This window comes from Channa argus, chromosome 11, assembly GCF_033026475.1.
Source record: "Channa argus isolate prfri chromosome 11, Channa argus male v1.0, whole genome shotgun sequence".
Lineage (NCBI taxonomy): Eukaryota > Metazoa > Chordata > Actinopteri > Anabantiformes > Channidae > Channa > Channa argus.
Genome location: NC_090207.1, coordinates 11,920,846 through 12,180,952, shown reverse-complemented (window position 1 = coordinate 12,180,952; position 260,107 = coordinate 11,920,846). Strand labels below are relative to the sequence as shown.

General features: G+C 38.9%; 8 protein-coding genes across 19 annotated transcripts; 7 read left to right on the top strand and 1 right to left on the bottom strand.

Annotated features, from left to right (window-relative positions):
• The first annotated feature begins 27,579 nt into the window (after window positions 1-27,579).
• LOC137136094 (mothers against decapentaplegic homolog 4) lies at window positions 27,580-38,833 on the top strand. Of its 3 annotated transcripts, none has more exons than XM_067521114.1 (10): window positions 27,580-27,853; window positions 29,532-29,857; window positions 30,286-30,460; window positions 30,775-31,029; window positions 31,217-31,324; window positions 31,430-31,480; window positions 31,932-32,115; window positions 32,720-32,888; window positions 34,752-34,890; window positions 35,503-38,833. In XM_067521114.1, exons 2-10 carry the CDS (start codon window positions 29,618-29,620, stop codon window positions 35,712-35,714), a joined length of 1,533 nt encoding a protein of 510 aa, XP_067377215.1. In that variant the 5' UTR covers window positions 27,580-27,853; window positions 29,532-29,617; the 3' UTR covers window positions 35,715-38,833. The 3 variants fall into 3 exon arrangements, with proteins under 3 accessions (XP_067377215.1, XP_067377216.1, XP_067377217.1); XM_067521115.1 differs by lacking the exon at window positions 27,580-27,853 and adding an exon at window positions 27,978-28,871; XM_067521116.1 differs by lacking the exon at window positions 27,580-27,853 and adding an exon at window positions 27,978-28,962.
• Window positions 38,834-39,781: 948 nt separating this feature from the next.
• LOC137136093 (RNA-binding protein MEX3B-like) lies at window positions 39,782-48,613 on the bottom strand. Its single transcript, XM_067521113.1, has 5 exons — window positions 47,795-48,613; window positions 46,097-46,335; window positions 45,853-45,898; window positions 43,859-44,574; window positions 39,782-43,544 (listed from the first exon to the last, which is right to left on the bottom strand). Exons 1-5 carry the CDS (start codon window positions 48,438-48,440, stop codon window positions 43,134-43,136), a joined length of 2,058 nt encoding a protein of 685 aa, XP_067377214.1. The 5' UTR covers window positions 48,441-48,613; the 3' UTR covers window positions 39,782-43,133.
• A 3,796-nt stretch (window positions 48,614-52,409) lies between these two features.
• tmed7 (transmembrane p24 trafficking protein 7) lies at window positions 52,410-56,583 on the top strand. The gene is made up of 4 exons (XM_067521112.1): window positions 52,410-52,560; window positions 52,872-53,077; window positions 54,004-54,249; window positions 55,114-56,583. The coding sequence occupies exons 2-4, from the start codon at window positions 52,919-52,921 to the stop codon at window positions 55,348-55,350; spliced, it is 642 nt and encodes a 213-aa protein (XP_067377213.1). The 5' UTR covers window positions 52,410-52,560; window positions 52,872-52,918; the 3' UTR covers window positions 55,351-56,583.
• A 1,155-nt stretch (window positions 56,584-57,738) lies between these two features.
• On the top strand, window positions 57,739-65,818 carry fem1c (fem-1 homolog c). Its single transcript, XM_067521109.1, has 6 exons — window positions 57,739-59,082; window positions 61,820-61,989; window positions 62,109-62,297; window positions 62,619-63,130; window positions 63,485-63,661; window positions 63,869-65,818. The coding sequence occupies exons 1-6, from the start codon at window positions 58,539-58,541 to the stop codon at window positions 64,131-64,133; spliced, it is 1,857 nt and encodes a 618-aa protein (XP_067377210.1). The 5' UTR covers window positions 57,739-58,538; the 3' UTR covers window positions 64,134-65,818.
• Window positions 65,819-80,801: 14,983 nt separating this feature from the next.
• LOC137136091 (coiled-coil domain-containing protein 112) lies at window positions 80,802-86,135 on the top strand. 2 transcript variants are annotated; one of them, XM_067521110.1, is made up of 14 exons: window positions 80,802-81,033; window positions 81,510-81,643; window positions 82,455-82,576; window positions 82,784-82,873; window positions 83,141-83,216; window positions 83,532-83,646; window positions 83,827-83,961; window positions 84,179-84,316; window positions 84,425-84,540; window positions 84,746-84,872; window positions 85,074-85,241; window positions 85,496-85,594; window positions 85,741-85,859; window positions 85,946-86,135. In XM_067521110.1, exons 1-14 carry the CDS (start codon window positions 80,971-80,973, stop codon window positions 85,974-85,976), a joined length of 1,533 nt encoding a protein of 510 aa, XP_067377211.1. In that variant the 5' UTR covers window positions 80,802-80,970; the 3' UTR covers window positions 85,977-86,135. The 2 variants fall into 2 exon arrangements, with proteins under 2 accessions (XP_067377211.1, XP_067377212.1); XM_067521111.1 differs by having other exon boundaries at window positions 80,803-81,033; window positions 81,513-81,643.
• Window positions 86,136-89,469: 3,334 nt separating this feature from the next.
• pggt1b (protein geranylgeranyltransferase type I, beta subunit) lies at window positions 89,470-99,970 on the top strand. Its single transcript, XM_067521662.1, has 9 exons — window positions 89,470-89,638; window positions 90,232-90,350; window positions 92,334-92,398; window positions 92,890-93,041; window positions 93,322-93,454; window positions 94,655-94,700; window positions 96,566-96,750; window positions 97,443-97,551; window positions 99,133-99,970. Exons 1-9 carry the CDS (start codon window positions 89,511-89,513, stop codon window positions 99,297-99,299), a joined length of 1,104 nt encoding a protein of 367 aa, XP_067377763.1. The 5' UTR covers window positions 89,470-89,510; the 3' UTR covers window positions 99,300-99,970.
• A 5,578-nt stretch (window positions 99,971-105,548) lies between these two features.
• trim36 (tripartite motif containing 36) lies at window positions 105,549-134,120 on the top strand. Of its 6 annotated transcripts, XM_067521907.1 has the most exons (14): window positions 105,549-106,174; window positions 110,888-111,134; window positions 116,620-116,700; window positions 117,728-118,074; window positions 118,592-118,738; window positions 120,058-120,153; window positions 121,120-121,257; window positions 121,449-121,564; window positions 122,454-122,575; window positions 127,709-127,826; window positions 127,911-128,116; window positions 129,713-129,896; window positions 130,284-130,397; window positions 131,044-134,120. In XM_067521907.1, the coding sequence occupies exons 1-14, from the start codon at window positions 106,112-106,114 to the stop codon at window positions 131,411-131,413; spliced, it is 2,349 nt and encodes a 782-aa protein (XP_067378008.1). In that variant the 5' UTR covers window positions 105,549-106,111; the 3' UTR covers window positions 131,414-134,120. The 6 variants fall into 6 exon arrangements, with proteins under 6 accessions (XP_067378008.1, XP_067378007.1, XP_067378002.1 ...); XM_067521901.1 differs by lacking the exon at window positions 116,620-116,700 and having other exon boundaries at window positions 105,552-106,174; XM_067521904.1 differs by lacking the exon at window positions 116,620-116,700 and having other exon boundaries at window positions 105,554-106,174; window positions 110,888-111,122.
• Window positions 134,121-135,244: 1,124 nt separating this feature from the next.
• On the top strand, window positions 135,245-253,122 carry ccser1 (coiled-coil serine-rich protein 1). Of its 4 annotated transcripts, XM_067521255.1 has the most exons (12): window positions 135,245-135,495; window positions 141,865-142,933; window positions 144,030-144,447; window positions 147,401-147,585; window positions 154,579-154,669; window positions 156,924-157,029; window positions 173,068-173,242; window positions 178,202-178,279; window positions 187,558-187,635; window positions 192,113-192,193; window positions 204,262-204,310; window positions 248,897-249,148. In XM_067521255.1, the coding sequence occupies exons 2-12, from the start codon at window positions 141,899-141,901 to the stop codon at window positions 249,004-249,006; spliced, it is 2,406 nt and encodes an 801-aa protein (XP_067377356.1). In that variant the 5' UTR covers window positions 135,245-135,495; window positions 141,865-141,898; the 3' UTR covers window positions 249,007-249,148. The 4 variants fall into 4 exon arrangements, with proteins under 4 accessions (XP_067377356.1, XP_067377354.1, XP_067377352.1 ...); XM_067521251.1 differs by lacking the exon at window positions 204,262-204,310 and having other exon boundaries at window positions 135,247-135,495; window positions 248,897-253,122; XM_067521252.1 differs by lacking the exons at window positions 135,245-135,495; window positions 204,262-204,310 and adding an exon at window positions 135,562-135,785 and having other exon boundaries at window positions 248,897-253,122.
• The last annotated feature ends 6,985 nt before the right edge of the window (window positions 253,123-260,107 follow it).

Below are 260,107 nucleotides of genomic sequence, written 5' to 3'. Positions count from 1 at the left end.
TCACCAACATGGTGCCCACGGGCACCAGGTCACCCACAGGGACATCATGAGTCACCCGCAGGCCTGTACTAAAAACAGCTCACCATAGCGCCACTTACCATTGAGCTGCATCAAATTTTTTGTTGCTATTCTTTTTATCCTATTCTATTCAGTGTCTTCACATTGATGAATATCATTAATTTCATTAATTATTAATAATAACATATAATTAAAGGTAAATTGAGTAAATTTGCTATTTCAAAAGTGTGTATCAAACTGGCAGCCCTTCGCATTAATCGGTACCCGAGAAGTAGCTCTCAGTTGACCCCCGTGTTAGATAAATGTTCTAAAAATCCTCACCAGAGCACAGTCCTTACCTTAAATTTAAGATCTTCTGATACCATAACTCCAAAAAGCCGTTTGTCACATGATAAAGTTAGGCAAGTTACCTTTGGAGTAACATTTTTTTAAACATTTAACTTATTTGCTTTAAAGTGCAAACTATTTTAAACAAATGTTTATGAGCAAAGCAAATAATTGGTGTCGACGCCTTTTTCTGTGCTTTGATGATTTAATAAACTATTTATAATATATGGAATGCTACATATGCAAGAGAAACCATAGTATAATCATTAGAATGTAATTTCACCAAACTGCTCTTTGCTCACAAATACGTGTAAGACTTATGTCAGAGACTTGTAGAAATAAGACATCACAAAAGGTTTGACTGTCATGACACAGTGCTGTTCATCAGTATTATTTCTTACCAACATAAATGCATACTGTATAGCAGTGGTTCTCAATCCTGGTCCCCCGCTCTGCTTCTTTTCCAACTGACCTTGTGCTATACACTGCTGATTACATGGATCAGGTGTGTTCAAGCAATTAAAAATTTCAAACATTCTAACTTAGATAAGGCTGGAGAGCTCCAGGTAATCAAGTGGGGGTAGTGTAGGGATAGTCGTAAAACAATCAGAGCAGGGGTCCTTGATGACCGGGATTGAGAACCACTGTTGTAAAGGGTCTTCACTTTATTGAACAGTGACATTACGAACCATAGGCTGCTGTGAAGGTCTCTCCTTAAGGTCATGTTGGCAGCACATTTTGTTAGCTCAAACTATGGCCTGTCCATTGAGTACAATACGATTATACGTAGGATTAAGCCTTCAAGGTAACCATTAATGGCTTACATAGTTGGAGAACATAAGCCCATTTAAGGAATGTGTTCCAGGAATTCTTGGTATACAAATGTGGTTGTGTGGCACACATGTCTCAGATCTCATCCAGTCTGAACTGTTAATTATCTGTGTTTTTGAACTCCTTTAAAATATTCACATATTGATAGTTTTTGTTCTGCTTTAGTGATCAGACAGCGAAAGTGACCAGGCAAAAAGGTAATTGCACACAAGCTCACTGGCCTCCTGATTTCCTTAACAAATAGCCCATCCCCTCATTCACTTCACAATTTCCCTCTCACTCCCACCCTCTCTCTCTCTCTCTCTCTCAGTCATTTGTTTAGAGTGGAGAAGTACACAATTAGCCTCTGCTTTGGATGGGGTACAAGAACCTGCCATATAAGCCTCATTTGGTTTGCAAATGCCCCATTTCTTTCTGATTTTACTGGCTAAAACAAATGGTTGAGCTTTGTTTATAAAAGAGGGGGGTGAGTGGGGGAGAGAGAAAGAAAGAGAAGAGCCACAGGAGGGAGAAGTGGCTATTTTAGCTGTGACCAGGTCATCTTGCCTGTAGAGGAGAGAAGAGGCTCTCCCAGATAATGACTGAACAAGCAGCTTTGTGTGGGACGACAAATGGAGTGATCCCACTCTCGTCGCACTTACCACAAGAAGAGCATTGGTGTGATCTGTGTTTGTGTGTCTTTGTGTGTGTGCGATGTATACGCAACCTTATATGTTTTGTTGGGCTGTGTGCTATTTGAATGTGTGTATATGCGCATTTGGTTGGTTTAGTTATTCTCAGTGTGTGTGGTTGTGTGTGCGTTTGTGTCAGGAGAGGGTGTTAAAGAGTGTATTCATGGTCATGAGGTGGTGTGTGTGTCAACAGCAGATGATTTGCATGAGGGTTTTGGCTGAGCTGTCCCACGAAGCCCTTTTGTTTTGTTTTGACTCTTCTGTTTTTAATGGACAACCAAGGACATAATTTGAATACCATCAACTCCTGCTGTCTGCCACTTTCTCTGTATTTTGGTTGGGACAACTGGGGCCCACATATTTTGGGGCTAATGGATTTGAATTTTAAAATAACAAAACCAAAATCTAGAAATTGTTACTCACCCAATCAAGAAATTTTGAAAGAGAGCAACAAACTATGGAAAATGACTGGTTTTGGGTTGTTTTGTGTTGCAGATGAATATGAAGCCATTTTCTAATTTATTTCATGTCTTTATACATCAAAACAATGAACTGACAAATGTGTAGTTTGTGTCATTTGTGCCTTTTTCTTTGAAATGTTGTAACAAAAAAGCTGTTGGCCACAGAGTACACAGACACACTGGTTGGTTTCTCTTTGGGCCAAATCCTCTTGTACTAAGGGTCTTCGACTAAGGGTCTATGTGAGAGAAGACGTTAAATAAGGGACATAACATATACTGTATTTCAGCACTGATTGGAGGTTGAAAATGGGAGACATTGCATTGACCAATAACACAATAACTGACAACCTGCTTGGTCCAAAGCAACACAGCAACAAAACCACCTGTTTTCAAAAGTCAGGTGAGATTCACACTTTGTCTGTCTCGGTTCTAAAATACACACCAAGTGTTTCCGCTCAACTTGTTTCCGCTCCACGTAGGGTTTATAGCAAGCATTTGAGTGAAATTTTAGTTAGACTTATGGCTTTGTCACTGAACAAGCAGAGAACAATGAGAGAACAGTTTTCTCGTACTTATAACAAGTGATTTCACAGTTCACACCGTTATGGAAAAGCTTGGGTTTGTCCAGAAGGAGAGCCTAAATGAAGAGGCAAAGGTAAATTGATTCATTTAGCTATGTCCTCAGATGGACATGTACTCGTGCTGCAGACAAGGACATGCTTCCTTCCATCCTTACAAAACGTGATGGCTAACTCTGACAGTAAATGACAAAAGTAAGAAGAGCCCATTGTTGTATTAAAAAAAAACATTACTGTATGAGTAACTGTTTCTACTCATCATGTGGACAGTCTGTATAAAAACATGTCCCTGCATATTTTGCCTAAATCCAATGACAGATTTTATTTCAGATGTACATTGATGATGCTGTGATTTGGGTGTCCGTGCAATTCAGAGAATGCAGAACATCATTTGTTAGCCACAAGGCATAACTGTAGTGTCCACTGTTGCTGGCTGTCATAAAAAATAAAATTAATCCAAAGGATCTGTGTGAACATTTGTTGCATTTTAGTGTCGGTTTGACACTGAATGCTGATGGAAGAAAACTAGTTTATTTTTGGAGTCATTTTGACATATTAACAAGGAAAATGATTAATATCTGATTTTCATATTTTGCGAGGACCTCATTTGGTAGACAGTCATCCAAAGACCACGGGGTCAGTGGTTCGACTCGCAGTCCCTCCTGTCTAGTCTCAGTGTCGATGTGTCCTTCAACAGGACATAGAACCCCATATTTCTCTCAGTTGGTCAGGTGATCACCTTGCACCTTGTCATCGGTATTTGAATGGGTGAATGGGTGAAGCAACTTTGTTAAGTGCTTTGGATAAATCCATTATATAAGCAGGCCATTTACATCCCAGTTTTCAATAACACTCTTAGATTATTACAATTAGGATGAAGCATGTTTGGCATCAATCCCCAAAATACAGTACCTACACGACAAACATGAACATGTCTGTAATTTTCAAATAGCTGAAAAAATGACTCCCACCCCTGAGCCTACCCCCTAGACATGATGGAACACACTTCCAATTTGGATATTTGGCAGCTTTTACCCAGAGATCAAATCCATGCAGGGTTACAAAGCGGCACACTTGTTGTGTCAACGCAGTTGTCAGGATGTATAATGCAAATGGACTGTGAAAAGTGTATTTACTTTGCTTGCTTCTTTAAAAACCTTCAGATGACCTGTCATTTGGTGAAGCTCAACAAACATGTATTTTTGTTGTGCATACACTGAAGTATTTCAGTGGAGTAGGAAATAAATACAAATTGTTATTGCAAACAGAGCATTATTATATGTTATTATACGTTATTATTTAGCATGTCTCCAGGAGATCTTTCCTGGTCCCTCTTTTGGGAGCTAATGATCTTTATAAATCATTTGAATATGACACTACCAGTGACGATAAAGCTAACGTTGCCTCTTTGCCACTTGAAGCTTATCAGATCATGCCATTCAAATATTGTCCCAGATGTGTTTGGTGCTAACGTTAACTAAGCTCATGTGCATAACAGCCAAACTTTTCCTAGTCATTATTGAGAACTGTCACATACTTTATTTAGACAGTTTTCCTCCCATTAAAGTTTTTATAACCTATAGTGGCTGTGAGCTCACTGCAACCTTGTTGGAATTTACAATGCTATCAACAGGTATAGATTTTTTCCTGTACTTCTGTTAAATCACTGCTGTCACATGTTCACAGAGGGTCCCATGCTTAGCGTTTGTCTGCACATGACATCATTCCTACAGTCTCTGGTTTCAACCCTCATTATAAGGCAGGTAAATCTGTAACTGAACCTTTATCTCTAAACTGGAGCTTTTCCTAACTTGTGTCTCTTTCCTTTCCATCTTTGTTTTATTGTGGATGGAGGTAAAAACATGAACATGGTCAGTTTTCACTTATTAAGGAAACAACCTAAGCCACCTGGCACTTTTTAGAACATCTTAATATAATACATAGTCTTAGACATAGAAGTCTTAGTCACAGTCTTAGCTAAAGCATCACAGACCTCAGACAACATTTATATCAATGCTGTATATGCATTTTCACAGGTAACCTGTTAAAATTAGAAAAGAGGAAACATCTATGTAAATGGGATGCAAATTGTATTTAAAGCAGATATAAACTGGTTTTGCTGATAGTCAGGGAGCTATCTCATGAGGTCTTTTAGTACTGCTTCACCTTCATATACAGTATGTCAGGATGTGCACACAATGTGCACACTGTTATTGATCACTATCGTGTTTTTACTGTGCTTAAGTTTACCTAAAGAGAATAATTTTTCTTCATTTATAGCCAGACATGTTTGCACTTGGTTCTGATTTGAACCCCTGATTAGAAAACTATGTATTCAGCAGTGTTAGAGCATTGGGTTGGGATGCAGAAGGCCGTGGGTTCAAATCCCACCCCACCAGGTGTGGCCCCACCCAGCCACCAACAGCCACTTTGGTGTCAGTCCTGAGCTGGGACAAAATGGGAGAGTTCTGGCAGAAAGGGCATCTGGCATTAAAACTCATGCCAAATCAACGTTTGGAACACGTTCTGCTGTGGGAACCCCTAAAGGGACAAGCCGAAAGCCGCTGATCTTTTTGGTACTGATTTGACCTCAGCTAATTTATCTCCAGTTTCCTCCGTTGATCCCTGAAGGGTTGATTCTACTAAAAGCTCGAGATAAAGTCTGAAGGAACCAGCAGTTGTTTGGGTCATATCAGTGTACTTTATTCCCATATGAGCCAGAATCTAGTGCTTGGAGGGGCCATAATAATTTGTGTGCAGATAAGATTCACAAAACTGATTCACTGATGACCCTATAATAGTACAATTTTAAGTGTGCCCTAAAAAAAAATCTTATTTTCTAGAAAGCAAAGAGAATGCGGTTTTGATCTGAAATACTTTATAGAGATATAATCATGGGTAATTTATAACAAACCCTGTATATTATGTGTGTGGATGACTAAAAGGCTTTTCTTCTTATCTATAGAAAAAAATGGCCAAGAATCTGGTTATTTTATAGTTTGCGGGTGTCCTGGATCCAAGCTATGTGAAACAGGTTTTTGGCATTTGTTGAAGCCGCAGTATGGTGCTCATTCCCAGTTTGCTGAGTTCTTGTATAATTTATGACTGTGCATTAAACAGCCTAGCACCAGGCAGCCTATCATGTAAACAGATCAGGGCTTTTACAGGCAGCTTGCCGGCTGTTTAAACAGAGGAAAAGGAAAAGGGGAGAAGAAGGGAAATTAAAGCCTAAATGTAAAACATGTGTGACTTTGTGTGTTTGTTTGTGTGTGTGCGTGTGACTTTGTGTGTGCATGTGTGTTTGTGTGTGAAGGCATGTGTGGGGGGACTAGACTGAAGTGGATCTAGACGATGTGGAAGTGACATAGTGTGAGGCAACAAGGCACACATAAAGACTTGCAAACACATATAAACGCACACATACAGACAAGCATGCACGCACACAGACTAACATATAAACCCACATACCACAAAACCTTCAGTTTTATCAAATCCAAGTGTGAGCGGAGTCATATCAAAGGCAGCATGTGGAGCAGAGCCGTTGTGCTGCAGAGAAGATCAGGTCCAGATGGATTTCAGTCTATCAGACAGACCTACTCCCCTCTCTGGTTTTATTTTGCTTTGTTACATTATATATATATATATATATATCTCACTAGCCTCAATAGTCCGATCATTCTCCTTTTCTCTGTCCTTTGTTATGTTTTATCATTTTCCTGCGTTATTGAAATCAAATAGAAACAACGGGGGTGACATGCAACTTACAATGTGTGTGTATGTGTGTGTGTGTGTGTGTGTGTGTGTGTGTGTGTGTGTGTGTGCGTGTGTGTTTGTGTGTGTGTGTGTGTGTGCGTGTGTGTTGTGTACATTGGCTCAGAGCCACCAGGACGTCCGTCTGTGTTTTTGATTACAAAGACAACAAGCTGAACCAGGAGTGGGTATTGTCAGGGGAGAATAAAGAGTAGAGAAATGGGTGGATAGAGTGGATGTTTTTTTAAGAGATTTTAGCGGTTACTTTATGTGTCCTAACATGTGTAGTGGCAGCCAGAGCCATGATCTACAGCAGATGGGTGAAAAAGGCAAAAGGCTGGCTAATCAAGACACAGACCCAAGTTCAAAGAGCTGTGTGGGGAGCGCATGGCTTATATATCACAGTGGATAAAACATAACAAATCACTTTAAATACTGAAAAATTAATTCTAATGAAGACATCATGTGACTTCATAGACATTATAAAGTGATTAGCACAGACCCCATCTGGTCAGATTCATAGTATTTGCTTCTAAAAAAAGATGAGGCTCTGAGGTTATCACGGCACCCTGTATGAAAGCATTTCATCATAACTAAGTGTTAAACGAACAGTAGCAGTCACAGAACTGCATCAGGGATTTAGCTTAAATGTACGATTTGAAATGTATCTAATTTGATTTATGGCGTGTAAATTTGGCAAAACCTACTGTAAAAAAAGGTTAGGCGAATGAATGAAATGATGTGACCAGCACTGTTGTTAGACGTTGGTCTACACGGGGAGCATATTGTATCATTTGGGCTACAAAATACCATATATGAAAGGTGGCTCATTAGTAAATGCATGAGTTTAAAGGTTTATTGAATGCCAAGGTTTACAAAACAAGACAGGATACTGACAAATCAGTCTCCTTAATTATACATCAGAAATGCTCTTCATTTAACATTTACCTAACTAGGGGTTTCCAAATAACTGTGCAGGAGAAATGCAACCAAATGTTCTCCTGGGCTGAACAGAAATGAGGCTGCTGGGGCTTTAAATAACGCGAGACAAGCCAGTAATTAAAATTTGTATATTCATTCTCATGGTAAGCCCTTAAGATTAAGCCTTACACCAAGGGCGCTATGCTGTGTAAGATCTTGAGAACCTTTGAGATCAAAATCCAAGTCTCTTCTCTTGTTTTGGAATGTCCTCGAACTGCTTAATATGGTCTTATCCATCTATGGTTAATGTAATATTATTTCTTATATATTTCAAAATTTTACAGCAGCTAAGGATGTTCAAAAGTCTAAAGCAGAATCAAACTTTATATCACTGGGGTATTTTGATCTGTCTTTTTGATCTGCGTGTTTGATCTGTCTCTTCTTTTTGAAGCACTCCCCTCTAGTTTTCCTCCTCACCTTAACAAGGATAAAACAGAAAGCACAATTGTAGCTGCCAAGTCACTCTGCCATGAAAACATAAAGACTTTTATGTTGAGTGTAGACTGAAAAATAAAGTTGATCTACTTCTGCAGCCTCTGAATCAAGAAAGTGTTGCCTGTTTAAATGCATTCCCTTTGTTGTGTGTGTGTGTGTGTGTGTGTGTGTGTGTGTGTGTGTGTTCTACATTTGTGTGTTTTGTTTATGCAAGGCTACAAGTATGCAGCCTTGCATAGTATCCAGCCTTGCATTGTGTCAGCAAGAAGGTATTAGGAGTGTATTCATGGTCATCAGGTGTGTTTTTTCATACCAAGAGCTATCAGACAATTATGTGTGGATGTGAGCTATTCATGGCTGGCCCTTTGTGTAAAAAGGGAACAAAGATGCCTCTCTAGATACACCAACACCCAGTTTGTTTAACAGCCATGCAAACAGGCTTGGGGGAAATACCCACCACGAGTGATAATCAAAGGCTTGTTATGGTCATGGGAATGCAAATAGAAGTGTGTGTGTCTCTGTGTGTGTGCGTAATATATCATTATGGTCTATGTGTGTGGTAAAGGTGTGTGAAGTCAACCAGCACATGCTCATATCTATAAGATAGTCTGAAGTCTGTCTGTTTCAATAATTTGCACCCAGTTTGTATGACAATTCTTTGCATAAAAAGAAATGCAAATGTGAGAGCCTGTGTGTGTGTGTGTGTGTGTGTGTGTGTGTGTGTGTGTGTGTGTGTGTGTGTGTGTGTGTGTGTGTGTGTGTGTGTGTGTGCAGACTCTCCTCAGCTGCTGTGCTAATCCAAAAGACAGGCTTAGACACTGAGACTTTTGCGACCCCTTAAGTAAGCACTAATACCACTGAACCACAATGAGCTCAGAGATGGAAGAAGCTTCAGTTTGTATACGCTCCCTCTCACATACAAACACATTTAAGGCAGTTACCCATACACACAGACTGCACTGTAGTAACTTCTAATCAACCTCTTGCATGTTTAGCAAACTGTTTTGTGGTGGTTTTGAACATGTGTACTTAAGGACCTTGGCATCGAAAGCTAATCAGGTGGTGCAGTAATAACAAAGAGGGTTTAAGCCCCCATGACACAGGTATCCACCCTGCCAAATTGTAAGTGAGTAAGACATGGAGTCTCCTCGGGTTGCATTAAGGATATTGATTTTATTTGCTTTTTCTTTTTCCTTTCGGCTTATCCCGTGAGTTCAGGGTTGCCACTGTGGATCATTGTAGCATTGTAGCCATAGGGGCGGCTGTAGCTCAGTTGGTAACGCAGTTGACCATGGACCACATTGATTTGGCACAGTTTTTATGCTGCATGATTATCCTGATTATCCTGATGCAACCCTTCCCAATTTCTACCGGCACCGCACAGCTGGGGATGGGAATGGGCTGTTAGGGATTCAGTGTTTTGCCCAGAGACACTTCGACATAAAGCCGGGACCGGGGATCAAACCACAGACCCTCTGGTCCATGGAAGAATGGCTTTACCAAATTTGTTACCAAACCAAATTTTATTAAGGAGAAATGATTCAGGAGGTAAAAGCTAATTGCCTTAAAAATAAACTATTGCTTTACTGTTGTTATTAAATAGAAATATTATGCAAATCAGCTCCACTTTAAACCTATCACACCTTTCATTTAATATTATAAGTTCAACTGATTTAAAATGGTTTTCCATGATTTGAGGCAAGAAAAAAATAAAGGGATAATTCCTATTTAATTTGTCAAAAATGTATAAATCTAAACCCCTTCGTTACCTGTAGTTACACCATAAGTACAACAAATGAGGGCTTTAATTGGAAGTTGAGTGTCTTACCCTCTTCTTATTTGTAGTTACACAGCAGCTACATCATAAGTATTCGCACCTATCATGTAATTTAATACGTATATTTTTTATTCATATTTTTATCATTCTCATCTTGTTACCCCATTATTTCCCAAAGTTTGTTTGTTACTAACAAGTACACCGTTCACTGTACTTACCCTGTAAGTTGCGGGCTGTAATCCAAAGCGTCACCCCTATTGGTTCTGCAACGCAGCAAAGTATATGTACACCCTGATGACAAGATGATAAATTCTTCCCTTAGGGGATGGGTCAAATCAGCCAAGATTGATTGGGCTTTCTTCAGGGACCTGACCGTATACAGGTCAAGAAGGTCATTCATGGCTATACCAGCAATTGTGCTGCACACTTTCACACTACCCTTTGACCGTTTTTTCTGTTTAACGGATAATAAGCCATACCTGCAGATAAAAGAAAATGTAAGAGCAGATTTGAATAAAACATTTTCATAAAAGTGCTGTCGAAATTAAAACTGTCAAGGCTTCAACAAAAATGCATATGCTGGTGTGTTTTTTTACACGCAGCATCCACCTGGGGTTCAAAGGACAGTTTAGTGTCAACCACAGTACCCTGATACTTGCACTGCTGCACCAGTTCAACAAGCTGGTTGTACAGTACAACAGGAGAGATGGCAGTGGAAGTTTTCATAAAATCAATGCACATCTCTTTTATTTTTGCATATTAATGCTTTAAAATTAACATTTACACCACTCAATAAAGTCTCAAACTACAGGACAGTTGTCACTGTAGAGATGAGATACAATAACAATACCATGGTATTGTGGTGGTGTCACAATCCTGTTCCCTGTGATTAATTTGTCTCTGTTTCCCCCAGCTTCACTTCCTGTCTCTAGCTTTTATTTTGTAGTCCCTCAGCCTACTTCCTGTCTTTAGTATAAGGCCATCAGGCTTTTCCCGTCCCAACCAGTTCGTCATTGGTAACATTGTGTAGCATGCCTCTGTGTCCAGCAAGGCCCCTGGATCTTTTCCTTTGGACACCTGTTCCCTGTATTTGTACTCGTCTGTTTGGTCTGAGGTTCCATTATTTATTTGTCAATGTTTATCTGCCTCATTTTTACACTTGATCTAATTATTAGTTTATCCTTACTTATCCCTTTACTGTTCGTCCAGTCCCTGTATGTGAGCACCTCTCTTAGTTAAGTGTACTCATATGTATGTATGTATGTATGTATCCCATTTCCCTCTTTCTCCAGCTTAGTTGCGATTTAGTTCTCCTCGCTTCTGTATTTAGGTTTATGTTCTGACTCTTAGTTTTGTTTTAGTTCTCACCTTTTACTGCTTATGTTTTCCTGTCCTCCCAGTTGAGTGATTTTGTGTTGTTTTCTCTCCCAATTCCCCACAATAAAGCCCTGTACTTTGAAACCTCCTCTTGCCATCTGAACAAATAAACTCCCAACTTTTTACAGTTTTGCATCCAGTGAGTGTCCCACTAGGCACTTTTAGCTGATGCTGGACAATTCAACACTTATATTATGTTTGTTGTCAATGATACCAAATCAATTTCAGTGGATTCTTAAGGAAATTACATAAATCCTGATCCAGAGAGAAAAACATTCCAAAGTTGACAGAATTAAAAGTGAGATATTGGACTTATTTCTAGCACCTCTTCTCTGTTCTCGAAGAAACAGTAGGAGGACATTTTTGCCTGTTTTTTTATGGAAGTGTTTACAGTGAAGGTGAGCATGTGCAAGTTCGTGAAAGACAAAGATGGGTGAATGCAGTGACCAAGAAAGAGAGAAAGAGGCAGTGGATGAGAGAGGAGACCAAGAAGATTTACTGTAACTGTTATTCAACACTGATTTTAAAGAGGCTTAGGACTCCATCCTCACTCACACACATTAAGAGCTAAGACTTTCCCTCACTCTGAGAATTGTCTGGAGTGGTGGAGGGAGTAGTCAGATCTTTTACTTCAGTAAAAGGTTTCACAACTTTGGAAAATACTCTACATTATGTCCTGCAGTCCAAATGTTCAGTAATAACAGATTTTTGAGGGCGAAAAAAATAGGTTGTGAACACTAATTATACCATCACAATCGCTTGTAAACATATCGTTAAGTTAAAATACCTTAAAGGCACAATATCCTACTGTTAAGAATTCAGCTAGCTGTGGCATAAGACTGGAAATCAACCCATCCAGGACATCAAATACTCACAATGTGTCGAAGCCCATAGCTTCTCAAAATACTTGCAAGGTTCCCTTTTGCATCAGCATGTGATGGACAGGCTTTGATCTTCTCTGATTGATTAAAGGGGCTACTGCCACCATTTTAGTCTTTTTAAACGTTTTTTAAACGTTCATTGTAACTGTTATTCCTAAGATGTGTGTATAGGATGAGGTCATGTTAAGTAACATAATCGCCTCAGCTAACCACCTAGTCACAGTAGAAGCTCTTTTCTTTGACCTTTTATGAACCTTGTTAACCGTATTACTGCCTCACAGATCAATAGTAAATCTATTAGAACTGATTAGCATTAAGGCAGCCTGCAATGGCTAGCCCTGTATCTACTGGGATCTCAGATGTAAATACAGACTAGTGCTAATGCCACCTTTGGCACCAGACCCACCATGGCCAACAATGAAAGCCATTATAAAACTGAGGTAGCTTTAACAAGGTCAGTGCATGTGGGCCAATTATGAGGCTTGGACAAGCCCACGAGCACATACACACACACTCCTCTAAACACATTCCTTTTCTGGTCATTTTGTTTCTCAAACAGGATATTGAGCCACTGAGTTGTTAGACTTAAAAGCAGAAGACAAACCTTTTCTGAATTAGCAGCAGACCTTTAATGTGGAGGAAAGAGTGATGGATGGGGAAGAAGAGACGAGAGGGGAAGAAAAGAGATGGAGAGACTTCAGCAGCTTTGGTTTTGAATGGAAAACCACAGTCCAAATTTTCAGCCCTTTTTTAACCAGAGCAGTTAACTGACAGCAGATTTGTATTTACAGTAACAGCCACAGGGAGAGCTTGGAAAGGAAGAGAGGGCTTCTTACAAGTTTACACATCCCATACACATCCTGGGAGGATTTTGCTGAGTTAATCCATCACATGAAGGTGGTCAGTCAGCTTCATAAACAAGAATGTCCAGTGTCACTGTGAGCGAAGCTTGTCTTTTTCCATTCTATCCTTTAAACCAGTTTTAATTGGGGTTTAAAATCATGTCTTTTTGAAGAAATGTGTTTGCTTTTCTTTTTAATATTATTTTACTCAATATAGAGGTTTCTGGTGAAGTTTTTAGCAAGACTTACAGACCTCTGGAGAGTGCAGTGGTCATGGGTCCACCACTCTGGTCCTGACTAAAATAACAACTATTATAATGATTGACATAAAATTTTAGATAATATGGATATGGATATGGATACATTTGGTTTATCCCCAGCTTTTCCTCTAGTGTGATCAGCAGGTCAAAAAAATTTCATTTGTGCCGTATCACAAAAATACCTGCAAAACTAATACCTCTAGTTAGTCACAGGTTTATGTGTGTTATGTGAAATCTAACAAATTGTGACATGCAACGATGCTAATTGATACAACTTGCCCACAATGACAAATCAGGCTATTTCATTAATGTTTGATCAGGCTTCAGGTGATACAGAAAATATACAGCTGAAACACGACAAGATGGGGAGGACAGAGATTTATTTACAGTCCCTAAAACCTGTGAGATATGTTATGCATCTTGTGGGGAAATGTGGGGAAAAGATGGTTAATAATGGCTAATGGTGCCTCACACCGTCTTATCTTCACAGCAACACAACATAAAGTGTCTCAAGTCTGTCTGCTGTTACTTTTCAATTTCTGATGACTTAGTATTTTCTGCTGTCAGTTATACCACAAACACACATTTCCAAGGTCATGGAGGTAGAAATGCTAAAGATGCCAGAATCAGCAAACAGCTGTTAAGTGATCTGTCAGAGCAGTTTGAGTCGTCTCCTAGATTCACCTCACAAGTAATTATAGCAAGTTTTATTTCTGATGAACTCTGGGATGAGTTCAGTTACAGACAAAGTGTTCTGAGGAAAAGCAAGGATCTCTGAGGTGAATTTCAACCTCCATCTAGTTTCATGAATGCAAAGCAAACTGCTTAATTCAAACTGTCCAGCTCTCCATAATCCCTTAAACACAAACACACACAGAAACCGATCTCAGATACTGTATCTACTTTAAAATAGAGTTTTAATCTTTAGGCATCTGCTTTCAGACAAACACAGCAGTCCACTGCAGAAAGTAGCATTAGCAGGACCTGTTCGTTTTTGCCAGTAGATAGAGAGGTGATAAGGCCCGGAAATTTTAGATAGTCCAAACAAATGACAAGTTTTGGCTGAGTTTACAAGTTTGGCTGAGTTTTACATTTTCTGATCTTTGTATGCAGTCATGTGTGGTGCTTTTTTATTCACATTATTTCCTCTGTAATGAAGCAAAACTACATCATTGTTTCTTGCAGCCTGGAGTAGAAAGTTAAAAATCAACACATCAAACAGCTAAATGAGATCAAGACAAATAAGAATGAGATATCAGCCATTTCAGCACATAACCAAAAAAATTACATATGTTTTTACGACACACAACTAAAGTTAGTTATAGTATTGTGAAACCTATTTTGAAACTGTTTTGTAATGTCTAGAAAGTCATCCTGCAACAGTTCAGACCTGCTACTTTGTAAGAAATGTTTGGGAAAATAACAACGTCTGTGCACAGAGGAAGGGCTGGTCAGTCAGGGCTAAGACAGGTAGTGATCAGCCTTTGGTGGGCAGACTCATTGGTGAGGTAGAGTCATAAGTTATGTATGCAGGCAGCAAATGTGCTTAGCATATTTTTTTTGTACAGCCTCAAACTTTTTGTCCCACTCCTGCCTGCTGAAGTAGCAGCAGGAGATATACAGAATAGTAGTGTGTGTGTGTGTGTGTGTGTGTGTGTGTGTGTGTGTGTGTGTCTGTAGATTTTGTTTCTTAAGAACAAAGCAGTACAGTGGCTGAGAGAACAGCAGCAAACACTGCTGACGCATTAAGTGGGGTCTGTGTGTGCGTGTGCGTGTGTGTGTGTGTGTGTGTGTGTGCGCGCGCGTGTGCGTGTGAGTTAAACACTCCCAGGGGAATTATGGCCTAATGAAAGGCAGACAGACTAAAGTCCCAGGCAGACTGTAAGCGTGACAATGTCCTAATGATTTTCGTCACCCTTAAAACACAAATTTTTTTTTTTTAAACTTTATCCTGAAATCACATAAATGCATGCGCTGCATGAAAGAAAAATAAGAAGCAAGTCCTGTTTTGTAAAACCTCTGATGAAAATTTGAGGGGTAAAACCCACAATTCTCAGCCCACACTCTGATAGCTGAAAGCACTTTAGAAGGGTTTCATGGTCGAGTGGCTAGCAATGATGCATGTGACACCAGTGGTGCTGAGTTTAAACCCCACATCAGTGAAATTGCTTTTCCACAACCAAAAAAGTTCCAAAAGAAACTTATTGCTCAGACAACCGAACGTCCAAGCATGACAGAAATCTCCATCCTAACACAGACAAATTGTGAGCTTAAAATTATAAGGTTCGAAATGTTTCTGTGGTATATTGAAAATCAACATTTTGAAATCCCAGATGGTAAAACCTTTATGCAGTGAAATCTGTCTTTATAACTCAAATATGTCTGTGTCTTGCATTGTATTTGTATGAGTCAAATACCTAGGCCTGCAAAATGATATATACAACTAAACTATTTTCGACATCCTTACAGTATTGATTTCAGTGAACCCCTTGACATCAGAAAGAGTAGAGTTACAACTTAAGTTAATCTTGTATGTTACAACAGAAAAAACCAATTAGCATTGTATGTCAGAGAAAACTAACAAAACCAAGGTGTTTGACAAATCAGTGATACTTTACACATATTTGTGTCAACAAACTTACGACAAAAACAGATATAAAATATGAATTGTCAATATAACCTGTCCAGGAGTGCACAGAATTTATTAAAAATGTAACATAAATGACCTGCACCTACAGTATACCCATCTGAACATCTTTAGAAATCAATGCAGTGATAGAGTCATTCTCATGTAGTAATGTTAGATTATGTTTATGTTGTTAGAAAATTAGCAGTTCACAAGAAAAATTATCGTTTCAGACCAGAATCATTTTGCTCTGAGTTTTGCTCTAAATACACACAAAGTACAAAGGGTAAATGTGTGAATAATGTCACAAAGTTATAAAAAAAACATATAGGAGAACCCAATACTTTAGTGTACTTTGGAACTCTGAATATATAGAAAGCAGAACCCAAGACATCACACAGAAATAGGATTTTAAAAGGAAAAGCTTTTTCTAACATAATTTATCCTACGACACACTAAAGATCCAAAAACAGAGGGATTATTCTTACTGTGAAACATTTGCTTGTATAAAACTAACAACATAAAGACACTTTGTAAAACAACATCAGATGGGGTCATGCAGGTGTGTGTATGTATGTGTGTGTGTTTCCTGATTGTGGGTGGGCCCATTAGCCCATAACCTCTCAGAACTTATGGGTCAGTGGTTTAGGAAAAAATGTTCCGAACCACAACCACACACACTCACACACACACACTCAGACAAACCATAGCACACACAATCCCACCATCATGCCAAACTATATATACAGACACACTCGCACACTCTTGCAGAAAAAAAACACCCTGATCAAGTGACACACATCATAACAAACACTGCTTACATAAACCAAACACCCTGATGTGGCGAGCAAATGTGTGTGTGTGCACGCGCGCATGTGTTTGTTGTAAAAGTCTTGCTTTATTGAAGTTTTATGATGAAACATGAAGACTGACCCAAATTCAAACCATATGAAGACACCAGTGTTTGATCTCCGCAAGCTTTCTGAGTCACAGAGGGGGCTCACAGTGTGTGTGGTCACACATTCACTTTACAGATGTGATGGTTTAATGGTTTCACACACACAAACGCACACACACACACACACACACACACACACACACACACATATGCAGAAAGACAGATCAAGACCAGTTTTCTTGAGCAAAGCACTTTACAACTACCAATCCAGGGACATTACCCTGTGGTTTAAAGATGTCAAACAAAATTTGTTTTTTTTGCCTGTATATATGCAAAACATAAGCCTTTGTTTTGCATATTTTGGCCAAAAGTGTATACCTAAATATTCAGAAGTCAAAATTTGTATTGATCTTTTTTGATACATTAGAGTTTAACAATTTGAGATGTAAAAAAAGCATTGAACTCGTGATCCCAGATGTTATAAATTCTAACTCATAAAGACACATAAAAATATTTTGAAATGCAGTTACAAACCACATTTCCACCAAAGTTGGGAGTTTAGTTTTTGTTCATTCATTAGTATTTGTTAATTCATTTGATCCTTTACCTGACAGGGTATTGTTTTCACTTACCAACTTAACAGTATTTTATAAATATGAGCAAATTTAAAATTTGATGCCCTCAGCACAATACTAAAAAGTTTAAATGCTACATTGTCTGCACTTATAGAGATTTTCTACCTATTGGTATTCAAAGCACTTTACACTGCTCCTCAATCACCCATTCGCACTCACAATCACACAGACACTGATGGGGGAGCTGCTATGCAGCTTGTCAACACTCACCAGGAGCATCTAAGTTGGGGTTTAGTGTCTTGCTCAAGGACACACTGTAGGAGCCAGGGATCAAACCAACAACAGTGGGATTGGTGGATGACTGCGCTACCTCCTGCATTTGGGAAAAAAGGATTTTAATTGTTGCAGTTTTTCAATTTAAATATTTGCTCTCCATGTCTGATTTGTTGTCTGATTCTTCATGATGCACCACACACGTTCAATAGGGTAAGTACCTGCTGGCAGGCCTGTCAAGTACATGCAAACTATGTCTACAAAGCCACGCTGTTGTAGCATGTGAAGATTAAGGGGCTGGCATTGTGGTGCTGAGAAATCCACTAACTTCCCTTTGTGGCAAGTTAGTGGAGTCAGGATGGATGGTGTTTTACCTCTTTAGCACACAGGACCCAACGTCCGCTCTTTCAAAAAACAAACTGAGACATGGACTCATCTGACAACAAAACAAGTTTCCATGCTTTTCCAGTCCAAATGAAGTAAGCTCGGGCCTAGAGAGCAAAACGGTGTTTCTGCTGGGAATTCATGTATGGCTTTCTCTTTGCATAATGTAGTTTCAGGTTGCATTTCTGGAAGAAGCAGCAGAGTGTGTTAGCAAAATAGCCATGTGACTGTTTCCATGTATCCTAAACAAAATGTGTGTTTGAAGATGCTGTTTGCATGTGTTTAGCTGTGGAAATGTTGGTCTTGTAGACACTTTACCCTACTTTGCATATCTGTACCATGTGCTTATCCTTCTGTTTCTCCTTGTTTGGGATAAGTACTGGCCAAAAATGAACATACAATTCCTTTCTATTGGCACCACGACCACCTGTACAGTGATCATTTGATAAAGACTCGGTCAGGATTTAGAGTCCATCATAGTACAGAAACGGCACTGGTAAAAGTCACCAATGATCTTCTCTTGGTTTCAGGTAATGTGCCAATCTTTATACTTGTTCTGTTAGATCTTAGTGCACCATTCTTTCAACACCATTGATCACAACATTTTATTATAGAGACTGGAACATGAAGTTGGGATAAAAGGAACTGCACTAGGTTGGTTTAAATCTTATCTAACAGATACTGTAGATTCAAATTTGTTCAGGTTAATGATGAATCCCCCATGTACATGTTAGCTGTGGAGTTCCATAAGGCTCTGTGTTAGGACCAATACTTCAGTATCAGTTAATCAAGCTTTAAGCATGCCTACATGACATAAAGGCATGGATGTCTCACAATATCTTACTTCTAAACTCAGACAATATCGAAGTCATACTATTTGGGCCTAGAAATCTCAGAATGCTGTCCAACCATATCGTTACTCTAGATGGCATAACTCTGGCCTCCAGTACTAATTATTTTTGACCAGGATTTGTCCTTTACCTCATATATAAATCAAATCTCTAAAACAGCCTTCTTCCTCCTGCGGAACATTGCAAAAATTAGGAGCATCCTGTCTCAAAGTGATGCTGAAAATCTAGTCCATACATTTGTTACTTCTAGCTTGGACTACTGTAATTCCAAACTTTCGGTATGCCCCAGTAACTCCCTAAAGAGCCTTCAATTAATCCAAAATGTTGCAGCAAGAGTTCTGACTGGAATTAGCAAGAGAGATCATAGTTAACCTTCACAAGCTTCTTTCCATTCGCTTCCCATATAATCTAGAATAGAATTCTAAACCCTGCTTCTTACATATAAACCTCTAAACGGTCAAGCTCCGTCATATCTAAAAGATCTCATAGTACCAGTAGACCGCTTAAATCTCAGAATGCAGGCCTAGTTGTGGTTCCCAGAAATTCCAACGGTAGAATGGGAGGCAGAGCATGTGAACATCAAGCTCCTCTCCTGTGGAACCAGCTCCCAGTTCAGATTTGGGAAGCAGACACCCTCTATACTTTAAGTCTAGGCTTAAAACCTTCCTCTTGAATAAAGCTTATAGTTAGTTATAGTCATGCTGCTATAGGCCTAGACAGCTGGGGGACTACCCCCCTGAAGCACTGAACTACTTTACATCTCCCCTCTCCTCTCATCCCACAATTGTTTGTCACCACTGCATGACATTAGCTTTGCAGGACCTGTCCCACTCTCCACTCACCCCAACCGGTCAAAGCAGATGGCTGCCCACCCTGAGCTTGGTTCTGCTGAAGGTTTCTTCCATTAAAGGGAGTTCTTCCTCTCCACTGTTGCCGTTAGGCTTTGCTGTGAATTGGCGCTTGAAAGTTGAAAAACGTCTACAAGTATGATGCATATTGATACTGTACCGTGTATGCTGAACTTGACAGAAGCCCTTCATCCCACTTACTCTTCTGTTATTATCAAACTAAAAAACCCTAAATCATGTTATAGGCTCAGTCGACTACTGTGTGACCATGTTTAATTTCACTCTGAAAGAAAAGAAAACATGTTGAACTACTATGTTACAACTACTACTAATTATTACTTCTCTCTCTTTTTTTCTAATTTCCCAAATGCAAAAATTCATTCTGCCTCTAAACATTTTTGAAATTTGGCTTTCTCCCACTCACATTTCCTCATTCCTGGACTTCATTGGCCTTCATTCAGCCTTCCTCCTCACTGTTTTCTTATTTTCTCTCCTTTACAATCTACCCAGCAAGTCCCTTCTTGCAGCTTTTCGTTTCCTACTTCCTTGTCTCTCCTGAGATACAGTATCTCTCACTTCTGTTCTCTCCTCCTTCTCATGTTTTCTCTTGGCTTCTCACCGGTGGTTCTCCTGTGCTGATAGTCTTTTCTCAGGGGAAATCTCACAGAAAAGCAGTACAAAGCTGTAAACCCCCAATGACTGTCTCTGTTTCCCATCACAGCCTTACAGGATTGACTGTACACACATGTGCACACACACATACAAATGCTGCAACACAAAGACACAACTAACACGTGCACACACTATATCAGGCCCATATCACAGCATTGTGTTTATATGTGTGTGTCTTTGTGTTTCTGTGTGTGCAATTGAGTAAAATAGAGAGTCTATTTGTATTTATTCACTGTTGACTCCACATACAAAGACATAGAAACATATACCCCAAGACACAAAAAAGATATAGAAAATTGGATGTTGGACAAATACGCAAGTCAACCAAACACACACAAACACACAAGCCTCTCAAAAAACTACATTTTAATCAAATAAATATAGTGGGTATTTTGTCTGTATAAACGCATGAGTAAAGAACATTTACCAATTTCATTTTTGTATTTTTTAATCTAGTGATTTGGGCAATAATGTATTATAAAATGTTTTCTGAACACTAAATCCTAATCTAGGAACAAAATTGTCAACTGATAAAACTTGTTTTTTTAAATGAATTACTCCTTCACAAAACCTTGAACAATATTTACATAGTTAGAACCAGTTTTTAGATCCGATTCAACCTTTTAGCTTGAAACTTATTCTCACTTGGATGCAAATTGGTACACACACAGTCCACAAAGGTTAAACACAACTAACACCTTGCTCTCAATTACATGTTAAAAGTCTACAAACATGTGTAGTCATTGGTGATTGGGGTTTAAACAAAGAAGTGAAAATTATCTCATTATCTTAACCTCTATCTAGAGCCAGAACATACCCTGGCCAGATCACTGGTCTATCTCATGGCCAACACAGAGAGACATACACAGATTGTCAACCATTCACACCTATGAGCACTGTGTTGCCAAACCCAGTTCAAATGCAAGTGCCATATGTGAGTTGGATCCTGACTTTAGGAACGTATGGAAACAGATGGTGGACAAGAAAAAGACCAAGAACAAGAGCCATCATGTCAGATGAAATTAGAGCAATCTCAGATTATGTTTTGGAGTCATTCTTTGCAACCTCCATCATCAGCACATTCAAAAAGTTAAGAGTATGTCACAATAAAATGTTTTAGAGAAAACTTGTCAATATAGTGTTAGAGTCAGAATGAAGACCTTCAATAGTGTAAAATAACTTCTATTTGTAGTGTGAAGTCCTGCAGTCCACCCCCAGGTCAGAGGCATGATGTTGGGGCAAAAGAATGACTTACATTGTGTATTGCTGTGTGTGTGTGTGTGTGTGTGTGTGTGTGTGTGTGTGTGTGTGTGTGTGTGTGTGTGTGTGTGTGTGTGTGTGTGAGAGAGAGAGAGAGACAGAGAGTGTTTAGTGTCCAATGACTACTGTGTATTGTTTATGTCTTGGCTGCTGTCATATTGTCTGGAGGCAACGTTTGGATTTGACCAAAGATAAGATACTGTTTAGAGTGAGTCATTTGGTTTTGCATAACCAGTCAAAGGCTTTGTTAATGTAGCTTGAAGTTTGGGTTTTGTGTTTGGTGTTTTGAGAAAAGGAGAGCGGATTTCAGGAAATGTGTTTTATCCGTATAGAAAAACTGTGGACTGTAACAAATTCTTAATATAAATATAAAAATCTCCAAATAAAACTTATTTGATAATCATCTGTGGCCAGCCCAGTGTTTTTTATATAGATACTACTTTTTTAAATGTCTAATGTTTAAAACTATATTGTATATCACCTTGAAAACAACATTGTCAGATGAACCAAACATGTGCTTTAGCTAGTTTTGCACGTTTGGGATGACCATGACTCAGAAAGTCAGTTTCTGCAAACAACATGTTTGTCTGATAAGACATTAGAGGAGAAACAAGAAGGCTCTCCAAGACCACTACAGTGTGCAGCTCTGGACTAGGCCAGAACCTGGTTAGGAGTTTAGGTACAGCTGTGGTCAGTTTAAGAAACATCACGAGTAGCTGGAATATGTTAGCAAAAAGTAACTGTCCACCATTGACTGCATGTCGTTGCAGCCCTGTGATAGTCTGAATCTGATGTCTGACCATAATCACTGACATTTTGTACATGATGCACAACAGCTTTGCTTAAGTGTGACTCATGTTGTAAATGCTGTTTTCTTCTCCAATGTACAGAAGCATCTCCAAGGAAAAACAACCTTTTAGAAACAAAACATAATCAAAAAGGCATAAAGCACAATAATCCTGCCTTGGACAGGCAAAGAAGCTGTCTGTGTGTATGTGCGTGTGTTTGTGTGTCCAGCCCTAGGCTTTAAGAGGGGAGACATGTGGTGGCCATTTAGATGGATTAGAATTGTCAGAGACATCAAGAAGTACTAATTATACTGTTAACACACTACACTGCAAGGATGCAGTGTGTGTGCGTGTTAGCAAAGAAGGCTGCAGGCAGGGAAAGATGAAAGGACAAATGCATTTAAGAGATGAAGACAGAGATGTCAGATGGCAATCAATATCGATCAAGCCATATAGAAGATAGCAAGAGAGGGAGAAAGAGAGAAGTGAGAGTGAGACTACTAAATACTTAGAGATTTTTTCTATGTGTGAAAAGAGCAAGTCTGGAGGTGTATTAGAGAAGAACCCTGTTGGGAAGCTGTGTGGAAGGTAAAGTGCCAGGACAGAAAGACAACAGAGAAATGGAAAAATGAGAAGGAAGGGAAGAGCAAGCAGGAGATGATTAAAATGAGAGATGAGACAGAAGAGGATTGACCTACCTCATGCTTTCATGGATGACTGCATTTGTATCCAAACATCCCAACATGCACTGCTCTGCCACACGCCGCAAAATCAGCCTGCAGCACCCAATCAGCCGTGGCCTTTTACCACCTCGCCGTGGGGCAGAGTGGGCATGTGAGTGAGCAAGTGAGTGAATTTTGTTTGTGTGTGTTTGCATGTGTGTGAGTTCAAGCGTGAGTGTGCATACACATCTGTGTTTATGGATACAGATCTACTCACTACACTGCCTCTCTGATTTATCTTCAAACAGACAGCTCACCCATCTCTCCTTTTTCCATCTATCCCTCCATTTCCTCTCTGTCTCTCTTATGCTCAGCACCAAATCCATCCATCTCCCCTTATACTCCCCCCTCTTTAGATCTAACCTTGCCGTCCTAAATCCATCTCTCCTTCCACACATTTTACTCGTTCATCCATCTCTCTGTTTCCATCTATCCATCCCTCTGTCTGCATTTACTTCCCTCAGGGTAGACAATTTCCTGAACCCCACTGAAGTGGAAAGATTTCAGATTTAATACACCCCCCACTTATGTGATGTGCTCAGGCTTCAGAGGAAGGTGTATGGGGTTCAAAGGAGGAGAGGAAAAGAAAAGGAGAAGGGGATGCGAGGGATGTTTTTGGGTAAGTAGATGGTTGGAATGAAACATTTGCCATGTGTTCATTAAACATTGCTTTCATTCTAAGAACTTTTCCGTTGTGAGGTAAAAGACACAAAACCTACTGTTTGCAGGTAATTAGACATAGAATGAAACACAGAAGAGAGGTAAATGAAGTGCAATGCAGGCGCAAGATAAATTGGTTAGGATTCATCCTCTGGGGACCATGGTAGTCTTTGCAAGCTTTTGTGCCAATCCATCAATAGTAAAGTAGTAGTATGTAACTTTTTGGAATATTGTTTTATTAGAAATATGTTCCAAAACATTTCCTAATGTGGAGATGTTCGGTTGAAGCCTCCTGTGATCCAGACTCACAGAAAAGCTCTGCCAGGTTTACAGAGATATGTATCTCTAAATGTTTTTGAGTGAGCTTTGCCCTTCTGACTAATCTAATAATTTCAACAATTTGTGCTTGATTTTTTTCTTTCTTGAGCATTACCGTTTTTTCTAATGACTAAAACCTGTAGAACTGTGCATAGGGTGGTGAAGTGTAGCAGAAAGTGAGCACAGTGGAGAGCAGGGACTGGTCATAGCAGAGTGGATTGTTTTCAATTCTTCTTCTAGCACTAGTCTAAATTACATATTGTAGCTTTGAGATATTTTACAGGATAAATACATTTTTTGATCTGCTGCTGGTGTTAGAGGAAGCTTCAGAGCATCACTAGAATCACTATGTTCATTGCTTATGAACCACGACTGTCTGTGCAAAACTGTATCTCAATTAACACAGCAGGACATATCTCAGTGTGACCAATGGCTGCCATACAAGGTGCAGGGGCATGTTGAGGTCCAATGTCTAGACCAAGCACATTTTGACAGACAGAGGAGCAGCCAGGGATCAAACTGCTGACCCACTACCTCTTGAGCTACAGCCTCCCACAGTGGATCATTAATTGATAAGGAGGCAGATTTTAGCCTTTGTATTATGTGTGTAGCTATCAGGTGCTTTTCAGAACATGTAGCTGAAGAAATTTTAGATGGTCACAAGCAGAAATTAGAAATTTGCTTTTGTTCACTCCTGTCTGAGATTGAGGAACCAGTGTTTAAAAAGTTTAAATTTCAAAAGTAAATTTGCAATCACAACCCTTGTTTACTGCATATATAAGAATGGAAAGATTGTTACAACAGAAACTATAAATATTTTTGCTTAGAGAGAAAAATCTGGTACTAAAATGGGAGGAGAACACAGAGGGAAAAAAGGGGGCTGGATGAGTTAAGGATTGGGAGGAAAAAGAAAAAGGTGATAGGGAAGGAGCAGTGAAGAGGTCATATGTAAGTGAACCAGTATGTTAAGTTGAAAAGCTGCTGTCACTTTAATCCTGTGATCCTTCTGAAGGTTGTCAAAGTGATGCTTATCCCACTTGTTCTTTAGTATGTGCTATTGTGGCTACGTCCTTATCAATTAGCTGCCACCTGCTCCATCATCATAAAACTGTAGTGGCACAATTAACTGCATGCAAAGAGTCTGAAGTACCTGGCAACAGCTCATATTTACACAGAAATTAATTTCAGTTGTGCGAGGTATGAAATAAACTTCACATTTAAAATGTCATTTCTTGTTTTTCTAGGGGATGTTCAGATGGTCTGGGGAAATTAATATGGTTACTGCCTGATTAACATCTGCAAAATTACATCTACTACAATTAATGCAGAGTGAATGGCAAACACATTTCCTTACATGATCAGTTAATGCTAAATACATTTTAGGAGCAACTTGTGATGTTTTGGTTTTGTCCATAGCGTAAAGCATGTCACAGCTGCTCTTATGACTGTCATTCGTTAAGCATACTGGGAGATACCAGGAGTTATATTCAATTTGTGGAGTTCCTAACACAAAGTGGATCGACCCATCCTAGTTTTGCATACATTTACCTGATTTTGTGGGAGTTGCTAAAATGATAAATGATACATTTTGATACAATGCATTGACAGTAAGTGTTCTTCATTTAATTTTGAAAGCTATGCAATTTTATTTTCTGGGCTTTAGAGTTATGATGCTGACCAAAGAAACCTACTGCTACTGTAGTGCACAAACCAAATCATTTAGTGAAGAGTGTGGAGAAGTGTGCTGTGGATTTGTTGAGAGTACAGTGCATACTTTTCATTATGACCTTCAAGTTAAGCTTGCCTGAAAATGACTGATGGCAAAAATATGTCTGTTTTGTGAATATAAACTAGGGGGGGGGTACCATGGAGTATTGCATTTCTGTAATAATGTAGGTGCTAAAGTCCTAAATTTGATAGAGACAGGACATAAATTCTGATGATGTTTTCCTCAATTTGAACAAATCATAAAGTTATCACACTCTGAATTTCTCTACTAGCCTTGCTTAAGGCATTTATAGACTGGTGGATACTGCTCTCTGCTGGTCAGTACATTGAATTATACTACATGTGACAAAAAGGGGTATCTTTCTTTATCTGTGTGCAATCCTGTATAGAGGGAGGTTTTATATATGTACATATTTTAATATGTTCCAAAGTGTGAATGAATACTACAAATATATGTGACATACATATTTCCCATACTTGTGATTGTGACCCTGTGGCTCCTCGAAATTGTCAGTCCTGCAATTTACTTCATTTCTGGTACTGGCAAAATAAAAATGCAAGAAGAAAATCTCAAAATGTTGTTATTTTGTTCATAGAGGTAAAGAGATGAGTAACACATAAAGTGAGCAAGGGGACAAAACAAAAAATAAGCCAAAGGATAATTACTAAAGAAGGTTTTAAATGACCGCAAAGATTAATTAACTGAGACAAAGAAAAAGAACAAGATACATAGGAGGTGGAGGTAAGAAGAAAACAAAGAGAAAGGGAAATGATAGACAATTAAAGTCAAATTATGAGAGCATGCCATGCACATTAGCTACCAAAGCTGATAATTAATCATCATTGTGCAGCTTGTCAGTGGGTAATATTCACATCTGTAATTGGAACAAATTAGCAACCACCGGAGCATTTAAACATCACTCTGTGTGTGTGTGTAATATTATTTTGGGTTCTCAATAATGTAGAGAGGGCAAAAACAAACATGCCATTGAGGATAAACAGTGTCTACTTTTCATTCCAACTAACTGATCCCACTTCACAATGACGCACCTCGTTAACAACAGAGGAGAAATGTACCTGTGGAAAGAGCAGCTGTGGTCTAGCAGTTATAATAAGGAAATCATGTTTTTACTATTTAAGCAGCTTACTAAACTTAAACAGCTGAGAGTCATGTTTTATACTTTGCTATACACTCTTTTTTTATTTAGGTGTAGTTTTGACTTCTGTTTTTAAAGCAGCATCATTACTTTTGAAGTTCAAAACAAATCAGACAAAGCTGTTCGGCTTTTGAAGTAAAACATATCAGGTAAATCAGATCTGCATATGAATACATAAACTAGTTGACCCCTCAAGTAGAAAAAAACTGTATTTCAAAGGACTCCTAGTTGGTGCAAAATTGGTGCAAGAAAATGGCGAAAGAAAGGAGTTGCACATGTCCTTTTTTAATCATCATAGAAAAGCTAAAACACTTAAAGTTAGTTTTTGTAGAAGGAAATACCTGGATGACATGAGATCAAATACATGCAGCAAGTTAAAGGGAACAATTATATCTCTGAAATATTCGTCCAAAATAGCACCAAATTTTATACCCAAATAAAGCAGTGTGTCCTAGGAAAGAGATCACTTTTCTATATAGTATTTCCAATATTCCATATTCAATACATATAGTTGTACTGATAACAGTAGCCTAATTGTAGTTCTTAGCTGGAATAGTACGAGTAATATTTAAGATTCTAATAATCATTAACTACATCAACACTGGACAAAGCTTTCTTCATTCTTACGCATGCGCAACGCGCCACTGACGGTAACAGAAGTGAGTAAAGTGGGTCGAGACTTGACATGAAATCTGAGATTAGACTCTGATTTGATTTGTGCTCTAATTTTGAGGATGTAAGACTAAGGCCTGTGGACAAGGACTTTTTACACAACGTTTTACTAAGAATCTGGGGAACTTGTGAGGATAATCTTGGAGATAAACGGGATCTGAAGGCTCGTCGGCACAGTAACTTGGGACAGAGGCAGGGCTCTCCTGCTAGCTGCCATACCAGCTAACTCCAGGTAGCATAAAATGATAGCTATTTACATTGCATTATTTAGTTTGCAATTTTTTGAATATTAACGGTCACTTACCAACCGTTTTTCAGAGTTGCATAAAACCATTTTGGTGTTAGCTATCAAACAAATGGGTCAACAAATGTTTGTCCAACGGAGCTGGCCATCTTAAACAAACACGCCTGCTAAGCGCGTATTAGCCAGCTACGTAAGCTAACGCTAATTTGCTATCAAGAGTCAATGGTGTTAGCTCGTGTTTTCACCTAGCAAATAGGCATAGCCATGCGAAGTCATTTACATACTCACTACGTTTTCCGGTTAGGCTCTTCAAAACAAAGCCGTATTTGATAGGTGAACTCAATGTTATGGATGAAAAATTATTTTAAGAGCAAAAGTGCTAAAATACTACTAGGAGCAAAAAAAATACATTACTGTAGGCATTTGGAAAATAAAGGAATGGATATTTTAAATAGTTCTGATGTTTAACAGACCGAGCAAATATTAAAACATATTTTAAAGAGAACATATTTAAAAAATATGTAATATAATATACATGTTAGACTCTTAATAGTTACAACAAGTGGCACAGCCGGCATCTGGTTTCAGCGACTTTCTATCGTCTTACTCTTACTATACTATACTCTTATATATCTTACTATATATACTTATATCTTACTATACTCTTACTATCTTAAAACTATAACAGCTCTCCTACATATTTACACTTCTTAAGACGTCTTCAACACAATTTTTCTAACATCTCCCTTCGCGTTTAAAAGTTTTACCTTGGTTTTGAAGAGGGGGGGGCCACCTACGTCCTGTTGGTCGTGTCCATTTTTAGTTGCTTGACGTAGGTTCCACAACCAGCGGCAGCCAGAGTGGCGCCGCTAACTAGCTAACAAGAGTCAAGCGAGAACAACAACCCCAAACTTTGTTTTCTGACCCAGCAAAAGCGCTTCTGTTGTTTTTTAAGCTAAACTGGGAGTTGTTGGAACGGCCGCTCCTTCGTGGCGTATTGTATTTGGTGAGCAAATGTTATCGTTTCACAGCTTAGAACTTCATTAAAATGTTTGGGTTTCTGGTGAGTCGTCTGCCACACAGACTTTAAACACAAGGTATTTGGAAGTCTTCCTGTTTTTATTATACATCATAAGTACCACAGGGTTAAGGGTTAAAAACCAATTATCAATGAATCACCTGCTTTTGAAGTGAAGGTATGCAAATATAATCAGGAGAATTTACTTTAATTATTATAAGTGAAGAGATGAGGCAACAAATTACATTTAATTAACATTTTGTGTTGCAGCCAGTTTAGGTAGGAATAATCACAGGGCTGCATGAAATTATTTTGATTGTAGATTAATCTTATTTGATGGCTTATGTCATCAATATGTCAGATGTGTTTTTTTTGTCAGGTATTCACTCAGTTGCCAGTTTAGATGTATCTTCGTACAATGTTTGTCTCCTAAAAAAACAATGTAATAAATAACATAATCCTTGCAGTCTTTCATAGTCAAAATGTTCAGCTATTTACAACCCTGTGAAAACATTTGATCCAAAACTAGCATGTTCTTTTCCGATCTTGTCACATTTCCTCCTGATTCTGAGTTTTGCAATTACAAACCTCCCACAAGTACAGCTGATGGGCTTTTTATTATTGTTTTTTTTCCCCAACCCTCTGAAGATTGTCTTTGCTTCGGCTTCCTGATGATGTGAAGCTCTGCACTCCATACAAATTCTCAGAAACTCCAGTTAGAGACCCGAGTCAAGATGTCCATCACCAACACACCAACCAGCAACGACGCCTGCCTGAGCATTGTACATAGTCTGATGTGTCACAGACAAGGCGGTGAGAGTGAGACTTTTGCCAAGCGAGCCATCGAGAGCCTGGTAAAAAAGCTGAAGGAGAAAAAAGATGAGCTCGACTCCCTTATTACAGCCATCACCACCAATGGAGCCCATCCTAGCAAGTGTGTAACCATACAGAGGACACTTGATGGCCGGCTGCAGGTAGGACAATGCAGATGTACAAATTTATAAATCATTTATTTAGAAACAACAGCTCCCTAAAAATGAAGGCACATAGACGTTAGTATTAATTAGATTTGACTAACTTGGATAAATAATGCATCTGTTAGTATTTGGATATATTTACGCATTTTTTTTCTCATGTATTTAAAAACTATATCTACATAATTTTATAATTTTATGTTTCTTTTACTGCCATTACATGGCATGGTCATTTGTTAAGCATTAAACATTTAGTTTGAGTAAATTCTACAAAAGACAATGTACAGACAACATACCACTAGTTTTGAGGGATTTTAAAAGTATTTTTGACTGATGTGTATTTGTCTAACTTGCTGTTCCCCTGGAAACAAGCTGTATACTCCAAGTTCATTTACCCTGTTTTTACCCTGTCTGTCCCTTGTTGGCAGGTGGCAGGACGTAAAGGCTTCCCTCATGTAATCTATGCCCGGCTGTGGCGTTGGCCTGACCTGCATAAGAATGAGTTGAAGCATGTCAAATACTGCCAGTTTGCCTTTGACCTCAAGTGTGACAGCGTGTGTGTCAACCCCTATCATTATGAGAGAGTGGTGTCTCCTGGTATAGGTAAATAACAGAGAGGAGTCAGCATTTTAAAAATCAACTAATATATTTTGTAGGGGCAGGTTGGAGGATCTAATTCTGTTGAAGCTAAACAAAAATATTAGAAACACTAAAGTGATGTTTAGAGTTTCACTTCTCTTTTTGTTATAGAAGTAAACTGAGCCCAAAAGCTGCCTTGAAAGGAGAAAATTAATATAAATATTGTAGTTAAATTTCAGTCATAGTCTATAGTTTAATGGCTAAAACATTGAAAGTTTAGCTCTGAGAGAAAGATGAGTGCTTGGCAGTGTCAATAACATCTTTGGCTTGGTCCACAGATTTATCAGGACTGACCCTGACCAGTTCTGGACCCACCTCAGCACTGATGGTTAAGGATGAGTATGATTTTGATGGACAACAGAGTCTGCCCTCCATTGAGGGAGGCCACTCGATCCAGACCATCCAGCACCCCCCATCAACCAGCCGCCCAGCTCCCTCGGAATCATTTGCGAGCCCAAACCTGCTGCCCCCCGCCGAGGCCTCAACCTCTGCTTCAACGTCGTCTTTCCCTGCCATTGCCGCTGGATCAGGCAGTAAGATCCAGATATAAAATATTGTTTGTGTGTGTACTTGTATGTGTGTGTTTGTATATGCAGCATGTGTCTCTAATCAACAATTTTATATTTTTACTTCATAAAGATAATGTTTTTGGACATATTCCATTAAAATCATTAATAGGTTTTCTGTGATTTACGGAGTTCTGCTTTTTCTTCTTCTTAGGTGCCAGCTCAACTTGGTCTAGGAACAGCAGCTTTACTCCCAACATACCCCATCACACCAACGGTCACTTACAGCACCACCCACCTATGCCACATCCAACACACTACTGTAAGTACAATTGTCACTAGAGCTGCAAGTCAGTCCACAGACAAATGCAAATATATAAATTGTTTGCACAATGAGTGATCACTGATATAACTCTGTTTCTCTCAGGGCCAGTACATAATGAACTCGCCTTTCAGCCCCCTATATCTAATCATCCAGGTGAGAATACACTACCCGCAAGTACCCTGGACAGAGCTTTTGTGCCCAGTATGCTAGAGAATGTGTGAACTACTGATACCACAATGTGAAATGTCTTGTATTGCAAATGATTATATACTTCTATATTATTTGCTAAGCGAATTTTAGCTTTAAGCTATATTCCAGTCCACTTGGAAAGTTTTTATCTATATTCTGTATTCCCACTTAATATTTTTAAATGAAATTCTTGATGTTACTGAGCACTTAAAGACAGGATTTGTTTTAGAAAATTTGTACTGGGTTATGTTCTGTACTGCCGATTTTAATATCAAACATTTATTCCTTGCAAATTTAAAATGTTGACCGTCTTTATTTCATATCAAAACTTTAAGAGTTATTGATATGAAAGAGGCAGCTCTATAATTCTTTGCTATTTATGACTGTTAACAATGGATTTTCCATTTGTTTTTAGCTCCTGACTACTGGTGTTCCATTGCCTATTTTGAGATGGATGTTCAAGTTGGGGAGACATTTAAAGTGCCCTCTTCGTGCCCCATCGTTACTGTGGATGGCTATGTTGACCCCTCAGGAGGAGATAGGTTCTGTCTAGGACAGCTCAGTAACGTGCATCGCACTGAGGCTATCGAGAGAGCAAGGTAAATGACCAGTACCAGCTGTAAGTATGAATTGAAATTTAAAACAAATGCACTAGTTTAAGACCTACTGCTAACATTTAGTGAGTTTCAGTTGGAGTACATACATTTCCAGAAACGTTAGGACAACATATGGAATATAAATAAAACAAGAAGGCAATGATTTGCAAATTGTTGTGTTACAGCTTCTCAACTGGGTGGGGAAGCACTCATGTATATGTATTTATCTGAGCTTAATTGGGCTGTGTACAGTGGAAGGGTGTGAAAAACATTTCGAGCAACTATGACAGGAAATGTTAAATTTGGGATATTTTGCCTGGCCATGTGTACAGTAGACAATTAAGGAATGTTTGTTTAAATGTCTGTGTCTCTGAATCAGTGACTCATCCTCGAACCAGAGGGTCAGTAGTTCGATTCTGTGTTCCTCATGGCCACATATCAAAGGGTAATTGAGCAGCACACTGAACCCTAAGTTGCTTCTCTCTGTGTTTGACCCTTAGTTGTAAGTTGCTGTAGAAAAAAAACATCTGTAAATGGAAATCTCCTCATTCTTCTGTTATCTTTCAAATTTTTCTTGTTTCCTTACTGTGTTTTTCTGCTCCCTCAGGCTTCACATTGGAAAAGGGGTCCAGTTGGAGTGTAAAGGTGAGGGAGATGTGTGGGTGCGATGCCTCAGTGATCATGCAGTGTTTGTCCAGAGTTACTACCTGGACAGAGAAGCGGGCCGAGCCCCCGGAGACGCTGTTCACAAAATCTACCCGAGTGCTTACATTAAGGTAAAGACACGGTCTTCATTTCACTGTGAAATTCACAAATGACATAGCCAGACTGTAAAAAGGACAAATTTTGGCTTTCAGGAAATGATCTTTGTGTTTCTTGTGGAGCACCTGACTGCAAGATGCAGTAAAAAGGGTTAATAAATGGTATATTGAAAAGAGATGAGCCAGAATGGCAGAGGTGTAAAAGACTAATTGTCATCTTAATTGTAGTTTGACATCCTGGGCCCAGTTCTGCCTTTGAAACTTCCACTCTGTAGAAAGTCAGTCCTTAGCTGGTAAATCTGCCCTTATTGGTCACACTGGAACATTATATTACAGGCTTGGTTAAACCCTTCCCTTTAAAATGATTACTATTAATAAGATATTTTTTGTGTATGATTAGTAATCCTAAATTAAAATGCTGCATTTACTCATTATATTTATGTGATATGTTAAATACATTCATATTATTATCCCGGGTTACAGTATGATCAGTTACATGATAAATTATTTATGGGGCAATAATTTGCAAGGACAATGGGGTATTAAAAGGTATGCACTCTTTGATAGATAGCAGCAGAAAAAGTACAAATATTATATAACATAACAATAGTATAACAATTAGTAGCCAAGCTAATAGCTTTCAAAGTCGTTAGCCATCTAGTTACTGCTTTGTGGTTCATTGTGCAGATGTATACTTATGTATACCCGATCTGCTTTCAGTCTCAAGGCACACAGGTCAATGAGCTCCTGAGTGTGAGCCCTCCACCAAGAGTGTTGTCCTTCATCTCATCGGACATCATATTCATTGTGCCACCCCAGATGTCCATTTCTTCTGCAGATGCTATAGCCCACCTCGTTTCTAGCAGCTGTAAACGCAGTCAGTACTGCACAGTGCACTTCATGTATGAACATCCTCTAAAGCACCTGAAAAATTATGTCACATTTACCAACAACGAGCCACTTAGATAAAGTAAAATAAATACATGTGTGACTACATCGGTATTTGCATTGTTAGACCTTTCAAAAATAAATTAAAAAAAAAACAGTTGGAAAGAAATGTCTGGGAACACATAATTATTGAACCTGAACTAAGAAACTTTTTTTTAACCCTTGCTCCAGTTCATAGAACCTAAAATGTTTTTCAGAGTTCTGAAGACAACAAACTGCTCCTATAAAGCACAACCAGAAACGAAAATCTGTGTAAATAAACTTAGTTGTTTTGTTCAATTACTCAAAGCTTTTCTAGCAAATTCCACACTAATCCCACATTTTACGCAGATCTTCTTTTTAGTTTAGCACTTAGCAATAGCGTCCACAGGACTTCTTTAATCTCTTACTCTGTGTCTTTAGCTTTTTCGCTGCCTCCTTTACTGATAGTACAGATATCACAGAGCAGATTCTTACCATGATTCTGGGATTGTGCTCCAGTTTTTCTCTTAGTTTCCCCAACACTGGGACTGCTGCTTACTCTGGTTTCCAGATCAGCCATTCTGTCCAGTGTTCACTGTATTTGTTGAGTTGTATCTACATAAATCTGAGTCAGATTCTTCTTTGTCGTTTTCTTCTTCTAACCCTAATTTGCGTCTGTATAGCTCACAGCATTTTCATTAACATATGAAAAATCCCCCTTAGACCTAGGAGATGGGGACTAGACTGCCAAGCTTCTCATGCTTGTAAAACTGCCAGAATTTTAACCCCTACATTAGTTCTTAGCTTTTCCTAGTAGTTTTCTCTGCTGCCTACAAATTCCTGTGAACACCATTTTAAGTTGAACTTTCTCTGAAATATAAAGTGCCACATACTGCTGAAAATCACATGTTTATCCAGTGCTAATTGTTGCTGGATGTAAACCATTTAAAGTTTCTTCTCTCTTGACAGGTGTTTGACCTCCGTCAGTGCCACAGGCAGATGCAACAGCAAGCTGCTACAGCCCAAGCAGCAGCAGCGGCCCAAGCAGCAGCCGTAGCAGGAAATATCCCTGGACCTGGATCCGTAGGGGGAATAGCTCCAGCTATTAGTAAGAAATACTAACTGGAATTATATATGTACTTTCACATGCAGTATGAGCTGTGAATGTGACCAGCTGACTGATGCAAAGTTGATACTGCCAGTGAACAGTGATTGTGTGAGATATGTACTTAAGTAGAGAAAGAACAGATCTTAATTTAAATCTTAATTAAAATCTCCTATTCTCAGAGTAATTTCCTTGCCTAATTGACTTATCATTTACTCTTTAAACAACTGTGAAAATGAATTCACAATTCTAATGTGCAAAATTTGATATTCAGATTATTGTTTTGTCTGACAATAGTCCAAATCCCCAACACATGCAGTTTAGTAAGTCTACAAAGCCAGCAAACATTTAAATAAACACATTTATGCATTGAAATTGGAATAAATTATCAAAAAGATTTAACTTCTGTTCAGTCATCTAAATCAAATAAACAGCAAATTGTTGCAAGTGTAGTCAACAGGAACCACTTGAAATCACATTTGACTAGTTTTTTGAGTCTTAATGAAATTGAGTTCATTGAAATTAGAATGATGAGTACATTGATGTTGATTTGAATCACACCGATGCAGCATTGCACTTACCTGCATGTGACTCCCTGTCTTCCCTTCCTCACAGGTCTTTCAGCAGCAGCCGGTATCGGAGTAGATGACCTCCGGAGGTTGTGTATTCTCAGGATGAGTTTTGTTAAGGGTTGGGGACCCGACTACCCCCGTCAGAGCATCAAGGAGACCCCCTGTTGGATCGAGATCCACTTGCATAGAGCTCTACAGTTACTGGATGAGGTTCTGCACACTATGCCTATAGCAGATCCCCAACCTCTGGACTGAGATTTTATAACTGCTGCATCACATTGCATCACACAATGGATGGTCTTCCTGAGTGAACTGTTTTAGGTGGAGAAGTCAGTGAAACAGCTTTGAAACTGAATCAGAATTTGGGAGAGAAAAAACTCAGGTGTGTGTAAGGCACCTTTGTGCACTGTGGTCCACTGTGACACTAAAATGAACCAAAGCCATATATTAAAGATATGTTTATCTAGATTTAATAGATGGCTTTGACTTGGGATGACTGGAATGTTGAACTTAAAGACGTCACAAAAACTACAATTTTCAACCATCACAACATGCACATAAGATGACCTACAAAAAACATGAAACTGGAATGTAAATCTGTGTGGCGTCCCTAGAGTCCATACCCACCAACTACTGAGAGACCTTTAGAATCACTGAACTACAAGAACACCTGAGTGCTGTAAAGTGTGGGATGAGATGAAACATGCAGAACACTAGAGTACTGCGCTCTGTTGTGGGTTTTATATCAAGCTGACTGAGTGCTTTACACCTGAGATGAAAAGCGAGTTCAGTCAAAGCAGCAGCACTCTCAACCACGAGGTTCACCACACTGTGCTGATTGCTGCATTTTTAGCCACGGTTTGGGGTTGGCAACCACGCAGCTGGATCAGGTCATTTTAGACTTAGTCACATTACCTTCAACATAGCAGAATGAAATGACATGCACTATGCCTAAAGCAGACTCAGTCTCTGAGCTGAAACAGGTAAGATCTGTGACTTCTCTTGGTCAGGTATTTTCAGACTACGGGTTATGACTTTGAAAGTAGTAGGTGGGATTGGTGTGGTGTGTCAAATCGCTTTCCCAGTTCTCTGTTAAACATGATGTGGAGAAATGAGCAAAACGTGTGCTTCAGGTGGCTCACATCACAGATACACTAATGCAGGTTTTAAAACATCATGACATACAGAGTTGTGATCCAGATATCTGTACATTATATCTGTCTGTACTGGCTTGTGATTTTCTCATTTCTCACACAAGTCATGACAAGATGCACATTGAATTGCTTAGTCATCATTGGCCATGTGTTTCAGGTTTGGTTAACAACCTCCTCTATGCTGCCACACGGGATAAATCTTACATGTCCATTGTAAAGTCATTGCCCTTTCTCACTTTCACTCTTATAGCAGAAACAAAAACAGCTGGAAGGTCTTTGGTTAAGAGTAAAGCGAGAACCAGGGAAGAGGGAGGAGGTTAATCTTGGATATGTAGGATTTGATCATAGCACAAAACAGGGCTCACCATGTTTTAGTAAACCAAAAACATACTGTAAGTCTAGTATCATCATGACAGTGAGATGTTCAGGCAGCTGTGATGTTAATTTGGATGTTTTCCTCAGTTGACATTTATATGCATTATTTTCAGTTTACTAGATTTTGTTTTTATTATTATTTTTTTTAATCTTCAAGCACGCTCTCCACAATAGAATCATTATACTTAAATATCTTATGTCTTGCAGCCTACTTATTTTACTACTTGGTCCAAGTATCTTGTGTATAGTTTAGCAACGGAGATATGAGAATTTAAGACCGTTTCCCAGCAATATTATTATACCTTCTTGGTTTTATTTTTGTAACATTTAATAATTGATTTATACATTAGCACTTTATTTTCTTTTAACTCAATAATCCTTATTTTTAAGTGGTTGTCCTACAATATGAATAGTAAGGGATTGAATAGATTGGTTTATATTTGATGTAAGATTGTGATCAGGGGCAACAGTGTGATGCATTTGTATTAAAAACCTATGTAACACTAAGACACCTTTTTAAAATTCTACCCTTTCATTCTCTAGACATCTACATTTATGTGTAGGGTTTAGTTTGACTGTTCTAACGTTTTCAGGGTTTTTTTTGGGGGGGGGGGGTTGGTTTTATTTTGTCTTTTTCAGATTTGCCTATTGTTTCTTTTTTTAACCATGTAAATAACTTTGTTTTGGAAATGCATGTAATTGTTTGCATGAATTTTAATGGAAGATAGACCCTTTTATCCTACCCTATTCAATTGAGTCCTGACATTCCCTGCATTATACGGGGAAACTGATTTTTCTTAGAATAAACAGCCCCTGCTGTATACTGTTGTGTGTTACTGGTTTATGATAAAAGCATTAAAGGCTTATACAGGGAATCTAAATAGTCATAACTAATGTGAAATGAAATTTAGTTGTAATATAAACAAATTTTCTACCAGCAAACTCCCAAGAAGGCAACCTGTCTCCCACAACTTCGGTTACTTCTTTCAACTTGTAATCTTCTTCTTGAAAGAAAAACAATTACAAGCATGATATTTTGTTACAGGTGTCTCTCCAGAAATTATTTAATGGCGAGACAGTTCCCCTTCTCTGCCTCATACTGCATGTCAAACACTTTAAAGGCTTTGTTATAGATTCCACACATGGATTAGAATTACATTTTCATTTACTGTTCTCATTCTTCACAACTCTCCACATCTCGCTCTAGTTTTACTTTGCACTCAGTTCATTGTATCTTGCACAGGGCCCATGCTGATCCCTGTCCACCACAACATTAAAACTAGCAGGTGGCTTTAACATTGTGACTGATTGGCGTATCTTCCCCCTGATTATCTGTTACCATGTCATGGATTTTTTTTTAAACATTATTGGATTGCTCGGGTACAGCAGAAAACAAATTTTAGTTTAGTACACAATTTGGCTGCTTTTAGAGAAAATTATACATTTTGCTCACAGGTTAAGTACATAAAATAAGGCAGTGAGTTGCTCTGTTACCTCTCTGTCCAGTCTGAGTATTTCAATATAGTCTTTGATTTATTTAAAAAGGTTGCCCTACATCAGGGATAAAGCGTGTTAGTTTGGAATATATTCACATAAATATTCATCCAATTGATAGAATGGCAGGAATTTTATATTATACTAAACTGATGCTGAACTCTGTGTATATGTTACATTTTCTTGTTCTTGAAGGTGGACGTTTTTTTTTAATATGACTTACATTTATCATAATAGCCTGAAAACACAGCTCTAAAGAGTGGATGTTAACTACTGTGAAAGATTACAGATATAATCTTTACCTGTATTTCTTATGTGAGAGTCTATAATTAAACATGGCCTGATATTGTGTACGTGGTGACTTTTTCATTTTTTTCCAGGAAGGTAATGTAGCTACAAAGAACAAATACACTAAATGTTGCATATAACATCTTTTTTACAGGAAAGGCCCTTCTTAAAGTTCACAATAAGTCGGATTTAAGTTTTTGTCTAACAGCTTATATTTTGATATTTCAATTGAGAATTTGTGTATTTATTATCTCTGGGCGCAGTCCGCTTCGGGGTCCTGATTTTATCAGCGAAGCTAATCAGTGGATTGTGCCGCAGGAGGCTGCTAATTCCTTGAGTTTGACAAACTCGGCAAACACTGTCACTAGCTACTGTTAAGTGAAAAGCTTCTTCTAAAACTGAACCGGCAAAACTTTTGCAAAGATTTGAGATGCATTAATACATTTGTTACTGTGCTGCAGGTGGTTTGCTTTCAGGCCATGTTAATTGATTAGTTACTGGAACGAATAGGAAGCTTTAACAGAAACATGAGTGAAGAATTTTGATTAGGGCTCAGTTCCAGGATCATGGTAGCGCTAGGCTTTATTGGATTTCCATCATTCAGCCTCAACTTGTTTCTTATGTAATATGCTAAAAGTTAACATGTATTGCCTACCCAGAGTAATCTGCCCTATTTCGTACAATCTTTACCAGTTGTAAATTGTGATAGTGCGCTAAGGTGTGAACTTGGGCAAAAGGGCTCAGATTCAAACCCACGTTTAATTGTTAATCCATCTATTTCAGTCTCAGGTCATATTACTGTTTTTTAGAAGGAAATGTTATTTACTTTGATAAAGTGCTGAAATTTATAATATAAGCCACATGGCTCTTACTGGATTTCCATCATAATTTGGCCAATATTATAATTTATATATTTCAAACTTTTACATAAATCTTGGTGGATCCTGCAAATTATAGACAATGGGTGTTATACATACATTTTACACAAAGAACGAATCACAGAACTCCGGCTTTAAATGAAACCGTCTTTATTAAGTAACTTTAATATCAGAAAAATAAAACTCTTAAATTCTCTTTACAGCAAATATATATTCAGTGCTTTGGCCGCAATAACTTAAAAGGCCTTTATAAAATATAGTCTGCTTTTAAACTCCTGACTTAATTTGAAGAATTTATATGCCATAAGACTCCCTCTACATATACATAACAAAAGTGTAGTAAAATTAGCAAATACTTTGAACTGTTGGTACAGCTTACAATATATGTATTTATATATAGATAATCTAAGATACATTTTACGGTATACCTCTTAATTTGGTGGTGAAGAGACATGACAGGCAGCTTGAATCCTTGGCCTTTTTACAGTTGCAATGTGATGTTTTACATTGGCGGTACATTATGAAGACATGCTTGATGCACATTCCATTTTCCACTAGGTTAAACGGCAGCTATCAATACTATTATCAATACTGTAAACTAATAACTAGAATACAAGCAGATAGCACTGACACTTTTCTGCAACATTTCTGGGTTTCCAGCACTTCATTCACTGAATCACTCAGAAGTAAAATAAAAAATAATAAAAAAATCTTATTGTAAACATTTTTAATATAGATATATTTATATATATGAAATGTAACAAAATAAAAAGTTCTGTATATTTATCAGTCATTAACAGTAATCTTATATAACACATACACAAAAATGTCAATATTCATGTCAATAATCTGAGGGCTGACAGTGTATTGCATTCCCTCAGAGGGAGAAAGAGCAAAGAGATCGACCTTGTATTGGGATGACAGAAGTAAAATGAAAAGGACGGATAGAAGACCCGAGGGGACACAAGCAGATGAGTTTTTTTTGCACTTTCGGGACTCATTTGGTTCGATTTGCTCAATAAGACCCAATCATCCATGTAAGAGACAAACTTTTGCAAACAATACAAGCAATGACATAACTCCTAAATACTGTTTACAGCTGGAATGGTAGAGGGACTGTGGTCCAATGTCCACACAGTAAACCAACAGTATTGACCTCATGTAGTGTCAATCCAAGACAAAATCAGTCCATCTGCATCCTCTATAACGACAACAACTAGACGCACTGCATTTAAAGCTAAAATATGTGATGGTTTCCACCAATATATACCCTTTCTGTACTTTCCTGGAAGAGGAACAGACCGATGTGTAGTGAAGGGGAAAAACTAAATTAGAATGTAGTCTGAAGTCACAGCTTGTGAATAGTGTAATAAACAACAGTAAATAAGCTGATGAGTGTGTGCCCTGATGCACTAAACTAGGTAACAAAGGTTGACCCTGTCTACAAGTTAAAGCCCAAGATTGTTTGAGCTCTGTAATTAAAACCAGTTTGATTTATCTAGTGCTTCCTCCAGTAGCTGACTTACTGAAACAAGTTTTGCATAGGCCTGGTAGACAAGACATGGCTTTAAATAAAAGCTGAAGTAAAACGATGTCTGGACATCATCTCAGTGGAACTATTAAGCCAACTGCTTACCAACAAGAACACAGAATGGCTGTGACAAGACAGCCACAGGGGGTCGCAGTTCATAAGGAAGAACATTCAAGTGAATGAAAATGGATATTTCTGAGATGGCTGAAAAGTCACCAGCCTGTCTGTACAGTACAGGGATTTGTTCCAGATTACAGCTGTCTTCATAGTAGTTTATATTTCATCTGCTATTATAGTTTCCAGGTGGGGTCTAAGTATTATTAAGCCATTCTAATACCTTCTATAAAAGTCACTGCAATTTACAGGTGGAGGAATGTTACCAAAGGTAGAAGCTGTGCATACCTATTGGCTGAAACCCAGGCTCTAAACAAGATATATACAAAACAGAAAGAAATGAGAAAAGAAAAGTGAAATGGGAGTGTTTGGTATTACGTGATAAAGCAGAACATTGTTAAAAACAAATGGCTCAACAAAATAAGAAGCAAAATTAACAATGCTTGGGATATTGTCCTTTGTTCCAACAAGACTAAAAACTGACTGAACTTGGAAAAATGCATTAAGAATTCGGTCTGTCAGCTTGTGTTTTTTCAAGCTTAGATCTGGATTTGTGTATTCTGTTATCACCCAATTACAGGCTTTCCCACAAAAGGCCACAAGTTTGTTTTAAGACAAAGCAACACCGTGTGTCTACTCAATCAGTTGTTTTTGTTTACTCATGGAACAGAATTAGGCACTAGTTTACTGTAAACCGTTTTTAAGCAGAAATAGACATTAGTGTGACAATGTTGCAGTGGTGCAACATTCTGGCAATCTACAAAAAAGTAGTGGCCCACTATATGGTACTTGGCTGTGGAAAATAAAAATAGAAACCTGTAGCAACATGAAGTTGGAGTGTTACAACTTGGCAGTTGTTGGTTTTAGCCACTTTGTTTAAAAACCTTATGTGGTTGTGTTGGCATGCATATAAATATTCTCTTAATATCAGCTGTCCTGAAAATTCAATTTTTTTAATCCTAAAATGTAAACATCACATCTTGTTTGAAAAAGCCCAGACACACTTTGCTTTATAGTAATTATGTGAATGATGTGAGATAGAGTAGCATTTGCTAGGATAATGTAGCACATGTACATTGTATCCAGTTTACTGTGATAAGCATTAAAATTCTGTGGTACCCAGGAGAATACCATTTATTTATAGTCATATGTGGAACTATATCTAGGTAATACTGTATAAGTAAATAAATGCTCACCGGTGAGCTCCCGCCATGAGCACAATAAGTGAGAGGCAAAGGGGCTACGTCATAAATCCGCTCATAAAACAATTGTAGCAGCAAGTAAAAAAATAATAATAAATGGGGAGGGGGGTAAATAAAATTTAAGATGAAGACGGAACAAAAACTTGACTCAAAACAGGTATCTTAATAGAATTCAAATAAACATTAAAAAACAAATTTGAAAATTATAGGTAGGCAGAAAGTGATAACTAGATGTTTTAGAGATTTAAAAAACTAAAGGAAAAAAAAAAATCTAATTATGAAATATATATATTCCACCCCACCCAATGCTACATAGAGAACTTCCAACCCTCCCACTGATCAATCAATCAATCAATCAAGGTAGAAGACTTCACAATAACAGGCACGAGAAACTGGCTGAACACCCTAACTCATGTCCTAAAAACACATAATTCCCTATTCACCTACTCTTACTCACTTTTGTCAAAACCAGCATAGACAGAACTGGCATGAGGGCACACTCAGACACTGATTCCAAGTCAGTTTTGTAATTTCCCCATACAAGTTATAAATTACAAGTGTTGGGGAGACTAATCTGTCATCTGTTGTCAAGATAAACGGATCAAGAGAAAAAATAAAAAAGGAGGTGCGGGTGTCGATCACATGTTGCGGAGCTGAATGGCTTGTGTGACCGGTGAAAGGCACACAGGGCACACAGCTTCTGGACCCTGGCATATCTGCGTGGCACAATCTAGACAAAAGAGCTTATGGCCGCACGGAACCAAAGCAGCAATCACCTGGTTATCCATACAGTGAATGCATATCTCCTGTCCTCTCCCTGCTAATCCGAGCCCCAGTCGATAGGAGAAGGATGATTCAGGGGGGGAGGAGGAGGAGGCGGTGCTTTCACCAGAAGAGGAGAAGGCAGAGCTGTGAGAGGGGAACCTGTGAGCATCAAGGGCCCCTACTGAGACAAAGGGCCCACGATGTACACGCTGGGCCTGAGGGTGCTCCAAGGCTTCGGTCCCAGAGAAGGTTGGAGAGAGCCGTGGTGTCCCAGGCTGACTGGTCTGGAGAAATTGATAATAGTCATTAGATGATTTCTTTAAGACTAAAAAAACAACAGATTCTTAAATGTCTTAAACAAGGTAATCACCGAGGAATTTTCTGGTCTGCAAGTGTCACTGCATAGACAAACGTGTTGAGAACTACTAGCAACCCATCTGTGCAGGCACTTGGTTTTACCTTAATCAGACTCAATGCAATATGCTCTTAAGTTCAATGTCCAGCAACACAAACAGGTAAGATCCTTTCAATCTCAAAATATAATTTGCTGTTAAATATCACACGGTCATGCACTCTATGCCCAATAAAGGTCACCTACCTGAGACTGAAAAGCCTCAAAGGCCTGGAAGGATTGGTGGTCCACAAAGGGACTCCAAACGTGTGGTTGTGGTTGTGCAGTGGAGATGGTCAATGCATCAAATCCTGAGTAGGGGCCTCCACCTCCAACGCTCACCAGCTCATCTGGCCCCCCAGGAAGAAGGCTTTCACCAAACCAGAAAGTTGTACTACCAGCATTACTGTTGTTGTTGTTGCTGTTAGTGTTGGCATTAAATGGACAGGTTTGGCTGAAGTCTGGCATTTGATTACCATTTCCGGAGCTGTAGAAAGAGTCAGCTGAGCTGGAACCACTGCCCAGGGAACTGGAGCTGTCATTACGATAGGTGGAAGACATCCTGACACCGCTGTTAATATTGCTATTAATTCGCTGGGTACCATTCACGCTCAATGGCAGCAAGCCACCACCTGGTGATGGTGCACCCGTATGACGCCAGGCAGCCGCCCCTAACCCAACTGCTGTTGCAGAACTCTCAAAGCTGACATCTTTTCCGTTGAACTGGAAGTCATTGTTGTCTACACCTGGAGCCTCGATGGGCCCGTTGGTTCCGGTGCGGAGGGCGATGTGCGCCTCAATCTCATCCCTAGCACGGTCCACATTCTCTGGCATCCCTGTGACCTCAAACACTGGCTCTTTGTCACGACTTGGCGTCACAATGTAGGTGTGAGTCTGTTGCTGAATGCGTTTGATGGTTGCCCCTAAAAGACCAGACCAAAACCCTTCTATTTAAACAACTTTCAATTAAACACCAAGTTTACACAACTGCTATAATCACATGGCTAAATGAATACCAAGAGTGCCTATGTAAAAAGCTGCTTGCCAACTAATATGGAAAACTTGCATCAGAGTAGAAACAAATGACACGTGGACAAAGACAAAAGAATAGTCAAGTATCAACTTGAAAAGCAAAACACAGCTGGGCAATAATTATAGCACTAAAGTGCAGGCTGTCCTGGTGACTCAGCTGGCTACAGATAATGCCAACTACGCACAACACCACGAGTTTCAGCATAGTGAAGAAACACTGCCAAAGGTCACTAGTATAGATTTGAAAAATAATCAATGTGTAACCTGTATTTTTGACGAATAGATCAATCACCATGTAAAACAGAAAAGCAGGGAAACTTCTCCTGGAGTCTAAAACCAGTATGAATGAGCCACAAATAATGTGCAGAAAGGAGCATAATTCAATCACTATAAACACTGAATATTAAATTTTAAAATCCCATAATGCCACTTGGTTTTGTGCGTGGCAGTGTTCTCCAAATCATTTTGATTTGTTACTTCACTTTCTAATGCCTGCTGACACATAGTTAAGAATCGCTGGACTTCAATTTGTTAACTTACCCCGTGGCTTTCTGACACTGAGGTGGTAAAGTCAACAGGGAAGGGGGGTAAATATACTCTGTAACCTTTGCCTGTTTAACCTTCTGGAATAGAGCTGAGCATGTTAAAAGTCTTTCTGAAACTGTGAGCAACTAAAGACACACCCTTTGATACTCAAACAATTTCCATTAACTGTTTTTTTATTTTTTATATATATATATATACATACATATATACATACATATATATATATATACATACATATATACATACATATATATACATACATATATACATACATATATACATACATATATATACATACATATATACATACATATATACATATATATATATATATATATATATATATATATATATATATATATATATATATATATATATATATATATATATATACACACACACACACACACCATGAACATATTTAAGACAAGTCTTAATCTTAACTGTGTATTTTGAGCCTGACCTCAATCCCTCCGATGAGGAAATTAGACTTGTTCTGCTGTTATAAACCACATGATTTGTCTGAAATTACAATTTGGCTTTGTTAGTGTATGTGCACACACACACGCACACACACACACAAAACAACATTTATCTCAACAGTGACTCAATTGAAGACCCACCTTTGGGACCCACGACAAGCCCAACAACACGATATGGTACCCGGACCTGCAGGGTTGAAATGATACAGGGTAACTATAGCCACTCAAAATAATACCACAACCAAACCATGAAACACACAGAGCTTCAATTAGAAAACAAACGTTCTTGGATGGTAACATATGCAACACTTATTACAACAGTTCCTCTTAATGTGATTCAATGCAAAATGTTTCTGCACTGTGACTCAATTATGGGCTTGCTGACCTGAATGGTTGTCTGTCCAGGCAGAGCAGGAGTCCCTGGCCCGGTTACAGCAGACAGAGGACCTGCCTTGTTTCGAGAGGCTCTGATAAGGGAGAAGTGCTCAGCTGCAGACAGAATTTCCCTCTTAGCCATGGCCACATCTTCTTTACGCCCCGTTACAACAAAGACAGGCTGCTCGCCCCTCACTGGTGTTTTAATGTAAGTGTTGGTCTTTGCTCGAAGGGCCTTAATCTTACAGCCTGTAAGGAGCCAAGGTAAAGATGGTAGTTAATTAACTACATCTTTACTTTTATAGCCCAAAAACGCAAATTAGCTTTACATGTAGTACCACACAAAGAGACCATTAGTTTGAGTAAGAAAAAAGCTTTCAAATAGGTTTCGAGGCTTCTCCTAAAGTATATTTTAAGAGTAAAGATGGCCAAAAACAAAAAAGGACAGAGTGGAATATTTCGGATTGGATCTGAAAAGTCATTGAGCATCTCGAATATCACTTTGTGAGAAAGACAACGTGCTTAAAGGAATAACCTAAATATGAAATTGACCATATTACTGAATACACATGAAATATAAAGATAATCCTTTGATACTCAATATCTCAAGACTAAACAAATAAAAGACCGTGCAACACGCAAAATAGGCTTCGATTCGCAAAAGCAACTTGCGTAGCTTATAAATTAAATATTCCTTTTAGCTATATATTTGAGAGTCCAACAGTATTACCAGAGCCATTTCCTGTTGTTGTCAACACCGCAATCTGCACACCCTCCCCCAACCGGTCTCAAAACACGACACAATACCACTCTGCCAAACCCTTTAACTGAGCAATGTGACGTTTATGTAATACATAACTAACGCCTTTATGGCGTCTAACAAAAGTCGGTCGAGTTCAGTTGAACTCAGACGTCTTAGTTGTATCACGGAGCTAACTGTACACTCCAGGTGATGTGGCAAAGCAATGGTGACCAACATACTGCACTTCATGTTCTCCGACACAAAGCCTGGTTTAACACTTCAAAGCACGGCGGAGGACAGGCTCATTGTCAGCGCAGCACAACCCATCCTCTTTAATACAGCTGAGCTGCCAAAGAGAGAAGATACACGGGCCTCTATGAGTTTATATAAAAAAAACTTGATAGCCGATATAAACTTTTGTGGTTGATGTTAGGCGACGGTGATGTTGACCCAGTTAGCCTTAGGTGCTAAAAGCTAGTTAGCTGGAGTCAAGCTAACGTTAACTCTTGTAGCTGTAGGCGCTAACGGATGGTTGGACTAAGTTTTACCAATAAGTATTTTTTATCATATTTTTTAATTGTTTTACCTGTACCCCGCTTATTGGATGTACCGTATCAAACACGGCGACTTGTAGAAACGTTTGCTATAGTTGCCACTGTGTAAAATAGCGCGTAACTTGCTCGCTGCTCATGCGGGTGTCAGTAAGTTGAGTATACCAACGTTAACGTAACGTTAGCTAAAGTAGTGCAACAAAAGGAACAGAGACCAATCTAATCATAACTGCGTTTTAAAGTCTAAATCAACTTAGTAGTTTTTCATTTATCTTCGTGTTTCTTCTGCTTTATATCATATTTGCATCAGTGCTGCCAAACAATGTTCCCACCGAGATTCGTCCTAATTCTCATTAGCAACTTTACATTTGCTAGCGTTAACTTAAAAGAGTCCAGACGAAAGGCACCGACTCACCCTGCCTGCCCACAATCTCTGCGACGTGCTCGGAGCTCGGCACAGCAACACCTTCGGTCGTGTTTATGCTCTTTCGCCGAGTCAGGAGTGAAGGCTCAGGCTCGTAGCCCGACTCAGCATACACACCGGACGGCGGCATTGCCATGCTACTACTAGCTGTTGGTAGGGCGCTGCCGCCGACCCCAGTGTCGTCCAGCTCGCCTCCGCTATACAGCAGCATGGTCTCGACGTGTGACAGCTCCATTCCGGACGGCATTACGGAACCACCCGGAGCCGATAGGAGGTGTTGGTGGCGGTGAGCCTGCGCTAGTATCTGGGTACCGGCGCAGCCCGAGGAGTCGGCGGGGGCTACAACTTCTGGCTCTTCCTCCTCGGGCGTTGCAGATATGTTCACTTCATCTCCCGAGGGCTGTCGATGCAGAGGCAGGGGCTTCAAGTCTAGGATCGTACCGATGAGGCTGAAATGAGAGACCGAGGAGAGCTGGTGGTGATGGTTAAAAGAGAGACTCTCATCTGCTTGTTCAGGAGTCTGGCTGTGTATGCCGTGTTGGTCCTCCAGGCCCATACCAACGAAAGCGTGCACTAGCGGCGGTGGGACCTCGGACTCTCCCTCTTCAGCCTCCAGCAAAGACGTGCTACTAGGCATGATGCAAAACTTTTATAATGCCGTTAAACTGGAATTAGTATAAACAATAAGACAACTTCGTTTTGGTTTACAAAAATCAAGTAAAAAGCGACCAGCGCCCGTTGGTTCAAATGTGTGGCCTTTGTTTTGTCTTTTCAGCTCTCCATGCAGCCCTCCCTACACTGTAATCGCGTACTAGTTGTTCACGCGAGAAGTCGTGTTGGCGTCAAACGTATTCACAACTGTCAGAAGGCGCAGTCATTGCGCATCATCGAGTTAAGGTCATTATGACCAAAATACAAAAAGCCCAGCGCCCAAAAGTGAATCATTATAATATTAACCAGACACATTTATGCAACTATGAAGGCATCCCATTTCTGTTCATTGTTATTATGGTCATTTCCTATAGTTTTTTTTCATTATTTATTGAACCAAAAAACAATTACAAACATACACAGGCACAACAGCAATGGGGCACTTCAAAGCTAATTAACCTTAAAAACCTCAAAGGCATACAGTTCCGAGGCAGTTACGTGATGTCATTGATGATATCATCTATGACGCGGTCCAGTTACAAAAGTATACTGAACTTAAAAGGAATGAAAGCTATTTAAAAGCCACATACAAGAAATATTTTCTTTATAAGTTGAACGTTTTGAATTTGATTTTCCAGCTGTAAGTGTGCCGAAGTAGTTAAGCGCCATATAACATCTCACCACATTACAAATAACACAATAACAAGAGCGTTCACGGTAGATTAAAGATTTATATAGTTACACTCGCAGAGCCATAGTATTTTTTGTCATGTTTTTTTGTATTTAAAATATCTTACGTCATTTTTTAAAAAACATTCAGCTTCTTTTCACTTGTGTCTATGATCAGGGAATGTTGGAGGGACATCTTATATTGCAGGCTAGTTATAAGAATTCCTAAATACCACCCCAAATTCAAAAAAGTTAGGAAGATGTGAAAACATAAATAAAAACTGAATGCATGATTTGCAAATCTCATCAACTCATATTTTATTCACAATAGAACATAAGCAACATATCAGATGTTGAAACAGACATTTTACAATTTCATGCAAAATTCTAGCTCATTTTGAATTTGATGGAGCTAATTTTCATTGCCAACTAATCAGGTTAATTGGCAACTAGTCAGTAACATGACTGGTTAAAAAAGGACAAATTGAGTAGCACAATCTGTGACAAACTGTGTCAAAAAATTGTGGAACAATTATAGAAAAATGTTCCTCAACATACAATTGCGAAGACTTTGAAGACCATCTACATTATATAATATCATCAAAAGATTCTGTGCAATCCACAAATGTAAGTTAAACGTGTATCATGCAAAGAAGCAGCCATATGTGAACACGATCCAGAAATGTTGCCGTGTTCTCTGGCCCAAATGCATTTAAAAGGGTCAGAGGCACATTGAAAAACTGTTCTGTGGTCAGATGAATCAAAATTTGAAATTGTTTTTGTCTTGTAGACAAAAAAGGAGCATCCAGCTTGTTATCAGCGGACAGTTCAAAAGCCTGCATGTCTGATGGTATCTTCGAAGGTACATTAGTGCCTCATGGCATGTGAAGCTCAAACATTTGGAAAGGCACTATCAATGCTAAAAAGTACGTAGAGGTTTTAGAGCAACATATACTCTTATCGAGACGATGACTGTTTCAGGGAAGGCCTGCATTCATCACAGTAGTATGGCTTCACAGGAGAAGAGTCTGGGAGCTGAACTGACCTGCCTGCAGTCCACACCTTTCAGCAATAGAAAACATTTGGTGCATTATAAAAACTAAAAAAATCTCCGAACTGTTAGCTAGAATCCAGCATCAGACACAAATGGGACTGTCCTCTACTAAAACTCCAGCAACTGGTCTCATTTATATACATTTTTAAAAGAAGAGGGGATGCTACATAATGTTAAACAGCACTTTTCCAACTTTTTTGAGGTTGATGCCATCAAATTCAAAATGAGCTAATATTTTCCATGAAATAGTAAAATTTCTCAGTTTCAACATCTGGTATGTTGTTTATGTTCTATTGTGAATAAAATATGGGTCGATGATAATATGGCATTCTGTTTTCATTAGCGTTTTACACATCTTCCCAACTTTTTTGGAATTGGGGTTGTAAGTTACTTAATCTTTAACAGGAATTTTGCAAATCATTATTACCATTTGTAATGGCAATTAACTCACATTTATTTCTATTTATATTCAAACATAATTCAGAGGCTTCAAGGCAACAGGAATCTGGTGTGAGTCTGTTAAAAACAATGTGGTACCCTCAGCCAGCTGACTGAAAATAAAATGTCTTTCTGCCGCGATTCAAAGAACTCTATCAAATATCTTAACAAAAAAAGGTAAAGGGAGATTGGACATCCTTGTCTAATGCTACAAGATAAATTAAACTGCGGAAGTTCCATATTTAATTTGATAGAGATGTTGTTATTTTTGTATAAAGTCTTGGTTGTTTTAAGGTTTCCAAATCAAATTTAATTTAGAATATCTTTAAATACGTTGGCAAAGAGCAAGGCCAAGATTTTTAAATTAATGTTAAGGAGAGTTATAGGGCACCAATTATCAATAAAGAGAACATCTATTTTAGGTTTAGGGATCAGACTAATGATACCTTGCGTCATATATGTATGAAGAGACTTATTTTCAATGCTCTCTTTGAATACTTCTGTCAAAAGGGGAGATAATGCCTGCACAAAGGCTTTATAAAATTCAGCTGAAATCCCATCACTTCTTGGAGATTCAATATTTTTCACACAATCTATTGTTTGACTAACTTCCTCAGGATTAATATAATATTCACACAACGATCTCTTATCATAAGATTTTTACAGTGAGTAACAGAATCCAGGAGATTTCACAAGGGTCTTCTTTTCATGGCAGATGCCATGGAAAAAACTTTAAATGCCACTTGTATCAACAACTAAATAAGTCTGTAACACAACACATTTGCCATTACTCTGAAGAATTTGCATTTGTATGACACCTTCACATCTGTCTCATACACAGTCTTCATCCCAAGGAAGCGTTCATATGTGCATATGTGCAAATGCTATTACTCATCTCCCAGATTCTTAAACTGTTGTTGAACATAATCATCAGGGAGACATATTGGTGTTTTATGTTGGTTATTGTTTTGTGGCATCTGTTATTTGGAAATGTAATATCTGCATAGAAAAGGAATGATGTTCTTCTGGATATCACTAGGAAATAGGCATATGCCACTTTATGATCTAGGCAGCACTGTCATTTTAGTGGGTATAACGTTTATCAGATAACTTGCAAACACAAGCCTGTATATTTTATTCGTTTTACTTGATTTTTTTGATTTGCAGGATTACAGCAGAGGGCCAACATTACCAATTAGCAAGTGGTTTATGTTGTTATTCATTAAAAAAAGATTAAGGAGGATATCTTGTTGCAAAACAAGTCTTAATAGACTAAAATAATTTAAGAATTTTCTGTAAACAGTTTAAACCAGTCCTACATTTACATTTATATTTAAATCAATGTATAATGAGTTTGGTGAAGGGCTCGATTTGGTTCGTGGGCCACTGTTTATCTACCACTGCTATGCAACATAAGTACTTAAGAGCCCTATGCAAAGTTTTAGGTTTTCTTGTTAAGGTGGGGATACTTCAGGAAATAATGCGAGAAAGTTTTTTTTCTTTCAATGCATAAACCTTATACAAAGTTTAGTACACATAGAGAAATAATATTTGATGTGACTCAGTTTTGGCTTTAAACCAACACTAGTTTTCCCGCAGCGTATACTTGCGCGACGTTTTTCAAGGTAGATGGCAGGCTAACAGGCACACAGGTATGAAATTGGGATTGATCGCGCGCCTTCCTGGTTGCGTTAATTGCCAACACTGCATGCAATCATAAGACTGGCGGCAGTCTATTCTGCAACAGCCACGTTACTCTGTTCTCAATAGGAAAGATATGATTCTCAACTACGCGGACGTGGCCCACGTGATCTCACAACGATTTCGTCTCTTCTTTTTCGCCAATGAAAGAGTGAGTAGGGCGGGCTTTTACCGATGACAGCCAATCTCCTACCACGTTTGTAATGCGATATTTAGAATTAGTCGCATCCGGGTGAGGTTTGAGGTGAGTAGCTAATGCTGACTGAGACAAATTAATGTGTTACGAAATGTTAAAGTTTGAATTTACTTTAGTGACTACGAATGTGTCCTAGATACACGAAAACACAATTGGAACAGCCATTAGAAATTGTAACCATTCCCAAGTGGATTTTTGTCTCAAAAATGTGAAGGCCAGTCAGCCAGCTAGTTAGCTTAAAGCTAACATCTTGTCGTTGATGTCAATGTCCGGGTTTGCTTTGTTGCCATTTTTGTCTTATCACCGTTCAGGATATTGAGCTTAGTTTGTTTGACTTTTGTTAATACTTCTTTTGGTAGGTCCACTGAGGTTTTTACGTTGAAGCTGTTGGGTGTGGGTCTTCAGGATGTACGGATCTTTTCGGCTGCTGCTGCAGGTGTTGTGGGCCCAGCTGTTCTGTGGGTGGGTGCTGAGCTCCGAGCTAACTTTTGAGCTGCCAGACAATGCCAAGCAGTGTTTCTACGAGGACATCATCATCGGCACTAAGTGTACACTGGAGTTTCAGGTACGTGGATCTGATTTTGACCAGCCTTCTTAATATTTTTAGGAAGATTATCCAGCCTGTCCACTTAAAAGCAAAAGAAAGTTAAAGATATAACAGCTGTACTGTATATCTCGGTGATTGGGTAAAGCAGCACTTATCTGAATGATACCATACACATTGTATACACTCCCTCTTCTCCCACTGTTTATTATTGTACATCACAGCTTGCTCTTTAGCCGAAGACCAGTTAGAATGTCAGTGCTGGCCCCTTTCCACAACAACACTAAAACCTTAGAGTGGATTTAATTATTATATACTATAACATATTTAAAGTGTTGTTAGGTCACACAGAGAGATTTCACAGTTTTCTATGGCTTTCTATTTCTCTAAGAATTTCAACCAGCCACTTAAATGAAAAGTATTAATAGCATTGATACGTGTATTGTCTATATTGACCTTAAAAAGAGCAGATTTTGGCTTTTTGTTTCATTACTCTTTTTATTCAAACTATATAGTAGCATATGGACAGTTTTTATACCTTAATACACATTAAATCTGTCTTAACTTTAAATATTTAAAAACATTTTTTAGAAGACTACATAATTATGTTCTAGTAAAATGCTTCAAGAGTCAAGCGGACTTCAGTTAATGCACAACTTTTGGTCCTAGACATAGTAACATGCTACATAGATATATGATGCAAAGCTTACATTATTTATTTATATGACCCCATAGCCTAAATTATGGCAGTTATTGTGCTGGTATTTGTATCATTTGTGTCCAGTAAAATATTGAATATGTGACTGATTTTGAGACTTATTCCATCCATATTGCCCACTTCCTTTCTTTGTCTCTTTAATATCTGACAACATACATAATGGGTTATAAAAAATATTGTTCAATTATGTAACAAAATGAATAGTTCTTTTGTCCTTATGGATTTCCAGGTGGTGACTGGTGGCCATTATGACGTGGACTGTCGTCTGGAGGACCCAGAGGGCACTACACTTTACAAGGAAATGAAGAAGCAATATGACAGCTTTACCTTCACCGCAGCCAAAAATGGCACCTACAAGTTCTGCTTCAGCAATGAATTTTCCACGTTCACACACAAGACTGTTTACTTTGACTTCCAGGTCGGCGATGACCCTCCACTTTTCCCCAATGAGAATAGAGTCACTGCTCTCACCCAGGTGAGTGTGAGAGTGTGTATTTTGCACATGCATGTATTTTATGTTTGCACGTGAGGGAGATAATGTAGAATCCCATTCTTTATTGCACTTGTTAACGTGGGTCAGCTTACACGAGTCATTCAGATATTTTTTTTTACATTTAAATAAAGTGCAGTGTTTGCCAATAAATATATACTATAAAAATCAAAAGCTAAAATGTCTTGTTTACGAAAGTATACTTTACATATATCTTAGTTTGTGTTTTGTCAAATCCTATTTTGAAAGTGTAGGAAACAGAGTTTACTTGACCTTAGCTACAAGTAGATGATTCTAGTTTCAACTATTGACTCTTGTCAGTAGCTTATCTTCAGAATTTACAGATTTTGTTATGTTTGTTTTGTTATTGTGCACAGTACAATTTTCATAACGGGAAAATTAAAAAGAAACTGCTGGGTTTGTAGTGATGGCAAACAAAATTAATCAAAAGCTGAACTATCTTATTTTTAAGGATTTAAACTTTTGGGATATTGTAGGTTTCCATGAGCCTGATGAAGTGTTGACAGAAATGCACTGCTCTTATTATTGTGTAATTAAAAGAACTTAGATTATATTTTTGCGGTCACTATAACACTGTTGTGGTGTAATATTTTATTTAAAAGCTGACATATTTCTGACCAATACGGTGGACACTAAAACCACAAACTTTCCATTAGTAAGTCTAGTCATTTAGACATTTTATTTCATAATCAGTGTAATTCACTTCATTTTAAAAGCATTTGCATTCTGACTGTTGTCTTAGTTCAATAATTATTTTCCAATCACAGTCTAAACGTGTGTTTGTTTTTTGTTTTTTTTGTATGTTTTTTTTTAAATGGCCAATTTTAGATGGAATCCGCCTGTGTGTCTATTCACGAGGCCCTGAAGTCTGTCATCGACTACCAGACACACTTCCGCCTTCGTGAGGCTCAAGGACGCAGTCGGGCAGAGGACCTCAACACCCGTGTTGCATTTTGGTCTATTGGAGAAGCTATTATCCTGTTGGTGGTTAGCATCAGCCAAGTAGTCCTGCTGAGAAGCTTTTTCTCTGACAAGAAAACTACTACAACGCGTGTTGGATCATAACAGTCTCTAAACTCTAGGATCTCATTACTTCATCTGTACCTGGACTCGTGTGCATAGAGTGTGTTCGAACTGCAGCCCTGAGCTGAATTTGGATCATATCAAACTGCCAGATCCGTTACTCTGACATGTCGCTCACATTCAGCACTGTTGTTCTTATAAACTTTATGCAAATGAGTCTTGAGCAGAAGGGTTTTGTGTTAATTTCTTTTTAGGGATAAAGCACATAATATTTGGTTGTGTTGTTTGTAATTACATGTACTAAAGGCAGTACAAGAAGTTAGTCATATGCAGAAGTTAAAGCAAACCTAAAGTACTGAATACCTTAAATAATTCCTAAATTTATTATTTTATTTTTGTCCCATCATCCCATACCATCTCCACTTTATCTGGTAAATGTTTCAGTCCAAACTGTGCACTGAAACAACCAGTGGAGTTGAAGTTGTAACTACAATTACTTGTAATGTAAGGGTTCTGCAAGTTTTGTCCTTATCTGCAGAGCATTGGGCTTTGAAAACTGGCCAAACGGTCAGTACAATGATTGTTTTTCTAGATCTACTGCACTTGGTCGCGAAAAAAATCTGTATTTTTGTTTGTTACTATTAAACCTCACTGCATTGAGTGAGAAAGACTAGATATTGTTTGCTTTTATCAACGGTCTTTTTAGATGAGTTATTAGAGGGTTTGCTGTACAAAGTAAAACATTGTTGAACATAATATTATCTTGAAACTGTTGAAAAAAGGTTTGTAATTGGGTGGAACTCTTGCATTTTAAAATGCAGATTACCTCCCTGGATTCACTGCAGACATAGTTTGTTACTAAAATTCAAGTTTAGTTGATGCATTTTTGATTCTATTTGCTCATTCATACATTAAAAAGTAATGCTTCAATTTGACCATGTCTAGGTGAATTACTGCCTAAAGTGTTATAATTAAAGGTAGATACTACTTTATTATATATTTGTGAAAAGGTGTGGGAGACAGAAAGTAAATACCTGATATTTTTGTTTGAAAATGGCCCATTTGTTTGTTAAGTTGTAATGCCAAGTTTTACGTGCATCAACTTGGTATAAAATCTTTCCCTTGTAATGTTGTAGCTACTTCTGCCTTTGGTGGAGCGTACAAACTTATTTATCTTGTGGTTTGGTATTGTCCTCTTGATTTTATGCAGCACTGTTGTAACATTTGTGTTTTGCAAAATATTGCTTTAATACAAGATAATTCTTGTAACTCTGACTTTTAGTTGTAATTATGAACTCTTATTCCCTCTACTCAATTCCCTTTTACAAGAAACATGAAGATTTGGCTCAAAACTAATGTCTGCATTGTCTGCTCCTGACTTTTTCTACATCTGAGTTTTTCATGATCTGATTCATTAGGCAGTTCTGAAAGCAATATTCTAACCATTTCAAAGTATAATGATGTTTCATTTGAGCCTGCATCGTAGCAGTTGGAAGCTTAGTTCAGCCTGGTAGTGTTATTCTTTCTCACACTATTTGCAAAAGGAAATATTCCAGAAAATGTAACTCTGTGGGCACAGACCGTTGGCCAAAACATGAGTATAATGTAGCTATTTAAAGTCTATGTGTAGTCTTTCCACAATTCATAAAAGCAGTGAATGTAACCCCCAGCCAAAGCAAGAAAACATTACTTTTGAAATATGATTATATAACAAAATAATTTTAATCTGACAAATGACATTTATGACCTAACCCAACTCGAGAACAAAAACAGTTGGGTTAGGTCGTAAATTTGATGTCAGTTCTGAATGACAGTCAATCAAAACTGACTGTCATTCAGAACTGAATCCAGAGTATTTACTGGTTTAAAAAAGAAAACACTTTTCTATGATTATATGCCATGTATTATTTGTAGTTGTCTTTAATTTCTTTGTTTCTCACCAGATATTCATTGTCACTGGGTAACCGATGTATGTTAGAGTTCCCTTTGTTCACTGAAGAGTGTTTTTCAGACACAATCACCACGATCATTCAGTTTAGTACAGCTGAATAAACGATACGCTAAAATGTCAATGTATTCATTTATTTAATACATAAATTTTTCGCTGAAAGCGGAACTCCCAGCTTATAGCTTCTGGCAATACTCATTTTATCCTGCAGGGAGTAATCTAATAAAGGGCACGATAGGGAGCTACATGTTTATTTCAAAATATGTCTTAATCATGCTGAGACAGATGCGGCATTTAAACCGTTTTTCTCGGTGTCGGTGTCTTTTCTGTAGTTAGTGAAGAAATTCCAACAGGGTATTTTATGTTTGCGTTTTAATGGCAACTAAAGATCTATAGGCTTTGCGATTGGTTGCTGGCACTGTCAATCATAGCTCTGCTGAAAAAAAAAAAAAAGACTGCGTCGCGTTTGCGTTTTGATAGAAACTGAGTCGTGATCATCCGGTTGAGCCGTGGGTGGATAGCCTTCCCTATTTACCTTCCCCCTTCGCTGAGATTATAGTCATGCCAGCTTGCTGAGTGGCTAAATGGACGGCTTTTGTTCACTGTTTCGGGGATAACGTCTGTGGTTTGGCTGTCGACGTGTGTGTGTGAAAGAAAAACGACGTGGATATCGGGGATTTCCCTTGTTTTTTTTTTTTTTTTTTTACTGGTCTAACGTCGTTTTCCCAGGCTAAGCTAGCACCACCACGGGGTAACGGGTGGGGGTGGATTTCTACATTTCGGCCATTGGAAAGCGAAAATAAATAACGTCTCAGGGTATGTTGAACAACGACAAGCACACGAAGCATGTCTAATGAAGGAGAGCTTCTTGGAGAGGAGAAGCGTCAGTGGACGAGTATCGGTTGATCGATAATGAGGTGTATAGTAAGCGGTGTTAGTTTAGCTAACGTGAGCGGAGACGGTCTGTTAGCTAATTTAATCTAGGAAGTGAAATAGCCGTGTTGCTAACTGGGTGACAAATGTATTATTGGACCAGGGGTCGTCTCAAAAGCGTGAGTTGTCAGTAAAGTTAAAGACTCATAAAACGGACTGTTAATGTTATTTTCTCAAAGCTAAAGTTTGGAAAGTCGCGAGGTTTAAACCGAAACGTTAGCATTAGCTTGAAAGTCGGGACTTGTAAACAAAAGGTCCCGAGCTTCACTTGTCCCCAGCTACACCTTGACTCATCGTTACCCGAGTGTTTCGCTGTTATCCGTGCGATTTTTCTCTTTAGCGCTTAGAAATGGATTTAAAGACGGCAGTGTTTAACGCAGCCCGGGACGGGAAGCTCCGGCTGCTCCAAAAACTGCTAGAGAACAAAGATGGACACGAGGTGACCAAGTTAATGGGTGAGAAGACAAACGGGGCCACCCCGCTACTGATGGCCGCCCGGTACGGCCACCTCGACTTGGTGGAGTATCTGCTGGAGTGTTGTAGCGCTCCTGTTGAGGTCGGTGGGTCAGTGAACTTTGACGGGGAAACAATTGAGGGAGCGCCCCCTCTATGGGCAGCATCCGCGGCGGGTCACCTGAAGGTGGTCCAGTCCCTGCTCGGCCACGGAGCTTCTGTCAACAGCACGACCCTGACCAACTCAACTCCCCTGAGAGCAGCCTGCTTTGATGGCCACTTGGACATTGTGAAATACCTGGTGGAGCACAAAGCTGACCTGGAGGTGGCCAACAGACATGGGCACACGTGTCTCATGATTTCCTGCTACAAGGGACACAAGGAAATAGCCCAGTACCTGCTAGAAAAAGGTGCAGATGTCAACAGGAAAAGTGTAAAAGGTGAGTGGAGAGCAGCTCACAGCTGTGGCCTCCTTTTAAATACATATTCCCACAATTCTGCATACTTCAAGATTTTAAATACTTAATTTCTCTATTCCATAGTAAACTAGTAGTGTTGTGTCCTGAACAATTCAGCGCTCCTAGCTAGTAGTTATGAAAATCTAAAGGGAAAAAAAGATTATACCATAATCACCTAAAATGCCCTCAAGTATTAATTTAAGCATTTGCATATTTCAATTAATTAGAAATTACTCATCAGAATAAAATGAACTATTGGGTTTTTTAAGATGATTTATTATAAAAACACGAACACCAGTGTTCCTCAGTTTTTTAGCACGTTTTTTCAGTCATTCTGAAAAGCCTGAAGGTGATATCCAGCATTAAATCATTTAGCAGACAATTGGTCACTGTAGATTTGTTAGAAGTTTAGAAAATGTTTTGTTACTTTCTTGATGGAACTTAGTAGCTATGGTTTGCTTGAATTCATGTTTTACAGTGACATACAAATGTGCTTTAGGAACAAGTCACTCTAGCATCATACAGTAGTTTACTTATCATCTGACCATTGCTATGCTCCGTGTGTTCCAAAAGGTCACACGATGAATGGACCAACATACATTCAGAGCAAGGAGGCAAGTGTAGCCAATGTCCCAGGTGTTTGCAGCTAGTCTAATGAACCAAGGATGTGTAAAATCACGGTTGTCACTAAATTCCTTTATCTGATTGATTGTGGAAATGTTTAATATACAGGAATCCACCATCTCTTTCCGCTTGTCTGTATCAGTTGTATCATTTAGGCATGACTACATCTCCCAAACATTAGTGTCTTTATTGGCTTGGCTTCTGGTTAACTAAAGGATTGGTTTTGAGGTGTTGTTCATTTTTAAGCCATTTAATGGCTTAGCGCTAGCCTTACTTTCTGAACTTTTACCCCTCAACATTCCATCATTTTCTTTATTTCTTTTCATCTTGTACAGTACTTTAGTTGACTTATGCTGTTTTTAATGTTCTTAAAAATAAATTGACTTTACTTGTGTTAAAAATCCAAAACACAAGTTGAGAAATGTTGACCAGCAGAAGAGCAAGAGACAGCTGCTGTGTTACAAGCAAACTTGACAGAATGATGTTTGATGACTGAGGTGGACGCACTGTTTCCAACTGTTGCCTTTTCATAACAGCCAAACTAACTTGAAGAAGCCGCTTTTTAACATAAAATTATAAGTTAAAATTATTCAAAGAATGGATGTCCAGTTAATTTAGAAATGCGGGGAAGTTAAATATGGCCGGGACAGGATTATCACAGCTGATTGAACTGTTAAAAAATGCTAGGGTCAGCTCTCTAAGCTAGTGAGGGGTTTTCTTCTTTTGGGCTTAAGTTCTCTTTTAAGACCCATATTGAGTATTCAGTCTAATCCTAGGCTTTGCAAAGGATTTTAAAATTTCCAGAATACCCTTAATTGCAGTTTTGTTAGTTTATCATCCAGAATAGACAAACATCTATGCCAAACATTTTCCCCAGAAAAGGTGCTTGCTTTTTTTTTTTTTTGAGGTAAACTCAAAAGAGGCAGTTTGTCTGGTTTAAAAAGAATGTCATCAATGTAGTTGTGGCAGAAGTTGAAGATTATAAATAATGTCTAATCCCCGATTAACCCTCTTTGGTCTTATTTGATTGAATATAGATTAGTTTCACAATACCGAGACTGGTCATTTTAGAGTTAGTAAAGGCAAAACAGAATTACAGAAGAGTGTCCGATTCAAAGGAGGTAGCCAGGGAGTGGCACCATGTTACAAAAGTGTGCTGTGATGAGTTAAATTAACTTTTAAGATATTAATTTTATTAGTTTTTAATTCAATTTTTATCTAATATACGTTATAAGCGTACGTATTTAGAAAGCAGCAGTTTCTTTTTTCTTTTTTTTTTTAAACTGCCTGACTTCCTGGACAGACTGCTCTATTTTAATGAAATGTTTGCAGGACAAGAATAAGCAAGACAAACTTGTTTTCAATATCCAGACTTTTGATCTTGCATTTTGTCTTTCATTTTCCACTTTCACAATGTTCATCGTGACATTTTTTAATGCCGTGCGATGTTCCAGTATGACCAAGATGTTGAACCTTGTAATAGCCCTTGAACAAGCTAAGCTCCATACAGGTTTCTATATGGTTCATCTAAAGTTTTTGACTAACCTTATGTTCAAGTTGACAGTTTACAAATAAAGCACAACTATATTGTTTTATTCCAAATCTATTGTGCTTGTGTACCAAGCCAAAATTATGGAAATTGTTATTGTTTAAATATTTAGGATTCTATTTAGATGCACCTAGTTAATTCAAATACTATCTAATATGATGGAGCCTCCTCCTTCAGTACTTCATTACACAAAAAGGGGAGATTTTTTCCCCTACTAAGTCTACAGCTTTTAGTATGATGTACAATTCAACCATATATGTCAAACAATTTTTGAGTTGTACTTTTTTTTAGGGATCAAGAAATGAGTAAAAAGCTTACAGCTTTTATGCACAAATGAAATGCATTGTGTGAAGGCTACAGTGACTTGGATTTGAGCATTTAGATAAATAATATATATTTTAAATAATTTTATTTTTGAATCCAACAACTGTAAGATCATTGTTATTTGTGGGTCAGCAGAGGTAGGCTGATTTGTACTTTGCTTTGGATAAAAGCATATGATAAATGACTAAATGTAATGTGACGTAAATAAAATACATTTCACAGGTAACACAGCACTTCATGACTGTGCTGAGTCAGGCAGTCTGGAGATCATGCAGATGTTGCTGCAGTATGGAGCTTCCATGGAGCAGGACGGCTATAGCATGACACCCCTTCTTTCTGCCAGCGTCACAGGACACACAAACATTGTGGACTACCTGACAACGCACAAACAGGTAACTTAGAAAATAAGTTTGTAAGCATAGCTGTCTACAAGGCTATAGTCACAATATTGTGAATGTTTTAAATATTCACCTTGTAGATTTTTTTTTTTTTTTTTTTCTCTTTTCTGCAGACAACCCACAAGGAACGCATTGATGCCCTGGAACTTTTGGGAGCCACGTTCGTAGACAAGAAGAGAGATCTACTTGGAGCCTTAAAATACTGGAAGAGAGCCATGGACCTGAGGTACATGGACAGTAACAACATTATCCATAAACTGGAACCCAAGCAGCTGATCATGGCATACGACTACGCAAGAGAGGTGAGTCTGCCTTTTAACCAAGGACCAGTGTTCCACCATTGTATGTAACACACTTGAACTCAAGGAAGTTGACTGCTTTTAAATTCAGTATGTTGGGAAAAACCTTTGAAGTTGCACTGTCTCAAGCACTGTATACTATTGCACATTAACATTGGACAATTGTGCAATTTTATATAAAAGAAGAAAACTAAACAATGTTTAGAACCATTATTATTTCACAAGGAAATTGACAGAATAGACAATACACGGAGCTCTTATTGCAGCAGGCCAGTCATATGTTCCAGTATCTGATGTCTTAACCTTTTTAAATCTTATTCTTAGGTAACAAATGCAGAAGAGCTGGATGGGCTAATATCTGACCCAGATGAGATGCGCATGCAAGCTTTGCTCATCCGTGAGAGAATTCTTGGCCCACAGCACCCAGACACGTCTTACTACATACGTTACAGAGGAGCTGTCTATGCCGACTCTGGAAACTTTGAGCGCTGCATCAATCTATGGAAGTATGCATTGGACATGCAGCAGAGCAACCTGGACCCCCTCAGCCCCATGACTGCCTCTAGCCTGCTGTCATTTGCTGAGCTCTTCTCCTTTATGCTGCAGGACAGGGCCAAGGGGCTCCTGGGAACATCTGTGTCATTTGATGACTTAATGGGGATCCTCTCGAAGAGTGTGCTGGAGATTGAGCGAGCAATTAAACAAAGTGGACCGATGCCTCCTGACCCTGCCCAGCTTAGCAAAGCTCTGTCAATCATTCTGCACCTCATTTGTCTTTTAGAGAAGGTGCCATGTACTGCAGAGCAGGACCACTTCAAGAAGGAAACCATCTATAGGTGTGTTTTGTATTAAACTATTTTATATAGAAAATAATTTGTAAGAACATTTTTTTACATTTTCTTGGTAAACTATGTATGTGTGTGGATGTTTTGAAGGTGAGGGAAATCTTTAGTGACAGATTTTCTTTGACCTCGTTTCTGAAAATGGCTTTGTCATCTCCTGCCTGGTATGTGCTCTAGTGATGTGAAATTGCACCACTTACACTCACAGAGCCCCGATACAGCTAATTTTAGTAAGATCTGTTAAATTAAACAATGAATTCAACCTCGGCCTCAGATATCTTGTAATGTAAGCGTTTAAGTCTTGTTGCGTTTCTCAAAAAAATGGTTCAAATCTTTTCACATCTTCAGATTCCTGAAGCTTCAGCCTTGCGGGAAGAACGGTTACAGTCCTCTACACCTGGCCGTCGACCGCAACACTACCTGTGTTGGCCGCTATCCCGTATGCAAGTTCCCCTCCATGACGGTTGCTTCTATCCTCCTTGAGTGCGGGGCGGATGTTAACAGTAGAGATGAAGATAACAACAGGTCTGTTTGTTTATAGTGTATCATATTCGTATTTTTATTGTAAACAACGTGGTGGAGCAATAATTTTATTTATCCTGCCTGTATACATTAAAGATAAATAAAAATTAAAAAAAGGAACGTGTCAGACAAGACCAATCTCTGTTGATTTTATGTGTGTTGGGCATTGTTATAATCTTAACACACATCTATAATCTTTGCACCCCTCAGTCCCCTCCACATAGCTGCATCAAATGGTCACCCTGACATCATGAATCTCCTGATTTCCTGCGGAACACACTTTGACAGCACCAACGCCTTCCAACAAACGGCCTGCGACCTCCTGGATGAGAAGGAGCTGGCCAGGAATGTCATCCAGCCCATCAACCATACCACACTGCAGTGCCTAGCCGCCAGGGCTATTGTCAAGCACAGTCTCAATTATCGGGGAAACATCCCAGAGAAACTAGAAGCATTCGTTTTGCTCCACAGATAATGACCAAGAGGCATAGAGGGGAATGGATTGATGAAAAGAGGGGGTGGGGTTGTGGTCTGCACAACGTGGAGCTTTATAGCTCAGCACCAGGCCTACAATGTGTTCAAGGAGCTGAAAGAGACAATTTTGTGGGTAAGGTTTTCAAAATCGAAACTATATGGAAAGAATGAACTTTAAGATTTGTGTGTGTCCTCATTCAACCAGGATGTATTGAAAAATGACTGGAGTAGATGAAAGCTTGAGTGACACTTTTCTTCCTGTGGGATTGTATTAGGTAAAGACTGCAACACAGACAAACACAGTTGTATTTGTAGATGAACAATGGGTTTACATATTTTTGCTTTTGTAGATTTTTTTTTTTTTGCATATTCCACAATGCTATTTATTGAATGAAACTTGAGAGATTTTTCTCCATGCTGGTTCTCACCCAGGCTCAACTTTGCCTGCTTCTCTCTTTTCAAAGCAAGGATTGAGGCATTTCTACATAGGCTGGGACTTCAGGTTAATTTGTTTTGTTTGTCCCATCACTTTTGCCAATAGTCATAGACCCTTCTTCAGTCATCATTGAGCTAAAAAACATTTTTTTGTACTCAATACATGTAGTTATTGTCATTGAAAATCTGGATATCTGCCAAGTGATTTGGATTCTAGCCTCATTTGTTCTCACTTTAGTATATAACCAAGCTTTACAAGAAGGGTTTTGTGTATGTGTGTTTGTTTGTGTGTGAGTGAGTGAGAGAGGGAGAGAGAAAAAACACCATAAGTGCTTTATTCTTCCTATGCACAGGCTAGGCTGTTGGAGAGACTGTTGTAATCTGTGCTGGCATTTGTCTGTGCAATATCTCATGAGTCTTTGTGTTTACCTCATTGCTGCCGTTTCCTTCAGAAACCCTCTGCTTCACTTAAAGAGGGAGGTGGATGCAAAACCATTTTACTGATTGTTGTAAGCATGAATGTGTGTGTGTGTGTGTGTGTGTGAAAGTGAATACCACATGGTGTTTCACGTATGTAGAGTGATTTCTGAGCTTACACAAATTACTGAGGACAAGAGTGTGAAGTGGCACTCACAGAGATTCTATAATGCCACTAGAAACTACAGTGGCCAAACTGTCTACAACTGCTGGAGTATGCGGGCTTGTATTCAGAAGTGACCTCTTAACAGTCATATGTGGCCGACCTTTAAAACACAGTGCTTCTTTCATAATGTTGATTAAAAAGAAATGTCTGGGTAGGTTACCAACTTTTGCATGCGCAGTATCAGCATCTTATCAACCAATTAATCACTGCAGAAAACCCTTCATGAGAACTCCTAGACTACAAACTAGACTACAGCTAGGATAGTTCTGCACATTTTGTACAACTGTCGTCCAATTGTACGAGAACTGAAAACAAATGAGTGGGAGGATGCCTCAACATACAGCATATTAAAGCTTTGTGAATTCTCTTGTTTGCACATTAACTTTAGATGTGTGGGTTGGAAAAAAGGGCTTTTCATAATTCATAGGATTTCAAATTGCAGTCTATTTACCTGACAGTTCGAAACCAGACATAGAAAATGTACGAGGACTCCCAGGGCAACTTGATTTGAATCTGCACTTTACCACAGTGGAGTTTAAGATTTGATATGGCATTAATCAATTCATGTCTTAATAACCAGTTTGACAATAAACCCAAGTTGCACTTGTGTCATTGTCCAGATGTCTTATTTCTTTATTTGGTCAATTCTTGGGACTTTGACCTCAATTGTAGACACATAGAATTATCACATTTCTTACAGTTTCAACCTAAAAACTTAGGAATTATAACCCTGTAAACATAGAAATTATATTGGAGCCACTGCATTGATTGCGATAAATTCCCAGGTGGTCATAATGTTATGTCCGATCGCTGTGTATCCTTCCCATTTCATAGCAACACTTTCCAAAGTTACCTGTGAACCAGTTGCTGTATTGTATTGTCCTATGGATTTTATTGGATTAACTGACTGATTGGATTCCTCCTGTTTTTTACTACGCTGAGTGATTTTGTTCCAGATAGTCGAGCTGGGAGTGGGTGCACAGATGGAATGCATCCAGAGAAACCTTTTGACATTGATTTTTGGTTTATAGGTTAGTCCACCAATGTAGTGCAGACTGAAACACACTCACTGGCCACATTATTAGGTACACCTGTACAATCTAAGGCAAATCAATCCAGTAGCTCTGCCATGTATTGTTATAATTTCTCACTTTTCAAGTTGAAACTTTTAGAAAAGTGATGACTCTAATCTGTTTGTTATTGAGGTGGTGCTGTTGTACTGGAGGGCATTCTAAGAAGAGGTGGTTCTAATGCATTACAAACACCTCTTCTTAGAATGCCCTCCAGTACATGGATGACTGAACAATAGTACAAAATTTGAAATATGCAAGTGACATGTATCCAAAAAAAACACACTCATTAGTGATATGCAACAGGTGTGCATTTTTTTAAAGCGTCCTGTGACGGTCTGAACTGTGTGAACTTTCGAGAATCAAGCTCATAGTAGCATGAGACTGGAAATCAATCCACTGTGCTCTACCCAGCCCTGCCTCTCACCACTACACTGTGCCCTGTCCAACACTTTTATGTACACTTTTATTTGCTGTTGCTCTGCTGTTAAATATGTGTGCTACAAAAATTTAGTTTGCTCAGTTAAAACATATGAAAGGATGGCGTGTGATTACAAGATTGTTATGTCATGAAAAAGTCACAACCGAAATATTTCTTGATCATCAAAGTTGAATCAAAGGATGACTCTTTTTTTCTTTTCCTCTTTCTTCCTCTATCACAGCCTTGATCTCACCACCAGTTTCCACCACACAATCAGCCGCTACAGTCTGAATGTCACACCTATGCTGCATGTTTTGTGATTAGTCACTGAAGGGATCTGTAGCAAATCAGACAGTGGGAATTTCTTAATGAGTCACGATTACTGTAGGTTTGTGTGTGTTTCTGTGTATAGTGGGCACCTGACAGGGCAGGTTTTAGTAGATAGTTTTTAACCATCTGTGTCATAGCAGAACAAGTCTAAACAAGAAACTACAACCCATTTTGAATTTTAGTGAGTTTAGTGGACCTGACAGAACCAGTTGGAAATAGAAGAACTAAGAACAAAGGTGTGAACAGGATCTTTCTAAATATGTGGTTTACTGGCACGGCAACTCTGAAGGGTGTCAACAACTATGCAGTTCAGCTTTATCATATCCACACCCAGCATTACTTGCTGAAAAAAGCACACCTATTATTAGGTGACAGAGGACACACGTTTTTTGTTTTTCTTCCTTGTGCGAGCAGTAACAAGTTACCGGAAACTGTATCAGTTGATAAAATCATCAATGTCTTTCTTTCCAACGCGTTATCTCTGTCGTGTTATGTCCAGTTGCCCTACATCTCCCCCAGCAACAATATTTAGAACTCCCATTGACAGCACACAGCGTAGGTGAGTCTGGGCCTGGAACAAGTCGAATCTTGTCACACGTGAGCGTTCGTGAAACGTGAGCGTTCGTGTGATGGGCTGGAGGTTAACAGAGGCTGTCAGCTCTGTTTTGAACTAGATGTTGTCATAATGAGGGAGAGATTAAAGAGCATGCGGAGAGAGGAAGAAACAAATGAGTTCTGTGCCACATAAGAGAGGTGTTTTTGTTGGAAGGATGTGCGCATAAATGCCAGATTATGCAGGAAATCACTTGTCATCACAGCAGGGAGGTGGTGTAGTGACCACAAAGTCCCAGGCATTAAGTTGTCAAGAACCTACTTTTCCAAATGGATTTGGAGCAGGATACAGACTCCCGATCAGCTCCAAAACGAAAGTAATCGTTGTGTCATGAGATTCAGAGGTTTCAGTGGAAATAATGCAATTTTCTCTTTTAACAGCATAAAGCATACTTAAAGGTTTACATTTTTTAAAACAGTACTGACATGTCCATGTGTACAATCCTTACAAGCTTTGTTTTCACCATTTCATCACTGTCCTGCTACAGTTGTCTGTTGAAGTAGTTTGCAAAACAAAAACTTTAAATGATACCTACACAGTAATCAAACTACTGTGTGTACTTTGTCATTTATCCAGGATTGGAGTGAATATCTAAATATTGATTTCATATAAACTTCAGAAAGAGGAAATTTATCCTTTAAATTTTTTTTGGTTTTATTACCATAACACATTACATTTTAGAGGTTGGTGACTCACAATAAACACACACATTTTCTGCGACACTTGCTGAAATACATGGTTAAATATAGCACTACTAATGCAACACCACTCCTCCCAAAGTGGTTTTGGATTAGTGCTAGTGGAGTTTTATTGTAGTTTATAAGATATTGGAACATATGCTCTGTCTGTGGATACCAAATCTTGCATATATTTTATATATTTGTCAATGAATATATAAAAAAAATTGAGTGGTGAGTGCACAACCTAAACACAAGCCCTAGACAGTATGACCACATATCTGTCTTCACTATGGTGTACACAAAGCTTCACATTATGACTTATTTTCATGGCCTTTTGGCAGTGTTGTCAGCTCAGCCTACTTCTATCCCGTCTATATTTAGGGCTGAATAATGCCCAGTTGGAAAGCTGTCCTACATTGAGCCTGCTCCTCCATCTCTGAATACCTGCAGGTGAACTCGCCTCAGTTACCAGACACCTCCTGACTGTCTCTATGTCCACTCAATCCACTTCAGTTCAGTTCATTTAGGTTTTACTGACATGGCAGACAAGTAGAATAATGCTAGAGCACATATTCACAAGAGTAAACAGAAAACTATGAATAAGATATTTTTGTTTCTAAATATTTTATTACTTTTTTCTATTGCTAGTCTCTACCTTCGTGTGTTTCTATCATTGTCTGCCACCTCCTCACTCTCTAACTTTACCCCTGTGTGTGTGTGTGTGTGTGTGTGTGTGTGTGTGTGTGTGTGTGTGTGTGTGTGTGTGTGTGTGTGTGTGTGTGTGTGTGTGTGTGTGTGTGTTCTTCGTCTCCATGGCACCAGGAAAGGCTGTCTGCAGTAAGGCTTGAGATTTTTGATATTATTGTATAATCATTTGTTGATTGTCTTATTGGATAATGACTAAACAAATAGGAGATTTTTACAATAAGCAACAACCTCTAAATGTGGCCATTTTATGATGGCAAGTTTTTACATGAAGGAAAATCTGTACTGTACATTTATACAAGGTCTTGTAAGCCCACCTTAAGTTTTCAGCTTTTTTTAAATTCATGGTTGATTTAATTTGACTTTTCTTGACACTGGTAAACAGGAAACGACTCTTTTGTAATGGTGTAAAAACATATCTCTGCAAAGTAAAGTAATTTGCGAAAAATGAAAGAAAACAGCTGTGGGGACTCGGCAAGGAGGCCACCAAAACACCTGTGAGCCAGAACATGGAATTAATGTCAGGATTTCTGATTTAAAAATGTAAATAATTGGTAGTTGCCCTCTTTAGTTGCTCTACCGTGTGACAGCATGTTGTTCATATTGGACTTCCTGAGTTTTAAAAAATAACTGTCAGATATAAACATCTGTCTTATGTCACAACCTGGCTCAACAGTGCGACAAAGAAGGGAGGCCACACAAGGTTCTCAAGTAACTCACCATATTTTAATTGAGTATATAAGCAAATCAGTGTTGGATGTAACGTGTACAAGACATGTAGACAAAACAAAAGAGAACTCAGCAAGTGGGCCCAGGGAAAGAGACTGAGCCGATCTTCAAGGCCTCCCTTATAGGAACCTTAACCCAATTGACACAGGTGTACAGCATGCCTAAATCTCAGCTCCACCCACTGGCTTCCAGGAAAACAAGGAAAACACAGCCACACACACACGAAGAAAGACAGGACCCAGATCTGGCTTAGGCCATCGCACTCCACCCTCATAAGACAGGGTTCCTACAGGGTACTCTTGCTTTAATCAGGTACATAAACTCAGGGCAACTTAAGAATTAATAGAGCTTACCTGAGACAATCTTCCTACACAAACCTAAAACTTATATAGCCTTGAAACCAACTGTTTTGGTGGTGTTTACTGTGAATGCCTTGGACTATTTCTTCCACCTAACAAGCTACATTTTCAATTTGAATTGAAAAGGTGAACTAGACCCACATGCTCAGGCATGTGAGTGCAGTTGTTTAGCACCCAACTAGTTACTTCAACATATCATACTTTATATAGGATGTGTGCAACAGGTTGCTTGATGTAAATCCACCATGGCCTGGCCTTTATTCAGCCCTCCAGTACTCAGACAGTAAATCTCTCAACATGGCCCTTTTTCAACAGAGATTAAATGGTGAGAGATTTGTCCTCCGCACTGATTGACCATGCCATACTGTGTTTTCTTGTTTACTTTGATGCTCCGACAGCCCATTGGATCAAAGTAGCACCTGCTGAATTTAAAATAAGAAGGTGATGACTGAAAAAGTGCAGCAGGAAAACGTTACTGATTACATAAGAGCCCCAGCAGCTGTAATAGATATGCAGGATTTTAATGTGGTGGATCACTGGAGTCTGAACCTGATACTGGTTTGTACTGGACACCCCTGTGTCTGCCTATTGCCATCTCTTTGTGTCTTACAGAGTAGTCCGTGATTTGACCGTGGGGTACTGTTAAAATTGTTTGCGTGTGTGTGTTGTGTTGTGTTGCTGCCCTTCATGCACTAAAACTTTGGCATGGAGACTTTCCATTTTGAGTCAGCTATCAAAACAACATCATATAAATAGAGGGAGAATTAGCTGGCATGGCAGTGATTCTAACAACAAATACAGAAGTTGAACACACATAAATAATGTAAGAAAAGTATACACCCCTGGAAAAATGCATACAGCTACTCACAGATACAAACCACTTCTAAGCACATACACACCTAATACTTTAATGAGTGGCATTTTGGGTATTATTTACTGACAGTGGTTACAGTAGAGATACACAAGACACCATTTGGGACAACAAATATACGTGCCTGGAACCCGATCCAGACTTGTTGCTGCCACATGATATACATCTCAACCACCAGGACACCCCCTTCAGGTCTATTTTAAACTTTCCCTTTGGTGAATATACCACATCAGTACACTTAAGATTGCATCATTGCTTTATTATGGCTGTGAAAGCTGGGGATTTATATAATCCAAAAACTGAACATATGCTAAGCCCTGTACATCTGAATGTGGGGTTTCAGTGACAATTAGTGAAGGACAACACCACACGTTTCTGCCTCATCAGGCTTGCTGCAGCCTGCTTTTTGGAGACGTTTGGGAGCTTTAGTTGACTGAAGTTATACACAGGGCTCCTGATGTGATGCTACCATGAGTCAGGTTTGCAACGTTTTGGATGAGTTTGTCCATGTATAAAAATATGTGTTTGTGAAATATAAATTTGCAGCTAGATGCAGTACAGTAATAAAGTACAGGTACACATACTATGCAAGAAGCAGTTTTGTTACCATTTACTGTCTATAACTGCAGGTTAAGAGGAAGGTAGCATGATTCAGCAAAGACCAAAGGGTAAATATCAAAGTCTGCACTAGTTGACTTATGATGACTTATAAAAAAGTGTTGGTCACGTATTGTTGCAGTAAAAGTTCACGTTTATCTCTGGCCAATAGAAAGGACGCTGAGTTTGAAAATATTTTCCTGTTATGTTCTGGATTTGTTTATCTTTTTCTCACATTAAATATTAACTTTTCAATATCTTTCCAGTGAAATGCAGTGGAATGAATTTCACACTTGACTAAGATTAAAACAGTTTTGCTTGTTTAAAACGCACCATGTGCAAAGAGATTTCTCTTTGGTTCATCAGTGTTTCTGTGCCCACATTTGTTGCCAATGCCAAACCATCTGCCACAAAACAACACTGACTCATCAGGCCTGCCTACACTCTTTTAAGAATCCATCATTTGCACAAGATACCTCCTTTTTGTATCTAATCACTATGTACCTTTTACCCAGCATTTCACAGCACCTTCACAGTGTTGAATCAAACACATGTGGGCTGTGGATAAGAGTAGTCATGATCAGAACTAACAATAAGCAAAAGCTTAACCAAATGTTTGAATTTCTGCAGGAAATTTCTATTCTATTCTACTACTGTGTCTGTCATGTCATGCAAGCCTTACCCTAAAGTCAACCCTTAACTCTCAAGTAGCCCTATGAAGCTGTGAGGACTGACCATTATGTCCTCACATCTTTGGTTTTGAACTAAGATTTGTGCACGCAAGCATTGAAACACATGTATACACACACACAAACATTCTCTTTCTCTCTCTCCTGACACTTATCAGCAGTTGGTATTTACGCAACGAATGATGATAGTGTTTGTTCTGGTCCTGAGCTGCCAGAGACAGACAGGGACAGATCCAGTGTCCAATGGATAAACTAGCTGCTCCAACCTGTTGGTGTCCATTACTCATGGTCAGACTGATACAGCTGATACGCCACTTTAAACCTTTATATATTTACTTCTTTCTCCCTCTCTGTTTTTTTCAGCTTTGGTCTCTTATGTTCCCGGTTCCCACGTTTAGATGCATGCATGTGATGACAAATGGGTACAGAGTGTGCTTTAAATGAGACATTTAAATGAACAATTTTACACATCAGCCATATTCCATTTTTCTATGCAAAAAAAAAGGGGTGGGGTAGTTGTATAAAAGCTTTCTACAAATCCAGAGTCATTTAAAACCAAACTGTCAGTGATTGAGTTGCATTGTGGGTAATATTTTGACAAAGATGTGCAAAGATACATTTGCTGACTGTAACTTATGCCCTTTTCTTTCATGGGTCTGATATTGTTAAAGGAGGGTAATGCCAACAGCAAAGTATTTGTTTTTAACATGGGGACTTAATTTTCTCACACATTAATTTTGGAGAAGTGCAATCTACATGTTTTACTTGCAGAAATCAACTTTGTAATGATTTGGGTGTAATTCTAAAAAAATGTTCCCAGTTACAGGAGCAGCATGTGAAGCAACCAGTCTAATAAAGCCACAGACTCAAGTGTGATCAGAAATAATAAGCTTCAAGATATCTTTTACATCCAAACTTTGGTGTTTGAAATGCTATCCCGCAGATGGAGTGTCTCATATGCTTTTTTATATGTATTTACATTAATCAAAGTCAGTGCACTAAATGACTACATTTATTGGTATTGTCTTGTTTGTTTGTTTTCTCTTGCTCCCCTGTTATGTGGGTAAAAAATGAGTGTGGTGAAGGGAGGGAGGAGAAAAACATGAGCTGATCTGCTCACACGTCAGTGAGTGCACTTCACAATGATTTTAACCCGTATTGTCTTTGTGTAGGCACCTCAGAAATGCCTCAGAAAAAGACAAAGGTTCAAAGGGGGAGGGGGAGGGTTAAATTTGAATCATAGAGGTAAAACTCATAGTAATCTCCTTCTTTCCTGCTGTGTAAAATTGCCTTTATTAGGTGAACTTAAAGTGAAAAAGGCACTGCAGTGTTACCCCTACCAATAAAACACCAGGGGTGACACCGACAGCTGCAGACTTTAGAGTAGCAAGTCAGCTCATTATGTCTTGCACACGTGCACACACAGAGAAGGGCACAAAGTTAACAGTGAGCGGTGACAGAGGGAGCAGGCCCTCTGACAACCCCCCGGCTCCAAGTGAATGTGAATTTATTTACCTCCAGACTATTGCTTAAGCAACCTGCAGAAAACCTGCACCCAGGAGCCAGGCCACAGCTGCTGTTCACGGTTGAACAGATGCCATGGAAGTGTACCGGGATATGATTCACTGTGCCAGGCAGAACTAATGAACATCATGTACTGTGCAGCAGGATGACAGGTTGTTTTAGGGTATTAAGCACTTTTACATAATGGTGGTTTACCATCTTAATGTGTTCAGGATAATTTGAGCACAGTTAAACTCCTGTGTTTGTTCATGTAACGTAAAGAAAGAAATAGTAAAAGTGATATTTTCTCAGATAAAGTGCGATAAGGATTATGTGAGGAACGATGAGTTTTACATGTATTGAATAAAGAAATTCAAAAAGGGGCCTGGTGGCTCAGTGGGGGGTCAGCCGGTCCTGGGCCCGGATTAAATGGGGAGGGTTGTGGCAGGAAGGGCATCGAGTGTAAAAAAACCACATGCCAAATCAACGTCCGGAGCAAGTTCTGCTGTGGCAACTCCTGAAGGGACAAGCTGAAGGCTAGTGATCTATTGAATAAAGACATTCACACAGGTAATACATGCATAATAATACATTGTTGGTGCACATAATGAACAGTTTGGGCCTTTCTCACCTAACATTGAATTTGTTAAGGGACCACTTTAAAGAGAAAGGGGAACATAGCTCATTCACTCTTACCCTGATGTACTGTGTGACACTGTCGGCCGCCGTTCACGTGGCTTCTGTTCAACCAGATTGTGCATATCCCATGACAGTAGATCATGCTCTACGAGGAAAGTATCCCTTTATTCAGAGCTGGAGCAGATACATGTTTCTGTAGGGAGGGGTGACCCACTTCCAAAGACTTTATTTTCGTCTTTGTCATATTGAATTAGATATTGGCTATTTTAAGAGTTACATGACATTATCATTTGAAAATAATTGAGGTACTGTGTGACATATCTCTGCATATGCTCTTTTCATGGATACGCCTGCTACTTAAGAGTTGCCGAAGATGAGATATAGTCATTGATTTAAATAATTTAGATTTTTAAAATAGAAAACAAACATCTTTATTTTTACATGAACCACAAGCTCCATATAGGTGCTCTGGTGCTTTGGCTCACACCACATGGCCTTTGTCAGTAGCAGTTCACATTGATATGAAAATTCAAATATAATTCAAATTTAGATTTGCAGTTTTCATGCTGCCTTATATGTTATTAGTATGCTTCAACACTGTAATTGAATCACTTGCAATTCAATGACAAATGGGCAAATTCAAAAAGACAGAAAGAGACAATGTGACATGATCAAAAGCTGTAAAACAGCTACTATGCATCATTTTCTGCATTGGTTCCTTCCATTTAAAGTAGTGGCATAAGAGCATAAAACTCCTTCAGCAGGCCATAAGAGGACAGCAGTGTGCATCACTGTGCAGAGTGTGTGGGTGAGGTAAGGACTTACTGTATGTCACAGTGGATATATGAGAGACCCTGCTGATAAGAGAGTCACTTCAGCACTTGATAATATACTGTAGGTGAATCAGGATTGAAATGAGAGCTGTTTAATTGGTGGTTATAGGGTTTTCTAAGATAAATATAGTCTGTCTGAGCAAAGCATTCAAATAAAGGGCACATGACTGGAGGTGTGACTGCCTCTCAGTTTAGCTCACTCAGTATTAATCTACTCAGGCTTCTAGTTTAGGTTTAACCTCACGCAAACACCGATACAGCTCCCTCTTTGGGGGTATGATATGAGACATATGTTACAGCGAGTAAGAAATAATAGATGAATTAAATATAATCACACATATTTTTACATGTTATGAACATGTTCAAACAATTCAAGTTTTTTCTATAGAAATGCTTTGATGTGGGTTTCTATTGCTGCAGCTTATGCAACATGCAAGTGCTATAAAATCAATATTTTAAATTAAAAACAGTACATCCATACATTCCTGTGAATTACAGCAAATGCAGAATAAATATGCATTACCACAGCAACATGTTTCTGGCTGTCTTGTATGAAATAAATGGCTGCACAAATGGAAAGTCTGACCTGCGTGTGGTGTTAAATGAGAAATGTCAGAGGATCACTGCAGTAATCAGGATTCAAACTGCGTATACTATCAAAGTCTCCGTGCCAGCAATTTATGGCAGTCTGTATTTGCAATTAAGACCGACCATTACCAACCTTTTTTACCTTTTAAAAGTGTTCTTTAAGAAAATGGAAAACTCACCAGTTGATATGTGAAGTACTTGCATAAGCACACAAATTAAATTACTCAGAAGTTTGACAGGAGGCTGTCAGTTCAGTTAGACCAGAAGGTCCATTCGGAGAAATGTTGATGTGTTGACGTCACAGAGAGAGCAGGCATGAGTCTTCGGCACAGCAGGGAATGCAATTAAACGGATCACTTTCCCTCCGCCTTCCCAAGGTCTGTACCACAAAAAGCTCAAGTAATTTACTGATATGTACACACACACACGAACACCCACACACACCACACATGCATGTGCAGTTGCCAGTCTGAGTCTGGATCCAACATGCTCACCCTGTGCAGGATGTAACCAGTTCGTGTTGCTTTTATGCACTATATACAATTACAGCACTAGTCAGGTGTCAGAACAAATTATATGTTTGTGTGTGTGTGTGTGTGTGTGTGTGTGTGTGTGTGTGTGTGTGTGTGTGTCCATGCAAATATGCATTCTTGTTTGTGCATGTTGTTTATGAGTGTTTATCCACACACCTAAACCGTACTGAATCAGGCATGTGAACTTTTCATGTCTAATCCAAAGCACTGGCAGGAGAAAAGCCAGAGTTCCACCATCCATGAATGTAAAACTGACCTCTCAGTTTACAGTGATCATGTCTCATAACATTTCCACAAAACCTATTAGCTAATAAGAGAGGATCAAAGGCATTTTTTTCTCTCTTACTTTCCCATCTGCCTCTATTGGCTATACTCATGACGGTCACGGTTACTTTGCTGTGAGGGAAACACCCAAACTGTTGTATGAAACAAACAAACATTTTTAGTGATATCTTTATTGAATTTTGGGGGCATAACAAAGCTAAAAAAATAAGCAAATAGAGAAAAAATAAATGTAAAATAAATAGTAGGCCAACCAGTATCTCTGGTATTGCAATTATTAAAAAAAGAAAATTGTACACAGTTTAGCCATAACATTATGACCACCTGTGCAATTTAATGCAGTCCAATGTGATAAGATAAGAATTTATTGATCCCACGATGGGGATTCCAGTGATCCAGCAGCGAAAAGACAAGCACCAGATCTTGCAACACAGATTAAATCAAAGGTAGTGCCCCTCACCTAAACGAATATTCCACAAAAGAGCACAAAATGTTACACAAAGGTTTTTTGCCATAATAACCATACACATAACAAACACACAAAAAAGATGCTCTCATTTGTGTCTCACTGTCATGTTCCCCATCTTCATTTCCAACTCTGGACTTTTATTGTGAAATCCCCTCTTCCTGTTCTCACCCCTCTGCAGTACAATTACACCATCACCAGTGTAATTGTTTCACCTGTGTCTCCCCCTCTCTATTTAAGCTGCCCAGATTCTGTCTCCTTGCCAGATTGTCTCATCACATTGTGTTGACTCTTCAGTGTTCTAATTATCGTGTTCTTACCTGACTTTTTGCATTGAACCTGTTTTGGACCTTGGACCATCCACTTTACCATTGGAAAGGGCCGAAGTCGGTTATGTGCTGTCACTCCTCACCGGTTGGGCAAAGCGCTGGGCAACCACTGAATGGGCATGCAAAGCGGGTGTTGTTCTCAATCAATGCATGACAGACCCAAGACCCTCACCTTATTCATGGACCTTATGACCCGCGTAGATGACCAGTTTCAAGAACGAGGCAGATTGAGTCTTTTTGCTTTAGCCACTCTTGTTCCTCTCTCCAGACGTCCTCCCACTAACGTTGGCATCTGACCCAGTCCAAACCTTTTCTCAGTGCCAGCACGGACAGTCAGGAACCCATGCAGCTGGGGTGCCCTCGTTTGTCTGCTGAGGAGAGAGAGTAAGACGCTTCAGAGGGAATTTCTGTCTGTGTATTTACCATTTATAAGCGACTATTTACTGTACTCCGGTGGTCCAGACCACCGGTCCAGCACCTGCTCAGTCAAAGGAGGGGGTTCAGCACGTGTTGGGAGGACACGGCTGAGCCGATCTCTGATATCACCACCAGCCTCCCTTCCACTCACTCCAGCTCAGGTCAGTCATCGCACACTCCTGTCTCTGTGTTTATTGACCCTGGTTCTGCTGCTAATTTCATGGACTGCCAGTTTACCCCCCAAAAATCTATGTGGAAATAATTACCTCAGTCTTTTCAGGTGCAATCTCTCAATGAATAATATCTACATAAGGTTTCCCACAAGACTGCCCCATCTCTCAGACTATTGACAACCATGTAGAATTAATCCTCATCATCCAGTCCCCTCACTAACCAGTGGTATTGGGAATTTCTTGGCTGGAACCTCTTGGCTGGAAGATTGGGAGGATTCTGGAGTTGGGAAACCTGTGTTCCGACACCTGTCTGCATTCAGCCTCAGAGATCCCCTGTGTCTAACTTTGAAGGGCTGGGACCAGCTTCTTTGTGGGGAAGGAAAGATGGAAGTCTTCGACCCTGATGTATTTGAAGTGACCAGAAGGAGTATTAAAAGCTGTCTTCCATTTGTCCCCTTCTTTAATGCAGACCAGGTGGAAGGCCTTCCAGAGGTCTAGTTTGGTATTAGGTATTTGGTATTATTATTAGGGGCAGAGGGTAACGATTCTTAACTTAACTGTTCCTGTACTCTCTTTTCCTGTTGGTTCAAACCTCTGTACCCACCGCTCAACATAGAGTGCAAGAAACTGTTTCCTTGATTCATCAAACCTTTTAGTTTTTCCAAAGTTGTTAATCCTCTGGCGATAAAGCTCCTATTCCCCAGAGCTATGCGCATCTGCTCAGAGCCTTCACAGTGTGGTGCAAGGGGTGGGAGGTGTTATCTATGATGGATGTCAGTTTGGCTAACATCCTTCTTTTCCCCACCTTCATGATGAATCAAGTGGGAAGTCCAGGACAGAGTCAGCTCTCTTAACCACCTTATTGAGTCTCTGCCTGTCTCCCGCCCAGCACACAACTGTGTAGAAAACTGCAGAGGGCACCACAGTGTGATAGAAAGTTTGAAAAGAGCCCTGCTCAAGCAAAAGGACCTCAGTCACCTCAGCAGGTGGACATGACTCAGGCCCTTTTTGTACAGGGCATCAGTGTTTTTGGACCAGTTCAGTTTATTGCTGAGGTGCACACCCAGGTATTGAAAAGTCTCCATTCACTCTATGTCTGAGCCTTGGATGCTCACCAGTGTGACTAGTGGGGGTTACCGCCCAGATCCTCCCTTCTCTGACATGCGATGATTGTTTGAACAAAGTTGTGGTAGATCTTTAGGTAGATTAGGTAGATTTTTAATTAGATTTTATCAGGACAGATATAGCATTAGTAATATTTATAATAACAACTGGGAGAGGAGCTTCACTGCAAGTGAAACAAAATGGAGACCCAAGATCCAAACGTTTGAGTGTATGACTCTTATAAATTATTGCTACTTTTATTGGAGCATTTGAGTTGTACAGCAACTTTAACATTAGCCAAAGTGGCTTAAGTTAACGTTGTCAAAAGATGCAACAACAAGTTTGTTAGAAACTAAGTTTTCATCTGTTTCTTTCTGACAGTGTGTCACATTCTGTGTCCCTTTTTTACCAACAAAATCGCAGCTCACTGAAATTTAAATGTTTGCACCCAAACAAATGCAGTTTGCTTTGGAAGTTCCCCATTTTGTACAAGCATGATCTGTTATACCAACAAGTTTATGGTTCATCTCATTATCTCATTTATCAAATTAAATGAGTCCCTTGGCTGAGGAAGAAGAGAGAAATTGTAACACTCTTCATTAAGCAGAGCGGTTACTATTTATGTTACGATGACAACTTTGCCTCTACACCCACGAGAGAGACCATCCCCAATATCTGCACTCAATAATGGCCTCAGGTTTCTATTTATACCACCTCTCACTGTTTCTTTCTCTCTCCCTTTTTCTCTCTGACTGTCACTTGGCCAGTTCTCTCATAATAATTATAGCTTTTGGCCATCATCAAAAGGCTGTTACAGAAATAACTAAGGCCTCAGTAGACAACACAGGCAGTCATCTGCAAGAGTGTAGCTCTGACCAATTAGTTGTGGCCGTTTCCGTAACTCAAAACTGGGCTAAATGTTATATTCAGATAACAAAGACTTAGGATTACTAGTATGCTAATCATCCAGTTATCCAACTTATTTATCAAAAATGGTGCTGCAATCTTCCTTTATGGAATCCTTTATAGGAAGCCACTTGCATGACACTTCCAGCATGAAACTTCTCTTTCAAGCTGTCAGTTAATAGGGAGCCCCCTCAAATGGGTAATGGGCTGCAAAATTTCTTGTCATAATCTGTTTATACATTTCTTATACATTTACAGCTACAGATGTACTATGTTATAACCATACAAGTTATGAATGCATTAAGGAGTAGGCCTCCGGGCACGGCCCAAAGGCCCAAAAGGTCAGGGGACCCAGGGGCAGAGCCTCTGAAGAGCTCAGAAGCCCCAAAAAGGTGTGAAATGACTCCAATATCAGTTGTTTGAAACTATCCAGAAGAAGTCCAAACAGCTAAACAGATGACCAAAAAGAGATGACCAAAAGACAAATAATCAAACAGAAAAAGGAAGGGGCCCTTCCCATGTATGTGACTAGGGGCCCATTTTTTTTGTAAAGGTGATTTGGAACACAGAAAATTTGATTTTGAAGTAGGCTAATGTGGGGCCTAATCAACAATTATTTCTTTTATGAATACATCAGACGATTATTGTCCTAAATATTGGTTGGCCGGGACCCAATCCTGTTGCTGGTTTTAAAGTCAAATCTTTTACTTTTTTTACTGCCACTATACCCTATTCTATTTTGGAGTAACTTTACTCATATCTAGAAGAGGCTGTATTGCTGAGTTGCTCTCATGCCTTCTACCATTAACCGCTTAATAGTAAGCAGCGTCCTCTGCTGGCACAAGTCACTAACTACATGAAGACCTGAAAACAACGGCCACTTTTTTAAATAAAGATTAGTTTGTTTACAGACGCGCTGAAACATGGCTTCCTCAGCAACCATACGATGTACTGATAAACATTGCTCGGTATCTAGCTCAGAGCTGGTTGGTGTATTTTTATATCTGTAACATATCCTAGTCTGTCGACAGTGTTTTAATAGTGTGAAATGTCTACATTTCGAAGTAGGTAAAGGCGGAGAGATGTTTGATGTTGGACGAATGGCGAGTTCCTCTGCGCTAGCTTACCGCAGCTTATCGATCGGGAAAAGTTGCTCGCTAACTTACATACACATGTCTGTGGTATATTGCAGTTCTCCATTATAGTCATGTTGTATTTATATGTACGTTTGTGTTTAGTACTTTGTTAATGGATATGTTAACGTTACACTTACAAGTATTTGTTCGAAAATGGGAGCCTCTTGTGTTCTACATTACCTAAAAATTCTTGTTCTATTTTCAGAACACGAAAAAAGAGATGATGTTCAAACTGGGACTAAAATGATTGTATTTATACTCGCTATTGATTTGTGGTGTTTTACAAGATGAACGTATGCATTTTGTTTTCACTAAATGAATTTGAGCAGGGAGAGGGAGATTGCAGCAGTGTCCAGCAGCCCTACAGATCATCTCCAGTCAGCAGCAATGTTGTGGATCACAGACTGGCCAGACAGAAAGCTGCACAGTTTCTCAGGGAGGCTGAGAAAAACAGGAGGCAGTAAGTGAAGCTACTCAAGGTTATTTCATCAATCCATCCATCTGTTGTCTGTCACTGCTTATCCCATATGGGTCGCGAGGGGCTGGAGCCTGTCGCAGTTGTCATCAGGCGAGAGGTGGGGTATACCGTGGACAGGTTGCCAGTCTACCACAGAGAGACATACACAGACAAACAACCATTCGCACTCACACTCACAAGTACGGGCAATTTTAGATTCACCAATTAACTTAACATGCATGTTTTTCGGACTCTGGGTACCCAGAGGAAACGCAGGAAAGCACGGAAAGAAGATGCAAACTCCACACAGAGGAGCCACGGCCGGCCGCGTTACTTAATTTTACAGTAATGCAAAATATTCAGTTAAGAAAATGTGTCGAACACTCTATATTTAGTGAAATCCAAAACCAGGACTTTAAAATAAAGCACAGCAAACAAAACTTACTGAGTATTTAATGCGTGGTCTAATGTAATGGAACAAACACTATTATAAGATACGTTGTATTGCCCTGTATTTGCCTGTTTGTAATTGTGAATCCCAAGTATTTTACACACATTTTATATGATGAATTAAATGATTCTGTCAGATAGACATAACAGATTTGGTGCTGAGTCACAACTGTCAATGACACAATGAAAACCAGTACAGCACATTCTATATTGGTGTTGTTAAGGTACCCAATTGCTAAACCGTCCAATCTAACAAATCTATCCCCAATGTGTGTTTATGTTAGTGTCTCTGTGTTTATGTCAGTGTCTCTGTGTTTGTATTAAAGTGATATGTCCATTTACCTTTTTTCCTGTGTTTTCACAGAATTGAAAAGTTGGAGAAAGAGAGGACACTATTTGCTCTTTGCAAAAAGAATGGCTGGAGAGATGTGTCTGGAGAACTGGAAGACTATGAGAAAGGACTGGGGGAAGAAAGAAATGGTGACAGTAAGTTTGTATCCTCTATAACAGTGGCCTGATATTTCCCCTAGACAGATCAGCAGTCGCAAAGCTCACATTTAAAATTGCATATTTAATCTGCACATAATAGTACATACAGCTACACAAAATAAATTATTGTTACTTTTTAATTTATCTTATCTTTTCATAATATTTAGAATCACTATCACATCTGAGTCATACCTCTTCCTTTAGAGACCAATCTTCAAAAGCAGCTAGTGAAGATTCATAGTGGCGTGAGAAAATTTCAGAGACAACTCACAGATGTGAAGCCAACTCCTGAGTGTAAGTATTATTAAAGTGCCTGTGTTTAGTTAATAAAGCAGCAAAAGTTTTTGCAGCATTTTTTATAGTTAGTTAATCCCATTATATTCCATAAAGTATTTTGTCACATTATTAACCATAACTTATTTTGACCTTGACTTAGTGTGGTCGTATTTGGCTACTCTGTTCACACACCAGATGCCATTGTAATTCAGTTCATAGCTCAGTAGAATAGAATAATAGTGATAATAATAACAATGTCTTTTGCGTTTCTGTGTGGGTTTTCAGTGATTGACAGACTGAAGGAAATAATGTCAGAGGTGGAGATCTCAATCACAACCTTAAAAGAGAAACAGCGCTCATGGTAACAGGAGACATTAAATAAAAAAGGACAAAACTACACTACAGATATAGTATGTTTGTAATACAGAATTTTTGAGAATATATCCAAGAGTTTGTCCCGTCCAAGTGGTTTGTAATGATGCCCTCCCCTACTAAACAAGAAATATCAAAATTATCTTGAATCAAATGAACAAGAAGGTGAAAAAAATCAAAAAAAGTGACAAAGCAGGATAATTACACGTGACTGCAAACAAACCACAGGAGATATTATACATATATACAATATTAGAAAACCCTTCATGAACAGTTGTCCTTTATGTTTCTCTTTTCCTCTCAGCTTTGAAGAGCTTTTGAAGGAGGAAAGAACATGCAGACAGGAGATCACTGCTTATGAAAAAAAGATTGAAAACTGGACCCTTGTCACAGAAACCAAAGAGTCCACAGCTCCTAAGGTTTGTTTTTTCTGTATTTTCTTGTTAGTTCATTTTTATGCAGTGAAGTGTAGAATCTTAGAATCAGAGTGAATAATAAATACCATAAGATATAATTGCTATAATGTGCAGACACTGAAAAACAAGAGCATTTGTAAAATCATAAAGTGTTTATAATTTTTAATGGCTTTCCATTTACAGCATAATCTTTTCCATAAGACCAGACCCCCAGATAGAGACATGCCTGCAGAACTTAAAGCACTGGAGGCTTTCCTGCAGAAGACAGGAGGCCCTTATGGTGGCTGGGACCAATATGACCACCAAGCCTTCCTTAAAGTAGGACATTGCTGTTATTCTGTCCCAGTAGCTTCAGTTGGTAATGAAATTATCTGACACCTTCTACTTCCACCTAATTTCACACAGTAACTGAGTGGCACTCCCTAAACTCCCTAAAGAGTTTTCTTTATTTTGTCTCAGGCAACTTCTATAAATGCCAAGCCAAAGGTTGATTGTTGTAAGTTTTCTGTCTGATGTGCATGTGTTTGATTTACAGATCTGGACAAAGCACAGTGGGCAGCCAGTCTACAGAAAAGAGGCCAAACTGTACTTGCCTGGTAAAACGTTGGAGGAGATTGAACAACATGAAAACTGGCATCAGGAGCTGATCTTTTTACAAGGCAGAAAGAAAGAGGTAGAGAACTGTGACAGACATGTTTAGTATTACTGTCATGATCAAACCGTTAACAGTTAAAGCTTTACAATTTACTTGTATTACTTACTTTATGGTTTCCTACTGCAGGCTATTCAGCGTTGGAAAGCCAGTAAGAATCGGGAACGCCAGGTCAGAATACACAAACAGGAGGAGGTGGTGGAAAGAAGGGAAAAGGAGGCCAAGAGCAAGGCCCAGCAACAAAGGTGCAGAAGTAGACTGAAAAATAGAAAACAAAAGCATAAAGATTAGGTGGAGCAGACGTTGATTCCTTGGCTAAATCAGGGAAATCCACACCCAAGTCATGTGAGCAGCCAAATCATTTCCCCCTGGATGACTTAAAGAAAGCTGAATTTGTTGTCAGTTTGGATTCACATCTATTTTAGTGTGTCTTGCTTTCTTCTTTTTTAGGACTGAGGAGGAGAGGAGAGAGGCAGCTCAGAGACTGAGGGAGTGGAGGGAAGAGAGGAGAAGAAAAGAGCAGCAGGAAGAAGAGCAGAGACTGGCTGAAGAGATACAAAAGAGGAGGCAAGCAAAGGTACTACTGTTCATATGTTACAAGTCACTTGTAGTTGTTTCTATTTACCATCAGAGATGGTGCTTCTCTGTGTGTTTATGAATATTGTGTAGTTTATATAGCATGAAAATAAGTGCACACCCAGAAAAAATGTTTATGTAAAGAAGTGCAAAGTTGATCACTTCAGCAGATATTTAAATCAGAAGGATTTTCGTTCATCAGGAAGAGCGCCGACGCCAGCTGGACGTCAAGCTGAGCATCGAGGAGCAGCTACGACAGAAGAGAGAAGAAGAGCAAGAACTTGAGAGGAAGAGGCAAGAGGAAATACAGCGAGAGATGGATGAGAGGAGAAGGGAGGCAGCAAAGGGCATCAAACACTTTAATGAAAGGGTAAGAAGTGTAAGAGTCATCAGAAGCCATTTTTTTTTTCTGTTTTAGAACAGAACTTTCATTAGATTACTGATTTTTAACCAGAATGTATTAGTGGGTGCTGTTAAATGTTTCATAGTCTGTTTTGTGATGTTTACTTTTTAGTAATGTTGCATTTGACCAACATCTCAAATGCTGAAAGAAATAACTTCTATGAGAAGATAAACTGTGAAGTCCTCTTTGCTTAAAACATGTATGATTCTGCATGTCTTCAGGATCTTCACAGGGTGGAGACAAAGCTTCAGGAGAAACAGCTGAGGGAAAAAGAGGAAGAGGAAAGACAGACGAGAATTGCTGCTAAGCTGAAAGAGAAGGTAAGGTTGAAAAGTGAATAAGTCTCAATGAGTAAGTTCTGTCAGAATGATTAACAGAAATCTTTTAATCAAAATCTGGGCATTTTTAAAACATTACATAAAAAGGTTTGTTAGTTTAACAGAAGGCTGATGTTCTTTTCTTTCAGGGGGATGGCCACATCGGCAGAGACCCTGTCAGGCTTACCCGTCCCACTAAAGGATGGGAGGAGCGAATGAAACACATTGGACCCTCAGGAAGTGGGCCTGTGCTGCAGACCTTTCACAGGTCCGATCGCCTCTTCTTTCTAACATTTGTTTGGGTAAAAATCCTAAATTTGCGACTCACTAAAATCTTTTCACATTTTATTGCAGAGCTGTTCCCACTTGGAGACAAGGCCTATGACGAGCAGCAATAGAAGCCAACAGAACTATTTTGAAATGCGTTAAACATACAGAGTGCCTGTGTTTGTATCTACAACATGCTGCTGTTTATGGTCTTGTAAAATTTGGGAATTTAATTGATCTACAGCTGTTATTTTAAATAAAATTTTGTTATACTGTAGTTTTGTGTAAAATTCACAACTTGTAATCTTCACTGGTGGAATGTGACTCATTACATCCAGAAACTCACATTTGTGAAATGCAGTTTTGATTTAGATTTTTCGTGTATTTTTATACATCTTTATACTGGTACTGCACTGCATTTCACAGGAAAATCTGGTATTTTGTAGTCACTTTATATGCTTTTCATGTCATTGTGGATAAAGTATGACGCTTTGTCAAAGATTGACCTGCCATAATTAAAAGTGAAACTGAAAAGATTAGTTTGGGGGGGATTAGCAACTAATCTAACAATATTTTCCATAATTTTTTAATTCAAAATGCTCAAACATAATAGTTCCCTTCTTTTATATGTAAGGGAATGTTAAGTCATTTTTACAAAGCAATTAGTGATGAGTCCAGATTTTTTATACATTGAAAAGCCTTATACAATTATTTTTTAAAATTAGCTCCATTACCATCTAATTCTTTGCAATAAAATGCTGCTTAATCCTAATAGAATAACAAACACAAATCATGGTCTGTGCTTAGTTTTTTGAAGTACGCCTTCCTGGCTACTTGCAATTGTTAGGTGTCGTCTTGGACTCATGATGTCAAAATGTGAACAGCATGATCAAGAGGACTGTTGAAATACAAATTATTATACCAGAATATTGAGTGGTCGATTCATGGATCACATTTTGATTTTTGCAGTTAACCACCTTGTTAGAGAACAGCATGTTATGCTAGAAGTACTGAAATACTGAACAGTTGGACATGTGCTTTCAAAAGTTTAGAGAACCTGTGTTTTAGTGCATTTTAGGTGCATTTTGTTATTTCACCTGAAACTTTTTGTGAGTAGTGTAGTTTTCGTTGTGTCTGTATTTTCTTTCAGGGGTCAAAAGTGAATCATCTGCCTCCATCTATCTCCATCCTTTGCATCCTCTTCCCTCACACCAACTAACTTCATGTCCTTTCTCACTACATCCATAAATCTCCTCTTTGGTCTTCCTCTACACCTCCTGCCTGGCAGCTCCAACCTCAGCATCCTTCTACCGATATATTCACAGTCTCTCTGAACACGTCCAAACCACCTCAATCTGGCCTCTCTGACTTTTATCTCCAAAACAACATGAGCTGTCCCTCTGATGTCCTCATTCCTTATCCTGTCCATCCTCGTCACTCCCAAATAGAACCTCAACATCTTAAGCTTTGCTACCTTCAGCTCTGCCTCCTGTCTTTTCTTCAGTGCCACTGTCTCTAAGCCGAACAACATCGCTGGTCTCACCACCTTCTTGAACACCTTTCCTTTCATTCTCGTTGGTACTCTTTTATCACAAAACACACCTGACACTTTTCTCCACCCATTCCAACCTGCTTGCACTCGCCTCTGCACCTCTTTTCCACACTCTCCGTTTCTCTAAAAGTCCTGCACCTTCTTCACCTCTGCTCCCTGTAACCTCATCATTCTTCCTGGGTCGCTCTCATTCACACATATGTATTCTGACTTACTGCGGTTAAGCTTCATTCCTCTGTTTTCTAGAACAGACCTCCACTTCTCTAGATTTTCCTCCACCTGCTCCCAGCTCTCACTACAAATTACAATTTCTTCCGCAAACATCATAGTCCACAGACATTCCTGTCTAACCTCATCTGTCAGCCTGTCCATCACCAGAGCAAACAAGAATGGGCTCAGACCCACCTCCACCTTGAACTTCTCTGTCACACCTGCAGCACACCTCACCACGGTCTTACAGCTCTTATACATGTCCTGCACCACTCTAACATACTTCTCTGCCACTCCAGACTTTCTCATACAATACCACAGCTCTCTGCACCCTGTCATACGCTTTTTCTAAATCTACAAAGACACAATTCAACTCCCTCTGACCTTCTCTGTACTTCTCCATCAGCTTCCTCAAAGCAAATACTGCATCTGTTGTACTATTTCTAGGCATGAAACCATATTGCTGCTCACAAATGCACCTCTGCCCTTAGCCCAGCTTCCACTACTCTTTCCCACAAGTTAATTGTGTGGCTCATCAGCTTTATTCCTCTGTAGTTGCCACAGCTCTGTACATCTCCCTTTTTCTTAAAAATCGGCACCAGTAAACTTCTCCTCCATTCCTCGCGCATCTTCTCAACCTCCAAGATCTTGTTAAACAAACTAGTCAGAAACTCTACTGCCACCTCTCCTAGACAATTCCATACCTCCACAAGTATTTCATCAGGACCAACTGCCAGTACTCCTTTCATCTTCCCATCACACTCCTGGCACCTGTCAATACATTTCCATCCTTATCTGTCTCAGTTCCTCCCTGAAAACTACACAACATTCTTCCTTTTTTAACTTCCACCACTTCATCCTCTGCGCTGCCTTTGTCCTCTCCATCTTCATCACCACCATCCTGTGTTGTCTGGCTAGACTCTCCCCTACCAATACTTGCGATCACTGATCTCTTTCATTTTACAACGTGGACACAAGATCTCCACCTGAGTGCTTCTACCTCCGCTCTTATATGTTACCCTATGTTCCTGCCTCTTCTGGAAGAAAGTGTTCATTACAGCCATTTCCATCCTCTTTGCAAAGTCTACCACCATCTGTCCTTCTGCGTTCCTGTCCTGAAGACCAGACCTGTCTATATCATTCTTATCACCACTGTTCCCTTCACCTACATGTCCATTAAAATCTGCACCAGTCACCACTCTCTCACCTCTGGGGATGTTCTGAATAACTTCATCTAACTCACTCCAGAATTTCTCCTCTTCTATCTCCCATCCTACCTGTGGGGCCTAACCACTCACAACATTGAACATCACGCCCTGAATTCCCAGCTTCAGACTCATCAACCTGTCGGATACTTATTTCACCTCTACAACATTCCTCGCAAACCATAACTATGGAGTAGGATAACTCCTACTCCATTTCTCTTCCTATCCAACCCATGGTAGAACAAGTTGAACCCTGCTCCTAAGCTTCTAGCCTTGCTACCTTTCCACCTGGTCTCCTGTACACACAGTATATCCACCTTCCTTCTCTGCATCATGTCAACCTACTCTCTAGCCTTTACTGTCATAGTTCCAACATTCAAAGTCCCGACTGTCAGTCCTACACTCTTTCTCTCTGCGCCTACAGATACGCCTTTCTCCTCTCCGTCTTCAACAGTAGCCCAATTTCCACCTGCACCCTGTAAGTCAACAGTTTCTAACCACGACCCCGAACGATCCGGTATGGAGTTCATGCTTCGATTCACGTCGGGTGTCCTTCCTGACACAACCCTCTGCATTTATCCAGCTTTGTGTTTGCATTACATTGTGCGGTACTGTGAGCTTTTATTTTGAAACAGCAAACGTACCAGAACACCGGAAAAGATTCCTCATAGGTACGGACGCAAACATGGCGGAAGAGGAGAGCCAGTTTGAAGAATTTGAACAAATAGACTTTTTAAGAGATCGACATGTACGATTCTTCCAGAGAACACTTCAGGTGTTACCCGAGAGATACGCCTCGCTGGAAACAACCAGGTAATCACACTGGAAGGAAAAGTATTGCTCTAAGCCAAACGTGTTGTTGAAGAACCTGACTAGCATCCGAGCTAGCTTTGGTTCACCCACCGATTGGATTTGAATGGAGACTAGAGCTACATAGCTTAGCCTGCTTGCTAACATCATCTAACGCTATGGTAGCTATGACAGACTGGCTACAGTGAAACAGGAAACTTAACTGTGTAACGGGGCGTAACGCACTGTGCATTTTGCTAGTCAGCGGTAAAAGCTTATTCATAATAGCAAACTGGCTTGATCGAAAAAACTTCCTTTAAATTTGGCTCTGAGTTTGTTTGGTCTTCGTCTGTAAACCTAAACGTCTTTCACGTAAGCTCAGCTGCCTTTTACAGCTACAAACTGAACTTGAGCACCAGCTTGTTTGTAACTTATGTTTAAATAATATATTCTTTTAATTTGAATTTGGTCCTCCAGTAGGTCGACTGTTCATTTCTTCAGTCTACGTTATCTCCAAATGTGTTCTTTCCCTCTGAATATGAATTTATAGTTTTGGTATACTTTATGTCCTTATATTGATTGAGTCAAAGTGAACAGGATGTCTTCCTCTTTTCCAGGTTAACGATCATATTTTTTGCTCTTTCTGGTCTTGACGTGCTGGATGCCCTAGATGTGATTGATAAGGATGTCATGATTGAGTGGATCTACTCACTACAGGTTTTGCCTACTGAAGATAGTAAGTCTCACTTTTTCACTCCTGACTGTAAGTAAGCTGACGTAATTGTGAGCAGGTTTCTAGTAGAGCTGGTTGGTCAACAGTAAATGAACTTGATAGACTTGGGACCCTTGGCTGAATATGCCAAATCTGAAATTATTAACCTTGGGCTTAAAATGAGTACTGACCTGAAATTCGAAAGCCAGATCGGGTCTGTTGTTCAGTCTAGTTTCTTTCACCTGAGGCAGCTGGCCAGAGTCAAGCCCATTCTTACAAAGCAGCACTTTGAAACAGTAATCCATGTCTTCGTTACCACCCAGGTGGATTACTGCAATGCACTTTATCTTGGTGTAAGTCAGTTGGCAATCTCTCAACTGCAGCTTGTCCAAAATACGGCTGCATGTCTTTTAACTGGCACTCGAAAATATGAGCATATTTCTCCCATTTTTATCTTGAATTCACTGGCTGCCTGTGCAATTTAGGATCCATTTAAAACTTCTTTTATTTGCTTTTAAGCTCAGAGGAGACCGAGCTTTTGCAGTAGCTGCTCCAAAACTGTGGAACGAGTTGCCCTTGCACATTAGACAGGCCTCATCCTTGCCTGTTTTTAAATCCCTTATTAAAACCCACTTGTTTTCATTGGCCCTTGACACAGTCTGAGTTGTTATTTTTATCTGTTCGTTATATTATTCTGTCTGTTATTTATTGTTATCACAAGTTTTATGCTATTGTATACTTCTTATTTTATGTTTTTAACCTGTACAGCACTTTGGTCAACCTAGTTGTTTTAAAGCGCTTAACAAATAAAGTTACAAGTTGATAAACTGTTATTTAGCAGATCTGTTATAATCTGTTATTTGCTGTGTGGATTTTAAAACTTTTCTATTATTTGTTTTTTTAAAATACTGTGAGTATGAAGACTACTACAGAGGCTACAAAGTCAAGAAAGACTTACTCGGCTTGTTGCTGTAATGAGCACACATAAAGCACAAACACAAACATACAAGTTTTATTATTTCTAAGACAGAGACCTTAAGTTGTGTGGGTGGTGGTATGTAAAAGATTAAAGCAAGGAAAACACAAGTTTCGTAACAACATAAAGAGATTCCTGTGGAATAACAGAAGCTGAAACATTGAACACATAATGAAAACTTTGATGCAAATTAGTGTGTGTGAGTGTGTGACAGCGATAACTAGGCCACTGCTGAATGGGCGGCTTGATTTAGGTGACTGCCTTAGAGCATTTATGTTCAACTTCAAATTTTGTGAAATGTTTTTATTCTTTTTGGCCTCCAGGCGTTTCCCTCTCCTAACCTGTCCCAACTGTACCTCTGTTCATCTGGAAAAATTGCACTCTAAATATTACATTTAGTTTTGCCTCTACCAAGCCACTCTGTGCCATCTGTTTAATCGCCCAGTTAGTTAATTATTCAAGAAATCTCCTCATGATAGCTATGCTCCGGTAGTCTCAGGTTTTTGCTGCTCCCTTGATTTCCAAATGTGTCACAAATCGGGAAATTGAAGTTTTTTAGCCATTGTTTATGGATGTGTTGTTGGTTTCCAGATGAGTTTAGGTGTGTTGTAAATACAATAACACAGTAAATCAAGACAAAGGTATTACTCAGCTTTTAATAGAAAAAGTGTTAATAGACAAAACGTATATTAAGTTGTGTTTTTTTACTAAATGCACATTAGCAATGATTAAAACTATATAATGAAGCTCTCAAAAAGTCTACAATTTTGTGATATGATGGATTACATAATGATTTATGATATGATACAACACATCTTTATATTGTTTGACATCCGTGTGGCCCCAATATATATTTTATATCCTGATCATGGCCAATAGATGGCAGCAGCAGTCTTTACTAATAGCAGGCCATCACATTGTATGCTCTTGCAGCAGCTTGCTGAAGGTCAGTAAAAACAGTTTGAGACCTAATTTGACCCAAGACCCAGTTTCTCAAACCATCTTGCCTTTGACCTGTTATTGTCTTCCAGAGTCTAACCTAAATCGCTGTGGGTTTCGAGGATCGTCTCACATAGGAATTCCTTACAGCACCAAGGTGATGCCCCTCCTTACCCCATCCTGTTTAAAGACGTGATTGCATGTTTGAATTATCTTGCATAGTAAATGCAAAGCATTCCTTCCCTTTGTCTCAGTCTAAAGATCAATTTCACTGCTAATCCAAGGTTTTTCCTCTTTTTCTATTTGCGTTAATTCCTTCTCAAAATATTATGATTTCAAGCCTTTTCAATCATAGCACAAGTATATTCCCTTCCTAAGGGGTCTGGCCCCTTTCCAGTTTATTCTCATCACCCAGCAGCTGTAATACTACAGGTCATATTGTAAAACTGTGTGAATGCATTTTTCACTTTTGTATTAATTACTTATGTCCACTGAGATTGTGGTGTGGATTTTTTGGAAATTTCCAAGAGGCACCCTTTTATCAATTTAAGATGGCTAAACACGTTATCTGTTTTCTCCAGATGATTTTTGAATAATCACTGTATTCTCTTGTTTCTGGAATAACATCTTGTTTGTCATATTGTTCAGGGTCCAGGTGTGCTTCATCCATATGACAGTGGCCATGTAGCCATGACCTACACTGGGCTGTGCTCACTGCTAATACTGGGAGACGATCTGAGCCGTGTTAACAAACAGGCCTGTCTGGCTGGTCTTAGAGCACTGCAGCTGGAGGACGGCAGGTCAGTTCAAATATTCCCAAGCTCATGCAATCTCTAGCAGTGTTAATGTTGACTGACATGAAAGCAGGTTAGGTAATGTGGTAACATTTTCCAAATTTCACACATTTCAGACATTTTGTATATATCTGTCAGGTACAGTATTATAATCCTGAGGGCCTTTTTTCATGCCTTTGACATAAGACTTGTAGAAAATGCTGCTAATTCTGTTAGCTCATTTCCAGTTGTGCCTTTAACACCCGTTTCTGTCTGACTTTGTTTGCCTTTGTCTGTTTGTTCCCAGTTTCTACGCAGTGCCAGAAGGAAGTGAAAATGATATACGCTTCATATACTGTGCAGCCAGTATCTGTTACATGCTCGATGACTGGTCAGGAATGGATATCCAGAAGGCCATAGAGTACATCAGGGGGAGTTTGGTGAGCACATTTTTAAATGTAGACTTAAGTAGAGACCCATACTCCAGACCGACAGCTTCACCTCTAAGCAAAAACATACACTGTGTTTGCACCATTCAAAGCAGTGTCGAATGAGAAAAATAGGACACCTACCATCAGGAGGTGGCACTTCATGTATAATAAATGGAGGGGGTTGAGCAGTGCATCAGGATTTTAAAGCTGTAGCAGAAATCTTCCTCCCCACCAGGAGGTAAAGACAACATGCTTCGGTGTGAGTGATATTTTTGTCACATTGTTGACTAATGTTTAACTCAGCTCTTACCTAGTGTTTTTTTTTTTTTTTTACATCTGAGTTGGGTGAGACAAATCAAAACAATTCATGCAAGGTAGTGTTTTCATGTTCTTCAACAGTGAAAGATGGTCTCATTATCTAATTCTCATCATTTCATTACATACGTTGGCCAAACCGTAAACACTGGTGGTCTTTATAATGTTTTGGAGGACATGGCCACTCTGAGCTGACTGTGCCTATACAGCTTCATACGCTGCAAAATGTAATACTGTGCAGAGGTGGTAGAAGTACACAAGAAATCACAGAAATAACCAGGCCATCATCACTCCTTGAGAGCCACTGCCCTGCTTGTTTTCTATTTATCCCTTCCGTACCCACTGCTGATTACCTGGATCAGGTGTGTTCAAACAGAAGCTGGGAAATAACAATATACTTTGTCTCTACCTACTCCACCCTCATCTGAGCTGGCATATTCAGGGGGGAGGGGGAAAGGAACAGTGGCTCTTGCGGATCAGGTGGTAACCTTAACTTGTGTTTTTAAAGCAGGACAGCACTGCCCTGCTCCTCTGGACCCAGTGGTCCACTGGTTGATGTAACCTTAAGGAGAATATATAATTTTTAACTGTTGACTTTTGGTTTCAAAATATATGAATTTGCACGTGTGCTGATGAGGCACTCAGTTGTGATTTGATAAGCTGAGTAGGCCTCAAGTGAAATATTACATTATACATAACAGGTTAGCAGTACAGTGCATTCCAATGCCTGTCCAATCAACATGAAAGGCTTGGTGGTGTTACATGTTATTCAAAATGTATTTTTCAGATGTACTTTAGTTCAGTGGTTTGTCGTGGACATTAGCCTTTCTTGCTAGAAAATATTCATATTACTGAGTAACATTAATTAAGTTGCCTTTTCATTGTGCTTCACAGTCCTATGACAGTGGGTTCGGCCAAGGAGCTGGGCGAGAATCGCACGGTGAGTATGATCATCATCCAATGGTTTGTACTTGGTTACAGATGAGTTTGAAATCATCGTGTGCATTAGATGGATGTTAGGTATTAAGAGTCGGGGGGAAAAAACAGATCTAGCGAGTCACATTCATAAGTCTAATGTAGGAATACTGATTTGGTTATTGGGTCAAAAGATTCATATTCATGCACATTCATATTACATATTACACATCTAAAGGCCTGTGGGTGTGTTACAGTGTCGAAAGTGACTGATGGGAGTAACTGGTTTAAAGGATTAGCTATTAAAATCCATCTCTTTAGATGCATTGTCCTCATTAATCCCTACCCCACTCAAATTAAACCTTATTATTCTGACACAAAAGCCTTCTACTTACATCCACACACTCACACATTTCAAAGCACATCATGGAATATCACTATGTTGAAGAGATGACTATGGATAAAGTAGCATTACCTGTCTGCTTGTGAAACACTGAGAGCATAAATTAAATATATATATAATGAAAACTGCTTGGAGGGATGGATCCTAGTGCACCTTTGTAATTTCCCTACTAGAGATAAATGATTACAGGCTTCATGAGACTCAGCTCTCTTCTTCAAGCTCGCCAACTCTAAATACACTTTGGTAGAGATGTACAGTAGACACCCATTTACCCTTGAAGTGTGTTTGTACCAAGGCCTCCCACACTGTTTGTTTAAATGTACGCACACTCTTACACTGTTTTTTGCAGATAATTGTGTCTAAACTACTGTCCAGTTAACGATATTACAAATAGTGACGTCCCATTATTCATCAATTGGCTGTTTTTGTTTGTTTGTTTTGGGGGTTTTTTGTTAGTTTTTTGTTTATTTTCTGATGACTGTTTAATTTTTCATTAAATACATGTGGAAAAATCTTTAAATGTTGGTTTTCATGTTTAGTATATTGTAGCTGTTGAGTAAACCTTTAAATTTGTTAGATTTATAGTAAACGGTGCTAAAGGGAAGACTTCAGTACTGGTTCAGTCCATTATATAAATATATATTTCTGATTTATTTCCATTTTGTTATAGAGCATATGGTTTTACCAAACCAGCTGTTAGAGTAAATAGTTTAAAATTAGCAACATTCAGAATTATACATGTTCCTTCTGTGCCTACAGCACATAGTGAGATAGACATGGGTGATTAGAGGCAATTGTAGCACATTGGCAGCTTTACGCTCCCGATCCACCCTCTTTTTTTTTTCTTTTTTTTTTGTTTCTCTACCCCTCACACATGAGCACACACAAACCCAGAAGCAGCCAGGGAGCCAGGGATGGTTGTAATTTTAAAGGCGTTGATAATAAAAGCAGTTGACATTTAGGTTGTAGAAGGTGATGGAAAGCTGCTGCCTGCAGCAGCACAGATAACAGCCTGTCATCAGTTGGAGAACACTGATGTTAGTAGAGAGTTCAGCTATAAAGGCTGTCTGAGTTTAAGGTATCTTTCCTCCATATTTGGCTTAAAAACAACCCATAATATTACTGCAGTGTGAGGTCAAACAGTCGACCTAAATCATCTCTATTCCACTGAAGTTTCTGTTTTTATGCCAAAAAGTATAAACAGCGGCCAGTTAACTCAATGGAATAGATTTCTACATTATCATGCAGAAAATGAGTTGTACGTTGTGACAACTTAAGAAGAAGGGAGTGAGAGATGCAGCATGCTCTCACAAATTTGGCAGTGAAAGGGCCCACACACCTTCTGTTTTAACTGCACTGCACTCTAATCACTTTGTCTGTCTTCAAAACATGTCGGTGTGAACTACTGTAACTAGGTTGAAAGCTAGCATCATTTTTTTTTTTAAATTTGTTCTGAATTGCTCACATCCTCTTGTCTGGGTGTTAAGGTGGTTGGACATACTGCGCCATAGCAACTTTGTGTCTGATGGAGCGACTGGAGGAGGCACTGAGCCACCGGGAGCTGGACAGAATCCGGCGCTGGTGTATCATGAGGCAGCAGAACGGCTTCCATGGGCGCCCCAACAAACCCGTAGACACATGCTACTCCTTTTGGGTGGGAGCTACACTAGAGGTACGATTAGTGTAATCGACACAGACTCCAGATATTCACTCCTCTATTAACATGTTGAGTTCAAGCTGGCTTTCTGCATCTACCAGCTTGGATTGAATCATATGCTGCATTTTATAATATTGTACTGTATATTTTTAGACTGTCTAAACAAATAGATTAATGCTTCTTATCTACATACACACAATCCAAAAAAACTTGTGACTAAACGTGTGCATGTGGGTCATTACTATGCCAGCGGTACACACATGCCCACACATGATCAAGTAAACTGTGAACTGCACTGTAAATAGCTATGAGTAAGCCACAGATACACACACACACACACACACACACACACACACACACACACACACACACACACACACACACACAATGCAGGAAAACTGTGAATTTCTGGGTCAAAAAGGTGCTGGGGGACAAATGTGCACACTCTAACAAAATGCTTGTACGTAGCAAAAGTGCAGTACAGCAAACATTGAAGCTTAATATTGTCAACACTATAGATGGCAAAAATCAATTTAAAAATAAAAACTATACACACAACTACTTGATACTAATTGGCAAAGCTCTCATTTGTATTTCATTTTTTATGTTTGTATTTAGGTTTTTGGTTTGGTCCCATAATCAAACTTCTCTTTCATTCTCCTCTGTTTTTGTCTCACACTTTTTCTCTGCCCTTGCTTCTGTCCTAGCTGTTAGATGTGTTCCAGTTTACCAACTTTGACAAGAACAGGAGCTTTATCCTGTCCACACAGGACCGCTTGGTGGGGGGGTTTGCCAAATGGCCCGACAGTCACCCAGGTAAATGTTTTGTCCCGCATTTGGACGAGCAATTGAGGGACAATTCAAGTCATTGTATTTTCTTCTGTTGTCTATTTACATTTAACACAGGATCCCAACTCTGCTGGCAATAGGGATGGAAGTAGAACTTACTATTCAACATGATTTATTTTTTGTTTAGTTTTTTTCGTTTTGTTTTTCAATACATTCAAAGGTTTTTAAGGACAAAAATGGCAGAGCAGTTGGATATTTTTTCTTTGTTTTTGTCTCTTTGGGCAGAATAGTTTCGACTGTACCCTCCACAGGTGGAGAGAGGTCAGGGTGGAGTTGCGGTTAGCAGTTTTACTTGAGATCAATGGAAAACCTTTTGTAACCCTAAACTTCTGTGGCTTACATACCTGTGTACTTGTGTTCCTGTCTTCTTTCTTGCCCTTGTAATGTGTAATTGATGAGGTGATTGTTCATATGTAGCCCGGGGACAGAGGAGATCGAGCTCCTCACATTACAGGAACAAGGCAGGGAAGATGGGCTAAAAGAAACAATGAGGCAAAAGAGAAACTGTATTGACAGAGCCTTTTAAATATTACTGAACAATTAAAGCAGTATGGGCATAGATAGCATTGGACTTTGTGTATTATATGGTACAGGCATACACAATTGCTGATGTATGGGAGCTGATGGGGGAACATAGGAGGGTTACAATAACCTAGAACAAAGGAAGGTTCTATGTATTTTTCAAGCAGACCTGGGCCAAATATCAAGAAATCAATTTTTGTTGCACTGCACCTGCTGTATGTTTGATTAAGAAAGTTGTTGGTAATGCTAAAAAGTTTGCCATATTCTTTTTAAACATCAGTATTGGGTTGAGCTTGTTTCTGCTGTGTCTCAAACGGAAACAAAATTCAGTTATAACTGGTTTAAAGAAAGATGCGATGTTATAATTATTAATAGCATCACAAATCCGTATAAACTATAACACCACCAGTACACAGACTAATACACCAACAGTACAGTTATAATGTAGTGTAGAAAAATATAGCGGAGGAGGGACCAGCATGTGACTATTAGTCCTTTACTCCTATCAGAATGTAATTGTTGGATAATAATTCACTATTATTGCATACCAACTTTTAATGAGAAGATACTGTGATAGTACCATAGTAATGGAACAAGCTATATTGAGAAACATTTAACTTTCATGTGTTAATTGGTGTACAAATACGTCACTGTGTAACGTCTACAACCTTGAGTTGGAGTCTTTATGAATCCTGATTGATGCGTCTAATGGTGCTTTGATTGATCACAATGTTTTAGTCATTTCATTATAATTCAATTACTGCTCCATTCACTGGCCTGTAGAGCTTTTACTAGGATCCCAGGGGAAGCAAAAGGTCATGGGGCAAGCCTTGGTGCATTATTTATATCTACTTATGCTACGTTCTGCATAATGGCTTTTTTATGTGTAGTATTTGGTTATATTGATTCATTTGAAGTGAGTACCATCACACTCTTCTTTATCTATTACCATCTCTGACCTAGCATCTGTTTCTGTTGTTGCTCCTATTCCTCTCATTTTGTCTCTCTTCATTTCCTCTCCATCAGATCCTCTCCATGCCTATTTAGGGCTGTGTGGTTTGTCTCTGATCGGAGAGCCCAGTCTGAGAAAGGTCCACCCAGCTCTTAACATCACTCAGAGAGCCTTTCAGCACCTCCAGCAGCTGCAGAAGACGTGGAGGAACAGCACTGGCAGCTGTAGCAGACAGCACTGACAGCAGGATGCCTCTAAACAGGTTCAGTAATCAGGAACGTCTAACAGTAGTCGGTTAAAGACAACTGGACTTTTGCTGTATGTGTTGAAGATATTTGTTCCACTCACCTGAGAGGCCTCCCCATTTCAGGACTCAAGGTTTTTTAAGACTCCAGTTACACAGTAGTAAGTTTTGGGAGCTTAATTTAGGTCCATCTGTAGATGTGTTAAGCAATATATGCCACACTGCTCTGTTGCCTTTTTATTAGTAGACAGTATTAAATAACTGTGCAGTGTGGGAATAAAATGATGTGCCAGAAAATCTAATTTGAGTCACTGGAGAATTTAATAAATTACAGATGTCGCAATTTGCAAAAGTAATTTCCTTCTTCTTAGCCTCATCATCACAGTCAACAACACAATTTCAGGAGTTTGTTGAGTCAGTTGGTCTGGTTTCATGTGGATCAATCTGGATATGTTTTAACTATTGCTGAATAATATTATTATATTTTAAAAAAAATTATAACAAATAAATAAGCAGCTTGTGAAACGGGTGGGCAGGGGTTTTCCACCCTTTAATTTTCAGTGAGTAAAGCGTGGAGATCATAAAGAAAAATGTTCAGTTTCTCTTTTTAGATCAGTACTGCTACGTTCTCAGACAGTAAAAAGACCAAGACACTCTGCTCCAGACATTATATACACAGTGCTTTGCCTCTCTGCCCTCCCAAGCCTCAAGCTTTCCATCCCAGTGGTGGTAGCCTGACGGGTTTACTCTCCTAAGTTTCTCATTTCAGTCAGTTTTACCACTGCAGGCACTCTTCAGTGATCGAGAGATTTAAATGGTAATAGAACTGCTGGGGTTAAATTCGCAGCAGAAGCAGTTAAAAGCCAGCAGCTGCCTTAAGGCTCTTATTTATAACAAAACCTCCTAAAAAGATTAAAAAGTAAGTGTAGCTATAAGTCTGATTCTAGAAGAATCTATTAAGAAGGGGAAAATCCTTTTTTTTTTTTTTTTTTTTTTTTTTTGCTGTAAGGCAGAAGTTGTTAATTTTAGTAGACGATCCGGTCCCATCATCCCCTGACTCCTGACTCCCTGAACCAGTCTGAAAAAGAAACAAAAAAAACCTCTTCTTTCCCTTCCTTTGAAAGCACTAGCCAGCCTGGAATCAATAAGAGCAAGATGAGATCCTGGCATCATAACTTGGGGGGAAATGCATTTTGGGAACACTGGGAATTAATGTTCTTATTTTCAGAACAGAAAGAATGCAGGGTAAAGAAAAACAGTACACATGAGCAAAATGTACCACAGGTACAAGTCCTAGTGATATCCTAACCTGGTGAAAATTCTAACCAAATTCTAAATTGAGCTCAGTGTGTTTCTCTTCACATAATCGCATCAGTGCTCTGATTCCCAACAAGCAACAATTGCAGCTTTGCAGATTCCACCCAGCCTCCTACTGAAACCACATCCTTTCATTCTAAGCCCACAGTTACATCAAACACCTGCTCCCCCTGCCATGACAAGAAAGGAGGGGACCATATCACAGCATGTCAGAAATACAGTGTCTGTCTGTCTGACACATATGAGGGAGTCTGTTGTGTATAGCTGCTAGATATTAAAATAGGATCTTCTCTGATCACTGAAGCTGCCCTCATCTCCCTCACCACCAAGGTGCATTCTCTTTCAGACACAGAAACTAGACTAGTTAGACAGAGGAAAGGAGAGAAGAGGGGAGGAGAGCTGAATAAATAAATAATTTGGCCCATCTATTATTAAAAGTGAACTGTCGGAGGTTAGGATCTACCATCTGACTCTTGTGCAAACTCTTAGTGTTATGTAGACTTGATTTTGGTGCAAAAACATTTGCTTTCTGTGTCATTACATCTCTTTTATTTCACTGTCCTACTTGACAATAGGCTTTGCTGCAGGTGAGCTGAGTTCTGCCTTATGTTTTTTTTGGTTTGTGTTTTTTATTTTTTATTTTTTTAACATTTTGTTACCAGGAATAATAACATGAGTTCATTGTGCTGCTGAATTGGGCCTCTGACCCATAAATAATGTCATAATCCAAACTCAATAAAATTAACTTTTTAATTATGCATAATATATCTATATTTTTTTTATTACCTAGCCATAGAATGTCCTAAATCTAGAGGTTAGGCTGAGTTGTCCAGGCTCCAAAATGCATTGAGAAAAAAAACTGCTGCTTCTGCATTACCATATGTAGCCAAAGCAGTGGAAATTGAATGGCCTTGTCTCTCATGCATCTTCTGAAGTGATTTTTATTCCTTATAACCTGTGTCACCTGTCTGCTGTGTACATATTGTATAGTCCAAGACACGTGGCAAACCCACTCATACAGACTCCTCTCTGAAATGTGCCTCATGTTGACTTATTCCTGGTCAATGTTTTCTGGATATGCTGCTGCTTTTTCAGATTTCACTACATGCTTACTGCTTGATTTAATTTGTGCTTTGCTTTGGTGTTTCTCATGAAAAAGGATGAGTGTGTTCTCTAGTGAGGATAGAGGAAAGGTGTACTCTAAATTCACATGCGCATTCAGGAAATGGAGCACTTACTCTGCAAGCTATTTTTCTCCCTTCCATCTTTGTTGAAGTCACTTACCCACTCAGACATAAGCTGAGTGTTTAGAGCCATTTTCCCAGAATCTTCTAAATGTCCTTTCATTTATCAATCAGAAAGAGAAAAGTATTTATTAATTCTTACTCGACTTTAAAAAGATCAGATTGTGGGCCTGCCACTTACTGCAGATGAAGGCTGTATCTTAGCAGTTATATTGCATTTCATTTTTCGCCACGTCACACTGCGGTCGACGCTCTCCATCTAAAAGCATGAGGGGGATCAAGGCTTTGCGTTTTTACAGACAGCTGCAGTGAAAGCTGTGGACAGCTGGTCCAGAGGTGCGAAAGGCTTTTGAGATGCAGCCAAAATGCCACATGTGGTCGATAATAAATTCTTGCAAATCATAAACTAATATACATATTGTAACGATAATGCAATGGAATTTATTTTTTCTATGCTTTCTAGATTTGTTAAGTGTAGATAAACATGTAAATGTCTATAAATATGTGACCTTTATTGTGCACGTGCTCAAGATGACCAAGTGTTTACAGCCACATCACTAAGGAACCTGAGATGCAAATGTTTACATTTGATGTATGATAATATTTCTGCTTTGAATTAGAGGACAGTGATTTTGATTCTGGCTTGGCAGTGCAAACTATATTTATGATAAATAAAAACATGTACTAACTTTAATAATTGTTTTGTTTTCTTTTGGTCTTTATGTATGTCACATACATGTTTTGCACGTGTCAGATTTGCTTTGGGGATAATAAAAGTTTTCATGGCAGTCTGCGTATTCGTTAATGAGATGTCTTCAACACAATGCTGGATTAGACAAAAGCTCATCAAGTCGAATACATATGATTCTGTTTTGCATATAAACTTTGTACAATAACATTGATTTTGTTGTTATTCCTTGAAATGGACCAAAGTAGGGGAGGAATGTGTGGCCTAATGGTGGAGATGAGCAAAAGTTTGTGGTGATGAAAGATCTTTTAAGACAGAGAGAACACCACTTTCAAACCCAAAATCTCAATCCAGATGTGCACCTTTCAATTAACAGCTGTGAATGCAAAATAATAATCTTGGTGAACATGCTCTTCCTACTGGGACCTTTTTAATAATCCTAAAAAGTCCATCAGTCCAGTGGATATCACGATATTCTTCTCTGGACTGAGGTGTTGTGCCAAGTGCCATTGTGAGAAAATTAAAGTTTTCTTTATTATGGAGTTAACCCCGAAAATCTGGATAAGTGTTTAGCCCCATTTTGAGGGAGTATCCCCCTCCTAAGCAATCAGTGAAGCCTTTGCATCATGTATGGAAGCTAAAGGGTACCAGCATGTGTGTACAATGCCAGAGGATTTGATACAGTATCAGTATTTTTACACCCTGATTCCAAGGCTCCGGCTGTAGTTAGCTTGATTCAGAAAATGGAGCATGTTTTTAGCTTTAGCATTACATTTAGTTCTTTGACACTTGAATCGTCAGTAGCTTAACTGAGGAAAAGAGAGTAAATCTTGTTTGGAGGTTAACAGCTGAGTTTCTGTCCTTTCTTCCTGTCACAGTAGGTTTTTGTCGTTCTATTTTTAACTTTAAAGACGACATAGTCAGCATTTTTTCTAATTTGTCTCAGTTGCCTTTTTGATTTTAGTTTTGTTTTTCTAATGTAGGTTCTGCTTTAGATAATACTGTCAGATTTTATTTTTATTTTATTTTTTTGTCTGTCCTTTGCTAGGTCACTGACTAAAACCTAATTAAAAGCCTTGGGGGAAGGGGAGTTTCAGTGGATATGGAGCACACATGCAAACAGTCCCACCTGGGAGCTGCACAGTCACAGACTTCCCTGTTGGCACTGACAGGGAAATATATGCCCTATAGTTGCACTTGTTTATGATCTGGATGTATGAATAAAAAGTATTTATCCATTACTAAAAGCTAATTTTATTATTTTATTTTTTTATGTTTATAGAACAATAAAATTTAAAAAAAATGATTTAGTTGGTTTGAAATGCATTTTGAATCCCTTGTGAATGCGGCCCAGCCCAGATTGAAATTGTCTGGAGATGTTCCCTCGACAGTCTGCTGCAGCTGTAGTTTGGGTGTGGTTATGGTTCCCTGTTCAACAGACAACATATCCCTCTGTGTCCACAATCCTCTCTTTGAGACACGTAACCCTATATTATCACAAATTAGGCTGACTGGAAGAAAACAAGTTTAAGTTCTAGTTAGAACCTTGATTGCTCACATTTCTTCCATTTCTGCAGTAAAATACCTGATGCTAAGGTCATTGTCAAGTTACAGCCTTTAACCCAGGAGACTGTATTTCCTTTCTCTGTTTTGATTTGTTGCCATCACACAACAATACACATGCACTCTGTTTACAGCATCACAGGATCTGAATAACTCATTTTAATGACCCATTGGCCATTATGGGAACTTACTGTACTGTACACACACTTTAGCAACAGATCTCTCTGCAGTTATTCAACTTCAATTTTACTGAGTTAAACACACAAATCAAATTTTTGTATTGATTATTCAGTCAAGTGTATGAAACTGAGGCTCACTTATATGGCTTTTTTATTAGGCGGTCACGTGTCATCTACATTGATATTACCCATAAGCTCTTACCTTATATTTGCCTCAAGAGTCTATTAAAATGGCCATACGTTGGATACAGACTCACTGCACTTGACCAGTTTGCCAAGTTGGTAGAACTGTCTAGCAATGAAGTATCTTTTATACCAGGGTTAAAAGATGCATCCAATGCCATTATAAATGGTATAATAGGTCATTTACACCAGCTTGTTAGTCACTTAGAAGCCTCATTGTGGGGTCGATAGGTTGTGGAAAATCCTCACAAACAAGCCGCACTTGACATCAAACCTTTTTAGTTCTTCATTTCATCATGAAATTCAGTGGACTATATTTAGGAAAAGGGTTGCAGAGAATCTGGACTAAAATTAGTTTGTAACAATTCACAAACATTTTAATAGTTTTATCGTGTTAAAAAAAATTTAATGGGGAGTTAATAGTAAACATTTAAACATGTCAATGTCAATGAATGTTTATGAAGTTTAGTACAGTTATTAATGTTCCCCTTACTTTAGACCATGTAGAAGCATAAGTGCTGATGTGGAGCTTTCTCCTAATAATAAAAAACTTAATGTGTTTTTATTGGGTTTACAGGTTGCATTTCATCTTTATTTCTTTAAATGTTCAATGTGATTATTTATAGAAACAGCCAACAAGACCATTTGAACCTGGGCCCCAGGCAAATCTAACCACATGTGAGCATTTAGTTTTATTTCTGTAACAGAATTACAACTTTCTTTCATCGTATAACCTTAGTACCAACACTTTGTATTCACCCGTGTTGTTCCATTGCGGTCTGGTATTGTCTCAGTGTTCGGGGGCCTTTGGAGACACTATTTAGATTATTTTGTCATGCACTGTTTGCTCTGTCAGGGCAGTCTGCCCGTTGGTCCACTCCACATGCTCAATGGGGTGGAATGTGTCTGCGTGAAGCCAGTAGACCATCTGGTGACGCGGAACAAGTGGCATAGCCAGAAAAATTAAGAACACGAACTTAATCCGGCCTCATACAGTCGCCTCACATTCCGGCTCATCCATGACACAGGTTTCTATTTCAATCTGTCGCACTCACGAATCGCTTTCTCCCTGCAGAAACCAGAGTAAGGACTCCTCCCAAAAAAACCTTTCCCAAAAAACAGAAAAGTTTGTTTAGTCAAGGTGTTGCAGTCGGATATTCGGGTCACAATGAGGTTAGGTTATCATGATTATTTAGTGGTTGATGGGTACAACGGCAGTAATGAAGTGCTGGGAGATAAATGACAGATCAGACGGAAACAAAGAGCTTTGTGACTCGAGACATCGCCGCTGAGAGATGATGTGGAAGAGAAGGAGGGAGATGGTACAGTGCTGAGGAGACGAGGGCGGGCTTTCCCTTCAGGATGAGGCAAACGAAATTAAAATTGGCGTCTTGCGGCCAGCGCACGTACGGTACGGACGAGCATAAGCCTGAACAGGGAGGGAGGGAGGAGAAAGGATGGTGCTGAGGATGTGTTGGGAGCAGCGCCTCGTTTCTCTTGAACTCGCCAAGCGTCTGATCCTGTTTCTTTAAGACGCAGCCGCTGTTTTAAGTGTATTTATTTTTGTACATTTTATTACAACTCTGCGCCTTGACCGGTCTTTCCACTGCACACCCATCACCATCATCTGTAGCCATGTCGGACTCTGAGGACATGACTGAGTTCGCCAGCATCGTGGAGCGCATCGAGCGGGGCGAGGTGAGTCTCATCCGGATGATTTATGATCGTTGTGACAGACGCGGTCTGCCTGTCAACATGCTTCGGCGGCAGCAGCGGCGCCGGGCCGGCCTGCAAGGCTGTCAGAGGATAGACAGGGATGCTGACAAACCCAGCCCACCTATTCTGACAGATTCTTTTGTATTCTGTTAGCTTATGTATTCTATTGTGATAACGCAACGTGATACCTTATAGCTTCTGGTGTATGAAATGTTCTGCCTACAGTTAGGTCCACACCTTTTCTGTTCATTTATCATGTGAATGGCTGACGTCCATTATTAATAGCATTAATGCAAAGCTGAGTTTATTTCAATTATATTACCTACAACACTGCAGTATCTTCTGTTCTGTTGGTTAAATAGCCCATAGATAATAGATCCTCACACATCCACACAGTGAGCTACGTCCTCAATTCTTTCTACTAACAGAATTCCAAGTATTTTAAATGTACCAATACCAACGTTTCATTTCTTTCCACATTACTACTAAAGGTATTAACAGGTTATATTCTGATTATTTAATAATCTACAGGTAGTGAACCCACATACACTGTTCTGTTCTATTCCAGCAGAACAGATTATACACTAATATTATATATATATATATATATATATATATATATATATATATATATATATATATATATATATATATATATATATATATATATATATATATATATATATATATAGCTACCTTTTCTATTTTGTTCTATGTCATCTTTTCCTAGCTTCAAGGCAGTCTTATCCTCTATTCTTAGAAGAAATTATGAACATGAAGGGTTTAATTAGTGGCTTTGGTCACTGAGTGTGTTGGTAGTTATATCGTGCTGCAGGCAGATCCCAGACTCCTGTCAGTATGTGGGACACTTGGTTGCAGCTGTGTGGTGAGTAGGAGCGCTGGGTTACTGAGGTGTGTGTATGTATCTGCATAACGAGGGGGTTGACATGCTCTTCACCCATTTCTGACTGACAGATTGTGCTGAAATGCATCTCTCCTGTTCGCACAATCTCGGACATTCACCCATGCATGCATGAGCTGTGTCTTTCGTGCGTACGATGAATAAAGAGCAGCCTGTACATGTGATTGACTCACTGGCTGGCTACAATTACCAAACTCAGTGATATTTCAAATTTTAATTAGGCCTTATTAAGCATGAAGGTTTACTTTTATCTCTGTCGAGTCGCAATGACAAGCGAGAGATAGACAAATAGAACAAGTGCCCCATTTAATCTTTTTAATAACTCTTTGAATTAAAAATCCAATGTTCTCAGAGCTGTGTGGTGCAAATTCTAAAATAAAAGTAACATTTTGGAAATTAAAATAAATTTTGTACTCAACTACATACTTTTTAAAATGCAGCAGAATTTTCTAAAGCCATCATTTTGTTTAATTGGGCCAACAAGCTTCTTCCATCCACTTTAAACTCCTGTGGTATGCACACAATATTCCATTGAAACATTTTGGAAAACTGTGGTAGAAAGTACATATTAAATAGAATCTTCACTTTAATGTTTTCTGAAAAATTAAATTACTACACAAAAGACGTCTGCAATTTTGCTACCTTTCTAATGAAATTTCAGCTCCATCCCAAAACTGTTACATTGTCCTTTTTGTTCTTTAACCAAAATAATGTTTGGCCGACCTTCCAGGACGTCCCCAATATACAATACAATTAGCTCTTAGCAAAAGTCATCAATAAGCAAATCTTAAGTCCCCCGAAATAATGGGACCCTCACATAATTCAAAAGTGAACAGAATTTGTGACTTGTGCTCCTCACTTTATTTGAGACGGTTTTGTGTCAGGGCCTTCATACTTTATATTGACTATATTAGGTGCTTATTTTTTTTTTGTCCTTTCGGCTTATCCCGTGAGTTCAGGTTCGCCACAGCGGATCATTGTCCACATGTTGATTTGGCACAGTTTTTACGCCGGATGCCCAAATTTTTAAAGGGCTTGGACCGGCACTGCACAGCTGGGAAGGGAAATGGGCTGTTAGGGGTTCAGTGTCTTGCCCAGAGTCACTTTGACATATAGCCAGGGCCAGGGATCGAACCACTCACCCTGTGGTCTGTGGACGACTGCCTTTACCAACTTATGATGTACGATAAACAATATTTTGTTGTTTGTATAGACAGTAGATCATACTATAACAGCACATATTGCATCCAGAAAGTATTCTCAGCACTTAAGTTTTTCAACATTTAGTTATGTTACTGCCTTATTCCAAAATATTCACAATTTTCCTCATAATTTCTACAAACAATTTCCCATAATGACAGCATGAAAGAAGTTTGTTCTAAATCTTTGCAAATGTATCCCCAAAAAAGGAAACAAACAAACAAACAAAAAAGTAATCACTGCCTTTGCTTAATACTTTGTTGAAGCTCCTTTAGTCTTTTTGAGTATGATCCTACAAGCTTGGCCACCTACTTTTGGACAATTTCTCCCATTCTTCTTTGCAGTACCTCTCAAGCTCCATCAGGCTGGATGGGGAGCGTCAGTGCACAGCCATTTTCAGATCTCTTCAGAGACGTTCAATCGAGTTAAAGTCTGGGCTCTGGCTGGGTCACTCAAGGACATTCAAAGAGTTGCCCCATAGTCACTTCTTTGTTAAAAGAGGAACCGTCGCCCCAGTCTGAGGTCCATAGCTCTCTGGAGCAGGTTTTCGTCAAAGATGTCTCTGTACATTGGTGCATTAATCTTTCCCTGGATCCTGACTAGTCTCCCAGTTCCTGCCGCTGAAAAACATGGAATAAGGCCGTAACATAACAAAATGTGGAAAAGGTTAAGAGCTGGGAATTCTTTCTGGATGCACTATAAATGCCTTGTTGATTGCAGTCCCTTACTCCAGATCATATCCAGAGGATGACCACAACTGACTTTTTCACAAGTTGACATTTATGATTTAAAAAAAGTATCTCAACAACAAATTGCTACTGATCATAGTTAATTCTAATGACTAGTAATCCCCCGACTTTAACTTTGTATTAACAACTGTCCAAACTATTCACTTATTCGGCCGAATATTTTGGCAACTACTAGCTGGACTGGTACAAAATTGGGTACACGTGCTGCAATAAGCCTGTTCTCCTGAGATTTTGTCTAGTTCCACCACCAGGTTGAGATTGAAAGTTGGTTTAAAATGAATCATCTTATTAATTTGACTTACATTTCAGTGGTTAAATTAATCCAAAAACCTGTCTATATTTTGTACATAGGACCTACTCTCAAGAGTACTACTGAATTTGTGTGTGGGGGGCGCTCGATGGGGGTCAGTGGCTGAGCCCCGTCTAGATTCTAGGATCGCCACTGTACTTACAGATCACAGTGACTGGACTAAGTAAGACAATGCAGAATAAAGTGCTTGCGAATCACTGCTTTAGACTTTCATCAGTGCCTGATAGAAGCAAGTGAACGGGCGACAAGTTGTACCGAGTTAACGTGGCGCCCATGAAGGCATCAGTATCTAGATTCCCCCCCGCCCAGACTTTCTCCACCCCCTGTGTGAGTCCGCCTGCCTGCTGCAGTGAATTGGCTGCTGATTCACCACAGCGCTGTTTGTCTCTATTTAAATTCACACAGACGGCGCTGTCGGCATCTTCTGCTCGAGTCCGAGAAGTTGTTTTTAGCTCCAAACAAAACGCCGGATAAGGTGTCGTTTTTTAATTTAAGTTTTGCTCACACACAAGCTGTTTTTTAATCTGCCTCGTCTTATCTGTAAAGATGCGGCGCAGCAGCACAAATGGGGTAAGTGAGAGAAGAAAGGATTTGCGGAGTTGGGAAGATGAAATAAAGGTCTTGGGACTCGTCATTGTTTAACAGCCTGTAGCTCCTCGGTTGTGGCCATAAAGAGACTGGACATTGTTGAGAAACTAACCACGAAGCCGCTGTTAACGTGTGTGTGTGTCCATTCATTCTTTCACTTCTTCTGTGACATGACACTTTAAACCGCTTGGGGACCGGGGCATTGTTGTCCTTTCTGTGTTTTAAACTTCCGCTGTCCTTCTGGGTATTGTCCTTTTAACACGTGCAGAGGCGTTTTTGCTAAATTAACTTGGATCAAATAAAGGAAGGACAGTCGGCACTGGGTTGTTTTTAACCCACCAGCTGAGATGAATGAGCTCATCAGACGGTCTTTGCTCCGGAGCTTGTTTTTTAATCGTCTTTTAAACGTGAGCTGCTGGAACTGTTTTTTACTGTTTGTCTATATTTAGCAGGGCTTAATCCTGTCTTATGTAATGTTACGTTATCACAAATGGTAAAGACCGGCATGGGGGGTCTATTATTGTGACTGGTACACGAGTGATGAAGAATTAATCCGCCCTTACTTCATCTCTATCAACACACAAATATATTTTTTTAACCTCACTGATTCAGAAACAATATTCCTATGCATATAAAATACTTTGGCTGTATCCAAAATATCTTAAAAGAACAATATGATGTTCTGATAATCAAATAAAGCTGTATACGTGTCTCCAGAATTAATTCTTTTTCATCACTCATGTCTTTTACCTTGTTTTTAAGTTCAAAACTCACCTTCATGTCTCATGAGTAGATTATGACAGCAGTTGTGCTGGCGTGATGTGCAAAAATTCTAAATTTAGAAGTACAGTCTAAAAAGAGTCTCCATGGCTGTTTGCAGTAATCATGATATTTTTTATATTTGTTTTTCTTTTTTATATGACAAGGTCCCGATCAAGAACATCGAGAGGGAGCTGATCTGCCCGATATGTAAGGAGCTGTTCACCCACCCGCTCATCCTGCCCTGCCAGCACAGCATCTGCCACAAGTGTGTCAGAGAGCTGCTGATGCTGAACCACGAGGACTCCTTTGATGCTGGCTCTGAGTGCTCTCTACCGGGCAGCCCCAGGTCCAGAGTGCCCTCCCCTTCCATGGAGAGGCTAGACAGGCTTGTAAGATCAGGTGGGTCTCGGGGTAAGGATCATATCATCTTTTTCACTTCTGATGGAAAAAACGTTACGGGAAGAATTTTATCTGTATAGATGAGTGCAGGGAAATGGATCTCACATTTCTCCAGGCACTGTACTTGTGCCATTGTTGGGAAGGCCGGTCAGTATTATGTGAGCTGATGGAAGCTTGTAATGAGGTGATTACTGTATGCATCTAAGGTTACTGGCAAGCACTTTTCAGAGAGGCTAGAGTCTGTTGTGTTTTTTTTTTTAGTATTTTTTTTAAATGGTAATGGTCACTTCCTGTTAAATTATCTTCCTCCCTTTGAGTGGTTGCATTCAACAGGTTTCAAGAGCTGCAACCCTGGATTTTCCTCTAGAAGAGAACAAAAGCTTAATATTTCAGAAATAATATAAGGTTACAAATACAAACTGAAGAGCATTTATAAGTAGTAGTAGTGGCACTGAAAAGAGTGTTTCATTATTCATTAAACAAATCTCTAGCCAATGCAAATTGTAAGGTCAAGACTGAATAGGCTTATTGGAACTGCAAGAGAGTGGAAAATGGGCCAAGCATTATTGTATAGCTGGGTTTCAGACAACACCCCTCTTCCCTGTCTTGTCCTAGATAAACTAGAACAAACATAAGCAATGAGTGGATCATTTTACTGCTCAAACCTAACGCTGTCAGTCATCACTTCTTCTTTTAATCCTGTCTGCTTTCACAAGCTTCATTAAAGAGACAGTGGAGGAATTTGACAAGTTTTGTCTACCAACAGAAAAGAAATGTTGACAAGCTCTCTCAAGCCCTAATTGTCTTCAGTCTGACTCTAATGGCCTGGGGGCATCTAAAAAGCCCTTCAATCATGTAGGGGCTCATGTGTTTATTTGAAATTGTTATAGGAACAATGAAGAGTAGCTATCATTTTCACTCCACCTTTTAATTAGATGTACAGATGTGTGTGTGTGTACATGAGTGAACAAAGCACTACTACAAGCCCCTTTTTTAAGGTATTTTAAACTCTTAAACCCAAGCTGAGCTAAAGGGAGAGAAAGCTGTGGTTGGGGAGGGGGTGCCACTAACGAAATATAAATGTATCAGAACATTCAAGTTCCCCCCTAAACACACGGTGCTTGAGCAGGTCAATGTCCAAGACTTAAAAACAGCCCTGTGGCACACAATGCTGCCTTATAAAAGCTCTGGGCTACTGGCCATTTTCTATAAAGTTAATGTCTCATTTGTACTCTTGTCCACTCTTCTTGACAATTATAGAGTTGTGTCCAATCTCAATGCCACATACTAATTGCGGACATCAGGTACAGCTAGAACAATGCACATACTGAGATGTTTATTTTTTAGTTTAATGTTGGTATACGCTGCAAAACAGTGTATATACTAACAGCATTAAAGGCATTTCCTTCTTATTTGGTGCTGAAGAGTAAGTGTTGTGCATAAACAGTAGCTGAGTCCCAAATCTATACTACACTGTACACGTAGCTTAAACTTTTTTTAATTCTTTTTTTTTTTAGTATGTCAAAAGTCACCAAATAGTAAAACGGTACCTATGCATGCTAAACATACAAAGGCAACTAAACATACAAAGGCAACTAAAGTATTGCTCATAGCTAGATACTAAAATGCAAATAATTGTGTATTGTGGTGAGGGATACAGGAACATGTCAAGTTTAATAGGCAGTAGTATTCACATTGCATTTTGACTAACTCTTGTTTAATTTAACTAAGTTACAGTTGATTCACTATTTTTGAAGAATGGATGATTTTAATGTGGATTATGGAAGAAAGTGATTTTCTTGAATGACAAGGATTGGCATTGTCTATTCAATGGCTAATACTATATAAAACTCTGTTGGTGCAACCCAACATGTCAAGAGCAACACTGAGAATGTAAGCCAGAGGATCAGAGCTAAAATGTTTGAATAAAGTTAGGTTGATGGGTTTTTTGGACTTATTCAGACTATGTTTCAGACCAGAGACCCAGTCCTTACACACACTCCCTTATTTAGAGTTCCCCCTTCTACCTGAATGAGTTAATTCTTTACTGGCAGGACTTCATCTGTTGACACAGGAAATGGTCAAATCCTGCTTTTAAGTAAACAAATCTCGCACCTGGCTGAAACCCTGTTCAGTATGATTTATTAGAATTTCTATATTCTCATTTTGACTCATTGTGAATTGATGCACTGTAATAAGTGCATTAATTAAATTTACAATTCATTCAGTAGTGTCTCTTCTAGAAACCTCAGTCTCTTAAAATAAATGACTAACATGTCATTTACCTGTGGAATTTCCTTGGGGATTACTCATTAAGGTTGTTCCAGTGTTGGGTGTGTTTGACACATATTGCAAAACACATTCTCAGAATGTTAATCGTATTTAGGAGACCTTGGAGATTGAGTACATTACCTTTTTTAAAACCAAACAGAGGTTAAATTTGCCTTCACCAGTAGGAGATGAAATCAAAGGGAGTCGTATTTTGATGCAACCTAAGACTTAAGGATATGTTTACAGTTGGGCAAAGCTTGCCGTGCTTGCTTCATCAGCATTATTTCTTAATTCCTTCTTATTTTGTCATTGTGGTTCAAACAGCATGATGCTTTTATGTTCAACAACTAACTCTTGAAGTGCACTTTGTTGGCATAAGCACATTTTCTTTGTTTCACAAACACGTGTGTTTGCCAAAGCTACAGCCAGGAGACTGTTGGCTTAATGTAAGCATAAGACTGGAAGTTTTTCCCCTTATTTACAGTTCTACTATTTAGAGCTTTCTGTTCTCGTGTCATGCAATCACCACAAAAAATTAGTTTTAATCTCCCCCAAAAGCTTCTAATTTCTACCTGCTGATCATGGTTTTTGAAAACTAACACTGGCAGACTGTAATTGCTTGTTAGCTAATTAAGCTAACGCTAGCGCCAGGAAGCAGTCACAAAAACACCACCTGAAGGCGGTGTACTTTATTTTATTTTTTTTTAAATTTATTTTTTATTTTTTTATTTTAATAGTCTAAGATCACCACCTACTTTCTCCATCCCCACTCCTTATATAATGTATAATAAGTTGTTAACCCAATAGTGAGCAGTCAATGGACATTTTGGACCCTTACTAACGGTTGTCCTGCTGTATCATTAGTAAAGGGAGGGGAGCATTGCATTGTGGGATTGTTAGGCTTTTAGTGTTGCGCTGTGGGATACTTGGAGTACACTAAATAATGGATGGATTTACAGTCAAAATTGGACACTACTAAAAAATGGCGAACACACTATAGTGCAACATTGTCTTCTTTCAAGACAGTCTTTCAATAAAAAGGACTTTTAAATATGGACGTGAAGGCTAATTAACACATCATTAAAGACTGAGGCACCATAGCTATGCTGGTAGGCAAATGTTTGTTAATTGAACTAAGCTAACAGTCTTTTGGGGCTAGCTTCATATTTAGTGCAGTGACACTGTTAATAAGTGTGCAAATCAAGGGTTAATTGTGTTTTCACTAACTTCATGTAACGTATTTACAGTATATGTGTTTTGTATCTCACTCTGAACTGCATTACATTTTTGTAATAACAAGTTTTACTTCAGTTGACTATTGTTTGCTTTGTTTCTCTAGTGTCATGATGTAAAACAAAAACTGGTCTCACGTGTCACTTCACATTAATGATGGTTTTTCTTTTCATGTTGGTCTCACTTCACTTCTCTGTTCATTGCTTGCAGCCACTGTGCGAGGGTCATTTGGAAGTCGAGGTAGACGCGGGCTCCGTGTTTTGAGTAGCTGTAGTAGTGAGTACAGTGTTACTAGACCCCCTGTGAAATCCTAGTTTGGTTCTACCTTTTCTCTACCAAGTCTACTTTAGCACTGTCAACACAACCATGCAAACTCACAATACTGATTTTAAGTTTAAAATCAATTCAAATTAAAAGGCATATGTCCCCTGACCAATGAATAGAAAGATTAGTGAGAAAGGACCAAGGATGTTTCCTAGGAGTTGAAGTGGGACAGGAATGTGCGTTTCCCTGACCCCCTGGTGTCTCATAACAAAGCTTTGCATTATTTTCAGAGAACACGGTGGCAAGTACAGCCGCTTTCTTGACAACTGTTGTTTCAGAGTTAAACAAACACACGCTGAAGGGAACTTCAGTGTTGGGGCTTGCTAAGATTCTGCCTTTTTCAGACTATCTGCCTGCCTAAGGGTAAGTTTACTTGACAACCATTAGTGTCTGAGAAACTGTTTATAAGAGCACAGACCTGTTTCAGTCAATCTCTAAGCATTTTGTGCATGATGACAGTCAAGCTGCCAGCCAAGTACAAAAGCCAACACTTTTGTTGGTATTTGGCCAATGTATGCAGTTCTTTGAAAAGCTCAAGGGATGTCTAAGAAGGAAAATTATGTCAGCAAATTTATGTTCTACTGAAGATGATGTGTCATCAGCAACAGAAGAAAATTAAGTGCTCTAAATTTAAGTGGATCCCCCCTCCCCCCTTTTTTTTTCTTTAAAAGAAATCAATTGCAGATTCACAAATTAGAGTGTTACAAATCCCTCTTGACAGATCGAACTAAATGTCAATACAGATCACATTCCGATAACATTCAATCATCCTAAATATTCAAAGATTTTTATTTTATTATGAAAATGACATAACAAAATGTGCCTGGATAATCCAAGATTCCCTCAGCTGTGTTGTGATGTAGTTCTTTAACCATTCAATTAAATGCATAGACGTGATTGCTTTTACAGAGACCTTATTGTCTCTGCTCTGATTATCCGACGCATAAACATGCTAGATTGCTATTTCGGGTTAAGCTTCAAATGTTTGTGCATTGCTTTGCAAGGACTCGTCAGTTTCTGCCCTTGACGCTGCCTCTTTCTGCTGATTCACACATCCATACAGAAACACCTGCACACACTCTTTGCTGCAGGCATCTCCTGTCTGCTGTGCTTTCCTGACCAAAGAACCTGAGTCATTGTGCAGTGTCCTAATATGACACACACATGAATAAAGACTTATACATCCACTCCCTGTTTGCAGGGTTAGTAACTGGCCTTCTGCATCATTAATTGCTTTAAATATGAAGGCTCTCCGTCAGACCTGTTTTTCTTTCTGGTGACCTCGCCTGTCATTAATCAGACCATTCCACCTTTGTTGCAGTCATCAAACTTGTTCTTTATAACATCATCCTACAAGGTTGAATTCACCTTCGTCATATTAATTCAAGTAGGAAGATTAATCAGTATGTGGCAACTGAAGTTTAATACTTTTAAAAAGATCAGATTCTGCGTGTCTATGTAGTAAACTGTCCCGGTACGGTCAGTGTTGAGTTCTCCTCACATCACTCGGTTACACAGCATGCACACTGCTAGAACATCCCATATTGTATAGGAGTATATGTTTGCTGTTCCGTCACTGCTTTTCCCCCCAGCTTCACCTTCTGCAAAGTGATTTGAAATAGTTTTCTTGTATTTCGCTTACCTGAGGAGTGTTTGATTTAATTTTCAGGTCTTCGGAAACGGAGTGGAAATACTGGCTTGCAAACTGAGATAAATCCAGCACTCCTCGCTTCCCCTGTTCCCCAAAAACGTGAAGTTTTTGTTTTGTTGTTTTGCGTGTGTTTACTTCAGTTTGCTGGCTTTAAATGTGTGGTATCTGTATATTACAGACCCTGCTTGCGTCTGTGCCGTGACCTTGTGTTTCGACTTCATGTTACTGTGTTGCTGCCTTGTTATGATGTTGCTGCATCAGTAACAAGCACAATATTGTGAGAAACTCTTTAAGGCAGTTTTGCTTAAAGGGGATTGTGATATGAAAATGATTGATGCATTGAACTGGACACATGATTTTTATTTATGTTTTAAAACTTTGGAAGTTCAACTTTTTGCAATGTAATATAGTTACATTGGTTAATAAAAAAAATAAATAAAAAAAATTGTGCTTTGCATTTTCCTTCATTTTAGGATTGTAGTTATTTCCTTTGTCCAGATCATTGTAGTTCCTTAACATTCTTTTCATCCCTGTGGCAAACCTTGAATGACTTTTTTTTTTTTTTTTTTTTTTTTTTTTTTTTTTTTTGTAAAAAAAAAAAAGTATTCTTCATAGTCTCCGAGGAAGCTGTCTTTCCCATGAATATTCTGTCATTTTCCTCTTTAAACTGTCCCAGGACTCTTGGATTGTCTCCTTCTGGACTTAATTTCCCTGTATGACAACTGCTCGATCCATTGCTTGTATTGGTGTTTTGCTCTATTCATCCACATGTCCTATGAAGCAGTTGTCATTGGAAATAAAACAGAAAAGGAGACATGGTGAGGTGCTATTTCCATATGGGTTATCAGACATATTTTGTCTTAAAATCATACTTGGCCAGTTAGTGCCATGATGTCATGCTGCTTTTGTGAAACTTGGCCCAGAATTTATTCAACACAAATGGGTGTTAACATTGATCAAAGCCCCTGTTTTAGTCTATTCCTTCTGTATAATTGGAACTCAAAGACCATGCTTGTTAACAAGTGAAAATAGAGCCTCACACAAGAATGTTATCTGGGTGACCCAAGGCTGTAAATCTAGATCACATTTAATATATTCTCACTTGTCGTACTCTGCTCTCCTTCAGGCTCTATCTCCTCTCCGGGGTGGCGCAGAGGATCTGTGACACCCCGGATCACCACCATCCCATGCCCAGGTTGCCAGCATGACATCGACCTTGGCGAGCGGGGCATCAGTATGTTGTTCCGTAACTTCACTCTCGAAAGCATCGTTGAGCGCTACCGCCAAGCTGCCCGCGCAGCTGTCGCAATCATGTGTAACATCTGCAAACCTCCACAGCAGCAGGAGGCTACAAAGAGCTGTATGGACTGTAAGGCTAGCTACTGTAATGAGTGCTTTAAGCTGCACCACCCCTGGGGCACACCCAAAGCTCAGCATGAGTATGTTGGCCCGACAACAAACTTTAGGCCTAAGGCAAGTATTCTCCGTCATTGTCACTCTGTAGGAAGTAACTGATAAATGCAGAGATACTCTCAAGATATCTTCATTCTGTTGGACTATGAACATTGGTGATAAGTTGTTTAAACATTAGCATGTATAGATTTGCCATTTTGTCAGTTTCATCAGTGTGAATGTGGCTGATATCTGTCATTGTCCCATCTGTTTTTACTGAGTTACTGGCTTTGTCAATGTATTGTATTGCTCTTTCCAGTTTGTTGATCAAACAATTACTGTGTAGACTTGTGTTTCTTCAGAGGGGGAACTTGACAGTAAAATCTGCTGATTGGACTGCTATTTTCAGAATTTAGGAAATGCCTCACAGAACTGTCTAGATATTGCAAAGTATCCATCTTCTTGTTCCTCCTTTAGCTAGTGTTTATGACTGTTGTTGAAAACAAACACACAGTAATCTGTGCTATTTAGCATTGCAATTTAGAGTGTTTTTTTAAAACACAATTTTAACCTGTCATTGCTCTGTTAAATGCCCCAGGTGCTCATGTGTCCAGAGCATGAAATGGAGAAGGTGAACATGTACTGTGAGGTATGCAGACGACCTGTGTGTCACCTCTGCAAACTGGGAGGATCCCATGCCAACCACAAAGTCACTTCCATGAGCAGTGCCTACAAGATCCTCAAGGTATCGCAATTGGCAGTTTAGCTGCGTGTGTGTTGGTGTCAGCGAGTACATTTGTTGTCTCTGACTAATGACCAGTTTAGAGTTTAACACAATACTAGCTTATGATAACAAGGATTATACTAAGCTTCAATACAACACTGCTGTTGATTAGAGCTTTAAATGAACATGGTTTTAAGCAAAGCAGCCTTAATACTTGGAATTATTGATGTAGTGTTTTAAGTACTAAACCCATATTTGGTAGGTTTTAAACTGTACATACAATGCTAAGGTTTTAAAACCTTATAGTTTATGTACAGTAAAAAGCACATGAATTTTTAGTTTTGCCTGTTACATTTAATAACTTTTTAAATTTGGTAAAAGCCTTTTGATGAGTAATATATTTTCCAGTGAGTTGAATTAACGTTAGTCAGTAACTCAAGTGTCTAACAAAAGAAGTTTAGAAGCATGCTTTAGCACCTGACTGGTCCCTGAATCTCCAGTTATAATGTTGATGGCTGACCTAAACATGTGCTGACATGCACTAGACCATTAGATCAACTTCTGTTTGTTTGGAATCGGAAAACCAAGGTGGCTAACAGGGTTAAAATTACTTGGCCTCGTGTGTGGTAATCAGATTTTTGCAAGCTAATGTGCAGACAAAAATGTCTGGAGAGACTGGTTGCTAAAACAGCATCATACAACATATAAGAACCTCAAACTCTTGACAGTGTGGGCTGTAAGTGAAAATGTATAGAATAGTAATTAAATCTTGTTGCCATGAACACTTGGCTTACTGGACTCACAGAGAGTTGACATAGAATCTGTGTGAAATTTAATCTACTGCCTGCACTGACACAAACACTGTGCTGCTTTAATATTTAATGAAACCTTTTCTTCTCAGTGATTTCTGTTGGCATTGTATCTTCAAATATTAGATGACTTATCAGTTGCCCTGAACTGTCATGGAAACCTTGTCAGCCAGGATGTTTGAGTTTCATATCATTGGGATGCAATATTTTATATATACTTTATATGCTCCATTTACTGATACAGGCTGTGTCATGACTGTCGCACAGGAAATTGTGAACATCATGTGTCTCAAACATTTTCATTATTCTGGGAATCTTTCAGATGGCAGTTGTTATGACTAGTATCAGAGGGGATACTGGGGAATGTGAACGCACCCAGAAACTGCTTGATCCCTAATGACACAAATTTGAAAGAAACTGAAAATGTATTTAGTAATAAAGGCTATTATATTTGTCATCATGTTAATGTTCTCCAGGTTTTGTGATCCCTTGAAACCTGCTGTAAATGCTGCTGATCTTTTCTTTCATTAGGAGAAGCTGGCCAAGAGTATCCATTATCTCATCAGCAAAGAGGACCAGGTTAGGACTCAGATTACTGAGATTGAGCAGCTCATCAGTCAGACTGAGGTAAGAGAGCTGACTCATGGTTCTCACTCCTAACATGCCTTTTTCACTTGACTCCTGTGCGCTGCACAGTTTTGTTTTTTTTTTTTGTTTTGTTTTTAATTTTATTTTACAATCCTTAATTCCTTTTAACCTTCTCATTCAAAATCTCCACATTACACATATTAATCATCAGGTTAAAGGACTGGGGCTTAGTTTTTTTTATTTTTTATTTTATTTGTTTTTTTAAGGCATTTTCTAAATGTATTAAATGTTTTTAATTTTAAATGTATGTTTTACTTTGTTTTATTTTTGTTTTGTTTTTTAATATTTCTAATTTTGGCTCAGAGGATGTATTGCCATGCCTTTGTCGCCAACCCCAGTAGAAAAAAAGCAACCATTCTTGAACATAATTGAGTGAGTTGGCTAGTTTTCATGCCAAAGGCAAATATTTGTATAGCTTTCTCAAAACCTGTTGGTTAAGTTGAAGAACAATTACATCTTGTCTGTGTATGAACAAGGAAGGTCCCTAAACAAAAAGTATGCAAACCCTATCAACAGGAAAAGTAAGAATTTGCCTACTGGTTTCTCTCCCCAGTGTCTGGGTTTCATTCTCTAAGAATCCCCCGGTGCCAGTCCAAAACGGAATGTAATCAAATTCTTCTGCTCTCTTTAATACTTCTGTGTGTGTGACAAAGGCACCACCAACTACTCAAGTATTTATCTACTTGAGTAGTTGTCAATTAATGGGTTTAAATGCCTTAGAGCAACTTTAATGTTGGATGACTGTAGTGGACTCATACTGTCACTTGTCTTTATTGTCTTGTAAGAGGAGGAATGGAGTCTTCACCCATCACAAGTATGCAGTTAATATGATAATGATGACGTGCTGTTGTAGACTCTACGGAACAATTCCTTGAAAAGATTTATGAAAAGCAAACTTGATTTGGTTTGTGCAAATTACCAACTAAATTCTCTTGTCCTCTAAAGGAAAATGGCCAGCTAGCAGAGCGAAAAGCCAATGAGCACTTTGAGCGTTTATTTGAGACACTACAGGAGAGAAAGTCTGAGATGCTGAGGTCCATCGAACAGTCTCGTAACCGACGTCTGGACCAGCTAAAGACTCAGGTATGCTATACCAGGACTACATTTAACTTCTGTTGAGTATCCTCAACATTGATGCATTCTTCTTTTACTAATCATTGTAGCTGTTGGCTTATGCTCTCATTAAGCCAACAGAATCTGCAAGGGTGTGAGGACACCCAGTTTTCTCAAGATTATGTTAGATCATTAAATGCATTTTAAAAAATATTTCCCAGGTGGAGGAGTATCAAGGCATGTTGGAGAACAGTGGTTTGGTGGGCTACGCTCAAGAGGTGCTAAAAGAGACTGACCAGTCCTGCTTTGTACAGACTGCAAAGCAGCTACATATCAGGTACTGCTGACAATGATTTATTAGAATGTTTGTACGTCAATATGTTGATCAATAATGTAATAGTTTTGTTGGGGCAGGAGTCTTCAGAGCACATGATTGTTATGGCGTGTGAAATTAAACTAAAGATTTGTGGCATGATGCAATTTTATTTGGTTAATATGAATGGGGGAAAAAACAACTATTCTAGCGTTGCACTTAGAAGAGCTACAGTGCAACCTCATACCATGATAATGGTTTTTCACAGCTTTCAACACACACCATCCATTGTAGGTCAATCTGTTGGTAATGGTCAACAGTATCTCAGTCAAATTAATCTGGTTAGTCATCATTACCAGATTAGAGGAAAATAAAAGTTAAACGTTTCAGAAAGTGCCACAGTCACAGATTGAGGTTTACCATTTATTTTTGTGTTGTCCATCATAATTTAGGTCTACAGGTTTCGCAGTGGATTTCATGATCAGGATTTGGTCAAGAGCCTTAGTGTTAATGTGTGTGGGCCACAGGAGTATGTCAGGAACACACACAGCCACGTGCACCAAGGTTACCGAACTCAAGGGGAATTAAAAAAAGACTTGTGCTTCAGTGTCCAGTCAGCATTGTGTATTGGAGTGTCTTCTGTGCTAAGCTGACTAATTGATCTCTATTAACAGCTTTGGATGATCAGGGAGCCTTTTCACTCTCGAGCATGATACTCCAGTATGCTCAGTTTTCTCATGCTATGTATTTGGTTTTAAATCCTCTGTCAATTATCAAGATGATACAAATTTCGGTAAATTAATGGTGGTCTTCAGCCCTGTATTTTGGGAGCTTACTGTAGTGTTTTGAAGCCAGTTAAAATTGGCCTTCAGTGATAAAGATTTCATGTGTTGTCTGCCCCGTATATTTTCAGAATCCAGAAAGCCACTGAGACTCTGAGGACTTTCCACCCTTCAGCGGACCCCTGTTTTGATGAGTTTGTACTGGACACATCCAGAGAAGAAACTCTGATCAAAGAGATGTGCTTTGGTGGAGGTACAACTTGCTTTATTTCAGTTAAATGGTGTAAGATGAAAAAGAACAAGCTGTCTTGCTACCTTTCATTTTTATGTTTGCCTTTACCCCATTTTAAATTGTTCACACTGATGCGGCCAGATTTTAAGAGATAAATTTCAGTAGGTGACTGTGCATTGAGGTCAAAATTTCTTGAATGGAAATCCATGTTTATAGGCTGCTTTGTTTACTCTGTGCTCCTTTGAACTGTCCACACACGTGTCCAAGGGTGGGCTGCTTGATAGCAGATGACTGGAAAAAATATCACAATTTCATCCTTTATATTAGCAAAATATGGTGACTTTTTTTTTTTTTGCCCATTTTCATCTCTTAAAATAACAGACTTCATGTGTCCAGCAGACCATGGAAAATCATACCCATTCTTTAAAACATGACAATACGGCCAGAATAAGCAGTTTGTCATTGCATGTCCTAACATGCTCTGCCCATTGACCTGTGGCATGCTATAAGGTCAGAGGTCATCTGTGTGAAGCTTAGTAATATAAACATGTAGAGCCCTGAACACACCCATATTGGATTACACTACTCTGAAGTTTTATTCTGGTCTGCTGATTACACTGATAATACTGCTGATTTACAAAGGCTTGTACTGGAAAGAACTATTTAGGGATCAAAGGATACTAATTTTTTTGATTACTAGCATCTTTTCATTTTTATTTTTTTTCCTCAAGTTTTAGTGGACAGTGATGCTCAAGCAACAACAATATTCAGATGCCTCATTTTGCACAATAACACCAGTCTAGGTGCTTAACCACAGATGGCTGCATGCTATAATGTTCCAATCCAGTTTACCCTTTCCTGCCTTTACAACATAATGACAAAGTCTTGTTATGACTCAGTAATTGTGACGTGGCTGCATCTGACTATGGCTCATGTCAGAATTTCCTTGTGTAGCTTGTATGTAACCTAATTATTTGTTTTGAATGTCACTTATTGATTGCAACATTAAGTTGTGATAGGTCTTTCAGTCTCAGTCAATAATAGTAGACATGTGTTAGGTGTGTCCAGAGAGCAGCCTCAATGTGTGTGATCAGTATTTAAAGGAAGTAAATGTTGTTCTTCGAGACCTGAACAACTTATTAAGGGATTAAATGCTGCAGACTAAGCTGGTGTGTCTTGGTGTTAGTGTGGCACAGTATTTTGATACTAAAAAGGTAATCTGATACAACTCACTGTTTTGTTAGTATTGGTTCTATAAGGATAACAGCATTTTATGGAAAGTGTGTATGGGTGTCACTTCGTCTCCAGTACTTGCCTGCAGACACAGTGGAGAGAGAGAGAGAGAGATATAGATATATATAGATATATATAGATATATATAGATATATATATATATATATATATATATATATATATATATATATATATATATATATATATATATATATATATATATATATATATATATATATATATATATATATATATATATATGAGAGACACAGACAATCAGCAGCTTTCAGGGTGATGATTCATAGATTCAGGTGCTTGTGGTAGAACAAGTGTTGGTCATTTAAGATCTTCCCAGCCTCTCTGGTCTGCAGCTGCTGAGTGATCTGACTTTGTCAGATAGATGCTCTTTCTCTTTCCTGAGCTGCAGGATTTCATCTTTCTGTGACAGCTGCTCTCTCAGCTGCATGTATTCCTTAGACACTTTGTTACTGTTCTTGGCTGTTTCATTGGCCTCAAATCTGCTTGTTTTGCTTAGTCCTTTTGCTTCTTTCTCAAGTCATGTTGTCACTCTCCCTTTTACACACACTGTCCTCCAGCCATCCATTATTTGTAACCACTTGTTTTGTTTGGGGTCACAGGGGACTGGAGCCCATCTCAGCTGTCATTAGGCGAGAGGTCACCAGCCTATCTCCCTATAGAAAGGCAGCAGATGGATTCAAACTGGTGACCTTTTTAACTGTAAGGCAACCCCTCCATATTTCCACGGTGCTTGTTTGGCAAGATCACTTTGCTACTCATTTTCCTGCCACACTCATTGTTACACATTGTTCTATATTGTTTTTTTTTTTTCCTACCCAACTGGAAATGTTAGGTCCGCATCACTGCACCCACATACTCCGATCATCTTCTGGAGGTTCTTCTATTCATCATTGAATGCCTTGTCCTTGGCCTTCATAAGCTCCTCCAGCCTGCAGATTTTCAGATTTGCGCTGTTTGTTCTGCTGAAAATCTTTGTCTTTTTATTTTGACCACGTCACTGTTCGCTGCACCATGCTGTCTGTCTGTCTGATTCTGCAAGCTGTCATTAGGATGGCGAGCCTTAGACAAGCAGTTTTGCAGATGCCACGCCTTCTCTTTAGGATGTGGTCCATCTCCTGAGAAAGCAGATTGTGTTACATATCCCTGTTTGTTTTGGAGCCATTCTTTCAGCCGTGGCTCTGAGGAACAAAGTACATCTTCTGATATCTTTAGAAAAACCTCTGTAGCAAATCTTGACTCAAACGCAATATTTTGTAGAAACCCAAACTATTCTGAAGCAGGATTTGTGTGGAAGTAGATGTGTACAAATCTGTGTCTGAGCTTTTCAGTCCATTTCAGCAATAGTAGGAAGAACATTCAATCCATTAACAAGCAGGTTAAATGTGCTTACTGTAGCTGAGATCTATCCAAAGATTGTATGCAAGTTAAGATAAATCACTCCATCACGGATCTTTAAGTATTTGGAAGGATTGGAAGGAAGTGGCTCCTGAAATGTGTGCTTTATAAAAACACCTACATGCATAAAACAGAACACACTTAACAGCACAGACTACATTTTTATTGAGCATAAATGACTAACTGTAGGCACTTCATCGCAACTAAGCTCACAGAATCAGTCTGCACACTGCAGTAGTGAAATAAAATTAGACTTTGCCAATGGGGTGTATGAAGTAATTTTATAAAGGTCTGCACTCTCCTGAATGCATTTTCTAGTTTTTCTGTCAGTCAAATTGGAGTGCTTTCAGAATTTGTAATGTCTGTTATAATTTCCTTTGTACAACTTAGCAGAAATTACTACTTTGGACTTGATAGTTGGATCAAAGGACCACCTTAAAACTGAGGTGTTTTCAGAGGGAGGGGCAAATACCACTTGTCAAATGAATTCTGCTGTTGTTGCACTTAAACTAGCAAACTGTCTAGGAGCTTGCTTCTCTAACCTGATTGAACCTCTTGTTTTAGGGAGAGTGCAGCAGCGTTGTCATTGTGATGTCTCTTATTCTAAGTGGTTTGTGGGAGTAAGTGATGCTCTTAGTCTGAGCTTGGAGAGAGAAAAGAAGCTGTGGGGGGATATTTGTACTATTTGTATTGTGCTGCAGTAATTTAACTAAAGCATTGGCCATGCAGCAGTAAGGAAGCAGTATATTGTTGCTGCATAGTACCTTTTAAGGTCTGAAATTGTACATCCAATATACCTGAAACTCAACACGGTTTAGTTATGGATGTTGTTGAAAAATGTGCTTTTTCATCAGTATGTAAACTTGTTGTAGTGTTTATTTATTTTTTTATTGGTCGCTGTTCAATGCTCTTCAAGTATTAAGATTAACAGACCTCTGGTTGTTGTAGAATACTGTATGTTTTGGCCTTTGCTCAATGCTTAGTTTGTCCATATTCGTGAGTCATCTCTTCCTCCCTGGAATAACGTGTGTGTGTGTGTTTTTTGTGCTCTCCCAGCTGTGGCCCAGCTGCAGGTCTCAACTTTATCCTTATGCTTCTGAAGAGGCTGTGAAAGGTTGTCTTGTCAAGTGTAAATGCCCATTTCTGATCCATACCAAATTAGATTGCTCAAAATGGCATGGTTGAAAATTAATATTATTTTCCACATTTGTGGATGAAGCAGTTGAATGAAAACGGACACGAGAAACCAGGCAGCTCCCTGCGGCATAGCTTGGCCTTGGTGCAGTCTGTCTGGCAGCAGCCTGTGCTGTATCTGATAAATTCTGCTGTTTTTCACTGAACTCTGGAGGCTGCTGCCTGTGGTGCTGAATGGCCCTTTATTTCTTGCCTGTTGGTTCATCTGTTGAAAACAGGCGAAATTTTGAAAATGTGCTTGTCTGTGCAATGGCTAAACAAAAGGAGGACTCTCTGAATTCACACTGAAGTTATAACCTCAAATGTGAGGAGTTAGAGTTGGTATTGCAATGAAAAGGCCTTGGGCCATTAGAGGACACAAGCTTATGAAGCAGGGCTTGTGCCTGGGAGAAAAACTCTTAGGAGACTTTGGAAGATCAGAAAGATCTGCAGCAGGTGTGACACTGGTCAATGAGAAAATGCCAAAGGAAAAAATGACCAGGATAGAAGGATGTAAAAGGAGAAAATACTATAGAGGAGATCAGGAGAGGACTTCTCAGAAGGAGTAAGTTTCACAGCAGGGTTTAGAAACATGCCTTGATCTTGAAAGATTGACCTACACATGGTTACAGTGATGAGATTTTGTTTCTGGGGAAAAGTGCTTTATTTGAAAAACTGTAAAGGTGAGTGTAAGAAGAATCCTTACACAGCTGATGGACACAAATGAGAGGATGAAATGGAAGTGGGGTTGGTCTTTAAGGAATCCTCAATTTATAGCAACAGTTAAATATTATGAGAAAGTGGAACGAAGAGGGGGGGGGGGTTGTGTTGGTGGTGGGGGCTCTTTACAAAAGTACATTTTCTGACAGTGAGTCTGCATTTAAAAAAACCTTAGCAGGCACCATTATTTAGTTTTGTCTATTATCCTGAGTGGACAGTCTGGATCCTTACAAATCTAATCTTTGCTCACTTACACTGCCTAATTTGCTTAAACCCAAGGTACTGATGTTAGACTTTGCTTTTTGTTTGTTTGTAAGGTCTTTTTTTTTTTTTTTTTTATAAAAGGATGCATGTTTTTAATACTGATCTATTTTAGCATAGTTTTGAAATTATTTTTTGTTGGTTAGAAATGACACAGTAAAGGCCTATTTTCATACCATCTATTGAAATTTGGTGCACTTGTGTCCTTATAGCAGCACATAAGTCATTAGCTAACGTCCTACGTTGAACAGTGTTGCCATCACTGATTTATATTTTACTGAGAAATCTTTATTTTATTTATTTATTTTTTGTACTTTCTTGCTCCTCCTCCAGTTCCCAACCCTCCCCTGATTGATATGTCTAATAGCAGAGTCTATAATGAGGCTTCAATCTGCTGGAGGCTGTCGGATGATCACCTACCTACAGATCACTATGTGGTTGAGTACCGCAGGTGGGTGCAAACACATGACTGGATCTTCTTACAAGCATCTTCTATAGGGGAAAAAAATGACCTGTTTGTAATCTTCTTCTCCAGGCTTGGGGGCCCAAGCCAGTCTCCATCACAGGAGGATGGTGAAGGCAGTTGGGTCTGGAGGGCTACAGACAAGGTGTATGGTACAAACGCTGTGGTTTTTGACCTGGATCCTCACAGCCTCTACTCATTCAGAGTCCGAAGCTGCAGAAATTCCATGTTTAGCCCTTACAGCCCAGAGGTTACATACCACACACCTCCTGCACCTGGTAAGCCATGGATTTGTGACGTACCCCAGCTAGATTACCTTTTTATGCATAGGTCTGTTTTCCCAATGATGAGTGTGTGTCTAGTTTTTTTTTAAAATCTTTTCGACATGACTAGAAAAAGGTTGCTGTTGTTGCTGTGTGGAGATGTGTTGGCTGAGTTCTTCAAAGAAGGGGGGGGAAACAGGTTCTCAAACTCAATGACTGCAATTATTTGTTTTAGGCACAATCAATACAGGCAGCGTTGTTGTTGTTGATGCCAAGTGCATTAATTAATTCAAAAATGTTAATTATGTACCAGATTACGCTCTTGACTATTAAAGAACGAGCCCCTGTTACTGGGCCTCTTTTTACCAAAGCTCCAACAAAGCTTCTCTTTGCTCTTCACTTCTCAGAGCACATCTGAGTGTTTAGAAAAAATTTTGGGAAGATTTATAACATGGGGTGCTTTAACATTGTTAAAATTTCAATTTTCATTTGGGATGCACGGTGGAAATATAGAAGAACAATTGCATTTATATTTACATTACCATGGTGATGGCTTTCTGTCTCAGATAGTTACAACCAATATAGCTTTCATTACTGTGTGGGATTGGGGAACATGACAGCTTGGAAACCACAATCTGCAGTTGGCTTGTGTTAGCATTTTAATCTTTCCTAACAGATGCAAGGTGGAATTCATTAACCATCATCATTCCCAACCATCTGCTGAATTTGAATTCAAATTATCTACTTGCAATAAAGGACTGTATCAATTAGACTTATATTCTGCTTGGTAATCATTTCATTCTCATTGTTTTGGACTGCTTGCACTCATTACATATGCTGAAAGTGCCAATGTCTTGGGTTTACAGAGGCATTTGATGTAGTCTCAGTTTTGTAGTATCAGTTTTAGACACATTTCCCAAATATAGCATATGAATATAATTGGTATCAAGGGGACTTTGATTTTGAAGCTTTTCTAGGTCAGATGTTTTTCCTTCAAAGTGTTACTAAGTCAACATTTGCTTACTGTAAAACAGAATTGCATGGCCATCAATTTCTAGTTCTTAACAATGTAGACCCTTTAAGCAAGCCCATGCTATTTTCATTATCATAAACTAGTTGTTAGAGGTACTTCCCTGGACAGCACAAACTGTCTTTCCTATGCAGATTTCATGGGATGATCTCTCAAATGTAATGTATCCTGGATTATGGCAGTCTTGGCCTTTGGTCCACAAACTATTTATAGAATGAAATTAATTGCATGAAATGTAAGAAATTAACACTGAGCGCCATTGGGCTGTTCTTCATGGTGTAATGGGGATGATAACTAGGGCTTTGTGTAGCTTTTGCAAATGGTGCTGTAGCACCCTCCTGTGTCAGCCTTTGCAATTTACACTGCACCAAGTTTAAAACTAGGGTGAACCAACAACACTCTTTAGCGGTTTGTGGATGTCTGTACCATATTGTATAAACTCTTTTTTTTTTTTTTTTTTTTTTTTTCTCATCTCCTCCTTATTTGATAGCTCTTATCGTCCTACCTTATCTTCTCCACCTTTCCTGTGCCTTTTGTGCATTTGTCCCATGCTCATTTGGCCCCTGTCTCTCCACATACAGCTTTTGGTTTCCTGTTCAGTGACAAGTGTGGCTTCAGTACGGAGCGGCTCATTCTAAACAAGCGCTGTGACACTGTGGAGAGTGTAGCAGGAATGCCATTCCTCCTTGCAGCGGAACGTGTGCAGACGGGCAGCTACATTGGAATAGACTACATAATTGGGGACACGGGCATCTCTCAAGGAAGGTAAGCCAAAAACTGACTGGCAGCTATACACATCCTGCATAACAAATTACTCTTGCAAAATAAACCTCAATGTATGATTCTTTGAAGACAAAAGGATCAACCATAGTCAATTAGATACGTCAATGACAAAATGTGAAAGCCTACAGGTTTTCTGCAAAGCATTAATACATCACGTTATCTGAATATAAAAAGGTGGAATTTTTCCTTGAGCACGATTATTTTATTTCTGCACCAGCTATATCAGCTTACAATTAAATATTAATATCACTACGTGGAGCCGTTTGCGCCAGGGATTTCAGATTGGAACAACTGACCAAATGTGGTCAAATATTGGGTCGTATGTTTTTGCTCCAGCAGGAAAGAGTGAAATTCTACTTTGTTTTGCAGACACTACTGGGCCTTCAAGGTGGAACCATACTCGTACATGGTTAAAGTTGGAGTGGCCTCTGATTCAAAGCTGCTTGAATGGTTTCACAATCCCAGAGGTACCAGCAGCCCAAGGTAAGTGCAAGCATGTCTGTGTGCATAAAACATGGTTATTATTTAAAACAGACATACAATGCACAATCAGTCTCAGTACAGTGATAAAGAGAAGGAGTACAAACTAGTAAAGAGTTTACTCCCAGATGAAGCTTGCCTTTCTCATAAGCTCATGTAAAAGCATTTAAAGGACCAAATTATTTACGCTAATACATTTTAAATCTATGGTAATTACATAATGCACACAACACCAGGCTGCCTTTAACCAGTCATAGAAGGTTTATGAATTTTTATTTCTCTAAAGAAAAAAGACATGTTCTTGTTAAAGTGGAATGGGTACGTATTACTAATACTTGCCTGTGAGTGTACATTTTGGACTGTTCGACAAATCAATACATTTAGCGACGTCACCTTAGACTCTACAACTGTGTGATGAGCCCTTCTCTTAATTTTCTAGTATTGACCATATGACTAAGAAAGTAAAAAACAGATGAATAATAAAATGAGTTATCCGTGGTTGTAGCCTTAAAATGCAATGAACACTATGTACACAACAGGCCTCACACTTACAAATGAACTATTACAGATGTTCATAGCTTTATATTTTACAGTCATAACACTGGCTTTTTACAGGACTTTCAAAACCTCTCCCTCTTCCTATTACTAGATACGACCATGACAGTGGGCATGATAGCGGCAGTGAGGACACATGTTACGAACTCTCTCAGCCTTTCACCCTCATCACCGTGGGCATGGGCAAGCTCTTCATCCCCAAGGTTTCTTCATCCTCCTCTGTTTCCACAGCGAACGCATCATCTGGTGACCCTGGAAATCGTGTGCTTCCCATGCCACAGCGCCTGGGTGTATGCTTAGATTATGATGCATGCCGGGTGTATTTTTATGATGCAGACACCATGAGGTGCCTTTACGAGAGGCAGGTTGATTGTTCGGGAACAATGTATCCAGCCTTTGGCCTCATGGGTAGCGGCAAAGTTCAGCTGGAAGAGTTTATCACCGCTAAGAGACTGACCTTCTGAGGAGGCATGGCATATGGTTCACTTTAGTCTTTAGTGTGTTCTAGAATTAGGTTTAACTGACCAGGGTCATAGGACTAACATGTCATTAAAATCAGATGAGGCATTTGTGATTAGGACCCTCGGCCCTAAATGACTGGTTTATAAACTGTGGTGCATGTGTAATGCATGACCCACCCACACTATATAAGATGAAAATAAATATCAATATCCACATATAGAGATTTTGAGAAATTGGTATAAATGTGAAAGGTCTTGTCTACACACCAAAGTCTCTTTATCTGTACAATATATTTGGTTTTAATTGTCAGCCATGATTAGCTGTTAATGTGGTGGCAGTGGCACTAAAACATTTTAACAGGAAATGCCTTCAAGCTTATGCTTACCGTTCTTTTTTTGCCAGGTTATTTATAATTTTCTTTGTATTACTTATTGGGTGGTCTTTGTTTCTTTGACCATTTTCTGCATCTTTGTCTAAATGTAGCAGCAGAGGTTTAAATATATTCTTATTGGACCTGAGAGCCTTGTAGCTACTTTGAAGCTTGTGCCAGTGTGCCTTTTTTTTTTTTTTTTTGGGGGTGATTATTATTTAAAGGAATGGGTCACTTAGTTTCCCCGAGCAAGCTTATGTTGGCTTGCACAAGCATTATGGATATACTTAGCATAAATATTGTATGTAAGTTTTTACTGTAGGTGTAGTTTGGTTTTACACACTGGTGTTATAAGTTGTAACAGTTAATGGAATTCATTGTGACTTGTTATTTACCTATTGACTCTAGACTTTATCACAGAAAACACTAATTTTCATTCAGTTACTTTTGGCTGTTTTTGCACAATTTGTTGAATGAAGCCTTGCACCTGATACAAATTTACAATCACATTTTGATCACTACCTAGTCTGCGTGTTCACTTGAAATGTTATAATCAACTCTGTGATCCCTCATCTTCACTAACAAACATGAATCCTGGGGTAGCTACTTGGGTCTAAAAGCCTCTCACTGTCTCTTGCATCTGTTGCACAGCACTGAATGTGTCTTTCAGCATCATAATAAAATCTAAAATGATCTAATGCAGAATACAGTGCACTTGTCAACATTGCATTGACAGATGCAAAGTCACTTACAGCCAAAGCCTGCTGGTTCTGGTGCTTACTTGCATGCAACACCAATTTGTGGCCTTGCAACCACAACAACAACAAAAATAGCAGTAATTCAGGTTCTTGCAATAAGTGCTTTTACACTACACACTGTCAAGTTTTTTATTTATTTTTTTAAACAAAACCACAGTTTACAGTGCAGACACTAAGTGTAGCATACAAGTGTAGCTTGTTGGTGAGATTGGCTATCAGACAGGCACCTGAGTGGTTCACTAGTTTTGTTTAAATCAGCTCAGACATTCAAGTGTAGAGAGCCCACTAGACTGTGTTCTTTAGACAGCCACACTAGGTTTTTGTACAGTCACATATGGTGTATGTGGCTGCACAAGGGCTTGTTTATAAAGTTATATATTTTGATTTTTGGAGGGTTAGGGTAATGTGTGTTTTCTCAGGTTTCTGGCCCTGGCTGGGGCCCAGTGCTTCCTACCTCTATCATCAGGCCTGGAAAACCTTAACTGCTATACCTTTCCCAACAAAAACAAACTTGATTTCATTTGCCGTTTTGTCAGTAACTTTTGCCTTCTATTAAATGTCAGATAATAAGCTGATCTCTCAATGCTTGATTTTTAACTTTCATGTACATAATAATCCAGTATATTAGTTTCAATTAAATAAAGCACATCCTAAATTTTTATTACTTGGTGTTTGCTTGTGAACGGTAAAGTGATTACTGTAAGAAAATGTTGCCCTATTCCTTTGCAAGGGAGGGTTTTTCAAATGGTACTAACCTTTTTTTTTTTTTTTTTCTGGTCTTTAAACTGTTTGATTATAGAGTATGTAACACATGGGGTTTTTTGTTTTTAATCTATACTGTTCAAAACCTCCATGTTCCTCCATTTAGCAGAGCATTGCCTGTCTCTAGTCTCAAAACAAAATAGTGGATTTCCTGCTTTGTCTCACAGGTGTTGCATTCATTATTTTCACAATAAAACTGACTGTTTAAATAACTTGAACACATGTTTATAGATTTAGAAATTGGCGGGGCAGATGCATGGTTCAATTTCAATCACAGAATGTATCTGTGTAAACTGCAGAACAACGTGCTGAATGTTGTATTTAGTCACAGAAGTCTGATAAAAGGCTTAAAATATCAACTGCTTTCCAGTAATACATCTAGAACCAAATATTTTGCAGGCTGGCTCTCAATTGAATTCCAAGCTAGCACTTTAAAACCCATAGCATGTCAGCAGCTGTTTGTAGGTGTGTGTATAATAAGTGTGTGCAATGTTATAGTAAAAAGGCTGTAGAACAGAAGGGAAAAGATTAGGCAGACATGGGCTTAGATGCAATACGTTGCACTGTTAACAACTTGTAGTTTACATTCTTGTTTAAAATGATCTTTTCCTTGATACAAGGACTTTTTTTTTTTATTTTTATTTTTTAATACTTTTTTTTTCTTTTTAGTAACTCTATTGAGTGTTCGTCCTTTCCAATTTACGTCAGAGTATTTGGATATGATGTGGAAGTGATGGATTTCTGTTTGTAAAGATGTGAAAATATTGTCCACTTGCTGTGTGAGGATTTCATCAAATAAAAAATGGTGTGTTTTTAAGTCTGTTTTGTGTCTTTACAACTTGTGAACAATATATTTAGATTTGCTCTTGAATTTAACAGCTTTCCTCATACAGTAGGTACTTTTGCAAGGTTATTTCTAATAATTTAATTTCTATTAATGTTTTAGGTTGAAAACTGTCTGAGCTCAACAACAAACACAGAATTATCAAATTGAGTAGTGTAGTTAGGCTGGAGTGCATGTGGTTGTAATGTTTTGGCCACCATATTTAAAATGAATGAGGTGGCCAAAACATAAGAATGAGAAATTTATAACCTCGTAAGTGTCAACTGTATCAGATTGCATTAAATTGCACAGATAATAATGTTATGCCCAATAAGTACATACAGCCTCATTTGGCAGAAATCACAGCCCAAAAACACTCCTTGAAAACATTCCATCCACTCTATGAAATTAGGATGTTTTCCCCTGCATTATTCTTATTAATCAGAAATGCTGTCTTGTGTACAATGCATGTTGTAGATCAAGGATCAAGTTTCCATATCTGATCATTAATCAACACTTTGATCTTTTTAAGTTTAGGATGATTGTCATGTAATGATATCTGGGACGTTTGCTTTCTTGCATGGTTAATATGCTATATGCCATTAAAATATTACAGGGCCACAATGCAACCACTTTGCATACTGTAAGGATACAGAATATTCTGTGTGGTTTACTTTGTCAACATACACAGATTCTTAAAAGCCAACATGGAATAATTTGATTACTTTACCTCATGAATATGTTTTGTGCAGAAATCAAGGACAGATTCAGACAGAAAACAGAAAAATTAACTTTTAAAATGAGGATTTGTAAAACACAAACATCAACTGTGTTGATATTTTGTAGTCCGTGGGGAGCTGAAAATTGCGACTTTTACCAATCTTTAGAAGTTTGCAGTTTTGATGAAGAAAAAAGAAATGAACATTTTAAGCTGCAGTTTTTACAAATGGGGATAAAGTGTTTAGACCCGCCACATTTATTCAATATAGCTCATGGTGAATATTAAGGCTGTGATTTTTGCCCCTAATGTTTAGTGTGCTAAGTAAAATCCATTCATTCATCCGTCCATCCACCTGCTGTACGATGAAGCTTTGGGAACAGGAGGAGCAGGAAGACGACGTCACAGCCGCGGCCTAACGTCGTAACGCGGAAGAGACGACGGAGGAGAAGAGGCTCCACGTCAGTGAGGTGTAATATTGGCGTCAGTTCAACACAAGGTGCTAACGCTACCTCAGTATGATCTGTGTACCAGTGGTCACCCACTGACACCATCGTGTAGATTGTAACAAGCCGCATGACCCCGAAGCGAAGATTTAAGCGGCTGTTTTTGCACTGAGCGGCCTCGGAAGAGACACTGGGAACCCGCTGAAGGTACGTTACCTTAACGGACGTCTGTGCGTTTGCTAGCCAGTCCGGCTACTGTGATTCACCTGAGCACCGGTGACCTTTGCAGCTTGGAGGAAGCCATACGCTGCATTTCTCTGGTATAACATCGTAGGGAGCATTAGCGTCAACAATGAATTTACACTGCTAGCTCGGAAGGATTAAGGTCGGCGCGCTTCAGAGAGTTGTGTCGGTTTGACAGTTGCTGGTGTCCAGCTGAGCTGCTGCTGCTGCTGGTGACAGACATTCACAGCTCTTCATGTAACCTAATGCAAACGGTATAATCTGATAACCAGCTATTGATCATTAATGCACTTATGCAGTTAAGGACAAACACACAGAAACATCATCCCATGGCCCATTCATTGATTCTGGTTGTACGCTGTTTAAAACCCCGATCACTAATCTGTGCAAGGTGCTACTACTGGAAATTAAGGAACATATTTTGCAACCATCTGATTTCAGCTTGTCAAAGGCCAGAGTGTCTCTTTTTTTTCTCTTGATTGTACATTATTGTTAACTAAACATGTTTGGGGGCTTTGATCGATCAAGATATTAACAATTGTTGAATTATGAGGTTCATTTATTGATATCTTGTAGAGTAAGCAATTGATTAGCCAAATAAAAGAAATAATCTGATTAGTCAGTGAGAATAAACATACTCATTAGTTGCAGAACTGTCTTGTTTTGGATATACTTGTGTCAAAAGGATCAGTGACACAAAATATGGATCTATCCCATGTTCGATCATCAATGCCTGTCCTAATCTGCCAATTGTGATTGCACATACTTATGGTTAATGCTGTCACCTCATAGAAAGTGAAATATTTCTCTCCCTTACCTGATGGTACTGTACTCGAGCTTCTTCAGAAAAAGAACCAGTTATGGTATTGGTGTAGCATGTTGGTGGACCGGTTAGCGCTGTTCTCCCTGTGCTTGTTTGGGTTTCTTTCGGGTACTCCGGTTCCCTCCCACAGTCCAAAGACATGAATGTTCGGTTAATTGGTGACTCGAAATTGCCAGTAGTTGTGAAGGTGAATGTGTGAATGCCCTTAGGTTGTTTCTCTCTTAATGTCTCTTTGTGTTGCTCTGAAATAGACGGGCGACTTGTCCAGGTTGTACCCTTCCTGTTGCCCAATGGCAGCTGGGATAGGCCCTAACCTGCCTGGGACCCTTAACAGGATAACAAGAAAATGGATGGATGTATTGATACCAGATTGTTATCTGATTTAGCAGTATTACCCATCCTTATTCCAAACATTATTAAACTGATTTTAAAATAAAACAGGCAAAAATGGATTGGGTTGACTAGTTGTATATTTTGCTGTGAAAGTAAAGTCAGTGCATGTGTTTGGATCAAATGAAATGATTTAATGGACTTCTAGGGAATAATGATAGACTTATTTCACGAACTTCTGGTTAAAAACTGAACAGTTAATAGATTATTAAAGAAAGCAAATGTCAGACCTATTTATGATGAAATAATTTTTTGGTTGCAGCACTACAGTTCTATAATAATTCAGTGCCTTGATGCAGCTCTGACCTTTTGCATTTTATCTAATAAGATTACAAAAAAGATCGACAGCTTTTGGCTTGTGCCTTCAGGGTCACCACAGCGGAACGTGTTCCGCACGTTGATTTGGCATGAGTTTTTACACTGCATGACCTTCCTGCCACAACCCTCCCATTTTATCCGAACTCGCGACAGGCACAAACACTTGGTGGGGTGGGATTCGAAACCATGGCCTTCTGCATCCCAACCCAATGCTCTACCCACCAGGCCCCCTTATCTAATAAGAGTACTAGTTTGTTTAAACTATTGTGATCATCAGCTAATGTTTCTATGCCATGTTTGCAGTATACTTTGAGATGCATCAAATGTGTAACCAAATTGCCTGTTTACGTTTTGCTTGTGTCTTGTCTATTTGCATGTGCTTTCTTATGCTGATTTACACTGAATTCTCATCCACCAGATGATAATATAATGGAATGTAAATTCTGAATTAGGAAAGGTTTTTATAAAAGCTTGTAGTTCCTTGTTTCTTTAGGGGCCCAGAACCCGATGTTTGTCATAAGTTTAGAATAGCAATGTTTGTAAGGGTCAAAAGCGATTAATAACTTATTTTCGTATCAGAACACCTAATTACATAGGCAACAGGAATACTGAAAAGAGGCAATATTGTAATGTCGTGGCTTACAGAGCTTATATTTTATGCCGCTTGGTATTTTCATGTAGTACCTGTGTTTGTTAACAGTTAAAACCTGTGTCTGTTTGGTCATCAAATCCACATTAACACATTGCTAATGTTGTGTACATTTCTTATATTGTTGTTAATATTGTGTACATATACCGTTATTATATTGATATTTTTAGTTGAACAATTGAAGAACCTTTTATTTTGATGTCATCCCAAAATTGAGGGCAGCCGACACTTTCTGTGGTAATACACACTACACAAAAGCAAATCTCCCCAGGCTGAAATGAATACTTAAATTATTTTAAGTAGCACTGTGTTACGCATGTTCATATTACGTAAAGTAATATGAACATGCTTGATCATTTACCGTAAAACTGTGGAAGCTTAAAGGTAGCATATTGTTTTTTTAACTTTTCAGTCAGTACTAAGCACCGAAGTACACTGTTGCCAAATGTGTAATCTCTCCTCCAACATTACAGTTTGCACATAATATGTGGTTACTGTTATGAAAAAGATCCGATCAAGAACCTGTTTTATAGGAAACACCCAGTATTCAAAACTCATACACACCTTTATGCCCTAAAACCGACAGATAATCATTCACCAGTGTAGCATTGTTTGGAGTTTGGAACCATATATTAGCTTCATTAGCTTTGTGATTTATTATAGAACTAGACCAGGTTTAGGCTATAGAAGTGTTTATAAGTCAATGCAAATTGCACAGCAGTGCAGGAATAAAAGACTTTAAGCTAATCTCGTTTATTTGGCATGTGGTGTGATCATCAGGAGCATGGCAGGGGGGCTCTCATTAACTCCTAGGGCTATTGATTTGAAAACGATGCAATAGCAACATTTTTTATAGCTGGTATGCTATGAAAATGGGCCTTTCTGGGCTTTTTTTTTGTTGTTGTTTTGAAAAGGAAAGATTGTGCTACAGTTGACTGTGATGGCAGAACACAGTTATTCCGATTAAGTCCTGCAAGTTGTTAAATGGACCATAAACCCGTGTTAGGGTAATGGGCAATAACCAGCTATCTGTGATGATTTGAAAAGGCTTGTATAACCTGTACTTGGCAAGCTGTAAGTTAGTTGTGACTTTGTGGCTGTTAAGAATAACTGGTAACAATAATAACAACAATTCTTAAGTTGATAAGTAGCCAAAAAGCCTCTAGAAACCAAACCTGTTTCTGATGCACTTTCAGAGCCTTGACATGTGTGGCACTAATTGTCATTGCATTGTTTACTCATAAATATTAATATTATAATTTTAGTCATTGCAAATGTAAACTTGGTTTGAAAATAAATCCACTTAACAAAATGAAGGACTCAGAGGAAATCAGACCTCACATTGCACTTTGCTTTTTTTTTTATAGGCCTTTGTTATTTAATAATGCAGCACTATTACTAACTGCAGTGCTTAGAACATAAAAGAGGAACTGACACAAAATGTTTTAATATCTCAAACATAGGTAGCTTCACTTTTTGTGCGGTGACCGAGCAATGAGGAAGCTAGTTACTACTTCTCAGTGGAGTGCTACTTCTCTTTATCCTTCCTGTAAACTTAGCCTGGGCAGACTTGATGTATGGGAGCCTAAAATTTTAAAAGTGTAATTTTGTTTTATGCTTTTGAAATGTGTATTAGTGATATACTGTAGATCATTATATGAATGAGGACTATAATGACTACATGTCTCTTACCAGTTGTACAGTAATGTACATTAAAGTTATGGTCTTCTGGACTTTTTACTACTGACAAGGCCCCGTACCTATAGTGGCTGGTTTTGTAAACCTTTTCTCCATCTGTGCATACAGTGGGAATGACCGTAAAAAGAACCCAGTTAACTATTACACATGTTCTTTCGTTTACTAACGAACGAACATTGTGTAGGGGTGTTGGGCAAACTATTCAAACCTCCGATTGTTAGTTTCCTGAATGATTTATCAATTGATTTGAAAGGGGAAATTGTCAGGCTTTTAAGTCAACCTGATAACAAAAAAAGAGAAATCTTCTGGGTCCTCACTATCAAAGTCTGATCTCGATAACACAGATTTGTATTAGAGATTTTGGATGGTTTTAGAAGAAAAGTTGGTGACGCTCACCATGCCATGAAAGAGCTACAAAAGCATTTCTAAAGAATTTGGACTCCATCTGTTGCCCTCTTCAGAAGTGGGTAAGCAAGATCTCCCCAAGAGCAAAGCATATTATAAATCTGGAGGTCCAAAGGAACCCCAGGGTAACATTCAGGAAACTAAAGGCCTCGCTTTCAGTGACTAATGTCAGCATTCATGAGTTCACCATCGGGAGTACATTAAACACCAAAGGTGTGCAAGACAGAGTTGCAAGGAGGAGGTCACTACTGTACAAAAAGAACATTGTTGCCCGTTAACATTTTCCTCAAGACCACGTGAATAAGCTCGAAGACTAATTTGAAAATGTTCTGTAGGCTGTTTTGGGTTAAATGAGAAGTGATTTGTTTGTTAACCACCAAACACTACATTCTAGTACAAGAACCTTATCCCATCTGTAAAGAATGGTAGTTGGATCATGCAACAAGAAAACAACCTCAAACACACAAGTGGTTCTACCAAAGAAAGGTTAAGTAGGAGAAAAGCAATGTTTTGCAATGGCCAAGTCAATGTCTGGCCTTAGCCCTATAGAAACACTGTAGAAACCTTCTAGAAGACCCTGTGGAAAGACTTGAAGCAGACAGTGCATACAAGACAAACCAACATTCCCGAGTTGAACCTGTGTTATTTAGGTTATTTATGCAGCACAGCAAAAATTTTAGAGCATTCACACACTTCCAAGCACTACTTTTAAGGGCCACATTTTATCAGCCCTGATTAGTTAGATAAGTATGGTGTTCTCAAGCTAATTGATGAATTAGTGTTATTGGAGGATGTTTACCTTGTCTTAATGCTGCCATGACCTGGTCAAATGTTCGTGTGGTGGTATTAAAACTAAACGTCTCTAATGTGCTTGACAAGGCTTCTAACCTGCAGTGTGTTTGGCCTGCAAAAACAGTTTGACGTAATCTCGATGTAATCTCGACAAAGGAAGCAAACTATCAAATCATTTTGTTGTGTTGTGTGTGTAGTGTGTTATTACCATAAATGTTACTGACCACGTCTTTGACAATATTTACCCAGTGTTTTATTAGAATGAGGTATCATTGTATGGAAGTAGGAACTACATCACTGTAGAACAAATTTACCTTGAAGGGTGTGACACACTCATAAGCCACTTCAGTAAAGGGTGTTAATGTAAGCTTATTACAGAGAGTTCAAAAACAAGTAGCGCTCACAAAGGCAGTGTGTTTATTATGAGGAAAACATGGTCACTGTTAGACTCATTAATTGCAGAAAAGACTGAAATGTGAGTATTTACTACATTTAATGTCTCTGTTTAATCTGTGATTCAGATTGCTTCTAGTGCATTTACTACGAGGCTACTTACTCAGAAAGGGGTGATTCAGGTGTGAGGGTAGACAAATAATGGTCTTAATGTACCTAAGCCATGTACAACTTTTCTCAGAGACTCCTGATTGTCTAAGTGTTCAGTTTATTGTTCAATTAATTTGTATTAAGCATAATTTGTATTAATTATTGTTCACTTTTTTTAAATTCCTTCTATCTCCCTCTCTGGGGCAATCATTTTGTTTCATTTTGTTATGTCTAAAGAAATAAAAGCAGTGTTTTATGTGAATGGGGTATATCTGGCTGGACTGACAAATTCCGCTTCTCTTTGTATGACCTTTCACATCCTTGTGATAGCATTGGTCTTTATTCACATCATGTTTAGCTGTATCAGAAACAGAACTGCACGTCTGCCAGGAGTCTGTACATTGAAGCTCTGCTTTAAATATTTTTAATAGAAAATGCTGTGTGCTACTATGTTTGTTTTTGATTTTGTAATATATTTTTATCAACATCACCTGGTTGTAGTCTGTCCAATATGAGCTTTGGTTAATTTTCACTGTTTGTTGTCACTGTGAACTGGTTGTTGACGTCTGACTAATTTTTTGACAATTCAGTCTTAAAAAATAAAGTGTAACGTAAGAGTCATTTTATTGTGATATTGTCTATAATCTGCAGTTATGATTGTGTGCTAGACCTTGTGAAACTGTTTTCAATGCTGTGAAATGTTTTTTTTTCTCAGGTCCCACACAGTGCCCCACTCCCTCAGCTTCTAAATGGGTGAATCAGGCTCACGCCGTTCCACACTTGTGTCCCGCCTGCCAATCTTCCGCCGCAGCAGCAGTAAGAGGCAGGATTCTCTTCCCTCATCTCCATCCTCAGGTGGGGTGGGAAATGGTGTCCACACCTCTTCACCCTCCAGCACGAACTCCAGTTCTGGCAGTACCGGAAAGCGCCGGAGCCTTTTCCGCACTCCATCTCTCAGTTTCACAGGTAAACGTAACAGCGATCCACGTGTACAGCCAATCAACCTAAATCTCACGCCTCCACTGACACAGAGCACTGACGCAAATGGAAACAACCAGCAAACCATAACAACTTCAGTGTCGACGGGGTTCAGCGATGGTGGTGGACGCCCCAAGTCGCGCCACTCATTTGGGTTTGGCAGCCACAGGCATAAGAAAATCACACGCTCTCAGACTGAGGATTTTGACAAAGCATCGTCTTCCTCCTCCACAACCAATCGAAATGTGTTTATAAACTGCATCAGCGGCTCTGGGGCCAATGAGGGCGACGACTCTGGGTTCCTTGATGATTACAGTGGTGGCAGTAATAACAACAAACGGTCATCACGACAGAAGAAACAACTGCTGCCAAAATCATTCTCTGCTCACCACCGTTTTTCCCGGACATCTGATCACCTCCGACCCCCTGAGGTGAATCTGGAACCTCCAAGCTCCACCACCATCACTCCTGGGGGAGGTGGGCTCCCACCTGGGACAAGTGGGCTCACTCCTGGGGAAGGTGGGCTTACTCCTGGTTCATGGCCAGGTGAGCTACTTGGCGGAGGTGGAGAAAGTTCACTCCAGTCTCCCATTATATCCGAGGACCGAACCACAGCCATCACCCCTTCAGAGTTTATCCCTATCACAGAGGATTCTGTGTCCGAGGTGGAGGCTCTGCCTGCCCCCAGCCCTGGATCTGGATTAGCCCCTGGACTGGCCTCTGTGCCTGGGCCAGCTACAGAAACAGCTCCACTTGTCTCCCCACCTGCCCCAGAGAACTTCACCGTGGCTGTGTCTACCTCCCAGGTAGCGTGCTTGACTTACATTCTTTAATCTGTCTTCCTGAGTGTATATATTCCTGGTGTATAGATTTTTAATTTTAAAGTGATATATAATAAATGTATAAATGCTGCTTTCTGACTTTTCATGGATACGTGTGTGTGTGAGACAGCAGAGCGAGAGAAAGGGGAAAAAAAAAAAGGGGGGGCGGGAAACACGCACCAAGTGTCTGAATTTTTCTGCGGAGGAAGTCGCTTATTTAGACTTCGAGGGACTTTGTGTTGGTTACATTTTCTGTCTGACTTAAGGCAAACTACTACTACTCTCCTTTCGGCTTATCCCGTGAGTTCGGGGTCGCCACAGCGGAAGGCAAACTATTTTTTAAAATTATTTTTTTTTTTAAATTGTTTGTTTTACATCTTTCTGACAATTCAAGATAGAGCAGTGTACATTAAGTCCACATAATCTGGGCATGCAGCTTTCTTGGGTAAATTATAGAGAAGTTCACAGTGGCAGTTCATGTGTGAAAGCAGCTTAAAGCCTTATAAACTTACATCATGTTTCATGTTAAAATGCTCTGTAAGTGCAGCATTTTGAAAACTGCTGAATTATCCGAGCAATATATCTTTCTGGGTGTAAATACAGAAACATGCCTTTGGATGCCAAGAACAAATACTATAAAGGAGTAATATTTATAACAACTGTGGTAAATCTGTGAAAAGTGACATAAAATTGAGCACCAGGCGTGAAGTGCCCTTTTACTGGAAGAGCTAAGGCATGAAAAAGCAAACTTACATGTGTCTGCAAACTGCTCTCCACATTTCACAGCTCTGTGCTCACAACTTTTTCTCATTCATTTTATTTCCTGGAAGAGCAGTAAACTCCACAAAGGAAGCCATTTATTCAGTTTCAAAGACAAAGCTCTTTCCTGAGGCCATTAAAGAGAAAACGCCATATAATTTAAACATGCAACCATTGGTGCCTGAGGGAACAAATACAGTGTCATCCTGTTAAATGTGTGCTCAACTAAATGCACATTCTGTAAACTATTAACTTGGTGCCTCATAAGTCACCAAAATATGTTCTGTTTATACATATACTCAATAAAATGTCTTCTCCTCAGGTTTTCTTCACTCCTGTCCAGTCCAGTGCTGAAAAACCCTTACTACCGGACACCAACACAGCCAACAACACAGACTACGAGACTGCTATTTCCCTCTCAGAGCCTGAGACAGCTGTACCTTGCCTACCTCTGCAGGAACAATCACTGGAAGAGAGGAAGGAGAGGGAGGAAGAGAGGGAGGAAGCAAGCAAAGAGGTATCAGCAGAGGAGAGGAAGGAGTTGGTGGAGGAGAGGAAAGCGGGTTACCACACAGAGACCACAAGCGAGAGCGAGGCATGTGTGGTACGCAGCGAGGGTTGTCACTCCAACCCAGAGCAGTCGGAAAGGAGGCCAAGAACCACACGCTCTTTTCAAGAGAGAGGCAGCTTCTGCGGCTGCCACGAACCCAGGGCCTCTCACTTGAGGAAACCACATGCAGGTATGAAACTCACGCAGACACTGGCAGGTAAATCACAGTGTTACATATCAAACCAAAGCCCAGTTGGAGTTTTAGAATGACATCATACAGGTTGGGCCTGTATGATGTCATATATACACAAATAAACACAAACTAAGCTTTCACACTTGTTTGACATACTTTTGTAACAAGGGCTCAGTGACATTGTTGACCAGGTATGTTATCTCAGAGGAAGCTATTGTGTGGTCTTGATGCTGTGCGGTAATAACGTGTGTTTTTGTGTTTTTAGTTAAGCAAATTTATTTCATTATCTTATTTTTAGTTAATGTCCTCTGATGCTACCTTGGGAGCAAATGAATCGAAATCATGTTCATATGTAGCATACTTGTTGTGTGAATGAATGAAAATAATGTTTTGAAATCTGAAATCACGTGGGAACAAATGTTTATTATGTATTATTAACTTAAAATTATTTAATATAAATTGCCACATTGTAATAAACGATAAAAAGCTGAGTGAGACAGCTTCATAATTAAAATCGGGGGGGGGGGGGAACTAATTTAATGCTTGACCTGCAAAACACTCCAAATGTACCGTATGTATGTCTATTTTTCATTTAAAATGCATTTGTCTAGGGCGTAATTTAACATTACGCATGGACATCAGCACTTTGTGTGTCCCTTGAAAATTTTATTTCAAACTTTAACTCTATTAAATATTCATATCTTTGTTGTCCAAATGAGTAAAGCCAAACATGGTCCAGACACTCATATCATGAGACAGTTTCATTTTAATGTACTAAATTTAAAACTTGTCCAAAAACATATATACTTTTGACAAATACACCAAAGACAGATGGATTTGCTTGATAGTATGAATCTGACAGTTTTTTCTTTGTTGACTTTGTTGATAGAACTGAAAGCAGAACAAAGGACATGCTGATATTTTATCCAAAGGTTATATATAAAGCAAATGAAATGATAAAGAGACTAACATAAATGATCACCGGTATCTTAATGTAGACACATAGATTGGATATTATGACAAAATAATAAAGGTGACATATTAAATGTTCAATATTAAATATGATATCTTCTTGTTAGAGTACAATCACTATTATGTGTATAATCATTAAAGCCACCGGACAATAATATGTAGCACAACGAGTTTGAGAGAAACATTTTTTAGATGGCTGAAGTGCGGTGATGTTTGGTTTCATTACTTCCTTATGCACTACTGAACAAGTGCGTAAGTGTGATCAACGCTCAGTACAAATCTTTCTGTGTTTATTTCCAAGGCCTCTCAACAATATAGCTGCCGTAAACTGGAAAGTGGTGATGGTGCAATAAGAATGATCAAATAAAAGTTTAGGTATATTCAAGCATCACTCAGCTAGTTTCTACTCCGTTACTGAAAACCTACTGCATTGCTAGTATCTAGCATCTCCCTCATTCTTTGGTAATTTCAAGTCTTTGTTCAAGTCTAAAGATAGTACATGAAATCTGTATAAAGCTTCAAAACTGATTTGATCCTCTTGTAGCTGACACTGCTTCTAGCAGTTGTTTAGACAGCTAATATGAAAAAACAACAACTTATAAATCACTGCCATTTGTAGATTGACAGGAGCATAACAGTGCCAGTGTCCCATGCTTAAAATGTTTCCCTTAGCCAAATTATGTGCACCATCCTTGCATTATCCTCAGCTGCTGTAACATATTACAGATTAGAAAGCTAAAATAAACTCTCTAAATATGTAGCTCATTATTGTGTTTTTCAACATTTCTTTACCTCATGTCAGATTTATTATTATTTTATTTATTTTTCTTCTCAGGAAAAGAGAGATCATGGAGACTATTTAAATTCATAAGGAGGGTGATGTCAAATCTAGAATGTCAGTAGAACAAACTGAGCAATAAGAAATCAGTGTTTAGTTGCTGCCACTGATTATCCTGTATTGTTAATACTGAAATGTCACTTTATTTATGCTCTTCTACAATAATATCATTAAGATTCAAAGTATTTTTCAGAATGATTGAATGGAATAAATTCCATTCACGATCAGTTCATTTATTGTCATCTTTATGTTACAGTACTAAGTTGACAAGCTTGTGGTACCATCTGCCAGCGATTGCTAAGTGTGTTATCACTGGGTTATAGTGAGATTGTGTGAACACACACACACACACACACACACACACAGGGTTACTATTCATTCCCGTAAGAAACTAGCTTAATATTGACATATAAGTTATAGCTGCCAAGCACTGGATACAACAGACTCTACAGACTTTAGCAATAAAAGGATGAACTTATTTGTTAGACTACACAGTAACAACATTTTACTATTTTTACTATTTTATTGTTCTTTTTTTGGAAACAGTGTTACAGACCTATGGTATGTGGACCCCTGTGTGCTGTGGGTCACATTTTCTTCTCTGGTTTGAGTCTCTATTAAAATGGTTGAAGACACAATGAGACATAACATGCCATGTAAACATGCATAGACTAGTGTTTGTGTGTGTGTGAGAGAGAGAGAGACAGAGACAGAAAAAAAATTAAATGAGAGGCAATAGTATGGTAAGTTTTACATCTATCTGTTATAGCAATCTTCTGTTAGTTTAGCAGAACCGAAATCTCAGAGCAATTCTCTTGTTACTTTAATTATTTCACAGCAGTCCTGGTATAGACACCTAGATCAAACTTTATTATTACAAAACAGGCATGAATACAATTTGACCACAGCAATATGTCTGCAAGGCATCATAAAGAGAATATTGAACTTTATTAAAATGCTGAATAAGTAGGAGCAGCTATCAGGTTTAAGTCATTAAGTTTTATGAAAGAAACCCTGCAGAAAATGGAACAAAATATAATAAAAAGATGATTACGTGACTGCTTGTCATATCTTTCTCTGTCTTCTATGGCTCTCCTTATTTATTATTTCTCCTTCCCCCTATTTATTTCTCTCCTCCAGCCTCTCTGTGTAGCAGTGTCAGCCCCTATCATGAGGTGATGCGGATGGAAAGGCGCCTGCGTTCCTCGTCTGAGGGGGCTGGTGGGCCTCGTATCCATGGAAACCACAGAGATGCCCCAGGCACGGACGGATGTGGTCTGCTCAAACACAGAAACAATTCCTCGTCATCTAAGCTGGGAAGTTTGGTAGGTACCATCAATGTTCTCATTTGATTATTAGAACTTTATTTTAATATTAGGTAGTTTTAAGTCATGCTCAGTTATCACGTCACACAGTGAGACAACAGTCATTAAAATTCTAAATGACATGCCCTTCACCCAGTGCATGTGAATGTGCTTTAAAATTATTGCTTCACAAAAAAGTGCTTTAGTTTTCACTCACTTTGTATTAAAACCCTAAAGAGAAAAAAATTACTTTCCACATATTTGCCACAAAGTTTAGTTTGAAATTAATTATGCCTGCTGACTCAGAAGCTGTCTTCTCTTAAATTTCTAGAGATTAAGTTTTGTAATGGAATTCAACATGAGAAATGTCACTTTTAATGATGCAGGTGTGGATGGATAAGAAGAAAAAATGTCTTTAGTCCTCTGTAGGGGTTTAAGCGTTTAGTCTTGTATATATTGTTAGCAAAGGCTGACTAACAAGTCTTTGTTAATACATCCTGTTCTCATATCCAGTTTTGTTTATAGCTTCTATTGTGTATGTGCAACACAGACAAAGGAAGCTCGGTAGGAAGAAAAGCAAGTTTAAGCCAATCTAATTTATTTTACCAGGGACTAAAGGCTTTGACTAAGAGATTACACTGCATATTGCTACAGTATGTGCTTAACAGACTGCAACTCCTCAAAACTTCATGACATACACTTAACCAAACATAGAATTATCTCTTCCTTTCCTGCTCTGAGCCCATGAAGAGCTCCTCTAAGAGTAATGGAGGAAATTTAGGAGCCTATGAGTGCACATTAAATTATGTACCAATTTTCTTTTAGGTATATAAAATTGTGTTTGTTGCAGAGGATACTTATGGCAAATAAAAAAGTCTGAATTAAAGCCTCCCAGTATTTGCAGCCTGAATCTGCAATATGTACAGTCCTACAGTATAGAAACCCCAGAAAAGGTGGCTTGATTGATTTGCAAATCAGAGTGACATTTTTTAAAAAGCAATTGTATAAACCTTTACCACTTTTTCAAATTAATACATAACCAAAGTGAGTGTATCAATGAAATGAATAGAGTGATCTGCTCAATATATATTGATAAATAGTGGGGCTAACTGTTGTTAAGGAGGTGGGGAGTGGCAGCTGCACAGGGCAAAGCACACAGATTAAACACAACATTTTAGCTGATTATGGTTGTTTATGATTGTTGAGTGTCATTACATCCAAGATAGTTTAATTAACATGACACAAATAGAGATTTGGTTTGCATTGGTAAGTTACATAATTGGTTGACCTCAGAAAGAGAAACTTTAAGATGCCTTTGTGAATATTTTGAAATATTTGGCAATCCCATTCCAGTTGTTTTTTTTTTTTGTTTTTATATCTCTTTGGGAAGCTTTTTCGATACTGTTTGCTCATAAGTATCTTACTGACAGCTGTGGTAATATTGTGGCAGGCTGATTGCATTTGGTATCAGCTGAAAAAAAAGAATTAGTTAAGAGACAATTTCTTGAGAATATCTTATCTCTGGACCAATTTGAACAACTTTGAATTTGCTCTTTTCTTTGTAGTTCGAGTGACATATGTGGCAGCATAGTTCAACCGCAATCCACTTTACTTTGACTGTGTTACTTATGCATTTCAACAGTTGCTTGGCAGCTTGCTAGACATTGTTGTAATGCAGAGTGCCTCTTGTTCTCATTTCCTCTAGTCTGATTGCTGCCTTGTAAAGGCTAGATATCATAAGTGACACTTGTATTAATCATACAACAGATAAGGACTCCCTTCCTCTTCCAGACAGAATTTGTAATCACCACAACCAGGCGGTTTGGTTTTAAAATGAAAAACGTCAAGGATGTGTGCAAATATGGATACTAAATGTTCGCTTTGCTCAAACAAAAATCAATAAAGATTATATTGCACACATAAAATCAAATTTATCAAATGTTTTTTAATATCCTAATTTTCTTTTGGCTTGATATCTTGAAGGTGGTCACAATGTAGATCATGTTGTAGAAGTAAGGAAAGAATATCCTGAATTATCTTAGGACCATTGTTATGATTATCATCAATGGCTACATTAACTCAAAGTAAAGAGCATTATAAATATTACTTCTTGGTTAAAATATGAAAGACATGTTACATTTCCATCAGAGAATGCATACCTAATGCAGTAGTATGCAGTACTAAGATGTAAGGTGTGCACTGTATTTTCTTATGAACTGTAATTGTCATGCTGCATTTACATATTTGTAAATAATAACAATAATGGTAAAAAAAACTTTTTCATTTACTGGCTGTAATACAAGGAAGTACAATACAAGAAATGGCGCAAATCATTTGAGATTTGTCCAAAATAGAACTGTTGAATGTTTGAATGAAGAAAGGATGAAGGTCAGTGGCACCACCAAATGAGCAAATCCAGGCTGCAGGCTAACTACTAACCAAAAGTGAGCAGTGAAGGTTCAGTGTTGGCTAAAGGGTATGTTTGGAGATGTGTACAATACAATTAATTTATAAAATTATTCAAGTTTGAATTAATTGACTCTGTTTCAACTCAGGATTTTACAAGGTACTTACAGGTACTGTACTTACATTTGAGTACTTGCGAGTAATGAGATAGGATACCAAGTATACTAAGTACCAAACTGTTTTGCTTATGTGTTGCCAGACAGTAAAATCCTCATCAGTGCATTGCAGTTACGCTCTTCTGCCAAAACAAACATGCCGGTGACCAGTGTTTAACTAACATAACTTTTGTAAAAAACAAAACAAAAAGGAAAGCAAGAGTCTCAACAAAGTGTAGATTTGGAGTGAGATCCCGAATGGAAAATATTGGCCAACATGGACTGTAGAGAGGAATATGAAGGTAAAATAAAGAGCTTCAGTTAACGTTCTAGTCATGTTAGTTGAAAAGATTAAACATTTTTAAAACATTCTTGAGAAACATGATTTTCAAATTAGTAAATAGATCTTTAAAACGGCAGAAATTGCATTCAGCTTTACTGTGGTCATCAATTATCTTAAAACCACAGACATTTTCCACCTCCTCTTATCCGTGAAGGTTGACTTAATATAGGGCACAGTATTGCAAAGGTTTTACGAGTACGAGTACAAGTACAAAAAGGCAGGATCAGCCCTGATGCCTGATACTGGTATCAGCACTGGGACATCGCTAATCATCATATGTAGGTGGTTAACTTGGTTAATCTGAGTTGCCTAAATTTACAAATCAGCTTTTCTAAAACAAAATTTCTAGGATTTCCCACCCCAGGGTTAACCAACTAAATGACTCAAAGGCCATGGTTAGCTTCAAAGTTTACTAACCTGCGTTTGGAGCAGAGCCCAGGTCTGACCACACCGTATGTCATTCCTCTGATCCAGCAGGCGCAATACCAGGGCCAGAAAAATGAAAAGAGAATGAATTAGAATTTTATGATATTAATCACACATACCTTTTTCCTGCAATGATATGACAACATATCTGCTTTAAAAATGTAATAAGACATGCAGATGCCCTTCAAAACTAGATATAAAACATCCTTACCATATCAAGACATGTAGATATCTCACTCTTAAGTTATGACTGTATACATTTTTTTTACATATTCTAATAAAGTTGTAAATCTGGCAATGTGATTAAAATATAAAGCTCTTGGAGAAAATATGAATTAAGGTACTAAAGTCCACAATATAAAGGGAATTAGTATCTGTCTTACTCAAATGTCAAATGCCATTGCTTGTTAAATATGCAAAGGATGTTTGCTTTGCTCTGGGATGGGTAATTATTCTGTACTGATAGGAGGAGGTGGTTGTTAAAATGACTAATGTTTAGTGATGTAAGTATGAGATTGGGGATAAAAATCTGTTCCTTTCTGTTCAATAAACAGATTTCCGATTTGACTAGACGTTCAATCCTTTTCTTCCCCATGGCGCATTGTAAACAGGCTGTAAAGTGTAAAGCTTCTCAGACAGAATGAAAGTCATTTGTTAGTCCATATATTTTCCATTGTTAGAAGCCTTTATACCTGGCTGCATTGCCATATGCCTCTACCGTGATCTTTAATGCATTTACTACCTTAGGGTGCTAAAAAATGTGATTTTGATAGACTGTATGTGATTTTTCTCAGTGTGAACAGGAACCAGTGGCTTTTAATGGACAGGAAAAACCTCTTGCTTCCTCTTATCCCTGTTTGGTATATCATTCTGCTTGGCAGTTAAGAGATAGAGCCCTCTTTTAATGAGACCCAAATCTGATATTATCTCTATTAACTCAAGGATTTTACTCACTCAGATTGCGAAAGTGAGGTAAAAAGGTGACATCTCTGGGTTATAAAATCATATTAACACATTTCTGTGGTTAGAAGGGCACATTAAAATGGGTAAATTAGCTTCAAATGAAGTCATTGTGCAGGAGTATCACATGGTATGGGTCTTCATTTATTTCCCAATAGCTTTTAGCCATTAGCTTTAATACCTGAAATCAAGTATTATGTTCAATAGCATTATCATGAAGTTCATTATAGTGTTTTTTTTATGTTTATTCCACCAAGCATCCAGTGGGGAAAAAAAAGGGGGGGGGGGGGGCTAGTAATGTAATGTAATGTTCATACTAGTTCGTTCACAGTGGCTTCACATGATGTATATATGGCCTTGGAGAATATTGATTTGCCTTTTTGGAAATTCCTTTCTTGCTTCGTCTTTCTCTCTCCCTCCCTCTCTCTCTGACTTACTCACACTCTCACACACTTTCACACACTCTCTCTCACACTCATTCACACACACACACACACACGCACACACACACACACAGGTGTGGTTGAATTGTCAGAGGTGTCACTAAGCATTGAGCCTGCTGTACTCGGATGGGAGGAGATCAATACTGAGTGTGGCTGTGAAGTTTTTATGTCAAAACAACAGTGAGGAGAACTGAACAGAATTGGTTATTGGATTTTCGTGTAATTCTACATCTGTAGATGCTTTGTGAGACTGATGTATAGACATTTTTGGCTTTTGATATTTTACTTTAGTTTGAGATTTTGTGTTTTACAAAAGTTCAGGCAAAGTATTAAAACTAAAATTTAGAAGTCTGAAGGCATGTGCAAATGCATCATCCACGTGTTTCCAAGTCTTCTCTAAAAGGTTGGTTCAGCTATTCAGTTCATTCAGAAGCAGATGAAAGCACTTTTCCTAGTGAATTATTGGTTTGTTTGGCCTTGGGAGGTTGACAGTCACTGCATAAGGACAAATCAGTCTGTATCTTTATCTGTATGAGATAAAAAAAAAAAAAAAGCAAAAAAAAAAACGAATTAGTCATTGGTCTTAAAATCCACCTACATTATAGTTTGTCTGTCAAATATAATATATTTGCAAATATTATTTGATCTAGGTCAGCGATGCCAACAGATGGGTAAAGTGTGTTCCTGGGGAAGCCAGTGTTGATAGTAATTCACCTCACCTGAATGTGTGCATGTGACATTTTAAATAATTTACTTCTTTGTTACAGTTTATATATAGCTACTATAATTGTACTTTTCTCTTATGCAAGGCTGTGTAGTGTTTAATGTTCCATACTCTTATAGCTTACTTTTTCCTGCAGTGAATTTCCTTACATGGCCATCAGATGGCAGCATTGACTTTTGATATGTGACTGAAACAAAAGAAGCTTCATCTTTACTGTATCATTACAATCTCATAATAAAACAAGAGGCCATGGGAGTATCTAGTTTAGATCAGTAGTTAGGATTGGGCATGAAATTACTTGACACTGAAAGAATTGGAAGAATTTAATTAATCTGTTCAACAATGTAAAACATTCACGCAAAAAAACTCCTGGCTTCCAATTCAGTTCAAGTAATTAAACTTCTCTTAAAAGTATAGGCACGTGTATAGCTTGTCTGTGTTTAAGTTTTGGGGGGTGACTGTGGCACAGATGGTAGAGCGGTCGTGAACCAATCCCACAGTTGTTGGTTCGATCCCTGGCTCCTCGAGTCACATGTAGAACTGTCCTTGAGCAAGACACTGCATAGCGGCTCTGCCATCTGTGTGGTTGTGTGTGTGTGTGTTAGTGTGCGTGTGTGAGAGAGAGAGATTGTGAGTGTGAATGGGTGAATGAGAAGCAGTGCAAAGCGCTTTGAGTACCAATAGGTAGGTGAAGACCATTTACCATTTAGTTGAACTTTTATTTTGGTAGTCTAAATGCAAGAGAATATATTACTGTACATTCTACATTTTCAGCAGTATATTTTTTGAGGAAAGAAGGAAATTCAGTTTTTCACATTAACCAAGAACACAGTAATTCCATAATAGCACATGAAATGAATGTGTTTTTTTTTTAAACATTTGGATTTTACACTTTTAAAAATCACTTGACTAAGTAATGAGTTGCCTCGCTTTGCTGTGGAGAGGAAATACTGCAGATTTGTTGAGTTTTTCTGGTTTATTCAGCAGCTATTTTTAGCCTTTGAGGCATGGGAAATTCTGACAGACGTTACACAAAACTACAGCCTCATTTAATACATTCATTGCTTTTTCAAACTGAACCCTAGTGATCCCCACATAACAAGAGTACCAATATGATCTTATAAGCTTGGATTCAGTGATGAGGGAGTAAATATCTCATTAAGTGCAGGCAGAGTGAAAAAAATGAATCTAACTATGTTATTATTGCTAATGTTAATAAAATGTCGAGATTTTTCTAGTTGGGGACTCGCTTTCTGAATGTTGTCAGCCACCTGCATTAGGTTGAAGAAAATAATTTGATAATTTGCTGTAATGTGGATTTATCTGTTTGTAATTACTGTCTTTTGTTTTTCTCTCATGGTTTGCAAAACCCATTGGATTAATGAGTGTCTAGCTAAAATTGTATTAAAACTGTTCATCATAATGACTTGTTTAGACAAAATGTGTAGGTTCCGAAGTGTTTTTCCTATTAGGAATTCAGAATAATCTACATTAATCATACTGTAAGAATATTATAATTTGTAAAATACTCTATGTGCTTTTGTGTATTCGTCTCAGGATGTTCTAAACAACCTGGGTTCCTCAGAGCTGGATGAGGATGACCTTATGTTAGACCTAGACCTTTCTGATGACCAGCGACATCGACATGGTAAGTCCACTACATCTGCAGCAGGAAGCTATAATAGCTTTATAACTATTCTGAGATTTAAATGATACACCAGCAAACCTTTGCACACTTCACTGCACCAAGCAATTTGAAATACTATCTTTTTAATCCTTACGCATACATACGTTACAATTATTGCCATACTATAAGGATAAGAATAAAGTCATCATTCTCTGCAGCTTGGTCAAATACACTTAATGCCTTACTTTTTAGTGGATTTTCCCCAAAGCCATTTTACTGATGTTCCTCTGGAAAGAGGAGGATTTAAACTAGAGAAGAGGGAAAGGAGAGATTGTGCCACATATCCCACTCTGCATCGAATATCTGCTCATGCTTTTATTGTCAAAGATTTTTTTTTTTTTAACCAGGTTTTTAATTTCCCTCTGTTTACAGCCTCTTTGCTGTCTTTCTCTTACACTGTTTCTCCTCCCCCCCCCCTCGACTCTCTTTTTCTCATTAATCCACCTCTATTCCTTCACTTTAAAATGTGATACCAGTACTCTCCTTGGTTCTTTCAATATGTGCCATGACTGATATAGATGCCTCTTTTCCAGCAATTTATCTTCTTTGTTGCTTTGGAATTTCAGTCACACTCCTCCTGACATACCTCATGGATGAAAAGTAACTGTCAGGGCAGAGGTACTGCTTGTGTTCAACAACAGTGCAGAATATCCTAGCTTCTTTTGATATTTAAGATACATTTTATAGTCACTGTATGGCAAGTAGCGGTAACCACACTACATGTCTCAAGAGGGTCTTAATTAAACCTTTATTGACACAATCATGTGTTAATAATTATCATATCTTAAGAAAGGGTTTACTATTTTAATATTGTGTGCAGACATTGAGGTGAAATATCGACTGATTTTTGGAGGCACAGGCCTTTATTATCATTCCCCTGGAGGAAAGTTGAGGTAATTGGGCAAAATTGCAAGGTCCTGCAACTACAGTTAGTATTGATTATGTTTCTGATGATTTCCGATTGCAAATGTTTGCTTCACATTAATACACATCAAATTCCAAAGACACAATATTCACACAATGCCTTTGGCAGTTATGTCACATGTCTAAACTAACTCAACTGGGTAAACACTTTCCATTTCTTTGCTTCTAATTTGTCTGGCATAGGAAGTGCATGTTTGACTGTTAATACAGCAGTAGGGATAGCTTTGACGCTTATCTAACAGATCTGAGTGAAATTATATGTAAATGTGAGGTTAGGTTTTCTGTATCTCTAGGCTACATTTAAGTCCCAGATGGACTCACAGAATATTACAGCTGCAGTCAAATAAAGTGAAATGCTCAGCAGCACTGTGAAATAAAGACTACAACAGGAGTTTCAGCCATAATAAACTGAATTTCCTGTGCTTATGGGGGTTGGAGAGTTTTTGGAGGGAGGATGGGTTTGAACTGAACACACACGCACACACACGCACAAGCGCACACGCAGTGAGATTTAAAACCTCTCAAAAGGCACTGGCTGAACCAGAGCTGAACAAGGCACCATCATTAATACACATACTAACACACAAGCTTGCATGCTTAGTCATTAGACCTAATGGTTTGCAGACTGTAGCATGAAATTAAAGGTTTGATGAATTGTTCTCATAAAGTCAAGGGACTAAGACTTTGTGCTGGGGATGGAAGAGTATGCTTTTTCCAGACACTCAAATTAAAGGGACCAATTTAAAGACACACTTGCACACACTTTAAGGCATTAGATACAAAACAGGTCCATATTGTATATACACATGCAGACACACAACTGGACGGACCCCTACCCATACACCCACATGCTCTCATTGGCACTCCTCATTTTTACCTCTCTCAGGTGGCTAGTTGAAGCCTTTATTAAAAACCAAGCCGATTCCCAGCAATTTATGGCCAATAGCATTCAGCTGCAGGGCTCTATGCCCCTACTCATGCCCTAGGGAATCAGACGAGGAACAGAAAGTGAGACGGGGACATTTACAAAGACATGAAGAAATTCCAAATCATTGCTTCCCCAAAGATTTAATTCCAGACAGTTCCTCTGTAAAATTTTCCACTCAAACTACTACTACTACTACTACTACTCAACTACTACAACTACTTAATTTTCTATCTTGTTACAGGACTGGGCTTTTATGAGAGTGTCGGTTTTTGATGGCTGTGTGTTAATTATTTGAGCTAATTCAATACATCATCTGATATTAGGAAAATCAATAACTCTATCTGTGTTGTGGTGTATGCACAGTGTCCAGAGAAGACTCCAGCCAGTCCCTGGCCTCTTGTCTCAATTTGCTCCCTTCCCCCATGGACCCCTCAGGAGATCGCATCCCAGGGAAAGACATCAGTCAGAGGTGAATATTTATATTTGTATTGGTACTATTTGTGCTCAGCATTTGCAAAGGACTTCTCGGTTCAGTTATGTGGAGATTATTAGTACAGCACGGTTACAAAATATCAAACAAATGAGTATCAAATAATTACCGTGTGTGTTAGTATATACTTGGATATGTACCTGGGACAATGGCACCTCAATCATGCAGACAAAATTGTCCATTGTCTTGTATTGAGTTACCTAAAACTTGATTCAGTCACATACAATCGAATCATATTGATGGCTTCAGGATCTGTGTTGATGCACTTACCCACATGGCCATAGGAGCATATCTTCATTACATTATAGCTACACAGCATAGCTTTGTTTCACATTGCCATGTGAGAAACAACAAGATAGGGTTATTGTCTACTCTAGGAATTGCTGATCTTGAATGTTCTCTGTAAATACATAATGTTTTATGTCTTTCCCTCCCTTGGAGATGAGATGAGTTGATGGAGAACAGAATGACCGAGGGTAAATAAATAAGTAAATTCTCTTTGAACATGCAAGCTGTCTTTCCGTTATCCTCTGTCTTCCGGTAGCCGATGGCTGAAAGAGAACACTTAATGTTTCTGTTTGTATGTGAACAAATACCAATGCCAAGGCCAGTTCCATATCTGAACTGGTTTGGTCCCATGTTTTTCTTCTTTATGCTCTTAATTCAGGATTGGTTTTGTTGGGCACAGACAGAAATGCATGCATACCAACATGTTTGCTCAGAGATGCATACATGACACACATACAGTGGTATACACAGAGGCTTAATGCATAGGGCTTATTTGGTTTTATGGAGATGGTAGGTAATAAAGGGGTTGTATCACCAGTAGTATTGTCTGCTGGTGTGTCTGACAAGCCAGCAGATGATCATTACCTTACATTTCAGTCCTCATCTCTCCAATCCCTGAATTGAATTTCGTTTTATTTCTGCTCACATCCATAGAGCAAACGTATCTGTCTATGCATGTTTTCCCCTGATGAAACAGGCTGTGATCATCTTTGTTTGCAGGAACAGCGCAGGTTAACTTGTGTGAGTAGTTTTGAAGCAGAGGTCTAAAGATTTACACAACACCATTGAGACACTGGACTTAGGTGTTTTTTATCACAGTTCAACACTGTTTGAATGTTCTTCTAAATACAGAGATAATTTCTGTGTCTAGACTGTGTCAGTGAATCATGCAAGTCAGAATGCTACCTTTTCAATTCATCCAAGGTTTTTCTCAGATAGTTCATTGGTTTTTTCATTGCACCGGAAGTCACTTCTGTTCTTATGTGCTACATTTCTCCCAGTGTCAACACTAAAATGTAATTTGTCCTCTGTTTGATTGGGTTTACCTAGATTGTGTTATCACAATTCAGGGTAGAAATGCTGCATTATGAGGAAATAATGATCTCTTCCAGTCAGAGAAACTGTAATATGGCAAGGGGATGGTGAACGAGAACTGAGCTTGTGAGGAACTACAAACATGTATACTGTATGACTCCATAACATTATTTTTGTAACACAGATGAAGCATTGGTTTATCTTTAGATCAATCAGTGAATTTTAAACCCAACGAAGAGTCTATATTGATGCTAGCAGCTGGTTGAGGCTCTGCCCAAGAATAACAATCCTTTGAGGCAAATGCTAAGATCAGCATGTTAAAATGCTCAAAATAACAATACTAACCCACCATTTCATTTAAGTTTAGCATACTAGAATTTTCTAATATGCATTACAAACAAGGTACAACTGAATTTGATGCTTATTAGTTTTGCATGTATTTAGTCATGTAATTTTGTCTTAAGGATAGATAACATGCTAGTGTGGGGTGGGGGGCATAAATGTGTGTGAACATTTTTAAGGCAATTTATCAAATAGTTCTTGGGATATAATATTTTAATCTAAAACAAAATTGTGGATTAACTGCTACAGTATGTTGTTAGTTTATGTAGAAAGGTTTTCCACCTTTAAGTCCTTGTATCTGTGATTGATGACCTAATTAGTTCCTCTTTTATATGCCACCTTTATAACAATCAGCTTGTGCTAAAGTCAATTCTAGCCTTCAAAACTGTAGACACATCACAAAATTTAATAGTTTGTGTGCTACTCACAGTGAGACAGTGACATGATATACAGTAGTGGGCTTAGGGAGAAGTGTGTGTGTGTTCATTTGACTTCAGCAAGGGAGCAGTTTTTGTAGCTGAAGAGCAGAGCATTAAAAAAATGATTGGATGGAAAGTATTGCTACACTTCAATAAAGAAGACAAATTACACCACTGAGGCATAGATAGACTTTAAGACTCATCTTTCTTTTTATTTGAAAGTGAATTTAAACTTTATATTTTATTTTAAAAAGCATGGAATTGGTAATCCATGCCAGTAAAACACATTTTGATCTTTTTTGACTCCAGCAATACTGGGATAATGGAGCTGGGTCTGGGTTTCTTACCCTGATCAATATATAGCTTCTGGCAGGTTTTTAATTCCCCCCCTTGATAGTTCAACATTTTCACTGATTTCTTTGGAAAATCACAAAGATTTTGCTGGAAAATAGTGTGAGGTCTTTGGGTGAAGCAGCTCAGGTTGGAAAGAGAGGAGAAAGAGAGGAAAATGCCTTTGCCCAGGGCTTGCTCCATCTCTCTCACTGTCTTTGTTTGTCGGTCTCTCAGGTTCCACATTCCCTTAAGGGGACATTGCTGGGCACAAAGCATGCCCACTTCTGTTCACACACAAGAAAACAGAAATGCATGCACACTTGCACTCTCGCGCGCATGCACCAGACAGACTTCGACACACATACACACTCATCTGTCAGTCAGCCTGTCCAGAGAGAGTATCAGCTGCAGGATACTGCTGGCTGTCTGACAGGCTACACAGAACATCTGTTGTGTACACACACACACACACACACACACACACACACACACACACACACACACACACACACACACACACACACACACACACACAGACACCAAATCTTGCGTGCACACTTCTTCCTTGTTGTATGACAGTTGGATGAATTTGATGGCAGACATTTATTTCTCTGTTTATGGCTTTGTAAACATTAATACCACAGTGACAAAGCTGTATCAGTAAACAGCCACAATCTAAATATTAATTTTCATTTTTTGTGACTGCATAGACATGGAGAGGGAGGCAGACACTGTGTGGAAGGGTCCAAGAATTGATGGGATGAAGTTTGACCTGTGTTTACTTGAATATTCAGCCATAAGTAAAAAGGTTAATGTAAAGGAATTGAGGAGTTTAGGGATGACATGCATTCCGGATTGATATTCTTTGTATTATTATTATTTTTTTAATAATCTTTTAAAATTAATTGATAAACTCTATAAAATGTGTGAAAATACATTAAAACGGCTATCACCAAAGCGGATCATAGTCCGCATGTTGATTTCGCACAGTTTTTACACCGGATCCCCTTCCTGATGCAACCCTCCTCATTTCTACTGGGCTTGGACTGGCATTGCACAGCAGGGGAGGGGAATGGGCTGTTAGAGGTTCAGTGTCTCGCCTGGAGACACTTCGACATATAGCCTGGACAAGGGACCGAACCACTGACCCAGTGGTCTGTGGACGACTGCCTTACACACTGAGCTACAGCCGCCCCTCTGAGCTACAGCCGCCCATCATACACAGAAGGAAAAAAGGAAAAAAGTCATATTTGAGTCAGTATAATTAATAAATGTGTGTTTTGGGTTTTTTTTTGGCTAAAAATTCCTGAAATAGTTTATTTGATTTTCAAAATAGTTGACTAATTAACTGATTGTTCATGGATGTTTCCACTATGCCCATTAGCAGTAGCTTATAGTGAACAATTTTAGAATAAATTAGATTGGGGTCAGATTTATTTTTGTAGAGTAATGCAGTGTTGGTTACTAATAACGATTTAATACAGCGGCTTCGTTTGCTTATCCCCCTATGCTTGTGTTTCAAATGTAAATGCTAAAAACCCATAATGAATTCTGTTACGTAGGACAGAATGTAAAGATAAACCAGTATTAACTGTAGTTTAACGCTTTGCTACAATCAGCCTTCTTTAGTACATTATGCAATTTTGATAGCTGTTGTACTTAGTCTAGATAATATTTCCTGCACTACAACAATGAGTGTGACTCAGTGCCTTCTTGTTGGTGAAAGAGAAGGGCAGAGGGTGTATTCAAGCAGCCAATATTGAATTCATGTTTTGTGATGGATGTAAATATCTGCAGTGTGTTTTGTGTAAAGACGTTGACTCCTCTCTTGTGTCATCTATAGAAAAGGGCACAGAGGAAATGAAAGTTATGCAGCTGGGATACAGCATGCTTGTTGCTATGGCAACAGCAGTCTGCCTGTTGAGTGTTCCCCTTTCCGTTCTTGTTTTCTTTTCCCTTTTCTCTTTTCATTGATGCTGATTACTATGCAGAAGACAGGTAGTCCGAGGAGAGGACATGCAAACACTCTGAGGCACATCTGTCAATGTGCAGTGGACACTCACATTCCCATATGTCCACTTCTGATTTGACTTTCACGTGCACTTGTGTTGGTACAATAATTAGACCGATCTACATTCGAGGAAACCTTCTCTACTGACAGCTTTAATAAAGACAATTTTAGAGTTAATGTTTTGTTTTTTATCTTTAATTTCAGCAAAGTTTATATGTCCACATTATGCAAAAAGCTTGCCAAGTCATGCGGAGTGTGGTACCAAAACAAAAGTGAACATAGCATCACATGTCTTAAGCTGTGCAGGGTTGAATTCAGCATTGCTTAATTTTCTTTTAGTGGTTGTCATGTCTTTCATGTTGACTGATTTCATGTGTATCAAAATGTAAAAGAATAGGAGCAAGTGACACCGATTTAGCTGGGTCTTATCAGCTGAATGCAGCATATGTAGAAACAGTGAGTTAAGTGTAATAAAGACAGCAGTAGTCATACATGAGTCTGTTGGGTATTAGGACAGCAGTGAAGAGAAATGTAGAGCTGTCTTATTATTCAAAAAGACATTACTCCTCAAATTCAGGCAGATATGGTTTATAGTGAATTGCTCAGCTGGTCCTGTAGTCTCCCGCAGACACATGTAATCCACAACTGTATAGAGTTCACTCAAATACAAATAAAAAACAAGAACATATAATGATTATAGGACTTATAAAGTATATCAGTCAAGTTGTCCCGCCTGCCTCAATGTAAATATAACTCGGGTCCCCTTCTTCAGCAAGTCTTATACTTCCAAACCTTCACTCACATGCACATTCATAAAAACAGACAAGGATGAGGAATCCAGCTGAGCCTTGGAGTGGAGCTTGGGACCGATAACGTACTGCAGCGAGATTTTCAAATGCACACAGCATACATTGGTGGCTGGAGAGAAAACAGTGGATTCCCATTCCTTTCTTTTGTGCGTACGTGCGTGCGTACACTTACATACATCCATTGTCTATCAAAGAAAACTTGTTACTTATTATTCTGGGTTTCTGACACGTGCCTTTTTTAAAAGATGTTTCTCACACTCCATGCCAACACATGCTTTTAAGAACCCCTAGAAAAAAGCGATGACTTTAGGCTCTGACATTATTCAGGCCAGCTAAACATGTTAGAAATCCTGTAGTGTGCGTCTCTTGTCATGCATATTTCTTTTGTGCGTTGCTGTGGTTTAGCTTCTAATTTACATCACTCTGTTGGGTTTATTAAATGTTCAACACAGGGAGACTAATTAGTGTTGGCTTTGGTTTTTTCCCCTCTTGCTTCGAGTGGGAGCTTGTGGTTCTGATTTGTAACGCAGAGAAAAACATTTGATTGGCAATAAAAAAAAAAAAAGTCCTTCCTTTGCTTTTCATTACTTTTTGTGAAGTGGTCCTTCCTGGAAATAAAAGGAATTGGTTTTCACGCTTTCTCAGTTGTTAACAGATTGTAAAACATATGACATTAGTGTTTGTTTTCAAAAGCTTTTATTTTGCAGCATATGGAGGATATTTGAATAACAAAGAGAGGGGTGCTCGTTTGTTTTTGGCTCTTCATGCATTGTCACCAGTCATCTCTTTGTCTTTTCTCCTTTTATTGTGGACTACAGCATACTGCATGTGCAACACATTTTTGATACAACATGCTGAGATTAAAGCATGATTCTAAGGAAATGTAAACTAAATTGGATTCTGCATTGATACATTGTTGTTCCCGACCTTCTTGTTTCTGAAAACAATAAAGCATATTTACAACTTTTAATTTCTGAGGGAATTTGTTAGTGAAAAAACTTCCCTTTTTGAATGTTTGTGCTCAGTAGCTGTGTTGCAGCTACTTTAGAACCACCTTTACTAAAAACTAGAGTCTGACGAAGATGGCCTCTTCGAGTTTAAAGTGGAAGTTTAAACAGATATCCTGTGGTGAAATATACTCACTGGCCCCTTCATTGGGTGCACTTGTACAATTTACTGTAATGCAGTCTGCCACACATGCTACTTACAAGGTTGTAATTTCTCCGTTTTGTAGGTGAAACTATCAGAATGGTGATAACTCTTCTAGGTGTTTGTTATTAAGTTCTTAGTGGGGGGGGATGGAGTCGCACTGGAGTGCATTAGATTATTTTCAATTCAGTTCAACTTTATTTATATAGTGCCAATTTGCAACAAAGTAATCTCAAGGCACTTGAGAATTCAGTTCAACTAAAGTCAAGACCATACAAGTATGTAGAGGAAAACCAACAAATCCCCCTTGAGCAAGCCCTAGGTAACAGTGAAGAGGAAAAACTCCCTTTAACAGAAGAAACCTGCAGCTAAACCAGGCTCAGGGTGGGTAGGGATCTGCCTTGACCGGTTGGAGTGAGTGGAAAGTGGAGAGAAAAGAAAAGTGCAACAACAAAACATTGGGTTCGTTGGTAGGACCAGTAGCTGCACACTGGAAAACACACAACTCCAAAGCTGAGGACACCTGCAGAGAGGGACAGAGAGGGAGATGGAGGAGAAAGATAACTACGGGAGACAGAGACACAAATATAATGTCTTGCAGTGGTGGAATATAAATGGATAACTAAGAGCTAGTTCAGGTTGACTGAGCAGCTTTAACTACAAGCTTTAGTAAAAAATGTTTTGAGCCTAGTCCAAAAAGTAGAGACTGTGCCGGACTCACGAATCTGTATTGGGAGCCGGTTTCACAGGAGAGGAGCTTGATGACTAAAGGCTCTGCCTCCCATTCTACTAATCAAAACTCTGGGAACCACAAGTAGGCCTGCATGGTCTATTTGGACGATATGGCACTATGAGGTCTTTTAGATATGATGGAACTTGACCGTTTAGAGGTTTAGGAGGGTTTTAAATTCTATTCTAGATTATATGGGAAGACAATGGGGAAATGGAGAAATCTAATCTCTCTTGCTAATTCCAGTCAGTGCTCTTGCTGCATCACTTTGAGACAGGATGCTCCTAATTTTGGCAGTGTTACGTAGGTGGAAGAAGGAGAGATGGTTCTAATGTTTTGGCCCTCTCATTCAATTTATATATGGAGGGCTCAAGATCAGTCTCAGGTATGTGTACTAAGAGATGAGAAATTTATCCAGGCTCCGAACAGTAATGTTCACAAACATTTGTGTTATGTGCAGTGACAGTTCTTTTTTTCTTTCTTTTTTCTTTTTCAATAGCAAATAACAGCTGGACGATGTGACTGTGCATTTTAGTCTCAATGTTACAGTGGTGTTGCCAGTTTTGGTGGCACCATTGTAAGGATGGAGATCAATTTGAATTTTACAGACTCTAAATCAAATTCTAAATCTGCCTATTAAATACAGATCTTTTTTTTCAGGTTTCTGTGGAAGGAACCAACTCTTAGTTTGTTAGTTTACAGTAACTATTTCATTCCTTCATTATTTTTAATTTTTAATTTATTTGCTTCAAGTGAGGTTTAAATCTATTAAAAAGACCATGTGACATGGCTGAGAACTCTCTGTTGCACTGGTAGAGGAGGTAGGCTGAGGTGAGGATCGTAAGTTATCAAAATTCTTTCACCTGATGAACAGTAGTTACATGTTTAAGGAAAGGATGTGTTGTCCTCCCCTTCATTGCAAGTATTATCCCACAAATGACTAGAAAGTGTAGGTACACTTGAACTTTTAACCCACTCCGACATGTTTATTAAGGGTTACAAAGTTATCACGCATTTGTATATGTATTCATCTCTTTGACATTTTAGAGATTTTTGAATACAAAAGACACTTAATCAAAGGTTTGATGGAAGAGATTTGTTTCACCACTGTGTTTTATGAATGTATTTTTCTAACTTTGTACTGGATCTAACTTGAAACTGACTATCACAAATCATCCCTACACCATTGTACCTGTTTAGACACTAGAAAGAAAATCACTGATCATATCTGACAGCCCATGCAATAACTGAAGATGCTGCACAGAAGGACTGGGTGGGTGGTTAAAGTTTGGTTTATCAAGAAACCATTCTAGCACATAACACCACCTAAAACCACACAGTGTTGTTTTTGCATTGCTCTTTGTGTGTGGATAACACAAAACAGATAGATGTGTTAATTACTGAGCTGTAGAGCTGTAAGTAGTCACAGTTCTGAACTTTGGTTGAGCCAGGCTAGCTGTTTTCCCAAACTGCTAAACTTTGCTTTTTACAGACAAATCTCAATTTTAATGATTCATATTTTAACATGTGTAAGTGCACAGTTAATTACTTGCCATGACTGTAGCCTTTGAAAGCCATAATACAAACGGTAATAAGGCTTATTTTGATTAACCAATTCATTTGCATCGTTATAACCAACTCAACAGGGTCGGTCTATATATAAATATACATATATTACAGTATTGCCATGGAAACAGCTGTAAAGAAATGAGAACGAGGAGCACACGTGGCTTTTAATATCCTGAGTTATGGAAGCTTATCCCTGGCAATTTTGCATATTTCCCTTTTTATTTCATCAGAGTCAGAACTTAAGCACATGACTGTGCAGGAAATTGTGTTTGTGTTCATGAACTCAAACATGAAGAGAAACAAGAATTTCAATTGGGAACATTTGAAAACAAAACTGGAACTGACCTGGGTGCAAAACTTGTTACATTTTAAATTATCTAAATGGTGTTAATGTTGCAGATAACCATCATAAACCATGAGCTGCACACTGTCTGCTCAACAAAAACATATTCTACTCAGGGAGTTTTCAGCTTAAGTATACAGATCCATGCTGCGTTTACCAAAAACGTATGCATATTTTAACAATATGAGCTTTGTGTCACACTGGCAAACAACCCTGTTAGATTGACTGTATAATCGTATCTGTTCCTGACTGTGTTGCATCTTACCAACTTAGGCTAAGAATATATTATCATACAATTGTCATATAGATTTTGTTAAGCTGTTACTTTAATACACCTTTTCCAAATCACCTGAGCTTTAGCTTCTTGTAGCTGCAGGATAAAGTAAATATATAATGAGACTGAGGTTTCTTCAATAAACATTGTGGTGGTTCAGAATAAACATTGCAAAAAATGATCATGTTCTTAAGTAATGATTAGAATTGAAAAACATTCTTTTGCCCACCAAGTAATAATTCCCTCTGGGCTGAGAATTTGCATTTTAACATGGATTTAAGTTTATTTAAAATATTCTGGATCAGCCAACCAGTGGTTGCTTTTGTGATCTCTTGTCACCTTTAGCATTCACCCTTCTATATTCAGTTCTCATTACTGAACATTGCATACTGAAAGGGTTACTTTAGAATAAGTGTAAGAAGTTGAGTAAACCTGCACAACAGTATACATTCAAAAAGGTAACTCTTTTTCTGTGGACTTCTCGAAGTCAAAGAAGGGTTTTTGTGCTAAAAAGTGAGAACAACTCTTTAGTGGAACATAGCTTTAAGGCTTCAATACAAGATAATAAAATGTGTGGCTTGGCAATGTTCTCTGAAATAGGAAAATGTAATGTGACACATGGGACCAGTATTAAATGGAGCTCTTCAAGCAAAAAGAAGTTTAGATAGTGATTAGTGCCAGTGTGTTCTGATAACACACTAAGGTTGCTCCCCCATAAAAAGCTAGTTGTGGTTCTTGGCCTTTTTGTATGGGATACTCACAGATGTTAAGGCCTTGGATGAATGGAAAGTCAGACATTAAAAGAGAGCTGAACAGAAGTGAGACAGAAACATCGAGTAAGAAGTGAGAGAAAAAGGTAAAGAAAAAATAAGCAAGCAACACATATATCTTGTGATTAAAAAATGCAGACTCAGAGCACAAAGAAAAGCAGAAAGGGCAATTAGGTTAACTAGAAAGTTACCCCTGCCATATTAAATTAGTTTTATATTCTCTCCCTTTCTGTATCTGAAGACTTGAATTCACCATTAGATTCACTGCCTGGAGCGTGGCTTGTGCTCACTCTTTAGTCACAGATGCACTTTATGTCAGAGATGAGTTTAATGGCAGCATTAAACATCTGTAGCCTTAGGTGCTGAATGCAGATGAGTACACGGTGTCTGTCAGGTGAAAGGAAGGAGTGACAAATGATGTTGATCTCTCTCCCAGTGCTGTAGTATACTGTTGTAGTGTACTTGTACATGTGTACAACCACACATGACATACACATGTCACACTGATTAAAGACATGTCCAAAGCCATACACACACTTAAAGTAGATTGTGCCAATAAAGATGCTCCTTATCATCAATGTTGTAAAAAAAAAAAAATGTAATGAGGCAAAAGTTGGCACAGGGAACAGACTGTCTTTCTCGCTATGTCTGTGTTAAAGTGTCCTTTAATATTATTATTCCTCAGACAATGCAGTCTTTATAGTGCTGATTGACAAAGGTGCAGCCTACTCTTCACTGCTGCTAAACATAATGCACTTCAATCACACATCATTTATTTTACTAGGAGTCATTTGTCACTTCACACACTAACTGAACATTATGTAAACCCAGACATCTAAGTGTGCATATAGATATGTGTGTCTCTGTGTTGTAGGGTGGGTGTGTGTGTTATTTATAGCTTGTGTTGACGTGCATACACAAGTGTGTGTGTGTGTCTGTCTGTCTGTGTGTGTGTGTGTGTGTGTGTGTGTGTGTGTGTGTGTGTGTGTGTGTGTGTGTGTGTGTGTGTGTGTGTGTGCAGGTATGTGTCATTGCTGGGAGCCAACAGCCCAGTAATAAAACACTGTGTGAGTGGTAAAATAATGAAAGTCATAAAAAGGCAGATAATTGGCTTTTTCAGGTTGGTGAAATGGATCACTTCTAACACTGCTGTTGAGAAATGGCTTCTGAGAGGAGAGGGGTGGAGAGTATAAGTGAGAGAAAGACAAAAGGTAAAGCAAACTATGTGTTCAAATGAAAAGAGGAAAAGAGAGAAAGACGCAAAAGAAAGGAAAAGCAATGAAGGAGAAAAACAAATGTGTAATGCGAAAAGTGGCAATTTTCCCACTCTTCCCATGTTTATGTTTTTTTCCTTTGTGTAATTACTCTGAAAGGACTGTGGAGAGAATATCTCTGTAAAAATATTTAATTGCATATTAATCCATGTTTTCAGGTTTAATTAGCCCCACATTCTCATTGTCATGCAATACACATTTTATCCACTAGCTGGTGTAATAATACATCTTTAATACATTTTTCTAATGGCATCCTATCATAGAGCCCTATTCTGTACACATACATATAACCTGTTCACTGGTGTGTGTGTATGTGTGTGTATGTGTGTGTAAGTGTAAAAAAGATTTTTTAAAAATGAGAAATGGAGTGAGATTGCAAAGCTTCCGGCTCATGACAACAAAAAGACAGATGACCCAGAGTAGAGGAACAGGCTCCCTGCCTGTATAACATCTATCATTACTGAACAGACTTGTCTTCAGCTGTGCGCTTCCTGTGTGTTTGTGTTTGAGGGATCTTGCAGGTATGTGTGGTTTAATTACATGCAGAAGATGCTTGCTTATCAGGCAAACGATTTGTAACTGCAATTACAAAGCACACATACACACTTGCATGTAGGCTACAAAGCATTAGCGCTTTCTTCCAAACTGTTGTTTTTAAACTTTGGTTCTTCGGGTACTGGATTTTCTTCAGTTTAATTTGCTGAAGCTTCAAATTTTCAGGTCCAATATATCACACCAGATAGGGTGCCAACATTCTTGCTAGGAAATGACCTAATTGCCAGTACAGTTTCTTTAAACAATACAGTAAACAATCAAAAGTTATTCTTTATACTATCAAAATATGCTAAAGATATACTGCCAGTTTGTACAATATCTTATACATATAACATCTGCTTGTGATTTAAAAAAACTTGACAAAGGTATGTATTTTGGTGTCTTTAAAAGGTATAAACTTTTTATAGTCATTTTGAAATATTGCCAAATAAAAGTTGTGGTAGAGTTGTGAGTTGTGGTACAGAATGACAGAGTGATGCAAGTCTATCTGGCCATATGTCATATGTCCTGAAGTCCATCCTTTGCACTACCTGAACTACTGTGTATTGCTATGTAATATACACAGGAGATGATGTTGGCTGGAAAAAACAAATATAGCCATCAAAATATACAATTTCTACTGCTACAAACAGCATGACAAACAACCCAAAAATCTTACTAATCCTAACATCTTTGAGTGCCTACATCTAATCCTGATGTTTTTGTGCCTAACCCTAAGTAACCCTATTGTGTTTGCAATCGTTTAATCCACATTTGTTTGAGTGTTAAGAACAAGAGAACTGAAAGAATTGTGTTAAACTGACCATTTAACACAATTTTTTGAGGTCTTCAGTTTGTTGCCTATAGGGTCAAATGAGGCGCAATACTCAGACGCCAGCTTCCCTACTAGTATTTCAACAAACTGTTTAATGGGGTTGTATGATGAGGTAGAGACAAATGACCATAAGGGCATTGGGTAGGACTGATTGTAAGCCTGTTTGAGGATCTGGTTGCGACAGTACTGTACATTAAGCACAACCAATAATGGATAATAAATAACTAACCAGCATGCAGGCCACAAATACCATCTGCACGAGTTCTAATTTATTGAGTGACTGTAGCCTGTGTTGAATGCAAGTTAGAGCTTCCAAGATTGGGTAGAGATGGGTCTAGATTTGTTCATATGGGTTTTTTTCAAAATCTGATCTGTGCAGGACTCCTTGATAAACGTCTCATCTGTCGTTGAAAGACGGCAGGCTTCATCGACATTTGTCCGAGGTGCTCAGCAGAATCCCCAGGGGGACACTCTGGGCTTTGATCCTCTATCAGATTAGTGTAGTGGTTGTCAGAGTGATGGGGAAAATCAGGATATGATGAAGCATGGGGAGACGAGCTCTGGATGATGGGCTGGTTGGTGGTAGATGAGGGAAAGGCAGGTGAAAAAGTAAGGTGGAAACTGGGGGGGAGCAGTTGAAGGTTCAGGATTGATGAACAGAGTAAGATGTATGGCTGAACAATATGGGAAAATAATTGAATTGTTTTATGTTTTGTTTTTTATTGTGATTGCGATTTAACATTGCCATTGTTTTTAAACGTTTCTCGTCGACTGGAGGTTGGGGTTTTGCCAGCACATGTATTTTTAAATATTAAATTGTCAAACATGGCCTGATGGTGGTTTTAATTAATGGCAGAGGGGGTTTATAGATTTGCCTTCCAGGTTTCAGGTTTGCACTGCCTTGCAGGTTCCATGTGAAGCCTGCAGTGGAGGGGAGAGGATCTACACATCAAGGTTGTGAGAAGCCTCCATGATTGTTTAGAAAAAAATAAAAATGTTTTAATTGCAGCTAAAGTCGTCACCTTGAGGTTTTAAAAATCACATTCTGTTAAATTGCCGTATTGATTAGAAAACGATTAATCGTTTAGTCCTGGTGAGAACGAGACAGAGAGTAGAGTGGGAGAAAAAGGTGAATAGATGATAGTGACAAGAAAGAGGCGGAGTGGCGTCGAGAACAAGTGAGGAAGAAGAAAGTGTGAGGGTAAATGAGGGAGCAATTTGGTCTGACCTTTCCAGTGACAAGTCTTTGGAGTGGCTTATGTTGATAGATATTTTAGTCATATAGTCTGGTTTTGCTCAAAGAACATTTTTCCTGGAGGATTTGCTGTCTGACTTAATGTTCCCCATCACTGTTTACGTGGTAATTTTTCTAGGACAATGGGACAAAAGGCATCTAATTTCCTCTCACCTATCCTCTAAATGGCTATCGGTCAAAGTGAACACGGTCCCTTGATGATAAAGACCTTCTCGTTTCTTCATCTCTCTACTGGAATCTCCTACTTTTCTTGAAATGCAGACTGTGAACTGACTAGTTGTCTTTGTGGTTTTCAGACAGGGGGTTGGTATTTCTCGGCTCACCTTTTGAAAATGTCATAAAGAAGGTGAGATCCACAGTCCCCCTTTTATGCACTTCTGTCAAAATATCAAAAGCGAAATGTTATTGCAGGAATTTAGTTTATTCAGACATATTTACATAAACTGTTGGTTCATCTTAAATAATTTCGTCCGTAACCATGGATATGTTGTTAATATAGAAAGTATTTCTTGTTTGTCACTTAATTGGAGATTGGGGAAATTTCTGTTCCTACAGTGCAAATAAATTATGTAAACAACAGAGACAGAATTTTTCTACAAAGACAAATATTTCTAAGCATTAATATTACCTTACATGTACGTCATAGCTAAGTTAATAATCAACAATCGTTCTATTTTAACAAGAGGTATTTGTTTGTTCCCCCTCTAAACATTATTTTTTATATATTGCTGCTCTGAGAACTCTATTAGATCGAAGGCCTTAGTATCAGTTCAGAATTAATGGAGTAAATAAAATCTAAAGCTTTAATGTTTAGTGGAATATAAAATGGGCTTACATCACAAGCAGAAACAAATACACTTTTGGTGAAAGTTAAACTTTCAAACTGACAGAACAAGTAAAGTAGGCTCCGAGCAATGAATGTCTGTGAAGATACAGTTTTTATAGATAAGGTCAGTGTTTGTAGTCATGGTGCTTGATTGAGTTTTAATGTTGGCTGCAAGGCAAAGAAATATGAGGTATGTTTTGACAGTGAGCAAGTGTGACTGTTGAAAAGTCCTCCAAATATTTGTCCTCTGCTGTTCTAAATTGGTGTTGAAGGTGAGACGCAGAACTGGGGCCATGCACCAGACACCAAATGCATGCTGCTCCAGAGGCGTGTTTACTGTTTAATGGACTGTTTCTCAAATGGGACAGTTAATTAAAACGGTGCCTTAGTTGATCTTCTGCTGTTGTTTGTGTTCATGTCTACATCCAAACCCAAACCATCACAAAAGTGTCACAGTTGCATACAAGAATAAAAAACTGTACTGGTTCAGAGGCTTGTTTATAATCAGGTCTTATACAGTGACTTATGAACTTGTCTTTTTTGGAGAGATTTCATCTCCTCTGTCTGTCAATTGGCCCGGAGGTCTGTTGTGATTAACGCTGAAAGCTTTGCTAATTAAAAAAAGAGTTTGATATGCAGCTCTCCAACTGAAAGATCTCCTACACACACGAACACACAGGCACATTACAGCCACAAAATCAGCAGCATGCACAAACACATACATAAGAGCTACTGTAAATGTTGCAGGTCTTCATACTGTTTTCCCTCTCTGTAGCAACTATTCTTCTTTTGTCTCTGTTTCTGTTTCATTGCCTTTGTCTTTTCACTATCTGTCATTTTTAAATTTTTATTTCTACTGGGAGGGTGCCAAAGGGAAAAAAAAAAAAATCTTCACGTAGTTGTAATAAATATCTGAAAACTGTGAAAAACAGATGTCTGTATTACCTCTGCTGTCAGAATAATACAGACACATCTACAGAATATGATATCCCACAGGAACTAATGACATATTCAGAAGCAGGTGATATTCTTGACATTTCACATTAATGTATCATCTACACCATCAGTAAGGATCAGAAATAAAAATGAAATTCCACTGGTTGCCAGTGGGGAGCAGTGAAGACAGGTCAGTGATGAAGTTTTCTCATGGACTCATACTAACATTAAATCACTTTATTCCTGTTTTTTTTTTTTTTCCTCCTTCATTTTTCCCTCCTCCAGGGAGCCCAGCCGTCCGACCAGCCTGCTGCCTGCTGACTGCAGCTTGAGCCTGAGTTTGGGGAGAGAAGATGAGTTCTTACCACCTGGGTTAGAGGCTCTTCCACTCAGATTAATGCAGCAGGACTGTACTGCTGTCAAAACTCTGCTTTTAAGACTGAGACGGACATTGCAGGAGGTGGGTGACACACATACACAGGCTGACAGGAGCATGAAGATAACTTGTAACATAGGTTCATACTTGAATGAAACTTGGAAGATGAAGTTTACCTCACATGCACTATTCTATTGTGTGACCACTGGATTTTACTGTCACAGGGCACGAGAATAGCAACAAGAAACTAAAATTCACTGTCATTTCTCTGACACCACAATGACAGCCCCTTCTCTCAACAGCTTAGGAATTTTATTATCTTGTTTTAAACCATTAAGAGTAGGGGGTTAACATATAATATAAAACAATTTCATAGAAAACGTAAATGGTACAGGACTCCACTGTCAAATTCTTCACTCCCAATTTAATCAATTCTGTTTCAGCACCATGAAATCATGTCAGAGGTGATGCTTTTCAGCTTTTAAAGGTCTGCATAATCACTTAGTTGTGTTTATTAAATCTGACTCTAAATTTGGAGAAGGAAACTGGGAGGCTTTTTGGAGCGCGTGCCGTCATATTCTTGATATGCACATTTACCACCACTTTGGCTCTGCTCTTCAAATACTTGAACATGGTTAAAGCTGAAGTTTTACCTCAGGCTACAAGGCCATCTCTGCATGATTTTCAGGACACTCAGTAAAATTGCATCCACACCATTATAGATGTGATTAGCTGTAATAGTCACTTAGAGTAGTAAAGAACTGACATATTGCAATAGCTGCACAAAGTTTAACTGTAAAAACCAGGGAACCATATTAATGACCACCTTGTGCTCTCATGCAATCTTCTCTAACTGTGGGACTGTTGTAAAGCAGAATGTAAATGGAAGGTAAATATATTTTAGCTTTTAAACTTGTAGATTATTTATTTTTCATCATTTATTGAGAAGAACATAATGTTGCTAATGTTATTTGCATTCTTTATATGGTAATTACCACCTGCAGTAAACTTTATTTGGGGCAGATTTTCCGTCATAATGATAAAATGTCCAATTAACAACTCCATTCTAATTCCAGCCTAGAATGATAATCATGCGTTTTTGGAAATTGGCCTACAGTTATAAAAGTTCTGTAAGCACAGATTCAACAGAACTAGTTATTTGAAAGTTGTTATTTGGTCGTGTTGAATGCTAGAGTATGTAACAATTTTTTAGTAGAGAAATGTTCCACACCCTATCTTACTGTGGAGAGATGCTGTCAAAGCCTCTTGTGACATAGACTTTATAGAATAGCATTGGGCGGAGATGTTCACTTCCAAGGGTTTTTGAGTGTGGCTTGCCCTTCTAACCAGTCAGAGAAGGTCACAGCCTGGGCATCATATCCTGATGTGAAAGGGTACCTTGCACATATGAGAAACACCACAGGCTTTGACACAGCTTCAGCATTTGACTCCTTGGATGGGTTGATTTTGAAAATTATGTTCGACAGCTATCTGGATTGTAGCTTTGTATCTTTAACATTTTGTGTTTTTTATTTTGTTTTGTGGAGTGAAGTGCTCCTGTTTTGACTAACCCTTTGCCACTGTGTCTTAAAAGTGTATTAAACGTTTACATACCAAAGAGTGATGTTAGTAATACCATAAACTCTGGAAGTTTAGCTCAAAGAACATCCATTAGCAATAACTAGGCCCTAGTTTTCTTGTAATCTACATGGGTTACTGACCCTCACCAAGTGCCGCAATATTATACAAACCTGCATACACAAATCCAAACACACAGAGACACATAAAAGGGTGACCAGACCTCCCCCAATATCCCACCATTAGTACCTCTAAACTAAGATCAAAGCTAGCTGTGAGGACCTATCTGAATTACAGTCCACAGAGGCATATGTATGGCTTTCTCCATTTCTCTGTACTGTTCATCTCTGTTTTTCTCCCAGGGCCACTGTAAGAGAGAAATGATAAAATAATAATTAGTGGAGAGAGACGGGATCTAGAGTGATGGTGGAGAGACTAAAGGAAGTGCGAGATAGAGAGAGAGTACACAGCAGCAGAACATGAATATGAAAGCAGAGGTACTTTGCCCTCTTTGCTTGCTCTGTTGTGTCATTAACTTGCAAATTTTGTTGCGTTCCATCAGCAGATGTAATTCATTCTGCAACTGGGGGGTGAATCAGCTTGTCTGTATGCATTGAATTTGACCTTCTGGTACTGAGCCCCAGCCTTGTGTTCTTTCTTTTCTTTACCTTAACGTGTCTAGTTACTGTACTTGTTATGATACTGTAGCTAAGATAAAAGAAAAATCAGAAGGAATTTTAAATTGTATTTAAAACCAGAAATTGCCCATCTATACCATCTGTCACTCAAATGTGGTCAGTAGACAGAGAGCCATGTTCTTATGTTACCTGCTCCGTGAGCCGTCTTCTTACCTTACTTTAATACACATGCCTGAAGCTACACTGAGCACTGGTGAGTTCTTGCTTAACAGGCAAATTGGCAAATTTTGAACAAAAGTGATGTCAACACAGACAGAAAGTGAAAGAACATTTATGTTGGCCACCGTTATGCATAAAGTTACCTGATATACTGTTGCTGATCTATTTCAGAAGATGTAGAATAAAAGTGAATAAAAATGAAGAGTTGTAAAACATGCCAGTCTCTCAGTTGCTGTTAAAAAGTGACAAATCATAGCACTGGCATGCTTGACCGGCCACAGTGCATCACGTCCTATAATTTCCTGTGTTAAATGTGCATCATATTTGTCAAATTAGCATATTTTATCCAGCTATGGAGACTCCATCAAGCCTTGATTTATTTCTCTTTCAGCAGTTTATCCTATTGGTTGCACGGTGGAACATTTCTAAAATGCCACTGTCCATGTGAGCATTAATGTTGCCAAATACAATGATCCTCATTTGTCAATGTCGGCCGTGGATTTTAGCAAAACTGTGACGGTCCCATTCGTTACAGCATATACTCACAGCTTTTGTGGGCATGTTTATGCGGTGTGTGCACATGCACCACCAGACCCTGTTAGCTTGTGCCTCTGGAGCCCTGTCTATCTGTCCCAGCAACTCTTTGCCCTGAGGCAGCTGCTTGACTTTTGGCAGCAGTTTATTCTTGCTGCTGCTACCAAATCTTTTCAGCAGCAGTACTTAGACTTACAGTGTTGTTGTGAGAATGGCTGTGAATACGGTCAAATGTAGTTGACAATGCTGCTGTTCATTACATTTGAGGTAGTGGCATTCACCTTGCTAGTCTTTGTAAACACCAGCTATTAAAAAGCATCAGCCAAAATGTTGCCTTGGAAGTTTGGAGGACCTCCTACAACCTGATTCGTTGTCTTTGTACCTATGTGTGAATTATTTCTATACTGTTACTACAAAAACACCTGAAGCGCATGACTGAAAAAGTAGGAGACGACTCAGTAATAACCAAGGAAAGTAGGTATTTCTAATTCAGAGCCTTCATCCTGCGTTTGCCCAAGAATTCACTAAATTGCATGACAGTATGTTGTTAATGGAGCTGCCTTCCAATAAAAAGCCAAATGTCAAAGAGAGAGAGTGGGCATGAATGCATGGATGAGTTATTCAATGGTTTTCATTTCTTTATTTAACTGATATGTGAATGTGATTAAAGGGGTGTATCAAACTACAAAACCTGCTTTCTTAGACCATTCATCATCTTTAGACATTTAGCTTCTGGGTAGTGCAAGTCATTAAATCCAGAGTTCCCAGGCAGCTTTCTCCATTCTTAAATCTGAAAAGCTTTTTACTGAACCACATCTAATTGTAGGGACAGTTGTGTGTTAAGGCCTGTGGGACAGAGGTGACCTTAAAGAAAATGTGTATGTGTTAGACAGAGAAAGAGAGACCGAAAGAGTGTGTGGGTGTCAGTGAGTGTGCGCCTGTCTCTCTACATACGGAAAGGCATTGATCACCGGTGACATATTGAGGGCCTGACGCCATAGCACACCTATAATTCTGATAGGGAGGTATGCTTCTTTAAAAGGTCAGCCAAACCAATAAAGCATAAAGTTTATGCTTGGGCTCTAATGTTTTTCAGAGCTACCTTCAAAAGCTGATAGTGAGCCAAAAATGTGTTCATCACCTTTTTAGGGCATCTTGATTGTATGTATGGTCATTTCTCTCAAACAACAGAGGGTTGGGTTGCATATAAATCTGGAAAAGGGCAGCAGATGTCAAGAAAAAGACCTTATCAGATAAAGTGTAGTTGGTTTATCCTTCACTCTACCTTGCCACATCCTTGTTGTGCATCTTGTTATAACCTTCTTGTGTGTTTCCATTTCCCTAACATACTGCATTACATAAATATCAGCAGTCCTAGACGAAAACTGTATCCTCTCCGCCTTCCCATCTGTCCTGTCATAGGCTCACACAAGTGACATTTAGATCAGCATCTGATTTTTTTTGCTTGTTTTTTTTTGTGTGTACATGAAAGAATATTCCGTGTGTGAGTGTGTGAGAGAGAGAGAGAGAGAGAGAGAGACAGGGAAAGCGAGAGAGAGCTTTGGAACTCCCCCTAGCTGCCCCTGCTCTCTGCCCACTAGACACCTGGGTCGAGGAGCAGAGCCAAAATGTGTCTGCTCACAGCTGCTGTTAGACAACACAGAGATTATGAAACCAGGAAAAATGCAAGTTACAATGTGAATTTGGCCAAGTTCTCTGAAACCAATTATCCTACATTTTTGTGATCCAAAGATGCTACAAATCTCCATTAACAGGCTAGATGTAAAATAAAAAATAGTTCTACTGGAGTTCAGAATGCTACAGCTTAAATGAGCACCTATCTTGACAAACTAGTCTTTTACGTCTCTCTTTATTTTATTATTTGAAGACTAGCCACATGCATATCCGTAGTGTTTTACCAGTATTATGAAATAAAAGTAACAAGGATTAAAAGCTAAAATACTGACGGTTATGCTTATTGTGGTTACTAACAGATGGCCAACAGCCCTCGCGATGTATATCATTAACCTCATATTTACATTTTAGATTTAGATTTATGTTTTTGTTTTTGCAGAGCACAGAGACAAGTCCTGCCAGCAGCCTCCAGTCTCTACCCATTAGCCCTTGCAGTGAGAAGTCCCTTCCATTGAAGGTAACCCAATGGCTATTTTATGTTGCTTTATGCGTATGCACAATGCTGACTTTGTGTTTGTGCTTTAGAGAAAAAGCGATGTTTGTTGACTTTTGTAATAAATGGATCAGTCCAACCAATTATCAGTTAACAAGATTTAATATAATCAGTGCTAAATTTAGCCCAAAGTAGGTTGCCCCTGACAAAATTTATAATTATACTGACCACATTACTTCTAATTTGACATACACTATAAAAAGGCCACAGTGCCTGATTAATTAACTGAACAAGCAATGATCATAATATACCAGGCACACTGTCACATTATTTCAATGAAATGCAGTTCAATGCCCTCATTCTATACAAACAGCTCTGTTGTGCTTTTAGGGAGAGACAAAATTTAACTTCACACTGGCCAAGGTTGACTGACAAAACCCTCAACCACACTGGGCCAGCTATTTCAACTAAAAGAATACAGCGGTCTGTCTGTGATCGAAAATATAAAACTGAATCTTCCTTAAATCTGTGTGTCTTCTTCAGTTTTACAGAGCAATTAACAGGCTTTTTTTAATTCACACCATCTTCTAATGAATCATAAAGAGATCAAATAGGAAGAAAGAGAGCTTAGGGGGGAGGCAGGGAGAGAGAAGAATGGGGAAACTGATAAAAAGCAAGAGGGTGCGTATAAATTGAGAAAGGGACACAGTGTTTTGCTTTCCTTGACAAGCCCCAGACTCTCTCTGTCAACCTAGTCCATCAGAGCTGTGCAATCTCGAAGAGATTTATTAATCTCTGCAGGAAGAGTGTGTGTGTGTGTGTGTGTGTCAGTGCTCAGTTCCATTCATGCTTGCGGCCTGTGAGCAGGGTTTAAGTTTACCAAGGGAGGGCTTTTGTCAAGCTTTTCTCTGGGATTTTGTGTGGCAGCAGACTTTTTGTTAGACCGTTAGAGGAGAGAAGAGCAGCAGAAATGAGACTCCTCAACTCTGTGGTACCTTTTGAGGCATGTATTGGTGTTTTATTGATCTGTATGTTTTAATAATGGAGTCTAATCTCTTGTCTCTCTTACTTCAAATGTGGATATACTCTACAGTAGAGAAAAGTAAAATACTCTTAATTACAGTTAACGATATTGAGAGTTAGTGTATTTAAAGTACGTGTGTGTGTGTGTGTGTGTGTGTGTGTGTCTGTTTTCACATATTGTAACGCTAGTTACAACAATTTGCCAGAGACGCAAAGAGAGTGCACTGTATGTTTATGTGAGTGTGTGCATTGTTTATTGACCCAAATGGAGAATTGGTGGCAGCTGGATGATAAGGAAAAATTCTACATGTAGCAGCGCAGCGTAAAGACGCCAGTACTGACTCACACTCTCTCGCTGAGGAAGGTGGGAATAGACAGACAGAGAAGATGAACAACTGGGATCAGAAGGGAGAAATAGTCTGATTTTACAGTCCAGAACAAAAATAAAAAGACTTAACTGTCAACTAATAAATGATATTCAATTATCCAGATACGCAGATGTATCTTAAGTTTGAAAATTCTCTCTGTGGTTACAGACAAATCCTTATCTTGAATGTCTTATATCTTATAAGGCATTGCAGTCATACATAAACTAGTTTGAAATAAGCATGGAGATTCTACCTTCACCTGGGGAGCACATGCTGCGTTGGCTCGAAAAGCAAGAATCACCTCTATTATCTGGTAAGAAAGGCAGGGGTGGAAGTTAGCAAGGTAGCTTTCATTCAAAATTTTCTGAACATTTCTTTAACCAGAAGAAGAATATGATTTGTCAAAGAGAGGGAGGCTGAGGGCATGGCAGCAGCATGGAGAGTGACATAAAGAGCAGACAGGAAGCATTCAGCATTGGGAAAAGGGGAAACATTGACATAAGACAGGTGTGTGTGTGTGTGCGCGCATGTGTAGGGCTATATATTTATAGCGAGAGAAAGAGAGGAGAATAACCTAACCTTTGACAGAGTCAGAGGCACAGAAAAGACACAACATGAAGATGTTGAGGGCATATTGCATGAGGAGAAGCTGGAAAGGAGGAAACGGATGCACTGCTGAGAATAGAACATTTTTCTACTTGAGTATAAGATTGATTGAGCAGAGAGAGGATAAGTGAAAAAAGCTGTGTTGGAAGTAATACTTTAAATGGTTTGCAAGAGATACAAGAAAGAGAGCAAAAGTGAAGGAAGAGTTTGAGGGGGAGGGTGGTAGAGAAAGAGGAAACGATGGGTAAGAAGAAAAAGAGGGACTGAGGGAGGGGCAAGAAGAAGAGAATTTGTCCTGGCACTCCAGAAAACGACTCTGTGGGTGTAAAAATAATCTATCGTAGCCACCTGAGAGGCTGCCATGTCACAGTGCGCCCTAGTTTAATTTAGACCCAATGCATATGACATGATTTTTACCAGATTTTGTCCCACTTTAAGTGCTTTACTGTATTTTTAGTGTATTTAGCAAAAAAAAAAAAAGAAAAAATCACAATGAAGTTGTTGCCAGAGGTCTATTCAGAGAAAGCCAGTGTGTTTAAAAAAAGTCTAGGACAGCAACCTTTGTACCCAATTATTTGACATTTGTGTACTTTCACCTTTGTTTCAGCAGACATGTAGAACATCTTTTTTTAGTGAGACATTTATCATTGTGTCAGATGCTGCATAATTAGAAATTAATAATGTATAATTATAATGACTGTGAATTTGTAATTGGAGCTTTTTCTCCACACCAGGGTTGCGGTGTGAGAGGGTTAACAAGATGCATTTCTTTCACAAACTGAAATGTATTAATGTGTGAACGAGAGGGAGAGAAAACATTCGGTAGAATTACATATTTCAGTTAAATCTCTGTTTTTCCATATCTGTGTTTCTGTGTTATGAGCTTTTGAGATAAAATTGGATAGAACTATTTCATTTTCAATTATTCATTACACCAACATATTAGAAAGTCCCTTGAGTGAGACATGTTACACAGATGCACTGCACTAGTGCAATCTTAGTTTTTTTCTTATACTTATACTACATTTTGTGACCAAAAAGTTTTAAATGAATTCCCCTACCCCAGGCCATCTAACACAAAACATCTGTGTTTCTAAAATAACAATCCATGACACCTGCTCACAAACATGACTCATAATTTGTGGTTTGCTAACAAGGTTATAAAGTAAGCAATGAACAAAAGGACAGAAAGGGAGTCTGTAGCAAGACTTTGGAAAAGTTTCTCTTTGTACAACACTCAGAATTTCATATATACAGTAATATCCTGAATAATCCTGAAAATTGTTTAAATTATGCTACAATACATATGAAGGACATTTGCTCGGGTGAGCTTTCCAATTTTAAAAGGGTTTAAATTTACTCAGAACACAAACAATTAATTTTACTCTGGAATTATGACTGAAGTTTGTCTGTTTTAGAGCAAACAGCCTTTCGATTGGTTACTTTCTGTCATGATTCTGAAAACCACCCCGATGGTAGGTCAGTGTTGCTGCTTTAGTACATCAATAGAGTGCTGCCTTACCTCTGCCACAATTCCATCAAATGTAATGATGTAATAATGTTTTAATAAACAAAGCTAAAGATATGCAGGTAATCCATGGCAACCAGGTTGGACTGGCTTCTGTCTGTGTGATCTGTCAGCCTTACTGACATTATGCTAGAGTGCCTATAGCCTCACTGACTGGCTATTCACCAGGCGCATATCGCTTAGCTTATGTTCATCATAGCTGCTCTCTGTACAGTATGTGTTTAGATGCATAGAAATTACTATTTTTAAACAGGGTGAATCATTACATACTTTAGAATTAATCAGTGCCGCACATTCCACGGTAAACGGAGTTAATTTATAAAGACAACTGATGCAGGTTCGATGTCTTATTGTACATTCTTAATGGCGGTGATGATCACCTCATCTTTTTTTTTTTTAAATTAAATCAGCTGCTTGATTTACTCTCTTTATTCTTTAAACTTTGTGTCATTAAAGACGTAATTTTAGTCAGTGTGTCAGCCATACACTAGATAAACAAAGGGAGCAAGCCAACACGAAAACAAATATATATTTCAATCTGTGTGTGAAATGTCTTGTTTAATCCAGACATGAAGAAAAATAATTTTGTAGTTTGCTGTAGGTTGACCAACCAACATACAACCATACAGAATGAGACCAGATAAAAGCTCTGCAGCATATTAAAGTTATACCCTCATCGCTTTTATTCAGTGTTCATTTGGCCTGAGCAGCTCACATTGAGGCACTCAATTTTTGGGTTTCAGTTCCATACAAGTACACCACTCGTCGTTATGTTAAGGGTGCGTTATTTTAGCTTTGCAGTGTGCTGGAGTGTTTTGTACTAACAGGAAATGTGCTAATGGACAGACTATAAAAGACAATGGGTTTGAAGGATAACCCATTTCAGACCAAATTTTCACTTAACATACATTTTTACAAAAAAAATAAAATGTATAAATAAATCAAATAATTTTTTTTTTCATTTCATTACAGTGTTTGTTTACTCTTGTTTATTAAATTGTGAGTTGCTCTGTCATTTATTTTCAGTGCTTCGTTTTGCAACAGATTTTCCACCTCAAGCAAACTCAAATGTACGAAATGTTTTGGCATTTTTTACTATTCCTCATTTTGTAGTTTGTTATTAACGTTTGTTAGTAACGTTATAACATCACTGCAGGATAAATATTTGTCATTTTCCAATATATCAGCCTTTCATATCACATCATGCTTGCATACAAACCATAATACGGGCAGCACCCATGAGCATACAAAGGTATATCAGAAGCCAAAACCAATAAAGGATGGAACCCTAAATCGAATTTATTCGAATAGGCCATCGATATGTTATGATGTCTTTTAACACTGCACAATATTTTTTAGAATATATAATTGGTTCACCTTAAGTATTTGATAATGGTCATGGTTTTGTGTCATCGCAGTTCATGTTTGTACATCTATGCAAGGATATGGTTGTAGTTTCATATCCTTTTATATCATTCATATAATAATATTGTAGTGCAGTATGTCATGACTTCATTGGTCCACCTCTTTATATTATATAATAAACATAAGAGCTGAATAATATAAGACCATAATATTTTTTTTTCAAAAACAATAATGTGATTGAGATTTTTTTTCAGAGCAAACAAGCTATACATGTTATTGTTATCATTTAAATATAAACTAGTCTTTTATGTTGACTGTGTATATGAAGTATGCACAACGCAAACACACACAGACAGAGCAAATATTGCCTAGACAAACATATTCATTCAACCATTCTAAACTCAGCTTGTTTTACAATTATTTCTTCAATATAAACTCTCTCCATTTCTCTCTCTTCCCACCATCCCCCATTCCCTGTACAGAGCGTTAGTATATAGAAAACTAGAAATAGCATCCAACAACAACATGCCAACATGTTCTTAAGGTTCCAGCTGACTGGTAAAACTCCGCTCTCACGCCGACAATGATGGTGAAGTTTGACAATATAATTTGTTAAATTAGCTGTTTGATCCAATTTGATTTAAAAGGATGCCCTTACACACTTTGGCCAGAGATGCATCAGGTGATACCTGGCTCAGCTGACCCAAATAGCCTTTGGTGGTATCATTAGCAAGTGTGTTATAATCATTAACATGTCAAACACAGTGGGCTGTGGGGCTTTTTAAATGCTGGTAGATATTTGTGGTGTTACCTTTCAATTCAAAATATATCAAGGTCTAAAATCTAGTAAATCCCCACTAATCGGTGTGAAATTGCTGCCCTTTGAGCCCCTTCAAATCACAAACTAAAGTACAAAGTTATAGATAAATGTTGAGCAAATTTGTATAAAGATAACAAGAACATCAAATAGAATTTTGGTTATATGTGGTTATTTCTCACATACTTTTCACCCCAAGAGTGGTGTTGAGACAGATAAACAACCCTCATACTTTCATAAATGTGTTTGTCAAAAAGTTAACAAATTGAATAATTTGCACTAACAAGGGGAATGTAATTCATCTCCATACCCTCTTCAATAGGCCGCTGATTGCAAGCATGGAGTGGCCTCAACTGCTATACAAAATCACATAAAGTGGATGCACTTGAATGATTTTGATCAGATTTATCCCTAGTGAGGCCATTCCAATCACATTAGAAATAAATTCACATGACCCACCTTTCTTCCACAGCCTTAAGTTTAGCCTTGAAGAATTGGTGGGAAGGCTACCTGATGGACGCCTAATGCATGTCATTCCACTTTTTTTTAGTAAGTAGCAGTTTCTTAGTTTTGTTGTAGCTTTTTTGTTTTTTTACCTTTTCTTAAATTATATTTATAGAGTAGAACATGGAAGGGATGCACAGCAATTGTAGGTCATCTCAATGATCTCATCAAAATAAACAAAACAATACCAATGACCATTAGTTACAATGGTAAAACAGTTATCCTTTCAAATCATTGTACTCTAGATGGCATCAAACAAAACATTCTGATTGTAAAAAGTGCCAACTAACACACTACCTGAAGTAGGCACTAATTCTAGTTTCAGTAGATTACACCTAACTAAAGTTTTGTTTGACAGACCTTCACTGCAGTCAGGGCTCCACTTGAAAAACTATTTGGGCGAACCTTTGCTGGAGAGATCATTTCTAAACTGGGAGCATTTTATTGGTACTTTAGAGAGTGAGATTAGTGGTTCTGAAAATATATTTTTGGATTTATAATGGAGCCTCTCTGTGGTGCAGGGCCCCTGTTTCTCACTTAGAAACAGACTGACTAATCCTATGCCTGCACTGATTGGTTCAATTAAGTAATTCCTGCCTTGCTATTGATTTATTTTCATTGAAAAAAAAAGGACATAGGGCTGTATTCTGAAATGTGTAAATCCACCTCAATGTAACTTGTAACAGGAATAGTGGAGGACAAAGTACAGATACTTGCTTCGACGTAGTGAAGTACAAATCAAGGTAGCCATAATTAAATCAACATGAGTAAGTCTGTGTTGTCACTCACGCACCATAGATGTGCAGACCAATGATCTGGTGTGGTGACCCTAAGTTTAGAGGATAAGCCAAAGGGGGGAAAAGTGAAAAATGTAAAAGTACTTTACTTTCCATCACTGCATATAGGCTTATCTGATGCATTGCAATTGAATACTTTATGACTTGGATAAGGTACATTATCTCTTGCTTTTTTCTTATCATTCTGTATTTCTCTCACAACTTCTTTTTCATTTCACTAATTTTAAAGTCTTGCCTGTGAACATCTCATGCAAGTCAGTCAAGTTTAAATGAATGTAGTCTTAAGTCTGTTCCAAACTTCTAAACCACAAATAAATGCAACAATAAACATATACAATAACACACACAGGGCACAAAAATGCTGTGCAGCTGTAGCCAGACAGCTCATTCAGAACAGCCTTAGTTGGGTGAGATTAATTTTAGAGGCTGACGAGTGTAGTAATTGTCACAGCATGTTAGTGATTTCTCAGACCCATTCAAATCTCATGTTAATAATGTTTATGCTATGTGTGTGTATGTGTGTTAGAGTTGGAGGTAAAAACTATGAACATTATCTATAAATACCACTACTAGTACCTCCCCAGTAAAGTCAGATACACATCCCAGTCCACTCTAATTTGGCACTGCTGGGTTTCTTTTTGTTAATGATTTTTCTATTTTCTAGCGGGAAAAGTGCTCTAATGTAGGTTTTATTACCGTGGAGGCCCATGAAGTGTATTTGTAATTTTGAGTGGTTTATAAATGAAAGTGTTGTTTACCTAATATTAACAATTTCACTTTTCATCATTTGACGTGGATTGTTTTGCTTTTGCATTTATTGAAAGGCTCAGAAAACACTGTAGGCTTGAACAGTTGACTGTGAGCTGAACCAGCCACCCTCCACACTCAACAGGTGTCTCTGTCGCAGAGCCGAAGGAACAATTGTTGCAGCTTTGGAAAGATTTTATTTTCTCAGTTACTAGCTCATCGAAGTCAGCACAACAATACTGATACTCTCTACATACACTCTACTGTACTGCACATTTTTATATTCCTGAATTTTAATGTGACTTGAGGAAAAGAGTCAGGCTGGCTGTCAGCATCAGAGAGGTCATTTACAGGACGATGTTGTAGCTATATGGCTCCCTGTGGTCTCCCTCTGACTCTCTGTCTGTCCTTTAGCTAGATGGCTCCCCACGGTTTTTCAGACCATCATGCTCAGCCTTAGGCCCTTTCTGTCCTCTCCTTCTCTCTATCACTGTCCCCCTTTCCTCACGTTTCCCCTTCATTTTCCTCCTTTTATCTTGCCCCTCTTTTCCTCTCCTGCTGTAATGTCCTTGAAGAGGTAATGGCCTTCTGTCGGTCATTTCGGTCTCTCCACATTATCGCTCTTCTCTTTTTCTTCTTCTCCTACACCGTGTCACTCTCCGTCCACATTTTGCCTGCCTGTCTGTTTTAAAATTAAGTTGGATATTTTATGCACAACTGCTTGATGTGAAGACCAGCTACTTTTTTTGGAAGCTTTATTTATCCGTTTTTTTGTTTTTTGTATTTTTTTTTATTCCGACCTTCCCATGAGCCAGTTGTATGACTAAAGCCCTCATAGTCAAAATTGTTGCTCGGGTGACCTACTGCAAATATTCTTGTTTTCACTTTGGAAGCTTTTAAACTGAATTCATGGCAAATAATTTCATTCAAGCGCTTAATTCGTACAGTGGATAAATGTGACAGATAATTACCATTTGCAGCACAGTTATAATCATAAGTATGAATACATCAGACAAAAGATCAACAGTTTATTTTTGGAACTGTTCATAATTCATTTTGTTGTCGGGTATTTATAAGTATTTTGTGTTTTGAAAGGTGAAATAGACTTTTTGTTATTGTTTGTGTTGGTGTGTCTTATTTTTTACTCCTCTCCTTCTTCCCTGCAGTAATGTCCTCTGACAGCACAAGGTCTTATTAAAGCGGTATGGGCTCTGGGGCGCCACCCTAGGAAACCTTGTCTTTATCACATAGATGTAGTGAAAAGAGAAAATCGGTCCTGCAGCATGAAACACATGACAACTTCATTACACTTACAGTACACACATATGCAAGACAAACAACAGATGCACTTACACTAAATGCAAATGAAACATTTGCAAACACGTGTATGTAAACAGCTTTAGAAACTCCTCACACACAGGACCTGTGAATTTTGTCATCTTCTCTCTCACTCAAATGTATTGCTAATGTGGGAATATGGCCTAAACAACTATCATCTGCAGTATTCTGATTAATGTGTGACATGATGTCTACTTGCTTGTGTTCAGGATCCTGGCAGAGAAGAGACTTTGCTTCAACAACTGAGGGAAAAAGACGAGCTGATTCTCAGACTCCAGAGTGAACTGGTAAGCTCCACTTACTAAACTTACACAATATTTCCAGTTTGAATTTCATAGTATGTCTTTTTTTTCTAAACGCTAAGGCACATTTCTGAAATTATTGAGAATTAGCCCATTTTAACTTTTTTGCCAAATTGCAGTGTCAGTGCTGCATTACCACCCGAATATTGACACTTCTAGTGATGATCATGCAGTGAAACAAAATCTTTTCAGAATGTATAGTAATGGGATATATAAGCACACTTTCCTAAAATAAGTGTTAAGTATACAGTAAAAGAAGCAACCTTCAGACACTTAGAAGTTGAAGGTCTGCTCATCTACTTTTATCTCCATTTCTTTCTCTTGATCTGTGCTTTTTTCAAAACTTTTACATTAATAATTAAACCCGCTTGAATGTTTTTAAATTATTTGTTTTATGGATATAAATTAAAGACCAATTCCCTTTGAAGCAAAAGTCTTTTCATTTCCTATCAGGCATTAAGAATCATTCTTTTTAGAAAGGTTAAACATTTAAAAAACTGAAAACTTTTTAGTTTTGTGAAAGTAGTTTTGTCAGTTTTCTATTCTCTCTCTGCTATGTGACAACATACTGCAGAGGATGGAGTGCAAGTAAAGACTGACCACAAAAAGAGGGGTTATGAGTATGAGAATCGTTTTATAGTTGGCATGAACTCACACCATCAGTATTGCATAGCGTGGCAGTGGGAACCCCATCATTTCCATCTTTGATATAAACAGTTTGTTCCTGCCAGCTTAATGTAATCACAGAATTACTGGGAGTTCAGTTCAGCCAAGAGAGAAGTATCATTTTTTTCAAATATTGCATTTGCAGCCGTAGACGAGGGTGGGAAGCCTGGAGTCATTTCCATATTTAGATGTGTGGAATAGCCAAACTATGCCCATAAAATTTACAGATTTAAATGCAAAATATATTGTGTTGTCAGTGTTTTTTCCCACACTTTTGGAAGCTCGATTGTTGGCTCATTCTCAGAAATGCTCCTTATGGCAAAATTTGTCATCTTCACGTCTGTAATTTGTCACCTGTTCTATCAAAGCAGTGTAATTCAGACATTATGCCAGGCCTTAGCAGAATAATGTGCCAGTATTATGGCAGTGCTGTGAGAGATGCCAGTCCAACCCACTGACTTGAGTCTCATTTGGCATCTGTTTGTGTGATCACTTTCTGGCATTTGCATCTCATTTTTCATTTTTCTGCTCCGTCCTCTCTTCCCTTGTCCTCTCTCTCTTCCTCTGTCTTCCTTTCAGCAGCACCCATTCTTATGTCTGCTCTTCCTCTGTGGGCTGCATTCAGTACTGTGTGCACCTAATGTGGTTAGTTAATACAAAAATTGTATTTATTCACATTTGTATTCAGACTGTGGACTTACCCGAGTGACTTAAATGGCCACTCAGACAGCTACATGCATTTTCCACCAAAACTTAGGTGTGTCTGAAGCTCGCAACCATTTAGAGCTGAAGCTTTTCTCTCATACGAAACCCACTCCAGAAAGGTTCTCTTTTAAGTCCACAGGCACTGTTTAACTACTCATGTAACAATAATTCCTTTCTCTGAAATTCATGTCTACGGGCAATACTCTCACACGCTGAAACACCTTTTTAATTGCAATAAGTGATTTTTTTGTAGTTAGTTTTATTCTTTATAAATATGTGCAGCTGCTCATAATTATCTATAATGTATTTTACACTTAATTGTCATTTAATTTCACAAGAAAGTGGAATTCATTAAATGAAACCCATCAAGAGATCAACTATTCTAAATGAGCCAATTAGAAATTATAGAAGAGATGTGAACTTTTTATTAAGATTCTAGTATTTCGGTGTGGCAGGCTTCAGTGGCTCAGATTGATTAATTTGTCTGAAGGCTTTTTGATTTAACCTAAGTGCGTACTAAATGATAAAAACACGATTGGCATTATAACAGTGTCATAGTAATATATCTTTATTTGTCTGATCCAAAACTCACTCCCTGTTAAACTCATGGTCTTTTTAATCTCTATGTTACCAGAATGGGGGGCATGTGGTTAAATTAACATATTTATCACTCAGTTAACCAATCAAGAAAATCTTCTTTCTTGAACCACTTTCTGTTGTTTTGCTCACTCACATTTGATTGAGAAGACTCTTAGACTCACATTCCGGTAGTAAAGCACACCACCACTAAATACAAATAAATATTAAGCACAAATCAATGTATCCGTTACCATTAGTCAAACTGGTCATTGCAGTTTTCGTAAAGGTAGAATTTGATTGAATTGTTTTGATCAACAGTGGAGGTCCAAGACCTAAAGAAATGTGTTATACTTCACCAGCCTTTGGATGCACAAGCCGTACTTTTAGTATTCAGCTGTTGATAATAACAGTGATATAGAGTGTCACCTAAATTAATTAATCCAATAGTTTGATCACTTCTACTTTGTGTCCTTGATTTTTCTTCTTTTCTTTTAATTTATTTATCTCTCTCTATTTCCTCGATATGGTGACACAAAAAGAGTGGGGTTTTTTTTCTCCTGACATCACATGTGGATCCATCAATCAGAGTTAATGTTATGCATTTGCTTGCATCTGCACTGACAAGCACAGATGCTGATCGGGCTATTTTCTCTGTGTGTCTGTGTGCGTGCGTGCGCTCATGCGTGTGTGTGCTCATGCGTGCGTGTGTTTGCATGTGCCAGTGTGCATCTGTTTGGCACTTCTCTTATATTCTGGTGCCTCTCACCAGCTGGATAAAATTTCTAGGCATATACTGCTTGTTTCTTCTTACAAGCAATAGTCTGTTTACATATCTCTTTGTGTGTATTGCACATTCTCTAATTCTAGGCTGTTTCCTTGCTGCAGTCACAGCATGATATACCTATATCTCGTGGAGCACAGGTCATTGTGTCATTGCTCCAAGTTGATCAAGTTGTGCATTTTTAGAAAGTGAACATTTTTAACTTGCTTTCTATGGCTTTAGTTTAGGGTGTAAATGCATATTAATGCTCTTAAACTTCCCCTTGACCTCTCTGACTTAAAATATTTCTTTGCTTTTAGCCAAAAAACTCCTCCTGATGACGTCACCCGTGGAGTTTTTTTTTTTTTTCATTAGGAGTTCAGATGATGACATCTGGAGGAGCTCTGGAAAAGCAGGTTGACCATCATTAAAAACTTTGTAGTGTGAGCGTCAAGATGACATAATGTGAACTGAAGTTTCCTCCAAGTGATGTCATCTGGAGGAATTGTTCCCTATTTTGATATAGGGAGGTCAATGGGAAGTTTAATGGCATTTATGTACATCTACTACCCAAACTAGAACCAAAAGAAGCAAGTTCAAAATCAGTAAAGCCATCAAAGGTGTGTACAGGTGTCTCTTTGTGTGCAAGAGCCTAAAAGAGAAACCAAGCGTGCCGCAGATAAGTTAAAGGGCAGCTCATAGCCGATGCCCTCCTTCCTCTGCCTGCATCTGTAAATCTGCCAGTGAAAAGCTATTAATTATCTCCTAGAAGCACCTGCTAGCTGGCCGGTCATCACTAGCTGTCACTTTTTATGAGTTTTCTCTTCTCTGCTGGAGCATTTTGTTAAAGGACTGCAACATTTAGCTGCAGAAAGTCTGCCTTGCTTTCTGTGTAGTCATGGGCATGACTAATGAAACAATCTGTCAAATCAATTAAGGTGGATTTGAACAGGACAGTAAATACTGTATTTGTTGTTGCAGGTCACCACCATAAAACTATTCTTACACCTTGTCTTAATTTGGTTGTTTGATTTTAATCATGAATTTCTCAATATTTCATAGCCGCTGCAACTTTCAACCCTTCCTGTTCCTCGACCCATGAGCAGCGTAGGGCGCGCATGTCGGTATGATTAGTGACAAAGTCGTAAAATGCTCCTGGTGGAAATATCGCAGGGTCCTTCGCATTCAGAGGACTTGCAACTGCCTTTGCAAAATAATCATCACATAGAAGGGACAGGACTCTGCAGGTTCCTTCCTGGTCAAGGTAAAAGTGCTGTACTTTAAAGGAAAGGGCCAGTGCTTTACTTTCTACACCTGCGTCTGTAAATCTGCCAGAAGAAACCTATTAATTATCTTCTAGAAGGACCTTTCTAGTATGCTTGCCAGCACTAGCTGTCACCTTTTATGATTTTCTCTCTACTTGTGCACTTTGAGGCAGGCCCCTGCTCCAATATTTGGTGCAGGAAAGTTGTCCAGCAATTCAGCCCAGTTTTATAACCTCTTGCATTTCCAGGAGAGGCAGCTGATGGGGTGAAACAGATTTGGGTTCAATGAGATTGTTTGGAGGTTTTTCTTTTTCTTCTTATTGATAGCTAACTAAGCATGGAATCCAACTGCATGAAAGTGCTGCAAGTCGAGGCAAAGCATATGTCTACAGGGAGAGTATTTACTTGTTCGTGTGTATTTGTATTTGATGTTTCTTTTTTTGTGTGATTTTAGACATATGATGGATGTTCTTTCGTTTGAATGCAGGAGAGTGCCAAAGCTGCCCTGAAGATGAAAGATTGCCAAATGACTGACCGCACAACGCAGACAGAACACATGGGGCCAGAGGTGAGATACTTATAGACCACACACTGTCAGACACAAACAATGCATTGTGCATATTGTGCAACACTGAAAATGTAATTTATGTAAGTAACTCTGGTTTGAAGATTGCAGGTCTTTAAATGATGCTACATTATCATTTGCATAATAATGCATTATACGCTGAAGCACACCAACCACCATTTAATTTGCTTTGCTCTTTCTAAAGATGTTCTACTCCAGTGGCATTCAGATTATCGTCCACTACCTTCTCCACTGTCTATTCTTTCAATTCTTCCTGTACTTGGAGAGAGTTCTGTGCAACTCCCTACCTGCCTGCATGCCGAACACCCTCAGTTAACACGGCCTCTTTGCTTCGCTAGAGGCTGACAGTATGGGAACGCAGCAGACTTAATGGATGACTGTCTAAAATTGGCTGCCTATAACAGAAACGGGAGCAAAATTCTGGGGTCTGTTTCATTGTCTCCACTTTAAAACATTTTCTTTCATCTCCTCTTCTGTTCCAGAGGTTCTTGTATACCTTTAATCCTGCTCAGTATAAAGTTGGCAAGAAACATTGTTAAAGTGGGAAAGCTGTGTCATTGTCTGAGCGAGTAGGTGCTCAAAACCCACACTAAGACACATACTGAGTTACACACACACACACACACACACACATACACACGTTTGACTTTACTCAAACAATGTCAAGTAAAAAGTAAATGCATTATTTGCAGATAATAGAAATAAAACTTTCCATTTATTCATTCTCATGTGTAATATGTGCTGCAAAACATCAAAAACTTTTCTACCACTGTGTAGTTTACTTTATTTATTTTTTCCTTGATGGAGAGACAAAGAATGCCATTTGCACCTAAAAGCTTACCATAAGGATTTTCATATAATATTTTACACTGATTTTCAGCGCCTGATTGAGAAGCAATGTATGTAATGAGCCTGCACCGGTTCTCTCAAATTATACTACAAAGTTTTTGGTTATTGTTAATGATCTTTCATTTATAACGCATAATCAGAGAGACAGGTGACAGATTGAATATGCTAGTTTAGTAAATGACGACTTCACCAATAGGGAGCGCAGAAACTTAGGATTGTATGTACTGCACAGTATTATCAGTGGATGTGTTAGAGCTTGTTACAATGCTGGCAAATAACATCGGCACCTTTTTATGCTCTTCAGAAAAGAGCTTTCTCTGCCATCGTTGACTGACAGTTTTGCAGAGGACTAAAGAATCCAATAGAGAATCACTTTCTCTAATTATAAATTAAACAGTTAAATGAGCAGTTATTATTCTTTTGTACCACCTTATGTTGTTCACTGCAGCCATGGTGTTGCCACAAAAAGTGTGAAGTTGCAGGTGCTACATTTGCCAGATGCCTTGGAAATAAGGAGAAAAATGGTGCTTCTGAGTGAGGGTTTATTATCATTAGTTTTCATGGACCTCAGTGAACTTTGCTTGACCTCCAAAACCTCTAAGAAGGAGCAACATTTATTTAATTCTCTTAGTGCATCTGGTGTATTCTGTACTTTTTTGTGCCTATTGCTCAAAGAATGTAAAACAAAAGTGAAAAGTGGTCTATTTTCACTAAGTGTGCATTGCAGCCATCTGAGTTCATATACTCTGCAGATAGCAAAAATAAATGCACTGAAACTTGACATGAAAATTGCAGTGCAGAGTTGAATTGCTAGTGACACTCCCCCTAATTTGACTATGTTTCTTCTGCAGTGCACAATGGCAAGTCACCAAAACAGGTGCACACAAGAAAAGCACCTTACTGTGCCTCAGATAAATGCCACTTTGGGGACTGTGTCTGCAGTTATACCGCCCTAAATCCTATCATTTTACCAAAACTGCCTTTTTCTCTGTCCGTTTTTTCTTTTCCTGAATTCAAATCCCGCCCTCTGCCATTTTAGCTGACCAAGCCTCATGTTCACATCATATTCTTACAGTAGATAAATGTGTGCTGCCCTTTCTGCCTTAATTGACTAATGCATTTCTCATAATGCATCCAGAAATGTCCTCACATAATTGTATGTTTTCTTAGTACTAGAGACTAAAGCCAGCAGAGGTGTGGGTTTTCGTTTGTAGGATATGTTAATGTGCAGATTTGTATGCAAAGCACATGAGCTTGGCATTGCCTGTGCAGGTATGTGTTTCTTTTCTGCCATTAACCCTGTCTTTCGACAGCAATGTCGATATCAAACTTTCCAAACTGTCAAAGCAACCTCAGTCAGAAAGGTTGCATATATGCCTCAGTATAATTTACTTGTGATTATTTGCATGTTTTGTGTATTGTTATTCCTGACATTTTACCCATTAATATTGTGATGCTGTTAATCCAGCTTGCATTTAGCCGAGCTACTTTTGTTTGCATTGAGGTCCAGATTAAAAAAAAATAAAAATAAAAATGACTGTGGACTGAAAGGTTAAAGATTTTTCAGTTGTTGGATACTTTCCCTTCTATTAATTTTTATGCAGCCTTCTGATTAATTTCGATGAATTTAATTATAACTAATTTCAGACAATCACTTTGATTTGTCTCACTAGGAGGGTTGTGGAAAAGAAGCTCTTTGTTTGGTCCTACAGTGCAGTGTATGTGAGGAGAGACTTTATCTTTGAAGATTCATTCAATTATATCTACCTCTTTGAGGTAAAGTGCTTTGATTAATTGGTGGGTAATCATTTGAATTCAATTAGTGCCACTAAGTATCTCATCTACACTGCAGGTGGAAAACAGTAATGTTAGTAGACAGCCAATAGCGGTCAAATATACAGTAGTAGTACAAAAATACTCACATCTACTGAACAACATTACTGTGTTATAATATTCTCAAACTCCTTGACTGGACATAGTCTGCACAGAACTACCGTATGTAGTCTTTGTCATATGCTATCTAAAACTTTTGGAGGTCTGGCCAGCGCCCAACCGTATGGCTTTGCTCTCTATTATAAGACCAGTACCTAGCTATAGAGTCCTCCATATGCTCAGGCCCCTTGAGTAGAAGGGCTCTTAATTAGAGGAGCAGCTGGCTGCCCACTAGCAAGCTAGGCTAGCAGCACAGGTGACTTAACTCAGTAGTTTACAGCATGTGCGACCTGGTTTTAGCCTCCCTCCCCCTCCCCTTGCATGTCTGTATGAGAGAGAGTGTGTGTGTTTGGGAGTGTGTGTGTGGAAGATACTGTGGTGTGGAGCAAGCCTATATAGGTTAGCTACCCCTGTGCATCGAGGACAGTCAGCTAGCAACAAAAAGTGTGTCTACAAGTGGGGCAGCTATTTCTACTGCTCCTGCCACTACACGAGGTCGATCATCTCATTCATCCACTCTCCCTCCACCTCCCCCTCCTTCTTTTCTGGAACGCTCTCATACTTTTCCTCCTTTTGTTGTCCTCCCCTTCTCTTCCACCTGCTTTTGTTCACTGATCCCTAAAATGAGCACAAGTTATCTTAATACAGAACCTCTCCTCTCCTCACTCCTCTTCTTTCCTCACTCCTTTCCTCTCTCCTCACTGCTCTCCTCTCCTTTCCTCTCCTCTCCTCACTCCTCTCCTTTTCTCACTCCTTTTCTCTCTCCTCCTCTCCTCACTCCTCTCCTTTCCTCCCTCCTTTCCTCTCTCCTCACTCCTCACTCCTCTCCTTTCCTCAGTACTTTCCTCTATCCTCTCCTCTCCTCTTCTCTCTCATCTCTCCTCCCCTCTCCTCTTCTCTCTCCTCTCCTCTCTCCTCCTCTCCTCCTCTCCTCAGGTTTCCAGGGCTTCAGGAATCCATCAGGGATTCTCCTGCCCTGGTTTCCCCACTGTCTGACTCTGTCCTAGGGAGCGCTCCTGGCCCCCATACCAACTTTAACCCAACTTACCTCAAAGTTACTCTTTTCCTTTGTCAGGACTACCTTGTGTCTTTCTAAGTTCTAGGACGGTCAAAAAAAGGAAAAGTTGTTTGGATTTCTAGAGTGTGCATCTCAGTCCTCACTAGCAAATCACATTGTGCTCTCAAAACTGTTTGCATTAATTTAAAATTCAATTAAATTAAATGGCCTTTCTGATATTCATCTTGTTAGTTTTCACAGCTTTACTAAGTAAAGAGAAGTGGATTGTTTTGTCAAAGCTATCATGAATAAAGGACTATTTTACATTTGTTATACACCTACTGTATAGTCCCCCTTCTGCCTATAGAGATGTCTTAATGTCTGCAATTTGAAGTGAAGTGAAAAAACTACAAGTCCTCTTAATCGCCCAAATTTCAGTACAGTCCTTGTGACCTTCATCAGTTGTAAACGAAGCCAAACTGCCTTTGCATTTTTTATGTAAAGGAAATTGTGGCAATATATTAGTGAGCTCTCTAAAAAAGGGGGATGTTTGCAGTGTGTTTATGCATGAAAAACATTTGCCAATTTTATCTACAGTCTTTAAATTCAGTCCTCCCAGATAAATGAAGCACCTATCAACACATATAGTATCTTGCTGTCAGTGGTTTCCTTAAGAAAATTAAATTTTTCAATAATTTCGACCCTGTGTAACACTTACTAAAACTGTATTAAGATACACAAAGGGACTACGTATTCTGAGAACTTGTAAGTGTGCTGCTTACGAAGACCCAGAGCTGAAAACTGACAGCTTAGTCTGACGTCCAAACACAAATTGAAACATGTACACTGACCCCCAATTTTCAATTCTTGCTAAAAGATCCCCCGCCCCAACACCATTGTGTCAGTGTACCAATGTAGAGATGACAGGTAAGGTGAGAGGGAAACTGAGAGTGTGTGACAGAGAGGGAAAAAGAGAAGAGGTTAAAGAGAAAAGGCGAGAAGCTATTTTATTTCCCACAGAGACTCTTAAGAGCTGAAAGCATGGTGGCTGTTTGAAAGTTTTTTTAGAGAGGATTGAATCGATTGAGATTGCTTTCTTTTAGAAAGCTAATTTCATGGGCATTCTTAAAAGGAACGTTTTATGGGAGGAATCAAAAGCTCTTGATGGTTGGCTCACTCTGTTTCCCGTTCTTGCTATGTCTTTCTCATTCAATCGTTTGCTATTCTCCTCAGATTTGTGCAACCAACTTTCCTTTTTGTTTTTTCCACTTGCGTAATTCCCATCTCTCTTCTCATTCATTCTCTCCTTACTACCTTCTGAAAAGAATAAGAGGAGCTGAGGGATAGTTGTGGAGTGTTTATTGTCTGTTTGAGGCTATTACATTTGAATAGAGAAACATTTAAATAGTTGCAGATTCTTCTTCATCCAGTTTTTCTCCTCTCCATCTTGAAAAAGTATGCAAAGGTATACAATCACTGTTATATGCAGAAGAATAATTTCTGGACAGTAGGTAATTCCACTTGAAGGTTCATTTCCCAGTTGGACAGTATATATGCTCAGTACGTGTTGAACTTTCATCACCATTGTCAATAAATGTGGCAGATTTATGTTAAAATGATGCCTCGTTGTATTTAGACATTACAACATCATGGTGACGTTTGGCATTATATTATATTGTTTGGGATTAGAACTGTCTACTAAACCAATAGCATGATTCTTGCTCGAAACCTGCTCGAAACCTTAAGTAGATGTCTCGGGTTAGAAAATTCTGTGTTGGTTACCCCGTCCATCCACCCCCGCCTCCCCCTTACACGAACTTTGTTGCTCTTTTGTTATTGTCTGTTTCTATGGCTGCTAGGTGTCACCTAATTATAACATGTACCGATAATATACCCCTTCTGCCTTCTATATTTATAGTCCCCTCTGAACCATAATTATGGGTGCAACTACAAGCAATAGAGGCCAGTTCCTGGGTTATTACATTTAAAATGGCTGACAGCAAGTCAGGGCAGCAAAATTAGAAATAGACCTTCAGAGACGATATGTCCCTGTGTGACCCCATAGAAAGCATGAGGTTGAGATAGAAATCTCTGAGCAAAGGACAAGTTTACTCTGCTGACACCTCCTGCCTGTGGAGCACAATCCTTTTAAGTTTATCTCAGCGAAAACAAATTTATCAAGAAAACAACCACATAGAGATCTCCTTACAGTTCGAAATGGACTGTGCACCTAACATCAGTGAAAACATACTTTATCTCAGTTTCATCTGATACACCTACAGTAGCTCTGTATCATGGATAGGTTGGACATTTGTTCTTGCACCTAGATCTTTCCAGTCAGTTTTTCTGGTTGGGTCATCATCTGATGTGGCCTCACCTGGCAAATAGGTTTTTATCTCTTGTTAGTTTTTTTGGTCTTTTATCTTGGAGTGAAAGTGCAACATTTCTGTTTTCAAAGTTTTGGCTATATTACTTATGTGGATCAGCAACTAAAGCGTTTGCAGGTAGGTACTGTCTAGCATGATACACTTGTCATTTTGTATGCGTCAAAAATGATGTGTGATTGTCTGTAAATGTTTTTGTTTAGTAGTCCCACTCAGTTGCACTTACTAACTTGTGTCACCTTTCCGCCCTGTGAAAATGAATGTCCTAACACTAGTACAAACCAAAGTGGAACAGTCATCGATTCTTTTTTCTTGATTTTGTTCTGGGGCAGGTTTTGTCTGGAGGTATTGATCCAGAGGGTCAGAGGAAAAGGAAAGCTTTAGTCTAGCTTACCTTTTGTTATGTTCACCTATGGCTGTGTGTGGTGGTCCAGATCATGTTCAGCGGACCCCCTTTTCAGAGGGCATTCCTAATGAACGCCACTGGTTGCTCTTTATGTATTTCTCTGGGGCTGGGGAACCGTAAATCAATATCTATGATGACATAGATCATATGAACATGCGTCATCAGTGCTTTCCACATCCGTGCCATTTTTAAGGAGGATGGAGGGTCCAGTGCTGACTCTGACTATATAGGTCTCCCAACGCCTATTCCTGTAAACTAGAACATTTTGTACAGCCATAGTCCTTACTGAGTAATAGTGCTGCTAGGGATAGAAATAAGAGCGAAAGAGGAGGGGACTAAGTCCAAGAGAGGCAGTTTTCTGCCCTACTTAGATATTTATACATTCTTCTTTTTATGCCCATCAGTCTTCTTGTCCTTCCACCTTTTTTTCCTTTTCTTCTCTAAATGTTATGCTTTCCTTAATTCCTCTTTCCTGTTTTCGTGCCAATGATTTCCTTTTTCCACAAATTCACCTATTTTCTTTGCCACGATCGCTCTCCATCTTCATACTGCTAGTCTTTTCTCTTTTTCTGCCCTTTTCAACCTTTCCTTCTGGTCTCTTATCTTCATCTGCCTCATCATCTTTCTTCCTTTTAGTCCTTCTTCTAAAACATTTAGCTCATGTTGTTGTTACTGATCTTTCTTCTTTTTTCCTTTTGTCATGTGTCTTTCTTTATTTCTCCCCCATTCCCCAAAATCCCTTCACCCTTCCCAGCTACATTCTAGCACTCTCTCCCTCTGCTTCCTCATCTCCTTTATTATTGTTTATTACTATTACTTACTCTTGCTACCCTGCTGTGCCACTCTTTGCCACTTCTAATATTTTATTACACTTTCTCTCTAACTATTGTTAACCCTGTCATCTCCTACTGCTGTGTTTGTGTAGTAATTTTTAAGTTGAAGATTATGAGTGGCATGCACAATGATAATTGCTGTAGATGGAGAGGAGGAAATGGATGTAAGGGCTGTGTTCGGGGTGTAGGGTATTTTGTAGTAATCTTATGTGACCAAGACCTCTGTGAATCTGCCAGGTAGGATTAGGGCTGTGTATGTGAGAAGATTATTTTGTCAGCTGCTTTTTCAAAGATCAAAAATGAACTGTCTACCTTAACAGTTGTCTAGAATTGGTATGGATTTGTCACTAGATGATATTTAAGTGCCATAAAGTACAAAGCTCCTCACTGCTTTGTCAGACCTTTTAATGTGATGAGATTTCATCATTTGAACAAGCTGTTCTGAATTTAGCATGAGCTGAGAGAAGTGTAGGTGTTTTTCAGTGGACGTATACCCAGTTTTTAACGGTTTTGTGCCCAGAATCTGAAAATTCTCTATGAAAAATATTTTGTTTTGGTGCAAACATTTGTGTTTCTGTGAGTTTGCTGATGTTCAGTGAAGAAGCTCTAATTGCTATACAGCTTTAAAAACATGAGTGCCGAGTACATCAGTTCAGTCAATATAATGTAAGTTCATTTATTTTTGTGAGCCTTAATTGCAACATGGCACATATGTGAAATAACTCATCATCTTATTGTAATGGTAGATTTTCTGATGGTGCTAGATTAAACTAATCTTTGTCAACTAACTGTTATTTACAGAGGTAAATGGATTTTTAGGTCTTTTAAAGTTGCTTTAATTAAAGTTTGTGTACTATGGGGCAGAAAAACACTCACGTTTACAGCAGAAGGATAAATGAGCAGTGCTATTGAAGCATCTGTTTGTTTAATCCATGGTGACTCCACCATTTACATATTGCTGTCCTGTCAGCAGCAGAGAGGACAGTTAGGAGACACACAATACCTTTGCCAGAGCAAAGAACATCAGAAATTTCCTTGTGGACTATAGTTGCTTGATGATAAATAAGCAGTACACAGGAAGAAAATGTCTCTTTTGTTGATTCATTCATTTTACTCTTCCACTGTAGCCCATATTGAAACCTTCTTCACAGACAGGCAGCAGGAGATTGTGTGATTTGAACATTTTACTTCACTTCATTTACAGCAGTGAACAAAAAAAAAATAACCCTAAGGGGAATATGGAGCAAAGATTTCACACAATGGAAATAAATTAATGTTATATATTAGAATATTATTATACTTTTACATTTTTCATTTACAATCTGAACAATCTGAATTTTATTTAATTTTAGTTCGCTGTGGTTTCATTAGTCGCTATTTATTTTATTGACTACTTTCTATTTCATTCTTTATTTTAAAGTTAAATTGTAGATGAAGATTTAAAGGAAGGGCATTGACACACTGGTACACTGGTACACTGATACACGTTCCTTGCATTTTCGGTGCAGTCAAAGATTAATGCAAGTTCTAAATTGCCAATAAAGTGTAGCATTAAATTCTTTGGAATCTTGTGTGTCACATAACCTCAGCCTACTCGTCTCAATGAACAGATTGATGAGTGTGTTTTACCGTATTGATTGGAGCTGTTCATCGCTGATCTTATCTCCTGCTGCCATATTATGACTTTTCCGTCACTGGTCTTTCTTCCTGCGTCTTTTTCTATCAACGTGTTCCCTTTGATGGTGACTTTTAATGATTGTCAGTGTTTCCAATTGATTTCTACACGGCAGGCGACCACTGATGCGGCCACACTGTACATTTTCTTGTTGCTGATTGGTTTCACCAGTGATTTCAAACAGTCCCACACAGGCCTCCCACATTTTTGCCCTTCACGTGATAAGGCCTGCGTTTAAAACCTGAAGCACAATGTCACCAACTAACCTCTAGCAGACCTCGTAGTTTAGAGCTACACACCAGTTTTTGCTTTTTATCATTTTGTTTTAGTTACTTTAGCTGCCATTAATAGTAGTCCTATTGTAGTTTTAAAATTTCTAGTGGTAATTTTTTTTTTTTTATTTAAAAAATGTCATCAAAAACTTTAACAGAACTGCCTGTATGGAATTCTCTTTAAAAAGATAACAATAATAATACTTTATTTTAATATCATATATGAACGTGATCAGAACAAGAAGGGGTAGACATTATTTTGAGATTCTGCTCAGGTTAGGCTGCATGATTCCATCATTGTTCTGTCTTGTTTGTCAAACAAGAGGTGGAAGAGTTCCTCCAGGTTTGTGGCTGGAGGCTTGCAGATGGAAGCATGTTCTGCAGAGTCAGGATGGACTATGGAGGACCAAATGCAATAATTTCATATTCATTTTCATTTAGCTGGAGAAACTTTTGGAACATCCAACACTTGATGTAAATGTCAGACCATCTGAGAGAGGGTCTCTCCTGGAGCCATGTGGTATATTTACACTTTCATTACTGTCATTACATTATCACACACAAACACACGCACACATACACACTGCCTGTCTAATGGCAAACCTTGGCTTTGTTGTGTCATGTCTTTGGGAAGTTTAACCAAAACTAAAATTTTTGCCATTAGCTATGGCAAATAATGCATAGTCAATTTCATGTCCCAAGGACAAGACTTGTAATTAGCATTTTCGAATGAGTGTCATTATGAATTAATGCATTTTTTCCACTTGAGGTAAAATTGTACACTGTTAGACCACATTTTTTTTTATTTATCATCTGTTATCTGTGTCTGTGCAGCTTTTCTTTTCTTTTACCATTAGCAAGATCCAATGGGGACTTACAGAGTTCCTCAGTGTTATACAAACACCTTATCTCAATGCACTCCTGGAGGACAGGGCATTTTTGTGAATAGATGGCCTTTCCTATAATAGAAGGCAGTGCTTTCCTTGTCTGTGCTAGTCTAGACTTGGCAAACACAATTAAAAGAGACTATAACCATAATACCACTTGAACAAAATTATGGTGATTGTATAAAAACAGGATTTTTTTTTCCCCCTGCATAAAAATTGTGTTTGTGTGTTTGGGTATATTGTAAGTGTTCCTCTAATGTAGTGCAGTGTACAGTAAGTACTCTAAAGTATATCTCAAACAAAATAACTGTTAATAAGGAGAGAAAGGACAATTACCATCAATTAAGATTTAGTGGGAATTTCTGCAATATGATATGAGATGCTAAATCTTTTTTGTTACCAAAACCTTACTAAATTACAGTTTTTACAAAGGTGAAAATACTTCTTTACTTAAAGTTTTATAAATAGCCTTCAGTGATATTTTGGTTGCTATGATATGGCTGGCAACAAGTTTATTGTACTTGTATGTCATACTATTTATCCCGAAACTTTAAATTGGCTATGTAAATGTGAACATTTGCTAACTCCGTTGAGAGATGTTTAGCTGTCAAATGTATTAGTAGAACAATATATTGTAACAATGATGTTACCCATACAAAGCAGCCACACATTAGTGTAGGATCAGTTAGATATGTTCACTTAGCAGCTCCTGAGACAAGCTTCATACTGATGCTGACAGACAAATAATACTGTTGGCCCATTAAAATGCGGTCAACAAAAAGCCATATTGTATAAAGCCATATTGGACTCCCCTCAAAATAAATGACTATTACAGCAGCTTGATAACAATGTATTGATCAAATTTAAATTATTCCATAAAATGTGTATTCTCTTGTGTTGTTCATTAAGTTTCTATTAGAGAAAGTAAATAAATAGTAACAAGAAAATGGACAATTGAGACAACATTTATATCAACAAATTAAAATAACTCTAAATTACCATGCATTGTTATGTGGGCATTATTCCTACTGGTCTGTGCAGTTGCTCAAAGATTCTTTCATTGTTTTTTGGCTGCTAAGCAAATTGTTGAGGAATTGGTGTAAAATTTGTAGTTTTTGGCAAGTGCATTGTGGGTACATGAAGATCCACCCTGTGTGGGATAATAAAGAATAAACAGTCTGCAATTTTACACCCTGCACTTTGCTGTGGTGTCACTTACTAGCTCTGTTTTTTCACCTATTCATCAAGTCCAGTGTTACTGATCCAAAAGCACCTTGCACAGATCCGGATTATTAGAGAAAGGGGACCCTTGTGTAGTCATTGCCGGATTCCTGAATAAACACTAGGAGACATATTGTACAGCTATGATTGCAGGAATGCATTGATAGATTTACTGAATGGCCGTGTCTACAGACAACAAAATGGAACTGCATTCAACTTTCCAAGATGCTTTGCATCAGTGAGCCTTTATCAGGGTTCCCCTGAGCTTTTGAGGATGTTTTTCTCTGTTAATGTAATTCACTCAGTTCAGTAATATCTTTTCTGTGTCTATTTTCTGTGATATATCTGTGATATAAAACAGCAGGGTTAGTTTTTTGTTAAAAATTAAAACTCTGTCAAAACCTCTTACCGCCCCACGTAAATTGTTCTACAGTAAAGTTGTGAGTGAGGAAGTCAGAGTCTGAGGTTGCTTTATGATTGCCAAGAAATTAATTGAAGTAAAATATATCCCCCTTCAGATCTAACAACAATTACTCTTTCTCCACCCCCTTTATTATTGGTTGCTTTTTGTGTCAACATGTCTTCTGTTTTCAGGGCATCAAGGCGCACGGGAGCGCCACTTTGTCGTCAAGGAGACAACTAAGTGAGTGTCTCTGTTCTGATATCACCTGATTGGACGTGACTGTGTCTTGTAGTGGTCTACCTTAATGTGCTGTACTAGATAGGAGAACAGGGGGTCTTGGTACTGAGACTTGATTAATCTACACGGCTCCACAGGTAGATTAAACACTTATCAGCCATTGTTTTACTTCACACATCAGCTACAATTATTAAGGTTGTTTTCCACAAACAGATTGGAATTTTTTGAGATTACATTAATGGCTAGTTTAAGTCAGATCTGCTTGTAAATCTGGTGATGTACCATGTGTTCAAATGAAGCCACAAACTACAGTAATTTCACTGAACACTCCAGGGCATGTCTGACTGGCTTACGAGAAGTATGTCCACTGCTGGTCATGTGAAGTAAAACGATAATGGATGGATTAAGTTGGGCCCGTTTTAAGTATGAATCAAGTCTTGGTATGGAGACCTTCTGAATGAGGAATGCCTCCTGCACCACCTTGTCCTGTAATGTAGATAAGAATGCTGCCTACTCTCTAAACTAATCCTGACCCTTGTGACCCTTGATGGATCTTGGCTCCAGCATAATTTCTTTTCAATTTAAATCATTGTAACAGCTTCATCTGTTAAACATCAATGGTTTAGGTCAGAAGGGAGATCTCTAATCAAGCATAATCTGTGGTACAGATAATTTCTCTTCCATTCTATTCAGTGGACCAGTTTTCTGTTAAGCCAATGCTCTTGACAAAGTCCATGGTTTCAAATATTAAACCGTATGAAATATACTACACTACAATGTGTATTTTCTAAGATCAGAGAGCATCCAGGTGATATGTCATAAAGATGTTGCCTGTTTGAAACAATTAACAAATAGATCAATAGACTGGTACTTTACTTTATACTGTATTTACAAAAAGCAATTTGCATTGTTTAGTCCTATAAAGAAAGGTATGTGACATCCTAACAACTTACTGAGCACTTTTATGAAATAATATGTGGTCACCATGACTTAAAAGTGCACTTTATTTTCCCCTCCTTTTCTTCAATTGTTTTCACTAATGGAAAATAATTTGCGTGGTAAAATTAAAAACAACACACAAAAATGTTTTATAATAAATACAAATTTACAGTCAAATTATGAAAGTAGAGCCCTTGAGGTTGTGCTGCGGACTGCATTAAAAGGTAGCTTATTGTAAACACTGCACAGAAAATATGATGTTGAATGGAAGTTCACGAATTTCCCAAAGTGAAAACACCTCTGGGGGGGAAAGCAAACAACAAAGTGTACTTTTTTTCCCATATCTATTCCCTGTCTAACTACCCCCCCTCCCCCTTTTTTTTTTTTTACTTGATACTGAATTCACGCATGCTTTAGAATTCCAAGCACACGTGGGTAAATGCACATTCCCAACCTTCCTGTTTCTGTTCACTTGTGAACTTTGACCCTGTGTGGTCTTTGTACTATTAACTGCAGCTTCACGTCTTACAGCACTATAGCATCACTACACTACCTTTTTTAATCCATTTGACCTTATACAGACACCAACCTCCACTCAACCCCTGTCATCACCTGTTCGTGCACTATATTGCATATAAAGACTCCACAGAGATGCCAAACTTCACATTCAGTATGAACAATTCTAAAGTTAATCATAAATGACAAACAACCTATATCTGTGGTTTGTTTGATTTTCACTTTCTGTGTGTGTGAGTAAAAGCAAGAGAGAAAATATGTGCTTCTCAGGGAAAGTGACCCCATGTTTAAAGGTCAAACTGTAAAGACACAGTAAGAACCATTAGTACTTCATGTTGTTGCTCCATTTGCGCAGGCCACCTATGCACTTCAAAGTCTGTGTATGAGTGTACGTTTATGTGTGTGTGTGTGTGTAGATATTCTACGAGAAATGCCTCAGCTTTATGTGTGCTGTGTTGGTGATTGTTTTGCTCATTAAATCCATTTAGGATGTACAATAATACAATGTAGTCACATCTGGACCTGTTGCAGGGCAAACAGCATGGAATAGCTAAACCTCACCTTTGTTCAGCTCGGTGACTCCAACTGGCTAGAGCTAGCTAGTGTGGAAGCAAGAGAAGCTTCACACTGCAGTTCGTATAATGTCCACTGTGTTCTTGTGTTAAAAAAACACAGACATCCTGTAAGTCAATTGAAAACAAACCACAGTGGCCTTGGGGTGCTAAAAACAACAGCATTTCACAGAGTGCAACCAAAGAAAACATCAAAAGAGAAAACACAACTGTTTTTTTTTTTTTTTTTTTAAACACAGTGACATTTTAGAAAACACAATCACATTTCAGATTGCAGAAAGTAGGAAAAACACTTGTTGCTCATGACTGGACATAACCCAGATCAATCAAGATCAGCAACACAAACGCACTGTTTTCTTCTTTGTTGCTGGCTTTTTTTTTTTTGTTGCATTTTCTGAAATGTTCTGTTTTTCTCTTTAGTACGGCACACTTGTAATGCTTTAGATTATGCTGCAAACATTATACATCTACAGTCTTAAAAAGCCATGTAGAGTGTAAAGTGGTGGCTGTGCCTCCTAAATGCCTGACAAAAGATGCACCAGGTGGACCAGGGCTTTCCAAACTTTTGTTAATGAATTTGAATTGTGAACACATTGACTCTTTGCGTTGAAGTGCTTTGTGAACATACATCTTCATTTGTTTGTTGACAAGCAAAGTCCGTATTTTCTGTACTCTATGGTAGGGGTGGCCCTCTGATATTGACAGATTAGAAAGCAGTAGCAGGTGGAGATTGTGAAAGACATAGAAGATACAGAGTGTGGGTGCATGTGTCTGTGTGCGTGGGTATGTAAGCCCGCCCAGTGGCAGTCACGCCGAGATGAAAGATTCCTATACCCAGGTGGAGGTTGCATGCCGGATCAAGTCAGTGTGTGTGTGTTTCTGTGTGTGTTTTGTACATCGTTGTGTGAGTTGTCCCTTCTGAGTTTGAGTGAGGGGCAAGAACAATTCCCTATTTTGAGATTTACATTGTGTGTGCACGCATGTATGGCATGTGTCAGCTTTGATCTTCTATTTTGGGTACCAATTGTGGTTCCCTTGTTTCCTGCCTCAGTCAGGTGTGTGGGTGTGTGCATCTGTGGATGCAGTTTCCAGCTAGAGATGTGCTTTGTTTGGTTTTTAGTTTTTGTTTTTTTTGTCAGGGTTAAACTGAATACATCCATATGGCCTTTGCCATCTGCAGGTGGTACTTTTGAGAGGAAGCAAAAGCCAATACTTCCCCAACCACTGCACTGCAGTGCCATACAAGAACCACAGAGGTGGGAGCTGTCTGTGTGGGGGTGTGTATGTGTGTATGCATGAATGCATGAGACTAGCTCTAATGTTGGCTAGTTGCCAAAGCAGTTATCTAACTCTGATCCCCAGCACTTCTTGCTGTGACTCCTAATTACAGACAAGGCACTCAAACAGTCACATACAGTATACACACAGTCTCTACATGCTCTCTTGTGTACTATTCACACTAATGAGGCACTCTCCCCAAGGAAGTACCCACACTCCTCTCTGCTCCTTGATAGAGGCCACTAGGACCACCTTCGCTGGCATCCTCTCCACTAGTCTAGAAAACTCAGAGAGACAACAGTACACTCATGCATAGGCAAACAGACTCAAGGACCAGAAGATGGCAGATTAGTTAGATAGAAGTCGCATTGTAAAGAGAACAAAACTGATGCTGAGAGCTGAAGAATTGCAATGAGAAATGGAGCAAGAAAGAGGGGATGAAAGAGAGCTGCCATGGGGAGCAGAGGAGATGAGAGACATGGACTGCCAAGAAGTGAAGAAGCCAACAGATAGATAACATGCTGGGGGAATGGGCAGCAGGGGACTTGGAATGGCTTGTGAGAAGAGCAGAGAAGGAGGAGAAAAGATGGAGAGTATTTGTTCTGTTTACTTATTGAGATCCAGGATGCATGATCACAATCCACCCGCAGTCCCACAGGCTTTCTCTGCCTTCCTCTATCTTTCTGTCCCCCTCCCTCTTTGTGTTTCCTCCTTTATATCTGTCTGTTTTTTTTCCTCTTGTTTTGCCATCTCCTGTCTTCATCCTTCCTCTGTCATGTGGCAAAATGTTGAGGATGGCAAGCACTCACATGTGTTAATCCTTAATGGTTTGGATCAGTTAGCACTAGCATGTTATACAACACTACAACAAGTTTGTATTCAATAAAAATGTGTAGCATGATATCACAGCCCAACTGTGGTTTTGTTTAGGAGAGTGGAACGTTTCTTCTACGCAGTTCGTTACTAAATGACAGTATTTATTCCCACCACACCTTATTATATAACAGCTGTATCATGGGCTCGGTGAATCAGTTTATCATTAACCAAAGGGTCTATGTGTTAATGCAAAAAGTTAAAATAAAAAAGCAACAACAGTGCAGTACATTTAACCTTACTTGTTTGCAGCCATCAAAGCTTGATGAAACATTCCCACCCAATGCATAATTAGTTTTCTTCTTTGCCTTAACTGTGCTGTCTTCCTCTGTCCTCTAAATAACTTTGTCAACTTAAAACTACTCTTGCTACCACCATCTTCTTCTATACATAGTGCTGACAGAAGAGAACAAAGCAAACAGAATAGGACAGGACAGACGGGACTGTAGTGGCTACTGCTGCGTGCCTCTCATCCCAGCTAACCCCACCTAGCCCCAGGGGCAACACAGAGGAGAGGGGGATCTGTCAGCAGAAGGTGTGTGTGTGTGGGTGTGTGTGTGTGTGTGTTTCTTTAAGAAATGAGAACATGTTTGTGTGGGAGTCTCTGATCTGTGCCCCCGTGTATGGCGCTTTCTCCCTTACGGGCAGGGCAGAACAGCACAGGGAGGCAGGCACCTAACTGGGCACAGATGGCACCAACAGACAGGGATGGTGGCGACATAAACACGTTAATAAATAATTATCTGAACAATGACACTGGGTACACCAGAGTAGGCAGGAGGGAGACAGAAGGACAGGAAGAGAGAAGAAAACTGGGAGGGAGGACATGAGGACAATGGAAAGATGAGGAGTGGATTTGAGAAGGCCAGGAGAAAGAGTGACAGAGAGGGTAAAAGAACAGGACAGGATGGGGGACGGTAGAGAGGAGAGAAAAGAGAAAAAGAAACTGATGAAGAGAAGTCAAGGCAAGGATGAAGAAAATAACACAAAAATTTAAAAGGATTGTGTAGAGAATAAAGTGTAAGGAGTTTCACTATACATTAACAGCATTTGATAGTTATATATTGTACCATAAGAATGATAGAACTTCAGCTTGTTTGCATCAAATTGGAGTCCCCCCACATTCTAAGACTGCTAGTAGTTGAGTACCTAAGTTCATGAGCTACAAAATGAAAAGCTTAAAAGCTTTTAGCTTAACTTCTGTAGCTCACATAAAAGATTTAAAATGATTGGGTAGCGTTATGATAAGAAACAAAATGAAGATATCGAAAGTCAAAGATCAACTGCTTTTGGCTTGTCCCATTAGGGGGTTGCCACAGCGGAACATGTTGAGAACGTTGCAGGAGTGTTTACGCCAGATGCACTTGCTGCCCTCTAATTTCATTATCTGTTGCCACAACTGGTGGGATAGGAGTCGAACCCGCTGCCTTCTGCATCCCAACCCAATGTTCTACCAATGATCCACTGATCCACCGGGCTCATGCAGATCAAAAGAAAAAGTATGAAAAGGAAATAGAAAGTAAAGAGAACAGAGAGAAGGGACTCGTGTACAAAAAGGTAAGCAAGAGAGACAAGGTAAAGGATGTAAATTCACCAAGACAGGAGCGAGGGCAAGGATAAGGTTCAAGATTCAAAGAACTTTATTAATCCCAGGAGATGAAGTACTTGGGGTGTTGTGAAAACTGAGGAAAAACATGAGAGAAGAGAGGGATGATAGGTGAAAGGCAGATGAAAGCAACATTATCTTCAATGATGAAGTTGTTGAGGTTAGTAGGATGGTGCATCCAGTGTGTGTCTTGTTGAGTGTATATACAGAGTGTGTACTCTGACACAGGCTCCTGCATAAGTGTGTGTGTGTGTGACCTATGGCTGCTCTTATCAGTAATAAATGGAGAGCAGTCTTCTCTGACTCTTGGCACTCTCTCCTCCTCTTCTCTAACTTTCCATATCTTCATCCCACCTGTTTCCCCTTTCACTCTGTCCTTTGTTTCTCCCCATCATTTTCTCTCTCCCTTCTGCTCCTCCCAACGCCCCAGCTTTCAGTACCAAACCGTATCTGTGGTCACATATTAATTTATTTGAAGAGCGGGTTAACATAATTAGGGTCCCAGAGACTGCAGCGGGTGTGTGTATGGATGTGTGTGCCAGCTGGCTCTCGTTGCCTTTAGATATGTTTTAAAAGGTCGAGACCAGATTAACATTTTAACTTGGCCGTCAAGTGGCATCTCTCCCTTTCTGTCCCTCACATCTTTACTCCTTTCTCATTTGTGAACTGGTTTTTGTTTGTTTTTTCACCACGGGAAGTCATATTTCTCAACTGTATTACTCTCTCTTTGTTTATGATACATTTAGACTCTTGTAAGATAATTGTATGTCGAATTTTTTTCTTTTAATATGCTGCCGTCTGTGCAGCCTTCTCTGCATTCACCTTCAATGATGAATTTGTAATGTCTCTAATCCACATTGGATATTTTGCATCTCTAAAGCTATCAAAGGTTTCAACTCTGAAAAAGCCACACTTGTTTTGAATATTCTTTCTGCTGTAAGTTTGTTCTCTACATTTTGATCTTTGTGTGTCTAAGCCCTACAACACTGTTAGAGAAGAGTAGATCATATGGCAAACCTAAATTACATTTTCGAGCATCAGCACTTCCAGGGCTGCAACTACATATTAAGTGGTTCTAGATATCTGCATTTTCATCAGACAGTGTGCCAGTCTTCTGTCTCTAAAGGCTAGACATTGTTTGCAATGAGACAAAACATAAAATGCTTTACACTTTTGACCAGATGAATGTATCTTTAGCATGAACATGCTGCAAAGATAGAAAAAAAGAAATCATTCAAATCCATGACTCTTGTTGATTTACTAAATCAAATAAAGGTCATCATTTTATTCACAAATGGTGTAAAAGGTTGAGCAGAAGCATCATTTAACTTGTCTTGAAGAAAAATAATGGCAGCAGTTTTTGCTCACACAGGCAGCAGGATGACAAATAGGTATGCCTAAGGTGCCCCAGATGAGAAACACTTTCTTTCAAATGTCATGCGATAGAATCTCATCCACTGAAAAACAAGAGTATCGAATATTTAAAACCTTTAAAGTTGTACATTGCTTTGAAAATACTTGCTCCTTTGTAAAGGACATTGGCAGTGAATTGCAGCACAACCCAGTTTCACAGCGACAACAGGTATCACATTTTCCACAGAAACCACTGCTGCAGTATTATTCACTTCCTTCCTTCTTCCTCACCCCATAATGGAGCAAGGGAAGTGGGGGCAGTAGCACATAACAACCAAAAGGAGTGAAGAGAGCAGGGCAGAAAGGGAGACATACAGTTTATCATGTGTCATAAAACCAACTGATGGCCACACCATGACGCAAGAAAGAAAACTCAAAACAAAAAGCCTGACTGTCTAGGCTAGCAAACAGTTTTTAGTTGGGTATTAGGCCAATAAATGTACCGATTGGTGAAGGCTCAACACCTGAAAGGGAGAAGAGAAAACCCACAGTGCCACCTACCCTGGCAAGTAGCAACAGTTTCTCTGTGTTTTCCAAACACTTTAACTCACAGTTAGCAGTTTATCATTGTTGCTGGCAACCAACTTCTTTAGACATACTCATCGTATCATCGTAAGTGTAAGGTGTTGACGTATTTTGAACATCTTCATTGTCAACTGCGTTTGAATGTTGTTTATATTTTGAAACTATATGATATTATTGCTGAATGCAGGCAGTATTCTGTATTCTACTGTAACTTGAGAATTTAAAATAGTGATTATGTGTCATCGTCTATAGAAGTGGTATGATGCCCTACATTAAACTGGCATCTCCACCACCTATCCTGTCATCCTGGTCTTTGATCCTTCTCTCATCTGCCTTATTCTCCTCTGTCCCTTTTCCAGACCTCCTACTGTCTTGGCAACGTCTCCAAGTGCTGCTGCTTTTTATGGCTCCTCTTTCTCTCTCTTACCTCTCCATCCTTCCCCTTTCAAATTACCATTGCATCCACTGACACTATGAGATCTACAATGTTCTTTTCCCTTCTGATGCACGTTTACAGGATGTATGTCAGGATACTTTCCTATATGCATGTAGTTACTTCTCTCTCTCTCTCTCTATATATATATATAGATAGATAGATAGATAGATAGATAGATAGATAAAGATATATCTATAGATATAGATATAGATAAAGATAAAGATATATCTATAGATATAGATAAAGATAAAGATATATCTATAGATATAGATAAAGATAAAGATATATCTATAGATATAGATAGATAGATATAGATATATAGATATATATATATATATATATATATATAGAGAGAGAGAGAGAGAGAGAGAGAAAGAATATATAGAATATATAATAATATAGAATATATATCTGGCACCATATATTGACAGTAATGTTATTTTTGTTTTAGAAAATATTTGTGTTATGACTTTTCTATGCTCTGTCTCACATGCATTCCTGTTGTTCTTGCTCTCCTCTAGTTCATTGTATGTGAAGCTTCTGTTATTTTCTCTATACTAAGGGTGGGCGATATGGTGAAAACATCTTGTCCTGATCTCTTTAATTAGAATCAATATGCTGTGACCGTTCGTGACAATTTTGAAATATACTGTCAACCAAATTACACATGAAGTGCCTACTCTCTTTCGCGCACCTTATTTTTTAGTAGTTAAACACTGAAGTTCCTTTTTCAGAACTAAAGCAAATCTGATTTATTGACACAATATATATATAAAATTTAAACGGGGAAATTCTGACTGCTAAAATGAATGGTTTTACAGAAGAAGCTTTCTTACTGTGTTTGCATTTTTAAGGACTACAGTAGACAGACACTTGGCACACTGTTGATTGTTAAGTGGTGGTGTAGTGTGGAGTCATACCTCTTACCTCATTTACAGCCTTTGGTTTACAGACATCAGAGTTATGTTGAGCCTATTACCCAAAACATGATATCATATAGAGATTTAACAACATGTTTTGGCTTTTCATCATTTTAACTTGTGCAATTACCATTGGCATCATCTGATCTTACCTGCTTTTTCACCATTTCAACAGCAATAGTCAGTGCTAAACAATGAGCAAAATAGGAAGAATCTCTGTGAATATGTTATACACTGAGCTTTATAAGTTTGACTCGCAGGCTGTAGCTTATGTGTGTAAATGCTGTCAAAAGAGATGAGGATGAAGAAACCTAATATAATGTTTGCATATAACTCAGGGTGAACGTTGCAACTGAAAATGTGTAAAAGCCCCTACTCACAGATGATTTGGATCATAAGTAGTTTCATCCACCAATGTTTTGGTAACTTCAATGTTATTAAGCTCTATGAAGGTAGGAAGTTTGCAAATAGAAGAAAGACAACACAAAAAAATAAAAAAATAAAACAATGTGCACAATTCACCTGAAATAATGGATTGTGGACTGATAAGGACCCAGGATTGTCAGGTTACCCACACCATAAATACAGTAGGATTGTGTTCTATTTTGTGTTTATGTTTGTGACCACATTTATCCGTGTTTACCTTTTCACTCAAACACACCTCTGTGGTCCTGTGTATGCCTCCCCATCAACTGTATTCATGTGCTGTTATTCATATGTGTGTGTGTTCCATGCTAATGTTTTACCATACTCATCTCACTGTTCCATCTCTTTTGTGTCTTCTCTTATGCTTTTTTTCCCCCATCAATACGCACCACCCTCCATTTGTCCGGAAGCAGTAAGCAGCATGATATGACAGAGGAATGAAACAGGTATGGGTGACTGGGTTGGGTCACACTACAAACCTGGGTCAGAAAATTGCTTTCTCACATTGTTACTTTTTAGTACATTCCACCTATACACCTGTATATTTTATATCAGATCTGCTGTGAAAGGCACCATAAATGAAACAAGATAAGAAATCTATATGAATATGTTGTGCTTTTATTAGCTTTTTTCATTATTTTTTTGTAATTGATTGATGTAGTCTTTCAGGCCATAGCACTATGAAATGGACTATTTGCCCTCTAGGCAGAGATAAGCTGACAACTGGCCCAGGTTTGTGTGTGCCATCTGCCATCTATCCATCATTTAACAACCGTTCATTGCTCTGCCTGTTTCTCTCGCCAATCAAGACAGCTGAGCATTTGATTTACCTTCATTATGGTAAATGTGAACTCATGGGTGCATTCCAAACCAATCTAATTCTATGTAGGTCTCGGAGCTCTCAAGTGGCTCTTACATGCTCGCCAAGTCTGTCCTCTTCTCTCAAATATGGAAATCAAATTCCATCTGTATAGTCTAACGACATGTGTGAGAATACAGAGAAGAAGAACACGGGGTAAAAGTGATGGATTATAGCATGACAGCCACTTTAGACTATTGAGACACTATTTTTAGTATTCACTGACTTGAGCAATGATTGAAGTGGGTAGTTTCAAACTGTATCAAAATAAAGTACCTAAGTAACTGATTTTAAGTTCACATGCTGATTTTAGGGCTGGGCAACATATTGAATTAATTTCACTGATTTAAATTTTCATCTTTGAATTATGTGAAAATTGCCTATATTGAAAAATCGAGATTACCTTCTCTGGTGTCGTTTAAGCAGCAGAGCCAGAAGTTCTCTGGACTTATGACAGTGATTTCAGCTGTCTCTGTTTCCTTGGAAATGCATGTTGGCTTTGCTAGTCAGCAACATGGATGTATTATGAGACGTGGATACTGGACACAAAAATGGCACCCATTCATCCCAGTGAAAGCTGTTTGCCTGGTGGATAAAGCCAGGTTTTCTAGCTTCTGGGTTTGTTTCCCTTTGTTTCCGTCTATTCCTTCCTCCCTTGTGTTCTTGTGCAGACCCCATATGCGCACACCCACTCGCTCTATAGACTTTACATTGGGGTGACATCACGAAGATAAAGGTTACTTTTCTAGGCTGTGTTTTACTCATAGTTGTAGGTGTCCGTTCAACAGTTTTCCATGCATCTCTTTTATCATTACATTCAATAGATAAAATGTTTTGGGGGGATTTTGTTGTTGCACTATAAGGAGTTGCCACTGGGCAAAATCTGCTGAAAGGCTAAGAGACAGCCCTGTATCCAACTCTGTTCATACAGTTATGTTTGACAGTGTTTAACAGTCAGGAGGGATGGCAGCCACAGCAGGTGAACAAACTAAAACCAAAGAAAGTTTGTGTTACCTCAGTGATATGGAAATCCGTTTGCATTTAAAGAAAGTTAAACACTGTGTCCATACATGCTGTAACATTAGTCACCTGTTAGCAAGCTTGTGACCAGGCGCTGCCTATGTAAACTTTACAGTACTTCATTCAGGTACAGTACATCTGTGGGCGTCTGTGTTTCAGAAGCATTCATAATGTATCCCAACATTCACTTAATGTTAATGTCATTTGTCCTGAGTTCATACAGACAGAAAAAATTGATTAAAATTGTGAATCATCCAAAACAGTTAGAAAAAATTTTTTTGGCCCAGCAGTTTGCTATTTTACAGTCTGCTTCTTTTTTTTTAACAAACTCCATACTATCAACTGTCAATTAAAGATAAGTGTTTTCTAATTTAAAATGTTTACACATAGCTGTATAACCTGGGAGTGGCTTAGTTGGTAGAGGGGCCGCATACAGACCATAGGGTCAAAGGTTCGCGACCTGCTATTCCCAACCACATATTGAATGTCCCTGGGCAAAACACTGACCACAACAGCTCATCCCCATCCCCAGCTGTGCAGTGCCAGTCCCAAGCCCGGTATAAACTGAGGAGGGTTGTATCAGAAGGAGCATCCCACATAAAACCTGTGCCAAATCAACATGTGGACGAATCATCAGCTGTGGCGGCCCTGAACATATGGTATAAGCCAAAAGGGCAAAAAAAAAACAAAACACATAGCTGTATAACCAATAAAGACTTGTGTCTTATAAGAAATTTGATAATTTTGATAATCTTATTATGTCAAGTTTGTTGTACTCCAAGCATAATCAGCAATCATAATTTGCTGTTCATTTCTAATCAGGATTTGTTATTTTTTGTTGGATACACAATTTGATTCTCTTTTGATTCGTACAAATAAATCTATTTGACTCAGCAGTGATTTGCATGCCCTAACTACCTGTCTACAGGTAATTCATACTGAGTGAAGCAACATGTGGGCCATTCTGATTGATGTCTGCTGATTTGCATAGCTGGGATTACATTGCCCTGTTGGCAGAGTTGGGTGTCATATCTCATCTCAAGTCAAATTTGTCACAAACTCTGCTGCTGAACTAGGCTTAATACAAACCACGTAGCATTGATACGTTTATCAGATGTTAACTAAAGACACTGATTATTAAGAATAATTACACTTTGTTCCTTGAGACATGGACATACAAATCTTTATTATCCTTATTTTGTTTAATTTGTAATTTCGAACCATTTGTTTATTGTTGCTTGGGCTGAAACTTTGGTTTGTAGGATCACACTGTCACCACGAAAGGTCAGCGTGTGACTTGTCTATAAAAATAGCAATTATAGCTCACTAACTCAGCCATAGTTCAAATAAGGCAGAGTTGATACCCTTAGACAGAAAACAGTGTCTTCTCTGTGCATTAGTCTGTATTGGAGGAAATTATCAGAGTGTGTCTAGTTTGGATTTTAAATTGCCCAGTCATGATGCAGAACAATGCCTGGAAAATGATGACGATAATAATAATGAAGAGACCACATGAAGGATTCTTATTGTAATCGGTTCGGAGCTGCATGAATCTGTGCGTGGTGGAAATATTTCACCACTTAGAGGTAGGCCAAATCACTCAGGTTGTCTTCAGTGTTTGACAAATTGTAAGTTAACAAAAGAATAATTGATTTGCACTCAGCTAATGACTTGGCATGTTAGAGTTATATCTGGAACTTGATTGAAGGCAATGAGATTTCTTAGATCAAAACATATCATTTGTCGAAGTACCTTCTTCAGTGTGAGGACAGTTGGTTAGTGAACAGAAATCTATTTTCTAGGTTTTATTTCTCACCTGATCTCATTGAGCTTATTAGATGACAATACAAAGAGTGAAAGTAGGGAAAGATTGTTAGCATATAATGAAGGCTGACAGACGATGCTGAGAGTCACAGTCATCAGAAAAACCATATAATGCCCTGTATGTTTAGTTTGTCCAAGGATTTAAAAATGATGCTTGCAGTATGTTATTTACCTGTTTTCTTTTAACCACAAACACAATGAGTCAGTGACCTGTCCACCTAAAAATCAGCACCTCAAAACAGAAGAGGAGTATTATATTGTATAGTCCTGCAAGTGAAAAGTGTCAGAGCCCTACACTGGAAAAACCAAACAGCCTTTACACAAGAGGATGGCCCAGCACAGGAGAAGCAATGCTTCAGGACCAGAATCAGCAGTGTACAAGTATTTAAAGACAATAATGCACATAGTTTGGACAAAGAAGGTAGATGATTTGAGAGAGCAGTAAAAGAAGCCATTAATGTTCAAGTGGATTCTTACCTCAAAAGAGGTGGAGGTCTCAAACAAATTCTCCCATTTTTCATGCTGGCTATTCACCTACATACTTAAAGATTAAGACTGCTTCACGCATACAGCAGGAAGGCCAATCCTAACGACCCATTTTGGAAGGAGAGGGGTTTTACGACTCGTGATTATATCCTAACGACTTTTCCCCGCTGTCATTTTTTTTCCAAGATTATTAAAGTCATGAAAAAGAGAAACCACCCTGGAAGTGGAGAAACGGATTCCATAACCAAGTTTCTGAAAAAGCCACTTGAATGAGTGCTGAAGTTTCCCCAGCTAATAGGAAAGAAATCCACTTGCTAAGATTTTGATTGGCTAAAGTTTCTTAAAAAAGTTGGAAAAGCTCTTGATTACCAACTTTCACCAACCCCTTCTGCACCGTTGTTACATATGATTGGTAAATATTCAGTTATAGTTGAGAGTTTTAGAAATGTAAAGTGAATTGACTATTGATTGATGTATTGAATAGGCTTCTAGTATTACCAGACAGCGCATGGTGCTTTGCATGGGCAGTCATGCTGTCATACTGATACTATTGCATCTACATATTCATGTGTTTTGCAAGTGTGCAGATGTGTATTGTTGGCCCTTTTAGAGAAGGGATATTTTTGGGACAACAGCTGTAGTGATCTCAAGGGGGAAAGACTTGAAATTATCCTTAGAGGACCACAGGAAGCTACTTAAACTCCCCTTGAAACTAACCAAGCACTTCTTTGGCTACAGTACGCTTTGCTTTGCATAATGGATTCATTCTGTGCTTCAGCCTCAGATATGTGCTCTATTTAGTTTTAACACCACTTCTGCACATTCTATTTTATTTACATTTGTGGCACAATATAGCTAAACATTTTATAACTTACTTTACTCTTTGATAACTGAGAAGAGAGCTAGAATATTTAGGGAATTTGGTAATTTTTTTTACTGTCTCACTAGTGAGGGCGTCTACATGTTGGTGTGCCTGGTTAGAGTAAGAAAAGAGAGTGAGAATTATTTTTATGGCATGCTGTTAAGGAAACAATTTACAAGAAAATTGAATAGGAGGAACGAGAATATAAAAGAAAAATTATTTAGAATATTGACTGAAAGTCTGAGCATATGGAATGAAAGTATGAATATATGTACCAAAGTCATAATATATGGAATGAAACCTGAGAATGTTGACTGAAGGTCTGAATATATGGAACAAAATTTTAAATATATAGAATAAAGGTTGAGAATATGGAACCAAACTCTCAATATATGAAATGAAACATAGTATTATGTAATATTAAAAATTGCGCCTCTGGCACAAGAGGTAGAGCAGTCGTCCACCAATCCTACAGTTTTTGGTTCAATCCCTGGCTCCTCTAGTCACATGTGAGTGTCCTTGAGCAAGACACTGAACCCCAACTTAGTTGGTCCCGGTGAGTGTTGGCTGCATAGCAGCTTCCCCGTGTGTGTGTGTGTGTGTGTGTGTGTGTGTGTGTTGTGATTATGAGTGTGAATGGGTGAATGAGAAGTAGTGTAAAGCGCTTTGAGTACCAATAGGTAGAAAAGCCCTATATAAGTGCAGACCATTTACCATTACAGTCACCTCCACCAAGAAAACAGTCGCCATTTTTTTGTACATACAATTGTAATGAAAGTCACTCCTGTAGACAGCCGTGATTTGCAACATAATTGCAGCAGCAGAAATACATCAATACTTTGTTTAAGTGGCAGATTTCTATGCAATAATTACGATGAGTAATCATCCATCCATCCATCCATCCATCCATCCATCCATCCATTCATTCATTTAAATGCTTATCATATTTGGGTTGCGGGGGGTGCTGGAACCTATCTGGGCTGGAACCTATCCCAGCTGTCATAGGGCGAGAGGCAGGGTCCAACCTGGACAGGTTGCCAGTCTATCTCAGGGACAACACAGAGAAACATACAAAGACAGACAACCATTCACACTCACATTCACACCTACAGGCAATATAGATTCACCAATTAACCTAACATGTATGTCTTTGGACTGTGGGAGTACCCAGAGGAAACCCACGCAAGCAAAGGGAGAACATGTTTGTTTGATAATATTTTTGGATTTCCTTTCACAAATTATTTCTTAAATGGCATGCACTGTGCATCCAGAAAGTGTTCACAGGGCTTTTTTCAAATTTTTACAAAATTGATTAAATTCATTATTTTCCTCAAAATTTTACAAACATTAACCCATTTCTACAACTTGACTGGAGTCCACCTGTGGGAAATTCAAAATTGATTGGACATGATTTGGAAAAGCATACACCTGTCTATATAAGGTCCCACAGTTAACAGTGCACGTCAGAGCACAAACCAAGCCATGAAGTCCAAGGAATTGTCTGTAGACCTCCAAGACAGGATTGTATCAAGGCACAGATATGGGCAAGGGTGTAGAAAAACTTCTGCAGCACTGAAGGTCCTAATGAGCACATCCATAAATGGAAGAAGTTTGGAACCACCGGGAATCTTCCTAGAGCCGGCCGGCCGGCCAAACTGAGCCATTGAGAAAGAACGGAGCAAGAATCTGATGGTCACTCTGAAAGGGCTCCAGCTTTTTTCTATGGAGTGAGGAGAACATTCCAGAAGAATAACAATCTCAGCAGTACAACAATCAGACCAAACTGAAACTACGCCTTAGTAAAAGGCACATGACAGCCACCTGAAGGACTTTCAGACCATGAGAAACAACATTCTCGGATGAAATAGATATTTAAGTCTTTGGCCTGAATGCCAAGTGTCATGTCTGGAGGAAACCAGGCACCGCTCACCACTTGGTCAATTCCCTCTCCACTGTAAAGTATGGCGATGGCAGCATCATGCTGTGATGTGATGCGGCACGAACTGGTAGACTAGTGAGGAACCGGGGAAAGATGGAAATAATAGTAAAATAATGAATTTAATACATTTTGGAATAAGGCTCTAACATAAGAAAATTTTGAAAAAATTAAGCACTATGAATACTTTCTGGATACACTATATATGCACACATATATACACACATACATACAGTACAAATGTGTGTGTATATATATATATATATGTATGTATATATACATATATACACACACATTTATATATATATATATATATATATCAAATATTATCTTTCAATACTCTTCCTCCCTCCCTTTGTGCACATTCTCTCAGTCCTTTATAACTGTAGAAGGCCAGCCAGGTCTTTATTAATGAAGGGACATCTGTTTCGTTAAAGCAGAAAGATGCCTGGGAGAGACGAATGTAGGGGGTCTAAACAGGAACATATGTAAGAAAGCAAGAATGAGAAAGGGCCAGACATAGAGGGATGGTGGGTGGTTGCAGGGGATTTGAAGCTGAGCATGTTAAAAAAAAAAGGCAAAATGAAAGGACAGAAATGCAGAAAAAGAAAAAAAACTCAAACGATGTGCCAGACTTAGACAGGAATCTTGCGACAAAGACTGAGTGTAGAATAGAAGAATAAGTTCTGCTCACATATCCATACAGTTACATCTACACATCACATATGTATCACATCACATATATTCTTCTTCTTTTCCTTTCGGCTGCTCCCTTTCAGGGGTCGCCACAGCGAATCATGTGCCTCCATCTAACTCTATCCTCTGCATCCTCTTCACTCACACCAACTAACTTCATGTCCTCCCTCACTACATCCATAAATCTCCTCTTTGGTCTTCCTCTAGACCTCCTGCCTGGCAGCTCCAACCTCAGCATCCTTCTACCGATATATTCACAGTTTCTCCTCTGAACATGTCCAAACCACCTCAATCTGGCCTCTCTGACTTTATCTCCAAAACATCTAACATGAGCTGTCCCTCTGATGTACTCATTCCTGATCCTGTCCATCCTCGTCACTCCCAAAGAGAACCTCAACATCTTAAGCTCTGCTACCTCCAGCTCTGCCTCCTGTCTTTTCTTCAGTGCCACTGTCTCTAAGCCGAACAACATTGCTGGTCTCACCACCGTCTTGAACACCTTTCCTTTCATTCTCGCTGATACTCTTTTATCACACAACACACCTGACACTTTTCTCCACCCGTTCCAACCTGCCTGCACTCGCCTCTTCACCTCTTTTCCACACTCACCGTTGCTCTGAACCGTTGACCCTAAGTACTTAAAGTCCTGCACCTTCTTCACCTCTGCTCCCTGTAACCTCACCATTCCACCTGGGTCCCTCTCATTGACACACATGTATTCTGTCTTGCTGCGGCTAAGCTTCATTCCTCTGTTTTCCAGAGCAGACCTCCACCTCTCTAGATTTTCCTCCACCTGCTCCCTGCTCTCACTACAAATAACAATGTCATCTGCAAACATCATAGTCCAGGGAGATTCTTGTCTAACCTCATCTGTCAGTCTGTCCATCACCAGAGCAAACAAGAAGGGGCTCAAAGCCGATCCTTGATGCAGACCCACCTCCACCTTAAACTCCTCTGTCACACCTACAGCACACCTCACCACTGTCTTACAGCTCTCATACATGTCCTGCACCACTCTAACATACTTCTCTGCCACTCCAGACGTCCTCATACAATACCACAGCTCCTCTCTCGGCACCCTGTCATACGCTTTTTCTAAATCTACGAAGACACAATGCAACTCCCTATGACCCTCTCTGTACTTCTCCATCAGCGTCCTCAAAGCAAATACTGCATCTGTTGTACTCTTTCTAGGCATGAAACCATATTGCTGCTCACAAATGCTCACCTCTGCCCTTAGCCGAGCTTCCACTACTCTTTCCCACAACTTCATTGTGTGACTCATCAGCTTTATTCCTCTGTAGTTGCCACAGCTCTGCACATCTCCCTTGTTCTTAAAAATTGGTACCAGTACACTTTTCCTCCAGTCCTCTGGCATCCTCTCACTCTCCAAGATCTTGTTAAACAAACTAGTCAAAAACTCTACTGCCACCTCTCCTAGACACTTCCATACCTCCACAGGTATGTCATCAGGACCAACTGCTTTTCCGCTCTTCATCCTCTTCAATGTCCTCCTCACTTCACTCTTACTAATCTTTGCTACTTCCTGCTCCACACCAGTCACCTCTTCTACTCTTCGTTCCCTTTCATTTTCCTCGTTCATCAACTCTTCAAAGTACTCCTTCCATCTTCCCATCACACTCCTGGCACCTGTCAATACATTTCCATCCTTATCTTTAATCACCCTAACCTGCTGCACATCCTTTCTATCTCTATCTCTTTGTCTGGCCAACCTGTACAAATCCACCTCTCCCTCTTTAGTGTCCAACCTAGCATACAAGTCCTCATATGCTCTTTGTTTGGCCTTTGCCACCTCTATCTTCACCTTACGCTGTATCTCCCTGTACTCCTGTCTACTCTCTTCAGTTCTCTCAGTGTCCCACTTCTTCTTAGCTAACCTCTTTCTCTGTATACACTCCTGAACTTCCTCGTTCCACCACCAAGTCTCCTTGTCCGCTTTCCTCTTTCCAGATGACACACCGAGTACCCTCCTACCTGTCTCCCTGATCAAATTAGCTGTAGTAGTCCAGTCATCTGGAAGCACCTCCAAACCACCCAGAGTCTGTCTCAGCTCCTCCCTGAAAACTAAACGACATTCTTCCTTTTTCAACTTCCACCACTTCGTCCTCTGCTCTGCCTTAGTCCTCCTTATCTTCCTCACCACCAGCATCATTTTACACACCACCATCCTGTGTTGTCTGGCTACACTCTCCCCTACCAATGCTTTACAGTCACTGATCTCTTTCAGATTACAACGTCTACACAAGATGTAGTCTACCTGAGTGCTTCTCCCTCCGCTCTTGTACGTCACCCTATGTTCCTGCCTCTTCTGAAAGAAAGTGTTTACTACAGCCATTTCCATCCTCTTTGCAAAGTCAACCACCATCTGACCTTCTGCGTTCCTGTCCTGAACACCAAACCTGCCCATAACAGTCTCATCACCTCTGTTCCCTTCACCTACATGCCCATTGAAATCTGCACCAATGACAACTCTCTCACCTCTGGGGATGCTCTGCATCACTTCATCTAACTCACTCCAGAATTTCTCCTTCTCTTCTAACTCACATCCTACCTGTGGGGCATAACCACTCACAACATTGAACATCACCCCTTCAACTTCCAGCTTCAGACTCATCAACCTGTCTGATACTCTTTTCACCTCTAGAACATTCCTCACAAAATCCTCTTTCAATATAACTCCTACTCCATTTCTCTTCCTATCTGACCCATGGTAAAACAACTTAAACCCTGCTCCTAAGCTTCTAGCCTTGCTGCCTTTCCACCTGGTCTCCTGGACACACAGTATGTCCACCTTCCTTCTCTGCATCATGTCGATCAACTCCCTAGCCTTCCCTGTCATAGTACCAACATTCAAAGTCCCTACTGTCAGTCCTACATTCTTAGCTTTCCTCTTCTCTCTCTGCCTACGAACACACCTTCCTCCTCTTCTTCTTCGTCTTCGACCAACAGTAGTCCAATTTCCACCGGTACCCTGTAGGTCAACAGCACCGGTGGCGGTCGTTGTTAACCCGGGCCCCGACCGATCCGGTATGGAAGTCTTTGTCACGATTCGCATGTTTGATTTGGCATGTGTTTTACGTCGGATGCCCTTCCTGCCACAACCCTCTGCATTTATCCAGACTTGGGACTGGCACAAGAAGACACTGGCTTGTGCCCCCTTGCGGTTGCATTATCACATCACATATATCATCAATTAAAAAAGCTACCACAGAACTAAATTCCCTCAGAAACACACATGACTGAGCCAAAGTGTAGTCGTGAAACATTTCATTAATTATAATTACAGCTGTAGTGCAGTGGAGTTGTTAGAATAGACAAGTACAGAATGTCTGACATTGTTGAGTTCATGGCTCAAAACAAAGACACTGTAAAAATGGTTTAATGTAAAGTGTTGCATAGTATGAGAGGCCCTTAGTCACAGAGAACACCCAAAGTGTAATATTGTTGTTTATACAGATGCAGTGGCCTCCTCTTTTGCCAGCAGAATATAATGTGGTTATAGGTTACAGTCACATTACTTGTCTCGTACTGTGTGCCAAAAACAGTGGTGCAGGGGTAAAATCGCTCATCAGCTTAAAAAATGCAAATGTAGCAAATTACAAATAGTTTAGGTGAGAAGTAAGACTGATCAATATGGTTAAAAAGAAACAAAAAACATGTATTCCCTCAATTGTTTGAATTTATTAAATCATTTCCACATCACTATCAAGAGTGTTCTCCTTTCACATATTAACAATAACATAACGAAAATTACAAAAATGATACGCTAACCAGATGTACAGGTAACTGCATGTTGGATTGTAAACACCACCAAACAACAGGGGACGTATACTCTTCTGCCCTTGAATGGCTCCAATACACAAAACACACTTTTAGTCCAGAAGAAACTACTTGTAGTTTTTTTAGAACTACAATCAGAAATGTCCCTTTTTTTGTGGGTCCAGACTGCAGGAACTGTAAACCATAAAAGTTCTCAGAAGGGTGTTTTGGGGAACCTGTTTAGCACCTGCTGCAGTGTAGGTACTTTCTCAGCTGAACAGGAACCATGGGCATATTTTTGCACTGAGATACTCTGTGTCTTCTCAGGAAAGTACAAGGCTGAGTATGAAAACTTTGATTGACGCTCAAACCTGTTGCACTTTTAGTCCTACAAAAGTTTCTTTATTCAGATTTAATATTTTTTAATGCAAGACAATCCCCATTTAGAATCAGAAGATGTGATAAGTTTATCTTAATTTATAAATTGAATCCAGATTTTAAAATGTGGATATCAGCATAGTGAAACCAGTGTGTCAGCATTGATGATCCTGAGTAGGGGGTAGTCCTCAGAACTAAGTCCCAGCTGATCCTGAAATTATCCAAATAAATTCCAGTCTATTGGATATAAGTTACAACCATCTGTAAACTGCTGTTATTATGTGGGAGAGGTGGAATGTCTGTCATTTACAAATCACTGAAGTAACATTACTGTCTTTGTTTTAGCATTATTTCATCCTTTTCAGCTGCTGAAGCTTCCATTGCTCAAGCTTGACTGGCAAGCCCGTGCAGGCATCTCTAAATAAACAGCAACAGCTTATATTACTTTTGTAACTCCAGAGAATCGCTGGCGGTGCTATTTGAGTGACAGCAGATGAAACACTAATCTCAATTTTGCGATTTAGGCACTTGTCACATTGTTCAAGAATGCCCTACTGAGAAATGTTGAATTGCAGAGTGTAAATACAGTGACAAATCAGCTGCAAAGGGCTAACAGAGCTCCTTTAACACTTAATGTCTGGTCACTGGGTTTAATGTGTGTAAGGCTGCAGGGTTTCATTTAGTTGATGATCCACAATGATCCACATAATATCCAAATGCAGCCACTTTGAAACTAGTAAAATTTGTGCATTTAAGTAAAAATAAGTAGTGTTATGTAGTTTTGGGGAATAAATGAAGCACTTTATTTAGGTTGATTTAATGTCTTGTTAACTTACAGTACAAGTCTTCCTCATTGTGGCTATGCAATTCTTTATCGAATATCACAGCATAGCATAGTTGTAGAATGAGGGGCGGCTATAGCTCAGTTGGTAAAGGCAGTTGCTTACGGACCACAGGGTGAGTGGTTCGATCCCCGGCCCTGGCTATATGTCGAAGTGTCCCTGGGCAAGACCCTGAACCCCTAACAGCCCATTCCCCCTCCCCAGCGATGCAGTGCCGGTCCAAGCCCGGTAGAAATTGGGGAGGGTTGTGTCAGGAAGGGCATCCGGCGTAAAAACTGTGCCAAATCAACATGCGGACAATGATCCGCTGTGGCGACCCCGAACTCACGGGATAAGCCGAAAGGAGAGTAGTAGTAGTAGCATAGTTGTAGAATGATGCTTTATGGAACCAAACATTGAAGTGAAGCTAGTTAGAAAAGGCTATGTATAGGCTATAGTATATGAACTTTTTACTGAAGTCTGTGTCTAATGCATTCCCAGGACTTCATCATTTCATTCGGCCAATGTTAGTGTGTATTAACTGTCAGAAAACTAAATTAACCAACCAGTGTGTTCTCAGATGTATAAATGTTATGTGGTTACTTTTGGTGTGCATGATTAAGTCAAGAGAAACACACATTTTCATCATACTGGTGTGGCAATCTAGAGGCTGCACACAGAATGCATGTGGATCTGCTTCTGTCACTAGGCTGAAAAACTGAAAGGAAAGGGTTTCATACAAAATAGTACCAATAGTAGTAGAATTACTGTCATTCTTGTTATAAATGTGTGAAATTTTGATTTATAAGAATAGAATGTATAAAGTATTTATTATAGCATTTTTGTACAGTAGCTATATAACATAAGGGGGTGCAGAGATATGAACTCCTCCTGTAGCCCATCTTGTCTCTTCAAAATACCAGTCATAATACTTGGATGTGCTATCCTGTCTAGGTTTACCTTTACAAGCAATGATTTTTAGTTTGAGTTTGGTTATTGTTGTTAATTTGATCTTTTACTGGGACTCACTGGTATGTACAGCTGACCACACATATTTACATTTAGTTTTTTTTTTTTTATGCTTTTATCTCCAAGCCATATACCCAAAGCAAGCAAAAAAGCTAAGCCAGGTAGAAAATCGGAGAAAGTGTCATTAGAATAAATGTTTCTATTTTGTAAGATGTAGTTACCAGTTGTAGTAACAGTTTTTTTGAGTGCATAGGAAGTTGCAGAAGTTCTGTCTTCAACAGTTGTTCAAGGCTGCTGAGTGTGAAGTTTGGCAGCTTATTGAAATATCCTGGGATCCCTGTGCTGAAGAGCTCAAGGTCTTTTGCTGTGTGGGGCAGTTACCAAGAGATTATAGTCATTGGCAGAGCACAAGTGGGCAAGACAGGTTGTAGACCTTAATGAAGGTATTCAGATGGGAAGGTGCTGTTGGGTTGACCATTATTCTGAGCTGTTAGCTTGTGTGTAAAACAGACACGAGAGCAACAAGAACACAACTATTTAAAGTCCAAAAATTAACCACATCTTTTGAATTACTGTATGTGTAAATGGATAGTTTGTACTTTTAGAAATGTCTCTGAACATTCACTGTGGTCTATAAATAAGAAAGCAACAGAAAGAATAAAACAGAATAAGTTAGAAAGTGTGTGAAATGTGAAACGGCAACACAGAACAAAGTAGAACCAAGTGGAATATTAGTCAAATAGTAAAATTAATTTGCCCACTAAAAGTGGATTTATGGCCAAGCCGACAAATGTGGCAAGGAAAGATTGCATGGATGTGGTTAGAACATAAATTAACGAAAGAATAAACTGAATAGAATAAAATAAAAGACTTTTAGTGGAACTGAAGTTAAAAATAGGACCTTGTGAGTGTAGTGCAGTGTTGAGGTCAGACGTAGAAACAGTATCTCACACATGTTCACACTCAATGGCCAAGGTCAGATAGAGTCACAGTATGATCACAAGGTCCCTACAGAGGACCAGGTTATAACTGACAACTATAATTAGGCTAATTAGAGCAACAAAACTATCATCACAGTGGGTAATGACCTGGGCAGGGCAGCAAGGATGATGGATATATGGATGAGAGAGAGAGTGAAAGTGAAGCAGGAAGGCAAAGGCTTTTAATTAGGGTAAGGCTAAAGAGAATGACGGATGGATTAATGTGGGAGCAGGAGAGAGAAAGATTCATTTATGAGCAGGGTCATGGTGAACACTGTCAAACACCTTTGATCTGTCAGTCTTTAAGATTGTGTTTTGCTGGTTTTTATTTTGGCTCTGGTTCAGTTTGACTCTTTGTACATACTGACATGCTGTTTTATACTGATTAGTGTTTCAGTGCCACTGACCTCCATTGCCATGTTTTTTTATTTCCTTATTTATTTTATTTTATATTTAGTTATCAGTTCAAATTAATGTCCTTTGCCTTCACTGACATAACTCATAGCTGACATGGGTCTGGGTGTGTTAAATCATATACAATTTACTGACATGCAGTTAAAGAACTCTTCTTTATATAGCTACACAAAGAGTTGGTTGAAATTGCTTAAATTGAAATTATTTCAGCTTTTGTGTATTTTATAATGGTTACTATTCCAGTAACCATTGTGTATTTTATAATGGTTACGATTCCAGTAACCATTGTGTATTTTATAATGGTTACCATTCCAGTAACCATTATAAAATACACAAAAGCTGAAACAATTTCCATGTTGTTTTCAGGTTGTGTCAACATAGTATGAAAATCTACTTGAGAAGACTTTGATTATTTCTAAAAGTGTGTTTTGTTTAGTTTGGTTTTTTTTTTAAATAGATTTTTTCCATCGAATTTTTTATTTTTTTTTTCAATTTAAGAAATAATCCAACTCCAAGAGCCCATCAGCTAAAGTGACCGTCTACTGCACTCAGCAATGCACTTAATTAGTGCCCACACACTCACTTTATATGGAATTAAAAGTCTTATAAGTACGTGAAGGAGAGCAACATATGAGTGAAAGACAAAAACAGGAGAAAGGGAATGTGGAATAGAAAGTTGTAAAATAGATGGCTTGAAGTAAGAGAGGTAGTGTAATTTGTTATGCTTATATACATCATTTAACTAATGGCAGGTGCAGCAGAGTGCACCAGCAGGCCTTTATCTTGTATGAGAGCATGTGAACAGGCATATCTATGTATTAAGATGTGAAAACCACTCGTGGACAGTGCATTAAAAATTGATGTGACGTGAATTTAAAGTAGTTCCAGAGCAGCTTGAATGCCACAGGTAGGAATTGATGACATTATGAGTGAACAAACTTGACGCAATATATTTTTACCTTCACTATAATCTAACATGCATAAAGAATTAGGCAGAAAAACATACACGGACAAGGGTGAGCATGGCCACCCTGAGAAGTCTGTAGCTACACCTATGCAGCAAAATGTAATACAATGTGTGCAGAGGTGGTAGAAGTACACAAACATAATACTTGCATGTGCATGTATTGGCCTAAAAAAAGTAAAACTTCAAATCTCTTACTTGAGTAGGGATACGAAGTAGATCATTTACATTTTACTTAAAATTCAAAGGTAAAAGTATTGTAGTAAGAACACAGTTTTTTAAACCACCATGTGGTATTAATGTTATGGCTGATCAGTGAACATCCCCACAATGTAATACTATTTGATGAGAACATCTTAATTTTAAAATATGCTGCCCAAATCTAAGAAGGGGGGTTAAAAAGCAAAGTTGGAAACTGAAACCTGAAATAAACCGTTACTCAATTTAAAGAACTCATGTCAAGCTCCTTTGCATCACTTCCTGAAAATGCTCCATATGGTCTGTTATTAATTCCGTCTTTCTCTTGAAATATTTCTATCTGTCAATTTGCGGGGGAAGCTTTAGGTGGGTGGATGGATTGATTATGCAATATTGGTGCAAATCAGTCTAATGCTGGCCATGATTGGCAGGTGTCAGAGCATAGTGCAGCTTGCCGTGTATAGGACTGTGTAGCTGCAGACCGCTCAGAATGCCCGTGCTGAGTTCTGTCCACCACAACATTACAATCACCTGGTGGATTTGATGTGGGTCATTGCTGTATGTAAGCCAGCTATGTAATACTGACTCTGGTAAAATATGTTAGGATGCCACGTTTACTCTTTATTTGGTAATTCTCCTTTATTGTCCCATGGTTGTTCAATTACAGGTCTGTCCAAGCATCAGGAAGTCCGTGATCACTTGCTAACACTCATGTTAATTTGCCAGTATTGTAATAGCTTGCTCGGTTTGACCTTGACTAACCCCAGCAATCTAGGAGTCATCCTTCTTTTGATGCAACTTAGATGTAGCAATGTGCTAAGGCAACAAAGGACACTGAAGATTTAATATCTTCTGACAACTTTCTCTCATAAGGGGGCTCATTTGGGAGCCTTCTGTTTTGATGTTTTGCTGTGATTAGTCACCTTCCGTGCTGCAGACAGGAATAACAGCTACAGGTATCACCTGACACAAAATAATATGCAGGGAAATTAGGCAAATTTTGCATAATACAGCCCCGACCTGTCCACTCAGAATACCTCCAACAACCGCAAGTGCAATGAAACTCTGACCCTGGATCGGTGCGTTTCATTTGTTCCATATGTGTTCCATAACTGATTATGCTGCTATTTGATACAAAACAATCATACTGCAGTTTATTATACTACAATAAGTCCACACAGAGCTCTTTGGTTTGCATGAGCTGCTGCAGGTCTTTCAGCTCATTATGCTTCACTCTACTAAATGGGCCTCAACAGCTTTAATGACTTTTTCATTGTTCTATAATGGATGAAAAATTATTTGAAAGGTCATATCATCATTGATATTTTTGCTTAAAGAAAACATGACTCCTGGATAACTGACCTTTTAAAATATATCTTACATATGCTATTACCATCACTCCCCACCTTAATTAAACCAAGTTTTTAAAAAATGTATCTATGTATGAGGGGCAGGAGTGAAAAGAAGAAATACACACTAATTCCTTTGGGTATCAGTGATCCTGTGACTGAAAGAAAAGAGACCGTCTACTTCATCATATTGCATACAGACATCAGTCAGTCTTGTTGGACTGTTGTATAAGACATTAATCCCTGTATAAGACACAAGTTAGGGAATATTTTGTGGTAGCTGAAGTCACACACATGCACAGGGCCAGATTAACATGTACAGGCTACAGAACTCACTGACCCTGATCTTACAAGTTTGGCATTGAAGTCAGAGTACTTTTTGGTATGAATAATTATATACGCGAAAGAAACCAGCAAGGTAATGTACTATTACAATGATGTAAGTATTTTAAAATCATGATGCTTAAAGTGGAAAATAGTTTGGTTGTCACTAACATTTTGCAATGCATTGCCTATCTGAGCTTTATTTTTTTTTTAAAGCCATGAGATTACAAAGATTTTAAAACTACGAGGTAAATTTACTAAATATTCCACAAAAATAGTGGTACAAGTGTCCATTTGTTCACAATAAAATATGACCAGTATAGATAACTAAGGGGAAACAGTTTCCTGACGATAAGGAAAAGAATGACAGGACACATATTTAGAAGGAGCTGCATATTTGATATAGAGACAGAAAATCTTCGAGTTGCCATGAGCACCCATGGAAAGGAAACTAGATTCCAATCAATGTCGGCATTGCTTAGAATCCATAAGAAGTACCATGCTATTTAGAACAAATGTAGAATAGCAAAAACAAATAACATACCTCTGAACAGTTGACCACAATGCTGAGGTTGATTGAAGAGAATCCGCTGCTCAGCAACTTTAACATTTTGAATCCTTACTACACCTATGATGCACTGCTGTTGGCATTTTGTGAAGCCTTTGTTCATGCTGGTAGTGAAGAGAGGCTGAGCTATACAAACCTTTCTCTGGCTGCAGTTTTAGACCAGAACATTTCTCAGTACAGGCTCTATACAAAGCCCTGTAGGAAACAATATGCTGCCAGAAACTATTAAAATAAAGCTGCGATCTACAGTAGTCGGTACTTTCTTAATGCTGAGCTCTTCGGGTGTCTGACATATCTGAATTAGATAAGGCTTTCTCATTGTAATGTAGACCCTGTGCAGCTGTATTATATATGAAAATATACATTAAATATCAGAGTGGGACTTGTATCAGCAGTTACTCAATAGGACCATGTGGGCGTGTATAGACTGTAGTTGATTGACATCTTCCTGACTCTCCTTTTTATCTGCTGCTGCAGGCGAAAAGGTTTTTCATACTGTTGTACGGGGAGCAAATACTGCAAGGTGTTAGTTTTGGTTTTATATTTGTTTAGTCTAGATACATTTGTAAAGATTTGTTTTTACCACATGAAAATATTTATTTTTTTATCTGTATCTAAACCCTAATTTCATCTTCTATGATTCCCTTTTGTAAACAATAACAGAAAAAAAGTCCAAAGGGGACGGGTACTTTTTATAGGCTGCGTGCGTGCGTGCGTGCGTGCGTGCGTGCGTGCGTGCGTGTGTGTGCGTGCATGCGTGTTCTTGTGACATTCTGCAGAGTGAGATGAAAGGCCATTTGCCTTTGAAGAGAGTCCTCTATCACAGTTCTACACTGCGATACATACTACTTGAAACCACAGTCCTTTTAATGTCATTTTAAAATGTTTGTTGTTCTCATTGCTCTTCTTCTTCTTCTTGTGTGACCACACAATACTGCCATCTCTGTTTGCAGTTTCTTTTCCATGGTCTTTGTTTCAGAATACAACTGATCAGCCACCAGCCATGACAGCAGCATTGTAATTCATGCCTCAGTTTGACATGTCTGTGCTAAGATGTAAGGTTTTGAGTTTTCTTATTATTCCAGTCTCTGATGTATTAAACATAGCCAGGTCCATTAAGACTAGTAACAGATCTGATATTGCCCTAAAGAGTTGTAAGAAACCGTAAAGCTGCTCCGGTTATTATCCTCTTTATTCTGCTCTACGGACACCCCCCAAGAGTTACATTCAATAATTTAAAAAATATTAGAACTAGAATTAGTAGAGGGAAACAAAAATATTTCCCCGCTGCACTGTATGGCAAATAGCAGTGAAGCTTTAGAGCAACAGCAAATTACGTGTTGACTGAAAAAACACGCAAATGAGAAAACGGCATCTCATGTAACTAACAATAACGGTAGCTGGAAATGTGCACAACCATACAGTTGAATACACACATTTTCATTCATTAAATCATATTCCAAGCTATTAAAAAAACTGGACTATTTCTGTTCTAGCATTATATCTGTGAGAGTCAAAGGAAAGGCCATGCAAGTTGGAGTGCATTTAGCATAGAAAAAGAACTCTGAAGGAGGACATAAAAGAGAGAGAAGCTTTGAACATTTAACTTCAGGTGGAGAAGGGAGATGATCAAAACAAGTGGTTTTGAGTTGATGGAAGCAGCGGATTGGAACACGTTAGATGCAAGACATGTTTTAATCTACATGACAAATATAACACTCAGACACAGAAGAAGACAATTGCATTTTACTTTGTAGGGATGTGGCCTCCAAAGACTGAAAAAGGTTGAACCAAAATAAGACTGTCTGGTCTACAGATCATTTCCTATTTACATTACCAACTGTTCCTGGCTGGATACAGCAGTTGAGCGACTCATAAAACCGCTAACCAGCTGGGTGCTAGCTGATCTCACGTAACCTAACACATTTTATTAAACCCGGCCTCTTTATTTTGTTAGAATAACACATAGCTAGCTATCTAGCCCACAATGTCATGTAACATGAGCAAAGGATTGTCGGATATGGTATGGCATGAAGGATCGGCAGATTGCAGTCTTTGTTGGCAGGTGGTAGTTGGCCTTCAAAATAGGACAGCATCAGTGTGACACAGCTAATACTTTGTCTTTGGGAAAATAAGCCACTCGCACTAGTTTCATCAGCTGATCCTGTTTTGGTCAGCTTAGTTTAAACATGAGATAAAATAGTTCATTCTTTCTTTTAGCTACATATCCTCTAGTATATGGAAGCTTTGGAAGAGTGGCTGCCTACCGACCAGAGGGTCGGAGGTCGTGCCCCGCTCTTCCCAACCACATGTCGAAGTGTCTCTGGGAAAGACACTGAACCCCCAAAAGCCCATTCCCATCCCCAACCGAGCTGGTCCCAAGTCCGGGAGAAATTGGGGAGGGTTGTGTCAGGAAGGCCATCCGTCAAAAACAACAAAAAAAAAAAGAACTGTGCCAAATCAACATGTGGACAACTGATTGCTGTGGCAACCCTGAACTCTCAGGATAAGCCGAAAGAACAAAAAAATCAAATAAGTCCTCTAGTACATGAAAGCCAATTACATGACACTCATTAACTCATAGTTGTCTCCTTTGAACATGGTTAATCATGTATGAAGTACCAAGAGGATAGAGATTAGGAAGCATTAACACACATGCAGAAAGATGTCAAGCCGCCGGTTTGTTTAAATGATATGAAGCGTGGATACATACACGATGATTCTAAGATTTGACTTAGAAGCTGGCAGCTGTGGCTGTAATATCACTATTATGCAAGAAGACCTTTTCCCCTTACTTCTGCTGTGTGTGTGTGTGTGTGTGTGTGTGTGTGTGTGTGTGTGTTTTACCTGAGCGTTTGACGATTCTGATATTTTGGTCATGAATGGTAAGTGTGTGTGGCACCCTAGGCATAAATGTGCCCTTGTAGGTTGTAAAACACTGTGAAGTCAAATGATACACGAATCATTTGTGTGTGCGTGCGCAGTGCATGCATGCCTGCATGCATGCTGTGTTTGTGTGTGTTTCTCACTAACGCATCTTGGTAAAAAGCCAGATGACTAGAAGCGACAGTGGTTCATTAAACACATGCAGGGCATTGAGATCACATACACACATGTTCAGTATACAGTAGAGAGCATATTAAATCAAGCATGCATCCAGTATAACACACCCAGACACACATCAAGTCATTTCAAATGCCTGCACACATGCCAGAGGAAACATAGACACACACTCAGCACAGGGTGGTCTAACTGGGCCTCCGGTGATTCGGGAAATATTCAGGACACTTTGGGTTCATTACTCAAACCAAAGTAGGACAGATACCTTTAGAACTCAACTCTCTTCTCTTCGTTCTCTCTTTCTTCCCTTGACCTGCTGCTTTCTTCTTCTTCTTCTTCTCCCCTCATCTGTATGATCTTTTCCCTTCTTTATTTTTCAAAGTCTGCTTTTCATCTGCCGGAAACATAGTGCCATATGTAGCAGTTATAGCCCTCCCTTTGTTCTCTCCATCTCTAACCCCCTCTGATAACGCTCCCTGTCTTTTCTCTCACTCACTCCCTCTCTCTCCCTCTGTCTGGGAGATACACTCGTATGAACGCAGATGCAAGCTGTGAGCTTGATCTGAGACAATTTGCTGCAACATTAATGAAAGCATAAACTCACATGAATATTGATGAGCTACTCTTTTGGAATCTTCAGATTCCGGATAGCCTAGAGGCAAAATAGTAAGATGCATGCATGTACGCACACACATGCACACAGCACAAAGATGGAATATTTCACTGACAGATATTGCAAATTAATATTCAGTGATGACATGAATTCTGAAATTGTCAGGGTTTCTTGTGTTTCCCGCCCTCTGAGCAATGCAACTGCGCCCACTTAAACACACAGACACTCACACTTTGGGTTGTGATGTTTTGTGTCTTTGTATTGTTTTCATATATGGAGGAGTCGAGTCATTTATGTGGCTCTTCTCTGTGTTTCTGTCTCGCTGGTGAGACTTATATTGGCGGTTTGTGTGGGTGGTTATTGTTGAATTGCAATATGTTCAAAATTCCAAAAAGCCCTATATCAGTTTTTTCCTTTCTCAGGTTTATATGAATTTCATTTAACTGCCATTACATTAGTTAATTTAATGGTACTCTCACTAATCAAGCAGGAGGGCACTCACATAATCTATTAGAGAAACGTGTGTGTGTGCGCCTGTGAGAGTGAGTTTTCTTTTTTGTTTGTGTGTGTTTCTGTCTGAATGGGGTTGTCAGTATGGGAAATTGTCTTTCTGAGCTAGGGGCTATTTTCGCCTTCACTTACCAAGTTTTTAAAGCTTTTTTTAAACTCTAGGGCAGTCTCATCAAAAAACAAACGGGGGTCTAATTTGTTTTCATGAAACATAACAAAACTCTGACTGTGCCAAGTAAAAGTGTTTATACACGCAGTGTGTTTTAAATAACCTCATAAACTAAGAGGTGGTCGACCTCCGTTGAAGTTTTAGCTGCGATTTTTCTGTTATTCTAGCCAGGTCCTCCTAACATCAGGGGAAGTTGTTATTTCAGAAACACTGCTGCTCAAAGTTTCATAAACCTTCTTTGCTTGATTGTGTATTTTAATCAATGTCTTTGTGTATTCGTCCCGTTTCTCTTTCCTTACCACTTTTTGAGGATACAATGAGGATAATTAATCATAAAATGAATCTTTTCTTTGGATCTCTGGATTTTTCATTCTTTCCATAATGCTGTGGGCACATAAAACTATTCTCTTTCATGTCCGTTATTGTCCTCTCTTTGTGTTGTCCCGCCCGCCTCTTTCCTTATTGTGCGTTCTCTCTGTTATAGTTTCTCCTTGTGTTCAATAAGTAAGGAGAGAGACAGGCAGACAGTGCATGCACCTGTACTCTCTGATAACGTGCACACACACACTCACACAGTCCACACCATGCAGCACATGCACCATGAGCTCTTGGGTCTTTACTGGACATATGCACTTCTAAGAGGCCCATGAAGGCAATGATCTTTTCCCCTCACTTGTCTCTTTCTACAGGTTTAGACATAGAAAAGACAGTAATTGTTTATTAATCAACAAGTCCCAGATTTTTAAGCCTTGCATAGAAATGATAAAAATGCACTTTACTGTTAGCTTGATATTTGTTTTCAGCTTAAATGTTGTGTTGTATTTATAAAGCTGTGTTAGATTTTTGGAGCCATGTGTGATGCCTTGACTTTTGACATGCCAGACAACCAGGCTAATTTTCCCCTGCTAGTTTTACATTTGAATCAATAGAGCACAATTGGTGTTTTCCAGGTTTTGAAAAGCTCTTGTTTTGTTCTGATTTATATTTTCCGCCGCTCTACTGTGGCTCTCTGCAGATAATCTTCCCTAGTTAGGTTAGTTGGTCTGTGGCCACCCTAACTGCACAGCAATGGGCAGTGATTTAAATACCCCCTTTTAATGTATCTGCCGATAACAAGGCTAAAAATGGGACAGTGCAGAAACAATGACAAAACCAATGTAGAATGTAGGCTAATGATCTCTGTGGCTTTTACATGAGAAAAGATTCAATTATTCAGAACAAAAATAGTTCATTAAAATATAATTAGAACAAAATAACTTTTGCAAACTCATTTTCCGTGTCCAACCTCATTTGGAAAATGTGTCTCATTTGGAAAAATTACTGTATGTCTTTCTGGATTCTTTCCAGGAGCTGTTCTGCTCAGCTTGTCCTACTAGAGTTTGTGTTTATAGATGCACAATTCTACCATGAATCCTTGCTCAAAAATAGTTGCATTTAATAATTTGGGCTTGTGATGGTGTTGCCACATTATTTCTTTTTTCACAATTTTTTGGTTGTTTGGCAGTGTTGGTCTCCTGTTGATAGTCTGACAAATTATGCCATTTTTTGCATCTGCCTTTAACAACCAACATGTCACAGAAAAAGTGCAACCTGTGTTGCAGTATATACAAATACAAATATTCACTACAGTAACTAACCTACAGCAAGAGTAACTGACCAAATTAGGGCTTATTTGTTTTTGTGAATGAAACAGCAGGGCCAAGCTGTCTCATAACCCACAATCCAAGATCAAAAAACAGGCTCACCAAGCAGTGACAAACAGGTACTTTTTAAATTCATGAACTGAGGCTCTGATGCAGCAGAATTGCAGTGGGGGCGCAAAAGCTGAATTGGTTAAATTAGGAAGAATTATTAATAAGCCTATTAGGACCTTGCAACAGCTGTACCCAATCAAATCAGTTAATTTAGTTTTTTTAAAGCCAGAGTATTCCTTGTCATGGCGCACTGAAGGATGCATGATGGAGAGCTGAATCCAGGGCAGCTCCACCCGTGGGGAAACCGTTCAGGAGATCGCCAAAAAAAGAAAGAACTGGCATTCCGCTGTGCTGAAATGCAGCCATTACTGTTAAACCATAGACTGTCAGCTGTCAGGGAACATGTGAATTACAATTTCAAATTGATTGGCAGCCAGATGTTCCATCTTTATTTTATGCTTTTATGCTTGGATTATTATTTAAAATCGAGGCCCATAGTCGTATATTTTCTGCATGGCAACAACTTGGCAACACTTTTGTTAACTGCTAGCGTTCCAGTAGGGTGATTCAGTCACTCAGCAGCTCTAATAGCTGCCTGCATATTGACACCAGAAAGAGCCTGCTCACTTATATGTCACACAGATGCCAAAAAGTCACTATGTTACACTACCATAAAGTTAAGAGGTTTAATTGTAGATTTGGGGTAAGATTGACGATGAGTCATTAGAGAAAAATGCTTCTTAACCAACCCTATTTGTGCCATTTAGCTCACATAAACAAAGGGAAGGATTGATCCCCACTGGACAGATTTTCCCATTTTCAGCTATATCACTACAGCATCAAGTAGACCACCAGAGCAGCTGGTGTTAAATATCATGCTTAAATATATCATGGGAGAACTCTCGCTCACGCTCTCTCGCTCTCGCTCTCTCGCTCCTCTCTGGGTGTGGGTGCAGCAGGGCAGTCAGTTGTTTTCTGTGGGATGACACAGGTGGCAGCTGCAGCATTATCGTCAGGCCTTCCAGACATCTGATGGAAATATCTACTCATTCTCTCCTCTCCTCTCCTCTCCTCTCGCCCCCCCTCGCCTAAGCCCTGATTATTTATTTTTTTCTCTTCCTCACCTCAACCTTTCAGATTTCCTCTATTGTTTAAGCTCTCCTGGGTTGTCACACAGAACAAGATGCGAAACCAGGAAAGCAGCTTATCAGCTGCGCCAACTGACAGGAGGATGGTTTTGTGCATGCGCACATTTGTGTTAGCGAGTCTGTCTGTGTTAGTAATAAAGCTCGTTGCATAGTTCTGTGTGCAATTGCTGCAGTATGAGCAGATAATTGCACAAGTGTGTATGAGTATTTGTAATCAGGCAGCACACACGTGTGTTGTGCTGTGTCTGGGGGAAATTTTGATATACACAGACAGAGGAAGAATTTTGGCTTTCATCAGATTCATGCGCCATCAGTGCTATCCAGTGCACAGCCTGTATATTGTAAATGTACATATCTGTGTAAAGATGTTTACGCTTACAAACAATCACCATTACAGCTGCAATTTTTGAGCTTTCCCATATGGTGTCTCACTGTGACAGTCCTACCACACTGTCATAACAACAGTCTTCATTGTTTTCCTTACTCTGTCTGTCAGCCCGTCCTCCGAAACCCAAAGCCTCTATTCCACTGCTGACTTTAAGACTTGTATATTTGTTTGGCCACACTCTGTGTGCGCATAGCTTCATATTGTTGATTATGTGAACATTAGCAAGTATAGTGTAACAAGCTGACACACATAAAGAACACACAGTTGGATACATAACACATTGCCAACTCACAGCCTTTAAATCAGGCAACTGTATCTCTTACTCATCCATGTTCCAATCTGTTTTTGTAAGTTTCCATTCTTTTTTTTTATGTCAAATCCTGTTGAGCCTGCTGTTAGATCTTTGAGTTGAGAAAGTACTTGTAAAGTTGACCATTAACTAGTTTATAAACAGCAGTTACCCTTTAACACCCTTTAGTTAATTTTTCTGCACCCTTTTATAATAATTACATTTTATATGAACAATTTTCTTTATCTGGGAAAAAGGAGGACAGAAATGGTTGATTTTGATATTAAGCTGAAATTGTCAACTTTACGCACTAACTTTTAATCCATTACCTTTACTAACAACTATTTGATGGTAATAATCATGGATTCAAAGTTCATGTTTTATGATCGGTGTGTGCATTTGGAGTGAACATGAGGCTCACTGATGGTGAGCAGAAAAAGTCAAATGGGCTGTAGTAGACGGTTCCAGTATGTGAAGTGTATGTAAGTAGGAAAGTTGAGTTTATCTGGCAAAAAGGATGGGCACCGTGTACCTGGGGACTGACCTAAGTGAAATGTCAGGCAGCAGAGTTTTAGATGAGCTGGACATTTCTTTGTGAGGTTTGCCAGGAGTCTAGTGAGAATGCACTAAAGATGATTTACAGTAGAAACCCACAGTCCTTGACATGGACCTGGAAGAAGAGTTCACAGTTGGATGGTGACAGTGAGTCTAAATAAAAAAAATATATATATATATATATATATATATATATATATATATATATATATATATATATATATATATATATATATATATATATATATATATATATATATGTGTTGATGTTTTTTTGTTTTTTGTTTTTTTTTTTTTAGACATGGCTCGACAGGTAGCCAAAACAAAACAAGTGTATGACCACAGGTGTAGAGACAAGGTATAACCAGAGTAAAAAGTTTAGGACGTTCAGAAAAAACGTAGAGTATTGTAATTACATGTTGGGATATATTTTAGCAATGTTGATTAATGGGCAGAAGAGAGAAACATTGTGAACGTTTGTTTGAAAGCAATTAATCACATTATGTGTAAAGTGATTGTTGCCTTTCCCTCTATTAATACAGCCCTTGATGTTTTTCTTTACAAGTACTAAACTCAGTTGATCTTATGGTAATGACAGTGTTTGCTAAGTAGACAAAATACAATATATACGTCAAGGCTGATATGTTAACAGGATTTCATAAGGAAATTAATCCAGCTCTTTCTTTGGGTATCAATGCAATTGATGTGCTTGACACATTAGCTGCTCCTGCAGCAGTTAATGTTGCCCTTCCTCTCCACCACATAGCTTTTCATCAAAGTGACTTTCTCTTTCCTGCCTAAATAGATGCTGCCTCTCTTTCATCTACCCGATTTTCTCTTTATCCCGACTCACGTTTTCTGATTATCCCTCTCTTTTATCTTCAGTCTTCAGGTTTGTGCTGTCCCTTTCTACTTTCTCTCACTTTGTTCCCCGTTGTTCCCTTCATCCGTTGGACTATCTACCCCCTCGCTGTCCAAAACTCTCCTCATCCACTCTTCCTTTGTTGTTTTACCTCAGTGTTAAATGTGTGTCATTCTCTCCTGTTATTTCTTTGACCCTGTCTTTCTTTCTTAAGTTATTTTTCCCTTCTCTTTCTTTCATCCCAATTTCTTTGACTACTTTCTCCTTATTTTTCTCTATTACTCTCCTTCCTCTTTTTTTATTCTGCTTTCCTTTTAGAGTGCCATCTCTCTTCTCATTCATCCTCTTTCATTTCTTTTCCTCCATCTTTACTCGCAGTCATTTTGCTTTTTCCATCTCACTCCTCTTGCTTTGGGTTCTGAGCAATGTTCACCAAGCATACTGGCACAGGCTGGTGGTCGATGAGTTTTGCCATGATTGCACACATTCACGCACACATTTAGACACACTGACACATGCATATGTGCATGCACACACAGACCTGTTGGGGATGGTGGTTGATGAACAATACCAGACTCTCAGCATCCATGCCCATCAGACCTGCTCAAGAAACCTCATTAGGGCTCCTGGCCACAGCATGGCACTGGCTTCAGTGCTTGCCAGCCTGCTTTTTTCTCTCTGGGTAGAATTGGAAGTCCTGGGGCTATACACTTCTCAACGCTAGTGACAGTTCAGTTATCACTGATAAGACTCAAGTTTAGCAACTCCGGTCTTAGGTGGTGATGATATTTGATGCATCAAAACCAGGGTGAACTGTGACGCTTGACGCAGTGATCCAGATCTTACCGAAGTATTTTGTCACTGAGAGGCATCTTGGTTTTGCTGGGCAATATGTAAGCATTCATCTATCAACACAGTTAAAAGAAAATCATCCACACTCCACATTAACAAAAACACTATTAACAAAAACATCTGAAATGTAGCTATTGTTTGTTTTTTTGTTTGTTTGTTTAATATTAGGTTCTTACACTCTCACACTCTAATGTAGGTAATACCTTTTTAGTTGTCTCTCAAGTAACAATTCTTTATTTTGTCACTAGAAGTCATTGGAGAACATTGTTTATACAGTATCTGCAGTACAGGTCTGACTTTCCCCAGCTACAATGTGTGTATCAAGTGCCGTAAAGCAGAATCGGGTACCAACGCTTTAGTTTCTGTGGAATACAAAGCTATTGGGGGACCTGGAAACATCCAGTTAGCAACATTGTTTAACATGGCGCTTAATGTAATTACTCACCGGTTCTACCACGGATTCATGCAGCTGAACAAGGGTGTGTTTGAATATGTGAGAGGGCATGTGATGGTTTATGTGTTTTAAGGTTTGAAATTTCTCATTAAGGCTGTTGCTGTAAATAAGTTTGTTTTCTTTTCCAATTTTCTTTGTAGCAAAATAAGACAACAGATGACTCAGTCTCAGGCACTGTAATATATTCAGGCCCCTGGTCACATTGATACAGTATGCAGTGAAGTTACCCCGTCCAAGTCATTGTAAGTTCACATATTTTTCAAAGTACAGATGCAGAAAGCTTTATTTCACACATGGTTTTCACAAGGTTGTTTTTGCTGGTTGTTACACAAATTAACATCAACCTAATGTAAATAATGTTGCAGTCGTACAGTGACAGCACTGAAGCCTGCTAGCTGTGCAGTGCATCACATTAGTGCCTCCAAGCAAGTAAGGTCCAGGATGTGACATCCAGCCGGTTGGCAGTCTGCTGCAGTGTGGGCTGGATTGACAGCTAGAGCGACGTAAGCTCAACTTTGCTGCTCTCTTATACGCCATCGTTGCTCATCATCTCAAACTCAACCCCACCCAAACTGTCTCAACCGAAGAAGGAGGGAGGGGGGTACTTCCCTCCCTCTCTTTCTCTGTGTATTTGTATGGTCTCCAGACTGCAGTAGTATAGCATCAATCCTCCAGCTGTCAGGCTCAGCCCTGCCTGCCACTGGCATCTTTAAGCACCAAGTTACATAACAAGCCAGAAGATCGAACAAAAGAAAAGGAGAGTGGTGGAGAAGGTGGTAGATTTGAGAAGAAGGGAGGTCAAGGGGGAAGGAGAGGAAGGTGAAAATCTAGGAAACATTCTGTAAATTTTGCCAAGGGTCTTGAGCAAGTTGTCAGAGATCAACTTAAGATCAAGTTGCCCACGCTTAACACCTCTAAACCTCAAATACCCACACAGTTGAACACACTTATTCTGGTAGCATTAGCATGCACTGAAAGGAGAAGCTAAATTGTAAGGGTCAAACACACCGTAGCAACATTTTATATAAGCCTGTTAAACATAAATAAAATCCTATAACTTAAATATGAGAGATGTTAAAGAGCTGAAACTTGATCTTTGCACAATGTCCCTCATGTCTCACTCCAGTTTTTTGTCCTCCCCTGCAAATTCTTTGTAGTCTAGCAAGTATTAAATTATGACCCCCAACATTTGCTACATGTTTTGTCCTGTCCTCTCCTGTTTTTTTTTTTTTTGGTTTGGTTTTTTGTTCTTTCTTTGGTGGAATTACTATATTGAGCTGAAGCATATTTACTGCTACTGCATTTCTTGCATTTTATTGAGCATTCTGCATCACGCTACTGTAAGGTAAATTTTGCATAAAAATGAAATACAGGTGAGTCAGACAGCACTTAAATAATGGGAGAGCTGTATAGTGAAATTTTGAAGATGAAGAGGGAGATGGAGTAAAGCAAAGACGCTGCTACAGACTATACAAGATACTCAGTTCCTAAGGTGATTGTGTATTGATGAAAGGTTCAAAGTAAAAGTGTGTTATGGCCATTGGCTGCAGTTTCACCCACTGTTCGATTGTTGAATAACCGGCAGCAAACGCAGTGCCTTTCATTGATATGGGAGACTGCTGTATGCACATTGTCTATGAATATTCAATGATCATTTCTGAGCAAAAACACAGGAAGTGAGCTTTGTTGGGTTTCTAAGTGGGGGCTTCAAATAAAATAAAAATTAAAAAAACAGTCTGGGGAGGAACATGGATGGAACAACTTTTGTGGATCAGCTGCTAGGAGCAAATGATTGTCTGGGCTTTCTGAATCTATAAACAGAGCAGCAACAAACCAAAAAAGACAGTCACTAATGCAAATCAGTGTTTAGCTTTAACTTCTTCCGATGGTCGTGATGTACAGTCAAACCTAAAAAGTTTGTTTGAGTACCCACATTAATTATGGTTGAAGTAAGGTTGAAGCCTGATGTTTCACACTTAGACAGATTTACTGTTCCATTGTGTCAATTTGGGAATAAAGATGCAAAAAAATCCGAATAAAACTGTCTGTTGAGATAAAGGTACAGTAGATTGGATCAGGTATAATGGTTTGCGCTAAGCATCCCAGTTGGAAAATTTTATTTGGTTATTATCTAAATAGGATTTAGAGTACTGTCTGTGTGGGTGTACTGCACTGTTATTGTACCTGTACTGAAAACCCCGGTCTTTCACACTTTCAAAGAACCAGAGGATTACTTTGTTCACAGAGTATGTGGGTGTCACAGAATATAAAGAGTTCACATTTACAAACTTTTACCTCTCTAATCTCACTGTGAAGAGTTAGAAACTTTTGGGATCCAATGTATTTCAGCCCCGTGGTGTTCGTTAAAACTAGGTGTGTAGGAATACTGAGCTGTGGTGTGCTTTCCTTACTTTGGGCGTATTGTCTACAATTAGCCGTTGTTTTCATGTGATGAAATAATTCTCTAACGCCCTCTCTTCCAGAATGTAAAAACTAAGATGCGCCTTAGCTAACATTGTATTTGCTAAAGATGTTTTAGGGTTTTGAGGAGCTGTTTAAGTCAAAAGCGGCCATTAGCACATGGCTGTTTTCTTCAGTGCTCAATAAAAACTAAGGCTGCAGGAGGACCCCCTTGAATCAATCTGATTTACCCACTGTAGGGCTGTGTGTGTAAATTTTTGCGTGTGTGTATTAAAAGGACTGTGGGTGTAAGAGAGACTCTCCACTGTTTGCACACACATTGGTCATTCTATCACCGGTGATGAGGCAGCCTGTTTACTGCAGAGTGTGTACTTGAGAAAGGGCACCTGAGTTTGTAAATCAGCAGTGCTCTCTCTCTTTTTTCTCTGCACTTTGTTGTCTGTTCTGCTGCTGTTCTCATTTTTCTTCATCTCAGTTTTTAATCGCCTTCTCACTGGCCTCTCATTCATTACTCCTGTCTTTCACCTCTTTTATCAGTTTGTTTACTCTCTTTCTTTGGGGTTGACCTTTTTCTTTCTTTCGATCTGCACTTCTTGTACACTCACACGTATACTGCCCCAGTTTTTCAACCACTTTGTTGTTCTATTTCATTCATTGTATTTGATAAATTTTCATGTTTGTTTTTTTTTTTATATCCAAACTTGGATCAAAAGTGTCTCTTTGATACAGAGCATATGTCTCTACAACCAGCTCTTGGTACTGCGCCTGGTAATTATTTCTTTCAAAGTTGTCTGCCAATTTGTATCTTGCTGTTCTTGCCTTACCTTCTGTTGTTTTCTCAAATATCTGACAGTGGAAAACACTACAGACTTTTTATTTCGTAAGATTAGCAATTTAGCCCTAATTAAGCTGTCCCACATAAACCTACACAACCACAGTGGATAGTCAACACTCGCAACCCCCTCATGTTTTTCCACAGCACTTCGATGTAGAAAAATTGGCCGAAATGCAATTTCTTGCTCTTAATTAGATAAAGGAATCTGCTAAAAATCTTCTAGTGTTTATTCACCCATTAGAGCCCATTAGGAAGTAAAGACACACTCTCAGAGCTCTTTAGGTAAGCTATATAGACAACTACACTGTTTGATGTTTTGGCAAAGCACTGATTTCTTTTATTTAATATTTTATTTATTTCTCTTATTTATTTTTGACAGTCGGTACATGAAAGAACCCACAGACTAAGCTTTGAAAGAGCTGGGTGTTTGGCTGTTGTTCTGGTTTTTTTTTTAAGAGCCATATCCCATATGGGTGTCAGAAAATGGTTCCATGTTTCTATGTATTGCAGTAAGGAGATTACAAGTATCACAGACATGAATCATAGACAGATTAGGATTTTATGAACAAATGCATTGGACATTTCATGAACTGATTGTGTAAGCCATGAAAGGGAAGAAATTGGTAAATAAACTATTTTTACTTCTTTGGTAACATGAGTAGGAAAATCTTTGTTTCTAAAGTTTCTCGAAAAGAAAAGTTAACCCTATACTATTACTACTACCACCACCACTTTCTTTTCCTTTTCCCACTTATCTTTCCTTTTCCTCCTCCTCATTCTCAGGATTGTGTTTACTTCTCCTATTTACCCCACCCTATACTCCATACTGCCTCCAACTAAATTAGAGCCCAGCACAGACACAGCTAAATCCTCATAGAATCCTTTCATACTTTGAAATGCAAAAAAAAGCTAGAAATAGCACCTCACAGTTAAAAGTCTGGTGGTGTTCAACTTTCACAAGCCACTGCACCAACAGTATATTCCAACCAGTATAATTAGTACTACGTTCTTTCTACTGCATGAAAAGGACTGCTTTATTAAATATAATTTGTCTGTCCAATTACTCATTAACCGTGTGCACCGTGAACAAAAAGGGTTTGAATAAGCTATGTGGCGACCCAGCATATACTATAATTAAAGCTGATACCCCAAGAAGTATAGAAAGTACTGAGACAAATCAGCAGTGTAACACTGGCTGCATGAGCAAGAAGCCTAATATACAGCAGAAAAGAATCCACAAAAATATGTTTGAAAGTACGAAGACGAAGCCATGTTAAATCCAGTGATGCATGTAACTTAATGCTCATAGCAAACACTACAGTACAAATAGGACAAGTAGGAAAATCACAGTAACCAATTAGGGCTAATTGCTAAAATGGCTGCTTTTTGTTGAAATGTTGATGTACGTTGACACTGGAAAGTAGGAAAGTGATACATGTTGACACAAAGACCAATTGCAGCTAGCAGTAGTAGCAGCAGCTAGCAGTGACTAGTGTTTGGACATGCAACACAAAGCATGTGGGATAATAATGTGAGATTGATATAATTATTTTATTTATTCATTTAATTTATAAATAAAATAATTGACTAAATGCAATTTAGGTTGTGTACAGTGCTGAAGAAAGTGCTTTGTTTCATATTTTTTGTGAAATTGTGCTCATTTTAATATCTTATAAGCATAATTCAGCCCTAAATATGATTTCAGGTTGAAACTATTGGCTCACAAAACGAAATTTCATTGTATGAGCATTGTCACTGTTATCCACTGCTTAGTTACTTGTTTTCTGGCTAATTACATTTCTGCCTCTCAGATTATATTTCTGTTGACAGCCTCAACACAGTAATTTCTTTTCACTTTTAATATCAATTTGTACACATAGATACGCAGAAACAGGATCTGATTCGTGCACATGAATGCACACAGGCATCTAAATAGGAACGGCCATGAATGCACAAACGTGTATATTACCACATGTTAGGCACAAACATACAGTGAGTGTGCTGAGACGCGTGCACACAGAAATGCACGCCGCACACAGGAAAACACACACAGCTATTGTGTCTGCAAATGTCAGCTCGGCTTACTCTCCCACGAGGTTCGGATGAGATTGTTACTTTGGTCAACACTGCACACTAAGTCCTTGTGTGTGTGTGTGTGTGTGTGTGTGTGTGAATGAGCATGAGAGAGAGGCAGAGAGGGAGAGAAAGAAGGGGGACAGTGATGAGATATATTGCATAAGGGGGTGCAGTGGAGTGTGAAAGAGAACAGGTGGCACTCGTTTCTGCCATCTAGCTTTATATCTTCCCCATTGTGTGTGTGTGTGTGTGTGTGTTAGAGAGAGAGAGAGAGAGAGAGAAAGATCCCGTTGCTTTGTGAGTGGGGATTTGTGCATATTGCATACTGTGAGCGCATATCTCCGTCCGTGCATGTTACCTTGTCCTAGTTGTTTCAAGTAAGTGTGTGTGTGTGTGTGTGTGTTTGTGTGTGTCTGTTCTTTAGTGAGCAGAGTTCTGGTTGGTTTAGAAACAATTAGAACAAGCTGCAGGAGCCCAGGGAGCTCCTTCTCCAAATGTCACCCAATTAACAATCTATACCGAACACACAACAGCACTGCATCTCTCTCGTGCTGCCTGTCTCACTGTTTGTCTCTGCCTGTCTGTGTCCGTGTCTCTCCCACTCATTCCTCTAAGCTATAACGAAATATGGCAGGTATGCACCACCATTACTGACCAAATGTAAATAGTGACGTCTCTTATACATTTGTCGTTATGTTCTTTCCTGTCTTCTTTGTCTTGCTCTCCCTTAGATCAATCATCCAGGCCGGTGGTCAGGACCAGGCAGCAGCAGCAGCCTTGCTCCAAGGGAACGAAGAGTAGTGCGGGGTGTGGGGGCAGCACACGGAGGGGACCACTCTAACCAGCACCTCCCTCACTACTATCCACCTCTGCACAGCCGAGCTGCTTCTGAGCGACACATTGCCAGAGAAGAACGCCACTGCCCGGGGTTCTTGGCACAGTCCACAGCCTGTAACCCAGCTCTGAATCTGTCCTCTGCCAGTTCTGCAGCGTCAGCCCAAGCCTCACCTTCTGCTCCAGCACAGCTTCTAGTTTTACGTCCAGGCCTGAGTCCAAATCTGTGCCCAGGCTCTGGTTCGGTAGCCGCTAATCACATTGCAGTTCCATCTCTGTCCTCTAGGCAGCCGGAGGGGGCGTCCTCCTCCTCTGAGTCCTTAACTCCAGGTGTAAGGAGAGGAGGAGGGGAGCATCATCCCCCTAGCCACATCCCTCGTGCATTTGGGGCCAGCACGTCCTCGAGCCTCCGCAGTGTTGCAAGCAGAGGGAGCCTGTCTTCAAACATCTCACTGTCTGACCGAGCCTCTCCTCCACCTCCCACTCCTTCCTCAGCCTCTTCTTCATCCTCCTCATCCTCCATATTTACAGGTCGTTTAGGGCAACCACCTCGAGGCCCTCTGTCTCTGCATAGCTACAGTCGAAAAAATGTCTTCCTCCAACATTCCCTACATACTGCTGAACTTCAAGCTCTGACGCAGCGGGACAGTTGAGGTTACACGAACATTGAGGGTACCCCACACCCCCCCACCCCCCAAACCATAAGCAGCCATTATTGACTTAAGTGACAAAATGTGAATTTATCGAAGAAACTGCTGCTCCTTTAGTATAAGTTATTGTCACTCTGTTCCCCCAAACGTGCGCACTTACAATCACACTAGTCTCTCCTTCCAGTTCAGACCAACCCTTTCCTAACATTTTGTTCATAGATTTTCCTGCTTAAACATGCTCATATGCAAGTGCACACACTCATGCGCATATCAGGCTGCGAGTATGAAAAAGGCACTCGCCTGTCTATCAGAACTCCCACGTAGTGTCATGCTGACAGTTTAGATATGCTTACGCCCACAGACACACAGAGTGCACAGATTCACAACCACATATCCATGCACACAAACACTCAGACACACACAGGCAGACCTAGTGTCACAGTTAAATACACACTCACACAGAGACATCATCTGTGATCTCTCTGCCTCGCAATCCGCACAAAAAACATGGCATTGAACTAGGAGAAAGAGATTATGTTATATGTATTTGTGTATAGTTTTGTTTATAAAATGTATTTTTATCAGTTTATTGAATCATTTTTATCTGTTAAAATCATGTGCTGCTTAAGGATTAATGGGACTGACCATAATTGGTGCTTGTAAGGATATATTCTCACATTGCCAAATCAACTCCTTGTTCCTTCATGTCCACTGTCCGATGTCCAGAGTAAGAGACGTCTAATTCACAACCCTTTTACTGTATGCTTTTTAAATATTTATGGTGAACATTTTCTACTGTAACGATAGTGGGATTGGTAATGTATAAAGTCTTTTAAACATGTTTTAGTATCAACTCTCACCTCAGTGTTGTACAAAGGGAATCAAACATGACAGAACTTCTTACATATGAGCCTGTAGAGTGTTTTCAGAACTAAATGTCTATCCTTCTGCTCCCATGCATATGGCAGCCTAATAATGAAGCACTGTTTTTGTAGAAGTACAAGTTTGGAATCTTACCTGCATTATGTTGTATAAATGTTACTCGATGTCAGTACATTACAGAAGCTTAAGTGGAGAGTTTCATTCTAAAATTAGATACATGACATTTGAATCATTTGATACCTATAATGACAAAAATTACTTTTAGTAGTTAGTTTTCCTGCTAAGTAAACTAGCAGGATCTAGACATTTCAGACAATGGGATTAAACAGACCAAGATTTTTAGATATGGCACAAACAGCATTATGTTTTTTGTGTGAAAAAAGTATCAGATTTTGGAATGAAGCCTTTCAAAGCTTCTTTAGGGCTGAATATTCAACATATATAACTACTGATCCTTTGCTCAGTGACACTGTCAGTATTTATGTGTTTTATCATGCTAATTGCGGATGTGTTGGTTATCTTTTTAAAACTGGCCTAATAAGATGACGTTTATTATAATAAAGCCAGCAATTTCGACAGGATGTTTAGGGCTTTAGGGCATACAGCTCATATCAAGTCAACCATCTTCTCCACGGTCTATGATTTTTGTCTACAGGCAGGAACCTCTCAGACTCAGTGGTCCATGTCTATCTGAAGGAAAAGGGACACACCTTTTGAGGACAACAGTGTCAATATTCCAGCCACAGAACATCACTGATATGAAAGAGGAGCAAATGAGGCCATTTACATAAATGACTGCACAGAGTTCAAATCCTGATCCACTCTCACCTTAAGTTTGAGCTGAAGTAGGCTTTTAGATGAGAGGTGAAGCATCTTCAAGAATTTGAAGCGAGTTGCCACTGAACAAGTGCCTCAGGGATACACAGCTGAATATATTTGCTCTGTTGAACTGACAAGACTGTTGAACAACCATTTCTATCCCCAAGGGCTTTGGGGTAAGGCCAGAAGTTCACAGCTCTCATAATATCAGAGAGAAGTTATTGACCTTGTCTGTTTTTAAACGGCACCTGACTGTAGGGAAGCTGTCTAAATTGTGTGTGTGTGTGTGTTGTAATGCACACCTCAGGAGGCAGGGACCAGTTAGAGGTGAAGAAAAGCCTGAAGGAAGACAGCTCTGTTCCCACCGGTAAAAGCTCAAACTCTCCCTCTGGTCTGCTTTGCTTGCACACAATTTCCTCTCTTTATGTCCCTCTATTTTCACGTCCTTTCTTCTGTCCTCATTTTTTTTCTCCACCCTATTTTCTCTTTTCCAGTTTAACCAGTCTCCTTATTCCCCTTCAGTCTGTCCCTCTATCTTTCCCCCAGCATCCTTCCGTACTGCATGCAAACTCGGTAGCTGCGTTTGTTCTTCTCCCCTTTGTCAATCTCTTATCTTTTTCCCACTCTATTATGTCTGGGGTCTCCTCTGTCCTCTCTCTCCCCTGCTTAGCCAACTTACCAGGGGCTTGCATTTCATATGGTGTGTCTATCATAGTCACTGTTGCAGCGACTCTCAGTCCGGAGCACTGGGACTTGCAGCTCTGCCGATTTTCATTCCAGCTTTCTAATCAGGGAGTAATTTTACAACTGGTGAACTCAATTACAGTAACTACCTGCTTGGATTGACAAACAGCCATAATGTGGCTCCCATGGATGAGGACTGCGATCCGCAGCTGTAATATCAACTAAACGTGCCCTGCTCGCTTTGTTTACAGGTGAAGGGTAATGATGCTCTGTTGCTGGCTGACCTCTTGAGAATTGCTATTTACATCCCTTGTCAATGCATAGACCATAATGTATTTGACACCATATTAAATGTCATAAGGGAGTATTTGGCCCTGTTTGCGCTGCCCACTCATATTTTATTTTTTCCACTTGTTTGAAACAGCACGGCTTGCTTCAGCTGTGTTCAGGACGTAGGCTGCTGGTTATTGGAAATACCACAAAAAGAAAAGGCCACATATGAGGTGGCAGTTTAAATGTGCCACCGAGATCTTTTACAAAGACATTTTCTTTTCTTGTCCAGTTTTAAAAATGAATTGAGCTTGACTTTCACTACACAGAAACAGGCATGTGCAGTAATGTAGAGGGCGAACCTCGCAAACTTCAACTCCTCTTTTTACTTCGAAGCATGTTGTGCATTTTAGACACTACGTTTCATTTGTCGGAAGGCTATTTATTGTTTCTGCCTTATTTATATTTATTGCCATAGAACCAATTTCCTAAAAGCATTCTGGCTCTAACAAATAAAGAAGGTTGTCATGATAATATTAATCATGATTGAAGTGACATTATTGATAATCATGTTCTTATCATTTTAATTACATTGCAGATGTTATGCTGTCTTAGCTTTTTAATGTTCTTGCTGTAATTAAGTTTTTTTTTCTGTTTAATTTGCTGTATACTAATTAAATTTAACTGTATAATTGTACAAAAAAAACTGTTAATGTTAACTTTTCATGAAGAGGGACAGTTTGTGTTCTAAAAAAAAACGTGTATGTTAAACAAGATATTAAAACACAAAAACCTTTGATTCACTGTCAAAAACTGCAGTCAGAGGTCTGCGCTATTACCAAATCATTTCAGACTGTAGTTACATATCACACATTTTAATATATTCCCATGCTCTAACATTTAAAGGCCAGTGGACTTGCTCATACAGTAGGTGTAGAGTCTAAATATATAAAGCTATCGGGTCGACTCGTACTGTGAGCCCACATATTCATCAGAAATGATCCACCTGCACACAGATTAAAAAAAGACTGTCTTTCTTCATAGAGTTATTTTACACTTTAAATATCCCTCTGGACAGTTTTGAAACTTGCAGTATGTGTTTACCCAGAGTTTATTCCTTCATTTTCTGTCACTTTCATGGTTGTTAGTTCCCATGAGAAAGGTTTTTTGAAAAGATTGTCCACTGCCTCCTCATTGTACATATTTAATACAAATAAAATAGATGGAAATATTTAGTAGTGGTTGTGACCTGAATTTTGAGTTTCCTTTGTTAGTTTTAGGCTTTTTGTAATAAAACATTGTTTGCTGTGTGTTTGTTAAGTGGCTGTGACATACCTAAGCAAAGAGAAACAATGATGGATTCTGGTACCACCTAAAATAAAACAGCGCGACACTGTGAATCTATGGGACTGAGGCTCCATCTTTCAGGCTGGGTAGACTTTGCCGTACAAATGTCTTAGGAAATGAATGAATAAACTAGAAGATTGAAAGTAACAGTAAAGTGTCAAATAAAGAGCTCTACAGTAGGGCCATTGCTCAAAAAGATTAAGAAAAATGTTTACAGCTGCATTCGAGGTGATTTTTAGAAGGCTGTACACAGCAGCAGGTGCAGGCAGAAGTAATTTTACCTCATTTGACATTAGCCTGCAACCCATCTGAGTAAGTTTTCATTTGGCACTGACCATAAAGTAGGGAAGTGTTTAGAAAATCAATTACATTAGAATAAGTACACATACTGTATATGTGTGTGGGATGTAAACTTTGACTGTTTACCCCTTAGGGAGGACCTCTGCATGCTTCTCATTTCTGGCCTCACTTAATTAGTGTTGGTGATGCTTTGGCTGACACACATGTATACACACAGATGCACACACACTCACTGGATTAAAAGACAGCCTTTTTGATACTAACTTGCTGTAATTGGTATGACAGAAGGCCAGCACATCAGTGCTACTGATTAACAGAGCTTTGATGTTCAAATAAATCAAGTAACAGACAGGGCATGCATTTTTGATACTGATGGCTCTCCAGTAGGCTGTAAAATTAACATTTCTAGCATTTGGTTTGTGTCCAAAAAGTCTAGGACTACAACAGTTAATCTATTCATATGCAGAAAATTAATTGTATTACATATAATTGTTAATTGCAAGCATTTGTTTGTTTGTTTGTTTGCTGTCTGTTTTTGTAAATTCAAAATCTGTGAAACTTGCACAATGCTTTCTCATTACGTGCATGTCTAGGTTATAAAATAAGGAAGTATTTATTTATATAAAAGCAGGTATGAAAAAGTAAACGGCCACTAGTCTTTTTCTAGAGAATTGCCAGCTGTTTTCACTGAAGTACCGAGCCACCGACACCCAGCCCTCACACCTCAGTGGCCACAATTATACCACTTTTTATATCATAGGGTAGCATTTGCACATTTGTTTTTATGTTTTTTTTTTTGTCAATAGTGTGTTTTAGGGCAGTGTGTCATTGAAGTAGTTCGTGCTGAATGTCCCTAGTTCAAATCTACCTGATTGCTGCAGCCTGTCTGTGTGGAGTTTGCATGTTCTCCCTGTGCTTGCATGGGTTGACTTCCAGATTCCAATGACATGCATGTTACTTTAGCTAATGACTCTAAATGCCCGTAGATTTGAATGTGAGTGTGAATGGTTGTCTGTCTGTGTTGGCCCTGACACAGTACTGTAGACTGGAGGCCTGTCCAGTGCGTACCCCACCTCTCAACCTATGACAGCTGAGATAGGCTCCAGGCCCCCCCAAAACTATTCAAATAAGGAGAAACTATATGGCGAGACCCTCACTTTCTTTAAGTTATTCAGGTGATGCACTGCACAGCCTGAGCCAATGTAACATGGCTGACAATTTGGACAATATGATCCAAGACAATCCTACTTGAACGTACAGTTTGTGTGAATGTAGCTGCTTGTTTAATACATCCGGGGCTATTAAATATAGATTTCTTTTCTCATAACCTGTCAGGACAACCCATACTTAGTATTTTAGTCCAATCAAGACCTTTTTGAAGTATTAGGATTTGTCATTGCTGGGAAGGTACATGCCTAATTAGAATGTCAATAATGGCTCAGTATAACTTCGTAAGGCACACTGTGTGAGGCAGTGGACCTAACATCAGAAACCTTGAACTAAAGAAAACCACAATAACTGGAAAAGAGCTGGTATTTATTAGCATTATCATTATTATTAATTCCACCCACAAAGTTCATTCTACTAGGTCATGAACAATTCTTATGACTATCATGTGGGATTCCAGCCTTTGTAGATGATGTCAGACGGTTGCTTGTTGGAACATTTTCCATCCTTGTTTTGCTCTTAAGTTGTGCTAAAGTGACTAGAGTAACTTGATTAATGACATATTCATCTGTTCTGCTGGTATATAGGCCATTTTAGTCTCCACTATGGGTACGTCACGTATTTGATTCATGCATCGCCAGCCTGTGGTTGTACATTTTTTAAACTAATGTTGCAGTGAGTGTACAGTAATTTATCAGCATCTGCATATCCTTTGTTTATAACTCAGATTTGTTTTAACCTAAAGTGTGTGTGTGTGTGTGTGTGTGTGGGGCATTAGTGAGTTCAGGTTGATTGGGACAAGTTTATGTTGCACAGTGTGATCATTGATGAACATACGCATCCCAACTGTCCTTGTGTTATTGCTGAACATCTACAGGCCAATAAAAAGAGGTCACTTTTAAAAATACCTCACCCAGCAAGCCTCATGTCGAGCATTCGGACAAATGAAATGCTGTTTTAAAATGTTAAAGCTGGCCTTCAGCCAAGTGTCAATCAGTCATTAAAATTAGACTTTTATTCAATATGATTACTTCTAATGTCCAATATCTCAAAATGTACAAAAACAACTTAGAAATGTGGCAAATGTAATTACTGGATGTAGTTTAGAATCCTAATAAGGTCCCACAATTCATACTGGATGTCCAGACAAAATTCAATATAACTGTGGAAGGCAGAGGTCAGGGCAAAAGTATAAAACCATTTCTAAAGCACTGGTTGCTTCCAGCACCACAGTGTCCTAACTCACTTTCAAATAGAAGTTTTGACTAACCAGAGTTGGCCGTCTGGCCAAAGCACAGTAACTGGGCATGAAGGATGACCATCACAGCAGCACCTCCTCAATCAGGTCTTTATGGCAGACTGGCTCGATAGAAGCCACTTTGATAAAAGGTTTATGACAGCCCACTTGGAGTTTGCCAAATGGCATTTAAATAACTTTAAGAGCATGAGGGAAATATTCACCAGTCCAGTACTAGAAAATTAAAGTCTTTGGGCAGTTCTCCAAGCTCTATGTCTGGACACCAGGCACCTTTCGTCACCTGCTTATACCAGTGAATTTAAAAAGAATGTGCAGAAAAATAATTTTGTGTGTTGTTTGATTGTATATTGATGAGATGCCAGTTTTATAACAAAGTGTGCAAATGTGTGAAGACCTTATATTTTAAATCAGGTCTCACCTGACTTTACGCTTCCATGATCTAAAAAATCCCATGGCCCCTGCAATATTCCCCTTTTAGCCTCATTTTGCATTTATTCATTCTTTGTCTCTAATTTGGGACTCAATTTTGCACATTTTAGTCTGTGAACAGGTATGTCCCTCTGTGTTGGCCCCAATTTAGATTGGTCACTTGTTCAGGATGTACCCTGCCTCTCACTCAATGAAGACTGGGATATGGTTCAGCCACCAGTGACCCTAAGCAGGATAAGCAGTTAAATTCAAAGTGTTTATTGTCATATGCAAAGACAGAAAGCATGTTTCCCTGCACAATGAAATTCTTACTTTGCCATCCACACTAAATGTCATACAGTAAAATAATAAAAAATAAATAAAAATACAAATAAAATTAAATAAAAAAAAAAATAAGAGCAAAGAAATAAGAGCAATAAAGCCAATAAAGGTGAGGTAGTGCAGTTCTTAATAAAGGCAATAAAAAGTGAGGTAGTGCTGTTCTCGGTGAGGTAGTGCAGTTAAAGATGATGGATGGATGGATCACAAGTTGTGCAGCCTGATTTGCATTACATTTTAATGCATATTTTATCGTGAGGCTATACAAACTGTGCTAAACATTTGGTAATTTGCTCTATATAATTTGTCACAGGTGTTAAAAGAGGAGGACAGTAAGAGTATATACGTAGCAGTAGAACGTGACATCCACCAGTTGTCTTTTCTTGCTACAACTTCTAATTTCTAGACAGATCAATAACAGTTTTGGAAATGCTGCCAGACCTCTCAGTCAGACTGTCTCCTCTAACTGCTGGCTTAGTGTGCTGTGACAGGCACGCATCCCTTTTGTCTGCAAGCATGAAGTGAAAGAGGTGGGGGAGGTGTTTGTGTTCCTTTGTGTGTGTGTATGTGTGTGTCAAACAATTCTCAATTAATTGCATTTAATTCTGCTTAACTATTCTGCCTGAGCATAACTTTGAATTTAAACCGCTTTTTTCACTGACACGTGATTATTGATGCCTCTGGCTTCATAGTGTGAGTGTGTGTGTGTGTGTTTGTATCATAGTCATTGCTTTCTGTCACTTTGCCATTTGTCAAAATCAGTCTGTATGTGTTGGATCCATTTAGCTTTGTCCCTGATCTGTCTTTTGCTCACGCGTCTGCTCATTCTCTATTCATTTCAGTCTCTCTGTCATTGACCCCCTCCATCTTTTTGTCTCTCTGAGCAAATCATCCTTCTTGTCCCCCTTGGTTGTCCGAAACAAACCTTTTTATTGTATTTCATGGCCAAAAGGCTATTTAATTGCTCACTTTGCGGCAAAGGCAGACACAGTTGCACTCAGCGCAGTGTGCAGCCCGACACTTTGGGTTCACAGTTGCAGCCTCTCCCTTGCCTGCGGTTACTTAGATGACTCACAATCACAGACACACACCCTCCCAGCCCACTTATAATCAGGCCTATTACTTGCATGTCTAGTTTGATGCTATAAAATAAAACGCGAGAGCTAAAAATCAGACACAACTTTGCTTAATGTGGGGGCTGACCAGAAGGACAACCTATTGCAAAACACACAAAACATGTTTGTGTGCTTTTCGTTGCCTTCATAAGAACATAGAGATGAGAATTAGTCGAATCCAGTCAGTGAGAGAACATAGAGCAGATGTATTGGCATGTGGTGACACTGATGAGCAGTGACGGTTGCTAGTCGCAGCGAGAACGTAGGTGAGACACAGAGGAGGTGGCAAACTGCTGACATGGTGTGTTACTGATACCTTTTTTAGATCAAAGCGAGGAACCCTGCAGAATCACTGTTTTCCCTCGGTTTGAAAAGCTTTGTGTACTGTATCCAAGTGGCCTTTTGAACTTTGTCCTGTGTTTGATTTAATATTGGTCAGACAAGGTTGAACACAAGTTACTGTAACCTGTTGGCACTGTAGATGTTGTACAGTAGAAGTGTCAAGACCCCGCCATAAATTCTGCTCCTGTGAATGTCAGAGTCGCTTAAGATCATAATGTGTAACATTATATTGTACCATGAAGGGAGAGCTTCCAAATGATGTCAGTCTGAACACAAGCACACTGCTAGGCTTACAATAATATTTTTTAGGTTAATAGCATTTGAAAAAAATATATTATGCTTTTTGGGAGATAGGCTTTTCGGCTTTGCCTCACAGTTTAACTTGACCACATTAACCATCATTGGGCATGTGGTTTTAAACAGCTGCTGTCTTTCTGCCAGGCACTTCTTGTATGGACAGCTTTTATTTTTTGGGACCACAAGTTGAAGCTGGAGCTGTAGTTACTAGGAAATGAAGCCATGTTTCTACATGGTGGGTCAGTGTGTTGCCCCTGGGTCAACTGAGCTTCCCCATAGAGACGGTTTATAGATATTGTCAGCATATTAATGGCTACTCACATACTTTTGTTGTTAAACTACAGAAGTAATATTCATAACAGCTTTCTAGGCATACTGCCATCCACAAAATTATACTGCTGGAAGCTTTATGCCCTGCTCAAAGGCAGCAGCAGTAGTGAAGCCTCCTCACAAATCCACTCTCCCCTGGATATGTGCTGGTTTCATCATTCCCCTCCGTAGTGATTCACCATTGTTGGAGGTTTTCCTAATACGGGTCGACTTCGTAACAGAGGTGTATTTGACTCTCCACTGCTCTGCTGTCTTCCCAGATACACAGAAACACATAGCAGATTTCATCTGACATTTTTAGAACGGCTTTGTTGTGTTTGAACCAGGCAGTTGGCGTTACAGTTGGCATGGTTTTATGTGAACGTACTCTACGGTGCTCATGTTGCCCACTCAGTGTCTCTCTGCACTTTGCTACCGGACTACCATGGTACAACACAAGTCAAATTTAGCCTGGGCTTTTACAGGAAGCAGATGGTAGGGTATTATGTTGACGATACTGTTAGCCACTGATGACTCTTCAAGTCAACCCACTCGGCATCTCTGCTCTTTTCCTCCTCCAATGAGACTCAAAATATGAAACATAATGGGCAATTTTTGGCTTGTAAGAGGAAATTGGCACACTGAAGAGCTTAATTTCACTACCATTCTCTTTTCATATCTTCCTCTCTCTCATCCTTCCTCCCCCCCAAGCACTTTCTTGCTCCTCCAGTTATTATAATGTATAACAGACTTTACTTTTTGCTGCTGCTGTTTTATTTCCATCTGCAGGAACATTCTGTAAATAACCATGGATGACTGAGATGGAAGAGGAAATGGGGCTTTTGAGTTGAGAGAACAGTCCTGGTGCCAATCAGGTCAAAATTATCTGTCTTTCTTTCGTTCAGTGCTGTAGCAAACATG

Excerpts from the sequence above, each read along its gene's own strand:
- LOC137136094 (XM_067521114.1), top strand. The coding sequence starts at position 29,618 with ATGTCCATCACCAACACACCAACCAGCAACGACGCCTGCCTGAGCATT. Across the intron at positions 32,116-32,719 it reads GAGGCTATCGAGAGAGCAAG|GCTTCACATTGGAAAAGGGG; the intron begins GTAAATGACCAG and ends CTGCTCCCTCAG. Across the intron at positions 34,891-35,502 it reads GGGAATAGCTCCAGCTATTA|GTCTTTCAGCAGCAGCCGGT; the intron begins GTAAGAAATACT and ends CCTTCCTCACAG.
- LOC137136093 (XM_067521113.1), bottom strand. The coding sequence starts at position 48,440 with ATGCCTAGTAGCACGTCTTTGCTGGAGGCTGAAGAGGGAGAGTCCGAG. Across the intron at positions 45,899-46,096 it reads CTGGACAGACAACCATTCAG|GTCCGGGTACCATATCGTGT; the intron begins GTCAGCAAGCCC and ends TCAACCCTGCAG. Across the intron at positions 44,575-45,852 it reads GCTTGTCGTGGGTCCCAAAG|GGGCAACCATCAAACGCATT; the intron begins GTGGGTCTTCAA and ends CTGGTCTTTTAG.
- tmed7 (XM_067521112.1), top strand. The coding sequence starts at position 52,919 with ATGTACGGATCTTTTCGGCTGCTGCTGCAGGTGTTGTGGGCCCAGCTG. Across the intron at positions 53,078-54,003 it reads AGTGTACACTGGAGTTTCAG|GTGGTGACTGGTGGCCATTA; the intron begins GTACGTGGATCT and ends ATGGATTTCCAG. Across the intron at positions 54,250-55,113 it reads GAGTCACTGCTCTCACCCAG|ATGGAATCCGCCTGTGTGTC; the intron begins GTGAGTGTGAGA and ends GGCCAATTTTAG.
- fem1c (XM_067521109.1), top strand. The coding sequence starts at position 58,539 with ATGGATTTAAAGACGGCAGTGTTTAACGCAGCCCGGGACGGGAAGCTC. Across the intron at positions 61,990-62,108 it reads ACCTGACAACGCACAAACAG|ACAACCCACAAGGAACGCAT; the intron begins GTAACTTAGAAA and ends TCTTTTCTGCAG. Across the intron at positions 63,131-63,484 it reads AAGAAGGAAACCATCTATAG|ATTCCTGAAGCTTCAGCCTT; the intron begins GTGTGTTTTGTA and ends TCACATCTTCAG.
- LOC137136091 (XM_067521110.1), top strand. The coding sequence starts at position 80,971 with ATGGCTTCCTCAGCAACCATACGATGTACTGATAAACATTGCTCGGTA. Across the intron at positions 82,874-83,140 it reads TGTGAAGCCAACTCCTGAGT|TGATTGACAGACTGAAGGAA; the intron begins GTAAGTATTATT and ends GTGGGTTTTCAG. Across the intron at positions 85,860-85,945 it reads GTGCTGCAGACCTTTCACAG|AGCTGTTCCCACTTGGAGAC; the intron begins GTCCGATCGCCT and ends ATTTTATTGCAG.
- pggt1b (XM_067521662.1), top strand. The coding sequence starts at position 89,511 with ATGGCGGAAGAGGAGAGCCAGTTTGAAGAATTTGAACAAATAGACTTT. Across the intron at positions 90,351-92,333 it reads GGTTTTGCCTACTGAAGATA|AGTCTAACCTAAATCGCTGT; the intron begins GTAAGTCTCACT and ends ATTGTCTTCCAG. Across the intron at positions 92,399-92,889 it reads GAATTCCTTACAGCACCAAG|GGTCCAGGTGTGCTTCATCC; the intron begins GTGATGCCCCTC and ends CATATTGTTCAG.
- trim36 (XM_067521907.1), top strand. The coding sequence starts at position 106,112 with ATGTCGGACTCTGAGGACATGACTGAGTTCGCCAGCATCGTGGAGCGC. Across the intron at positions 118,739-120,057 it reads GTGCCTACAAGATCCTCAAG|GAGAAGCTGGCCAAGAGTAT; the intron begins GTATCGCAATTG and ends TTCTTTCATTAG. Across the intron at positions 129,897-130,283 it reads ACGGGCATCTCTCAAGGAAG|ACACTACTGGGCCTTCAAGG; the intron begins GTAAGCCAAAAA and ends TTTGTTTTGCAG.
- ccser1 (XM_067521251.1), top strand. The coding sequence starts at position 141,899 with ATGGGTGAATCAGGCTCACGCCGTTCCACACTTGTGTCCCGCCTGCCA. Across the intron at positions 147,586-154,578 it reads CATCTAAGCTGGGAAGTTTG|GATGTTCTAAACAACCTGGG; the intron begins GTAGGTACCATC and ends TATTCGTCTCAG. Across the intron at positions 173,243-178,201 it reads TGAGACGGACATTGCAGGAG|AGCACAGAGACAAGTCCTGC; the intron begins GTGGGTGACACA and ends TTGTTTTTGCAG.